The 288,358-nt window shown below is 40.7% G+C and overlaps 1 long non-coding RNA gene across 1 annotated transcript; it reads right to left on the bottom strand.

Moving 5' to 3' along the window:
• Positions 1 to 58,874: 58,874 nt before the first annotated feature.
• Positions 58,875 to 254,896, bottom strand: LOC149867342 (uncharacterized). Its single transcript, XR_016441624.1, has 5 exons — positions 254,807 to 254,896; positions 253,950 to 254,043; positions 212,158 to 212,235; positions 87,529 to 87,624; positions 58,875 to 59,632 (listed from the first exon to the last, which is right to left on the bottom strand). It is a non-coding gene; the product is annotated as an uncharacterized LOC149867342 (long non-coding RNA).
• Positions 254,897 to 288,358: the final 33,462 nt, after the last annotated feature.

Below are 288,358 nucleotides of genomic sequence, written 5' to 3'. Positions count from 1 at the left end.
TTCCAGTCTTCAGGGACTTCCCTGAGTGCCACAAGTTTTGGAAGAGTTTTGCCAGAGGTCCCACAATGACTCAGCTCCTTCAGTACTCTTGGATGAAGTTTCATAGATTTCATAATTTCATAGATGTTAGGGCTGGAAGGGACTTCAAAGATCATCAATTCCAGCCCCCTGCCCCAGAGGCAGGAAGTCAGCTAGGGTCAAAGGACCCCAGCAAGATAAGCATTCAAGCGTTTCTTGAATGAGTCCAGAGTAGGTGTCTGCACCACTTCAGGAGAGCGTCTATTCCAGGTCTTGGGGGGTTCGGACAGTAAAGACATTTTTTTCTTATGTCCAGCCTAAAATGGTCTTGTAGGAGTTTATGACCATTGGTCTTTGTTTTTCCTGGGGGCACTCTGGTGAACAGACATTCTCCCAGATCCTAATGAACACCCCTTGTGTACTTATAGCCAGCCACCAGGTCCCCGCAGAGCCTATGCTTTTCCAGACTGAAGAGTCCTATGGCTCTCAGCATCTCTTCATAAGGCCTATTCCCTTGCCCTCTGATCATGTGCATGTCTCTTCTCTGCACTCTCTCAAGATTCTTGACATCCTTCTTGAATTGTGAAGCCCAGAATTGGATGCAGTACTCCAGCTGCAACCTCACCAAGGCCAAGTGCAATGGGAGGTTGGCAGCCTCAGATTTACTTGAGAAGCATCTATAGATGCAAGCCAGGATCTTGTTTGCTTTACCAGCTGTGACATTGCATTGGTGGCTTATGTTCATCTTGTGGTCAGTCATGACCCCCCCAGTCTCTTTCAGCAGTGGTGCTAGCAAGTGTAGCACTGCCAAGCCTATAAGTATGCTGCGGACATTTTTCCCTGAGGTGGAGTACCTTGCAAACATCATCAGGTTTGTGTCCACCCACTTACTAAGCTCATGGAAGTCAGCTTGCATCACTAGCCTGTCTTCAGGTGTGGACACTATGCCCCAAAGTTTAGTGTCATCGGTGAACTTAGCCAGTAAGCTTCTGACACCAATGTCCACATCATTGATAAATATGTTGAAGAGAACTGATCCAAGGACAGAGCCTTTGGGGACACCACTGGTTATAGAGCACCATAATGACTCACTGCCATCGACCACTACTCTCTGAACCTGACCCCGGAGCCAGTTTCCCAGCATCAGACTGTGGTGTAGCCAAGGACACAGTTGGCCAATGTTTCAATGAGGAGGTCATGGGACATCAGATCAAAGGCTTTTTTAAAGTCCAGGTATATGACATCAATCTCTTCTCCCTTTGTCCAGGTGATATGTCACCTGGTCATAGAAGGAGATGATATTGATCAGGCAAGACCTACCCATGACAAACCTGTGCTGACTATCCCTCAAGATGTTGCCCTTGGCCAGCTTTTCAAGAAGGGTCTCCTTGATAATTTTCTCAAGAATCTTACCAGGGATTGAGGTCAAGCTGATTGTCCTGTAATTCCCGGGATCTACTTTCTACCCTTTCTTGAAGATAGGTACCACATTGGCCTTCTTCCAGTCTTCAGGTATTTCACCTGAGTACTAAATTTTTTGGAATATTTTTGCCAATGGTTGGGCTATGATACCTGCCAGCTCCTTGAGTACTCTAGGGTGTAATCTGTCAGGACCAGCTGACTTGAAGGTGTCCAGCCACTCAAGGTGACTTTAGATCAACACTGATACTGGGTATAAATACACCCTCACCCTGGCTGTCCTACATCTTGCTAGGCAGGGCGGTCCCATTAGACTGGTGAAAGACTGATGCAAAGTACTCATTAAGCAGGTTGGCATTTTCCAGGGTGTTGGTTATCAGCTGTCCCATTTGGTTCAGCAGGGGTCAATGTTACCTTTGCTTTTTTTCCAACTCCCTGAAAAAGGACTTTTTGTTATCGTTGATTTGTGAAGCCAGATGGAGCTCAGTTGCAGCCTTGGCTTTTCTGATCTGCTCTCTGCAGGTATGGACCATTGCTGAGTACTCTTCCTTGGTGGTAATTCCAACCTTCCATCCTTTATAAATCTCTCTTTTGAGGCATAGGAGGTCCTCAAGTGACCCTTCTCAGCTCCACTCATATGCCTCCCTGCAGGGTACATCCCTTGCATCATGAGTCCCTGCTTACCTGTGGGCAGGCTGGGGCTTGTTGGAGGTCCTGGGCTCATGGGGGTGCAGTGGACTTTCACCCATGCATCTCATGCTGGAGCCGGGACCTGAGCGATGCTTCTGCCATTGCCAGACTCTTTTTAAACTGCACGCATGCACAAAAGGGCCATCCAGTGCCACACTGCTTTTGGGGGACTAAAGGGGTCCCTACTTCCCACCAAAGGAGGGGACAGGTAAGTGCTCTCCCCTAACCTGTCTCATGTGCCGGCAGCCTGGTTGCACAGCTCCCTGGGGGGCTGAGCCAAGTAGGAGCTGGGGGTGTGTGACCCTCCTCAGCGCCACTTAGCTGCCTCCCTGCTGGCTATGTCCCTCCCACCATGGGCCCCTCCTCACCTGCAGGCAGACTGGGGCTCATCAGGGGTCCTGGGGTCTCTTCTGGGTTGTCCCTGGGCTCATGGGGGCTCAGTGGGATTTCACTGACACATCTCGTGCCAGAGCTGGAACCTGAGTCAAGTTCATCTGGTCCCGCTGACTTTTAAATGCCTGGCTCTTCTAACTGATCATACAACAGTTCAATGTCAACAGTAGGAAGGTGGTCACTTGAACCATGCTCATTCTGAATCTTATGTAGTATGATTTTTCCCTTAGTCCAGTGAAATACCAAAGCAAAGTAGTCATTCAGGGGTTCAGATTTCCCCCGAGTGTTAGTAACCAGCTGTCCTGAGTTGTTAAACAAGTGCCTCATGCTTTCATTTGTTTTCCATCTGTTTCCTATATACTTAAAAAAGGACTTCTTATTATTCTTGATTTCTGTTGCTAGCATCTGTAGACATGCCCACTGTTATCCTCCTGGATGACTTCTGCTAACCAAACATTCATTGTTTTCCTTAAAATTTGCCATATATATATATATTTATTTATTTTCAGTAGAAACTGTACTAATGAGATGCTAATTTCAGCCTTAAATATGAAATGTTTGTTAGACCTTCCTAATATATCTTGGGTTGCCTTAGATCCTCACTGATTCTCTTGATGGGCTGAAAAGAAGCCAGGTGCCTGGAAGTCTTGAGATAGCTGGTTCCCAGGCCAGGTAAATACAGTACACTTTTAATGGTATAAGTGATCAGAAACTGGTCTATACCCATAACGGAACAGAAGTTCATCAGGCACAGAATGGTTCGATAATGGCGGAACCAGGTCTCAGATTTCTCCCCCACCCCCATCTAAGGGTGACTGTGTATTCTATTTCCAGTTAATCTAAACTATGCCACTTACATCGGTTCTGTCTTGGGCTTTTTCAATATCTGTACCTCACCCCAGTCTCCAAAATTCTTCCCTTAGCAGCTGCTGAAGAACTAGGGGACCAGTGGTTTTGGGGAGGGAGGGACTTGGGTGGGAAACAACTTCTCAGGCAAACAGGTAGAATCAAAACTCTGATAGGCTCCCTCATAAGCTCTATGAAATCACACTATGTCTACAAAGCGATCTGATTGTGAAAATAAGGCAAATTCACCAAAAAAATATTTTGTCAATTTCCTGGTCAGGTTTAATAGGAAAACAATCAAGAATATGCTCCACAAGAGTATTTTAGTCCAAGAGAAACTGTTTTAATGCTGAAAATAAAAGACATGATTGTTACATTTAAACTTAATTTAGAAATGATTATTTTTGTCCTGAAAATGGCAAAATAATCCCTTCCTCTGGCTTAGTAAAACTGAATAAGGAGCAGTGATTTTGATTATCACTAAACAATCTGGATCAAATTCATGCCTCAGGTAAATTAGTTGAAATCAGTGAAGTGACATTTAGCTTGTATTTATTTGTGTTAATCTTTGGCTCGAAGATCCAGGCAATTTTGAATGCCCTTGTGAGTCTGAGATCCTGACACTATTTTTTAATCTGGTACTTAATGGTAGTGATGAATTGCTATCTGTTTCTCAGCAGAAAACTGCAATGGGATTTAAATCCTAACATCCCCTTTCTTCCTTTCCACAATAAGTAGAGTGCTCTAAAGTCAGACTTCAAGCTGATTGCTTTTTTAATGAATCTTAAGTCACCCATCTCTAATTCAGTCTTTTCAGACATAGAAGTATTAACCTGCTTCCTCTGAATTACTGATCAGTAAGTAACTGAATACCCATTAGGAATTATGTCTCTTGGGCCCATCAAAGGTTTCGAAATCCCTTTGATGATGTCGTCTCTTCAGCTCACACCTTATCAGAAAGGTTTTCAATGGGCATAAAGTCTGTCATCGCAATGTCAAATGCATTAGCCCATTGCTACTTTCTTAACCAGGTAACTACACTGGCTTAAGACTACCTTTGGTTTCTTCTGTTAGAGCTAAATGTAGTAAAATTTGGGATGTGAATATATTTTACTTTTGTTCTGTTTATCTGCCTAACTTTGACTGCTCCCTTAGAGACTTATCTGAAAAACTTTCCATCCTTCCCTTTGCCTTTGATCTAATGCTGTCAGAATTTCACTTCATTTACATTTCAGACCTACTGATTAAAACCATGTCCTTTGGGTTATGAAGTACTGTTGGATGACAGAACTAAGTAATGCTATTCTAACTTCCTTATGCTATTGTATTACCTTAAGTTGTTTTTTGGTTTTTGGGGGGTTTTTTGCTTTTTTTAAAATCAACCAACTAGGCACATTTCTCTTGTTTTGGTGCAAAAATATTGATAACCCCCAGAATTTTGGGAGGTTAAATATATTATTTTCCAAATATTCTTTTGTATGTAGAATAACACCTCTCTTTGTGAAGTCCTGCACATAGTGTGTGACATTCATGCAAATTTTCATTTGGAAGGAGTCAGCTCTCTGCAACTGTTAGAAACACTGGCATCTCTTTCAGGGTACAATAGGCCAATGAGGTTTTTTTTTTTGAATTACTGTTCTTTAACAAATATACCTTGTTATTTAATTGCTTGAATATATTTCACCTGACACCCTCTTAAAATTCTAGGTTTCTACCAGAACTCTCTTACCTTTTCTGGAATTCAGTTAAACTCTTATTAAACTCATTTGATATTTTTTTAGCTCACAGAGACTTATGTTGTTGAAAACACAATGAGCAGTATGTAGCTTTATTTTTTCTGTTCCTTCTTGTTTTGGAACAAGAGTTTTCTACAAGACTCTTACAGTTTCACTGGCTTTTAAACAGATGCATCTGAATGATAAGCATCAAGATGGGAAAAATCTTGCATCAGATCAAAGAACCACTCATCCTATCCTTTAAACAAGCACCAAACTTCACCAACCTCATCACCAGAAGCAAACTTCCTACAGCCCAAAACACAACAAATGGATTCAGACATGCTAGGACATAATTACTACCCCCATAACACAACCACCACCATTCATGGATCTTACACCTGCACCTCCAGAAATTTAATATATTTTATCCAGTGCACCAAATGCCCCAGTGAAAAATATGTAGGAGAAACCAAACAACAACTGTGCACCAGAATGAATGTACACCGTCAATTTATCAAAGACAAGAATACCCCACTACCTATCACAAGAATAACACTCCCCAATCTCTCAGTTTCAATGCTCAAAGGGAATATACAAAATACCTTTCACAGACAAGCCTATGAACTTCACTTCATCAACATACTGGATACAAATAATCATGGACTAAATACAGACATTGGATTTTTGACACATTATAACCTACCTAATATCTGAATCCCCAGGTAAACCCTTCACTTTTTACCAGCTATTCTCATTCCCCTCCCCCTACCCCCACCCACCATCCTTTGACTACAGCTACATTCATTCTCCCTCCCCCTCCTGTCTCTCACCTGTTGACCACCTCAATTTACATTCCAACTGACTGGCTTTCTTGCATATGTACTGGCCTCTGGCTGCTTTAACCACTCCATCCAGGAAGAGCACAGACCATCTGCAGATACTTCTTTAGCCTGATGATGGGTGTTTGTGCCCAAAGCTTGTTAGAAAGAAGAATTTTTCCAATTATTTGAGTTGGTTTAATAAAATATATCAGAGTTACCCAAAGAACCTTGTCTGTCCTTTTCTTTTGTCTTTCATGAAAATCTGTTCAAGGGTAAAAATTATGGAAAAGAATGAAGATCAGACATCCAATGTTTCACTAGTTGGCATTGTTCCTATCTTTCTTGGATTTATGGTGGCTTTCAATTGTTCCTTCATAGTTTTCTTATTTGTAGTCTGGGTACTTTATCAGATAGAATGCAGTTTTAATTTTGTTTTCATTTTGGTCTTAGGGAGTGAGCATTGTATGAGTTTCATGTAGAAAATAATTGGATTTAAAAAGTAGCTCCCTGTATTTTTTATATTTATACTTCAATCAAAATGATAAGTCTAAAACTTCATTGGCTTATTTGTTTTGTACTTGTTTGTATGTACATTGAAATGAGAGGAAGAATTAACAAATTAAGTTGATTTTTCTCAGCTCTATATCCTCAGGTAATACCTATATGAAGAAAAATTAATAAATATTCATTGTTTTGTTATTTTTCAGTGTCTTTTGCATTAAAATTTTTAGGAGATTTTAAGAATGTTTACCCTTAAAATTATTAATGAAATAAGTCCCACAAGGACCTATACTGTTTAACATCTACATCAGTGATGTGGACATTGGTATCAGAAGCGGACTGGCCAAGTTTGCCGACAACACCAAACTCTGGGGTAAAGCATCCACACCTGAGGACAGGAGGGTGATCTAGGCAGATCTGGACAGACTCATGAAATGAGTGGACGAGAACCTGATGGTGTTCAACACTGAAAAATGCAAGGTTCTCCACCTTGGGAGGAAAAACCTGCAGCATGCTTATCGGTTCGGTAGTGCTATACCAGTTAGCACTACAGATGAAAGGAACTTGAGGGTCATGGTTGACCACAAGATGAACATGAGCCTTCAGTATGATGCTGTGGCTAGTAAAGCAAGCAAAACACTGGCTTGCATTCATAGATGCTTCTCAAGCAGATCCTGGGATGTCATTCTCCCACTCTACTCAGCCTTGGTGAGGCTGCAGCTGGAGTTCTGTGTCCAGTTTTGGGCTCTGCAATTCAAAAAGGATGTAGAGAAGCTTGAGAATGTGCAGAGGAGAGCCACGTGCATGATCAGAGGTCAGGAAAACAGACTTTATGATGACAGGCTAAGAGCAATGGAGCTATTCAGCCTGGAAAAGTGCAGACTGAGAGGTGATCTGATGGCCACCTATAAGTTTATCAAGGTGCCCATCAGGATCTGAGGGAACAACTGTGCACCAGAGACCCCAAGGGATGAAAAGATCGAATGGTCACAAACTCCACTGTGACTGGTTCAGGCTGGACATAAGAAAGAACTTCTTCACTGTCCGAGCCCCCAAGGTTTGGAATAGACTGCCATATGAGGTGGTTCAAGCACCCACTTTGAATGTCTTCAAGACACATTTGGATGCTTATGATCCCTGCTGACTTCCTGCACCTGGGGCAAGGGGCTGGACTCGATGATCCTCCGGGCTCCCTTCCAGCCCAAATGTCTATGAAATCTATGAAGTATTTTTACTTCCTTTTAAAATGTATTTACCTGGAGCAAGCTAAGAAATGTAAAAGTTTCCAATACCTTTTTGGGAAGAATTCACTGATGCTCTTCCCAAGAGCTAGACCAACACAAATGTTTTAAAATAGAATAACTGGTGATCAACAATGAAGTACCTTGAAAAACAAGCAGTGAAAATGAGACAGATCCTGGACTCTGTTCCAGCTGTAAAACCAAAGGATGTGTGTCCCTCAGAATTCTCCTAGCTAATTCTGCTTCTTGGTGTAGAGGTGTAGAGCCTCCTCATTGCTCTTGATGTAGGGACCATCACTGGAGAAAAAAGTCCTTGTACTTCCTGGTAGATAGGAATCACCTGGAGAATTCCTGAGGTTGTTTTCAGAGGTATAACAGCCAAAGTCTGTGCCCTAGGCAGCAATAGTACAAGGGGTGGCTGCAGGGTATAAGGCAGCTGGGGCAGCAGCAATTGCTGTTTTTGCCCCTCTCTAAGTGGGATGCCCCAATTACTGACCGCTTGTTAGGCAGCTGATTGCTTTTATTTATGCAAGGGAACAACTGGAACTGTAGTCCACTCTCCCAGACCAAACTGGGAGAGTGTGAAGTGGTTTTAAATCCAACATTTTATCTAGCTCTCCTGGTCCTCTCCACAATCCAGTTAGACCAAGATGTTTAGCCCAGCATAAGCTCCTTTAAATGCGGTAATATTTTGCCAAAGTGATTTTCAATTCTAAAATTTTTCGATCCCTAGATAAGAGTTGCTGCCAGGAATACCTTTTTTCATCTCCAGTTTCCCAGAAATTTACAACCCTCCTTCTTACGTTTGATACAGGCAAGAACAATTATGCAGTAAATAATAGTAAACTGGTGTACAGTAAATATTTCATAATGTGGTAAATGCACAATTTCAACAAGTAGTGAAGATAAAGCACAAAACAATGCTAAGATTACATTTCCTAAAGTATGTGACCACAACAAGACATGCACACTTAGATGTCTAATTTATAAATGACATTACCGTAATGAACAATGCATGCTCAAATGACAGTTCCTGTGCTACTAATGTGTACAAAATAGGATCACATATACATGCATGCCACTTACAAACTCATTCTCTAGAAATTTTGCTCTCGATAAACTCAGCAGTAAAGCTTGATGTTAAATGTTTGAGAGCCTCCCCCACATTTCCCTTGTGGTAGGTTTATGGAATTGCATGGTGAAAATGTAATCTCTGCAAATTTGAGGGCCCTGGGACTTTATAAGTGTTGGAAGGAAAAAAGCGGTAGGGGCTTTTCTTAGGGTCCACCTTCCTGGAGCTATTAGCTCCTGTAAACCTAAGGAAGGTTATATAAATGGTCTTTCTTGCCTGAGGCCCCCCTTACATCCACATTGGTAACTATTAATATTTCAAGTAATTTTGAGTGTGAAGTGAGTAAGATTTGAGAGTTGGTGCTATAAATCAATAAAGTCTGTTTTTATGTAGCTAAACCTTTGAAACATTGGTGCTTGATCAGTTTGAAGACTGACAGTAGGACATCTTGTATTGCTTTGTCCTAACAAATCCTAATCTCACTTTAAAGAGATTGATGCCAGGCCAGTTGATCGTCATGGGCAAGGGAACTACCTCATAAAAGGATATTTCATGGTGATATCAAAGAGAATGTTTTATTGAGAGTCTCTAGGTGAATCTGGATCCAATTTGTTCATAATGGAAAGAGTTGCATCTAAAGCATATCTTGGAACCCCACCCAATGTGTTATGTCCATCAACAGTAGCGTGCATATTCATATAAAGATGAGAAGGTCTCTGGGAGGCAGTGGGGAAGGAGTGGGGAGAAGGGAGAGATTCAAAGGTTTATATGTGATAAAATCTTTCTGTTTATCATTTCCGTCAAAAACATCTAAGTAGTATTGCTCATCTGACCCAGAGATGAATAAGTAAACCACCTGTAGAAGTTTATTATTAGGCCTCAGTATCGAGGAAGCTCTGAGCTGCTGTGAGTAGGGCAAACTGTACCTCCTATATCTGGATGTCAGGACATGGATGTATCAGCGTTCGTTAATTAAGTCACAATTTTAGAATTGAGTAAAAGGGCAGGAAGAAGGGGTGATGGTAAAGACTGCTTCACACCCAAATGTGGACAAGGCCATGAAATGGAGAATAACTAAGCTACATAACTTAATATCATGAAATTTCATAGGGCCTGAAGGGAACAGGAAACCAGTCATTTTATGCATTTCCCAGATAAGATTGTATCTGGTACTTTTCCACTTTGGATCTAGCTGGAGGTAGTTTTGGAAGTTTACAGCTGGTTCCATGGTGAGGCAATTCCTATTTGGCTTATAAAAGAGGGGTATGCTGATGATCCAGAACTGGCACTTCTTAGGGAATTTTTACATATGTAAGCACTGCAGTACTGGGCGCTTTGTAAAGCTGTGACACTTGCAGTTGTATAAGTGGTGAAATTCACATGAGCCCTGAGAAAATGGTGGTGGCATGCTTTTGAATTAAAACACCTTAGTTCAAAAGTGCCTCACTGCCATGTTCTGCATGCTGATGCACATTTCACTGCTTATACAACTGCATGCAGTGCAGCACAGTTTGCCTCAACTTACGTGCGAAGCAGAATTAATTAATCCAGTCTGTTCTGAAGCACTGGATTTCTGGCGTGGTCACTCAGATCCTAGAGAAAAATTTCAGAACTTTTTTTTCTGGGGTGATTGAACAGGCCTGAAATATTACAACAGAAGGTACCTGAAGGAGTGACCCAGACTCCACAATTCCACACAGAAATTGTGTGAATCATAGAAAACTTTTAATAGGTCTTAATGTGTCTTAATGCTGATATTCATTCATTAGCAGCTGTCATTGAGTTCTTCATTGTTTTAATCTGCATTTATTAGAAAAGATGATTTATGATCCATATGGCAACAAAATACTGAATTCATTCATTGTAAAGTATAATACACTCAAGTTTTTGGGACTATTTTTCAAGGAAAAACTTTATTCATTATTGGACTTTACGGATTAGGCCATGGCATGAGTCTCTAGTAAAACCTTGCCTTGCATCTTAATGTGGACAAATCTATAGGATGAGGATATAAATACTGGATTATAGCCAGCCCATTTCTTTCAACATAGGTACTATAGTACTTCACCTATTGAAATAAAAATTATGTTTCATAGACAACAATGCTCAGATTATGTTTCTCATGCTAACTTCTGATTTTTTCTATACATTTTTATGTTGCTGTTTTAAAAGCTCAGCCATTGAAATCTATGGGAAATCAGACAACTTGTGTGTCTTATTTGGGCACATAGTATGTATTATGTGCAGTGTGCCCAAATAAGACACACAAGTTGTTTTAGGAAGGCTGAATGACGAAAAAGATGTTTATAGTTTGCAAGAAGGTTGAACATTTAGCTATTGGTGCTGCAGCAGGGAAAAAGGAAGTGGCTGTGATGATAGGACTCTGCTCCTGCTGCAGGCAGCTGAAGCATTCAGGCCTGGGTGAGGCAGTGCCAAAGACAACCAATTGCCACCATGCTAGCATTCCTAAGCCTCTACTGAAATGCACAAATGTGTTTCCTCAAGTAAGAGAGACAAAACCAATTTTGAATGGCTTATTTTTAGGGAAAAGGTGTGTGTGGTTTGTGGAAAAGGTGTGTATATAAATTTGGTATTTGCTTACATGGCAATACAAGATATGCAGTGATCCATCAGATCAACTGAAGGAATTGTTTGGTTCCCACATCATTTTTGAAGAATGAATACTACATCCTTTGAAGCTGTAGTATTATTTTTAGCTATCAAATTGAGATTTTTAAACAAGTAAATTGTGCCACATAAAATTTAAGCAGCGTGTGAGACAAAAGTCCTTGAGCAGTTTTAGAACTCTGTGACATGAATGATGGGCCATGGTTACACAGGCTTTTCCAAATAGGAAGACAGCTTTTATAGTTTTAAAATTTAGCTGACAGCAGTCTGTCTCTACAATCATCTTGTATTCTGTCTGGGAAAAATAATCACTGAATTTTCCCAAATTGCATTTTATTGTCATCTCAGTAACCTGCCTGAGTGTTAGTAATACTCACAAAGACATACTTAAACTTTAACAAGTGTCTAAAGCAGGGGCAGGAAAAATCCAGATCCAGCCTGCCAGGTACCTTCATCCAGCCTGCAGTGCCCCCCAACAAATTGTGCCCTGCCCATCTCTTCTGTCCACAAGGACGGGAGCAAGACATGTAAACCCACACCCAACATATCCTATTATGCCTTGTTCTCACCCTTGTTGGCAGAAGGACTTGGCCCTACTATCACAGGGCAAGGCTGCTGCTGCAGGCTACCCTGGTGTGTGGCTCCTTCTGGGCAGCCATAAGGGAAGGTGGGGTAGTGGGGCTGCAGCTGGGCAGGAGCACACAGCCTAGGGCTGGCTGCAATGCAGAGCCCATGCCCGGGGGGTGACAGTAGTGCAGAGCTTGGGTGGGCAGGGTGTGGTGTAAGGGAGACGTATGGGGACCCCCACATTCCCCCCATGGCATGTAGCCCTGGCAGGCAGCAGGGGCAGGGGCAGCAGCAACAGTGAGGCAGGGAGCAGGGGTTGCTCTGCTCTGCTCAGTACTGGTGCCTGACTCCTGGCTCCAGCCAGCACTGTGAGAAGCACAATTTCCACTGGACCGTTTTTATCTCCAGTGCTCTCCACACTCACGGGACACAGGAGGCAAGCCCCAGTCATTGGATCAGGTTGGGGTGGGGAAAGTAGCCAGCTCCAGTCCTGGGGCTTTCCTCCTGTGCCCTGTGAGTGCAGGGAGTGCCTGGGAATCAAATGGCCTGGTGGGGGCTATGCTTCTTGCTGCAAAGTACAGTGCTGGCTGCAGTGCCATGGGAGGAGGTGACATGGGGACCCGCCTCCCACCCTCCCTCACACCCCAGAAACCAAAGACACACACACACACAGATTCACTCACCCCCGCCACTGTGTTTCCTGCATTGATTGCAGGAGGGGACAAAGTGTTCCAGAGTTACATGCCCACAACCCACAAATGCCACACAACCCACCTACGTACCCTATGCCCCCTCACACAGCCACACCCACTCACAAACTCCCCCCCACACACCCTACACCCCACCCTAAACAACCCCACTGTACATATACATACACCCTACCATAGACCCTCACCACACACACCGTCTCCACCCTATACACCTACCCACACACACACCACTATATACCTCCAACCCCCCCAACCACCCTCTGCACACAATATAAAAGACTTAGAATTTATTTTTGAGTTAAGTTACTTCCTCCAGGGGCAAGGGGAGGGACTCCTGGTAGCAAAGTTCAGGGGTTAGGTGTGGGATTTCCAGTCCCAAGATGGCAACCAGGTCACCTGTCAAGAGATGTGGCTACCCATGTGGCCCTTGACAGCTCACCAAACATCATTAAGCATCCCTCCACCCAAAATAATTGCCTGGCCCTGGTCTAAACCATCAGAATACATATGTACAATAACTTCAGTGAAAGATTTAGTGACCATATACAAACCATCAAAGAATGACATTCTTGCCGTATTTCAAAAGTTCAGATATTGGATGGCTACAGGGGAAAGAAGTGGGAGGGGCAGAGGGTAAGGGGGCCATCTGAGCGCCCCCCCCAGCCACTATTTTCCCTGCTGTAGCAGTGGGGGGTTGGGATTCAAGACAGCACTCCAATACATAGATTCTATACCTGGAAAATTATAACAAATGTATACATTTTCCTAATATAGAATTTAAATACTGGGGGGTCATCTTAAAATCAGGTTAATCTTATGTTCAAGTAAATAAGGTATCTCAAGGTAAAAGCGCTTCTTTGTGTGACTGTTCCTTGTAATTCCATTAAGCTTATTTTCTTGTTTGGTCTTTGTGTTAAAAAAGTGAAAAGCAAATGTTCTTAGTTATAACAGTGATGAAGGAATAGTGCTGTTAAATAGCTGCACTGTTAAGAGTATAAATATGGGTTTTCAAAATAAGATTGTAACTGCAGGCAAGTCACAATAAGAATTAATAAATCACTATTTTAAAGAAGTTGTTGTAAAGGTTATAGATATAAAATCACATACTGGTATTTGAGAACACATACAAGTATTGTGCTGTGACATGGAATTTGAAAATATTTGCTTGAATGTCAAGTACAATGTTTTAATATCTGCTTTTTAAGTTGGACTTCTTTGTCATTCACTAAAATATGTTGTCTTAAAATCAGGGATAAAAATCAAAAATAGAATGAAAAGGGTCAGAATTTAATTAAAAATACAACCCCCTCCCCAAAAGAATGTTAATTCTTGTAGATGATTCTATCACTGCCCACTTTTCACTATGAAGTTTGACAATGACACCTTTCCTTAACACATTCAATGAAGCATACATTTTACTCTAATTTTCATTCTCTGGAATAATTTAATTCTAAATGTTTTACCTACCTCCAACTAGGACTTTGTTTAGCCTTTTATTCATTCTCTCCAAAACAGGTTTGAAGAACTGTATCTTAAATTTCTTTTAAGTGAGGAGCATAATCATCCATGTGACTTCTCCTTTACATCATACAGAAGTTATTAAAGACAGACAAATTAACATGACTGTACAATGGGAAACTAAAATTAAAAATGTATCAAATGGATGTACACAGTCTACTTTATCTAGTCACTTTCTAATATATCCTATAACACTATGTAACTATGTCACTAGTGCAACTTCAATATGAAACATGACTCATATAGAATGGAAACACATCAATTGTTCTTTGGAGTTGTGATAATCAGAAAAAGATTAAGAAAATAGTTTTCACTGTTTTTCTTCTGGTACACATAAGTGGTGCATTTATGCAGGATATTGTAAAAAGTCCTAAGAAGAACAATGTTAGGAATGCTAAAATACATTTTAACAAGAGCGGGAAAAAATGGTAATCCAAAGTTTCTATCTTTTTTTCCCCCCCCAGGTGAAAGGAAAATGGGATAAGAGAATTGTTTCCAACTCTTCATTTTCAAAGATTTTCATATTTGTCTTTATCTTTATTATTTTGAACTGTGGTAGGGTCTAGAGACTCCAATCAAGTTATGTGCTCTATTGTGCTAGAGGTACACGATACACAGCTTGCAAACAAAGAGGTAATTGAACCCTGCTAACTTCAAAATCCCAAATCAGGTTTATTTCAATGGCTTGTGTAACAGGGGCTTAGGCAGAAGCCCTGTTACTAGGGTAGCCATGGGAGCGGGTAACCATGGGGAGCACACCACACAGGTGAGGGGAGTTAACACACCCAGAGAAGACTGGGGTAATTAACCCACTGATGCCTGCATAAACCCAGCTGCAAGGGAATGCACTTTGTCCTTGGGCACCAGAGGAGGAGGAGACTGCTGATCGAGAGGGAGAGGGAGAGGGAGAGGGAAAGAGATGACATCCAGAGGAGAGCTGAGGACTGGTGACACAGAAGAGCCATGGCCGGCTGGTAAGGAGATGGGGTACTTATCCAAGGCCTATGGGTGGCACGGGCAGCCCAGAAAGTACCCAGGGCTCCTGGAGACCAAAGTGGCAAGAAGATCCCCAAGGCAGAGAGTTCTGCGGTGGTGTACAGAGGGTGAGCACTGTGTGGGACCATCCACCCCACCAGGTCTAATGACTGTGGCAGGTTCACATTTGGGCATGGGGAGGCTTCAGCGAAGATGCTTCCCTGCTGGGATCTGATAGATGCAGTAGAGACACTCCCCACTAATGAGTTAATTGGTGTGGTGGAGATAGACTAAGGGACACTCCCTAATTTAAGAGCTAATTAGAAAGGCTGTATCACTTCCCTTTGCTAATGAGGCAATTAGTACGGTGGAAGCAACAATGTAACCCTGTTATGAATAAAGCCAGCACTGGGAAACTAACCATCTGGGTGGTCTGTGGTGTTTTCTCACCCTCAAGGGATAACACTGAACATCTTTTTCTTTCAACAAAAGTCATAGCAGGCAAGTTTTGAGAGGAACTGAGATAGACTCAGACACCCTCCCATAGCATAAAATACAAATGACTCACTGACCTATAACTGGACTAAATCAGGATAGCAGGAGTTCATGACCAGACAGCAGGGACAACAGTTGGTAGTAGATGAAAATCTCTTTGCTGCAAATGAAGAAGGTCATGCTTTTTCAGCCAGAGAACTCTGAAAAGAACAAGAAAGCTTTCATGGCTATTTTAAAAGTATACATTTAATATTAATGTTTATATCCTGCTTGTTGTTCATGGGAGTACTTTATATCCAAGGACAGTCCCTCTGCCTCTGTAATGCAACATAATCTTGTTAAATGCTGGGTAAAATTATGTTTTTTACCACTTTTGCGGTCAGGATATAGAACACTGCAAAGCAGCAAACACTTGCAGCAAACCTCCATCAGCTAAGTCTACTTCTCCAATATCCTTAATTAAACATATGTCAAATAAATCAAACCATCTGAATACAAACATGGGAGTAAACAAGCATACTTCAATTTTCACCTTGCTGCTGCTGCTGCATCCGCCAAGACACACATACTGATATTCAGGACTAGCTCACTACTGACTAGAATGAATGCACAATTATTTACTGATAAAAATATGCATAGGGTTAGATTGTAAAGCAGAACATTCAAAACACTTAGGCCTTAACTATGCATTGAAAAACAAAGAGGAGTATTTACTGATACTACACAAAGCACTTCTGAAGTCAATAGGTACAGACATCACATTGTGAGAATAGCTTTAAATGCTATAAGAAATTTGAGAGAAATTACAAGACAACTTGACTTTGCTAACGGTTCAAAATATAAACATGAACTTTTAAAAGTCTAATCTGAGACAAAGACTTGAAATCTTTATAGGTAAAAAGCCCTGATAATCAGTAAGAGGCTTCTTGTTCAATCTGGCTCTCCTCTTTCAAGAGGTGTCAATATCTGTTCAATTTGTGCTGATGACATATTATTTAAATGGTCATCTATGGGCAAATCTGAATTACACCAGGATTTAATCTTTTTTTCTACATTCATTTCCTATTATGTGGCCTCCGATATATTCAACTTTGCACAATCAATAGCAATTTTTCCTCATTACTGTCCCAGTTTCTCTGGCCCATATTATTCTTTAACTTTAAAATTATGTTACCTTCCATTCAATGCCATTCTTAACCATGGAGACCGAATACGTCAAACTGATTAATGCTGAGACACTTACCTCAAATGAGTTATTTGCCCAAATACGTCAGTAGATCTTGTATTTTTCCAAAAGGAAGTAGAAAGAAAAATTACTTGACTTTTTACACAGCCATAAATAATTCAGCCCTCATGTCTATACATGCATCTGCTCTACTTGATCCAGCATTTCTATCATTGAAAGAATAGAATATATAGAAACGGAAGACTTTTCTGTATCATTTATATAAACAGATTATTTTAATCTTAAAACATTTTATAATTTTTTTCTACTAATAATTTGCTCAGAATTGCTTGTGAAACTACATATGATTGCACCAGTAATTCTTATTGGATGAATGGGTTTGTACATTGTGCTGAACTTGCATGATACAAGTACAAAGGCATTATTGACAAAAATCAAATGCAAAACTTTTAGGGGTTATATGTAGTATCCCCAATTTTAGATGGAGGGATTAGGCTGGACTGCAGAGGGAATGCATAGGCCTAGGAAGATGGAAGGCAAAGAAAAGCTTGTGCTTGTTTTGTCAAATCATGAGATTGCAGATCAAGCCAATCCCCCCCTCCACCCCCCAAATAAAGGAAGGATTGTACTAGAAACAAGAAAGCAAGAGAACAGTCTTACTTTCTCTCAAGCTTTGCTGGGAGAAAGGTGGTAGCTGACTGGACGTTATGCTCTATACATTTTCCCCTTTTATAATTTAAATCCTTTTCCTTGCTGCTCTAGCCTCTTGCCTTTCTAGCTATAGAAGTGGTCAATGGTGTTTCATTAGCCTTCTGAAGCCAGAATGATGAATATGAGATGGTATGATGGGACTGCAGGAAACTATAACCCAATTGGTGCCTTGTCTTCTGGCAGGTCCTTGGCAACAAATAAGTACCATACAATTACCAGTGAATTTATACTGGGCTCGAGTGCTGAGTCTAAGTGGCATATGCTGAAACTGATAGATTGCTCCAGACTTGGTCAAATGATAAAAAAAAGATTTGGAACGTGGAATAGTATATAGTACATTTTCACCCTCCTATTTTGAGAAAATCAGTCAAAAAAGACAGCTAAAAACAAAGATAAAAACAGCAAGATGTTGCCTGGAATACTGAAGAACTAGGGGATATTTTTTTATATATATATATATATATATATATATATATATATATATTCACAATGGACTCAGAGCAAAGTTTATCCCATTCTGAAGTATATGGGGATTTCTTATACAAAGTGTATGTTTTGGTCAGGGGTGAGCATGGTTATTATGCGATAAGGAGTTCAAGTTTAGAACAGCACATGAGCCAGGCTTGTCAATGAGTAGGCACAATGAGGACTTTTAGCTGGAATACATGGTTCCACATTATCTGGTCTGGCATATGTTATACCAAGAGTGGGTACTGAAATGGCAAATTCAAAAAAGAGAGAGCCAGTCTGACCTTTGGTCTGCCTTAAAAAAAGGAAAATCTTTTTGTTCCACTGTACCAGCAGTTATGGGAGAAAGTTGAAGGGAACTATGGGGCCTGCACCTACTAATAGTGGAAAAAAGCCAAAAGTGTGGTCCATCAAGGAGCCAATACTTTGTCAGATTCTCCAGTCAAATTAGTCAAGGTATCTGGACAAAACTATCCTAGCAAGTTTATAGATAGATGGGTTTTGAACTTCAGAGAGAGAGATTTGTATGCAATTCATAAAGCTGAAATCTTTATAAAAAACTCATACAGCTGAAAGGAATGTAAATAAGTATTTGGGAGGGAGGTTGAATCTAACTGCATGGTTGGGTCTTACCTGAGATTACTAATGCCAGAACTTTCTATTTCCCTTTTTGGCCCAAAAATTGCAAAAGGAAAGTATATAATGAACCATTACTTCTATTAATTAATCCTTAAAGTGGATTTGTTCATGACACTCACTTATTTTCAGCTTGATATTCATAATTTGATGCACTAATAAACAAGGATAAAGAATATGGCCCAGAATCAACGACTGTCCTGTTATGGATAGTTTACATTCAGATTTTTGCCTAAGACTCACAGATTCAAATCAAATTTTACATATTAAAACTACTTTTCATGTTTAGTTTACTTATAATGTATAGATTTCCTATAGTTTTTTTTGTAATAATTCTAATATATCTTTTTAAAGATACAGACTAGAAAAAAAGTAATTTTAGACAGTAGTCATAAACATTGCACTAAAAATAAAAATGAAATAAGCCAAATAGAACAAATGAAAAGTTATGTATAAGCCCAATAAAAAGCCCAGTCTTTGTGTTGCTTATTAAGTACATGACACTCATCTTCTGTTTTAACTGGGAAAATGAAGAGAAAAAAATTCTGAATTTCTGTTTGTTTTATACATTTATAAATGGGAGTAAGAAACATATCATACATTTAAAGATTTCTCTTACAAATTTGTTTTGTTTGTGAATACTCTTAATGCTGATCTTTTAAAATGTAAGTAATGTATTGTATATCCCTTTCATTTACTATAAATGCCTGTACATCTTTGATAACTTACAGTCACATGTTATCAGAGTCGTTTTTTAAAATGACTCACAGTCAAAGATCTACTGGGCAACCTTCACGGAGTAATGTTTTTCTCTCTTCAACTGAATCATGCCTTAAGTTTAGATTGTGTCTATTTTTAAGGTTGTTCAACTAACAACCGTTTTGATTGCCCTCCAGTCTTGCAGCACGAGACATTAAAGTATTACCTACCATCATTTGCTGTGTTATTTGGACCGAGAACATGAGACATAGTTAGAATAAGGTAAGGAGTGACCTGAATCTTAACTCTGACTGAACAACACACAACAATCTTGGAATTTCAAACAAAGTTTGTAAAAGCATGTACCCATGAGCATTTTTCTTTTCTATGTGACTTTTGACCCAAGGCTGGGTCTAGGAAAGAAGGTGACAAAATATCACTAAAAGTGAAACAAGGTAGAATGAAAAACTTGTAAGTTAAAGATTGTTTAGCTAAAGTTCAGATAAAACACCCAAGTGCCATCTGCTTTGCCTGGAAGCACACACACAACATTTTGAGATTTGTCCATAATAAAATAAACCCAAAATGCTAGATGAAGATTTAGGTCTATTGTCATTTATTGATTGTTGGTACTGGCAATAACAGCTCTGGAATCTGTTTTGTGAGTAATCTTCATGTCGTGCGTTTTGGAGGAAGGCAGAAAGCAATGCTTGCAATATCTATCCCATTTTTTTCAGACAGTTGAAGTGCTACCTCTTCCCATTTTCTCAGTGAAAAGGGTTATATTTAAGACAGCAATGAATTTGTTAAAAATCTGATGGTATTATTTTTGCATGTTATCCTATCACCATTACACAAAGAGGATGCATTTTGCTCCATTAATTTTTTTAAGCCTAAACCTTGTTCTAAACTGGTAGTTTGCAACCTTAAAATATAGGTCTAACACATTCGTGACCCAAATGGGGGGAAGGAGTAATTTCTTCCTCTCTAAGATAGGTAAAATTTCAGAAAGAAGGAAGTGAATGATGTGGTGGTGGAGGGAGTGGGGAAGAAACTGAGCTCTACCTGGGTTTTTAATGAGGCAAATTCACAGAGGAAATATATGCTAGAGCCAGGAACCCAATCTAGATGTCTTAATTCCACTCCCGTGTACCTATGGAGACAATAAGTATGGGATTTTTGACTTGGTCGTCTGTATATATACATAGTATTTTCTTTTACATTTGTGTTTTTGAAGTTGTCGGTATTAGATCTACCTCAGTAAAGATCCTGGTGGATATTTTATGAACATCTGAATAAAGGATCAATCATCATATCCAGCTGAGAAGATGTTTCACAACTGCCCTTACTGAATAGTTAAACAAAAGCAAGTCTAATATTTAAACATGAAAGGGGAGTTGCAGATAGGAACAGAATAATGGCATGGATGTGAAAGCTGTTTTCTCATATTACAGAGCTGATAGTAACAGTACCTTTGGTACATCTGAGGGGTTTCTCATCTCTTTGGAGATCTTTACATAACTCCTTCCTTCTCTTCTTGTTTCCTTTTTGTAGAAGAATCTATATGTTGAAACAGTTGTGGTACCACTCTGTTGTATTTATCTTCACTCATGCTAAATTAGTTTCATGTTTGTGATTTATTTTGCTTAGTAGTGTGTATGCATGTATATCTACAACTTTTAATCATCAAAAAATATCTCAAACCAAGATTTTCTTTCCAATAATGCAGACAGAAAATTCCATCCTAATGCACACTACTTAGTGCCTTAGCAGCTGATTGGACTTCCACTTTCAACATTTTTACCTTAGAGTATTTCATTGGCTTCATTGGAGTTGCTCCTAATTCCCAACAGTGCGAGAGGAAAAATTAGACCACTATAATCTCAGTTCCTTGGAATTAACATTCTGGTTAAATAAAATTGTTTAATGTAATGCAACAAAACCTCTTTATTTCAGGGTCTATAAAACTCATAAAATACAGAGATTCATAGGCTATGAAGTAAAGGTACATAAAAATACCCTGAAATATGTAATTATCCACCAGGGCAGTTCTTTAAACCATGCCCAGAATGAGCTGAATTAGATTCTAGTAGATTTCATTTAAATCCAAAGGCCATGTTGATAGCATATAAAGATGAGGTGATACATGAAAGACAGAAATAAAATATGTCTTTGAATTCAGGAAATAAACAAACACAACAAATATTATGCAGCTGATTCATGAAAAAGTAGTTCTTGAAGTTTTCTACTAACTGTCAATCTATTAATAAACAACAGATATACAATTAAGGGAAATTACCTCCACCAAACCTCTGATATTGGCTCTTTCCCCCCCAAAATAAGCTGAGAATATTGCTTGAAGGACGTGAATGCATCATGTTGTGAAGTGCAAGATGATTTCTCCTTCCCACCTCTCTGTCCAGAATGTAGATTTATCACTAAAATGTCCTCAAAGAAGAGGCGCATCATTTGCTGAAATTTTAAAAAAAAGAATTTCATTTCATGCCACTCAGCCACTTCATTTTAGTGTTTTTGCTATGATTCAATTACAAGTTGGACAAAAACTAGTGAAGTGGCATTTAATGACTTCAACTTAAAACAATTTCTTTCTTTCTTAGCCTCAGTTCACTGCATGCTTCTACCTCTCCTACTCTGTCAATTGAATATATCCCTTAAGACATGACTGACTGAAAGCTCATCTTCTTTTATCTCTCACTATAGAGCTGTCTGTCAGACTGTATTAACACTTTACCTGTTTCTAAACTTCTTATAAAAATATGGGTTAGCCAAACTTTTCTGGCATTCTTCTATTCTCTTAAGATCATACAATGCACTACTTCACATCAAGGGAATCTGCGGTTCAGCTAGATAGCAGTAAATGAATCTTTCATGGAATTGTTTCATGAAGTTTTCAACTCTTCTTCAGTTTCACAGCCTTTTTCACAGGTTCATTTAAATATAGTCATGTAGAAATACTGTTAATAAAAGCTTTTTAACACAATTCTTATCAGATTGGTAATAATCAAAAGGTTTTTCAGTTTGGTTCATGTATGGAGTTCTTTGCAGTCAAATAACAGGTTTTTGGGGTTATTTTCATTTGAATGCAATAGGGAGGATAACATTGGTAAAAACTGCAATAGGCAGCTAAAGGCATGATGGAATCTAATGTGTAATCCACAAATTATGCCTTCTGCCATGGAACATGTGTATGACAAGGTGTGATTGTGCCCTTGCAAATCAGATCCATCGTGCCTTATTGCCGGTACCCCTGCACGAGAGAGAAACAAATTCCTGTGGCTAGAACTCACCTCAGTTGATGGGTCCCATGAACCCCTTCAGCTGGGAGATCGTATCAGCTGCCATCACCCAATGGTGGGAGGAAGCTGTACCCCTCCTGGCTGGAAGTCCTGTCATCTAGGAGCTCCCAGGCTCACCCTCGCCTTCCCCCGCCCAGCTGGGAGCTTAGCTGATGAGTGGACCCCAGCCACAGGGGTGCCTGGCCACACATTCAATTAATGGCATGATAGGAAGCAGCTACGAAGTTATTACACATACTTTGCGGAATACGTTTGTAGCTTCTTTTTATCATGCCATTAATTGATTGAACATTTAGCTGGGTGACCACTTAAGGCATCATTAACTGGTTAATCATGCCTTAAGTGTAGCATGTAGATGGGACCATAGTACAAATTTTTTTTCCAATTTTCAATAGAGATCACCAACCATGCTTTTAGCTAGTGAAGAGACAGATTGTGTCATTTCTACTCATACTGATAAGTACTTACTCATGTGAATAGTCCCATTGGAGGCAATAAGACTATGTGAGTAAGTGCTTGTCCATTTTAAGGTTTGCACAGTCAAATTTAACATGTTCCGGGTTTTGTATTTATATTGGACACGGCTAAATCTAGCTGTATTCAATATAGTCACCCACATAATATAGATGTGCATATTTCATTGTTGTTAATCTTTTCATTTAGATTTAGAAGTCAGATACAAGATTTCTTTCTTTTAATGGTTCACTTGGAGGAAGAGATGTCCTTGTAAATATTCAACTCTGCATACTGTCTGTACCAGAAATTCTTCCATTTCACAACATAGACATGCTAATACAATTCTTTACATGCCTGCTTCAGCAAGTAACCTCCACAGTTTTAATCTTACAGTCAGACAGCAATCATCTTTTATAAAACAAGATGAGTTTATGAAGATAATATAATGAAATAATATTAATTAGAGACCTGATTCAAAGCCCATTTAAACCAATGACAATTTCTTCCCCCTGACTTGGTATTAAGCTTTAAAAAAATTCCACCGTTTCTTTACTACAGCAACTTACATTCTGAAGTTCTGTCCTTTAAAGAATCTTTCAAATCTAGAACTTCACCTACTGTGAAATAGGAGGAGCTGAAAGGCAAAGCCAGTACTACAAAAAGTTTTTGATATTCATTTTCACTCTGGTACACTATCTGAAATTATTACTGATGGTACTCTGTGGGGCATCTACATGTGCACAGTTCCTGCACAGTTACCTAAATTACTGTGCAGTAACTATGGTGACTTACACTGACTTGGGTGTAAGTTTGATACGTGCATCATGCAGGTATCAAATTTTATGCCTGATTAGTTACTGCACAGTAATGCACATGTAGACACCCTACTGAGCAGTAACACTGTAAGTGTGGACTGATTTGGAGCTAACTTTAGTCCGAAATCAGACCACATGCAGCATTAATGCACATTAATGCCTGAAGGTGTAGACACCAGCCTACTTCCACTTATGTAACATAAATCCATGTGTAGACGGGCTCTGTATAAACATTTATGCATGCATGGATATAGATTGTCTTAGATTAGCTTCCTTCTCTGCAAGGCAAAGTAGATGCATCTCCTGGATTAGTAGCAATCACAGATGCAAAATAAGATAACCTGGTACATCATACAATTCCAATTCTTGTCCAATGGAGTATAATCTGATTAGCTGTATTTTAAAGTACATCCTGATTGGATTACTAATTAAGGCTGGCAATAGCGAAGAGTTTACCAATAGCTGACAATTTCTGTGAAGCAGCTGGGTAACTACTTTTAAATTAGGAAGGACTGTAAAATATATTTACAGCTAAATGCCTTTCTACAAAAATGGACCAGATGGTTCCACAGAAATTGAAAAATGAAGGAAGAATTAATTAATCGCCCAAGAAGCCAGAAATCATTCAGTGGGTGGTGCAGTCTAATAAACTCCTTAGAAAGTGTTTGTTTTGTATACTATAATTTAACTGTACTTATAGGCATACAGAATTTCTAAACTTTCATTGTGATGCATAACATTAGAATATGTCAAAGAAGTTTTATCTCTGTCACTTCAATGGCAAGTCCTATTATCTGGTAAATTTAAAGAGTTCTGGAACTATTTCCATTGTTGTCACATGAAGAGTAGCACTTTGTGGTTGAAATTGGAATATACATATGAGGACTCTTCTTCATTCTGTGTGTATGTCTGTGCACAGAAATTTGTAATATGTTATGCTGTGTCATAGCCCACCCCAGCCCATTTTGCCTTTGATTCTTATGTTGTGTATCAACCCACATTAACTACACCTAGTACAATATTACCTTTTTAGAGGAACATACAGTTTTCCCAGCATGCCATTCAGAAGCCAGCCCATTTTAAATATGGCAGTGCCACACACTTGCAGTCCTTAAGTAGCCATTCTCTTATTAACTGTTGCTTACTATCTCAGTCTTTGTTTTAACTGGTAAGCACTAATTTCAGTTTTGTTAACTCCCACTTTTCACTTCTTTATGAGAACAGAGAATGTTTTTCCTACAAAAGAAAGCCTGTTGAATTTGCTTAACTAGCAAAAATAGTTCTTTCAAGAAAGTTACTACAAATGAATACCAGAATGAATGAGAGCTGTTTTACCTCTGGGAATGAGACAAATGTAGAAGACAACATTTTATTTAAGTTATATAGACCTCAGTAAATAATTCTTGAGTTACAGGCTTAGTACTGAGTTAGAAATTACATTGACTAGTTGACTTTCACTTTTTTGCTAGAAAATGAAAATCAAACTTTGGTTCAACTTAGATTTCTCAGTAGTGTTTGAAACTATTGATCAATCAACTTTTGAGTTTTGAAAATATATCTTATAAATTGAGAGGGTCAGATTATTCTATGCAGTACCCCTTGCCTCTAAATCTCTGCAGCAGAATCATCTGTGTATTATTGAAAATATAGCATTGCCACCCTAAATCCTACTCTGCCTTGAACAGTCTTGCATTGTTGTTTCATGTCATATACCACTTCAATGCCCTGGGGAGTGAAGTAGCTCTAATTCCCACATTCTGTCCAAGACCAAGATAGCACAGATTTTTTTAAGTATATACAGGCTTACCGTTCTGAGAGGACTCAGCTGAGGGAAATGATGGTAATTTACTTAATGAAAATACCTTAGTCCTATAGATTTGAGTGTGATATGGAACCAGTGAGTGGATCCTTGACAAAGTGGTGCAAACACCAGATTCTTTTTTTCCCCATATTCCAGTATGTCTCGAACCACTTAAGTTGAGAATGGCAGCTGCAGATAGGGATGCAGTTAGAACCCATGTAAACCTAAATTCCTAAGCAATTCCATGTCATAGGGTTTTGTTCACTCAGAATTTATAAAGACACCAGTCTAAGATTTTGAGATGTCTTCAAAATGTGAGTGAACAAAACCCTCTTGCTTAGGGTCATATAAATGTAAAAGCAATGGTTGTAATACTGTTACTAAGGGTCTGTCATTGTCTCTTTCTGCTTTTCACTATTTTTAATTAAACTAGGTTTTTGTTTCCATGTTCTCTCTCTCACAGCTGACTTTCAGGCTCTATGTAACTGAAAAGACAAGTGGCCCAATACATGAATATAGCTTTAATTCAAGGGAAATTCTACCTTGTGATTCATAGGAAACTAGGTCCAAAGAATGTTTGTATAAGTTTTATTTTAAAATTAGCAATGAGACAGTTATATAATTAATATAAATCCAGGTATATAATTCAAAGAGTATAGCAAACTTCCCTGGACCACTGACAAGTATAGTCATTCAGATTTCAATAAAAATATATTTATGGCCTCTAATTAGTCCATTTAATCATTGTTGGGTATGTAAAAATGTCCTTTGTTTTAAAGTAAAATCTTATTCATTAAAATGCAAAGAGAATTGAGCAGGAAACACTATGCAGTGTGATTTGTCTCATAATTAATCCACTTATTCATTGTAAAGTACAGTTCTATTGCCTGTTATTTTCAAGAAAAGCTTTATATATTGAAAGACATTTGGCTATTACCTAGAAAAAATATGTATTTCTAAGAGATAAGTGTGGCTTTAGCTTCTGAAGTTGGAGTATATGCCTTAGTTAATAAAGAAAAGCATTTTTAACAAAATACAAATATATTCAAGATCAGAAATCATAAACATATTTTATAATCTCAAAGCCCCAAACTCTCCTCCTTATTGTACACACGTAAAGCATGCAGATGCATAAATCCAAGAATATCCATCTTGTCTTGACACAATACTGTCAGCCACTGGAAAAATTTGCCTTCCATTCTAAAATCCAGTGGTGGCAGTCTTTTATTAAGCAAATTCTTTGTTTGTAATGCCCCTTCCACACTTCAGGGCAGAAAAATCACATGCATCTTATTTGATTTTCTTGGCTATTCATCTTCCTGTCCCATTTTTTTTCTATCTCTCTGCTTCCCATATTTACTTTTGGTGTTCTCCTGTCTTTCCTTTTCCCTTTTGATCAAATCTTTCTCCTTCCCATTACCCCTTTACAAATTTGTTTCATATTTAAACTAATGTTCTCTATTTTCTTTGAGCTCCCTGTTTGTATCCCCCCCAACCACCCTTTTCCCTCTGTTCATCTGACTTTCTCTTTCCCAGATACTGTATACACCAGCTTGACCCCTCCATACTATAAATTTCCTGACTAAAATTTGTAAATTGACCGATAAGTAGTCACTGATCATTTTTTAGTATTTCTACCAGATCACTGATCAGTTAAATTATATGGGTACTTGTACATTTGATGAAAATTGCCCATTTTCCTGACTTAATTATATCATGATTTTCAGGTGCAGGGTTGTTTTTTTTTACAATTGAAATGAGTTTATGTTGCAAACAACCACATCTGCATGTAGTTAAGTTTGTAATGTAGCTATTTGTAGCATTGCAGCCTTTCAACAGCTCACCCCACCCTGCCAGAGGAAAGGTGGGCTGAAGGCAGAAGTAGCAAGGATCCCAATCCTTTTTTTTGTTTTTTTTTTAGTGGAGCCTGCCCATATCTCTTATGGTCGGAGGGGCAACCTGCCAGTGGGCCAAATAGCCTCTGAACTGTGAGAGGCCCTGGTTATTCCCTCCACAGCAGTGGCACACCTTGGGGCTGCCAGGATGGACTGCTAGTGGGCAGGATGCTGGGGGCTTGGGGAATAGTTGGATTGGTCTGGGTGCTGCCTCCGAGCTGGAGCAGCACTTGTCCACTACCTCCCCACCCAGGTGGCATTGGGGGGTGCTGCCACCATGGAGGGAAAAACCAGGGCCCCTTGCAGCTCAGGGCTGCCAGCAGCTCAGTCTCCAGCTGTAGGAGATGTGGACAGGCTCCACAGAAGAAAAAAAAAAAAAAGGATCAAGCCCCTCACTGTTTTGTTTTGTTTTTCTCTGGTGGAGCCTGCTCATGCAAGCTGCCAGCAGGCTGTGCAGCCTCTGAGTTGTGGGGGACCCCGGTCCTTCCCTCTGCCATGACAGTGCTCCCTGGGGCTGCTTGGGTGGGTGGATAGTGGGCAGGTGCTGCCCCAGCTTGGAGGCAGCACCCACCTGATCCAGCTCTTCCTTGACCCAGCCTGCTGGAAGCCCACTGGGTGCTGCTCCCCAGGTGGGCTCAGGGAAGAGTTAGATCTGGTGGGTTGCTGCCTCTGAGCTGCGGCAGTTTCTGGCCCATAGCCCCCCTAGCCGGGTGGCCCTGTGGGGTGCTGCCACCATGAAGGGAAGGACTGCTCTCCCCCCACCCACCCCCAGCTCAGGGGCTATACAGCCCACTGGCAGCTCACATGGGTAGAGAAGAAGAAAAAAAAAAGCTGTGAGTGGCCTGATCCTTTTCTTTCTTTTTTTTTTTTGAGGAGCCTGCCTGCCTCTCCTGTGGTGGTGGGGGGTGAGCTACTGGTGGGCCCCAGTCCTTCCCTTACTGGTGACAGTGCCCTCTGAAGCTGCCTGGGCGGGTGACTAGTGTGCAGGTGCTGCCCCAGCTCAGAGGCAGCACCCAGCTCAATCCAACTGTTCCCTGAAGCTGAGATGGGGAAGCACCCACCCAGCTAGCACCCTTCCTGGTCAGCAAAGGGAACCCTGGGGGCCAGGGTTAAAGATTTTGTAATTTTCCATTTGTAAAAAATTGACATTTTAATTAGAAATTTGTCTTTTGAAACTCCAAACAATATCCACCAGTCCTGGGGGACAACCTGGAAAAACTTTGCAGTGCTGTACAAAAATATGAATAATTAATTAATGAATTGAAGGTTGCCTGTTAAATGGGAGCTTTCCAATATTCAAGCTTTCCCTAATTCTCACATAACTGCCAAGACTTGGCAGGTAGTGATATTTACATTAATCACTTGTTCTTGACCTGTTTCTTTCATGCAGCAAAGTTCAGTTTGATGTGGTAGAGTGTATTATGGATTTTTAACCAGCTGGGGGCTACCTTTCTACCCAGCAACGTTTAGGGCTTCACCCAACAATAGCTCACAGTTAGATGTAGACTGGATGGGCTGTATTTAGGAGAGACTATGCACAGTAAATTAATTGATATTTCAGGCAAAAAGCCAAATAGTGCATAACCTGCTTAAGCCTTAGGGATTGTCTTTTGAAGTAAGGGAAGAGAAAATTGTTTGGAGAAGGTTTGGTGTATGACTTGTTGCATGCTGCAAAATCACCTGCCGGAATCTCAATTTGTGGGCGCTGAAGTACAGCACCAGATTGAGCTGCCTAATACTGTTAATGGCCTCCTACCAGCTGAACTAGAAGAAAGATTCTTCACATTCTTTTCTTTAGCCAAATCCTCTTAACTGAGCAATCTTCAACTGGACACCTATGCTAACATTATGGCCACCTAGAACTGCTTAAGCAACCAACACCAGCCATAATGCCTCAGAAAGCAGCCAGGCATTACAGAGGAAGAAGTTACTGCCACAGACCATGCCATAGCTCAGGTATGAATGAGGACTTGAGAGCTCAGAATTATCAATCCAGTAGCTTTGCAAAACACATTAAAACTATGGGCTCTGGAAAGACTTCCTGACAGAAATTTCTATCTTTCTGAAGCAGAAGGCTCAATATGGCAAGAGATGTGTTTTTATTACTGCTTGCAGTGAACTAGGCATGTACCAAATATCTGCACTTCTGCTTCAACTTACTGTCTCTGCAGGTATGCAGATCTTGACAATATGGGATGCACTTACGGTTATTTAAAGGTGAAAAGCGTCAAACTATTAATTATTTGAAGTGATTTAAGAGACAGAGGGAAGCCAGGGAGACTTCAAAAACTAGTTGATCATAATTTATTCATATGGTATTCATTAGTGTGCTATTAATGATGCTGTAATAATTTGATTTGGAATGCAATTCTTCTGGAATTTCTCTGTAATCTAAGAATTCCTTAAGATTATCTATTGCTGTTTCCTGATAGTCTGACACTAGTACACATTTTAACCTAATGCTTAGCATCTATGCTTTGCACAGAAGAGTTCTTTTCTCCTCCCTTTTTGACACAAAAATATAGACTGCAGCTACAAGATGCCTTTCTCACCCCACCTTCTCCTCCCTATCGAGTTAAATTATCGGATGAATATTTGGCATGCCTGATTTTAGAAGGAAATACCCTTCTGTTCAGTCAATAATATTTGTGGATGCTGACATCTAACATGTCAACAAAATTCCATGGGTAAGTAAATGACAATCCCGTGAGAATCATGTGTACAGATGTCTACAATAAAGGTACTATTAGCATACTACGTAAGCAAATGTCAGCATTAACTGAACATGCAGATCTTTGTGGGATATTTTTATATATCCTTTATGTTTTGTTAGCCATTTAAAGAATTAACTTTTCCATATCTCTGCAGACGTATGTTTGCTATATAAGCTTCATTACCATTCCACTCTTTAACAATATATTTTTTAATAAAGTTCAACTAAAGAATTTAATATAGTAACTAATATAAACCAGATTTTTAACTGGTATGAAGTGTATGAAGCATGGCACTCTCTATATACTGTCTATGTACTTCAATAAGCATGGATGCATTTTCAAACAAAAGACCTGTGAATATGATTTCTTGATGTAGGCCCTGATTCTGTGGAGTGCCTTCAACTTTGTTAGGGTATTGTGCATTCAGCATCTTGTTAGATTAGTTTTATATTGGTACATGTAAGAAAAAAAAAGGTCAGCCTCCAAGACCTGTTCATGGATATCCTGAGATTCTAGTCATCTCTTTAGGCAACCTATACATCAGTACCATCTCTGGGGCCTCCTAGCATACTTTGACTACTAGGACATGTAGAAAACAAGGATGGATAGTGGCAAGAAAGTGGCTAGTTTCATGTTCTTAGTGGACTTCCCAAGTACAAATCATCAGGGCAAAATCTGGAATAATCTTAATGCACTGCCATCTTTCATGATAAAGGGATGCTACAGGATGAGAAATGGACATTCTCATAAACTAAATCTTTCCTTTACCCTGTATCTTAGCACCTCAAACTATACATAGTGCAGCACAGATTATCTGTGATCTGTGATTATCTAAGATCTGGGAGAAGAATTGGCTAATGTTATTCAGTTGATGGAGAAGAAAACCCATTTCAAATAGAGGTCTAAGGTATGTGAAATTGCAAAAGGATAAATTAAATTCTACTGCAATTTAAAATTCAGTACATTTTAATAATTACACTAGTTTTATTAGCAATTAGGATTTAATCCTCTTCCTCAACTGTAAAGATGGTAGAAATTGAATATATATAATGGAGAATGGGAGAAATCTTGCATTACAACTGAATGACACTGCTTGAATGTAATTGGCTTCTTCTACTGAATTAAAACTCCAACTAAACCTAAAACCTGGCCCTGTAACATAACTTAGGCCCTGCTCCAACAATAAGGAGCCCAGAAGTTATTCCATATCTTCTGTGTGCCCCAGATAAAACAAATAGGACTCCAGCACAAGCAGAGAGCTCTGCTCATATGGTTCTTATTGCCAGATCAGGATCTGTATTTTTTTTTTTGTCTGCATTTCCAGGCTTACTAATTATTTGGTCAATTGGAAGTGATTCAGTTAAACATCAGCTTTCACATCATTTCCATAATTAAAATGAGAGAGTTTATTTATTTGCTTATATACAACATTAGATCAAGCACAGCATTGATTCTGTAGTATATTAACATTTGTGATCAGTAGAGCTGGTTGGGAATTTTCACTGGAAAATGCTGACTTACTGTAACATACTAGGTTCAACAATGTTTTATCACGGAGTTTCTCAGGACCAAAATGAAGGTCATGGCTAGCCTGTGATGGGGAGAGATGGATCATGTTTTGTTGTATTGAGTAACCTGAAACCTAGAGCACTCACTTTGGATGCTGGCAAACTTGGAATTAAATCACCCTTTTCTACCTGTATTGGAACAGGGAGTTATATTCCGGTCCCCCACACTTCAAGTAAATTCTCAGATCTCTAGGTTATTACTTATTTAAGGGGGAGAGAGTCTCCTTTTGGTTACTGATTAAAGTGGCATGGAATGAAAGAGTTTGAAAGTATTCAATGTGGGAAAACATTTCTACTGAACTGTAGTCTGACATGTGAACAATGAACTGCTACAAAAGCTTAATACAATGTGTACCTCAGTGATACTAGAGGGAAACAGTAAGGTTTGTTTTCATTGCAGTGTTATCCATAGACAATCATTTGGAAGAAACTATAGCCTGGGATTCTCCTACAAATCACTCACTGGTGAATTTTAGATATGATTACAAGTAGATTTTTTAAAGTATAATGGTAAAAGGAAAAAAAGATGGACAATACATGTAATATTAATATACACATATAATATCATAGGCAAACATAATTTAATGTTTTTTCTAGAAATGTTGACTTCCTTTGGAGAAGATTAAGTGCCTGAATAATACTTTCATGTTGGAAGTGACAAGTACCTTAAATATTTACGGAATATTAGAGGAATAAAACAGGTTGCTAGCATGCAAACATATATCTATTACATCATAGCAATTCCTTCCTTCTCTCATTTCAAACCTACTGTTTCTGACCTAATTCTTATTGTATCAAGACTAAAGGGATGCCCGCCCCTTCCACATTTTACTTAGTAGCCTAAATCTTAAAAGCTTCACAAACATTTCAGATTGCATGCATCACCTGCAGGACAGTTCATACAGTGTAGGCAAAATTAAGTTGTTCCAAAGTTCTTCCATGAGAATTATGCTCATCTAAGATGAAGGCATGAGCAGATAGAGCATGTTGAAAAGTTGACTAGTCAACTTCTAACTACAGCTACTTGCTTGAATTACATGTTCTAAAAGGTTAACATGTAATGCCTTCCTACTATTTTCCAACTACTCAGTTCATCTAATAAAAGATATCATGTCTACTCAAAGGACTATTCCTGCTACTAAGACCCTTGTGTGAAAAGATAGCATACCATAACCTCTAGATCCAAATCAATTTCACTGCCACCCTGGTTCTATATGACAGAATAAAAATACATAGATCAAGGCTGAAAACCCCCCTAGAACATTTGGATCAATCTTCCACAGATCTAGAGTTTCAGTTCAGGTCTTATCTGCCTGATAAGATTCTATTGCAAATAAATCTATGAGGAGCTGATTATTAAACTTTCACTAAAATTAATAATTTTTCAGTTATTAGAAGGCCTATAACAAGACATCAGTTTGGCCAAGCAAATTAAGTATGATACTGACCATGAAGATACTGGTCTTATACATGAATTCCATTGTTGTCTTAATCAAGACACTTACTCCCTCTGCCTCAAGTTTTTTTCTTTTCTAGTGTAGGGATATTTGAGGAATATTAGCTTACTTATCTCAACTAAATACACATTTTTTTATGAACTGTAGCTTTCTGTCAGGTTTCCTTAATAGAATGATGGCAGATGTAGCCAGAGTTACTCTAGTGGTGGCTATGTTGCATCATTGACAGGGAGCAGGAATGAGTAGATGGTACATGTTTTCTTAGCATCCCTCTATACCCAGCCTGATGCAGTATCCACATGCCCAAAACCTCCCATTGTCAAAGCATCTGGGAACTGGTCTTCAACCCTAAAATGATAGGCATCCTCAGAATTATCTCCCTTAGATGAAAATGTATCCATTGACCCTCTCCCTTGATGATTCTTCCCACATTATGGTGTGTTTACAATGAACCAGAATTTGTATCTTTAAAGGAGACAGGTGCTGTGAACAAAGTCTCAGCACCTGTCTTCTTGTGCTGCTCACAAAGGAACTCCAGAGCAGTTTATTAGTTACCCTGCTGCAGAGTTTATTAGTTTTGCATATACTAATAGGGGCGCACATGTAGATGCCAAGATGTTTGCTGCACAGTTAATTAATCAACTGCTCAGTAAATGTCTCATGTAGATGCACCCAGTAAGTATAAATCAAATGTCTTCCTCATTTTCTGTTCTAGAAATTGCAGAAAATAACTTAAATTAAGGATGAAAAAACTAGGATAAGCTTTCTTTTGAGAAAAACACGATATATTATTATTTTTTTTAAAAGTTTCATCTACTGGAAATATTTTAATGGTACACTGGCATTTTCAGTTCTCTAAGTGCATTTTTATTTAGTATTGTATCACTGATTACCACGGGGTACTCTGCAGGTATTTGCCCATAAAGCTACTTTGGCATTTAGTATCTCTAAAAGAAGTCTGTTTTATAAGGATTAAAATATGATCTCATGTAGCATACAAGTACTAAAATAGTTTTTACTGCAATTGCATCTGGTCACCTTCAGTTCTAATACAGCATTATCAAGACGAGCAGTGATCTAAAGTCCAATTAGATGCCAAATTGTTCAGCTCATTAATGTCTGAATGAACTAGCATACTGTTACATACAAAGGACTGGATGAACTAAAGAGTTGTTGTAAAGTTGCAAAATTGCTTTTTAATGAAGGCACAAAATAAAAAATGAAAATTAAAAAAAATAAAGGGACAAAAAAATGAACAAAGGCATGCTGCACAAGATGGTATGTAAAGTACAGCTGAAGCATCTTTATTTTGGGGCTCTAAAGCATTTTACTTCCTTAACTTGGGGTTTTATACATGCAAATAAGCACGTTTAGGTTAATGAAAAATAAATTGTTCTAATTGCTCTTTGTGGCAGACCCAAGAGCACCCGGGAACAGTGAAGACATCCTAAAATGACACTAACATTGCAATACGCTTCACATGTCTGCCTCATTGTTTAATGCTTTAAGTATCTTCAGATAACATTTTCTCCCTCACTCACATCCACTGCTTGCTTTGGTCTCACTCCCTCTTGGTTACCCTTTAAAAAAAAAGGCCAAGTAGTTGTAACTGGCATAGCTTTAATGAATTCAGTAGAATTGTGCTAGTTTACATCAATGGAGGGTTTGATGCAAAAAGTATTTTCAGATACAAAAAATATGGATAGAGAAAATATAAAAGATGATATGCAAAGTGTTTTGCATGTGAGCAAATTGAAAAAAATATGAATCAAGTCCTAAAGCTTTGGGACTAGACTCTCCATCAAAGTTCAGGTGAGTCCTAACTGTTTATATTGATCAAGTCTTGCTCGTCTTCTATGTAGCAACCTTCAGATTTCAGGGAGGATAGTGATTCAAACTATTTTAATGCTACAGTAACCTTAACCATACAAAATCACCTGCACTTACATGTTTTATATATCACATGCTGGTTAATACAAGAGGAGTCCATGGTTGTAAAATTATTTTTAACGGAAGTTTTAAGGAAGACTTGCAAAATGAAAGAGAAGTCAAGTATTGTGAACTTTTCCAGACAGAGTAGATGGCAAACTTGTTCTACCACTTAAATAATGTCTACAAAAATTTACAATTGGTTGAGCAGAAAGGTTATTCTGAGATAGCTTTAACACACAGTTATGCTGATTCTATTTGAAAATGTTATATAAAAGTCAAGATTTGTGTCCTTGCTTTTGGCTCTTCTTTTTTTCCATAACTTGTTCCTCATGTCTTAATGACATTCTTGGCTACTTGGAGATAAAAATTGTTCTATTGTGATTTTTTTTTTTTTGCTTGTTTCCTACAAAACTTATTTTCTGTACATGTAGTTAAGAGCCAACAGGCTGATCCAGCCAGTCAAGATTATGGATGACTTCTGGTCAGAATTTCTAGGATCAGAGACAATGATTCTATTTAAAAGTGCATCAACATGTTCTAAAGTGACATTTTACAGGATCCAACAGATGAACAGGTCAAGCAGGCTTAAGTTAATGAGAAATAAATTGTTCTAATAAGGGACCAAGCTTTGCCTGCAAGATTTAGCTCACCTGTAATGGATTCACATTGCCAATAGGGGGGATAGGGTGGCATTTGTTGTTTTTGTTCCTTAGTTTTAATGCACCATTTCAAAATTATTTCAGGAACCCCTTAGTAGGGGGAATCCTTTAAAATTTTGGAATCCCTTCTTACATAGCAGTATCAATACAGAGGCAATATTTTCCCATCAGACTCGCTTGTTACATTAAGAGGAGGCAATTTTCAGGCCACTGCATAATGTGATGTGACCACATCTATGTGTCAAAGATGTTATTTCTGAACCTACCACATTATTCAGTAAACCCCATATCACAGCAACTGTTCAGTTTTCTAAGGGACCAACAATCATGGAGTGCCCCTGAGAAGACATATTAGTTAGGGACCACTGTAGCTTTCTCTGGTCTGTAAAAGACAGAATTACAGCTCCAGATGTAACTCATAGGGATTCATAGAAATTGCAATGAGTTAAACTGATCCTCCTGATCCAGCAGATGCCCCACTGGAGTGGGGGATGGGTAGATTGCAGGCCCCACACCAAGATGTGGGGCTCCAATCCACTGCCCGTCCCCACTCCAACGGGGCTGAGAACCCAAGAAGGAACCTCCCTCCCCTGCCTTCTACCTCTCCCATCCAAAGACAGCAACTCAAGCTGGGCTGCTGTTGCAGAGGAACAGGCAGAAATTATTGAAGTTGCCCCACTTAAGAGCAGCTTCATTTGAACCCTCATACAATGAGGTTTAATTTGTCATGTGATCGAAGGGCTGTTCAGCTATGTCGTTCTGTTTGGGCATGGCTTTAGAGAAATTTCAAGGGGCTGATCACATGACAAATGTCACTTCTGTCTGCAACTTGAGTGCCTGCCTCCCTCCCTCCTCTGAAACTAGCCTAGATGTGATTTCTAGAACTGGGGGTGGATTCCAGTCTCCTTCCCATTCTCAAGACACTGCTAGCACTCAGTTCCACTTCCAAGAGGGGGACTTCCTCTTGCTGGGATAATATAAGTGACCCAAAGTTCCAAGCACCAAAGAAAACTCTACTGAAATAAAGGTATTTATTGAGGCAAAGACCAACCAACAAGAGGTTCTCTGCCATCCACAAAGGGTTAAGCAGTTCCTCTGTCTACAATCCAGCGCAAATCAACACGGCATACCCAAAGATACTCTGCTGTTCCCTAGCTTTTGAACCCCAAAGCTACTCTTCAGAGTTTCCTTTAGGACAGAGGTGGGCAAAATGCAGCCCATGGGCTGGATGCGGCCCACTGGGCCATTCTATCTGGCCCACAGGGCCTCTAAAAAATTTAGAAAATTAATATTTATCTGCCCCTGGTGGCCTGTCATGCAGCCCTCGATGGCTTGCCAAAACTCAGTAAGTGGCCCTCCACCCAAAATAATTGCCTGCCCCTGCTTTAGGAATGGATAGCCCTGCTTGCTCACACTTCTCCCTCCGTTGTTATGCTTATTTCATTCAGCTTCCCCCCAGTCTCCTAGGTGTCTACCTTTTGTCTACCTTTTGTGAATGAGTCAACACAGAAATTCAAGTCTCTGTTGATTCTAGAGATCCATTTTGTTTTGCCCCACACATATGGAGATCTGCTACTTCATTGTGTCTTCACTGGGTTTCTAACCTATTCTTTCCCCATGTACTAACTTTATGGGTAAACTGAGGCAAACAGTATTATGAAGATATTTAAAAATATATATTATGATAAAACACATAGCCCGCACAACTTGTAGTGGTATTGTCTGTATTTTCATGGTGTATTTTTGTTTCATATCTCTGAGATAAGGAGCCTTGTGCTATGTTCGGAAGTACTTCAGCTGAAGGCTGGCAGAGGTCTTTAGGATATAACGTGTAAGAAGTAAACTTTCATGAAATGCTGGGCCAGTCAAACGTAGCACATGTTCCAAGCTCCACTAAATATAATTTTGGGGAACGTGGTAAGGGCAAAGAAGTAGTTTTCATTCAGTAGATCATCTGAGACTTAGAACTGTCCTAAAGTGAAAAACTGAATTGTGATAATGAGAGATGTACCTTGATTTAAAATTAAATAGCCTGAAGTAAAAGGAGATGGTTAGAGCACAGCTGGACTTTAAACGTATATATAAGTGGGCAAAGGTCCTTGGGAAGAATGAATTGCAGTTTGGGGGAAGAAAAATAGATCAGAAGTGATATTTGTTGCATGATCAGCCCCCTGAAAGTGCTCTGCAGCTGCGTTCTGACAGAAGTGCATGGCTGCAGAGTACTTTAGAAGTGCCCAACTGCATGATAAATGAACCCTCATCTGGTGAGGGTTTAGATGAAGGTGCTCCACAGCTGAATGTCATCATTAATTTTTGTTAGGCCCAGCAACTGGGGCTGGGCTGATGCAGCCCTGTGCTGTTTGCGGGATGGGAGAGGGGAGAAGTGAGGGGAGGGATCTCTGGGCTAGGGTTTGCCCAGCTGGAGCTGGAGGATGAGGGTGGATTGTAGCCCCCACACATTTTGTAGTCCTCACAGCCTTCTTCCCCTTCCCCTCTAGCTCAGGCTGGGCAAACCCCAGCTCTGAGATCCCTCTCCTCCCTTCTCCCTCCTTTCATCCTGCATTCAGCACCAGAGCTAGGTGAGAGAGGCTGCAGACAGGCAGCTTCTTTTCACTGGATTGGCTCCAAAGTGAACCTTGATATTTTTCTGCCCCTCCCCCTGATAACCAAAGAGAAAATATCTGTTGGGTTTAGAGTGGGAGATCACTAACTCATGATACTTTCTGTGAAGCACCATGAGTTAGAGCAGGGAGTAGCACGTCTGTCAGTGCCCTGTATTTCTGTGACTATTCCCTTTCTATTCTCCAAATATTGTAAGATTGGGCTTTTTTTGGTATAGGGTGGGAGAAATGAGAAAAAGATACAAGTGCCATTACACTAGCAATGAAGTGGGACCTTGTTTTTGAGAGCAAATATATTTCCTACTGAAAGCCATCCTGTGGTTTAAAAAAAAAAAAGCTAAACTTTGTCTTTAGGGACAAAAAAAAGATGATTACCAATCATAAACCCTAATATATCTGAATAGGAAAAGTTGTCATGTTCTTAAAAATGAGGGAACCTTCCTTTTAAAATCCCAACATGATAGGCCAAAAAACTATCTGGAATTATTTGATACATAGTTCACATGCAATTTCAATCAATTATTTTTTTATTTTCACCAGATCTTGTTAAAAGGCCAGTATGTCTATATCTCCTGGCAGAATTTACTTAAACTCTGTCCAGAATATCTAGTTTTTAACATTACTGGGACTAAGATAAAAATTTAAAAAGCCATGCTTTATATTCAACTTTGAGCTAGGTTGTAGTCCCACTGAGACTGTTACATCTCTTTGACTCAAAACCACCCTAGGTTCTGCTCTGATTCCCTCAGTGCAAGGGAATCTTGGCTGATGGAAAGCTGAGGTAATCATTCATTTAGAGGCCCTACAATAGGAAGTGTTTGGGTTTTATAGCCAGGGGAGAACAGTATGTCTAAAATGCCACACTATTCTGGAAATCTGTCACTATCAGACCACATTCTTGGGGTACGTACAGATGTTACACTTACATCAACCTAACTAGGGTTAAGTCTATTTAAGTGATGATCAGCATATATGTTTGGGAAGGTTAGATCATCCAAAAATGGCCAACTTGATCTAACTTAGTTCACCTGGGGAAGTGAAGTAAGATTGGGAACAGGATAGCCTGATCAACCAAATACCTGTACACATTCTGAATATAGCCCCAGGGCTGGGAAAGCCAGCCCCGCTGCTGACCCCTGCCTGAGCATCATTTTTTCTACAGCCCCCTTCCTGGCCCATCACCAACCAGTTTATTTTTAGCCCCCCAATTTCCACTCCCCTGGGGTAACAGTAGATATAATATCACCTGACTTCTATACTTGCATCCACAGGTGTATCTGAGATTAGGGCCTTACATAGACTCCCATAGATACTGGTAGAGCACAAGTACCTCTAAATACCATGCCTACCAGTGCTTACCTTCAGTTTTCTGCATGTAGGCTGCATCCACTTTCTTCAATGGAGTGTATGGGGTGGGGTGGAGGGAAACAGTAGGTTTACTGACGGAATAAAGCTATATGAAGGGTCCAGGATATACTGTCTTACTTCTAAATTTAGGCTCTGATGCCTGAATCAGGTAGTAGACCATGCCTGATCCTGTGGGTCCTAATTTACAATTTAATCTATGATTTTTTTTTTTGATAAAAGTTGGAACCTCCACTTAACTGAACGAGTTTCTGAATTAATTATAATGATCATTTAAACAACATGTATGAAAGCATTTTATTTAGGTTGCACAATTTTTTTTCTTGTTACTTGTTGTCAGAGATATTTCAGAGTTAAAAGAAATGATCAACATTTTATTTAAGATTTTAAAATCCTATTTCTAATTCTGTATCTGTTGCAGTAACAAAAACATCCAATGGTGGTGGGGGTGTTATTTGTAGGTTTTTTGCTTCTCTGTTTTTTAGTAGAAACAAACATCTTTCCTAAACCTCTTTTGTTCTCATTTTACAATCATCTGTGGCCTAGTTATGTCTCCTGGTCAGACTAAATTGCTTACTTCTTCCAACACAGGATCTACTTGGATTTTGAATACCCTCACCTGAAAGAATGATAAAACAACAAGGGAGAAATTGCAAAACTGTATTTAAAATTAAATGAACTGATTGCATGCCTTGTTCCCCCAAAAGTGCCTATTACAATTGCATTGCAGAAAAATATTCTAAAACCCACAGGTTCCAGGATAATTTTATACCTGCATGGTGAATTACTTTTTCTCTGTCTTCCAGGCTATTATTTCCAGGCTTTCATTCAACACAGAGAATTTCTTACAGTATAATCTGATAAATGAAAATATTTGGTAAGCATACATTTGCTTCTATGTAGTAAATAAAAATGAATTCAGTTATTCCATTTATGGGACTAATATTGTACATTAAAAGGCCCTGTTATAACTGGAATCTAATTTGCATTTATTTAACTTGTGGTGTTTCCTTTTCCCCAAAAGCAGTTATTTTAGGAAAAGTCATATAGTAGTTTTATCAGACACTGTCTGATCAAAGCTCTCATAAAACTGTTTGTCCCGGGGAACCAGAACGGGACTTACCCACGACAGCGGTGGAGCCCGAGTGGGACATCTGCCACTTGTTTACACCAACGCGACCGGAAGTCAGCGTCGGTGCCGGCAAACGGACGCCGGCGATAAAAGCGGCCGCCGAGAGAGGACGGGGGAAGAACGAGCTGGGAGCTTCGCACCAGCTGAGGCAGAAGACCCTAGAGGGGAACGGGCCATGGACCCCCCGGTAGGAGGGACAGGAAGCTCCCAGGCAGGACGAGCTGCCAACCGCTCAGCTCGAGGAGCAGAGAACTCCGGGGACAAGCAAACAGCTAAGTCCTCAGAGAGAAGGACAGGGAACCCCAGCGGGGAGCCGCAGCTTACCCAGGAGGAGGGGAGGATACCAGCCATGGCCAGCTGCAGGACGATGAGTGAGGAGTGGCAGACGAGCATCGAGGATAAGGAATCAAGTGACGGGGAATTTTGGGACTGCGAACCCGAGACACGTAGGACTTGCAGGTCCTGGGTTGGGATGCCGTTGTGGGAACGCGACGTCTCCAGAGAGGGTCGGGACCCGGAAGAGTGCTGAGGAGGCACTGTCGGGCGGAGGTTGACGCCAGCCGGCTACGGCCATAGACTAAGACAGGGATTGCCCAAAGGGGGCCTGGGAAGGTCCGGGTAAGAGGCCCAGCCAGTAAGGCTGTGGGGGCCTAGACTTCAGTTTTTCAGGTTTGTTTTCCTGTTTAAAAGGGATACCGCAGCTGAGGGGTATAGCCGGGGAGTTCAGGTCAGGGACCCCGCAGTGAAACCCCGCCTTGGCCGTGATCCAGTCCCGGGTCAACCAGGACATGAGGAACCCTAAGATAAGGGTCAGTCAGACCGGTGAGGCGGTTGGCCCATCCGTAGGAAGCCAGGTCACACATTAGAAGGGAGCACCAGAGGAGGCGTAAGGCCGGGATGCAAGGGGTGGTGGAGCCTCGCAACATGACCGCCGAGGGATCCCGGGCTGCAGAGTGACCAGGAGCTGTCCTAACTGAACCTTAACAACAAGTCATGGCGGGCAAGATCTAGGGCGGGGAATGGACATCATAACACCTACTCCAAAACAGTAGCATTCCAGGGTGATCAGTGGCGGTCCTCCTTCCACAGGCGACTACCCACGGGGAGGACCCCCCCCTTCCCCGAGTCTGGCGGTCACACTGTTTATAAAGATACCCATTCAACTGCATTTAAAATCTGTACAGTGTTCCCCTACTGACATTTTTAACCTAAATATAACTCAGAAACGCTTCATTAGTTACTTTTAACTCTGGAGTTTATGCTGTGCCCTCATGATGGTACTTAAATTAAGAAAGTACATGGAACCAAATAGACACAGGAAACTTGGAATGGGAGTTGCTCCTACTATCATGAATAATGAGTGGATACAGCCAAAATTTAAAGCAATCTATTTGACCAGATGAAATTATTGTACATTAAAAGGCCAAATTTTCACTAATGTAAAATAAGCATAGTTTGAAGCTTCTAAAGGAACACTAATTTAGGCATTGGGTCTATAACTCGAAGCAGTGGGAATTAACAGATATAACAGCACCAAGAGATGCACAAAAGTTCAACAAGTACTAGGTAAAGTACCCTCACTTAAATCTTGTTTTTGATTCCTTCAGTTCTTCCCCTGCCTCCTCTGTCATATGTTATCTCTTCCTCTTTACTGCACACTTTTTTCTGATATTTTCTATGATTCCCATGTTCTAATCATGCCATCTCATGCCAAAACCCTTCTCAAAACTATTTTTAATGAACTTTCCAAAAATGTTCCTACCTGATTATTGTCTGCCTTTTTTTAGGGTTTGTTTTCCTGCTCACTACATTTTTCAAGTAAAACCCATCTTGGACTTTTTACCCATTTGTAATAGCAAACATGTTTTATAGTTTAAATATAAAGCTAGATTGCCTTTTCTTTCTCCACTGTTCACCAAAACAAATGGAGGAAGGGACAGCCATAGAGGAACAGCCATAAATGATATCCAAATCAAGAACATATTTTTCAGAGCAATGTCCCAATGAGATTAAGGTGCATCTTTTATAGTGAAGTATGATGTCAAACATCCCATTGTTTCATGTGTAGTAACACTTCCCCTCTGAGGGTAGCCTCAAAGCAGTGAGACTATTCAGGGGGTAAGGATTTAAAAATGATTTAAAGAAGATTGAAGGTTGGATCTTGTAGGGCAGAAACTCACCTTCTACTAGTCCTTAGAGGAGTTAGAGGATGACTTCATATTTTGGTATCTCAACTCCCAGATGCGGTTAAATCATCTCTTCTTTTAAAGAATTCTTGGTATTGTATAATAATACTGTTGAAAAGGTGTGTGCATGTGTATATTCAAGTACTGCTTTGGGAAAAAAAAATCTGGGAATAACAGTGTGCAAATCTTAAAAAGACATGGTTATGAAAAAAAAGCAATACCTAGCTGAAACATTTTGCATCCATAAATTTCAAGATTCATAGATTCATAGATTGTTAGGGGCTGGAAGGGACCTTGTAGATTATCAGGTCCAGTCCCCCTGCACTAGGCAGGAAAAGACAACTGGGGTCAAGTGACCCCAGAGAGGTGACTGTCCAGTCTTCTGAAGATTTCCAGGGTAGGTGATTGCACCACCACTGAAAGGAGTTTATTGCACAGTCTGGACACCCTGAGTGTGAAGGAGTTTTTCCTGGAATTGAGCTTGAAGCAGCCTTCCAGGTGTTTGTTTCCATTGCTCCTGGACTTCCTCAGGGTGCCCTGGTGAACAGTTGTGGTGCAAGTCAAATTGTCACCACCGAGCCTGTAGGTATGTTGGGGATTGTTTGCCCCCCAGAGCACCTTACACTTCTGAATGTTGTCCTTCATGTGGTTCCAGTCCTCCCAACTCTCCAGCCTGTCCAGATCCACCTGTATCTGCAACCTATCTTCTGGCATGACCATGCTCCCCTGTAACTTGGTATTGTCTGCAAACTTGGCCAGTGAGCTTTTCACCACCACATCCAAATCATTGCTAAAGATGTTGAAAAGCACAGGTCCAAGCTTGGACCTCTGAGGGACACCAAAGGCCACTTCTTGCCAGGATGACACAGATCTGGTCATGGGAACTCTCTGGATCCTACCATACAGCCAGTTTTGTACCCACTGAACTGTTGAGCAGTTAAGCCCACAATCGTCCAATTTTTCCTCAAGGATATCATGGGATACTGGATCAAAAACCTTTTGGAAGTCTAGGTGTATAACATCAACCTTCTCTCCTGTGCCCAGGTGGTGAGAGACCTGTTCATAGAAGGAGATGAAATTGGTAACACAAGACCTACCCATGACGAAGTCATGCTGGCTGTCTTTCAGAATCTTACGCTCAATGAGCGTATCCCAGTTGATTATTTAATGAGCTTTTCCAGGATTTTCCCTGGGATGGAGGTTAGGTAGAATGGCCTATAGTTGCCTGGGTCCTCCCTCTTCCCCTTCCTGAAGATGGGCACAATGTTGGCCCTCTTCCAAATCTGTGGGCCATGATTTCTGAAAGAGTTTTGCCAGGGATTCTGCAATGACCTCGGCCAACTCCATCAGCTCTCTTACAAATGATCTTACAAAAAGGCAATTATCAGCAATTTACAGATAGGAACAGCTGAGGCACAGGTGGAAGTCAGAAGGGTGTACTTTAGCTGAAGAACAAAAACATTTTAAAAGGCAGAGTACCCCAACAACCATAGCTGCATTTACATATTGAAATAAGGAAATGTCAAACTATTAAGGAAAAATATGTGAGAAGTAAAACCTAGTGACTTGGTATGACTGCTCCTATGCACACGTACTTTTAAAACCAGCTGTCTGGTTTGACAGCGCTGCCTTATTTTAAACTAATGGTATCAACTTCATATTTCAATGCCTCAGTCCGACCTGTGCACAAATAAGCTGCATAATACTTCGCACATTGAAAATTCATAGAATTTGTTAAGGCACAAACTTACAGGATGCTTTTATTAACCCATTTATACATGTTCTTTCAGCCTGGTTATAATTGTTGACTGAACTCAGGTCAACACTTTCACATAATAATATTGAACTATATTAGCTGCATTAAAAATAAGATTTTAACAGTGGACTGCATTTAGAAGAGGTTCATGGGTCACCTGCATTAAGATGAAGGCAAAATTAACTGGAAACCATGAGCAGAACTTTTGAATTCTCTCATTTTATTTTTTTTGTATACACAGAAATGTAACAGGAGTCCAGAAGCATGTGTGGGTGGCAGAAGTAGAAAGGAGGATTCTATCATGAATTAACTATCTTCCTTCTTCCCCTATCAGCCCTAATCCTTTTTATTTTCCTGAACCAAGAGAATAGTTCAACATCTACCCACCTTTTAAAATCCAGCCTTTTTTGTACAGATAATATTGCCCCCATCATTAACTATGAAAACATTATTTCCCCCTGCATCATGTCTGAAGTACACTGCGCCTAACTTAAGAAAAGAAGCATTTGGTTGATGGTAAAAAGAAGAGCCCCTATTTTAAAAGCTACATTCCCTGCCACTGAACAATTTTTCTGACCCTAAGTATATAATACCGTGGTGTATCTCCATTCCATTCATCAATTCACTGCAGCACTGAATCATTTCAATTGAGAATAGGCCCTGTTATGCTAGATACTGTAGTATAAATGTACCAAAAGCAGTCTCCATCCAAACAATGTTTATGAACTAAATAAGGCAAAGGATGGGCACAAAGAACATGTTCTTATTCTCAACGGAAAATGAAAACCTGACTCCAGTGAAGTCAATGAGAGCTTTCCCTCCAATTCTAGGTAAAAGTCTAATTCTATTAAGTGTTCAAAGTCATAAAAGGAATAGATGACATCTTAGGAATTTGACTCAAATTCCAGGCTAATGCTTTAATTCCTACTAAGTTATATCTAAGTAGACAACATTTATACAGTGTACCTACTTTTCATACAGTTTCTTTATTTCCCTTAAAAGTCCAATCCTTGTTACTTGCAAGTGTACAAAAAGGAAAAACAATATAATTACCTGTCTTCAGTGTTTAGTTTCTTTGAAACCAAGTATTATCTCAGTCAATTATATTAGCAGAGGTATTTTCCTTCTTTTCCATCATTGGGGATGGAATTTCATATGTCTTATTTCATAATGATTCTTCAGCAGGTTAAGCATGGGCTTAACCTGTGCTCTACACATGTGCTTTAATGCACATTAGTTTCCTTTCATGTGTATTAAAGTGTCACTATAAAAATGTACTCTTTGGTTAATGTACATGAAAATAGGCTAATGTGCATTAAAGCATCACTAAAGATCATGGGGCATGTGTGCACTTGCAAGCACTGCAGCACCATGTGCTTTGAAAATTGCCTGCTGCTGCAGTGCTTGAATCTGTATAAGTGGTAAAATGTATAGCAGCATTGAGAAAAGAGAGGTGGCGTGCTTTTGAACTAAAACACATTGAAGGTGCATTAGGTCAAAAGTGCAGCATCACCATTTTCTGCATGCTGACATGCATTTCACCGCTTTTACAAGTGCATATGGTGCAGTGCAGCTTGCCTCAGCTCATATGCAGAGCAGACTCGATTAATCAAGATTGCTCAGAAATGGCAGATCTCCAGTGCGTCACAGGACTGAAAAGTATGTGTATAAATGCCTGTGCTCTTTAGTAATGCACGTTGAAATAACTTAATGCACATTTTTCTAGTACTTCTACTTCACAATGGAGGTACTAGATTTAATGCTTATTAACTAAAGCACGTTAATGCACATGTAGATGTGCCCTATGTGCTTAGACAGAAGAATCACTTATCCAAGAGGAGCTGTCTTATGTATCCCAGGAGGCATGATCATAATGAATGTGATTTAACACAGCTAACTACACAGATGTTTACTATCTTCACCCTTTTCAAAGCGTTACCTTAACAACTTCACTATATACATGCAGAAAACTGCATGTCTCCTGTCTCTTCATATTCTGGATAACATTTTTTGTATGTAAATCTTATTTCTCATTAGTTTCTATTATTGCTCTTCTACTCTTAGGCCCACCTGCACACTTAACCCCAGCAGCTTGCATCTAAATTCCTTGTGTACCTCCTTTCTTAACTGTAACTTTGAGTAATCAGGAAGAGTCAAAATTGTCTGTCATTACTACAAATCAAGAGGAATGTGTGAGTTGTATTTTAGTGCAGTTTAATAAAGAGGGGTCTTTGCTCATACTTACTACCCATGATCCTGTAACATGCATAACATGACCCTCATTTACAACCACTGTTAAGGTAGCTTGTCATGCACCCTGGAATATGTTGAGGTGTTCATGGGATGTCATGAATGGGTTCTTGAGTTTGTTTTATTAATAGATCATGCCATTGGAAATCCACTTATTGCCCTGCGGCAACCACATTCCCCTGCTCATGGGAATACAGTCCAAGAGTACTCTACAGATGGATTTGTGACATAGATAATAAAGTTTATTTATTAATCTCCAGCAGGGAAAGATATTTACCTGCTGGAGATTATTTTTTCTTCTCCTCCTCTCTGCAATCTCCTGCTATGCAATAAAGAATGCAGCTTTTGTTTTGGGTAGAAGATATGAAATGCAGCTCTAGAGATCCAGGCCATATACTCAAGCAAAGGCACCCCCTCTAGACCCTAGTGCACTTCTGGAGCAGTGCTTCAACTTTATTCCCTAATACAGGGGGAGTAGAGCCAGGGTGTTCACTATCACCTACTTTAAAGAGGTCTATCAGGAAATCACAAAGCACAGTCTATTCAGAAATTTGTCATCCTGCAATTTGTAAACTCTTGTATATATTGATATGCTTAGAATCTGACTGCAACCACTAAAAGCATATTCATTAAATTGATATAAAAAGGCTACATTTAAATGGATCTTAACTTGGCTTCTTGGTCTTTTCGGCCACAATTCTGCATTTTCAAAAAACTGTAGGTTAAAATATAGGGTGTAGAGCCTCTTCCTCTGTTTTGCCAGCACCATCAAATAAATGGCTAAGTCCTATAATGCATGCTATTAGTTTGTATCCCACAGTACATTTTGGTCCAGAAATGTATATTTAATACTGCTAATTAAGCATTACACAGAGGTTTACAAATTCAAATTACTGGCTCAATAGATCCAACTTTGATTTGTATAAACAATAACTTAGTTCAGAGACTTTTACATTTTTCTTATGTACAAAGAGGACCCTGATACCTGGCAAGGTACTTTATAATGTAATTGGACTGTATTTGTTACCGGGGATTAAAAGCCTATTCAGTTTTTCAATTTTCCATCTTTTGTTTCCGGACATTGTGTGAATCTGATTTGAGGCTCTGCAAATCTTAGCACTCTGATAACTAATCTGGTTGTATTGTGTTGCTGTAAGGTGCAAATTAATAAGACCAATTTAATATTTTTACATCAACCTTGGAGTTGTTTTGATTCTTACTCAGCCTGACCACTGCCTTTTAGACTTCAGAATGAAAAATGCCATACTGTTTTAATTGTGCTTTATGCAACCTTCTGATTTCTATTGCTCTATTCATCGACTTATTCATTCTTTCTTTTCCTCATTAACTAAATGCCTTTTTTAGGAGAAATGAATAATTAGGAAAAACACTGTTCTTGCTTTATGCTTCTATAATGAAATGTAAAATGATGCTGGCCCAAGAAAAAAAGAAATGGAAATAAGTTGCCCTTAGTATTTGCTTGAAAACATAGAAAAGCCAATACATTCATTTGTTCCCAATTCCTTTTTTCTTTTTCCCCTTTCCTCTAATTTTGCAGAAAAGCTTTTGTTCCTTAACTCTCATCTTCAGCTATCAAATACTGAAAAGCAGAAGTGTCCATCTACATGACTGAAATTATTATACTCTTGCCAAACAATCTGTGGTTGTGTATTATTTTTGGAGGTTCTCCCCCACCCCTTAAGCCCTACTCCTGTTGTAATGGGCCTGCTGTCATAGGATGAAAGTGGTTTAGGTCTCCAGCTAAACTGAAATCCCCCTTTTTGTAAGATAACACAGATCTAAAATAAAATGAAGTTGAGACTTTTGCAAGAGTTCAGTAAAATAAACCACCTTGTAGTGTTGATCAAAGATTGTAGTGGCGATAACAAAAGTTTCAATAACAAAAGGATCTTAACGAAACACACTGCATATTTCTTCAGCTATTCTGATTCCAGTCTATCAGGGCCTTATTTCATGTTACAGTGTGAGTCTCACACATGTTGATCAGCTTGGTGCTAGCTTGGAGTTTGGAGCAGTTACACCTTCAATTTGAGTGACACATCTATAATGAAGGAGATACACCTTTTATTAGGCATTGTACTCTATTGCCTAGGCACCTCTCAAATTGCCTTGACAATTTCCTACTGAAATTCTGTAATGCTGTTCCATTAGGATATGTTTTCTCAAGTTATTGAATATTGTTCATTTGCCAGAAAAGTTTGACAAATATATTAAATATTATAGCTAATATTCTTCTGGTAATATAACAGAAGATGTTGTTTTATTGTTAAAAGAATATTAGCTATAAACATTTTTTGACAATGAAACATGCAGCTTGAGGAAGTAGGCAGTTGGGAACTAGCTTTGCAAGCATTTATATCACAAGTTAATTTTATATACGTGACTAATTTCAAATTCAAGTAACTTTTCATGTTCAGGTGCTTTAGCAGGATCAGAGTAGTAGATATTATGACAACTGTATTAGATAGAGACTATATAGCAAATTTTACTTTGTTTCTAATAGCATTAGCAACTCAAACCAAAGCTGAAGTTCACTAAGTTTTCTAAACATTTTGGCAAACCTGAACTAAGTTACAGGCTTCAGTTGAGTTATGAAATCATAACTCATTGGCACAAAAGAAAATGGTATGAAGTATTTTACATCTTTTGAACAGAAAACGCAGAAACTTAGATGAGGAAGTTAAAGCCTGCATGAACTAAAGCTAGAACAAAATATTCCCTAGGAACTATAGTGGACAAGTTTCACATAGCTCACACATACTTGTTTAATGGCCTAGCAGAAAAATTGGAAAACACTGGAATCTGTTTACTATGTGAAATGTGCTATCTTTTAGTTTTGCAATGCAGAATAATGTGCAACTTCTGCCAAATGTGTGCTTTAGATCATAAAAAAGCTTCATAAATTGGATCTCTGTAAGAATAAAGGGGAAGATTTGCTTGGCATCATATTCACACAGTTGGATACTTAATAATAAACTCATCTTCTGTCTTTTTATTTCCAGTACATATAAAAGTCTGTTAACCTTAGGAATCTTTTCTTTTTTAGGTCAGGTTTTTAAAGTCCAACCTGTAGGCACTCACAGCTGAATTTTACTATTAGTAGTCAAGGAGTTTTTATTATTATTACTGTTTTAATTTTGTTTACTCTGAAATAACTTTTTCCTGATGACCATATCTAAAGGATGTGATTAATTAATTTCCATTTTGCTGACAAATTTTCTTTGCTATATAATGCCTATTAAATCTATACTAGATTAATTCTAGTACTGAAAACAAGTTGTCATTAGGTGCAAAACTAGGTATTTCAGACACTGCAAAAGTAGCTTGGTTGGTTGACCATACCCAAATATTATTAGATTATAATATATAGGGCTAAGCTCTATTTTGTTCAGCATTTTCATCAACTACCTGGAACTGAGGGTACACAGTGAAATCTCCAATCTGCAGATGATAACAAATTATTCAGGGCAGTCAAGTCCCAAGCTGGTGGAGAGAAGGTACAGAAAAATCTCACTAAACAGTGAGTCAGTAGCAGTGATGGCAGATGAACCTCAGTTTCAACAAATGCAAGGTAATGAAGCTGGTGGATGGGGGAAGGGAATCCCCTCAACTATACATATATAATGCTAGGTTCTAAACTAGCTGTTATGCCTCAGGAAAGAGACCTTGGAGATACTGCAGAGAGTTCTTTAAAAATATCAGCTTAGTATACAGTAGTTACCAAAAAAGCTAAAAAAAAGTTAGACATCATTAAGAAATGAATTGAAAACAAAACTGGATTATACAAATCCATGATCCACCCTCATCTTGAATGGTGTGTGCAGTTTTGGTCTCTACATCTCAAAAAAGATGTAGCAGAATTAGAAAAAGTATAGAGAAGAACAACCAAAATGATTAGGAGCTTGGAGCAGTTGCCATACCAGGAAAAACTAGAAATAATAGGACTGCTCAGTTTGCAGAGGAGAAAACTGGGAAGGTGGGAGGTGGAGTGGAATATGATAGAAGTCTATAAAATCATGAAAGGTATTGAACTAAATGAATAGGGAATAGTTGTTCACCAGGTCCCAGAATACCAGAATTAGGGGGCTCCCACTGAAATCTGTTAGTAGGCAACAGGTTTAAAACAAGAGAAAGTATCCTTTTTTATGCAATATGTGGAACTTATGCAACTTGTGGAATTTATTATTTCAGATGGTGGACTCAGATAGCATAACCAGGTCCAGAAAGGGCCTAGACAAATTTATGGATGATAGATCTATTCATGGCTATTTAAACAGAATGGTTGGCTATGTTTCCTTTTGCATATCTAAACCAATGGATGCCAGGGAAGGTATTGAATAGGGGACAAATCATTCTAGAGAAATCAGTTCAGTTCTGTCCTTGCATAGCATCCATGTCGGTCACTACTGGAGACCGGGATACTAGGCTAGATGGACCATTATTCTGACTCAGTATGATACTTCTTACCTTCCTATAACTTGAACCTAATTCTTGTGGAAAGCAACTTTATGTTCTTGTACTTGTTTGCCAAAAGTTTGAAGGAGTGACATTTTTGGACTCCATTTTTGTTCACCCAGCATCTCTTTTGCTATCCACATCCACAGAATTACTCAACAGTATAAATCTTTTCAGTTTCAGGGACTTGAGTAATGGAGTGCAATGCAGGTGAGAGGTAAGAGGATCAGTCTGTAGAGAAAGAAGAGATGCAGTCACCTTGGCCTGAAACAGGTGTTTATTTTTAGTTAGTTATGGGGTGCCCACTGAAATCTGTTCTTAGGCAAAATTCTCTAAAATTTCCAGCAGCAGAAATTTTTCTGGGAGAGGAAGCATATAGGCATTCAACCTACAGCTTTCTCTCCTCTGCTCTCTCACCTTAGCTAGACTGAGAAATTATTTTTGTACCCTTCCTTGATCCTTTGTGACTTTCAGATTTCATAAAGCAAAAAACAATTCCCAAAAATAGAAGCCAGTGCTTCTAGGGGGAAGAGAATATACAGGCCTGATATACTTACCACTTCATCTATGTTTGAAATGCAGCATTTTACTTTTGGATTTAATTATGAACTCAAAGAAAAAAATCTCAGAACACACAAACCTCCACCAGTTTCCAGAATATCTCCACCTAGCTAGTTGGTATTTTTATTAGTATCCCGTCATGCCAAATGGAAAGCGTGTCCATAACAACAAGTGCAGAAATAGGCTTATAGTAACTCCTGCTGAAGCATCTGATACTGAGCCTGACTGTCAGAGCAGCACCTGTGACAGCTGTTGACTCAGATTTAGACACCATAATGTTTTTAATCACATGTACAATTACCGCTGATGTACAGGCTGTAATTGTAAAATTCAATGGACTCTTAGTGAATGTTTGTGCCACCATCCATGTATTACAGGCATACAACCATTTTGCTCTTTGCTTGAAGTCTGTTTCATTTACCATAAAGACGCATGCCACTTTCCAGAAAGCTTCTGCATTTTTATTCACGCTCTGAATAACTGGACTTGTGAGTCTATACTAACTCTTTCAATCACTTTGCATGAAGAGATAATATGAGCCGGATCTTTTTTTCAAAGTATTTATAGAATTTGCAGTCATTTGAAAGGTGTACTTTCAACTTCCTTGGTATAAGAACTTCAGTGATAGGTTCATATCTAATTGGGTAACATAAACTGTGTAGGATTTTCATTAAGATGTTCCCATTTTCTTCTTTCTAGGGGAAATAGTAAGAATTCAGCATATCATCCCAGTTTAGCTGCTACTTTGCGATACAATTTTTTTTTGAAACTTCCCAAATTTCCTGTAACGTCTTAGAGAATCTAGGATATGTGGAAACTTAATCTGCATGCTTAGTCAATAGTAGTTTGCACCTAAAAGCTAAACAGTACTAGAAGAAAGGCACACTGTCACTAGCACCAGAATAATAGATCTATTGAAAAAATAAATGCAAACAAACCAAAAAAAAACCCCAGGATGAGTGAAAAGACCGACTCTGTTTTCTAAAGCTATACTTGGGGAAGACCTAAGTCATGGCTGATGCAATGTTTCAGGAATGTTGGGTGCATGTTACAAAAATTGCCCTGTTTTTGGTTTAATTGTATCACACTGTACACATGCAGGGGTATTTTTATGATTTAAATGAGTTTGCTAGTAGGAAACTAAACCATTTCTGCAGGTAGCTTAGTTTGCAACTTAGCTATTTATAATGTTCCAGACTTTGACAGCTTGCCCCTCCCCCCACCCCCCTCCCACAGGAGAAGTGGTCTTAAGACAGAAGCCGTGAGGGGCTTGATCCTTTTTTTTTATTTTTCCGGTTGAGACTGCTCACATCTCCCATGGGGGCAAGCTGCCAGTGGCCCAAGTGGACCCTGAGCTGCAGAGGACCCTGGTCCTTCCTTCTGCAATGGCAGTGCCTTCTGGGGCTGCCCAGGCAGGTGCTGCCCCAACTTGGGCTCAGGGAACAGTTGGACTGGGCTGGGTACTGCCTGGAAGCTGGGGCAGCACCGACCCACTAATTGTCTGCCTAGGTGGCCCTGAGGGTGCTGCTGCTGCAGAGAGGTCTGGGGCCCCTTGCAGCTCAGGGCTCGCTGACAGCTTGCTCCTCTGCAGCAGGAGAGGCAGGCAGGGTCTGTGGGGGTGGGGGGGAAGTAGATAAGGCTCTTTGCTGGGTTTCCCCCCCTCCCCCCCAACAGAGCCTGCCCACAAAAGCTGTCTGGGCTGTGCAGCCCTTGAGCCAGAAAGGGGGGCCCAATCCTTCTCTCCATGGCAGTGGTGTCAGCTGTGCAGGTGACAGCTGGATCCAACTCTTTCCTGAGCCCTCATGCTGAAGCCTGCCAGGCACTGCTTCCCATGCAGGCTCAGGGAATGGTTGGATCCAGTGGGTGCTGCCTGTGAGCTAGCACCCAACCTGGTGCCCTGGGGGCACAGCTGCCATGGAGGGAAGGACTGGGTCCCCCTGCAGCTCAAGGGCCACATGCCCTGGCAGCAGTGTACACAGGCAGGCTCCACTCAGCAAAAAAGAGGTGAGAGGCCTGATTCTTTTTTTTTTCCCCATGGAGTGAGCCTGCCTGCCTGTCCCACAGCCTGGAGGCCCTGAGCTTCAGAGGGCCAGTCCCTCCCTACATGGTGGCAGCACCATCTGGGCAGCACCTGCCTTCTAGCAGTCCACCCAGGTGGCCCCAAGGGGTGCCACCACCATGGAGAGAAGGACTGCAGCCTCTCACAGCTCAGGGACCACTCCGCCTGCTGGCAGCTCACTCCCCAGCCATGGGAGGTGCAGGCAGGCTCTGCAGAAAACAAAAAGAAAAGGATTGGGCCCCTCACTGAACAGTGGTGGAAGCACTAAATTGAAATGGTGGGCTTTTAATGATCACAGTTAAAAACCTACCATTCCAATTTATGGGACTACACTCCTGTCATGTGTACAAGTGGCCATTAACAATAGCAGTCACTGAAATTTGGTTTCTGTTACAGGTGGCTTTCAGGAGACAACTCAGTACTTACAACCAGAAGAAGTTGATCTGCTTGTTGTTTGTAGTGTAGCTTTCTCCTTTACAACAAACTCCATTTTAAGTGACTTCATTTTATTCTTCTGTAAATACATACTTTGTTTAGGAATTCAATTTGGTGATATAGTCAAAATCATATAACATTGCAAAATTAAAAAAAAAGAATAAAAATCCCGTCCTAACCCTCCCCTGATGCACACTGTTTCTCTGGTGTGTTGAAACATTTATATGACTTCTTGATGTTTTAGAAGGAATCTATAACTATGCAACAGTCCAAAATACAACACAGTGATGCGACTCAGGATGGAGGCTGCTGTAGGACAGCTAAAACATTCTGGGCTCCATGAACCCTGGACTGGGGGAGGGAGAAGGAATAGGAGTGCTAATCAGAAGGCTCTGAGAGTTAGCCTCATGAAAGTGATACCTGACTGAATCTATCCCAATTCTCCCAAACAGAGGGGGATCTGAACTCTTTCTGCACAGGAGGAGGGAAAGCAACAGCCTAGCTAGAGAAAGAATGGGATAAGTAAAGACTGGTGACCCTTGCCTGGGCACATACCATTTCCCTCTGCAAGAATAGGAGACTAACTTTGCTGTACCATTTCTGAACTAGAGGAGGAAGGAACCAGAGATTCTGCAGGAGGAACCTGCAGCTAAGGTCTTAGCCATCTGATGCCCCTGGGTAGAAAAAAAGGGCTTCACACAGCTCAGACAGTGCTCGTCACAGGCTGGCTAAAACACAAGTATGGTGGGACTATCCTTATTATTTGTCTGTTATCTCTGCTCTCAGTAGCAAAGTGTCTACAGGTTTCCCTCAATTTATGCAGTAGATATGTTCCCAGGGAATGGCACATAAATAGAATTTGCATAAAGTGTACCCAGTGTAGCAGCCTTGCCTTTTGGAGCTTGGGTTGAATCACAGAATCGGAAGGGACCTAGACAGATCATCTAGTCTGAACCCCTATCCAGTCTTCTCTTGAAGATCTCCAGGGAAGGTGAGAGCACCATTTCTCTGGGAAGCCTATTCCAGGCTCTGGCCACCCTTACAGTGAAATAGTTCTTCCTAATATCCAGCCTAAACCTATCCTCCCTCAGCTTGTGCCCATTGTTCCTGGTGACTCCAAGGGGGGCCCTGGTGAACAGACTTTCCCCGAGTCCCTGCTGCTGGCCCCTGATAAGGTTGTAGGCAGCCACAACATCCCCCCTCAGTCTCCTCTTGCGGAGGTCCCTCAGGACCTCATAGGGCTGGCCATAGAGGCCCCCAACCATATGAACTGCCCTCCTCTGGACCCTCTCCAGGTTTTCCACGTCCTTCTTGAAGTGCAGCGCCCAGAACTGGATACAGTACTCCAGCTGTGGCCTGACCAGCATTGCATAGAGGGTTCCAGACTAGAAATCTTGCTCATCCACCAATCAGGAGGCAGCAAAAGGAATTAAGTCATGCCCCTTTCCCCCCGCCCCAGACTTATTGAAGACTGCAACACTCAGGTCTGGAAGACTTCAGGGGCAGAGGCATAGAGCATATAAAAGGAGCTGCGTGCCCAGGATGACCATCTATAAACTTATGGCTGTCTATAAACTTACCAAGAGGGACGAGCTATTCCCCTGAGCACTACCAGGAGTAACTAGAAATAATGGCCATAAGTTGATGGAGTATGTTCAGGCTAGGCATCAGGAAGCACTACTTCACAGTTTGATGGCTAGGATCTGGAACCAACTTCCAAGCGAAGTGGTGCTGGGCATCTTCAAAAGGAGGCTAGATAATCACCTAGCCAGGGTTGTTTGACCCCAGCATTCTTTCCTGCCCATGGCAGGGGGTTGGATTTGATGACCTGCTCAGGTCCCTTCCTACCCTACCAAATATGAAACTATGAGGGGAACACATCCGGGACAGAGATGAGAGAAGAGCAGGGCTTAGAAGAGCTGAGGAGAGCTGCTCAGCAGGACGAAGCAGTAGCCCAGAAGTGCCCCTGAAGACTTCCATCGGCAGGGAACAGTGGACGGCTCCAGTAGCTAGGCTCTCAGTGTACAGCATGGCACATGGCGTCCAAACCCTGGGAGCTGCGTGAGGTGGCTTGGGTCCGCAACCTTTGGCATGTGGCCAGAGACACGGTGTACAGGTCAGTGCACGGAGTAGGACCTTTGGAGCACTTGGGCAGCTCAGGTCCTCAACTCCCAGAATGAGGCTGGTAGCTCGGTGCAGGAGGCACTGAACAGTGTGTCCAGGAGTGGACCAAGCCTGATGGTGCACAAGGCAGCCAAGGCTGCCGACCCACAGCAAAAGGTTGAGTCCAGAGAGTCAGACGATGATCAAGATACTGAGCCAGCAGACAGGGCTGAGCCAGAGGCCTCAGAAGCCCTGTACAGTGAAGCCCTGTTCCAGGGGACAGCACCCCCCGCACCCCGAAGCCCACTGCAGGTGAGAGAGCAGCCTGGTGCAGAGGACAAGGGCCACCCTCCAGGTGTGGAAGCCATGAGTTGCAGGGAAAAGAGGATTCCCACATGGGAAGGGGATTCCCAATGGTTAGTTAAGGGCTCCTGAAACTGGAGGTCCCACTGGGAGGGCCCCCCTAAAGTTACCAGCTTCTTTGTAGGGCTTGGGAAAAGCCCAAGGGCATTGGAGTTTCCCCTCGGGGGTCAGTTTATCTCTGGGGTTCTTGCGCCGTAAGTGGTATGATGTCATGCCTTATATTGTGCAAACTCTCATGTTTGTTAATTAGTAGATGAGTAAAGTCCTAGGGCTCTGCTGTTGCTATTATTTCAACTGTTATTTATTTGTAATTATTTGTCGCTTATTTGTGGTTCACCCAGGGGGGTTACAGTGAATTTTGGGGTGGCAGCAGCCCCCCTCCCATTGCCACGGCCCACCCTGAGTGCCAGGAAGAGTCAGAAGCTGCTGCCGGCCCCAGCCTGCTCTCGTCCTGCTGCAGCCCTGGGAGTGGTGGACAATGCCTGCTTACAGCCGCGGGGCTACACCGTGCTGGGGGGTTCGGGGCACAGTACAGCCCAGCAGCTGCAACCTACTGGCATTGGCTACTCCCAGAGCAGCTGCAGCAGGGGCTGAGGTGAGTGGGGCCCTGGCCCCATGGCTCTTTCTCCTCCCCTCACCCCTCTCCTCCACTCATGACCCTTTCCCCTCCCCTCACAAACTCACAGACTTACCTGCCTGGGGGAGGGGGGAGTGTGCCTATGCCAACTATCTATTTGGTAGTAGGAGAACTATACAAGTGGCAATAACCAAGACTGTTCAGGGAGATCAGAAGGGGGGACAGTGACAAAGATCAATGCCACAAAGAGGTGAAAGAAGCTGAAACAGGGAGAAGCTAACTTTAGGGTATCAAGCAGCAGCTCTGTTAAGAGTCTACAGGTAACAAAAAAAAAATCATACTACACAGTACTTAGGCTCCTTAGAGTGCTATTGCCCAATTTAATGGAAAGCCATTTATATACTTATACCTTAGGCATACAGGGTGGATTTCCCTTTATGCTCCTCTTCGGTGCTCCTCCATAGTTCTGGCATCCACACCACAAAGCCCTGTCTTTATGTGATGTAGGCTCTCCCTCCTGCACATAACACACGTTTCCTCCTCATGCTCTGCCTTCCCCTATGCTTTAAGGCATAGGACCATATCAAAATTCACTGTTTACAATGAATTTCCATTTCACAACAGAAAGAATAAAAAGGAACTGACTATACAGCAACATCTTCTTTCCAAGCTTGTATAAGAAACATAACCTTAACCCCAGAGGACTTACATATAGAGCAACACACATGCTATTGTTCTCTCTGTTATTTAGCTCAGGCCATATCTGCTTCTTTCCCAGATGTGAAGAAGGGCAATTGAAAGGTTGCCTAACATCTCTCCTAAGAAAAGGTATTACTAAATAAAAAACAAACAAATCATTGCTTTTCATATTTTCAAATTCCTACCATAAAGTTTAATTCATGTAAAATTTAAGAGGAACGGGACAAAGAATGGTAACCTCTTTTCCTAACTCCTGTTTATTAAATTAGAAGCTAAGTGTTGGTTTGCTTTGGTTGCAGATCACATTCCATTTGGAAACATGCATATGAATGGAATTTTGTTCCAATATATAACATGTCATAGGCATGAAACCACTTTTTTCAAGAAAACGTAGCAATACTGTCTAACATTAAGTGATCAATCACAAGTGACATTGTAGTGTTTAGAAATAAGGAGTCATGAGAAACATGGAAAACAGTGTGTGAAGTTAGCAATTCTTTACCATAAAGGGCAATTGTTACAAAAATGCATGCAATTCAGAAACATTAACATTTGTTTTTGAATAGCACCCAGATTTTACTAGCATTGGCTATCCATTTCAAATAGATCATCCATCTCTAAGTGATATGCAGCCATGTCTTTTGACTTGAAGACTATAATGGCTATCAGTGCTATAATACTGAATCTCTGCTGGTTGGTGTACAGCATGCACATGACCTATTTGTGCTGCTGGTTTGGGGGCTACTGGTACACAGATGGCAGGGATCCATTCCAAGCTGGGAGTGTAACTGATGAGCCTTTGGGAGTGTAAATTGAGCAGTGGAGCTATGACTCTGCACTTCCAGCTTGGAGTATACAGGAGGGAGTCCTTAGATGGGGAGGTTTCCAGGTGGCACCTTTCTCTGCATTTGCCTGTCCTCAGGCACCTCCACAAAACATGTTGGCACTGTGGCTGTGGCACTAGCAGTTCTCCCTGCAGGACTCAGGGTTCTTGAATGCATGTGCACATCACACTGTATGTGTGTGTTGTTGAAGATTTTCCCAGAAAGTCTTAGCATTTCAAATGAACCCCTCGCCATACCCTGAGAGAGAGGATCGTGGGTGAGATGTCCTGTGGTTTGACCTGGTAGGAGAGAGAATTTTTAAGAATATAAGAAATGCCAGACACTCTACAACTCAATAGATGTAGTACTTCATGAGTGAGAAATCAAAACTATTTGATCTGATGGGTTGCATATCTGAATGATTAGAGACTGATTTCATATTTGAATTTGCAAACTGAGATACCATTTAGAATTTGATAGTATGAAGGAGAAAAAGGATAAATGTGATTCAGTACTTCTGAATGTACTCACTGGTTCAGATCCAGAATTATGAAGAGTGGCATTTCATTATTGTATTTGTGCTAAACATTGGAAAGAATAGCAAAATGTCCTTGCCAGTGAGAAGTCATTGAACTGGCATATCACATAGAAGTTTCTTATTCAAGAACTTAAGATACCAAAGGATTCTCTGATCTAGACATCTTGAAATTTATGTCTTCCCAAGTATAATTAAAGTGTTTGTCTGCCCTAATCTATTAAAGGTTGCCTTCCTACAGTGCCAGTTATGAACTAATCAGAAAGGAAATCTGCCAAATAGAATACTTGACTATTTTCTTGTGTCTTGGCAAAAAAGTATTACCACAAGCACTTGGAAGAAACACAAGTTATGTTTAGTATTGTATTTGTTCAGACAAAAAAGGTTGATGCCTTTTAGCAATCACACATCTGATCACCTATATTTACTCCATTGTGCTTTGGATAGCTAATATTGCCCTTAAACATCTCCAGAGTCATGTTTTCTTTTTTCTTTTGTTTAATAAACACAAAAATAAAATGATGCGTTTATGTAGTAGAACAATTAAACTGAAGAGGAGAGAATCTCAGGGGAAACAAATGAAATCTAAAAATTGGCTCACATCCCAACCTATGCCTGGTACGGTGCAGGCTGGGTGTTTGCAATGCTATCGTCATGTCCTCACATCTGGAATCTGTTTTAAACTAGTTGACCCTGTTTGTACAGACTATTCTAATAACTGGGGACTGGTGGTTCCCAAGGACATGTTGGCTGTGTCCTCATTTCCTTATGTCATAGCTCCTGTGCCCAGGAGTTGTGTAGAATCTATTCTAAGCCAATTGTGATTTCCCTTTGTCTAGAGAAATCCTCAAGTGGCCAGTTAATCCAGCTTTAGTGCTGCTACAGATGCAGGAAATCAGTTAGATGGGCCAATACATCTAACAAAAACAGGTACAAGATTAAGTGTGTTTAATGCAGAGAAAGAGCAGCACTGTAGCCAGAACACTAGATAAATAGATTATAGGGATATTCATAGCATAGAAAAAAAATCCATCAAACAAACCTTTTTCCCCCCCCGAGTTTTAGGTGATAGTGACCTAATGCTCACAAGATTAAAGTGTGAAGGATAGATCCTTTGCGTGGCTCCAATTCAGGAAAGCAGATTTTGTATGTGTTTTTTTTTTAACAAAACAAAAACAAACCCACAGTACTAAACAACTATTACAAAACAACTATGGTCTATTTGCTAGGCAAAGTGAGATTTCCAGAGAACTGCACAACCAAATTGGGAGATTAAATCTTATATCAGTTGTCAAACCATTTAGAGACAAAAATGCAGTCTGCAGAATATATGCATATTTGTTTTGTTTTGCTATCAGTATTTTAATAGCTAAGAAACAGGAAAAAAAGTCATATGATGCAATCTTATATTTAATCAGAGATCAGACTAATCTACCACTGTTTTAGAGACATGCAAGATCATTCTTTAGACATGTTGCATTTGCTCACAGAAAAAAACACTTTCCTCTTGGTGCATATAAGTCTTGGTTTCTGCCCTGTCTCTCCTCAGCCCAGGAAGGTTTAAACACTATAGGCAGAATCTGTACAGATCCCTCCTTCAGGGCATCATCTATCAATTGTACTAGCTACCTTTAATATATTACAAAATAAAACCTTTCAACAGTTACTTTTGCCCTTGAAGTAGCAACTTTCTTACCAGTACTTCACTGCTTCAGTCAGCCACCAATCTCATTTCTCTTCCTGTTCTTGAAGTCTTCAGTCCTCACCTGGCTTGCTTCAACCCCCTTGCTCTTAAAGGGCAGACTACACTCTTACAAGAAGTCATAATAAAACTGTACAGAATGCATATTTTACATAACTTGTTTTTAGCTGGACCCAATTCTGCATTCCTTTCACAAAAATGTGTGGACCTTTTTATATTTATAATGTACAGATTTTGATAAAGCGTTGGCATATGCACATATACAGTTACATTTCTTGAAAACCCACCATACAGATAGCAGTCATTAAATCATGTAATGAACTATTGATAAAAGGACTAGATTTTAAACAGGATTTTTTTGTGCCTAAAGATACAGATGAGCATTTCTGAATAATCAATTAGACACTAAATCAAATGGTAATTAGGTACCTAGGGCCAAATTAAGAAGAAAAATAAAGAAGGTAGGTGCTTAAATTGGAGTTAAGAAGAGCTAAGACATCTAAATCCACAATAGTGATCCAGAAAGACTCTTACTCAGCTGCTAGCTTACCCTGGAGGCATCTAAACCTGCTGGTTCCACAGTTTTCAACCTTAAAGTTGTTTCTAGGCTTGCCCAGAAACACCTCAGTTTTGACTATACCGAGAAGCTCAGTGTCTAACTGTCATTTAAGCCCAATCAATTTATTAGATAGTCTTCTGCCTATCATTCCCTTAAGGATGCTTTAGGTGCTCACAGAGCATGCCTAATACATCAGGCTCCATATAAAATGCAATAGTAGCAGCCATTTTTTAACTGAGGACTTGGAGAGGTAGGCTTGTTGCCATTTATCTGATGCTGATTTGAGCATCCCTTCTCTGCCTTAATGCAGATATAATGCGGCACTGTAGTCCTTGTGATGTGGCTTCAGGCTGTTCTTGGGTTAACAGGACACTTGTCATCCATTCTGTTAAAGGTCCCCACTCCCTCCCCCCCCTCACATGCACACACACACGCGCACACACACACACACTCTTACTATAAAAGTTACAGAAAAAGGGCAAAGACAAGAAATAAACATGAGGATGACTCCGTAGATTATTGCTTTTGGGCACTTACATGTGCATGACGGAGCACTGGGTCCCATTCAGTGATATAGGTACTTACTATAGTTTTTATCTAATGGATATTTCATGTTAAATAGATAAAAATGCTTTGACGCATGGACTAGAAGCTAGAGTTAAGTATAGACATTGCAGTTTTATGGGTATCAGTGTTCAGAAGCTAATCTATTCCTGTAACAGAACAGAACTTGGGTGCACACAGATTTGTTTAAAAATGGCAGAACCAGGTCTAAGATAGACCTGGATCAAGGTGTACTCAAATTTAATTGATTTAGGTTAGACCAATGCTTGAACTTTTGTACTAGATCCCCTATCAATTCACATTAGGTTCTTGTCTGCCAACATCCCAGGCTCCTTTGCAGGCCCCTGCTAGCCCCCTGTAACAGGGAGCTGCACTAGCACTTGCCAAGTGCCCAGCCAGCCCTGCCCTGGGCTCTCACAGAGCTGGGTCAGCACAGTGGCTGATGCTCTGGGTGGAGGGAAGGGGAAAGAAGGGTGCTCCACCATGCTCTGCAGCCCAGTGGGTCCCTGGGTGAGTGTGCAGGCACAGTACCAGGGAACAGACTGGAATACAAAAACCTGTGACTGATGTTGATAAGGGAGGGAGGAAAGCATGCTCCACCATGCCCTGCAACCCAGTTGGGCTCTATGGTGCTGTGCCTGCTGCACTTGCTCTTGCATACCCACCCAGGCCATACCTCCACTATCTAGGTAAGTTCTTTTTCATATGTAAACTACAGGTATCTGTTGCTGCAATTTAAGCCCATACTGTCCTTGTGGACATAGATAATGATTGATAGGAGCCCATTTTATAAAATCCTTTTAGTACTTGAATACCGCTATCAAACCTTTATCAATCTTTTCTTCTCTAAATGATGTTATCCCATATTTTATATACTACTAATCATTTTTTGTTGTTTTCTTCTGGACTTTGACTGTATGCCCATATACTTCTTGATGTACAGTCCCATAAGTGGGCACAGTACTGTAGGTGGACCTTTACCACTGCTGAATCAAGTAGAAGAATCATTCCTGCGACTTTGATGCTGAACTTCTGTTAGCATATCACAGGAACTTATTAGCTTTAATACTCAATTTGTGATTCCCTGTAACTTCCTAAGTCCTTTTCAGCAGGATTGCAATGTATCTAATTTTCCGCAATGTTGTATGTGTTCGCTGGATTGTTTTTTCCTAAGTGTGGTACTTTGCATTTGTCTTTAGTAAATTTCATCCTTTTTATTTCAGTCAGTCTTTCCACATTTATCAATGTCAACCTGAATCTTCAGCCTTGCCTCTAAAGTGCATGGTATCCCCCAGCTTAATGTCATCTCCAAGTTTACATTTCAGACCATAGTGCCTTAGCACTGTCTCTAGGCAGCTCGACAGTCACATCCTGGCTTTTGTGAATCCCACAGCGAGGCACTGATCTCAAGGTTCTGAACTCTATTCTGGGGGCTAGGAGCCTAAAAGTTGTGCATTGAAACAATCAGGATTGCAGTCACTACATTTCCCTTCAGCCCCTAGACAGTTTTGTAAATGTCCAACAGCAGCCATCTGCATCTTTGGGCACCTGAGCACCTTTACATTTACTTTTAGTTATATTATTGATACATTTTAAAATGATATACTAGGATTATTATAATGAGAATTATGCATTAGATACACAGAGCAAATTGCACAGTTTGGACTATTGTTTATAGATCTATATTTGCAGTTGTGGATGGTTCTTGACAAAACAGATAGCCAGGTATGTATAATGGAACTATATTAGGGATCCAGTTCTAAAATTATTCAGTGAATGTCAAGAACCATTTGGAGCTGGGATTTTGGTCTGGATTTTCCTCATGATAAGACTCTTCCCTCAACTCCAGACCAAGCGTATTTGGGCCTTTGTTTTTTGTGCTTATACTTTTTTTTCCCTTGAAGTAATAATAACTGCTGGAACCAATTAATACAATTTCCCTTAAGTGCCCCTTAAGTTCAATATTTAGATGCCTAAGTTACCTGCTTTGCTTGTCAGTAATTATAAATGCAAGTTTCACCAGCAATAAAGAGTCAGATTCTGAAAATCTGGGTCTAGCTCTTTATCCCTGTTTGTAAATAAACATGTATTTACACATGTTAATTTTTTTTTGATGGTTCACTGACTGGGAGTAAATGGAATATTCTTAAAGTAGTTCTACTACTATCATAAGAACCACCATCTTGCTCAGTTGTGATGCCTGCTTGTAGAAGGTTAGAAACTGCATTCACACTTTTTCTACTGTCCTTCTGGACTGAAGAAACACACATTAAATATTAGAAAAATGTTTCAGGATCATATTTTTAAAGATTGAAGTACTAGAAGAAGCAGGTAGATAGATACCTTAACACTTTTGAAATTACACTATGAAAATCTCTCAGCTGTTGTAGTGTCTAAATCCCTTATAGATCTACCATAAATGAATTAGAAGCTTATGTCCCTTTTTAAAAAATGACTTGAATGCTTTTGAAATTTCTACCCCAAATTCAATTTTCTGGCTGATATATTGCTCATGCTGTGATGTGTCATGCTCCTATTGAATATCTATGCTTTAATTTCAGGTTTTTTTTCTTTAATCTGACACTCATTTTATTATTTCCTGCTGATAATTCTGCTAACCCTGCTCTCCTATAGTCCCTTTGCATGGCTTACATTACCTTAGAGCTTGGTACATTCAGATGCTTTGATTATTATAGAATTTTGTCCTTCAGAAAGTCAGATGTGTTTGGTAATGTTTATTTTACAAAGTGTTGCTAAATCCCATGGGTTTGAGCTTGACTTGTTCAAGGGACAAGGTAATGATGTTGAAAATGATTCCATTGTGCCAGCTAAGTAGTAAGTAGTAGATTAATCAATCTTCAAAGCATGCTAAGAATGTTAAAATCTGCTAATACACGTGCTTTAATTAACACTACCATGAAACCAAAATAAACATGGAGGGCCTTTTCAATTTTGAAAGCTTTCTAAAATTTACAAAACAACAATATACCAATCATTCTCACCCTCCCTTTCAAAAAAAATCAGGATTCTTTCAAATATTAATGCCAAATATGAGTTGGAAATACTGTTGCTCTTTTTATGATCAGAAACTGAGGTACACTCAGCCTGATTAACCCGGACACTTGGATCCACCTTACAAGCTCTGTCCTTTGAGTTAACAGGGTAACTGATTGTTATAATAAGTGACTGTATTTCACATGGCCTAGCACTAGCAGGAAACAAGAAGCTCAATCAGTGATTGACAGATAAATGCTTACAGTGGAGAAAAGGTAAAATTCAGGGCTTTGGGATCCACTCTAGGATTTAAAGGAGAATGTGTTCTTGTGAGGAACAGGTCTTTTGCTAATTTCCCCAAACCTTTCTGACGTGTCCCCTCCAATCTTTCTGTGAATAAGCCCTAATCCAGTCCTATAGCTCCTTATCTGAGTCCCGTTCTCCTTTTTTAGCTGCTCCAAGTATCCCACCCCTCTTCAAGGTCTTCAATCATGGCCACATCTACCTACACACTATCTTTTCTCAATAACTCCTAATCCCAATCTCCCTAGATGATTACTCATCCAATGTCATTCCCTCTCTTATTCCCTAGTTTACTGCATTTCAAAGACCCAAATCTCCTACCTGCCCAGACAGTCACAGTCCTTGTACTCCATATGTTGTACTGCCTGATCCCTGATGTCCAGATTTCCTTGTCCCTGAAAATGGGGTCATAGTGGAAAGTGGCAGTCTGTTTTAAGTAGCATTAAATACTACATGCATAGGAAAAGTCAGGGATTAGACTGCGTATGGGCACCTAGGCTAGGGACAGACATTCAAACAGCTGAAGCTTGAATTGATTCAATCCTTGCAGGTCAGTCTAACCTGGCTAGGCTAAACCTGTTTGTAACCACACAGACATCCCCCTCTGGACTGAAAAAAAATGCAGGCACATGCTTTCAGTGGCTCAGACTAGAAGCTGGGGAGTGCTAGAGCAGCCATCCCTTCCCTTCTACCAGGCTGAGCTGAGTGGAGCATGGCCAGGTACTGGCAGGATGCTCAGAGTTATGAGACCCCACCCTACTCCTGAGCAGCCTGGCGGGGAGCTGCTAACACAGTGTTTATTACCCCTAACTCAGTGTTTATCAGCTCATTAAGAAAACAACAGCCTTTTTCCATTAGTTCAAGCTCTTCTTAAATAGCTTTTCCAAGGAAGGAACAGAGGGACATTACCTGTCCATTGGCTCCAAAAAGCCCTAAGCCGACACTGTCCTGTCTGTCCCATTTCCCATAGCATGGACTGTAGCCAGCATGTGGTCTGCTAGCTAATGCTGAGAGGTGTCTGTGTACGGCAGAGTGGAGGGAGGAATCCCTGCTTCAACAGGGAGTGGTGAGGGGGAGATGGGAGCAGGAGAAAGCCAGGTAGACCCTGCTGTATGTGCAGTCTCTGCCAGAACTGCAGCCAGGGAGCAAAGGGGAGGGGTCAGCCCAGCTGTCTGGAGCAGAGAGCACAGACCAGCCCATAGAGCATGCCAGGATGCTGGGGGACTTCGATTAAACTTAAACCAGGAAGGGGTCTAGGACAGACATTGTGTAAAACAGTTTGACCCAAATCAGTTAAGTCTGATACTACATTCAACCAGGCTTATCTCAAACCAGTTTCAGCCATTTTTGTGCACTGAACATCTGTTCTGTTGCAGGTTTAAACCAGTTTCTAATCACTTAAACCACTTTACGTGTAATATCTGTCCCTAGCTTTTATGGTAAAAACTGTTGCAAGCAAGTTGTATTTATCCAGTGAGAAAATTTAACCAGTGAGAAAATCCAAACTTACCACGGGATAATAATACTCAATCAAGGATTTAAAACAATTTTAAACTTGGCTAAACCTGCCTCCACTGGCAGAATTGAGTAACCATGATTAGGGCACTTAGTCATATTTTGCTTTTACAATTACTTTGAGCACTCTCACTTCCTTCGCAAAGTTCAGAGATCAGCTCTCACTCCCACCCAGTCTCAACCAGCGGTGCATCTCAGTTAGCATAGTGCACATTGCTGTTAGATGAGGTAATAATTTTGGGTGATACTTATTGGGCTAATTAAATAATGTCATTAAAACAATGTTTGTATCTTGCATACACAGTATAAGAGTGCTCACTTCAGCAAAGTTACTCATATGTGCATAGGAATGACCTTAATAGAGTTGATTTCACAGATGATTTTGCAATGCTGGGTGGGAAACTATCAACATCCGTTCAACAGCCAGGGCAACAGATGGGCAAAATTCTTCAAGGAAATTCTGTCATTTTTTTCATTCAAAATCTTGTTCCTAAAAATGTTTTCAGCTGCAATTAATAGTGCTTAGACACCTAATTATCTAATTGCACCCACATATGAGATACCTAAGCATCTAAAAGACTCTAATTGCACCCATGGGTATTTGCACCTGTAATTTTGCAACTGCAAAAAGGGAGGCCAATTTGAGGCTAGCCTGGAAATCAGGCCACATGTGCCAACCAGCAATTGCATTACTCACCCTGCTGTACTTTTTATATTTTTTACTGAAACATTTAACAAGGAAGAAAAAAAATCATTGGTATGTATGGTTTTGTATAAATTGCTTGAATCTTTCTTTCAGCAGTATCCTAGAGAGAGCCATATGATAAGCAGTTGTATATATAGTAATTGCCACATAAATACATCATCAATCATAAACATTTTAAATTAATTCATTAATCATAACAGCAGTGTGCTTGTTTCCAAGGATCAACTATTAATGGCAATCAAAGGCTTCTATAACTGCAGGAAGCTCATGCCATGCTATATTGTTACACCTTCAAGAGGAGTAAATAAAACAAGAAAGCCTTGCTCTCTTGAAAGATAACTATTAAACTGAGTTCTGATCTTTGTCTGCAGTTTATAAGGCCACTGGGAGCACAGGCAGAGTCTTTCACCAACTAATCTGAACAACCCCCATCATAAAGTATCCTACTCTTCTCTTTAGAAGGATAGTGCCTGTTAACCACAAAATAAATGCCTATATAGTAGGGCTCTGCGAAGCTTCGGTTGCTGAGTTGATTTGGCAGAAATTCAACCTGATTCAGTGGCTGAATCTCTGAATCAAATCAGTTGACCCGTTAATATCTCTGAATCAAATAGGAACCCTCCACATTGATTCAGAGAGATTTGGAGAGATTCAATGATTCTGACGGATACAGCTTTTATATTTTTCACCTATAACCATGTGAATCAAATATTCTTTTCTTGCAAAGCAGTTGAGAGAAACCCAGGATTTCCTATTTTTCTGTGGGAACTAATTTATTTTATTAACAAGGACATTTCACTTTGTGCTAGTATCTTTTCATGGTGCACATGGAAGAATTTCATATGAACTACTAAGTTTAGTATATTGGAAGATGAGATTCCCACCCTCCACCGCCCCTCCACATTTAACATGGGGGAAAAAAAACCCTACCTAAAAATTAAAATGTGGGGGCACTGTTCTGCTTTGACTCTGGGGTTGGGGGCTATAGCCACAGCCACAGCTCAAGCCACAGCTGATGCCTGCCCCTCACTGCCTCTGCACTCCCACCACTGCTTCCCCACAGTCTGGAGCCCCAGCTGCCCTGAGTCTCACTATGAGGCTGCTTCTCCCCTGTCTCTACTTTCCTCTTCTTCACTCCTCCTTATTTTTGCTCTATGCTAGCAAGCTAGCAATCTCTATGCTGCAGCCTGGAGCATGGAACGCATGCTCCAGCCCAGCCCTGTAATGACAGTTCTGGCTGTGTGCTGCTGCTACAGGGCCCAAGCTGGAGCTGTGCACCATGCCCCAGGCTACAGCAGGGATAGAACCTGACAGAGCAAGAGGTAAGTAGGAGTAGAGGGGCAGGCAGAGGGTAGAGACTTTGGAGGGAAAACAGGAGGAATGGGAGGTTGGGACCCAAGGCTGAAGGGGCAAAAATGGCATGGAGAGGGGAAGATGGAGGAGGAGGGGGAAGACAGGGGAGTGGGGAAGGGGATCAGGGTTCAGTACTTGGACCAGTGCTTTCCAGCATGTTCATCAATGATTTAGATTTAGGTATTAAAAGTGAACTAGCAAAGTTCACTGACCTTACCAACTATGGGGGAGCATAATCAAGCATGAGAATGGGCTGGCAATACAGGTCAACTTGGAAAGGCTCGTGAGATGGGCAGACCTCAGCCTGATGTTGTTTAATATGTAGAAATGTCAAGTGTTCTATCTGGGGAGAAATAATACACAACACACTTACAGGCTTAGCAGTACTGTGCTTGCTAGTACCACATCTGAATGAGACCTGGGTGTCATGATAGATAACAAAATGAAAATGAGCCACTGTGGAGGATCTAGCCATGCCACCCAAAGTAAAACTGTAGTCATAGTTTCATAGTTAGTTTCATAGTTAGGAGGGTTGGAAGGGACCTGAGCAGATCATCAAGTCTGACTCCCTGCCATGGCAGGAAAGCATACTGGGGTCAGACGACCCCAGCAAGGTGATTGTCAAGCCTTGTCTTAAAGACCCCATGGTAGGAGCCAGCACCACTTTGCTTGGAAGTTGCTTCCAGATCCTAGCTGCCCTGACAGGGAAGTAGCGTCTCCTGATGTCTAATCTGAATTTACCCTCTGCCAGCTTGTGACCATTATTTCTAGTCACTCCTGATAGTGCTCAGGGGAACAGCAATGCCTGCTGATCCCCTCTGACTAGTTTGTAACAGGCCACTAGATCCCCCTCAGCCTTTTCTTATGCAGGCTAAACAGGTTCAGGTCCCCTTAGCCTCTCCTCGTAGGACCTGCCCTGCTGCCCCCGATCATGCGAGTGGCCCTCCTCTGGACCCTCTCCATGTTGCCCACAATCCTCTTGAAGTGCGGACCCCAGAACCGGATGCAGTGCTCCAGCTGCGGCCTTCCCAGTGCCACATAGAGGGAGAATATCACCTCCCTGGACCTGCTTGAGATGCATCTGTGGATGCATGACAAGGTGCAGTTGGCCTTCCTGACTGCATCCCTACACTGCCAGCCCATGTTCATCTTGGAGTCAATGATGACTCCAAGATCCCTTTCTGCCTCTGCACTGATGAGAGGGGAGTTCCCCAGCCTGTAGGTATGGTGCTGGTTCTTCCAGCTCCCCAGGTGCAGCACCTTGCACTTGTCAGTGTTGAATCCCATCCTATTCTCATCCGCCCACCCCTGTAACCTGCCTAGCTCCGATTGTAGCCTATTCCTTCCTACTAATGTGCCCACATCCCCCCACATATTAGTGTCATCAGCAAATTTGAACAGGGTGCTTTTTACCCCCTCATCCAAGTCACTGATGAAGATGTTGAACAGTGCGGGCCCGAGGACCGAGCCCTGCAGAACCCAATGCCCACATCCCTCTGGGTCAAAAATGACCCCTCCACCACCACTCTCTGGGTGTGGCCCTCCAGCCAGTTTGTGACCCAATTGACTGTGTAGGTGTCAACACCACAGCCCCCCAGTTTCTTAATGAGAACAGGGTGAGAAACAGTGCTGAAGGCCTTCCAAAAGTCCAGAAAGATTATGTCCGCTGCTACCCCTGCATCTAAGAATTTGGTGACCTGGTCGTAGAAGGCCACCAGGTTGGTCTGACAGGACCTGCCTCTAATGAACCCATGTTGGTTGCCCCTAAGCATAATCTCCCCTGCTGGCCCCTCGTGGGTATGTGCCAGAATAATTCTCTCAAAAAGCTTACCCAATATCGAGGTAAGACTAACTGGCATATAGTTTCCTGGGTCCTCCTTCCTCCCCTTTTTTGAAGATGGGGACCACATTGGCCCTCTTCCAGTCCTCTGGCACAACACCAGAGCACCACAAGTGCTCGTGAAACCATGCCAGGGGTCCCACAATGATCTCAGCTAATTCCCTCAGCACTCTGGGGTGGAGATCATCCGAACCAGCTGATTTTAATACATCCATTCCCTCCAGAAGTTTCCTGACTAGATCCTCCCTGACCCTTGTCCTAGGTGCGCCTCCCCTGGGGCCTGAGAGGGGCCTGGTGAGGGGGCTGATTTGGTCCCTGCTCAGGAAAATGGAGGCAAAGAAGAAATTAAATAGGTTAGCTTTGTCGTCTGGTGTGATGACCAAATTTTCTAGCGTGTCTTGCAGGGGCCCCACGTTACCCGGTATCTTCTTTTTGCCCCCTATGTATTTAAAAAAGGACTTCTTGTTGCCCTTGATCCTGGAAGCTAGTCCCAGTCTTTTCCTCTGAACCAGATAGTCTCCTTTAAATTTTCTTGCCATGACCAATCAAATGGATATAATCCTGGGAGATAAAGTTATTGTTAATTTCTGAAACTTAGAAGGTTGACTCCTCTTCACAGGGTTCCTTCATACTCAAACCCTGTTCTTACCACACCAGATGTTTCAGGGTTGATCTCATTAGTGCTCCCTTGTGGAAGTCATAAGTTCTATGCTGTATTGCTTAATGTTCATGCAGCTGATCCCCTGCCATCAGCTTCTTGTCCTGTTCTTCCCCTCACAGGTCACAGATATACAATCAGACAATTTCCTCCTACCCTGATCCTTCAGGGAGGGGTTATCTTGGGCCAACACCACAAACTCATGTTTTAACTCAGTCTTGCTTTCTGCTCCTCATAGATCTCTGGGATGAATCCCTGCATGCACCAAACTCAAATTCACCAGGTTGGATGTGGCAGCTCTGCTGTCATCCCTACTCTGCCAGTAAGCTCCTCAGTGTACTATTTTGTCAGTGCCACAGCTCTGGGCTTCCCTGAGATTCTTGTAGCACTGCTCCCCTCACCGGAGGAGAGCTGACTGCTCAGCCAGCTCTTTTAAATTCCTGCACCAATCAGCTGTGCACCCAGCTGCAGCATCCCATTTGCTGCTTTGCTGGCTCTTACATCTGATTGCTTTAAATAGCATTCGGGAATTCTGGCATGACTTTTCCCTCATCCGAGCTTGCCACCACAGTAAGTTTCCCTTTTTCCTTTGGTTTTTTTTGGTGCTTCATGACAGGGTAGGCTCACTGCCCTGTCACAGCCACTAATGTGATGCTGTAGCTGGAAGAGTTAATCAAACACTGGCATCCATCTACTGAGGCATTTTGAGTAAAGCTAAGGATGTCATCCTCCCTCTCTACTAAGCTTTGGTGAGGCTGCAGCTGGAGTACTGCATCCAGTTCTGGGTGCTGCACTTCAGTAAGGATGTGAAGCTTGAAAGAGTCCAAAGGAGGGCTACACACATGATTAGAGGCCTATAAACCAAGTCATATGAGGAGAGGTTGAAAGACTTGGGATTCAAGGCTTCTCAGCCAGGAGAAAAAAAGACTTGGGAGGACTTGGTTGCAGCCTATAAGTGTATCAAAGATACATTAGGGTTTGGGGGAGCATATATTCACCAAGGCCCCCCCAGGGGAGGGCAAGAAATAATGGGCACAAGCTGATTGCTTCAGGCTAGACATAAGGAAAACCTTCTTTACAAGTTGAGTACTGAGAGTTTGGAACAGGCTCCCCCACATAGGTGGTACAGTCATTCACCCTGGTGATCTTCAAAAAGTGTTTTGATGCCCATCTTTCTGGGGTCATCTGATCCTAGCAGTCTTACCTGCCTCAGTGCAGGGGGGCTGGACCTGATGATCTATAAGGTCCCTTGTAGCTCCTAACAATTATGGATCAGGAACCTGAGGCTGTGGGAGATAGGCACAATAGGAGTGGGGGGCAGATGGCAAGGGGCAACCTGCCTACCTCTTTCAGTGCCTGCCCCATCACCTCAAAACTGCTTTCCTCTGCCACTATCCCCTTTCCTACTTATCTCCCATTGTTCCCGCCACTGCCTACCTGCTTACTGCCCCCCATCACATTCCCTAATACATTTCCCCACCACTTGTCCCTATTTCCTGCCCTTCCAACTGTCCTACCACCTGCAGTGGTGGGGGGAGGGAGGGAGAAGTGAAGATGATCCTCCAGTAATTAGATACCATACATGGAAAATTATAATAAATATATACGTTTCTCAGGTGTAGAATATAATTATTGGAGGACTGTCATGTCTTTGGGTATCATCTTGTATTTGGGTAATATTTTCATCACTTGGCCCACTGGATGAATCCTTTTTTTCCCCATACAAAGATACATTCTCCTTTATGAAACTGATTTGATTTTGCCTAATTGGAACACTCCCCCTCCTTTTTTCTCCCCCCCCCCAGAATGAAAAAAAGCACGAAGTTATATTTTTCCCCCTAAACCCACCATATGTTTTGGTTTATCTCATACATGCTGCAGATTTTTTCATGGTTAATTGTGCACAAAGGAAATTCCTTGGTTTGGAATTCCTCAGTCACTTGTGCACCACACAGAACCTTTGGACCATGTGAAGAAGCTGTACATAGAACAAAGAATTCTGTGTATGTGGACAGTGAGTCCATGCTCACTGAGGCCAATGGAAATCTGTCTTCACTTCAGTGTATTAAATTCTCAGATTAACTGGTCACAATCACATCTCAAAAAATGAAGCACAGGCAGGCTATGATGTTACTGCATGTGCCACTTCTGCACTCTGAAGGACACCCTTTTTTGTATGAATATTTGTTGGTGTGTGAAGAAAGTCATCTCAGAATAATCACAGATTACTCTGAAAATAATCACAGATTGGATGACAGCCACTGGAAATGACAGAGTGATACTACCCACTGGTTGAGTCACTTAATGTAACATTAAAAACATGAACTGTGCTGTGTTCATGGACATGGTTTTGTTTCTTGTTTTTATAGACTTGAGACACAGTCCAAAGTAAAACCTTTTTGCGTGATGTAGAATAATGAGAAAGGAAGAAAAATCCATATATCCTGCAAGAGCAATTTCTAATAAAAATATTCGCTTTCTGCAAAGGAAAATATTTCTTTAGAAGATGTGATAATGATTATTATAGGCTGCTACAGGTATGGAAATATTGCCTGAAACAAAAAGATGAGCAAATATTATTTCCTCCTACCTATTCTGAAAATGGAAAACCTACAAAACCAGTCTGTAAAGAGTATTAGAAAAATAATATTTCATTTAGTCTTTCCTTTAGTATAATATGGACTGAATTTTAGGTGGTATATATGAATTCCCATGTATTTTTTGTGTATACACAGTCCAGTTACTCGATTATTCAAAAAAAAATTAGATAAAGAGCTAAATACTCAGACTGGCTGAAAAAAATGTTATCAAACCTGTTTGTCACATACTTGCTGTTAAAAAAATGTATCATCTCTGGGGGAAAAATAACTGTGTTAAAATAATAGTTTTGCCTCAAATATGATTTTAAAAATGTTACCACCATTTTTCTCTGTTGGGTAAGTTTTCTAGATAAATTATATATCCCAAGATGCGCTACAAAAGAGCAGCAACTACATAAATGGTGGTGATATAGAGATGATTTCTTTGACCAGGAGAAGCCCTGATCACCTGATGGCAGACTACCATGCTCTGGGGAGTATGCTAAAGGAGATAGGCACACAGGTGATTTTCTCTTCTATCCTACCAGTGAGTGGACGTGGAAGACGGCATGAAATGTGCATCATGGAGACCAACTGGGAGCTTTGCGAATGGTGTCTTGAGGCGGGCTTTGGCTTCCTCAACCATGACCGGCACATCATGACAAGAGACATGCTCGGATGGGATGGGCTCCACCTTTCCCCTAAAGGTAAGCATGTGTTTTCTTCTAGGATGGCAGACCACTTCTGGCGGGCTTTAAACTAGGCTCATTGGGGGAAGGGCAAGACAGGGGTGGAGGAATCATCGGACTGCCAGACAAAGCAACACCCACAAGTACAGCCCAGCCTACACCGATGAGCAAAACTTATACACAGGTAAGCGACAGGGGCCAGGGCAATGCTGTGATTAGGGGCCCAGTATGTACCCTAATCTTTTGCATGTATCACAGTCCTCTGGGCTGGAAGCTTGTGTGAACTGTAAACCATCTGAAGTCAGAATTTCTTCCTATGTTTTTGAAATATTTGTATAGCATTATCTGTCATCATCATCAGTAATTCCCTCCTGGTTGAGGATGATCACTCCCATGGGTCAAGTAAAGGGTTGTATATGAGGTCATTGATGGATAATAAAGCTGATCCTAGAGCTACAGGCTCTGGCAGACATGATAGGTGGTGAATAAAGGAAGGGTCGGACTTTGTATTTCTTAGTCTTGTTTCCTTTCCTTTCATTTCTGTCATTTTTCTGCCTCCAGGGTGAGACAGTTTTTCTCAAAGTGAGACGTACCTTTTCTCCAAAGTCATTGCCATGTAGCCCTGGCCTGGGCTAATTTTTCCAAGTTTGTCAAGTCAGTGCCACATGTCTTAATGTTTTCCTTGATAGCGTTCTTAAAGTGTTTCTTCTGCTCCCATGTGTCCCTTGTTCTTGGCTGAGTTAGGATTATAGCAGTTGTTTTGGTAAATGTACATCAGACTTATACACAAAATGCCCTGTTTACCACAGCTGATGTTGAATAATCAGTGCTTCCATACTGGTGGTATTAGCATTGGTGAGGACACTGGCATTTGTCCAATGATCCTCCGACTTTATGCCAAGGATCTTCCATAGTAGTGCTGGTGATGGCATTCCAGGCTTTTCAGATGTTTCCTGTAGGAAACCCAAGCTTTATAGCTGTAGAGAAGAGTTGAGGTTACCACAGCCTTATATAGTAGCAGTTTTGGTTGAGTCCTCATTGAACACATGATGATTCAGTCTTCCAAAGGCAAAGCTGGAACATTGGATCTTCTCATCAATGTTGGCCTTCTTTGAAAAATGGCTGCTGAAATATGCAAAGTATTCAACATTCTCCAATTCCTGTCCAACAATAAAGATCTTTGCCAGGGGAGTTAATTGGCACAGGGCAGGCTGGTGAAGCACCTTTGTTTTTCTTATGCTAAGGGTCAGTCCCAGGCACTGGTGTGTTTGAAAGAAGCAGTTAAGGGACATTTTTTGGTCCTCCTCAGTATGAGCAAAGAGACAACAGTCATCAGCATACTGAAGTTCCACAATTGAGGCTGATGTAACCTGGGCTTTGGCATGGAGGTGGGGAAAAATGGAAAAGATTCCCATCTATCCTGTACTCAGTGATTGATTCCATGTACTCAGTGTTGATTCCATATGGTTGTTGGTCACAGTTGAGCATCCTGAAGACTGCAAAAAAGATGGAAAACTGAACTGGTGTTTTCCAATTCCACTCCAATGCAGCCCTGCTTGATGTCACTTCAAATAACTTCATAGTGGAGCCACTGCATAAGATGGAGGTAGTCATCTGGTCATGATGGTCTTAGGATGGTGATGAATTTCCCTGGGAAGCCAAAATTTGACATGATCTTCCATACATCCTTATGGTTAACAGAATTGAAGGCTTTGATCAAATTAATAAGGGCCATATACAGTTCCTGGTGTTGTTCTCAGCATTCTTTGTGGATCTGCTAGATTCCAAAAATCATGTACATGGTGCCTCTCAATGGTCTGAAGCCACATTGAGACTCAGGAACAATTTCCTCAGCGAGAGGGTGCCATTGGTTTAGCGGAATGCAAGCCAAGATCTTCCCAGTGATGAAAAGGAGGGTGATACCTTCATAGTTTCCAAAGTCAGGCTTATTTATCTTTTTAAAAATGATGACAATTGGCATTCCTTAAGTCAGTGGGAATTCCCTCAGTGATACAAATTTTAAGAAACAGTGTGTGGAGCTTGTTGGTCACAGTTTCCCCACCAACCTTGAAGACCTTAGCTGTCATGCCATCATGGCCAGAGGTGTTGTTGTTCTTCATATGTCTTATCATCTGGTGGCCTTCTTCAGAAATTGGTGGACTGGTGAGTACTTCCCTTGCTGGATGCTGCGGGATGAATTTGATGGCTAAAGAAATAACAATGACAATGGTGAAAGAGAAAGCTTACTACTGTGGTCAACCCTGTGTATGATACAAATTCCAAAACACTGAATAATTAAAAATAGGTAATAGAAGTGTATGGAAAAATGATGGAACTCAGGGTATGGAAGGACATCAAATTATACTGAGCAAAAAGGGAGATGAAATTTAGCATGGCTTAGCTGCTCTATAACAACTGTTTCTTGTGCCTGTTCCGATTAGATGGTGAAAGATAAACCATGGCAGTTCACGTTTGAATGAAACAGTACTAAGATAACAGTTTAGTTACACTTACCATGACATACAAGTGGACTCATACAACAGTCACTGAGAAGCAACTGACTCAATTTATGTCCCTCCAAATCCATCCTTCTTTTTTAATTTGGTATATTTTTTTCATTTGTCCATAGCCTCAGACTGTACTTTCAGAGTTGCCAGACATATTAGGTTTCATTAATGTAGAAATGGGAATGAACCAAAGTTTGCAGATGGGGGCTGGGTTTGTAACATGAATCCTGATTATAAAATAAACATATAAAGGTGCCAAATACCTGTGTTGCCACGTGGGGTCAGGCCAACTCTCAGGATCTCAGTATTGTGCTGTTAGACTGGAGGGTGTGACACAGTTGCACATATATAAACACACAAATCAATTAGGTGCATACACATACACATCCAAACCAGCCTAGGTACATCCATACCTATCACCAATTCAATCACATACACACTAAAAATTAGAGAAAAATCAATTGTCAGTACCCACACACTCAGTACACATACAAAGATCACTAATTCATATATCATGCACTCAATGATATATATACACACACACACACACCAGTTCACACACATACAGCCCACCTACACATACACACAGGTAAGTTCCTAATTTGGATGGTGAAGTACGTATGTGTGTGCTTGGTGTACCTGGGATACTTGGGGGAAGGTTCAGGTGAGAGAGGGTTAAAGTGTAAGGAGTGAAAGTTGCCAGAACCAGGGTTAGAACCAGTGGCATAGAGAGAAGCTGACTGAGGAACTGAGGCTTGGGTTTACTTAAATTCAAGTGGCCCCAGGGTTAGTCAAGGTCACTGGTGCAAGGGAAAGAAAAAAAAAAAGTGAAAAAAAAGCCTGGTGGCAAGGAGGAGACATCCAGAAAGAGAGAGAGACAGAAACCTGGGAGCTTGGGGCTGAAAACTGAGGTAGACACCTGGGGGGGAGGGCCAGATAAGTGGTGGTGAGGAGGAGACAGCCAGGAAAGAAACTGAGGCAGAAACCTGGTTGCTGAGGGGAAAAGACAGTGTGGATAAGACAGTGGTAAAGAAACAGGGGGTTTGGAGGCAGAGAGGAGCTCAGAACAGGTGTTGGAGGTGGCAGTGAGCCAGAAGCAGGAGAAGGAGAAATGAGACAGAAGTTAGAGGGGAGAGGAGCAGAGACTGGAGCAGGGCCAAACCATAGTAAAGCAAAACCCAACTTAGGGATCCAAATAAGTTTTATTAAACAGATAACACACTACACAGCCCCATGAAGTTATTGGTTCACACACACACTCTCTCTCTCTCTCTCTCTCTCTCTCTCAGAATGGCATCAGGAGAAAGAGACTCAGTGGAAGGGTTGGAGTCCAGGTAGGGAAGAGAATCAGAGTCCAAGTCCTTGGTTGAAGAGAGTGTGGGTGTGATAGCTACCTATCCAGGCTGGAAAGAGGTCTTTGTCCAGTAGGTGTTGTCCAGAGGGGGGTTGCTGGCAGGGCCTGTGGGTGGATAGGTGATGAGGCATGGTGCTGATCCAGATGGAGAGGGCATCCCAAGGAGTCAGTCTTCTCTATTCCTTTTATGGGGCAGACTACCTCTGATCTTCTATGGGAGAGCCTGTCCAGGCAAGGTCAGTCCTGTTCCAGAGGGCTCCAGGTGTTCTTACTGAGCATGTGCAGCCTTGGCACAATGGTGGGTTGCCTCATCTTTTATTTCTTGAATGCTGAAGGTGGTTCTAAGGGCTGGGTCATTGGTACAGGTATTGGTTTTGATGGTTCTGTCATTCAGAGGGAGCTATTTTTAGACTTACTGCCATTGTCTCTCAAACACCCTCCTTCATCCCCATTCATTCAGGAACCAAGTTACGTAGGAGGGATAGGTATGAGTCATGGGTTACATAACTGGGCATGGGGATGAGATGGAGGCTTGATATTACAAGATGGAAACTTGACATGACTTATGCTAACTTACATATATAGGTGTAAAACAGTAATCACACAATATAAAAGCAGTAAAAAAAATACAAAACATACTAATTATCACTTATAAAACAGTGGATATCTATATCAAAATAGTAGGTCACTTATTTGCAAAGAGGGGAGAGAAAAATAAAACTACCAAAAATAAAATGTAAAAGCTGATCCTACATCTTAGCTTACCTAGGGAATAGAGAGGGAGAGAAAAAGTCAGAAATGGTTTGGGAAGGGGAGGGAATGCATTTTAAAACAAAGAAAAAAAAGAAAAAACTGGAGGTTTTACTACACCTGTATGCTGGACACACTCATTTCTACTAGACATAAAATGCCTACAAATGAATTGTTGCAAGCAATTCCCTTTCACTCAATTTCCATTTTTCCTTCTTTCATTTGCAGGCTATGATTTACATCATAAATCATAATTTGTAGGGATGTGTGAAATGGACCATATTCGATTTGGATTTGGATTTGGATTCTGCCCAGATCGGGGACAGTGATTCAATTTGTTGATTTGGATCATTGTCCCAATTCAATTCTGCTGAATCTGAATCTGAAGATATGATGCTGATTCGGAGAATCAGCATTTTGGCCATAGACACAGCTTTAAATGTTTTTTCTACATACTTTAAGGTACCAGCGTGGCTTGTGAATGTTGCAATGGTGGGGTGGATGGAGCATCCCACAGGAGCATAGGGGCCCCCCCTGCATACTTGGTGGTGAGCCAGGAAGTGGACTGGAAGTACTTCCAGTAAACTTCTGGGTCCTTTGCTGAGTAAGCAGCCCCCCCCCATGCCCTCTTGGTTGGTAATAAGCTGCAGGGGGACCCGAGGTGCCCCCCCCGCCAGGCCCAGGAGGCATCAGTTGCCAAGCCAGGGAGATGCGGGGGGAGGGGAGGCCCAAGTTCAATCACCAGTGGACCTGGAGTGGACTGGGAGTGCTTCTGGTCCACTTCTGGGTTTGCTGCCAAATGTGCTGGGGACCCCCCCCCATGCTCCTGTGGGATGGTCCACCCGTCCCACCATCTCAGTATTCACAAGCTGCCTGCTACCTTGAGGTATGTAGAAAAAACATTTAAAGCTGTGTCTATGTCTGAATCATCGTATCTTTCAGAGTCTCTCCAAATCATCCTGCCCTGGAGTGACATAACTTTAAGATACATAACTAGTGCTTAAAACCACTTTCAGGTGTTATTGTATGTGGGGGGTGTTAAGAGCTCCAGTTGCCACCCAAAATTACCATGTAACAAGACCTTGAATGTGGTGCATGTGTCATACGTGCCCTATATATAATCAAATAATTTACCAGTGGGATAAGATTTGTTTGTTCTATTAGAACTTTCAAAAGTTTAATATTGATGCAAAATCTACAAACCATACATGTAAATCAAGTTCTATATATTATCATACAATGAATATGATGTGGGCCAAATTCTGTTCTATTACATTCTGTTACAAAGTCTGTTACACTGATGTAAATTAGGAGTAGATGCACTGAATTCACGTGCAAATGAGATCAGAACTGAAGGAATTTCTTCCTTAGTAGTCAGAAGCAATACAGAACTTATTTTTCTTTTCATGTTATATATACAATTTTCAACATGTAAAAGTTTTTCTCATAACTTTAAAACCTCTTCTACAAACTCTGACTCATAATAGGCATTATAGGCATTATAGTCTCAGACTTCCATTAATAGACTACAGGGTACAGTTGAGCAATCAGCCATTACTTCTGAGAAATATTTTATGAAGACCACCACAAAATTCTCCCTTTAATGCCTATCTAAGCATCTTTATATGGCCTCTGTCAGTTTACTGTATGAGCTTCACTAACCTGTCTATACATAGTATGGAAGCATAGGTGTCACTTTTGACAGGACAACCAAACAGAGAAATTATATGACTTGCCTTAGGGAGTCAAAAGATTCTGCATAGAACCAAGAACTGAAAAACATCTGCTGATGTCCATTTCCAATTTCTGAATTGCTGGATCATCCTGCTAGTGAGAGAATAGCAAGATATCTTGCTATGGATCATTGGCAAAATGGAGATGCAACACAGCTGTCTCATATTTGTCAGATCCAAGTGGTCTGGTTCTTTTTCTTCTTAGCTCATTGTCTATGAGACTGGGAATTGAATATCAGTGAAGCCAAATGGAAATAAAAATAATGCTACTGTAGTATAATTAAGGAGGATCTTTAAATGATATTAAGTAACTCTCTCCTGCTACTAAAGGTGTTTGTGTGAGAGATCTTCAACTCCATCTAGACTCTCTGGTAGTTATATCGAGGGGTACCTTTCTTTTATTTCTATCTGGCTAGGTTTTTAAATCTCTTACTTTCAGAATTGGAATTGGAGTTCATGACAATTTATCATGTCTTTGATATTTCTGGACTACATTACTGAAGTATAGAGAGACAGTGGAAGTTGTAGCTAGTAATCTATCTGCTAATATTATCAGTAGGAAGAATTTTACACTATTAGTTCACAAGTTTTATTTGCTTGCTATTAAGGGTGGGTGAAGCAGGCCCTATTCAATTCAGATTTGAATTCGGCCTAAATCAGGGACAGTGATTCAATTTGTTGATTTGGATCACTGCCCCGATTCTATTTGGCTGAATCTGAATCTGAAGATTCAATGCTGATTCAGAGAATCAGCAATTTGGACATAGACCTAGCTTTAAATGTTTTTTCTACATACCCTGAGGTACCAGCACAGCTTGTGAACGCTGTGATGCTGGGGTGAATGGAGCAACCTACAGGAGTGGGGGGGGGGGGGGGGGAGGGGGGGGGCTCCACATGCTTAGAGGCAAACCCAGAAGTGGACTGGAAGTACTGCCGGTCCATTTCCAGATCCACTGGGGAGCGTGCTGGGGAGTCCCTCCTGTGCTCAGCAGTTGACTACAGAGGGACCCTGGGTTCCATCCCCCCCAGGCCCAGGAGGCACCAGTCACTGAGCTGGGGGGTGCAGGGGGCCCCCTCCGTGTGCTCCCCCATGGACCCAGAAGTGGACCAGAAGGGCTTCTAGTCCACTTCTGGGTCTGCTGTCAAGTGTGCTGGGGAGCCCCCCCACACTTCTGTGGGACACTCCATGCACCCCAGCATCTCAGCATTTATGAGCCACCTGTAACCTAGAGATATGTAGAAAAAACATTTAAAGCTGTGTCTATGTCCAAATTGCCAAATCTTTCTGAATCTTTCTGAATTAATTTGGAGAGATTAAAGGGTCCTCTGATTCAGTTTGGATTTAGAGATTTGGCTGCCAAATCAGGCTGAATCTCCAGAGAATCAAATCAGGGACCAAAGCTTCACACAGTCCTGCTTGCTATTACTTTTGGGCATCGTTCCAAGTATGCACATTCTAGGTGCATACAAAATGCAATGTGTGAATATAAGCCTGTGAATTACTGGACGATTTACTTTTCTCATTATAACCATTGTGGCAGCTAAAATTAGGTGAGGCATAGCAATTAAGATTCTCATGGGAGAACTGTCATGCTCTCCAATATCTAATATCAGTGCAGAGGTCGTAACACCTCACTCTGCTGAATCTTTATACACTGAGCTTTTTGAGTTTCAGGACAAAAATTAAGGCCTGTATATGGAAATTCTTGGCACAAAGGGGATGGAATGATGTGTTATTAGACAATGTATTATGGGAGTTTGTACATTGTATAAACTGGGAAATTTAACTTCACTGTATTTTTATGTATTTTGTCAGAGTTGATATTAGCACACTCCTTTAAGCCCAAGGTGCTCAACTCCAGGTCAAAGCATAGTTAGTATTTTATTGACACATCAATCTAACTCTACACAGGTGACTGAAAATAGATAAATAATGGAGGAACTAGCTTTATTGGCTTCAGGGAAAATTATGTTGCGTACAAGTTAGCTGAAATGCATTCATTTTCATAGTAATCTTCAGAAAATCAAAGTGAATGTTAATATAACTAGTTATAGTTCAGAATTTCATTGTAACAATTGGGGACAAGTCTCAGTTGGCAGAATTTAATTAAGGCAGTCTTCCAACAAGATAATTGTATCCCTTTTTTTCCATTTGATCCTCACAATTTTTAAATTTCAAATAATAATAGTATGCTAATCAAAGATCTCTAAATTTTTCCAGTACAAACATGGTGAGCTTAGGTAGTGTTCATGGGTATTGTGTGTCAGAGTTAGTGCTGCAGAAAGTCTCACTGGGGTATGTAGCAACTACCTAATAAAATGCAGCTTATTGCTGGATAGGTTTGGCATTAGTTTCATTGAAATCAAGTTCTGCTCTTAACGGAGTAATCATTATCATTACCTTAATATCTAGCTCTTATACAGTTTTTCATCTGTAGTTATGAAAGTGTATTACAAAGGAGGTCAGTATCATTACCCGGCATTACACACATGCAGACCGTGAATCACATGTGGGTAAAGTGACTTCCTTAAGATCATTTAACAAGTAAATGACAGAGCCAGGGGAAAAACTCAGGTGTCCTAAGCATTAGTCCAGTGCTCTATCACTGTGCCATACCACCTCTGATCCAAAGTGGTCAAGGATTGGACCTTGTATATATATATATAAACAGTGTATATCACGATGTATTCTTGATTGGTTCAATAAAGTACAACATAAGTTCATGTGTTGAACATTTATATAATTGTATATAACTTTTATAAAACATATCAACTTAATATAACTTTTAATATAATATTTATATAACTTTTCCTGCACACTACTTACTACAAATGGATTTTTATCTACAGTTTGAAAGAAGTTTTGACATATTTATACCACACTTGTACCTTAACTTTTCACATTGATTTCAGAAAAAAATGATAATGTCTGGATAGTGGCCTAAAATAATTAGCACTCTTCTAGTGTCTTCCATCTCCAATCACTTCATATGCATTAAGCATTTAAATCTTATTTCGCCAATGCCAATTTAACATGGAGTCCTTCCCAATTTAAAATATGATCTTTCACTAATGCTAAGTGAATAATTCTCATGACACTACTACAATAGATGGATACCCTAAATATTCTTATCCTTCTATAACAGACAAGAAAATGAGAAGAAAAGAGTTGTTAAGTTGCTGTCTTAGTAATGTATTTTGAGGTATAGGATTATGAATGTCACTGTTGAAATATGATCACTTCATCTCATGTTTTAAAGAAGATATGGTGAATTTAACAGAGGTGTTAGTTTATGACCCATTATAATGTTATATCTTCCTTTCTCTCTGCAAACTTATTTTGGCTCCACAGGTGGTAACAACCCACTTCTCTTTCAAGTGGTCAAATTCATTAACTTAATTAGTTAGAACAATTGCTGAATTTAACCCTATACTTCGCTTGCAATGTGACTTTTTCACTGTAGGCATGGATGGGTACTTGAGGCACAAAAGCATGTCTCTTATCTCTCTCAAATTGGTCCAGTATAAACACTACACCACCTAGAATCACAGAGGAACATTAAGGGTCACTTGGTCCAACCTCCTGCACAACGCAGGAATCCTGTTCCTAAACTATCACTCTGAAATGCCTACCAAGCTTCCTCTTGAAAACCTGCAAAGAAGATTTTACAACTTCCTTCTCCAGTCTATTCTACTGCCTTCCAGTTCAAAGAACAGCAGGAAGTTCTTTTTGCAGGCATGTAATCTAAATATATTTTGCTGCACTTTCAAAACTTTCTTTTTCATTTCTTGTTTTCTGTGACAAAGAAGGGTTGTTTTGCCCCTTATTTATGGCAGCCATCATGTCCCTCTTAATCTCCTTAATCTCACAAAGTTTGCTTTTCATACAGTATCTAATAAATTTGCTCATCCAAACAATGGGCCTGACCATGTAAAGTACTGAGTCCTTTCAACTTTTTGGAACTTAGTATTTTGCTCCCTCAGTGCCCCTCGGTGCCTTAGGCCATCTTGTGGACAGAAATAATTTAGCAGCTGGATTCTGGCCTTGACTGTAAATTGAAATCAAGGTGTTTATGCACATATGAAGAAAGAAGGCATATACAGCTTTGGTTCTTCAATGCAATCCCTATATCCTACATTCAGTCTTCTTTTCTGAAATCACATGACATATCTGTGTCAAAAAGTGGTGCTAAAAGAATACTTAGAAATGGCGGGTGTCCCCAAATGTTCCTGTTCAAACATGCAATTTCCTTATCAAAAAGAAAAAAAAACTCTCTTTCCTTTGTTGGAAACTTTATTATAAAATGTTATTTGACATGCATTGTTCCATAAGATACCAATGACGGTTGCTTAAATTACTTTCAAAGATCAAAAGAAATGTATAATACCTGTTGGCCTTACATAACTAGAATTCTTGTTCTTAGTGACACATGTAGACATTGAAAAAAAACTGATTTATTTTCCGGGCCCTCTCGGCTTTCTTTCCTCCTGTCATAACGATCCAGGGTGCACAGTTTTTCTAATAGAGGTCATAGGGGGTTTGTGACAAACTTAATGGATTTGGAACATATCGTCCTTTCTTTTTGTGTAACAGATGCACCAGAATGTGGCTGTCAATGTAGAAATACTTAGCAAATATGAAGGGAAATGGAATTTAAGGTAGAGAAAAAAAATCATGCTATTGGGTCCTACAATGTATGCTATGGCACCTATAAATCATGGAAAATTGTATCCCTTATGTGAAGTGTCTATCTAGATATAAAAGTTTTACAATAATGGTAATAAGTATCTACATTAAATGGTAGGTTTGCTGTTACTTTGGACCAAAGTTTTAGTGATCCCTAATCTGGCACCTGCTATTATTATGTAGTTACAATTCCAGGCACAAAGGGTAGGATTTACAATCCTCAGTGTTGGAGACTTGCAGATTGATGTCTAAATTATGTTATTTGTATCCATCATTAATTGCATCTATAAAAAATTCACTTTCCATTAACTGTACTCACAAAATTACAGGTATAAAATCAGAAACAAATTTGATCGTATAACAGAAGACCAAAACAGATGATGTATTCTAAGTGCAGACAAGGATTAGTTTTGCAAGGGCAAGCAATCACCTACAATACTTTGCCAAAGGACTGATTTTATGTTTAACATTATACCTATTAAAACAGACAAGTGGCAAGAACATTGCAAAAGATATGGGGAGAAACCTAAGCAGTCCTCATGGATATAACCAACTTGAAGAAAATTAACCTGCTATAAAAAAAAATTAACCTTCTTGTGAAATATGCAACTGCAGTTAAAATAGCTTGCAAAATCCATTTTTACTTATGGTCAGTTTTATATTCCCACTAAAATATTACCTGTGCATCAGCCAAATAATTTCTGCCACCCCATTTCTCTGAAAAGAGCAGATTATAGATTTCCTGAAGAAATTTTCCTCTAGGACCAATAGTAAAGGAGTGAAAGCTTCAAATGATGAAAGTTTGAAGTAGACCCACAAGCTCAGGGGAATGCCAGCAGGCACAGTAAAATAATTTAAGAGGAGTACTAAATCCGGCAGGTAGAAAAAATGCACAGTTGGTTAGAGCCAGGTAAGGATGCCTGTGGCTACTGAATGTATTTGTATCTGGAAAGACAGGAATATTCATATTCTGCACTTTTTCATTATTACTCTTCCATCTCATTACACAGATTTTGTTGTGGTTTATTCCTTTCTACAGTGCTTATATGGCCACCATTATCATAGATTCTGAGCATTTCATAATCTTTAGTGTACTTAATCTCAAGCACCCCTGTGAGATAGGGCAATGCAAAGGGTAAACTGAAGTACAGAGTGTAAATGACTTACCCATGCTTACGCAGTCTGTTTGCATTGCAGGGAATTGAGCTTAGGGATCCCATGCCTCTGGCTGATGTCTGAACCACTTGGGCCTTTCTGCTGCAACTTTGATATAACAAGAAAAAAAAATATTTAAAAAAAAGGTTGATGAATGATCAAATATGTAAAAAATATGAATATGTAAAAAAGTGACTCATTCAACCACCTCAGTTAAGCTGAGTCTCACTCTTTCCTGAATTTTTAGTATCTTTATCTTCTCCAAATGAAATGAAGGTATCTCCCAAACACAAACCCTTAATACTTCTTTCCTTCCTAAGTGCTTGTTTTGTTTTACCCTTTTCAGAGTGATGAGACCCCTGTTTTTTTTATTAGACTTTCCCAACAATACTGAAACAAAACCCTAAGGTGGCCAAGTTTAACTTAGATGTCTTTTACCCGCCACAGGCTTGAGCTTTTTCCCTGCTTTGAATTACTCCAGTGCCCATCATTTCTTCAGGAAGACTCCTCTATTAAAAACAAAAGAAGTTGGGTCACAGACAAGATGTATATTGTAGATGCCAGACTTATTGCTCAGGATGAGACCTTGTGGAAAGTAATTAAGGCATAAACATGGCTTAGAAAGTTTATTATAAGATATTCCAATAACATTACTATATTATAAGATTTAGGGGGAGATATCAATACCAGATAGCATTTTGTTTAAAGATACTCAGAAAGAGAACCCTACAGGGTTACAGAAAACTATGTTAAGCGGTGTACCTGTAGGTCAAGTAAAGATTGAAAAAGCTAAGAGAAGGGCCAGAAATATTTTATACTGGTCTTTCATGATCAGTGATACTGAGAAAGCTGTGAAAGCTTGTTGCACATACCAAAAATGCGGTTCCAAGTCAAGCAGAGGAACCCTTGTGGCCCAGAAAGAAAGATCCTCTTGAGCAAAACAAAAACCAACACAAACCTGAACAAACATACATACACATGCAAATTAAGATTCTGACTTCTAGTATCTAGAAGATGCAAATAGACAAGTGATTGTATCAAATCTAGTTGTGTTAGATGGTATACTTGGCATCGTAAAGCCTGATAATGGGTCACAGTTTAGTGAGCATATAAACAGTTTGCTTAAATAGTTATTTAGCCATACAAATGTTAATTCCAGATATCCCTAATTGGTTGGTGGAAAATGTTCTCAAAAGAATAAAGCCTCTATGAAAAAGGGACTGTGGAGTCAAACTCTTATCTGTGTTTAGCATTGTAAAATTATAGAATGACACCAGTGAAGCATCAGTTGCCACTTGCTGACTTTTTTTTTCCAACAGGAAACCAAAGATAAAAAAACCTGCACTATTAGAAACCAATGTCTGAGTAACTGGAGATTTACAGATGCAGAAAGGGTCAAGCAAGGCAAGAAAGATACATTTGAAACTGCCAGAAGCTTCCACTATGCCCCATTCTGCTAACGATGCTCCTTGAAAACAGTCAAAAACCAGCCCAAGTTTCAGAAGAGATTGTTCTGTCAGGTTAGCACCTGACATGAACACATTATGAAGGAATAAGTGCCACCTTCATATCTTGGGAGTCAGATAAGTGAGCCTGCTGTTTTGCCCAAGAGAATCTGAGGATATAGAATGACCCAAACAATCAACCTTTCCCTCTCATGACAGCAGTGATGTTCTTGGATTCTCATGACTTTGCAGGGCACCTCTAAGAGTAACTGTACATCATTGATAAGCTTAATTATTAGGCTGTGTTTGGGAGGCAACCTCAATATATATAAAATGTATCATTAATAGTTGTAATACATTTTTATAATGCTAGGGTATTAAAAACTTGCTGTGCCTTTATTGGATTTTTCATGTACCTAATGCCTGATCAATACAATATTTTAATATGTATAGTAAAATCTCTGTTATCCAGCATCCCTGGGGTAAGGAGATTGCCGGTTATGTAAAAACTCTGGTTATCTGAAATAACCTGGCAGGGTTTTCAGATAATGTGGACCTGTGGGGCAGGGCTGGGAAGGGGTGGCAGTGGCTGCATGCAGAGCAGTGGCAGTTGCAGGGTGCAGCGTGGAGCAGGGGTGGAATGGCTGCAGTGTGACGGCAGCGCCACAGAGCAGTGGTGGCAGCATGGAGAGGTGGCAGCACAGCAGCCGCATGTGAGCTTCTCCCTCTTCCCCCATGTCTGGCCAGCAGAGCCATTTTTGTTGCCCTCTGCTAGGTTCTTCTCCAATTTGTCCACATTCTTCCTGTAGTGGGGTGCCCAAAAATGAACACAGTACTCCAGATCTGGCTTCACCAGTGCTGAATAGATGGGAATAATAAGGGAACACTGCTGGCTCATATTCAGCTTATTGTTCACTGTAACCTTCAGGTCCTTTTCTGCAGAGTTGCTGCTCAGCAACTCCCTCCCAGTCAGCCCCCAGCCTGTACTGGTACATGAGATTGTTCCATCCTAAGTGCAGGACTTTGCACTTGACCTTATTGAACCTCATGAGATTTCTTTTGGCCCAATCCTCCAATTTGTCTAGGTCACTCGGAATCGTAGCCCTACCCTCCAGCATATCTACTATACCTCCCAGCTCGGTGTGATCTGCAAACTTGTTGAGGGTGCACTCTATGCCATCTACCAGGTCATTGATGAAGACATTGAACAAAGCCAGCCCCAGGACCAACCCCTAGGACACTCCACTTGATACTGACTACCAGCTAGATATCAAAACATTGCTTACTACTGAGCCTGATGCTCCAGCCAGTTTTCTAGTCACTTTACAGTCCTTTCATCCAGCCCATACTTCCTTAGCTTGCCTGCAAAAATGCTGTTGGAGACTGTATCAAAAGCCTTACTAAAATCAAGGTTCACAACATCTACCAGTCTCCCCACATCGACAAAGCCAGTCACATCATCAAAGAAGGCAATCAGTTTGGACAGGCGTGACTTGCCCCTGGTGAATCCATGCTGACTGTTCTTAATTGCCTCTTCCTCCTCCAACTGCTTAGAAATGGATTCCTTGAGGATCTGCACCATGATTTTTCCAGGTACTGAGGTAAGCCTGACTGTTCTGTAGTTCCCTGGATCCTCCTTCTTTCATTTCTTAAAATATGGGCACTACGTGGCTAGGGACAGATGTTACACATAAACTGGTTTAAGTGATCAGAAACTGGTTTAAACCTGTAACAGAACATAAGTTCAGTGCACATAAACCAGTTTCAAAATGACTGAAACTGGTTTGAGATAAACCTAGTTGAATGTAATATTAGACTTAACTGATTTGGGTCAGACCAATTTATGCAATGTCTGTCCTAGACCCCATCCTGTTTTAAATTAAACCAGAGTCCCCCAGTATCCCAGATGCTTTGTAGCCCTGGGCTGGGCTGGGCTGGGCTGTTTGCTGAAGCAGAGCAAGGTTGGCACCAGTCCTCTCCTTCCTAGGCAGAGCACTATCACTGCTCTGGTTGACTGAGGGACTACAGTGGCTGCAGGGCTTCCCCCTGACCCCTACCCCTTCCAGCTGGATGCTCAAGCCAAGATCCCCTCCTCCCACCTCTCTCCCATGGCAGGGACCCCAGTGCAGGGACCCAGCCTCTGGCCATGACTGCCCTCCCCCCCTGCCCCACCACCCATGCTAGCTAATGCTGAGAGGTGTCTGCATAAGTCTCCAATTTTACTAGAATAAAGGCAGACTGCTAGTGGCTTGGAAATGCAAATGCACCCTGCAGATAAAAACATCTTGAAACTAATGAGAGAGATGTTTTCTTTTGTAGGGCTTGATGGGCTGATAAACTTTGTTCTGACAAGCAATCTGCTAGTTGCAATCTGTCAGTCTTCAAGAGGGGACAGAGAAAGGAGTTAGAAATTACTTGGCTTGCAGACGGTACAAAAAAGCAGGGAGAAAGAGATTGAAAAGCTGGGTATCATCAGCAGATGCTGGGTCTGGTAACATTCCTGCCTCTTGAACAGTGAACAGAGGAAAGTCTAGGATGGTGCAGGCAGGGTCCTGCTGGGTCCTGGACATCCCTCCCGCCCCCCTCCCCAGCTTAGTATTGTGGAAGGGAAGGGAGGTCTGCTCTATCACTCCCTGGCTTCTAGCCTGAGCAACTGGAGTTACGTGCCTGCATTTCTGGAATGAAAAGGGAATGCCTATCCACCTCCAAATTGGTTCAGGCTTTTCGGGTTAGACTAACCTGCAAAGATTGAATCAATTCAGGCTCAGGCTTTTTGAATGGCTGTCCCTAGCCTGTCTGCCCTTCTCAAATCATGTCATCAAAGGGAAAAAAAACCCAAGCCCCACAACTTGCAAGGAAACACCAATATTAAAAAAACCCAACCAAAATATGCTTATACAAACACTAAAGGGCATCATTAATAAACCTGTGTTATGTGTAATTTCTGTGCTATATTATGTATTGATATTTTCTGTAACATTTTCTTTCATACTTTGCTTATTGGAATCTGTGCTTTGTATAACACAGAAGCTATTGATTACAAGTTGTAAACATATTAAAAATGGTAGATTGTACAGCTAGGTCAACGGTCAAGCCACCCATATACATGTTTCCTCAAAGAACTGGACACAAATTTTGTATCTATATATTCTCTATCTCAAAAAAGACCAAAATAAAACAGTAAGATATGTGTATTTTAAAGAATCTTTATGTTAGAAGTAAGAAAGAATGTTCCATTTAGGATACAAACAAGAATGTAAAGATGTATTATCAGAGTAATGAATCATATCTAAAGAGTTTTCTTCACTCACTTTTTAAAGTAAAAGTCTCATGTATAAAACCTACTCAAGACATACTAAATAATTATCTTACTCAAATCATTTTCTTGTAAAGCTCCCTAAATCCTAAACTTTAAAGGTAGCTAGAAAATGCTTTTCAAGAGGTATTGGTTACTTCCATCAAAACAATGTAAACCTTATTTAATCCTTAAATGCTTGAGATGCCAAATCTTTTAAAAAGATAGATAAACGCAAATAACACGTACCTTTATGATTAATAATTTATTGATACCCTTTCCACATAAATAATGAAATATAGTTAGTATACAATACAGCAAGGTTATTTGAGGACACAGCTGATTATTGCTATAAGAAACCATTTAAATGTAAATTTTGCTAAAATTAATCCAGGACCCCATTTTCTGGTAGTGCCTAAGTACCTTCTTTACCAAACTTAGAAAAAACAACTTTGCTTTAAAGCAAAATTACAATGCTTTCTTTTAATGACTTTTTAAACATTAAAAATTTAAATAAAGTTTAAGCATTATATTTAAGAATTAATCATGTGCACACATGCACACTATTTTGAGAGCTGAAGGACCTTCATATAAAAACTAAGGTTATTTGGACTTATTTGAAACAGATTTTCTATTCTGATTTAGCCCTGATGAAACTAAAAGGCTCTCTTGAAAAATACAAATGTCCTAACATATAAAATACAATCATGAAACACACTACACATTCATGATCCAAAGATATTAGGTAGACCAATTCACAAAGATGCTGAGTCAGTGAACGGTTTACAATAATGAATTCTAAATCCAGCAATCCATGAAGATGTTTGTTTTTTTTCTTTTGTGCAGTTATGGAAAGAAAGGGTCTTCAGCACTTTTTTCCCCTCTCTCGCTCTCTCTCTCTCATTGGTAACTTTATGCCAAGCATCATAGTCTACCTGGGTTATTTCTGAAAACAAGAAAGCTGTAAATACACAGCTAGAAACGAGGGAGTAAAAATGCCTGGATATGATGCTACTCCCATAATTCCCTTGTATGCCATTGACTACAGAAACTGTCATGCCTTATCCATATTAATCCAATGAAATTCTAAGTTCAGGTACAATTTGGCCTTTAACTCTAGTGTCTCCAGAGACATAGCAGAGAGTTCAAAGACCCTGAATTGGCATCCAGAAAGACAGTTAATGAGAGATGGCTTATCATTTCTACTACTTTCTTTATACTGAAGTGGGCAACTTGTGGCATGTATCCCACAAGCAGCACAGGGAGCCTCTATGCAACTCATAGCAGATCAGGGAGGGGACAAAGTACAGCAGCAGGTAGGGTAGGAAGCAGAAAGCAGAGCAGCAGATCAGGTAGGGGAAGGGGACTGGAGTGAAACTCAGGATGTGGGGCTAATTTGTGGTATGCATGCCCAACAGGTTGGCCCCCAATACTCTACATTCTGAATTTAGTAATTTTTAAAACTCAACAACTGGAGGTTTGTTTGTTTTTTCTTCTTTTTTCTATCTCAGATTTGGTTATAAATATGTCTAATTATGTGTTAGAGTAATATTGATTATAACTATTATTAAGTTTGCCTCAAAACAGAAAATGTGGTATTGAAAGCTTCCTAAGCACTCTGGGCAGGGAACTATAAAACTCATTTTGTGTGCTGCCAGTTGCAATTGGATGCAGAATAAAGCAGTTCTTTGGTAAGTACTGTACTTAAAGCACTGAGTGATTGCTGAATCCTGCACCATGCAAGCCAGGTAAACCCATACTTCCTATACTGCTAAATACATGTGAATCTATTATAATATACTGATTATAATGCTAAGGCAGCTACTTTTTAAGCCCATTGCCTATAGTAAAATATGCATGTGGCATATTAATTTTGTCAGTTACACTAGTTCTCCTTCAGCTCAAATGTTAGAAGGATGTAGTTCTGAGGCTGAAGGATCTGGGTTTTTGTCCTAGCTCCTGTGTGTGTTTTATATAATACTGCAGCTTCATGAGGATTAATTACATTATGTTCTTATGTTCTACAAATGTCAATGGAGGATTCACGGGAAAAAACAATGCTGACAGGACTGAATGGTGCTCAGCTGCATGGAAGCTTGAGCAAAACCTCAATCATCACATTTTCAACTGATACCCCCCAAGATTTAAGCAATCTACCCTCAGCCATCATCTTCCCATTCTTACCTTCAAGTCTCTAAGCTGTTTTCAACAAACAGTCCCTCCCATACTTTCACACTATATTACCTTCCATCCCTTGCTTTATTACCTGTCCTTTTCTCTTATCATTTGCTGTATGTGTTTTCTGTCTTCCACGCTTTTTACAAATTGGACACTGACCATCCACCAGCTATGCTTTCTTCTAAATCCTCCCCGAAGATATGTGGTCTTTCCAGTAAAGTACTACAAAAATCCTCAGGTATCTAAGTAGTACGTCTTTGTCGGCTACATAACAAAGACCCATCTTTGCTTGAACTGCTGCTTATGTGCTATACAAATAAAGCAACTACACTACAGCTTTTTATGAAATCCAATAAGTTGTGTCCTGAAATGCTAAAGATTGAGCAATTTCAATATTCGGGTTATTCTTCAACACTGCCTTTTACTGCTCCATTACTGCCAGAATGTCAGCACTTCCACGGATAATGGCTGCCTTTTACAAATTGGATACTCACCATACTCCAACTATACTTTCTTCCAAATCTTTTCCTAAAATATGTGTGCCTATGAGAAATTAAGCAGCTAACAAAGGTTTGGTGAAGAACTAGTTGGGATTAACTAATATTGATGAAAAGGGTAGTTTATATGCCTTTAAGGGATGTATTGTAACTGAAGCATGTGCTCAAGCCACTAGCATCTATAGCGGATACTGAAATTCAGGAAGTAAGGAATGTTTCACTTATGCGTGCTTGCCTGGGTTTACCTGAAGAATATATTTATCCTCTGGTCACACTTTTTGTCCCCTGTCATCTTACACTAGAAGCTGCTTGGGTGAAGGATTTTCTCAATGTAGAATGTTAAAGTAATGCCTACCATGTTGTGGACGCTATCCTGCTACTGTTAAATTCATCAAAAGATTACACATTTCTATATCTTGCATTAATGTACACTATGATCTGATCTATTACTAGTTATATAATAGGTTACTTTGTCCCTTCAAACAGAATAAAAAATGCTGTCATCACTTAGAAAACACCCATCACAGAACAGCCACTCCATCTCTGACTTCACAGTCCTTGTCCTCAAGGAAAATTTGTTTAACATGTTTCTCAACCATAACATTCTTTCAGTAAAAATATTAGCAAATAATGTTACTTTTTACATATTTTCAGGATCATCATAGCTACAATACTAGAAGAAAACTACCACATTGTAGTGAGCCAGACAAAAGTCAAGAGTTTTAGAATTAATTTAGATACTCCAATGTAAATTCAATTTCTTCAGTTAAAAATAGTAAACACTGCAAATTAAACAGGCAGACAGAAAATATCATCATGTATTTTCCAAAGTTTGACTTTTGTCCAGTTATATTATTGCTTGAAATTTATTTCTACATAGTTCTGTGCATGTCTGTTAATCAAAGAATAAACATATTTTTCCTTCTTTATATATGACTATCCAGGAGCTGGAATCTTTAAGCTGGTCTCTGGGATAACATAAAATAAAATATCTAAGTCAAAAGGTTATTATGTACACATAAATCTGTCCTAATCCATTGGCAACTAGATCTAAACATTGCTTAAAATATGCACATTAATCTATTTGCACAGAAACAATGATGTTCCTTTTAAATATGATTTTTAGAATTTTTAATTAAATAATCAAATAAATTTAACCCCAAACAGATATTTGCATATTCCATGTATGGAATTATACAACAAACAAATACAATATTAAAATTGCACTATTATTTTGCTGCCTTGTTTTTAGGAAATTATTTTCATAATGGAAATGCAACCATATTATTCCTTATTTGCTGAGATACAGATCCCCTTATGGAGCCGAATCTTCTACTGTTTCTAAACTCTGAAGTCCCATGAGGTGGTCTTTCAGGCCCGCTCTACATGTTCAGGTAAAGGTGCAATGGGATCTAATGTGAGATCCACACAATTGCGACTCCTGCCATGCCACACATGCATGGCAGGAAATTCAATTGTGGGATTATGCATTAGATCCCATTGTGCCTTATTGTCAGTGTAGGGGGAGCCCAATTCTTCACCAGCAAGAAGCAAGCTTCCATGGCTGGAAAATGCAGGTGCTGCAATCTTCCAGTCTGGGGGGGCTTCAGACACCACTGCGGGGTGCTGTTGAGCTCCAGTCAGCAGCTGCTGGGGCTGAGTGTTCCCCTCAGTGGACAGAGCTCCCAACTGCAGGGGAAGCTCTGCTATACATGCAAATTAAAGCTTGATAGCAACCAGCTATAAAGTTAGTACAGATTTCCAAGGTCTAACTTTATAGCTGGTTGAAGCATTTTATGGTGTAAGAGCTACTTTGCACATGTAAGGTAATTGTGCAATTAAACAGATAGTTGCACTACACCTATAACATGTAGATGGGACCTCAAGAGTGAGGCATGCATATCGGGTCATAGTAGACTGGATTGCTTAGAGTTGCTTTTTTCTCCATCGTCATCCCTGCTACTAATGGTTGCAATTACTTTTAACTGCTCAATAAAGCTCTGCAGATATATTTTAGCAAGGCTTCCTTACCTGAGTCTTCTAAACATGGTGGTATTGTTGGAGTGATGTTGTAACTGTGATGATCTGTAAAATGTGACAGGCAGGAATATTTTTGGGATATCATTTGATCCCTGCATTGCCCAAGTCTTTCCAGTAAAGTACTATAATAGTCCCAGGTACCTAAGTATTGTATCTTTGTCTGCTGTATAACAAAGACGCATCTTTGCTTGAACTCTTGCTTATGTGCTGTACAAATAAAGCAAGTAGACTAAAGCTTTTTTATGAAATCCAATTAGTTGTGTCCTGAAATGCTGAAGATTGAGCAATTTCAATATCCAGGTTGTATAATGTGTCTCTGAATTTTTGAAAGTTAACCTCTCCACTGCTGGATCATTTTTGATCTTTAACCATGGATTTTTGATACTGTAGACCTGTTTTGTAGTGCTATAAGGGCATATTATCATGCTTATCCATACTTAGCCCCAATGAAGGAGAAAAGCTAATAAAAGAGGGGATTTAATTATGCTGGAAATCTATTAAATACTCCAAGTAAGTGCTTGATTAGACATTGTGTTCTTTTGTCTTATTACTTACAAAGAAGACCAATATTCTGTCTAGAGTACTTCAGTCTCAGGAGGAATGTCCCCACAACTCTTGCTTGTATCAGCACATGACATATATTGGAAAGGTATTGTTGAGGATAAAATTAAATACTGGGGTTGTAAAAAGGTTTTAGCTCCTGCTAATGAGTACATTTATTTTTTGCAGTGACAGCAGATTAGGACTAGTGTGTTTAAATAACATTAAAACACCCATAATTTTTATAGACTTTGAACAGTAAAGTCATCAGGCAAAAAAAATGAACATTACAAAGAATGACTTGCAGACTGTTCTTTTACAAATCATCTGTTACAGGCTTATTTCAAGGTTGTTCCGTTAATCAAAACTTCTAAGACCTGTTATAATTACTTATGGTGTCACAAACCACCTACTGAAAGGCCTTAGAAATCTCCCACAGAAGACAATGATGAGATTTTAGTGGATACAGGATCAGACCCTAGCGTCCTAGACCACCAAACTGGTTGAGCATGTCCTTAAATTCATCTCATTCAGCAAAGCATTTAAACACGGTTGACTCCTATTTACTTCCGAAGATACACACACTTAAATGTTTTCCTAAACTGAGTCTGAGGTATATATTTTTCCCCCTCCTCAGTCACACAATTATCAAAGTTTAAAACAAGTGCTTACAGGGAAGAGGGCTAATGCAGGAAAGGCAGAATAATTTTGCCTAACATTCTTTCTGGGCTCTGCTATTTCACCTTTTTCTTATTTTCCAGTTTTTATATAGGCTCATGGTGTGCTCTATCAGAGGTATAACTAACACATTTTACGCCCTGGGCGACACTCCACCCCACCCCACCCCACCAGGGCTGGGGTACTGCTAAGTGCTGGAGTGTGGGAGGAGGGAAAGATGGTGGCCAGTCTTGCCTGTCTAGGGATCCAAAGGCCCAAGGTGCAACTGCCTGTATTCCTGTCTCCCCACTCCTCACTGCTGCTGTGGTGTCTGTGCACCTGGCTATTATTTCCAAGCAAGACAAAGGTTGATCTAAAGATCTTTAGCAATCCCAGGGGTCTGCCATTCCAGTGCTCCCTCTAAGTCAGCACCTGGAGCTAGTGCCCCATTTGTCCACCCCTTGTTACACTACAAGTCTTTATGGTAATACTAGGTAAAACAACATTTCTATAGCTAAGACAGAAACTCCAGCCAGTGCCTGTGTATAGCAGTTTTGTAGCTTTTATCTTTTGAACAGTTCAATAAGTTTTCAAGTTTCTATGAAACTAATTGACTTAATGTGTATATTATGAATGCTGAAATTACATTTGCGTACAGTCCTAAGGAAAGGTTCTGGTGAATTATGGTATCATGTGGAAAAAACATTAAATCAGATGTTCAGGTGCCATAAATGAAGGTGGCCGCACAACTGTGTCTCCTGGGAAATTATGTGAATGGATTTTTATTACATGTCTAAATATGAGACACAATAAGAACTGGTAATTTCCTAGTAGTCAGTAAAGTAACTCTGTTAGGTAAAAAGTAACCGGCTTGCTTATGTCCCTAAGATCTGCACAGGAAGGAATGCCTTCCTGCTGCGCTTGTGACTCTCCCTAACCTAGAAAGAGTGTCCTTTCAGAAAATTCCGCCTGTTCAAATCCCTTGGCAAGGTTTTACAGCAGCCAGCTCCTCATTGGTAAAAGGAGCAGGAAAAGGCTCACTGAACTGAGCTAGAGGCTGTACTATGTTTCTATGTGCTTGTCCTCTTGCTGAATGAAATCTCTATTAGGAGAAGTACTAAGGCTGCCATTATCCATGGAAGAGCTGACAGCCTGGCAGTAACAGAGCTGCACTGGCTGGGAGTGTGGTATGGTAGCAGCAGTGAAAACACAAAGCTGGCGCAGAGAAGGTCCTCCCTGCTGATACTGTGGACTGGCAGTCTGGTGCAAAACCTGTTCCATGACCTGTTATATGGGGGGAAAATTCTACTTTTTTCCAGAAAGAACAATTTGGAGGAAATTGTCCATGAATCTCATTATATGGGCTCTCCAACAGGAAAAGGCAATCTGGTCCAGCCCTCATAAAAGAACTATGTAGTTCTTATGGGGGATACGTTAAAGGAGAAGTTGACTAACATAAAATTCCTAATACAGTCTCGGCTTTGTTGGAAGATACCCAAAATCAATTTGCATTAACCACTTGCTGGCATATCAAACATTAGGATGCTATCATGTTGCTAGGTAACTTGAGAAATTACATGAAAGAAATGGACAGTCACTATAGAAAAGTACAGTGGCATCTTTCCTAAAATTCATTGCTTCGATAAGGAGTAACTCATGCAATCCCAGAAAGAAAAGTACACCAGTAGTGAGGAAAAAAGAGTAATAAACAATTCTACTTCCCCACACCATCCCTATATTTTAAGTGCCAGAAGCACCTGCAGTTTGCAATTTCTGTTTGGGTCAGCTCTGGTAAACAAATGCTTTCTCTCTCTCTCTCTCTCGCTCTCAAAGGCTGTGCAGCAGTCAAAAGGGAGAATATTTAGATTTATAGCAGATGTTTCACTCTTAATTCATACCATTGTTAAAAATCTCCAGAACAGCATAATGTAATACTTAGTTACTGTTCTCTTGTATAAAGAATCATTTCCAAATTCTCTGTGATAAAATTTAGACTGCCATGATTAGGCTCTTTCACAGAACCCCCTCTTCTCCCCCTCTACCAAAAAAACCCAAAACCAAATCCATCAAAAAACAAAAGAATTGTCTGAACATCAAAATTAAAACATACAAATCATAATTAGTTTATATAATAACTTCACTTCCAGAAGACTGCATACATTTTATTATGCAAATGAAGTCTTGGTGGAAGATTTTCAAACCTTGCTCTCCACAAAGGAAATGAGCAGCCATTTGGCTAGACCACAAAGAAAAATTATTGCATTACCCTACTTTACATAGACAAATGAGTAGAGATCATATCCTCTAGGGAATTAATACATGCCTGTAATATATTTACCCTGAAGACTGCTTGAATATAGTTCTTGCAAGCAAGCAGTCACAGGAACTGGTTAAATGCCTATTAAGTTGAGTTCCATTTGTTCTTAGGTACACTATTAAAAATAACAACTACTTTTTATTAATATGGATTTTTTTTTTCCAAGGAAACTTTAGCGTTCAGGTACCAGACCTGCAAAGTAAAGTAAAATACCATTACAAATTTATTGGCTAACACAATTCCTGTAGAGATGTGGAAAAAAAAAAACCCTGGAAGAAAGTACTTTGAGTCTTTATTTGGAAGCATTGTGACCTCTTGGTGTTTGCTGAGACACAAACATTTTGTATGGGCATTCATGAAAGAAAACCAAATACTGAAAATTGACATTAATCATGGATATATCAGAGGTGGTATATTTTATATGAAATACCAGTTGTTAAGGTGAAGGAACACATTTCCCTAATTCCAGGGACATGACAAAGAATAAGATAAATGAAACAGGCAAGGATCTGATCACCTTTGATGGGGGGAGAAGGCGGCCACACTGGGGAACAGGTTGGGGATCCAGGCCAATCTAGACGGGCTTGCAAGGTGGGTGGACCAAATCCTGATGGCATTTAATGCAGAGAAGTGCAGAGTGCTCCACCTTGGGAGGAAAAAACAGCATCATACTTACCGGCTTAACAGTACTACTCTCACTAGGGCCATGACTGAAAGAAACTTGGGAGTCTTGATTGACCACAAGATGAACATGAGCCACCAATGCAATGCTGTAGCCAGCAAAGCAAAACAAATTCTGGCGTGCATCCGTCAATGCATCTCAAGAAAAAACAGGTATGGCATTCTCCCACTCTACTCATCCTTAGTGAGGCTGCAGCTGGAGTACTGCATCCAGTTTTGGGCTCCCCACTTCAGGAGGGACATGAATAAGCTTGAGAGAGTCCAGAGTGGAGCCACCCGTATGAGCAAAGGCCGAGAGATCAAGCCTTACAAGGAGAGGCTGAAGGACATAGGACTCTTCAGCCTGGAGAAGAGAAGGCTTGTGGGGGGCTTGGTGGCAGCCTATAAGTATATAAGGGGGGGTGTGCTGGGATATGGGAGAACAGCTGTTTACCAGGGCCCCCAAGGAATAACTATGTCTAATGGCCACAAACTTCTGGAAGGACATTTTAAACTGCACATAAGGAAAAACTTCTTTACATTCCAAGTGTCAACAGACTCCTCCCAGAGGTGGTACATGTCTGAAAGGATGCTAATATTCTCCTGGTGATAAAATCAGGAGAGACTACTAGTCTTGTAAATCCACACTTGGGGAACAGGGAATTATATTCACAGTCTGGGCTCCCTAAAAATCCAAAAATTATATATAAACAGGTATCAGTGATTGGAAACCAGTCTAAACCTGTAACAGAATAGAATTCAATGCACATAAATTGGTTTCAAAATGGCGGAATCCAGTTTAAGATAAATCTCGATGGATGTAATATCAGATTTAATCGGTTAAGGTAAGACCAGTCTATTGAACTTCTGTCCCAGATCCCATAGTTCACTGTCCTCTGGCATCCCAGGAGGTTTTGAACTTCCCTGCTAACTCCCCCTTGTAGGGCGGCACACTGGAACTCAGATGCACTTGGCTATGGCAGAGTAGTGAATGGAGGGTGTCAAGGCCCCGGAGCTGGTGAGCCACGCTTACGGTCTTGGTCACGGTGGTGTGGCCGGGTGATGGCAATTGGAACGAACAGGCGGGAATCTAGGCGGTGGAGTTCGAGCTGCATGGGACACACGTATAGGTTGGAACAAAGATGATTTATTTACTCACGTTTGGTAGCGGAGACCCAGGTGCTTTCTTCAGTTACAGTAACTAGACAAACAACAAAAGGGGTCTGTTGGCCCACAGGGTTCACCGGCAAGCCTTTGCTTTCTACCCCTGGTACAAGCCCAGGGGTAGGTCCAGCTGCCCACCGGCTAGTCCCAGGGCTGGTCAACAGCTCATTAAATGGGGTTGAAACAAACAGAACTGTAACACGAGGAGTGATGAACCGGGAACTGAAAAACCGGCAATGTGATGCCAGTCCAGAGGACAGTCTGTAAGACGAAGCCGAAGTCCGAGATGGAAGCCGAAGTCAGGAGCCAAACAGGTAAGTATGAAGTCGTAGCCGAAGTATGAGGATGATCCAAACTCAAAGTCAAAGTCCAGGCCGAGGCAGTCCAATAACCGAAGGTATCAGTCCGTAAACAAAATCAATCAACTCAATTAAGAACCGTAAAGGAGAGAAGACCAGTGGCCTAAAAGGCCCTCCTGAGGAGCAGTCCCTGCAACAACAGCTCCTGCCCCCAGCTCTGATCTTCTCCTCAACGTACGCCAACAGAAACCAACACCCACACACCTCTCTCAATTCTCCCCCCCGGGGGCGAGGGTCCTGAACCTTTTATAGTTCCCTTAAGCCAATCAGAGAACTGTTCAAGGGGAAAGTTCCAGAGCGATTACCTCATAAAAATTCTAACTGAGCATGTGTGAGAGAGAAAGCTGTGAGATAACTGAGCCTGCGCAGCACCAAAAAGTAGGTCACCCATGATTGACAGCTGGCAGGTCGCTCAGAGGGCACATGCTATTGGCCTGTCTGTGTAGGACTGTTTCAACTCTCTGTAATGGCAGCATCAGCTTCAGGAATTTTCCCTGACAGAGGGGAGATTGTTTCCCTTGTTGCTTGGATGCAGGGACATGGATGCAGATGCAGCCACAGCCAGGAGAGAAGGGAGGGTAAAATTCTGGCATCTGTGTCCCTGTTATGGCAGAGTGGTGACAGGCACAGGGGGAGCAGTCCCCTTTATGTTTGTTGCTCTGTCATGTGCAGGCGTAGGTGGAGGGACTTGGAGACTGGGATTTGGCTCCTCCTCTGCCCCCCCCACAGTTAAAGCTGACAGATTCCTGTGGCTGACAGAGCAGAAGGGGAGGGAACTGCTCCCCCACACCCAGCAGCCAATCAGGTTGCTTACTGGCTCAGTTCCAGCAACTTTCTCCGGCAGCACCCACTGGGCTAACCAGTGCAGACACCCTGTGTGCCCTCCTCCCCTTAACGGCCAATTGTTCTGCTCCTTCCTGACCGAATGTAGGGCACTTAGAGTAAGGCACAAAGTTAGATTGCTTCTGCTTTGGACTTTTGGAACCTCTGCACTTAGACTTTCAGCCCTCAGCTACCAGGCAGAGTGGAAGCTGCATTGTTGGGTTTAAGATGCAGGATAAGATCAGATTATTGTTCTGACATTTTCTTTTGTTTGTTCTTATAAATCTGTCTGTATCTCAACATGTGGTTACTGATTTCCTATGTTTGCTCTTGTTTTTATAATAAATCTTTTTGTTAACTTTTATAACCTATTTATTGTCAGTGCTAACTGTGATTTCCGAGCATTAGACTAGAAACCTTCTGTGGAAGTGAGGGGGGGGGAGGGGGAAAGGATCTAAAATATTTGAATGTAAAGACAAGGATGTGATTTTTCTATCTGGCAAAATCTCCTCTGGTAAGAGCTGGCAAGCCCTAGGCAAGGTTGATAAAGCTGAGGTGCCACAGGTCAGGGAGGTGACCTTTGCAGCATCTCAGCCTATTCTCAGTGGTAGAGAATGGTTTGGGTATTCTCATACCTTCAGGCACTCATGAAGGTATGAGAACACCCTGGGAGTGTCTCTCAAAGGTGCATCTGATCACATCCTGAGTCTGGGTGTGCCACAAATAATTTAACAGTTTGACATTTCCTGCAAGTGGTTATTGTTATTTCCATTCATTCATAGCAGTGAAATTTAGAATTGATAAATATATGGAAGATTCTTCAATTGAGTGTTACACACATGCAAAAATAAAATGCAGAAAGATAATTACTATTGGCGTTTGAAAATTAGGTACAGTAACTCCTACACACATTGAGCACCAACTTATTTTTTCTTCCACTCAATTAAATTTGTCAAAAAAGCAAAATACATCTTTCACTAACCTGAATTCACATAATAAATAAAAATAAAAGGTAGAGATAAGTCTTGTTAGTGTACTATGAATCTGCTAATAAATCTGCTAATGCCAATGACAGTAGGTTTATGTAAAATATTAAATCTTTTGTTTAAATATTAATCATTTAAATTTCTTGCTTACTTCCTAAATAAGGTTTAAAGGAGAAATTTTATGAAACAATTTCAAATTTAGCAGCTCAGAAAATCTTTGTCAATTCTGTCCATTTTGTTTAAAAGTATATTTTTAACTATATTTTAGGTTTGCACAAAAAGAAAAAGAAAGTACTGATAGGACATTTTCAGATTGTTGCACTGAATAAAATAGATACAATTTGGCTATCTTCCAAAAAATTTGTAAATAAGCTTTAACAGAAACAAAAATGCATTTGAGTCCAAACTTTCAAAAGAAATTCATATTAACAGCACCCACTGAGACAAAAGGCAGTTTCTCAACGTTGACATCATATGTGTTTCTATACTCATAATAATAAATACGTACCAGTGTACTGTCCTATTTCATACAGCTTTTGTTATTACTTAAGGCAATATTTGTAGAGATCCTATCAAGAAACATGACTTCAATGTTGTAGACATGCCCAAGTTAGTAGAAAATGCAACATATCTTAGGTATTCGGAAATAATTGAAACATCATGTTGGCACCATCATAATAATGCTGGGTCAAATTGTGTCTGACTTTGATGGAAGAGTATTAGAGGGATATATGATGTGGACTATAAGGAATTCCCTTCCACACTTCTCATAAATGACCCATCTTGTCTTGTATGCATACATAAAAAACAGTGAGAAACATGAATGGAACATTATAGTGCTATTTTACATAGCACCTTTCAATATGGAGCCACATTTCAAGCTATTCAAATGAATTAAACCTAAATTTAATTTTTTAATACTATACACTGATAGAATTTAAAGAGTTCTTACTCAGAAACTATGTACAGAAAGGAGTTATACTAAATAGAGCTGGTCAGTCCTTGGAATTAACACAATAAATTAAGTTTAGGAGGCATACTATATTTGACCTATTGGAAAAAAAAAATGTTTTTACTGATCTCCTGATAAGGAGCAAAAAGCACCAGTTAGGATGCTTTCATTCATCTTTTATTTACTGGTGATTATTTATAGCTTATTCAGTGGTCATTTTCTCAACGTGTGAAAGGAAACTAATTTTTTATATGATTGGTTCAGAACATCCAAAAAGTATGATTATGTTATACAGTCTCTAGGAATATATCTTTAAGTCAAAGCCAGTGGGGGCATCTACATATGCCCACCATGGTGCAGATGTTACTGTGCCATCATTTAGTACTTGGTGTGCCATCCCAGTGGCTCACAGTTATTTTTAGCAGCTACCTCACCGTCGTGACACATGAGGTAGTTCATCACTACAGCAACATAGCATCAGCATCATGGTTTGTACCCACTAATGTTATGTCACCGTAGCAATGAGATGCATCACTGTAGCACACTGCTGTGGTGATGTAGTGTCACGTGTAGACGCTCCCATCAAGGATGTAATTATAAACCTTCTTACTTTGCTAATATGACAGTATTTAAAAACACCTTTATTCACATCAGTGTTTGGAAAATTCCTGTTATTTAATATGGGGAATGGTGTCATATAAAATTAAAATAGTGTCCCTTCAGAAAGAGAACTATGTTTTTAAATGAAAGGGAGAAGATCAAGGGACTTCACTGATGGTAAGTAGGGGTGTGTGAATTTGATTTAGATTTGGATTCAGCCTGAATCAGGGATAGTGATTCGATCCATTGATTCAGATCACTGTCCCTGATTCAATTTGGCCAAATATGACGATTCAATGCTGATTCCGTGAATCAGCAATTCGGACACAGGCAAAGCTTTAAAAGTTTTTTCTACATACCTTGAGGTAGCACCATGGCTCATTATTGCTCAGGCAGATGGAGCATCCCACAGCAGTGCAGGGGGCTCCCCAACATGCTCAACAGTGAACCCAGAAGTGAACCAGAAATCGGCCACAGGGGGACCCCAGGTGCCCTCCAGACCCAGGAGGCACCAGTTGCTGAACTGTGGGGACCCAGAAGTGATTCTGGTCTACTTATGGATCTGGTGCCAAGTGTGCTGGGGAGACCCCCATGATTCTATGGGATGCTGCATTTGCCCTGGAAGTACAGCATTCAGAGCCCCTGCTACCTAGAGGTATGTAGAAAAAACATAAAAACTGTACCTATGTCCGAATCACTGAATCTGTCTGAATGTCTCTGAATCAATTTGGGGTTTTAACGGGTCCTCTGATTCAATTTGGATTGAATTGAATTGGCCACTGAATCAGGCCAAATCTCTGCCAAATCAAATCAGGGACCAAAGCTTTGCACAGCCCTAATGGTAAGAAACTAATGATAGGCAAAAGTTCATAAGTAGTTCAGAAATCATAATGGATGAAATTTTGAAGCTATACACAGGGCATGCTCTGTTACCTAAAGAGGATGAGCAAACAGCAAGGCAGCTTGCAGGTGGCTGCACTCCCAATCAGGCACAATTACCTGACTGGGAACAGGGCCAAGCTGTTTATTATAAGAGCAGGGTTCTGAGCAGAATTGCCAGAAGTCTGCTGCAAGCAGCTGGGAAAAGAACACCACCCAGATGGAGCTGCTGCTTATACCATCTTGGAGGTACAGGGAAGGAGTTATGGAGAAGGTGGAGGCTCCTGGTCCTGGGGCATGATCCAAAACCATACCCTGCTACGGCTGGATGATATGGTCAGACTGCCGGTGGTGGGGCAGTGTCCAGGTAACACCACAACTGTGCCTCCCCAGTGAAGGACAAGTATGTGACACCAGAAAGCCTCAGCCCCTGCTGCCTTATGGGTGACCCCATGAAGGGGAAAGGCTACAGGAAAACACCCCAAAGACAAAGCAAGTGCCCAGGCTCACCATGAGTCCTGAGGCAGGGCCCAGGTCAGGAAGGGACCTCAGACAACACCTGGGCTCACTGTTGGTCCTGAGGTATATAAAAGAGCTGGGTATGAGGCTCCGGGACGTGGGGCCCTAAGCCTACTGGAGAGATAGATGTGAACCTCCTGAGGCAGGGGATAAGGGGATTGTGAGGCCCGATGTTGGGCAGGGGATTGAGGCCCACTGTTGGGCAGGGAATGAAGCCCCAGTGTGGGTGTGTGAGGGGACCAAGAGGGTCCTGAGGCATGCAGGGAGCCCAAGGAGAGGGAGGGGGTAGGAGCCCTGAGTAAATGAGATTGTGAGCCCAGTGTGAGGGCATGGGAGCGTGAGTTTCAATATGAGGCACTGGAGTGTGGGCTTACAGGCTGGGTGTTAGGCCAGACAAACTAAGGCCAGCTGTTAGGTCATGGATGCCATCTGTAAGGCATGGGACATAGTATAAGGCAGGGTTCAGAGCTACGTATATAGACTGTTGGCATCAGGGAAAATAAATGGGCAGCCTCCTGCCTTGTTATCATCTTCCAATTAACATCATCGAAGGCATGGCAGACAAGATAGGTGGGAGGTTAGCTTTGAGACAAGTGGGTGGGTCAATGACTGGACTGGCATCGGACCCCCACTTGTTACAATATGGTTAATCTATTTCAACTACCTTGGAATTCTCATTTATGAGTGTAACCTGTCTCACCTTTTCAGTGACTCTCCTAATCACTGCAGCAATTTAACACTTCGCAATTATAATGTAAACTACATATGCAGAGGGCAGTCTAGTTCTGGGTGAATATGAAAGATGAAATTCAAACCTATTCAAAAGGCACTCTTTTGAAAAATGTTGTGGTCAAAAGGCTTTTTACTGGTCTTCTGATCAGAGTGTCATTGATTGTCATTCTACTATGAATATATTAACAAGGATAAAAGCTGGCTCTAGCCTCCCAGGCAGTTAGTCTTGTCCCACTGTGAAACTGGCTTAAATGAAAACAAAATGTGAATCAAAGACACCCTTCTGTGAAGTACTGACCAAATGATATATTTTATCTAACAGTTACAAAGTGGTCTGTAATACAGAGATGTCTATATACATGTAAATTGTTAAAGATTCCAGTCACAACTACACAACATTGTTCTTGGATAGTATAGGATCAATAAACTCCTTCTTATGCAGTGCAAATGGCTTCTTGTGTTTAATTCTTTACAGGCAATTTTTTTAACTGACAAAGAACGTGTGTTGGGAAAAGGAGAAAGAGAAGCTAATGGAAAATGCTACTGATTACCGCTTTTCACATTTTACAAGAAGAAACAGCTTAGTGAATGTCAGCTTTATTTTACTATTAGTTTAACAAATACCCTGCTCTGGTAGCGTGGACACTGGGCCAAGTGGCTAGAAGACCAGAGATTGAGAGTTTGAAGCCATAGCAGAAGTTCTTGTGGTGTGGCCAAGTCAGATTCCAACAATTCTACAACATACCTTGTCCCAAGGAAACAAGAAAGGAAGTTTAACAAAAAAAGAGGAAAAGTGTCAGTTAACTTAAACTTCTAATTTCCTCCTTGGTTATAAAACTCACCTATAGCTTCTCCCTCACATAACCGCATCAAGTACATTCTTCAATTAAACAGAGATGGTTGAAATAGTTATGATCTAATTAGGTGCTTCTACCCATTGCTCAAAAGTCAAACAAATTCTCAAACCTGTTTCTGAGTTTTTTAACTTTCCACCAAAACATTATTTTCACTTGTTCAGTCTTCACCTCTTTCCTTTCAAGTCCTTATCAGAACCAGAATGAGAAATCCCGGTGTACTAGCTAAAGTGCATCTTCCCCTAATATTTCCAGTGTACAAGGAAATGACTCATGCCTTAAAAACAAAGGTAATTTCTAATGCAAATCACCCAGCATTTAACTTTCTGCATCTTTTTTTCCTCCATATATATCTCAATTATAAGTGCCCACCATCCTTCCTTGCAAAAAGAAATCACAATGGGAATGACCTGAAAACAAGGGTGTGGAACATTGGCACTCAAAGGGAGAACTCACCTTATTACAGAAAATCTAGAAATTTTAATTTCTTATCAAATAACTTGCTTATTTCTTGTCTGTGAAGACACTTGAGACATAAAACATAGTGCAGTATGTCAAAAATGTATTAAGGACTCAACTATTAATTGACTTCTTCCCCAGAAAACGGGCATGAACTCAGGTGACCTAAGTAAATTGCAATCTACAGTCTTCTACCTCCATAGCATGATGACTGCCTTGTACTCTGACTCGCATTTTAAGAACATTTTAAGAACACATTTTACATATCAGTTGTGTCTTTCAGTACATACTCATATTTTTCTTAAGATTAATCTGATTCACCACCTCTTGATAAGCATCAATCATGAGTGCATGATGCATGCACATATGCACACATACACACTCCTCAGACATTTTAGACCCCTTTCAAAATGATAAAAAAGGATAATGCTTCCCCTAGCTTAGTTTGCAGTTTCTTCATAAAACCCCAAAATATAGAAACATACAGCCACATTTCAATCTTGGTCACAGGCAAAGGTACCACTTCATGTAAAACTTACAATTCCTACTTAGAAACTAAAACACATGGGTTTTTTTTTTTCCATTTGATTAGGCCCCATACATAAAAGACAGGTTCATGTCTAACGCTTTGCTATAAAAGGCAAAACACTGAAATGAAGGTAGCCATGTCATTTATACAATGTCTATTGTTTAGAGGACTTTTTCATTTCTTGACTCTTAATCTATGTATGCACACTTTGTAATTAAATACACAGGGGTTAGCTGGATCAGGGGACTGACAAGTTAAAAACATTTTGATCTCGAAGATATTGATAAATTTAAATGACCAAAGAAAGTTATTATCTGGCAGTGATTTAAATTAACTAATTTAGTGGTCTGTACTTATATTTAAATCAAACTAAATTTCCATTTGTAGGCAATATCAGAAGAAAGCGTAAGGATTTCATAAGTTCTGTCGTTCATTTCATTCTCAATTGGATGAAGGTAGACATGTTATTTGAACAGTAGGAGGAAAGTTGGTCTACTATTGCCCATATTGTACTGTTTAAGTGGATAGATAGCTTCTCTACTTTCCAGGCCTGCCAATTCAACCACTTTATTAAATTCACTTAATATCTCAAGATGTCATTGGCCCAATTCCAATGATAAAAACCTAGTGAAGGATGTTGAGAGGGTATGTAATATTTTGTGATTACTTCTTCTGATCAAACTATTGGCATAGTTATAATAGTGTTATTGTGGGTTATTGAAAGTGTTTAAGGGTTTGTACAGTTGTTCACTACACCTGGTCTACATTCAGATGGCTTATTTTAAGGTAGACTGGGACCTGTAAGCAGTTGTTCTCTGTTCCAGCGAGCTACATGGAAAAACTGGTATTAGTAACTGGTGGCTCCATGGCAGGGTTGGCAGGTCTGAGCAGTGGCTGCCCCGTTCGGGGGGGGGAGGGGAATGGGTGGAAGGGAGCTAAAAATAACCTAGTCAGGGTCATAAAATAGAACAGCCTTGGGGCTGGGGTGAGTGCCTAGGCAGGGCTGCACTATGAACACAAGTTATTTACACTATTGAGTTAACCCTTTTTTAAAATCAGCTTACACAATATCATCAGAGTCCATGTCCAGATGGTCCCAAGGGAGCTAGTGGGGCAGTATGTGGGGAGGGGGAGGGGAGTAAGTTGGCCTTAGTGGGGGTTGGTAACTCCACATGGTTAGTGGATCCATGGGGTTGGGGTCTTGTCCATCCAGGGCTTCACTGGTCTGCACATTCATAGATTTCATAGACATTAGGGCTGGAAGGGACCTCGAGAGATCATCGAGTCCAGCCCCCTGCCCAAAGGAAAGGAAGTCAGCTGGGGTCATAGGATCCCAGCAAGATAAGCATCCAATTTACTCTTGAAGGTATTCAATGTAGGTGCTTGAACCACCTCCGCTGGCAGACTGTTCCAGACCTTGGGGGCTCGGACAGTAAAGAAATTCTTCCTTATGTCCAGCCTGAAACGGTCTTGCAGGAGTTTGTGACCGTTTGACCTAGTCATCCCTTGGGGCGCTCTGGTGAACAGACGTTCCCCCAGATCCTGGTGGTCACCCCTGATAAACTTATAGGTGGCCATCAGATCACCCCTGAGCCTGCGCTTTTCCAGGCTAAAGAGTCCCATGGCTCTCAGCCTGTCATCGTAAGATCTGTTTTCCTGACCTCTGATCATGCGCGTGGCTCTCCTCTGGACTCTCTCAAGCTTCTCCACGTGCTTTTTGAATTGTGGAGCCCAAAACTGGATGCAGTACTCCAGCTGCGGCTTCACCAAGGCCGACTACAAGGGGAGAATGACGTCCCGGGATTTGCTCGAGAAGCATCTATGGATGCACGCCAGCATTTTGGTTGCTTTACTAGCCGCAGCATCGCATTGGAGGCTCATGTTCATCTTGTGGTCAATGATGACCCCCAAGTCTTTTTCTTCTGTAGTGCTAACCAACGTAGCACTGCCGAGCCTATAAGGGTGCTGCAGGTTTTTCCTCCCAAGGTGGAGAACCTTGCATTTTTCGGTGTTAAACACCATCAGGTTCTCGTCTGCCCATTTGCTGAGCTTGTCCAGGTCAGCCTGGATCACCCGCCTATCTTCTGGTGTGGATGCTTTGCCCCAAAGTTTGGTGTCATTGGCGAACTTGGCCAGTCCACTCCTGACTCCAATGTCCACATCGTTAATGAAGATGTTGAACAGTATGGGTCCCAGGACAGAGCCTTGAGGGACCCCACTGGTCACAGGGCACCACGATGATTCAGGTAGATTGGGCATGGGTTAGCACAATCTACATAGTTCACCTCTCAGATGACCTACAGTTGGATCAGGACTGATATTTTTTGCCCAGTCAAACCTTCTTGAATCTCTGTACAGATCAGCACTTAGATTAACCTAACCCTGGTTAGGTTGATCTAAGTGTAAGGTCTACATGTGAGTGAACTAAGTTAGATCAGACAGCCATTTTCTGCTGAGCTATCCTCCTGCATTTGTGCACAGTTCAGTACTTAGGTTGACCTAACTCTTGCCAAATGTATCTCTGTATAATGTCTGTACATACATGACATTAGTGCACATACTCTGGTGAACTAATTTGGTTTGGGTACACCTTTTTTTGGAGATTCAAGCCCTTTGCATGCCTGTATGATTGGGCATTTAGATCTACTTGAGCCTGGCTAGGTCAAACTAAATATAATGAGTGAACCTGGTTGATACAGAGATGCTGTAACCCAGGGCCTAACCTAAGAGTGGGTCAATCATAGGAACCCATCATGGGAGAACAGAGGGCAGAAAGCTAACATCTGAGGGCGTGAACACAGGATACAGGGTGAAAAGGGGCAGAGAAAAGCAGCTGGTCCTGCACTGTCGTACATCAACAGAACACTGTTGATCACTTTTGAAACAGATGTTAGGATCAAAATATCTTTGAAATGATACAAACAATAAGGAAACAATAAAGCATTTCCTGCTTGCAGCAGAATGATCTGGAATAACAATGGAACCATACCTACTATAGTTTGAGTTTTGCTTATTTCATTAAACTTGATTAAATTGAGCCAGTCTGGGTTTATAACTTGTCACAAAGACAAAAGGACTTTGACACATTTCTCTTCTGAACACATTATGGGGATTTATATTTCACACTTTACAATTATATCTGTATTAAAATGATTTAGCACATCATACATGGAAAAAGTGATTCATAATAGTAGCAGTAAAAGCAATACAGAGTTAAGGACATCATGAAGGAAATGAAGCAGGAAAGCAAGAGGTTCTGAATGAAGCAATCATTACTTTAGAATGGGAAAAAAATCTCTTTCTGTTCTTGTCTACTTTATTATTATTCTGAGTTAGATATAAATGACAATACATTCTGCTTAAAGAATCAATTCTTAAATAAAAAAAAAATACCTGAAATGCTATTCAAGTTTACACTCTCATTTTATTCTAAACACAAGATATTTTTAGGATTGACAGCTTCTCACATTTGTGTAGAGAGATTCCTTTTATGTCCATAATTTCTCTGACAGGAATTTTCTGACAATTCTTTAGTCTTAAAATCAGTGTTTGAAATAGGGGTGGGTAAGGAATGTTCTCCAAACCTACAAAATATTCTGAAATATATATTAAAAAAATACCTATCATGAAGTGGTGTTGAAACCTCAAAAATCATTTTGTAAAACAGAAATCTAAATAAAAAATATTAGGGCCTAGTGAAACATTTAATTTTGATACTTTTGAAAGTCTTGTTTTGATTTCGATCTGATCTTTTTACAGTTAGCTTCAACTTTTAGAAAAAAAATTGTTTGGAGCCAGAAATCTGTTTTTTGTTTTTCATTTACAAAGTAAAAATATGAAACCGTCTGATAATCTCAATATACAATTAAACGTATGTCAAAACAAAGTCTTTCCTGTGAAAAGACTCCCCATTAAAAACAGCTTTTTATATTTTTTGTCAAAAAATTTAAAAACAGCTTTTTATATTTTTTGTCAAAAAATTCTCGACCATCTCTGCTTTAAACAAAGTATGAGTTGGTTTGTCAAGAGCTGAGAAAAGCAAAATTAAATGGTGAAACTTAAGCTGTCAATAAATCATTATTTTAGGCTGACCAATTCAATTAAAATTTAAAAAGCATAGGCTTGATTTTTATCTGATGTAAAATTGCACAACTGATTGAATTCAACAGATCTACCAAATTTATTGCATCTGAGAGCTTGACCTCTTTTCATTTGCAATGGGATAGAGGAAATGGAAGTTTAAGATTTTTCCTGTTAAAATAAATTATACTTACTAAAATATAATCTTTAACATTTGATTTTTGTATCTCTATTTTTTGATAGCTCTCACAGAAGTATTTGTAGTTTCTTGGTTTTTGTTCAAGCTTCTCCAAAAAATATGTTGAAGGCTATTTATTAAAACAAAATAAAATTAAACAAACCAACTTTGCTTTAGGTTAAATACAATGATAATTAGTTATCCCTTAACTATTTTTCCAAGTGATTTTAAATCTATAGCCAGGGTTGTATGCTTCACAAATTAAATATTTGAGGGTAACTAACAGGATACAGTCAAAGCTAGTTCCATGGGTCAAAACAGCTTAAAGACAGAGCAAACCAAAGGAAGAAACATGTTTCATAAAACCCAACAAAGTGAAGGGTGCTATGAATAACAAAAGAATTCTGCAGTTAATATTTTGCGGCTTACAGTACACCATTTGTTCTTAAGCGTCTGTTGATGGGCTAGAGTTTCTAAAATTAACATTGTGATAACCCATATAGAAACCAAAACACATTAAAAATACTGTTGAATTAGTTATTTTCACAGAAAACATATGTTTGTTATTTTCACATTATATTTCTGTTTGTTTTGTTTTTTTAAATAACCAATCAGGAAAACATTTTAAATTGATTTTTAAAGAGTAAGTTTGAAAATAGACAGTAATTGTGTAATTTTTAATGAAATGATCAACAATGTGACATTTAGCAGTTCAAAAGTATTTTTGTGTCATCTTGTGGTTGCTGTGATTATATTGCACTGAATTATAATGCTTTTTACACCTAACAGTTTTTAAAAATCAAATACTGGCTGTAAGGCAATGCGAGTTTAATTGACTGTAACAATATCATTTTAGTTATGAAAATTAGATTTGTATATACAATTTATGGGTGTAATTACAGAAATATATATTTTAATTAATGTGTAATTTTTAATAAAACCTGACCCCCTAATTTGTATACTCTTTCAAGTTTGAGGGTATGGCTAGATGTATCTTTTATCCTTTAGTAAGTGGAAGATAGATCAAGGCAGTTTACCTAAATGAAACAATTGCTAAACCACCACATTCTAGCTCCTACTTGCCACAGGATGGCCTAAGCCATATGAAACAGGTACCTCAGACCAACTAAGGCCAGTAGGTTTCCCCTCCCTTTAACTTGGTATATGTGCATACCCTGACACTACCTTATTGCACTAGTAGAACACTATTATAACGTCCATTGACTTCTGTGAGGTTACAATGACTTCTATGAAGTAAAACAATGATGTAAAAGGGAGAAGATTCTGATCCACTGACCTCTGATTTTTCTCAGAATGCTACCTTGTCTATATTGTAATCACTTTTTCGTGTGAAGTTAGAAACATATGTCCTGATAACCTGTTGATCTGGAAGAGGGGAAGGGGAGACATGAAAGGAGAAGAAATGAAAATCTGAGCAACGTATGGTGATCTAGATGTGTTCACTAGTTTCAGCACATGCATAGCACTTAATTGACACTATAAATTGTCAAACAATCTGGGTCTTACTGCTAGATAATTCTCTGCTAGGCTGGTTCTATCAACAGCTCCATTTATCTAGAATAAAAACTGAAGTTTCCAAAGACCCATTAAACAGAGGATAAAAGCTCATGGGAGTTACAAAAACTAAACTCAATCTGGTTTCAAGTGGATTTTGGCTCATATGATTTATATTTTTTTCATGCAGCCATTAACATAGCCATTTCATTGTAAGGGAGCAAGCTGATTGGATATAAAACTGTATTGAGCTTCATTGTCCTTTTGGTTGGAAGTCCATGCAAATATATAGACTGCATTGATATTTTTGGGAAGTTAGATAAAAAGGAAAAAGATGGCAAAATAGGAAGGGTAAATATTTTCTCTACAGATGTTGCTCTAGTTTTGAAATGACTTCCTTTATTCACAGCAACATTCTAAAACAAGTTTTTAAATAATTAACTTAAGAATAGGTTGAGATCGTTTCGGCCCCAAGACCTCTAATCATTCGCTTTACCAGATAAAACTGCGGAGACGGACGATCTGGGGGAACGTTTGTTCACCAGAGCGCCCCAAGTGATGACTAGGTCAAACGGTCACAAACTCCTGCAAGACCGTTTCAGGCTGGACATAAGGAAAAATTTCTTTACTGTCCGAGCCCCCAAGGTCTGGAACAGTCTGCCAGCAGAGGTGGTTCAAGCACCTACATTGAACACCTTCAAGAGTAAATTGGATGCTTATCTTGCTGGGATCCTATGACCCCAGCTGACTTCCTGCCCTTTGGGCAGGGGGCTGGACTCGATGATCTCTCGAGGTCCCTTCCAGCCCTGATGTCTATGAAATCTATGAACTTGAAATGCTTAAAACTGGAGACTGGAGATTTCACCAGTGTTATACCAAAATGGACCAAAGAATCTATCACTGGTGCATTTTGCATAATGAATCTCTCTCTCTCTGTCTTGTTGAACATTAATTTTGGGTGACTCCTGCAGCTCTTAACCCTGGACAGCCCTGGCCTGTCTGCACATTAACACCATTAAATGGTTTAAAGCACTCATTCTGCAGCTCAAAGTTACACCATTCCAGGGCACGATTATCTCTTGATCTGCATAACCAAGCTCCTATTCCATTAACATGTGGCCACTCCTTACAGATAGGCCACTCAAACTGAAGATGTGACTGCAAACTAGCACTAAGCTGATCAACATTTGTGAAGCTCACAGTGTAATATGTAACATTACTCTGTGTGTGTAAGTAACCTTTTTCTTTGCTTATTTGAAGATCTTCAGATTCTTCTATATTCTTACTCAGAAAGCTTAGAGAAGCAAACACACTGACTTGGTTAAAAGGACTATAGATAAAAAAACCACCAATTTTCAATGAAAATACATTTGAAATGAATGCACTTTATGTTACTGGTGCAGCACAAAATGCTTAATAAAACCAGTAATGATTTCAGTGTTTTTTGAACATTTTTCAAATTATTATGCATCTGAAAATCTTAGGGTTAAAGTATTTCACATATTTGCCTTTTTTAATGAAAACACAGGAAATGTGTTCAGTGAGGGGAAGGGCTAGGTTGTCTGTGCTGGGCACACAGAAAGGGAGATCCCAGCCACCTGCAGGCCACAGGACTATGGCCAAAGCCATTTGTGGCTCCTGGCTGCCTGGTAGTTGGACAGCCATACACTAGAAGTTAATTAAATAAGCTACATGTTTACCACCATTAATGTTTTGAACAATATAACTGAGTGCACACTTATCAAATTTGCAGATGATATCAAGTAGATGCTCTGGAGGGTAGGACTAGGATCCTGAATGACCTGGATAGATTGAAAAAAATGGTCCACGGTCAATACGATGAGACTGAACAAGGACAAGTGCAAAGTCCTGAACTTGGGATGTAATTATTGTATGCACAAATACAGACTGGGAAATGACTGAGTAGGCTGCAATACTACAGAGAAGGACCTGGGGGGTTACACTAGACCATACACTGAATGGAAGCCAACAGTGTGCTCTTGTTGCAAAAAAGTCAGTAATATACTGGGTTGTATTAATTGGAGTGCCACTTGGAAAACAAGGGAAGTGGTTCCTTTGTTCTATTCAGCATTAGTGAGGCCTTACCTGGAGTACTATGTCCAGTTCTGGACAAATATGATTATGGTCCTGGAATGTAAGACTTTAAAAAATGCTGAAACAACTAACTTTATTTAGTTTAGAGAAGAGAAGACTAAGGGGGGATTGGATAACAGTCTGAAAATACTTGAATGTCCATTATAGAAAGGATGAAGATGACTTTTTCTCTGTGCCCATAAGAGACAGGACTAGGAGCAAGTTTCAGCAAGGAAAATTTAGGTTGGCGATTCAGAGGAACTTTGACTATGAAGGTGGTCAAGCATTGGAACAGGCTGCCTAGAGAAACTGGAATCTCCATCCTTAAAAATTGTCAAGAACAGTTGGGATAGACATAGCTGGAATAGTGCAGTCAAAAAAATCTCATTTTGAACAGTGGGCCGGACTAGATGAGCAGGTCTATTCTGGCCTACTTTTCTTTAATACTTTGATCTTCATAACTGGCTGAACATGTCTACAAATTTGACCCTACATACAAAATGAAGCTCAGTTGTGATGATACTGGCCTGAGATTCTGTTCTGTATATTCTATATATAATATTAGACAAGTCACATTGCCTCCTTTGTGTCCTTTCCCAGATTATATTTGTTTGGGTTTAAGTGTTTGTACAGGTCATTAAAATGCTCAAGTTCTATAAGTGTTATAGATTAAATATATCTTTGACACACTAATAGTCTCCTCAAGAGCATCCTCTTCAGATTTAAGACCACCAGCCAATACTTTAACAGTAGGAACTCAGGTCCTTTTAAGACCATGGTTAATGATTTAATTATATCTTCTTTTGATTCACCATGATCACCTTAGTGAATCTGACTTTAGTTTTCTATCTATAACTGAATTAACTAGCACCAACCAGCCTTCGTAAGACATATTACTATTTATTTCAGGATACTATATCACCAGGAAAATATGTATAACAGTAAACAATCCATGAGCAATCTAGTTTACCAAATATTTTCTCCCAAGCTCAAGGGATATAGTTAGTCCTTTGTTCCACCCTATGTCTCCTGTTGTTTGTCTCATGTTACTGAATGAAATCCCCCTATCCCATCTTAGATTGATTGTTTATGCCATTGTTTTGTAGCTATCAAGCAGTTTAGATCAAGGCATACAATTGTGAGGAGGAAGGGGTTTCTTCTAAACTTGTTTTGTAGATGAAAAAATGTGCTTCCCACATTTTCAGGAATCAGAGATAAATGTAACACTTTCAGCACTGAAACAACAGTCTTTGAATATTCCATATGTTCACAGCATCTAAAGTGTCTAAAAATGGTCTCTGTAATTTCCATGCTTCTAAGGTCTTGCATCAGTCACAAAACTAAAACAACACACATTGAAAAGTGCAAAGCTGATGTCATATTATTTTGTAATTGTTTAATGGCCCTGCTTATGATGAAGGTTTAAGTGAAGAAGCATAAAATCAATACACTATGTGAAAGGTTAATACCAAGCATCTTCCCTTAGTTTTTTTTTTTAAACCTATATATTTGGATGAAGAACCATATAAATTCTCCAGTTAGCAGGAAATGGTATAGCTGTTGGCAGATGATTTTCTGGCAGCTAGATAAGGCATTATTATTATTATTATTATTATTATTAGGAAAACGGGCACTTATCCTCCCTCTAGGAGTTCTAAATGTGGATATAGATAGTCCAGTCTGTAGGAGTCATGCTGTGCATGATAAAAATGGGTAAATGGAAGGCTGGAAAACAGCTCTCAGGTTTTATTACTGCAGAATCTAGGGTCATAAAGAGACCTAAACCTAAAAGAAAAAAAGAGCATGAGAAAATAATCAGAATGTACAGGAATTCAGAATAGATTTTATATTACTTCATATTGTAAAGTTTCTTTTCCTCTACACAATCTCTTACTAAGTGAAGAAGTATTTAAAATGGGCCTATTTAACTTGTTTTTAGGTGGTTATTCAGGCACTGTAACAAAACAAAACACATGACTGCAAATTGTTTTAGACCAGGTCAAGTGCTCACACAGTTATATATTATTATAACAACCCTGGGATTTGTCAACAGACTATAATATTCAGGAATTTGAGAAAGCTAAGTGTTCAGCTTTCCTGGTATAGTATAGTATAGTACAGTAGCACCTAGAGACCCTAAATTAAACTGAAGGATTATCGTGGCACATCCACTATATACATTTAGTAGAAAGAGTCCCTGCTCTGAAAAGCTTACAATCTAAGGCCATGTACAGGTGTTGCATTTTTACAAAAAGAACTACTGCTCTCCCAGCAGAAAGTACAAGCATTCATTCAGTTTCTCCTGTGGGAAATATGCCTTTCCAGGAGAAAGATCTTGCAGGCGTTAACCTGGAAGATCTCCCTTGTAAGAGGTACTCTCTCCCATGAATGAATGCTTGTACACTTCTCTCTTGGTCTGCTCCAGGAGGGAAGGAGAGCAGCAAGGTATTGTTTCCTTCCTCTTCCCCAGATCAGGGACTTCCCAGTTTGGGGAACAAGCTAAGGGCTTTGCTCTGCTGCTCTCCTCCAGGAGGGCAAGTGAGCAGTTACTGCTAATTTCCACTGCGCCCTTCCCTCCTGGACTGGTACTTTGTTCTACCACTCTCCTTCCCATATCAGGAACATCACGGTCTGGGGAAGAGCCTGGGGGATTTCCTCTGCTGTTCCCTCAGCTTTTCTCCCAGAGGCTGTGGTTACCAGGTTTGTATGTACCCTGTAAGGAGGATCTACCCTCAACCCTGCCACACTCAGCCATATAGAGTCAGCCCTGTTGCTTTGCCCAATGTGGAGGAGTAGCCATTCCCTGATATTCCAGACTGGGAATACTAGAAGTGGGTGGAAGGCTTTCCTCTGCTACTTCAGTTGCCCCAGGACCACAATGAGTAAAGCAGCAACTGCTCCTCATACCTTCTCCAGACAATTCCAGTCTCAGAAAGGTATGGAGAGCAGTGGTGAGGGGGTGGCAACAGACTGCATTCCTGTACTGCTCCCTCTCCCTCAATATTTTCCACAGCTAGAAATGAACATCTGCTCAAGGCCTCAACAGAGAATAAACAAACTCTATATAAATAAATAACAGCATTATTATGTTACAGATGTAGAATTAAAGCACAGAGAAAGTAAGGGTTAGATTCAATAAACTTTTAGGCACCTTGTGGCAGAATTCAAAATTCTGATACAGGTATTTAGGTTTCCAACACAGTCCATAGGGAAAGTTTTATGCTTCAGAATGGGATCCAAAGAAGCAGGGAACCACCTAAATTCCCTGTGATCAGCATAGAGATGCTAAGACCTGGCCAAGAGGGAAATGAAGAGACAGGAATCCCACCCTCCAGATGCCTCACTCAGGGCTGCAGGAGGTGCCCCTGCCCACTTGAAATCCACAACACAGACCCCACTTTTGAAGGTAGGTGATTAGGCACTGTCTTTTAAAGAACTGAATATTGGACTTACTCTTTTGCTTTAAAATACAGTTGAAGAAGAAAGTTGATGATGGTCACATAGGATGTAGGAAACCTAGATTTAATACACTTTTCTGTTTGAGGGTATTCAAAATCTCACCTCCCATCTCACATGAGAGGGCCTCTGTGCTTTTCTCCATCTACCCTGTTGAAATTGTGCAAAAAAAAAAAAAAGGTGGGGGGGATGTTTGGGCAATAGTGAAAATAGAGTAAAAGCACACAACAGCGGGTAAAATTAGACCTGGATTCCTATCCCTGATTCCAGGAATGGTTTTTGTATTTTATCTAATGACCGTTTCATGTAGGATTCAGAAATTGTCTTAGGAAAATAGACTGGTTCAGATTTCAGTTGTATTTTTTAGCAACTGGGCTACAGAGCCCTGTTCCATTTTATACTCATTTCTGGTGACTACTATATTTTTGGGAGCCCAGTCTTCTGAACACATTAGCATATTGTGAAATCAACTATTGAATTGAGCCCCTCAGAGGAAATAAGTGAGTAATGCCTTGTTTCTGGAAAAAAAACAGGAGGAAATCTGAGAAATCAATATGATTACTACTCATCTAAGATGCAGTGTGGGGAAAAAGCAGGAAGAACTGGAAGCCTTTACAAAATTGTATTAAATCGGGATAACTGAGACTTGATGGTATAGTTCATGCAACTGGAAGATTGATAAGGATGGGTATAGCTTGTTCAGGAAAAGAATAAAAGAAAGGACATGTCTAAAATGAAATTGGAAGTATACCTGGTGAAAATAATTTGTTTAATGTAGAAGGCAATACCAGCAAGATGCTCTCATAGTGAGTGGCTTCTTTGGAATCAGGAGCAGGAGGAAGAGAATGAAGTTTTTCAATGTAGACAACTGAAGCATGCAAAGAACAAGACTAATTAGGGGGTTATGGGGACTAATTACCATGATATCTGTTGGAAACGTAATACAAAATTATACAGACAATACAGTAAGTGCACACTGAGTCGGGGCAAATTTTTGATACAGATGATGGAAAAAACTAAGAGGAAGTTCCTTTTGATTTGCTGTTCACCTGTAAGGAGAAATTAGAGGAAAATATGAAGGTGGGGGAAACTTGGTACTAATCATGGAATGATAGTGTTATAATTCTAAATGAGGGAGAATATCAGAATAAAATTGGAATTGAGAAAACATACTTTAACAATTTCAGGTAACGTGTAGACAGGCTTCCATGTGAGGCAAGTATCAGTGAAAAGCAAGTGGAGGAAAGATGGTTGTTTCTTGAAGAGGCAATTTCCAGGGCACAAGAACATGTTATCCTGATGCAAAAAAAGGATGATGAGCATAACTAGAGATCTGCTTGGTTAAACTATGAGCTCTTCAGTTGACAGAAACTTAAAAACAACCCCTACAACATGTAGAAACGCAGCCATAGGATTCAAAGTAAGAGTACAGTATAAATAGTATAGTAAGACCATTAGGGAAAACATCAGGAAGGCTAAGGCAAACACTGAGATGCAGCTAGCAAGGGACATAAAAAAGCAACATAAAAGTTTACAAATGTGTTAGAAATGAGAAGAAGCCCAAAGGAAGTGTAGCTCTCCTACTGAATAGAGAGAAAGAGTTGATAATGGGCAAAGCAAAGGATGCTGACATAGTTTGTTTTATTTCAGTCTTCACACGAGTTCAGCACAAATGACAGCAAGGACAGGAGGATAGATACTCAACCTAGCGTAGGAAAAGACTATACGAGAACAGGCCTTTGCAAGTGGTGACCTGGTTGCCACTACCCCACCCTGCCACTGCTTCTGCTATAGCAGCTGGGGTTTTTTAGGGGCTTTCCACCATCCTCTGTCTTCTACTTCCTGCCCCTGTTCCTAGGGTGTGATTCACAGTGGGAGGGGGGCCAGGGGGCCCATGCTGCATGCACTGCACATGACAAAGCTTGTGTTGCCAGCGCTGCAGGCAGGCAACTTATATGGACAGGAGAGGAAAAGACAAGACAGAAGAAAGTAGGGGGTGCTGCATATGTGACAGAGGGGAGCCAGGCTGTTGGAGAGGAAAAGCAGTGCTTTCCGTGCTGTGCATATGGCAAAGGAATGCCTGGGGTGGGGTTGGGGGGGCGGCAATGAGGGAGGGAAGGCACCTACATAGCGAGCAACTCTTGCAATTGCAGCCCATGCCTTGTGTAGTCCCTAGGACTGGCTGGTGCCACTTGAGGTGCCTGGTTTCCTGGAAGTTGGAGTCCTGTTTTAGAAGTTATTTAAATAAGCTAGATGATTTCCATTTAGCAGAGCCTAATGAAATTAACCATATGGTACACAAGGAATTGGCAGAAATAATCACAGAGCTATTGGTTATCATTTTTGGAGAAGGTATAGTGGTCAATTGATGTCACAATAAACTGGAAAAGGCAAATATATATTTAGGGAAAAGGAAAAAGATAGACCAGGGAATTACGGATCAGCTGGTCTTACTTTGCTATCCAGAAATGTAGTGGAGCATATCAACAAACAATCAATGTGAAAACAACTATAGGATAACAAGGAAATAAGTAACAACCACCATTGATTTGATAAGAGAATCTTGATAAGAGGAAATGACACATAACTAAGTTGATTTCCATTTATAATAATGTTTTGTAGATAAGGAAGGAATAGCGAATATGATGTACCATTGACTAACATTATATCTTGTGACGTTCTTACAAATGTCAGAAGGCAGGGGAGATATGCACCATGCAGACTGAAAAAAAAGGATGGAGAGCACAAGCTTTTGTGAACTTCAGTTCACTTATATCATGAGAATATGATTTAACTAAAACGGCTGTAATCTGGCTGGATAATCCTACTCAAAGAGTAGTCATCAAAGCTTAATGTCAACCTTAAAAGAAGGTATCAAGCAGATTTACCCAAGGGGTCCATCTTGGTCCCATATTGTTCAAAACTGTTCAAAATGACTTGGAATTAAGTATATATTTATTCAGTGGGTGGGATAGCAGAGATTGAGATAGAGGATCAGTTTAGAATTCAAATTATAAAGTAGAAAGAAAATGGATATATAGGATCAAATTCAATAAGAATAAGTGCGAGTGATATACCTAGGAAGGAACCGTCAAATACAGAAATACAAAATGGAGAATGACTGCCTAGGTTGCAGTATTACAGAAAAAGAGTTATTCTAGTAGATCATAAAATGCACGAGTTAGCAATGTTTACAGTAATAATTAACAGTAATATTGTAAAACAAACAAGCAAACAAAAAACCTAATAGCAACCTGGGCTGTATTAAAAGTACTTTTGTATTCGAGACACAGGAAATTCCACCTCACCTGGAATACTGAGTCTAGTTTGGATACCATATTTCAAGAAAGATGTGGATAAATTGAGAAATATTCAGAGAGCAACAACAAAACTTAAAAGCCTAGAAATGATCAGTCTAGAAAGCGTCTGGGTATCACAAAAGTTGTATACTAGGATAGTTAACTTTGTGCTTAGTTGAATTTTGAAACATTACCTAGTACAGACTTAAAGCATGCTAAGCAGTCCTCAAATACAAAAGACATTGCTATAAATAGCTTTGCTATCAATTTTTCTCTGTGGCCAAGGGATAGAATGAAAAGAAGTAAGCTTAAATTAAAAGGAGATTCAAGTGCTATATTATGGCGGGGTGGCCAAACATCCTAGCCTTTTTATCTGTAAGCAAAAGTCCTGACATAACAGGACATGAACTTTTGAGATGAACACTCTCCTGAGTCAATGAAATGAGTACAGGACCCCAGCTTCCTTAAGTGACTTTAAATTAAATGACTTTTTCCAGGAGCTCCCTTTAAACTGGTTGGGAGTTGTATGCATCACTTCCGCAATACCAATGGAATTCAGAAACTTCTAGAAATAGGAAGCTGTTGAGTACAGGCTTTCTGAATTTTGATTTTCTTGTATTTATTCCACCGAATTTCAAGTTTATATGATTTAACGTGTTTATTTATTTATTTATTTATTCTGTCCCTAAATGATACCCAGGCCCTAGGGCCTGAATCCTATCCTTTTTTTTCCCTACTACTATTACTACTACCACTGAAATAACCAAGGAATGGAAATAAAGCCCTGATATAACTATATATGGGATTTCTTGTGCAATAGAGTATGAGTGTTGTGTACTGTATGAATAACATAATGCTGCTGAGTTCACCAAAAATTTCTCAGGAGATCAGTACTCATGGGAAAACAGTAACAGAACTTATCTGTCTTCCCTATGAAGTTGAAAACGGATAGGAACTGAAGCTGACTGTACTGTGCATTAGTATGCATTATGAGTGAATGACTATTGCAACTTAAATCTTTCCTGCTTTTCATTCCTTAAAAAGCTAGTAAACAACTTATTGATTTGTTAAATAAAATGCATCTGGAATGTGGAATGGTGAAATGATTTGCAGGTGACCAGTGATTTAAATAGGAGGCAGCTGCTACTGCCTCTTATTGGAAGCCATATCCTGATGCTGTGTGCAAGATGAGGTCTGAGAATCCCTGTTGGAATGGGCCTTTTGGGAAAGACTTAGTGGGGAGGAACACTTCATTTTTGGATCCTGAACATCTATTTTGAGGGTTTAGATGTGAGGTAGGCATTGAGCTGCTCAACTATGTGGGAACAGAGGCAAAGAAAAATATGAATAACTTTTCTCCCCTCTAAAAGGGACATAGAGCTTTTCTGTTGGACTTACTGACTTTAACAGAACTAGGGACAGGTTTAAAGTAAGGGAATTCCTTCAGTGCTCTGGTGAATAAGTCTGAAATCAGCATCTTGGCTAGGAGTTTGTAAAACTGCAGAGATTCAGTTTAGATTAGAATCCCTGTTTTTTATACAAGTAGCTGAAATATCTGATTTTTTTACACTTGTAAATATCATAAACTTCCTACAATGCTTACCTAATTTTGGCTATGTTAGAACCTGGTAAGAATGCCTCTTGCCTTTCTTTATATGGCTACAACTAAAAACTAATACACACATGAACTTAAAAAAAAAGAACATTAAACTTTCAAAACTTCCAAATATGCTCTGCTTATCCTGGAGTATAAGTAAAGCTTTTTATCACTTTTTTTTTTTTAATCACATATGGTTAGGGGGATGAGGCACATGACTTATGAGGAGAGGATGAGGGAACTGGGTTTGTTTAGTTTGCAGAAGAAAAGACTGAGGGGGGATTTAATAGCAGCCTTTAACTACCTGAAGGGTGGTTTCAAAGTGGATGGAGGTAGACTGTTCTCAGTGGTGACAGATGACTGAATAATGGTCTCAAGTTGCAGCAAGGGAAGTTTAGGTTGGATACTAAGAAAAAACCTTCTCACTAAGAGGGTGGTGAAGCACTGGAACAGATTACCTAGAAAGGTGGTGGAATCTCCATCCTTGGAGGTTTTTAAGGCCCAGCTAGACAAAACCTTGGCTGAGATGATCTAGTTGGGGATGGCCCTGATTTGAGCAGGGGGTTGGACTAGATGATCTCCTGAGATCCCTTCCAACCCTAGTTTTCTATGCTTCTATGATCATTTCTTGCCTTTTATGAAGTTTTGGAATATTATTTTCCCTATTTTTCTGAGTGGCGTGTGCTCTTATAATGATTTAACTTGCATACAGTATATGAAGCCACAATTTCTCCTCTATTAAGTATGTTTAGTATAAATCCAGACTCAATCTATTCTTGCGTGGGATGTTTAACAGTTATAATTTTTGCAAGGGTAGTTGGACTTAAATGATATATTTCTAAATGGTTTATAGATCAATAGCTCCTGACACTAGAGTTAGAACTAACTTAGCATTCCTGAAGTCCTTTCCCAAGTTACAGTAGCCATGTGTTAGCTTATCTTAAGTGAAATTTGGTGAAGACCTGCTTTACCAGTGAAGATGCAACAGTAGGGTTCAGGTGAGGAGCTAAACTGGGGATGTGCTGATAGACATAGACATATTTTTACCTGCCGTGGATGTGCTGCTATGGCAAATGACCAATTGAAAACAATTTCCCAAGTAATATTTTAACTAAGAGAAATAATGTGACCTCTGAATATGCAATCAGGTGATTTATATAGTAAGACTGAGGAGGTAGCTTTAACCCTGTGTATGACATTAGTGATGCCATTATTGGAATAATGTGCCCGATTACAGTGTGTACAATTTAGGAAAAATTCTAGAAAAATTGGGGAGGATTCAGAAAAGAACAAGAATTATTTGAAATAGCCTGCTCTTAATCTAGGAGGGGAAAAAAATCATAATGAGATCCTGTGGCTGAAGCTAAAGAAATTGGGATTTGTTACACATTATAATCTTCTCAAATAAACTATGTACATTTTATCTAGCAGTGTGGTGGACTCTTCATCACTCTTTAAAACAAGACTGTCTTCTAAAAAATAAGCTATGGCTCAAAGATTACAGACTTGCTGCAAAAATTACTGGATGCAATTTTATGGCATGTATTATGCAGAAGATCCAAAATGGGATCTTGTGGCCTTAAAAAATCTATTAATCTCTGGTAAGTAGTTTTGTAACATATAATAATTGCCTAAACATTAGATTTATGTCATGGTCAACTGATATTATTTATATATAACTACAACCTTGGAAAGACACTTTCCTCCATTTAAGAAATCCTTGACATGGGCTTTATCTGAAATTTTAGCAGCCTGGAACAGGCTACATTTATCTTACAAATAAGGAAGTTATATAGGCATTATTATTAAAAATGCATTTTAAATAAAGATAAACTAGTATTACAAGAACATATGAAATCCTATTTAGTTTTATCACAATGACGGTTTATCTAAATAAGCACGAACAATTCACTCAAGAAAAGCAATCCAAAATTGAAATACTTTTCCTTTCTCTGTGATTTTTCAGTCTCATGGTCTTTTCAGCTCCTGTATCTGAATAAAGGCAAGGTTTCTTGTCTGTCCCTTGCTTGATCATCACTGATTCCTCCCCTATCCCTTCCTACTTTTCGGAGCTTTCCAAAATACTTGCATGGAACCTATGAAACAAAAATGTGATTCAGTGCCAAGTCAGGAAGAAATCTCCTTTAGCTAAAATAAACAGAATTTAAATATTAGAGCGGAAAGAAGAGGGTTATGAGTCATTCGTTATATTTCTCCCACTTCTTATTACATCTTGACAATTTTTCTTATATAATATCTCTTGTCCTATCTTTCTCTCCAAACTCTTTTAATCACCTCATTAAACCATAGTCATAGTCTCATAGAAACATAGAAAATTAGGGTTGGAAAGGAGCTCAAGAGGTCATCTAGTCCAACCCCCTGTTCAAAGCAGGACCATTCCCAACTAAATCATCACAGCCAAGTCTTTGTCTAGCAGGGTCTTAAAACCCCCCAAGGATGGAGCTTCCACCACCTCTCTGGGTAACCTGTTTCAGTGCTTTATTACCCTCTTAATGAATAATTTTTCCTAAAATGTAAGCTAAACTTCCCTTGCTGCAACTTGAAACTGTTGGTCCTTGTTCTGTCATCTGCCACCACTGGGAACAGTCTAGATCAATCCTCTTTGTAACCGCCCTTCAGGCAGTTGAAGGCTGCTATTACATCCCCCCCATCTTCTCTTCTACAGACTAAATAAGCCCCGTTCCCTCAACCTCTCCTCATAAGTCATGCACACCAGCCCCCTAAGCATATCCTCAGCTGGATTCTTTTCAATTTCTCCATGTCCTTTCTGTGGTGGTGATGGGGGTGCAGGGGCCCAAACCCATTCACAATACTCCAGATGCAGCCTCACCAGTGCTGAATGGAGGAGAAGAATCACTTCCCTCGAACTGCTGACAACACTACTACCAATGCAGTTGCATATGCCATTAGCCTTCTTGGCAACAATGGCACACTATTAGCTCATATTCATCTTATTTGTCCACTGTAAACCCCCAGGTCCTTTTCTACAGAGCTGGGGCCTAGCCAGTCAGCCCCCAGCTTGCATCAGTGCATGGGATTGTTCTGTCCTAAGTGCAGGACTTTGCACTTGTCTTTATTGAACCCTATGAGATTTCTTTTGGTCCTTATCCTCCAATTTCTCCAGGTCACTCTGAATCATAGCCCTACCCTCCAGTATATCTATTACTTCCCCCAGTTTGGTGTCACCTGCAAACTTGATGAGGGTGCCATCGTCTCACTCATCAAATATGGTAACCTTCTGGTCCCTGGCTTTTCAGATTTTCACTCTATTCCCCTTCCAGTCCATTGAAAATCTAGGTCTGAAAATATTTTTTTTCAGTTATGACTACACCGTTTGTGTTTTAGATCCATCCTTTACATGTCTGTTGCCTTCCACATAATGTATTTTATTTTTTGTAACTGCTGTGTTATATTAAATATTGTGTATTTATGAAGTAGATTATATAACTCTACCAATAATATTCTAGGAAAGGCATTTCTTTTGGTAAATAGTAAATTTTAGGCAAACTGGTAAATAATATAGCAACTTCCTGGGTGCATCTACATATGTATTAAGGTGCTTTTTCTAATGCACATTACATTTAATACATCCAATTTGAGGTACTAAAGAAATGCACATTATGTTATGTAGTGGGACCCAAGCTAAAAGGCTGCACCAAGATCAGGGTGGCAGGTCCCCGCACGAGCTATTCTGCCTCAGCCCTGTACCAGAATTGGCTCCACGTGGGTGCAGCTTGTGTGGGGACCCTCCCTCACCCCGGGATCAGGACAGTGGGTTCTGGCACATGCTGATCTGCCCCAGCCCTGCTGGCCCCGGGCAGCAGCACCCAGCTCCTGTCAGCCAGCAGGCAGATCCCAGGCCCACATGTGCCCCCCAAGAGGGCTGTGGGGGCTGTGCCAGTGTCCTCCTGGGGGTGCGCGCCCCTTATCTGCCTGCTGGGTGACAGGAGGCAGGTGCTGCCACCTGGGGCCAATGGCAGCACCAATCCAGCCCACACCCAGTGCTCATCTGTGATCTGTCAGGCAGGTCGGGTCCCACATCCCTGGAAGGGCTCTGGTACAGCCCTCATAGCCCTCCCAGGGGTGTGGGCAAGCCCCCAATCTCCTTGCTGGATGACAGGAGGTGGGTGCTGCCAGCTGGGACTAGTGCTGAAGCCAGTAAGTTTGGCTTCAAAACTCGAAACATTTTGAAACTTTTGAGACAATGGTAGGTAAAAGGAGTTTTCTCTCTCTTCATTATCACAGATGAACTTTTCAGACTTATTAGGTATGTAAAAGTTACAGGGTTCTGACATAATTAAACTTGCAGTGAAACATGCCCATTTATAGCAAGGGTTGAAACGAGACGTATGACATAAAGGATATTTAACATCAGAGGTACCAAATGATAGAGAAAATTATTGTGAATTTTCATTCATTTCACTCATATTTCCGACAGCAAATTAGCTATTACTTTGCTTTTAAAAGGAGCCAGAACTAGTTTATCTGAATCTTCTCCGTATTCCAAGATTATTGAACAAAAGTATTGAAACTGGGAAGCTTTTAGAGGCCACAGACACAAATAGGCAATTTAGTTTTAAAGGTAGGATACTGCTGTGAAACAAGGATGCCTATGAATATTAATAAAATAGTCTGAATAAAAGAGCAATGGATTTAGTTTGTTAAAAAAATTCTCTCAAGCAGAAATGTCTAACCTGTATCTTGCTCTAGGTATTTCTCTGAATTTATGAATGACACTAGTAGAGACATAATTCTAATAAAGTTAATAAAAGCATGCACACAGAATAGCTTGTCAATGCTGTGAAATGTAAATGCTTTCAGCCTCATCTCTGAATCTCATCATGTTTATGTACCTTCAACAGCTAGTGGCATTTTATGCTTACTTAGTTCTCGTAAGTGGCCTCTAATTACCAAACGGTTTGACATCTCTGCTGTAAAGTGAGAAGAGGAGCTAGTATTTTTAATGAATTTATGCTAAAATATGGTACTCCACAAGGGAATGTTATAAGCCTATTGCTTTTCAATAGCATGATTGATGATCCTGTAAATAGACTTTTGAATCATTCCAAAATAATGAAGGAATTATTTATGCATATTGTAGTTGTCAGAATGAAGCATAGGAGGAAGGCAGAGAGAGATGGTGACAGAGAGAAAGAGTTTTGCTGACATTAAACTAAAATGCAAGTACCATTGCATGTACAGTAGTCATGTTTTAGACTCAGGGACAGATATCCAAATATTCCTCCTCCCTCCCCTCTCCCCCATTAATCAATGTCAATTTTATTTATAAGAAGGATGAATTTAGATAGGGAGTATTAAGTTGTCTCTGTATACAAGATCATTCAAGATGTCTTCAAAATCCCATTGCTTATTAATGCAGTTTAATAAGAAAATATATTGGGAAAGAACTGAATAACCCAACAAACAGGTCTAATGTAATGCTATGAGCAGCTGTATAGAAGGAAGAGGTCATTTTCTTTTGCCTTTTAGGTTTCCAGACCTTGGTCATATGCATTACATGATTAGGATGTACTTTCTATTTAGGTTACAGGAGGCCAGCCAATATGCCTTTAGCACTTTCCTTCAGATATTTAATGGGCAGTACATTTGGAAGGGAAAACATGATTCCCACCCTGTTTGACACAACCAGCTGTTCTGTACAGTGTACCACTATTTTAGGCATTTTATGTGGTATAGTTAAAGAGGATAAATCTGTCAGAGAAATGAGATGTGTTCATTCTTGGGCTGCAGTTTCAGACTTGGATTTCCCCCCATCCTTACCATCTGTTCTATCAGCTTCTCCATACGCCCCTCTAGCACTTGTCTGGTACTGCTCTGGTTCTTTCCAACATGCATAAATTGTCAAGGTTCTCTCAAATGGGCTTAGATATACTTGCTTCTAGGTGTTTTCTCCAATGCTCTGTTATCTTTCCAGCTTTCTTATATATACCCTCAGTGTTCCAGGTCCTTCAATGTTTTCACAGTTCTTTCCAATGTTCTGCAACCCTCCTTGTACCGAGAGCTTCCCATGTTCTCCGGACTTTCTCATATACGCCTCAAATTTTCTAGCCAGCTCTTTAATAATTTCTTTTATGTGATGATTCATTACACCTGCTAGACATTTCTGGTGTTTCCAAAACATTTAAAAAATTCCTTTCAGTTCTCTTCAACAACTGTTTCAGTTATATAAACCACTTCTTACACATCATTTGAATTCTTATGCTGTGTAGACACTGAAGAGATCTTGAACTTTGATTTCAGCTTCTGAAGGGAGACTTCAGATAAAAATCATATCACTCCTTCATGCATGTGCATGTCCCCTCTACTATGATGTTACCTTTTCTTGCAGCAAAAAATATTAAGCATACATATCACTGATAAATGATCTATGTTGCTGTTAGAAAATGAACTAAGAAACAGTGAGGTTTTTTTACTAAACAGTAAGATACCATTGCTTCTAAAAAGTACAGTAGCAGACTTTAAACTACAAGTTACAGTAGTTTTCAGTTCCTGATATCAATTAAATGTCTATTGCTCACTTTTTGACACAGAATAAATTCACAAAGAATGCCATATTCAAGCCAGCCATTCCTTCACAGACTTTTACCTGCCCAAGAAGCAATGCTTTCATTCTGTGTAAACCCTTAAGAATAAGCCATTGATTTACATTTCTGCCAATAGCATTATTTAATAGATTCTTTAAGCACTGTTTGCATTACAAGGATGTAACTAGCTTTGATTTTACTATAACATTTCATGAGAGAATATCTTGGAGACTGCCCTTCTCATTAAACATCACTTTCAAAATAAAGTAGAGTAATAGAAAGAACTAGGCTGGGTTAGCATTACTTATGCTGGTTAACATATATTTATAGAGGGAGTCACCTTGAAATTAATGGAAACACTCATGTAAATAAGTGCTTCCCACTCTGAATTGGGGCTGCCCTATCCAGACCTACATGACTTCCATTAATTCAGAAGTTAAGGAATGAGCAACTGATTAGTTGCAAAAACCATTACAATTGTGTACAATTTCTTTTAATACTAATTTGTTAATCAAACTGCAAGTGAAACCCAGAGTAAAGAAATATGAAACTATAATCAATAACTGAAATGTGAAGAATCAACAAGCATGGAGAGACTATCTAGTAGGGACAAGATTTCATTAGAAGCTCCATAATTGATTTTGAGAATTAATATTAATTTATAAACAAACATGGCAAGAAACAGAAGATTTAAAGGTCAGGATAATTTAAATTTAAAAAAATGCTTATAAGAAAACATTTTCACTCTGGTTCTGAAAGCTTTCTTTACTCTCTCTCCCAGCTCAAGTTCTAAAACTAATTTATTGGAAACACATTTTGCATATGTTCAGGAAATTCATCCTGGATAAAATGAGTGCAGTGAAAGGCTTGCTCATAATCTGATTCTCATTAATGGTATGTGATATATCCATACTGTATTCAAAGGTGGGACTGACCCTTATGTAGATGTATACCTTGGGTCAAGTTAGCTACCCAAATATTTCCACAGGATCTGAGGTGGGGGTTTTTTCAGCCACTACTGAGTTCTGTGCTAGCATAGCTGTGCTACTAGTATTTGAGCTAGCCAATTTAAAGTTAAATTGGATATGTGTAAATTGGAGCTGCAGTTAACCTTTGACTTTGAGTCTTCGTTTGAAGGATACCTAGGCTTTGTGAAAGTTCCCTGTATGGGTGATTAATTGTATCCAAAAAGTTTACAAAACCTTTCTGGTTCAAAACCAGTTAATAGTGCACATGTGCTTTATTATTTCTCCTTTCATGTGTTAGGTTGTAAAACAAGTTTCTTATCAGAAACCTCTCTCTTCCACCTTGCAAAAAAACCCTCTCACAAGGGCCAGATTTGTGGAGAGTCGCTTGTAGAACCTGTGGAAGCTAATGAAAGTTGAAAATGAACTAGTAGTCATGAGACAGATGAACAACAAAATATTCTTGAAACAGCAATACTTATTACTCAAACCATGCAGACTAGCAGCTGCTAAATCTGGTGGAATATTTCTTAAAGTCATATGTAACTATATATCTAAACAATAAGGTTCATGGCAGCCTTCCCTCTAGCCCAATATTTGATGCACCTCAGTTTACATTCCCTGGGCTGAACTTCCAGCCTGTGATTCAAATTGGTAGATCAGCAATCATTTCAAAAACCTCTCTCATTAAAAGGTTGATAAAATATAATAAAACGGTTAATAACTTTTCAACCAAATAACGTATTTTATTTAGGGCCAAACAAAATATTTTATTCAAACCAAAATAATTTTGCTATGGGCTCTGAATATGTTTTACCCTCCAGGTTTGATTATTTTTTATTACCATAAAAATTTAATTATGGTAATGAAATAGACATTAAAGGGCAAGAAAACCTGTAAGATCTGTAAGATAGCATGTCAGCTAAGGTGTAGATAGCAGCTGAGAAAAATGTGATTGTTGCAAGAAGTACAGATATGGTTTATGAGCATGCTTCAAAATCCATGGAAGTCAGAAATAGCCTTTCTACTTACTTCAATAGGTTCTGAATTAGACCACTCTACAAAAGCCATCTTTTTTTCTGTCTGTCCCAATCTAACAAGCTGTTAATCAACCGAGACTATTAAAACAACGTGAAACTGAAATGTCAGTAAGCAGCATTGTTCCAAACAAAGTACAGTAATGAACCTCATGACACTAAAAACTAATAAGAATGAATCCTTTGGGCTTGGATATCTCAGTATATTGGTATCACCTCTTAGGTATGGGTTTGTAGAGTTTATTGCTGAGTTGTCTAAGGCTACGGACAGAAATGACACATAAATTGGTATAAGTATTCAGAAAACAGTTCAAATATGTAAACACAACAGAAGTTCAGGGCATATAAATTGCTTTCAAAATGGCTGAAACTAGTTTAAGATAAACCTGGATGGATGTGGTATCAAACTTAAATGATTTAGGTTAAATTGGTTTATTGAACTTCTGTCCTAGATCACCTCCAGATTCAAGTTAACTCATAGCCCCCAGCCTCCCAGGATACTTTGCATCTCCTCTGTAACCCCCTACCTGACTCACACTCATAGGGTGTGTGGGCTAGCTGTGGCTCAAGCTGTTTGCTCCAGCTGAACAGGGAGGCATGCTTTAGCACTCCTCTGACTTCTGGCCTAGGCCACTGCAGGCATGTGGCGGCATTTTCAGAATCCAAAGTGAATGTCTGTTCACTAGCTTATCAATTCAATCTACACAGCTTAGACTAGCTTGTTAAGATTGAACTGATTCACTCTGGGCTTTTTGACTGACTATATTTAGCCTTAGTGTTGTTTTGATTTCCTTGATTTGATGAAACAATTAAATTAAACCAACAGTGGAAGATATTCTCTTTCTTACTGGAAAATGTTACATTATGATTTTTTTGTATGTCTGCAGCACTCCAGATAATACATAGGAATATTCTGGTAACTGAAAGAAGTAGTTTGAGTACTCTTACTATCAACAAATTCTTTATTCCCTTGCAAATCAGACTGCTGGAGAACATATTTAACTTACATCATCCCCACTGTTATCCTTTGCATCAAAGAGATGATTATTTATGCAACAAGACGTAACTGGGGAAGCAGTTTCTCTGAAATAATCACACCTCTGGGACATTACAAGGCACAAGGTTCATTACTGTTGAGAGGAAAAGTATATTTTGTTCTAGAGAGGATGAAGTTAGAGTTTAGAATAGTGCAGTTTCAGCTGAGCTGTGTGGTTCACTTAGATTAATATATCCCTTTAGACTGCTCACCTCACCTCATAGCTCAGCCCAAATATTATTAACCCCTTATTTCCTATACTTCTTTGGAAACACAGATACGTTATTTTAATTTTAAAGAAATTAGATTAGAGCATATATCTAAACAGTATTTTGTTATTAATATAAAGGAAAAATAACCTAAAGTCTAATCCCAAATCAATTCTGAAATTAAGGATGTAACAAGTTGTACTGTGTAATTAAGATATTTAAAAAATATGACCATAGACTTGATGATGATCAATACCCAGTATTTATACTTTAGTACAAATGCTTGATCCTGGATATCCGAGAGACCGTTACATATGGATTCACAGTGAATAAGTAGTTCCATATTTGCGTTTCAGTATACCTGGTACATTGTGATACAACATCAGACTACTAATTTAATTACCCTTTAAAATGTTTGGGTGCTATCATTACCCATGAAACACCTGAGAGGAATTTTAAAGGAATCTGCACAAACACACACATACATTTTTTCACACTGGCAATGTACTAAGAGAGTTCAAATGTACTTTAGCAATATCTGGGATGATAGTGATGTAGATGACATGCTGTTTCTTTTCCAATCAAGATAGTAGTAGTTTAGTTAAAAGTATACAGTTAATAGGAAACTTCACTACAAATGACTTTTTAATGTGCTACTATGTGTACACCTCAGGAGGATTACCAGGGGTTCTTCATCTGCAACATTATTTGAGTATGTCTTCTCTTTCTTTCCTTTAATATAGGTCCTGATAGAGACACATATTTTGATAACCAGGGCCTTGATTAGGAGGTAACCTAAATCATTTATTCATATTTTGAAGCAGGAATCCAAAGCAACTCTTAGGAGAAATGTTAAGGAAAACAGGACTCTGGCTGCAAGAAAATATTATGACTTTTCCCCTCATTTATTTGAGTAGAAAGTGAAATAAATACAATTACATGTCTGTGTGGGCAATCATTCTACCCAAGGGGTATTGAATAAGGACTTTCTCTAGAAGTGACAAATAAGGCCATGTACTGTACACACTTACCTTGCTTCTCAATGGGCAGCTTCAGACCTTCCATACTTCCTCCTCAGGTATAACATTTTGTTTTTTATAGTCTACCAAAAAAGCTGCTTCACCTTTTGAATATATAGAGCAGATGGAACTGGTATAACCTGCATTTATAGCCATTCTCCTTTACTTTTAGCAAATAAACATTGCTAAATAATTCTCTCACTCATCTAACTGTTTATGCATGGTGTATTGTCTCTGGTTTAACACAGAAGAGCTTTGGTAATTTTTTCACTCTTTAGATTACTGTGATTTATTTTAATTTTATGTGGGATTTTTTTTATTAACTTCATTCTTTTCATTTTCCCTTATTTTCTGATCTGTTTCCAGCTGTATCAAGTTAGCTGTGGAAGGGGTGGGGGAGTGATTTTGTTTAGTTTTGTTTCTTTTCATTTCTTTTCTTTTTACTGAATCACAAGTAATTAACATTTCTCAAATATAAGACTTAAAGGCTTCCCATAATGTATCTTATGATTCATTTTCTTCAGAAATGAGTTATTAAAGAGATATAATTTCTGAATATTACATCTCCTGATAAGTCAGTTTTAAGTCTCTGTATTCCACCACTACCATAATTAACATTCTACTTCAAAGAGGTACATGGGGCAAATGTTCAGGAAAAAAAGGTTCTACTAGGATATTTCATCTCCTAGAGTCTAACTATATTACTCTGGGAGTAAAGAAAGTGTTTGTTCTTAAAAAGTAGTCACAGACAGAAGAGCAGAATTAATGTTCTTTAACATTAACATGCTGTGCTCTCCATATCTCTGAAAGCATATTCACTGCCCCGCCGGAGCTTAGCAACAGGTTCACACCTCTTGCAGCCCCAGCAGAGCCCACGCAGTTGCCGGCTCCCGCAGGCAACCCAGGCTCGACCGCAGCTACTGGCCCCGCTCTCCCCAAGACAAAGCGTAAGGTGTTTGTTGTGGGAGACTCCATCCTGCGGGGCACTGAGGGGGCAATCTGCCGCCCCGACCCCTTAGCCCGGGAAGTCTGCTGCTTCCCGGGGGCCCGCATCCGAGACATTGCGGAGAGGATCCCACAGCTCCTCCGGCCCACAGACCACTACCCCATGCTCCTTATTCATGTGGGCACCAATGACACGGCTCGGAGCACCCCCAGCCAGGTCATGAGGCGCTACAGGGAGTTGGGAGCGGGGCTTAGGGGTCTGGGAGCTCAGGTGGTGTTTTCCTCGATCCTCCCAGTCTCGGGCTATGGGCTGAGGAGGGAGAGGAGGATCCACACAGTGAACCAAAGACTGCGGAGCTGGTGTTATCAGGAAGGCTTTGGCTTCCATGACCACAGCCCGCTCTTTGGAGAGAGAGGCAGCGAGCTGCTGGGAAGAGATGGCCTCCACCTCTCTCCCCTGGGGAGGAGGCTCTTCTCAGCCAGGCTGGCTGACCTGCTCCACCGGGCTGGGGGGACTACTGCCCCTGCTGGCCCGCTGAACGGCCCTTCCAAAGCCAGCGGACCAAGGCACTTAAGGGGGCACTTAAGGGAGCTCACCCCTGCCCCAGCCCTGGCACAATCTGTGGGCAAGGCAAGAGCCCCCAAGGGCACACTTGCCTGCCTGTACACTAATGCCAGGAGCCTGGGCAACAAGCAGGACGAGCTCGTTCTCCTGCTCAGTGCAAAGAAATATGATGTCATTGGGATAACGGATACCTGGTGGGACTCCACCCATGACTGGACCACGGGGATAGAGGGCTATACCCTGTACAGGAGGGATCGTGTTTACAAAAGGGACGGGGGTGTAGCTCTCTATGTGAAGGAAAGCTACATGTCCCTGCAAGCTGATGTTGGCGACCGGCATGGACAGCTAGAGACCCTCTGGGTAAAAATTCGTGGGGAATTCGGCACAGGGGACACAACGGTGGGAGTCTATTACAGACCTCCCACTGAAAGTCCCGAGCTTGACCAGGAGTTTGCCCGGGAACTGACTGTGGCCGCTTGCTCCAGGACCTTGGTTGTCATGGGTGACTTCAATTACCCGGACATCTCGTGGGAAGATCATTCAGCTAAATCTGAGTGGGCGCAAAGCTTTCTCTCATGCGTGGATGACCTCTACCTGACCCAAGAGGTCTATGGGCCAACGAGAGGCAAAGCGCTGCTTGACCTGGTACTGGCTACAGGGGATGACCTAATAGGCGACCTAGTGATCTATGGGAAGTTGGGTGACAGCGACCATGACCTGATCATCTTCACCATCCGCCGTAAAGCTGGCAAGTCAGTCAGCAACACAGAAGTCCTTGACTTCAGAAAAGCCGACTTTGACAAGCTCAAGAGGCTAGTCAGTCAGGCCCTCAGGGACCATGACCCCAGGGAGTTGGGAGTTCAAGAAGAGTGGTTGCTTCTCAAGGAAGCGATCCTCAGTGCACAAGCTAAATCTCTTCCAACACGGAGGAAAGGCAGCAAGAAGGCACAGCAGCTCCCCTGGCTCTCCAGAGACCTAGCGGACCTACTGTGGCTAAAAAGGAAAGCCTACAAAGGATGGAGGACGGGATTCACCTCCAAGGAGGATTACTCCACGCTGGTCCGGTCCTGCAGGGAGCAAACCAGGAAAGCCAAGGCTGCAACTGAACTCCAACTAGCTTCAGGCATCAAGGACAACAAAAAGTCCTTTTTCAGGTATGTGGGGAGCCAGAGGAAAAGCAAGGGCAATGTTGGACCCCTGCTAAACCAGAGGGGGCAACTGACAACTGACGCCCAGGAAAAAGCCAACCTATTAAATAGGTACTTTGCGTCAGTCTTTCATCAGTCACACGGGATGCCCATGCCTGCTATGGGACAGGGAAATCTGGGTGAGGGGGATCCCCTACCCTCCATCAATGCTGACCTCGTGAAGGAACACCTTGAGAAGCTGGATACCTTCAAGTCAGCTGGCCCTGACAACCTGCACCCCAGGGTACTCAAGGAGCTGGCGAGCGTCATAGCCCAGCCCCTGGCACGGGTCTTTGAAAACTCCTGGCGCTCTGGTGTAGTGCCCGAAGACTGGAAGAAGGCCAATGTGGTGCCAATCTTCAAGAAAGGGAGGAGAGAGGATCTGGCTAACTACAGGCCCATTAGCCTGACTTCTATCCTTGGGAAGATCTTAGAAAAGTTTATTAAGGAGGCCATCCTTGATGGACTGGCCCAGGCTAACATTCTAAGGGACAGCCAACATGGGTTTGTTGCGGGTAGGTCTTGTTTGACCAATCTCATTTCCTTCTATGACCAGGTGACCTATCACCTGGACAAGGGAGAAGAGATTGATGTCATATATCTTGACTTCCAAAAAGCTTTTGATCTGGTATCCCATGATCACCTCTTGGCCAAACTGCCCAGTTGTGGCCTTGGCTCCACCACGATCTGCTGGCTGGGAAATTGGCTTCGTGGTCGGACCCAGAGGGTTGTGATTGATGGCAGTCAATCATCATGGTGCCCTGTAACCAGTGGGGTCCCTCAAGGCTCTGTCCTGGGACCCATACTGTTCAACATCTTCATTAATGATGTGGACATTGGAGTTAGGAGTGGACTGGCCAAGTTCGCCGATGACACCAAACTTTGGGGCAAAGCATCCACGCCAGAAGATAGGCGGGTGATCCAGGCTGACCTGGACAAGCTCAGCAAATGGGCAGACGAGAACCTGATGGTGTTTAACACCGAAAAATGCAAGGTTCTCCACCTTGGGAGGAAAAACCTGCAGCACCCTTATAGGCTCGGCAGTGCTACGTTGGTTAGCACTACAGAAGAAAAAGACTTGGGGGTCATCATTGACCACAAGATGAACATGAGCCTCCAATGCGATGCTGCGGCTAGTAAAGTGACCAAAATGCTGGCGTGCATCCATAGATGCTTCTCGAGCAAATCCTGGGACGTCATTCTCCCCTTGTACTTGGCCTTGGTGAGGCCGCAGCTGGAGTACTGCATCCAGTTTTGGGCTCCACAATTCAAAAAGGATGTGGAGAAGCTTGAGAGAGTCCAGAGGAGAGCTACGCGCATGATCAGAGGTCAGGAAAACAGATCTTACAATGACAGGCTGAGAGCCACGGGACTCTTTAGCCTGGAAAAGTGCAGGCTCAGGGGTGATCTGATGGCCACCTATAAGTTTATCAGGGGTGACCACCAGGATCTGGGGGAACATCTGTTCACCAGAGTGCCCCAAGGGATGACGAAGTCGAACGGTCACAAACTCCTGCAAGACCGTTTCAGGCTGGACATAAGGAAGAATTTCTTTACTGTCCGAGCCCCCAAGGTCTGGAACAGTCTGCCAGCGGAGGTGGTTCAAGCACCTACATTGAACACCTTCAAGAGTAAATTGGATGCTTATCTTGCTGGGATCCTATGACCGCTGCGGACTTCCTGCCCTTTGGGCAGGGGGCTGGACTCGATGATCTCCCGAGGTCCCTTCCAGCCCTAATGTCTATGAAATCTATGAAATCTATGAAATTTATTGTGCCAATTAATATATTTGCTACCTTTGAAACATATTTCAGTCTATCAGATAATCTATCCAGCTCAGAATTTAGTAAATAGCTAAATTACCTCCCCAAATTACCATATTATGCAGTAATGCATTTTAACTGTCAGAGTTTATTAAGGAATAGCCTTGATGATGGGATTCCCAACAGTTGGAGATATGAGAATAACTGATGCTTTAGGCACAAGGCAAACTGCATCTTTTTGCATAGTAGTCCTTAGAATTCATGACCGTCTTATCTTAGATACTGTCTTATCTGAAGCCAAAGCAAAAATAGCCTACTGAAAAAAAAAAAAGATATTTAATAATGGGCATATAGAATGTATGGTCCTTGCAGATGGAACTGGTCCTCAGTTTAAATGAATGTAAATCTATTTAAACCCATAGTTGTTCAGAAGTTTGGCATAGGTAGACTGGTCTAAAAATTGTGCAAGTCGTCTAAAATAGAATCCAAATTGAATTGGAGGACCCTTTAATCTCTCCAAATTGAATCGGAACCCTCCAAATTGATTTGGAGAGATTCACAAAGATTCGGTGATTTGAACATGGCTTTAAATGGTGGCTCATGAATGCTGCAATGGTGGGGTGTGTGGAGCATCTCAGAGGAGTGTGGGGAGCTTCCCAGAACACTTGGCAGAAGAATCAGAAGTGGACCAAAAGTACTGGTCTCCCCACGCCCTCTGGCATGGTGACTGATACCTCCTGGGTCTAAGGGGGCACCTGGAGTTCCCCTGAAGCCAATCGCTGAGCCAGAGGGGGCACAGGGGCCCCACAGAGTGCTCCCCATCAGACCCAGAAGTCCCGGGTTCACCACTGAGCATGCAGGGCCTACTCTCCTATGGGATGTTCCATCTGCCCCACCTTCACAGCATTCACAAGCCATACCTGGTACCTTGAGTTAAGCAGAAAAAAAATTTAAAGCTGCATCTATGTCCAACTTGCTGATTATCTGAATCAGTATCAAATCTTCAGATTTGGGTTTGGGTGAATCGAATCAAGGTCTGAATCAACTAATCGAATCGCTGTCCCTGATTCAGACTGAATCCAAATCTGAATTGAATAGGGCCTGTTTCACACACCCCTGACAGATAGCACCTGAACTGGACTCTCATGTTCATTGGCAACCTAGGCTTCCCCTGTGTGCCTTCAAACACCTCATGAGGGACTAGGTCCTTCCTGCATTGGACATTCTTAAGACTGTAGGTGAATGATTTATCAATTAAAGTTTATATACATTCCAGTACATCTAAGTAGTTCTTGCAGTACACCTGACTTAGAAGTACCAATCAATGCAAAAGATACAAGCTCATCGTTATAGTTATAATGTAAGTTCTTTTGGACTAGGGAATGTTCATTATTCTTCTATTGTGTCTGTAAATGCCTGGTAATGTAAGGTCCTGATCCTTGCCTGGGGCTCCCTGTTTTCCTAATAGTGTTAATACTTCCTCCACATTTCTTTTTTTTTTTTGTCTCAAGTATGTCTTATGCTATTTTTATGGTTCCAGTTCATATATAAAAATGAAGTGTTTTCAATTAAAGTGCCACTTGGTATTTATTGAAATAAATTACAGAAGAAAAGAAAACCTCAATAAATGATTAAGAAAATACTTTGTGAATAAAATGAAATTAAGATAGTGAAAATATAAAATGCATCTTTCTAGGCCACCGAAAGACTGCTTTAGCAGTCTGTTCTGTTTGCTGTCATCTGATTTTAAAATTATACTGCCTGCTGCATTACTGAATAATCAATAAGTTTCTTTACATCACCAGTGGTTGGTCATCTCTTTGCCCTGGCTGTCATATCATGATGAACTCTTTATAGCTGGACTTCTTTTTCATTAGATTCCATCTAATTGTACAAAAAGATGCTCTTTCATGTCAAGAAAGCCAAAAGGGTTTTATTAAACCATAGATAATTCCAAACAAAGGAATTATCTAGGTATCAACTTAGTCCAGGTACCAACTGTATTTCCCATTTCTTTCTTACTCCTGGGTTGGGCTGTCAAATGATTAGAAAATGTGATTGTAATTAGTTCCATGATTAAGCAAAAATTAGTTGCAGTTAATCGCAATTTTAATCACACAGCTAAACATTCAAAATTATACACAGAAAAACTCTAAATTATGCAAAATTATGCAGATACTTTGTATGGTTGTGGGGTATGTGGGGGAGATTTGTGAAGGTGTGGGGGCTGTGTGTGTGGGGGAGGGGTTGGAGCCTGGGGAAGAGGGTTCCTGTATACCCTGGTAGGATGTTGGGTACTGTGGATCAGGAGTGAGGAGCAGCAGCAGGGCTGGGGTGGGGTGTGGCTGTGGCTTGGGAGTGAGGAGCAGAGACACAGGCGCAGAGTCACAGACACTGCCCTGCAGGTAAGGGGGGGGAGGGAAGAGGCATCAAGGCCCCTGTGGTGTGCAAGGGAATTGGGACAGAGGCAGGGACATGGGCTGCAGTAAATGCGACCCTGGGGCTGTGGTGGGTCATGGGATGGAGGCTTATTCAGGGAAGCTCATCCAAAGGCATCAGGGGTTCCTACAGCTGTGCGCACCCCTAGGGGAGGCATAGGGGCATGTACTCCCTGGCTTTGTGTATGGAGTGAAGGCAGGCTGCCACTGTGCCCTGGGCTTTGTGCCTTGTTGCCACTGCCCCGGGAATGCATGTGACACCATGCTGTGCCTCCCATCACCAGATAGACAGAGGATGTGGTGCAGACAGCATGTAGCTCCCAGGGCAAAGTCAGCAGGGTGCAGAGACCCAGCCCACAGTGGTAGCCCACCTCCACACCATGCAGAAATCTGTGGGAAACATGCCCCCCCCCATGCCTCCCCTGGGGTGTGTGCAGTGGTGGGAGGGCCCTGATGTCCCTCGGATGGAGGCTTATCCAGAGTGCCCCATCCATGACCCATCCCAGCCCTGGGATCCCATTAACAATATTAAAAATCAATTAATTGACTCTGTGTGAGGTAATCGCTTAAATGAGAGGATGGTCTTCTGGTAAACCCCACTTAAGCCACTTCTGATGAAGACCTGGTTGAGCCTGAATGAATCAAGATTAGCTTTCTAGCTATGCCACTTGTAATATGGCAATGATTTAATTCTTTCCTCACAGTCTTTGTTGAGGACCATCTATTTAAACTGCAGGCTCTTCAAGACAGAAATCGTTTCTGGCTGCACCGATGGTGTCTGGCACTGTAAATGCTGATATCAGTTTAAAGCTCTATGAATTACTGTAATATGATTAATCAAAATAATGATCAGTTTCAGAAATTGTTAGCTCCTTTCCAACCCAAATTTGCATCTTAAATCTATGTTAATGGATAACACTTACAGCAAAAAAAATGTGTTTATGCCTTTATATTACCATGTAGCTTGATTTTTTTTCTCCTTGGACTTAAAAAAAATGGATTAAATGTGAAACTTTCAGACAAGGATGAATAACCTAAGACAGGAGGTTAGAATGAAACCACACTTGAAACCTATCCATAAGCCTGCAGCCACTCCCCTTTCAAGTCTCTTTTTTACAAATGTAAAACAGTCTGTATAAAGTGCACCTGAAGAAGTAATTCATTTTATAAATTTGTGGTTTGCCATGAGGATGGTGGGAAGTTTATACATGCACCAAGGCAGGATGGGTAAAAGATGAATATATGAATGGAAGATTCACTTAACCCCTGTTCTTTCCTTCCTATGCCCCATTTTTTCCTAAGATTGTTTAAAGTGACCAGTTCTCTCCCATTCTTTCAGGCTGGAAAATATTAGAATATGTTTAAAAGAACTTAAAAGACAACCAGAATAGAAAAGGAGGTTGAGTTCAGGAGAAAGGAGATAAGCATTGTGAAACTAGACACTATAATTTAAAAATGCAGAAAATATAAACTTATTGCAGGACTTTTTTAAACGTTAACATCTGGTAAAGAAACACAAAATAATATAATCCTTTGAGCAGGAAACTTGGACCCTCACTCTCAATTTTGAATCTAACTTGAGTGTATAGCCTGAAGAAGGTTGTTTGTACCGGAAAGCTTGAAAATAACATTTTTCCCAAATATTTAGTTGTTCTAATAAAAGATATCACATTGACCCAGTAGTAGTCATGAGACAGATGAACAACAAAATATTCTTGAAACAGCAATACTTATTACTCAAACCAAGCAGACTGTCTCATGATCGAGGCCCCAGTGGTAAGGGAGGGCACAGGCAGGAGCAGGAACTGGGGTGAGTGGGGCCCCAGCCAGGCTGGATGATGGGACAAGCAGAGGCCTGGGTGTCATGTGCCTCCGCGATCTGTGAACAGGGTGGAGGTGGCTGCCGCTGTGTGCTGCACTTTGAGTCCCACTGCCCAAAGAGGCACACGATGCCATAGGTGTCCTACAATCAAGAGGGCAGAGAGTGCAGGGCAGCTGCAGCAGGGAGCAAAGTGCAGCACACAGCAGCAGCCTTTTCCACCCCACATGTGCCTCGGGTCCCCATTTGTCTCACCATCTGGCCCAGCTGGGGCCCCACTCACCCCAGCCCCTACTTCTGCTGGCGCCTCATTCCTTCACTTCCCTCACCACTGCAAGGGAGGGAGGGAGTGGGACTGGGGTAGGGGCAAGGGAAGGGGCAGGGAAAGGCCCTACAGAGCTAGGGTAGGCACAGAATGGAGCTGTGAGTGGCTCATCTGGGGGGACGGGGAGGGGCTGGACGCTCCAGCCACTGCATGCCCCTAGGAGAGCATGGGGTGGGGAGTGCCCCAGATGTGCACGTGGTGTGAGGGCAGGCTGCTGCTGTGCTGGACCCTTCCCAGCAGGGGGCTGGGCTGGGCTAGGCTCAGGGTGGGTGGCAGTAGTGCTGGGAGCAGGAGTTGGTGGGGCTACAGCCCCCCCCATAACCACTCTTCCAGTGCCGCTGCTACTGCCCACCCTAAGCACAGCCTGGTCCACCCCCTGCTGGAAAGAGCTTAGCACAGCCTCCCAGCCCTAGCTGGCAGTGGCAGCCAGCCCTTGCCCCATGCACAGATCCAGAGCACCTCCATGCCCTCCTGGTGGTGTGCATAACAGCAGGAGCCTATCTTGGCTGTGCAGCACCTGCCCCAGCCCAGCACCACTCCCTCCTTCATCACTGTGTCCACACCCCTCTCCACCCCTGCTGCAGCTACCTGGAGCCTGCAACTGGGCTGCCTTGCAACCTTACCCACTGCCCCATGTTTGGGGGTGCTAAGCCTGTTAGTCCTGGCCTTCTGCCTCCTATGCAGAAAACAACTGCAGACTTTCCATCTGCCTGAAGGAGGGTTTTTGTACTCAAAAGCTTGCAAAGGACAATTTTCAAACTATTTAGTTGGTCTAATTAAAGCTATCACATTTATCCAAAGAACCTTGTCTGCCTTTATGAAGTTACTTAACCATTCTGTCTCTCAAATTTTCTATTTATAATATCACATTCACTTAGAAAGTTAGATAAATATTTTGGTCATTTGCCAAAAAATACAGTTTGGGAACTATAAAGGGTAGGTAGGCAAGTTCTCTCTCACTCCTGGCCTACCTGGTTGCATTTGCTGTCCCTTGTTCAAACACCATGCATCTTGTTTCTTCCAACACCCCTTCTGTATGTAGCCTCAACTGCTGCAATAGTATCACTGCAACTTTTTCTACTGCACAGTGTTACAAAATGGGGGTTGAGGTAGAAGGATTCAGGCTGTCCTGCTCAAACTGACCTCAGCCTGAACTTTCTGAGTGGTCTTAGGTCCCTCTACATGTGGGTTTGCAAACCCCACGCAGATTACTAAAAACATTTCTAAATTTGGGGTGATTTCAGTGGATAATTTCAGCTGAAAAAGGGGACAAATTAGGAAAGTAAATGTTCAAAAGCCAAATTCAGCTGAATTTAACTGTAGTCTAAAAATAAAAATAGAAAAATATTTCATCTGAGGGCATTCTTGGAGGGGGCAGGAACCTTGGTGGGAAAGGAACCAATCCTTTTTTTATTTTAGGTTGACCCTTTTTTGTTTGAATTTGACAGGGGGGGAAAACACAGTTTGTGCAGATGTCCATATCTATCTTAGAGGGTGCTTGATTGAGGATTGATAAATACATAATACTCTGAAGATGCAGGGTGTTACAAGAACAGTATATATTATTATTGATTTAATACAATATATTTTCCCCACCTTTTTGGGAAGTATGTTTTTGTTATACAGTTAATTTGAATAAAAGAAAAATATATACATTCACTTTAAATCAATTTTCCAGGGAAAAATCCATGACAGAAGTTTATACAATAACTGCATACTCTGGTGGATTTACAGATTAAATTATGCTAATAATACTTTCTGTAGGTAAACTCACAGCTCTCTTCTTTAGAGATTTTTATCATATGGAAGCACAAATATTAAATATAGATCTGTAGATAATTTTCTATCATCTAAAGACTCTTATTTCACTATTCTACAATCTGCTGGATGAAAATTATTTTAGCTACTATTTGTAAAAATGTATAAGGACAGATCCAATGGTATTTAATATTATTTAACATCAGTTACAAATTTTCATGGAATGCTAGTCACTCATATTCAACTCCTTCTAACCAACAGGAATATGGTAAATGATAGCACTGAGAATGCATAAGGAGGGATAGAATCCATCCATCTCAATTTCCTTTATGCTTGCTGTTACTAAAATCAGAAAATGAGACCCTGAATACATCCACATCTGTTCAGTAAGAAGATGTCATTTTTAACTTAGTATCTTCTAATAAGTATTGAAGTGATATTGTTACTGAGATGGTCCAGAAAATATGTAAGAGGCACACATTCTTGTCTGATAGCTTTTTATTGGACCAACTATATGGTTAGGATAGCCATAGACAAAGTTTTGGGTATCCCAAAAGTTTTGGGTATCCTTGGGTCTCTGGGAGAAGAGATACAGTAGATATACATAGCAGATGTAACATGGTCTTAGCATAGACAATGCTTTCATAGTCCATTATAATCTATCTGCCACTTGCTAATCTTTGTACTTCAAAGGTGATAATGACCCTTGTAAACAAAACTTTTTCTTCATGTACCCCTAAGCCCCAGGGATTGCACTTGAATTGATCCTCAAGGGTCAGGGGTTTTACACACCTCTGAGCCCTAGGGATCATGGCAGCTGAGATCCCCAGGGCCAAGGATGTTCACACACTGCTAAACCTGGGAGATCACAGCTGCTTGGGGGTGCACAGGGTGCTCCCATGGCTATGAGACCTTGTTTTTTGCTGGTGCAGGGGGAGCCCAGAACAGGTTCCCCCTGCACCAGCAATAAGACATGATGGGATCTAATGCACAATACCACAATTGTGCCTCCTGCCATGAATGAACACATGGCATGGAAGGTGTGATTGTGTGGACCATGCATTTTATCTCATTGTGCCTTTACCTACATATGTAGAAGGGGCCTAATCTATCGCAACCAGGCAGCATGTCCAACAAAAGATAACAACCATAAGAATTTTTGTGTCTCACATTTCTTCTTCTAACTTATTCTCTTCTGTGTATATACTCTATCACTGAGTATCATCATTGCAGTTTCTGAGTATACACACAAAAGTATATTTTGATCTGGTCTTTTTCTGTATTAACCCCAATAAGATAATAGAAATTTTGCAGGCAGTGAACTCTAACAGATAAGCTAATGGAAAGGGAAACAAAAAAGATTGCTACTGATGTGATGAAAGGTGCCGGTGAAGGCATATCAGCTTCTCTGTGGTTCTGTTTCCCTCATTGTATGCCTTATCTCTTCAAGACTGGGACAGATTGTTGTTTGTTTGCTTTGTTTTATTTTTAATGTCTATAAGGCATGCTAAAATCCTAGGATAGATAAAGTACAGTTACTTTTATCTTGATGTGGATAGTAAAAGGTAATTCCAGGTGAAAGTATGTAATGTTGGTCTCGACTACCTACACTGAAATAAAAAATATGCATGTCTTATCTCTGTTCTGGTTGTATATCAAATAGCATTTCACGGTGATGTACAGACTTTTATTCTTTCTGTAAAGATGGAGCTGATGTATTTACACTACTTCTAACACAATGAAGTTGCATTGGGGCCACCAGGTCCTATCAAGATCAAAATAATAATTAACAATTCTAAAATGTCTTTTTCCAACACAATCAAGTAACAAGCTGTCATAAGAACTGCAGATGCTGCAATTAAAACATCTAATATTGAAACTTGAAAAATAAATGCAGAAAAAAACTGGAGAAAATGGGAAGAAAGATTTTGTATCTGTGATATTACAATTAAAGCCAAGTGTAATGAAGAAATGGTTTCACCAGAATTATTTCTCTGTTGAAAGAGGAAATATCTAAAGATAGTGCAGAAACAAATGATAATTATAAATAAAAAGGGACTGATAGAATGACTTATTTGCAAACATATTGTGCACTCAAGCAAGAATAACACATATGAAAGGTTTAATTTCTTTTCTCAAAAGGAATCAGCAGGGTAACTATTTGCAGCTGATTTAACAGGTTTCCAAGTTATTGGAATTTAAGGAATTATGAGAGTTATAAAAGAAAGAACAGTCTGTGGAATTATCAGCCAAAATGCAGGACAGAACATAAACCTTAAATATGCCATTGATATTTAAAGAAAGTAAATAAAATGCCTAGAGATGCACATGCAAGGACTAATGGAACTGGAGGCAATATATTGTTGTATTCTGCACGAGAAAGCACTATGCCTAGATTAAATGAGTTACAGAATATTAACAGATAAAAAAGAAGCTAGAGATAAGGCATGCAGAAAAAATAACAAGAAAGACGAAAACTCATCAAAATAAAAGGAGTATCAAACTAAAGGTCTGGTCCAGTGTCCACTAATATCAACGAGAGTCTTTCTGTTTATATCTACAGGCTTTGGATAAGTTTCAAAGTTCCACTAAAAAACCAAAAAACAATAATAATAATAATAATTATATGCTTTCTTATAGAGCTATTCAGTCTTCTCTCCTTCTGCCATTAAAAACAAGGATAAAATATATCCTAAATATATTGTTAGTTAACATTCCAATAATGTCTAATGTTGACAGAGAAAGGTAGCTGAAAATAACTACCAGTGAAATGGCTATTCAAATATTTTCTAGGAAAAGAAAGTACTATTTCCAATTCCTTAAGGTCAGCTCTTGTCTGGCCAGAGACCTGCAAATGTTCTGTGAGTTTCTTTTGAAAGCTGACAAGATTACACAGTTAATAGAAGTAGAACTAGGGGGCTCTGGGGAGCCCCCTAGCCCAGCCCAGCTGGCTGGCCCTGTGTCAGACTGCTCCAGAGACTCCCCTGGCAGTGCCCTTTCTAGTGAAGGCTGGGGAAGCCAGGATCAGGTCCAGGGTAGAGGGTTGTGCAGGCTGGGAGGGGGGCTGTTGAAGCACAGTGGACCAGGCCAGAAGCAGGGTGTAAGGGACCAGAGTGTAGGCAGTCTGGTCTAAGGATTAGGCCACTGAGGGAAAGCAGGGCCTGGGGCTCAGTCAAAGGGCTGGAACCATATACCAAAGCCAGAGGGAGATCCAGAAGCAGAGTCCACAACATACTCAAGGGTCAAGATTTAGGGCTCAAATGCTAAGTACCAGTCTAGGTACTTAGAATACACAGGATGAAGTTCAAAAACAGACCTAGAGCAGTGCCAAGAGTCATGAAACAAAACTCCAGGGAAACCCAAAGCTGAACTCCAGAAATAAGCCAAAAACCAGGGTAAGGAACAAGGAGAACCAGAATGCACAGACCAGGAGACTGGCCACAGCAGAGCCATTAACTAGCCAACAAACCCAGGGTCCCAGATGTTGCTAGATGGATAGGTGATACTCCCAGCAGGCAATCAGGGTGCTTGCTGCTTCTAAGCTGATGCTAAATTCATTAGCTGGGGCTTGCTGTAGGTGTGGCTGCTGTGTACTTGGCTCAAGCTAGACTGCATGATCAGAGTCCCTGGCAGGACAGGGGCCAGGCTGATCTGCCTGACAAGCATGCCTGACACAGAGTAGAAGAGGGCTGGCAAGTGCCCACTGCTTGCAACAAACTCCATGTCATAGCAGGTAAAAAGAAGGTACCAAGTTATGTGGGGCCTCTGCAAGACACACTAGGAAATCTGGTCATCACACTGGATGACAAAGCTAACCTATTTAACAATTTCTTTCCCTCCATTTTCCTGAGCAGGGACCAGATCAGCCCCCCCACCAGGACTCCAACAGATCCCAGGGGAGGCACACCCAGGCCTCCGGTCAGTGAGGATCTAGTCAGGGAACTTCTGGAAGGACCAGAAGTATTTAAATTAGCTGGTCCAGATGATCTCCATCTCAGAGTGCTGAGGGAATTAGCAGAGGTCATTGCAGGACCCCTGGCATGGCTTTACAAGCACTCGTGGTGCTCTGGTGTGGTGACAGAGGACAGAAAAAAGGCCAATGTGGTTCCCGTTTTCAAAAAAGGGAGGAAGGAGGACCCAGGAAACTATAGGCCAGTTAGTCTTACCTCGATCCTGGGTAAGCTTTTTGAGAGAATTATCCTGGTGCATGTCCATGAGGAACCAGCAGGGGAGATCAACATGGGGCAACCAACATGGGTTCATTAGAGGCAGGTCCTGTCAGACCAATCTGGTGGCCTTCTATGACCAGATCACAAAATTCTTAGATGCAGGGGTAGCAGTAGACAGTCTTTCTGAACTATAGGAAGGCCTTCGAGACTGTCTCTCACCCCATTCTCATTAAAAAACCAGGGGACTATGGTGTCAACACTTACACAGTCAAATGGGTCACTAACTGGCTGGAGGGCCACACCCAGAGAGTGGTGGTGGACGGGTCATTTTTGACCTGGAGGGATGTGAGCAGTGGGGTTCCCCAGGGCTTGGTCCTCGGGCCCGCACTGTTCAACATCTTCATCAGTAACTTGGATGAGGGAGTAAAAACCACCCGGTTCAAATTCACAGATGACACTAAGATGTGGAGGGAAGTGGGCATGCTAGAAGGGAGGAATAGGCTGCAATCAGACCTAGACAGGTTACAGGGGTGGGTGGATGAGAACAGGGTGGGCTTCAACACTGACAAGTGCAAGGTACTGTACCTGGGGAGGAAGAACCAGCAGCAGACCTACAAGCTGGGAAACTCCCTTCTCATCAGTATAGAGGCAGAAGGGGGTCTTGGAATCATTATTGATGCCAAAATAAGCATGGGGCAGTGTGGGGAAGTGGTCAGGAAGGCCAACTGTACCTTGTCATGCATCCACAGATGCGTCTCGAGCAGGTCCAAGGAGGTGATCCTCCCACTCTATGCGGCACTGGTCAGGCCGCAGTTGGAGTACTGCGTCCAGTTCTGGGCGCCACACTTCAAGAGGGATGTGGACAACATGGAGAGGGTCCAGAGGAGGGCCACTCACATGATCGGGGGAAGCAGGGCAGGCCCTACAAGGAGAGGCTCAGGGACCTGAACCTGTTCAGCCTCCACAAGAGAAGGCTGAGAGGGGATCTAGTGGCCACTTACAAACTAGTCAGAGGGGACCAGCAGGCACTAGGGGAGTCCCTGTTCCCCCGAGCACTACCAGGAGTGACTAGAAATAACGGTCACAAGCTGGCAAAGGGTAGATTCAGATTATACATCAGGAGGTGCTACTTCACTGTCAGGGTGGCTAGAACCAACTTCCAAGAGAAGTGGTGCAGGCTCCTACCCTGGGGGTCTTTAAGAGGAGGCTAGATGAACATCTTGCTGGGGTCGTTTGAATCTAGTACTCTTTCCTCCCATGGCAGGGGGTCGGACTTGATGATCTACTCAGGTCCCTTCCGACCCTACCAGCTATGAAACTATGAAACCCATCTGAGTTTCTGAGGCCCTGGTTCAGGTGGGAGGGTTTAGAGGGGCTGAATCTCCCACCTCCCCCAGGGTCCCCCCAAAAGTGCCATCCCAGACTAGGAGGGAGGGGGGCTGGTGAGTACCAAGCCAATGAGCTTAGGTAGTTGGCTACACACCAGCCACCTGACAAGAGCCCTCCCAAACTGAATCTCAGGCAACCAGCCCTATCCCAGAGCCCCCAAGCCTTGCTCATGGCTGCCTGTGCCTTTAAGCTGAGTTTACCTCAAGAGAATTTTTTCCACACCTTCCTGGCCCTTTCCCCTTGTTTTTCCCTACCCAGGCAGGTTAGAGGAATAGCTTTCCCTCAAGCCCCCTGAAGTTCAGTCACATGTCAGGGTTAGGCAAGTGGACCTCTGAGACACTTGCTTTCCTGTGGTGGGGAGCAAGGCCACTATGCAGTAAGAGCATGGGGTCCAGGAAGGCATACCTCCGCAGGCTTCATGGCCTTGCTGGGGGTTAATCACTGGTGTCTCTACTTCCAGCGTGACGCTGCTGTGCAGTGAGAGCATGCAGCCTGGAGAAGTCTTCTTCTCAGGGCCCCATGCTTTCACTGGGGGTTAATATGCAACTGATAAAAAAATAAATTGAACTGAAAAAAACAACTCAAAACTCAATATTCCACATAGAACTAAATGTGCCTATAGTAATCCAATGCCAGGTCTCCATCCTAGTCTTGTATGTAGCTTCCCTGGGCTGAATACTCTCCATGGGGCTTAAACTCTGTTGGCTCCATTCCTAGGTGGAGCTGTGGAGCAGCAAGACCAGCAGAAGTTTGGAAGGTGGAAAAGGGCTAGGAGCTGTGCATCATGGGATGAGGAAGGACTACAAAATGATGGCTTTATCTCTAAAGAGCAGACTAACAACATTGTATCTCAACCTGGGTAGAGTGGCTCAAAAATCATCCTCACCCTAAATAACATAACTTTAAAACACTTAGGGCCCCTCTACATGTTACAGGCATTGTGCAATTAACTGGCTAATTGTACAATTACCTTGAGATCAGCTACATGTGCAAAGTAGCTATAATGCCTTAAAAATTTCCAACCACATACAAAGTTAGACCTTGAAAATCTGTGCTAACTTTATAGCTGGTTGCTACCAAGCTAATTTGCACATGAAGCAAGTTCTGTCCTGTTGCTGGGAGACCCATCAGATGATAGGGTTTCCAGCTGCAGAGATGCATCATGCCCAGTTGGGGCTGGGAGTCTTGTAATTAAGGGGATCCTCAGCCACAGCAGCTACTGACCCTGGGTTCCAGCAACACAGGGACCCAGAGTCCCACAGCCATGGACACTGGGCTCTGGGAGCCAGCTGGGTCCCAGCAGCTGGGGGGTTCATGAAACCCCCAGGACATGGGAATTGCAGCAGCTGTGATCCCCCAGGCCCAGGGGTGCATGAACCCCCTGGGGGCTTGTTCATTGTGGCAGCCTTGATTCCCAACCACAAAGGTTTCATGAACCTTTGCCTGGGAGATCACAGCAACTGCCTGCACTGGCAGTAAGGCACAACGGGATCTTATGCATGATTCTACAATCACATCTCCTATGTGGCATGGCAGGAGGCATAATTGTATGGACCAGGCATTAGACACCATTGCACCTTTACCTGCTCATGTAGAGGGGGGCTTATAGGGTCCTTAGAATGGGTTAACACCTTTTATCATGTGAATGCTCCCATTTTAAGTACCTTTAGAACGGTTCAAAAGTAAGCTGTGCACCACCTTGAAGTCAGAGGGCAAGGAGACTCTTAGTCATATTTCAAAGGCTCTGCTTGTTGCTCAGCACAACCAGGCTGAAATAGGAAAGCAAATGCTTGCAAATTAGTTTGCTAGAAAGCCATTCAGTATCTAGAACGTAACCAGTTTTATGTGCTCAGTCAGCAATCTAGATTAGGGGCAATTACCTTTTCAAGCCACAGGCCAGAATAACTGTACTCCAGTTGGGTATGAGCTAGCTGTGTGGCTTTGGCTGTGTGGCTCTGGGTGGGAGCTGTATTAATACTGCCACTGCTTTTCTCAGCTACCCGCTGTTGGGGCATAAGCATAGCTTCCAGATGAAGGGAAGCTGTGTCATGGCAAGGTAGCTGGACACTATGCCCACATTACTGCTGCTGCCACCCCCCACCACTCCCTGGTTGTGGCACAGGCAGTTTCCAGCTGGTGGCAAGCTGCTCTGGGGTTTTGTACCTGGAAGCTATGTCCACACTACTGCTGCTTCTCCTCACCCTCAATTCTCTTTCTGGTGGCAGCATGGGCATAGCTGCAAGAGCTATCCACCCCCAGCACAGGTGTGAATGGAGGCAAAAGTTTCTGGCTCTGTAACCCAGATCCAATGGCTTCATGTGTTGGATCTGGCCCATGGACCATATTTTGCTGATCCCTGATCTAGGCTAGGTCCAGAAATGCCTTTTAGAATATACACACACACACACACACACACACACACACACACACACACACACACACACACACACACACACACACACACACAGAGAGTAAAATCCCTGTTATCCAGCATGAGTGGGGAATGGGGGGATGCCAGGTATCTAAAAATGTTGGTTGCCTGAGGCCAGTGGTTTTCAGCCGGACACATGTGAGCTTCCCTTGCCCCTGCCTGTCTGTCCAGCATGAAATTCCAGTTAATAGAGTGTTCCAGTTATTTAAATGCTGGATAACAGGGATTTTACTGTTTGTGTGTGTGTGGGTTTATGTGTGTGTATTACTAATTCAGAGATGTATATAGTGTAAGCTTTTGTAAGCAACAGACTTACTAATGAACACTGATATCACACAGGACAATAATGATTCTTTTTACAGCATGCTTATTTTGATTTTGTTTCTATGAGTCAAAAAACCTAGGACATAGAAAAGCAACTGTGTTTTCAATTTATCCCAAGCCTTTTGTTGCAAGGAAAATGAATCCAAAATTGCAGTGACAGCCACAGAAAACTATGCAGATAATGTATTATGGAGCAACCAAAAAGTGAATTAGAAAAGATCTGCTCAATCAGAGCAATCGTGTTTAAGCCTACAGAAATAATGGAACGTGAGTAATGTGCTTTGCCATGAATACTTGAAATACCCCAAACAGCTACAAAGGCTGTTAGTGAACTATAAAACCTACCAGATGCAAAAGAAGTTAAATGAGAAGCCTGTGATATTGGAGTATATAATGACTTCAAAGGGCAGAGTAATCAAAACAGCTGGATAAAGGTATAGGGAAAGAAGTGTCTTTTTAAAGGGACATTTGATTCAACAATGGAAACTGAGATACAGGTTTAAAATGAATCTGAAACTTCCTGAGGTTTAATAATTAAGACATTCAAAGTTTTAAAATTGAAAAAAAGATTGTTATCAAAAGCTTAAGGGAATGTACTAATATTTACTAAAAGTATGCCTCAGGGAGAGTTGTCCCTTTCATCCACACCTTTTCCTCCCCCTCTCTGAAGAGGGCTAGTACATGACACTGTTAGAAAAACTGTGCGCCAACAGTTTGTTGTTGGAGACAATTAACCAGACTGACGAAGTTCCTGGCAGAACTTTAAAGAAGATTCTTGAACGTACAATGTTAAATTTGTGGGTTTCTAATTCATATTTTTTTCACAAAATGCTTCTCCATAACTGCAATTGCAAAATTATTTTGGTTGCTGTATTAGGTATTGCTGAAATTTCTCTGGAGTTTGCATGCTGTCACTCTCACTGGAGTTTTGCCAGTGATCTGTGAGGCAACTGATTCAGCCTGTCAGTTTACTGAAGAGATTCAGCAAAAATGAACACATCAGAAGCTGAACTCCAGCACTGCTGGCTTCTTAATTCTTTATTTTTGACCCAGATGATTCATTTCTTTTTGCAATAACATCCTTCAGACTGTAGTGGAGTATGTGTGGGGCTCAAGAGGAAACTCATGGATTTTTTCTTTATATTGCTCAAAAGATTCAGTCCTCCTACTTTATAGTAGCATTCATCAGACAACAAGAAAAACAGTGCCATTTGCTGCAACTTCATGAGGGCAACAGAAAACATGATAATACTAAAACAAATATTCCATAGGCAGTACTAATGGCACACTGTTTATTTTAATAAGCAGAATTAGAGGACACAGTAGATTTATTCTCATTTTTTTCCGTACTACTGTCATGCAATATAATCTGCTTTTTTATTTTTAAATGAAAGATCAAGAAAACAATGCATTTTCCTGCCAATGCATTATGGAGTTATATGCAGTGACTATAAAGTAATTTAACAAAAGAATTTAAAGTCCAAATAGAATACAGGCATTGTAATTTTACTGTAAAAAATAAACCATTATTAAAGAATTACTTTTAAAAATTGTTCTCTAACCATTAACACCAAAAGGATGGGCATACTTGTATCCATCTCATCTGATTTTACAAGCACTATGTTTCCAATAAGGCAATATTTATCTGCATACACCATTCCATAGCAATCAAGATAGAGAAAATAGTATCATGGAAAATTAGGGCTGGAAGCTATTTGCAGAGGCCATGTAGTTCAACCTTTGCATGAGGCAGGACGATCCCTAAGCAAACCATCACATACAAAGCCATTATCTAACCTGTTAGGAAAAAAATATAGAGTCATCTCTGACACAACCACAAGACATAATAGCTTACCTGCCACAGGTAAAGCATGGTGACCAATGACCTGCTACTGCAAGACTGATAAAATATTCTCAAGAGATCTTCTCAAGAGATCCAGGGAAGAGGCCAAGGAAGCATGGGATATACCCATACTAGAACATAGACAAAGCTACTCCTAGATCATTTCTGACCAAAGCTTATCCAACCCCTTTTTGAACACCTCCAATGTGGAGATTCTATAACGTCCCTTGAGAGTCTATTCCACTGCCTCATTCTCACAGGAAATATTTTTTTCCCTAGATATCCAATCTAAACTTACTTTGCTGCAACTTTACACTACTGGTCCACATCCTACTCTATTCAGCAAGAGAGAAAAGGTGTTTTCCATGTTTTTTCAGATATTTGAAGGCTGTTGTTGTGTCCTCTCTTACACACCCTTTCTGCTGCTGAAAAAGCTTATTTCTTTTAACATCTCCTTCCCTTCTAAGCTCTTTATTATTTTTTGTTGCCTGGCTCTGGACCCTCTCTGTCTTTTTTAAACATGTAGTAGAGCCTAAAACTGCACACCACACTCTAGATGAGGCCTAATCAATGCCAAGTAGAGGCATTATCATCTCCTGTGTCTTGCACCTAAAGTTTCTGTTGATGCATCCTGAAACTGCATTTTCCTGTTGTGCAGCAGACTTATACCGAGTCTGTGATCTACAAAGATTCCCATATCTTTTTCCATAGTGCTGCCATCCAGCCAGATTCACATGTATTATTTTCTTCTCTAGGTATAAATCTAGACAGAGGGTGCTTCCATGTAAGTAGCCTTGTGCCTTAATCTCATCGTTTCATAGTTTCAAGGGTCGGAAGGGACCTCAACAGATCATCTAATCCGACACCCTGCCATGGCAGGAAAGAGTACTGGGGTCAAATGACCCCTGCAAGATGTGCATCCAACCCCCTCTTAAACACCCCCAGGGTAGAAGCCTGCACCACTTCTCTTGGAAGTTGGTTCCAGACCCTAGCCGCCTTGACAGTGAAGTAGTGCCTCCTGATGTCTAGCCTGAATCTACCCTCTGCCAGCTTGTGACCGTTATTCCTGGTCACTCCTGGTGGTGCTTGGGGGAACAGTGACTCTCCCAATGCCTGCTGATCCCCCCTGACTAGTTTATAACAAGCCACAAGATCCCCACTCAGCCTTCTCTTTTGGAGGCTGAAGAGGTTCAGGTCCTGTAGCCTCTCCTCATAGGGCCTGCCCTGCTGTCCCCGATCATACGAGTGGCCCTCCTCTGGACCCTCTCCATGTTGTCCACATCCCTCTTGAAGAGCAGCGCCCAGAACTGGATGAAATACTCCAGCTGCGGCCTAACCAGTGCCGCATAGAGGGGGAGGATCACCTCTGTGGACTTGCTCGAGACGCATCTGTGGATGCATGACAAGGTGCGGTTGGCCTTCCTAACTGCCTCTCCACACTGCCGGCCCACGATCATCTTGGAGTCAATGATGACCCCAAGATCTTTTTCCACCTCCGTGCTGACAAGAGGGGAGTTCCCTAACCTGTAGGTATGGTGCCAGTTGTTCCTCCCGAGGTGCATCACCTTGCACTTGTCTGTGTTGAAACCCATCCTATTCTCGTCCGCCCACCCTTGTAACCTGTCTAGGTCTGATTGTAACCTGTTGCATCCTTCCAGTGTGCCCATGTCCCCCCACATCTTAGTGTCATCAGCAAATTTGAACAGGGTGCTTTTTACCCCCTCATCCAAATCGCTGATGAAGATGTTGAACAGTGTGGGCCCGAGGACCGAGCCCTGTGGAACCCCACTGCCCACGTCCTTCCAGGTCGAGAAGGACCCATCCACTACCACCCTCTGGGTGCGGCCCTCCAGCCAGTTGGCGACCTGTTTGACTGTGTGGGTGTCTACACCACAGCCCCCCAGTTTCTTAATGAGAACGGGGTGAGAGACAGTGTCAAAAGCCTTCCGGAAGTCCAGGAAGATTATATCCACTGCTACCCCTGCATCTAATGATCTGGTGATCTGATCGTAAAAGGCCACCAGGTTGGTCTGACAGGACCTGCCACTGATGAACCCGTGTTGGTTGCCCCTAAGCATGCAGTCCCCTGCTGGCCCCTCCTGGATGTGTGCCAGCATAATTTTCTCAAACAGCTTGCCTAGGATCGAGGTAAGACTAACCAGCCTATAGTTTCCCGGGTCCTCCTTCCTGCCTTTTTTGAAGATGGGGACCACGTTGGCCCTCTTCCAGTCCTCTGGTACCTCACCAGAGCACCATGAGTGCTCGTAAAGTTGTGCCAGGGGACTTGCAATGACCTCGGCCAGTTCCTTAGAACTCTAGGGTGGAGATCATCTGGACTGGCTGACTTGAATACGTCCAACCCCTCCAGAAGCTCCCTAACTAAATCCTCACTAACCTGTGGCCCAGGTGTGCCTCTCCTGGGGCCCGAGGGAGGCCCAGCAGGGAGGTGGCTGTTCTGGTCCCTACTTAGGAAGACGGGGGCAAAGAAATCGTTAAACATGTTAGCTTTGCCATCTGGTGTGATGACCAAGTATCCCATCGCGTCTTGCAAGGGCCCCACATTACCCGGGACCTTCTTTTTACCCCCTACTTATTTAAAAAAGGACTTCTTATTTTCCTTAATCTGGGAAGCTAGTCCCAGTTCCATCTCTGCCTTAGCCTTCCTAACTACCCCGCTACATCCCCGAGCAACTACAGAATAGTCCTCCCTGGTGATGACCCCTTCTTTCCATTGGGTGTAAGCCTCCTTTTTAGCAAGGAGACATTCCCTGATCCTTTTGGTGAGCCACGGAGGCTTGTGTGCTCTCCTGCTCCCTTTGATCCTCATTGGGATTACCTTCCTTTGGGCTTGGAGGATCGTCTCCTTAAGGAGCGACCACTCTCCTTGGACACCTGGCTCCCCTCCCCTCTGGGACCTCAGCGCTTCTCCAACTATCCTCCTTAGCTCGTTGAAGTCTGCCCTCCTAAAATCTAGGGCCGCTGCCTTACTGCATGCCTTTGCCACCTTGCGCTGGATGGTGAATTCCAGCAGACAATGATCGCTGTCACCCAGGTGGTCAAGCACCCTCAGCCCCCTCACCAGGTCATCACCCGTGGCCAGCACTAGGTCCAAAAAAGCATCTCCATCTCCCCTGGTGGGGCTGTGCACCTCCTGGGTTAGATGGAGGTCCCGCACTCTGGCCAAGAACCTACATGAGCATTCAGATCTGGCTGACTCTTCTTCTCAGCAGATGTCCAGGAAATTCAGGTCCCCCATGACTACCACATCCTTAGCCTTCACTACCTCTGTGAGCTGACCCAAGAATTCCTGGTCAAGCTCTTCTCCCTGGTTGGGAGGTCTGTAGTAGACTCCCACCGTTAAGTCCCTTTCCCCTCGACTACCTTGTACTCTAACCCAAAGCACTTCAGAGTGCCCCTCCCCTGACTCTTTGCTAATTAATGAGGATGTGTATTCCTCCTTAATATACAGTGCCACGCCCCCACCTCTCTTTCCTATCCTGTCCCCCCTGTACAGCCTATAGCCCTTGACATTCACCGCCCAATCATGCGTTGCATCCCACCATGTTTCTGTAATCCCCACTATGTCCAGGCTGGTGTCAGCCAGCAGGAGGGTGAGTTCTCAGGGAAAAATGTTTATTTTTTATTGATAAGCACTATTATAACACATGCTTGTAAGTCCATTATGCCCACAAAAACATAGTTACGTGTCCTTACCTATGCACAAATTTACAATTTAACATGGGAAAGAAAGTTTTTGTAAACAGATAGTTTGCACCAAGATTTTCCATATCAGCTTTCTAAACCCCCTATGGCTATTGCATCTAGCAGTTGTTAATAAATTAGTATGGACCATTGTGAGACCTGTCCAAAAAGGACAGTCAAGTCTCTGTCCTGCTCTGTGGTATACTTGTCTGTTTCTATCCTTGAGCGTGCTTCAGGGTTATTCTTCTGCTCTAGTTATTTAGGGAAGGCTTTGCAGAAGTGGTGAGTCTTGCAGCCAGAAAAGAATGGGGATTTTTACTTTTTCCTATCTCTTTTAGGATGCCATATCTCCACCTTTTATATCAATAGGGTTGATGGCATAGGATAGCAAAGTGTGTATAACTACTGTCATACAGGAAATAAATTAAAGACTTCCTGTGTTTAGTAATTCCACTAAGCAGAAAAGAAAAACATTTTTTGTGTTTCAACAAATTCTGCCCTGACAGCTGACATCAATAACATTTTCTGAGCGAGACAGAGGCTCTAATTTGGTTCATTCAATTTAAAACAAACCCTTTGTACCTTCTAGAAAGAATAAATTTTTCAAGCAAAAAGTTTGCATGACCCTGTGTGAATAACTTTATATAAGGATTAGCGCATACTAGTAAGAGATAAGTCCTTTGAAACATTTGTGGCATTGAAAATGAAAACGCTTAGAAGTTCTGCATTTAAACTCTAAGTATTTGCAGCAAGTAAAGAAGAATGCTTCCATGAAGCTTGAGAAACAATTACTTTCTTATAGAGTACAAAAATGTTTTTTTGTCAAGTTTGAAAAAGAGAATTTTACAGACCTGACAACCACCTTAAGTCAAAGGAAACATATTGTTAAAAGGAAGTGGAGGGGTTTTGAAAAACAGTTTCTACTTAAAAAAAAAATCTTTAAGGTTGTAAGAATATAGGCACTAGGAAGGGGTTACAAAAACCAGGGGAGAAATTTAAAGAAACAAAAGAGCAAAATTGCTTACATCTAGGCTTCACTGGAGTCAGCAATACTTCCATTGACTCCAGCAGGCCAGGGTTTCAACTTTGATATTATAATTATAAGTGACTGAATAATGGAAAAAGTAGCAAAATATCTAATAACATTCACCAAAGAAATTAGCTATACTGATACTTTAAATCACTTTCTTCTAACAACTTTAAATACAATGGGTACAAATTCTGGGTATAAATTTCCATTTGTTTTCAGATTTCCTTTACACTCTTGTTTCAATGACTGAATAAACATTATGTTACAAAAAGTTTTCCATTAAGACTGATAAAAACCTTTGAAACAGAGATTCAGTTTCTGCCATTCAACTGCAGCACTGATCCAAGTTGATATTGGGCATTCTTTAAAAAAAAAAAAAAGAAGCAAACCCACAGCATCAGGTGTTTGTCAACTGCTACCCAGTACATTAAAATCTCAGAGTACTGCTTAAAGAAGAGTGAGTAAAATAACTGAGAGACTGATAATCAAGGCAATTTTGTGCCTCCTTTCCCCTTATACTATAAGATATTTGAATTGTTTCACGTTTTACGTTATAATTTTGCAAATCATAAATAGCAAATTACCATTATATATGTTATTTTCTCACATACAGTGCATCCCGAAAAAAAGACACACCTTGCTTTTGAAAGACAGAAGGTAGAAAAAAAGATTTTTCAAGAGCTATGACTGACTGTGAGACAAAGTCAGTCCTCCTGGGAACATAGGGTGTCTGGGGAGGGTGGAATCCCATGAGACAGTTTGGGGAAGGACCAGACAGTAGGAACTTACTGGCATGGAAGACTGTCTCCTGGATGCCCGAGACCCTTCCAAGGGCAGCAGCAAGACTGTTACTTCTTAACTGTAAGTAGTTCTTTATATAAGTTCCTATAAATAAAGAGATGTTTCCAGACCACAAGCATCATCAAGATACTACAAGCAGCTCACTTGCTCTTCAGGCATGCACTGCAGTGCTCAGCAGACAGCTATGTGAGAGAGTTAACATAGGACTCTGCGCTTTCAGCTTTCTGACCCAGACAGACAGAAGCCATCTTGACAGCTGCATGACAAACAGTTTCTAGATGTGCTTCTTTTCTAGTGAAGAAAACAGCTTTCCTACTTAACACAAACCCCAGTTTGGGGGGGCTGATTTTGGGGGGAAAGGTAAGTGAGAAAATATGGTATAATATAGAAAATTTAATGAACAAGACTGATGTCTCCATCTATTTTTTCTAATTCTTTGAGTATGATGTACTCATTTAGCATAGAAACATGATGTTTGATAGAGTATGTAGCTGAGCACATTGCTAAGGTAGTAATGATATCTAATAATACCCTGGCAAAGTACCATAACATTAAAGAACAACTTCTGCTTGATTTACAGGTTGTGCAACCCCACTGAAACCAATTAGGTTGCATAGCACACAATTCATGGTACAATTTGGCCTTCAATTCTTTATAGGTTTCCAACTAATATTCATTTAATTAAGGCAGCCATTTTCAAGGAGTCACAATGCAGCATGTAAATGCAAATACAGCTCTGTATACACAAAAGAAAATGTAGGTTTAACATAGATGCACTGTACAGACATAAAAGCAAGGGAGGGAAAAGCAAAACCCTGCAGCTTCATTCACAGTGTTTGGAAGGACAATGGCCCTTGTAGGCTTACTTAAAAATTCAAGCTCTGTCTACTTGTTTTAACTCTCACATCACTGGTAAGTCTCAGCTCCAGCCTTTTGTCTTTGATTTTTTTGTGGGTAGAGAGAGCTTGCTGTCAGAATGAAAAAGGATGCAAGTTCTGCCGCTTCCCTACTACTCAAAGAACCTAAGACTCTCAAAGATACTGGTTGAGACCAGTGAACACAGAATATACTTCTCATAGATGGATTTTAAATACCTTTTAAAATTTCAATACACAATTTTGCATAGATCTACAAAAACAGGACTAAATGGCACCCTTTGCAGAGAGACAGGGATTGAATTGAGGGACAGAGACTGGGGCACTGTTTTGGTCAAAGGTTAGAGAAACATGGAGAGTCTGAACTGGTTTTGTTCATGCTGGGTAAACCAAGTACTTCAGTCTTCAGAGGGCAGTATCTTATTATAATAGCAATAAATCCAGCCAAGAGTGGAAAAACTACCAGTTGCAGTACTTAAAGCAATGAATATCCTAAATCAAAGCAAAAAATATGACAGAGAATGGTCTGATAAGCAATCTTTAGGCAGGTTAATTAAATCATCATTGGCTTTCGCCACAATCTTTAACTGACTCATTACCTGTAGCTGACTTGCATTTGGAAAACTGAAGTATTTTTCCTGTCTTTGCAACTATCAATGGGAAATCAAAAAGATTCCTTCAACCCACAGAATTACAGCTGAATGCTCCAGTGTAAGTAAAAATAAACAAAGAGGAATTACAAAGAGGAACCTGGTCTTGTAAAGACAATATATTTAATCAAATTATCATTTCAAACAGTAACCAGCAAGATGAAAATGCCACTGTAGTTTATGTGGGTCTCAATTCTACAAACTACTGAGGCACTTTGACTACCATTGAAAGTGTGGGCTCCAGTTGGGGTCTATCAGAATACAGCCCTAGATTAATGAAATAATGTATGAAAGTAGAATGAAACTGGAGAAAGGGAAATCACATTCTTATTTGTAATATGGGAATAACACTTTGGTATCTAATCTCACATAGTAGTTGTAGAAATTTGATAATGTATATAGAGCACTTTGAAAAATAGCAAATCAGGTGCCCTCCTTCCAGAGGTCTAGAGAATAGATTATTTCTTTTTCTAGTTACTCCCAAACCCAACTTTCCCTTTCCTGATCCTTGTGATTTGGTTTCAAAGCCTGCACATCACAGTGAAACACTTTTTAAAATGTAAAATTATAATACAAATTTAATTTTTGATTTTTATCAATGTCATGTATGTAGGTTTGTGTGTGTACATTGTTTCATTTAAATACAAATAGGTGGAAAACATGAAAATAAATGGTTGCCCCAGACTTAATAATTAAAAATGAATACCCTTTTAATGTAGACCTAACTTAGTGGGTGACTGGTACCTCCTGAGACTGGGAGGACACATTTTGTGGGCATCAGCGGTGGTGGTGGTGGGGGGGGGGTTGGCGACTGCCTACAGAAGCCAGCAGCAGCAGCCAATCTTGGGGGGCACATGCTCCCCCATGCCTCTCCTACCAATCACCTATGCTGAAGGTATAGGGACTAATCCAGAACCAATTCAAGTCACTGAAGTCTATCCACTGACTTAGATAGACTTCTGACCTAATAGCTATCCTATCCATCTGTGGCCTCCAGGTCTCGAATAGCCGCTTTCGGGTGGCCTTTGCTCTGGTAGTAGACATCAAGTGCCTTCTGGACTCACCTCACAGACCAAGTAGATGTCTCCCTCTCAAGTTGCCTCCCCCATTCTCGCCTGCCATGACTTGTTGTTTCTCAGTAGGCGGGATTGGTCGTCGAGTGTACTTGGTGGCCTGTGGCTCACCCGGCAGTCATTCATGGGGCTTTACCACCCCTACACCCCAGCCTCACACCTCCATTGGTGAGTCGTTTGACTGTTGGCCTCATCCCCTCCATTGGGATAATGCCTCCAGACTTGGCATCTAGGTGCCCATGACCTATAGCCATGTTCGCCCATGTGGGTCTACCCCTCAGCTCTCCTTGCCTTCGCCCATTCATTCAGGGAAACACAAAAAAGGTAAACCTTCCGAGGCTTCTCCTTAGCCCCGTCCCTCGGGGATACCTGCACTCTCCCCCTGTGCCCCTTCTTACAGGGTAACTAAATAAACATAGCAACAAAACACAAAATAATAAGCCACTTCCTGATGTGGTGGCCCCCTGCCCCCTTACTATCCTTCCCTGGACTCTAGCGGGGGGGGGGGGTTGCTTTACTCCTGACCCATTGCCTCCAGTATTCACTCCCATCTGCCTGTCAACCCGGCTGGGACCAGCTGTGATACCCGCCCCTACTCTAAACCCCTCAGGGCTCTCCCGGGGTATTCTCCCCCTGACATGGCTTCCTCCTTGTTCCCGTCATCCCGGCACTCCCACTTGGGGTCAGCTATGCCTCTGGGTGCAGTTCCAGCTCTGCCTCTGGCCGGTGTGCTTGTCAATCCCTTGCTGTCCCGTGTGGGCTCCAGTCGGGGTGCTCTGTCTTGCCCTGCCAGCGTCCATCCCTGCTTGCCAGGCTCTGAGGGTCCCATGGGAAGGATCCCTTCCACTCCCTGTGGTGGCTGCAGCTCCTCTCCCATGCTGCCCACCTCTTCTGTGTCATCGGCCGCCATTTTTATTTTCGCCGGCCAGCGTCTGAAGCTGACGTCATCTGCCAGCTGTAATTGAATAAAGAGGCAGCTGACAAGCCATGTAGGCTCTTCATTCCGCCCCTTTAGCACTGCATCTTGTGGTGCCCATAAGTATCCTCTGTTACTTTTGTCCCTGGGACACCACCTTTCCCTTGTTAATAAGATGGATGGAAAGTGAACTGATTTAAGTAACTTAAATATGTGAAAAGGAGGGGGAAAAAACAGAAAAGGAAAGAAAAAAAAGTCAAATTTAGTAAAAGTATACTATGAGGAATTAAAAAAAAAAAAATGAATGCAGTCACCATGAAAATGAGTAAAATAAATTCCCAGTAATGCTAAAGTTATTTATGTTATAAGGCATGCAAACTGATGAAATAGGAACTATTTACAGGCTTGTCATTTTTTAATTGTATAATCATTTTGCAAGATAGCTGCATACTCATGCCTGCCAGTATGTAAACAGAGCAGTACAAAATTAAATATCTCAGCAATGTCGGTGCCTAAAACAGGAGGCCTCTACTGACAGTTAGAATGTAATACTTCTTGGGTAAATGCAAGATGTTGGCAAGTATAAGTTGTTCTTTGGATTTAATGCTCCTATAGACCTTGAATCAGCAGTTGGCATTAAAAGATGTAGCTTTATCAATAACAATCAATATTAATTTAAATATGAATATATGAATTTGATTAAACACAGCTGACATTATTACATGTAATATATACATGCATCTTTATGGAAGGTTTTTAAAAGCCTGTTCCTGGATATCCAGAGATATTCTTTTTAATTTACAAATCCTGGTATTAACATCCTTCTGAATACTGAAGGATAAAATAATCTAATCCCAAACCCATGTATTGTTAATGTGATTCCTGTGCTAACTGAAGTTTTACAGAATCAGATGTATAATGAGATTTAGTTCAAAGAAACAGGTTTGAGGCTGTTTATACCATGGGTTAGACACATTCATACTAAGACAAATCTAAACTAACCTTTTTATAATAATGCTTCCCAAAAGCTAAAGTTTATTTTAAAATCCTTTATTTTCTACAAGATTCATTGTTTCATTTCTCTTCCCTTTGAAATGAGGAAGCATCCTTTCATATGAAAGCATCCCATGCCTGCTTCTTCAGTGCATGAATAACATGCTTTATATGAAAAAGTAGGGTCTTAGATTCCATTTCAGTTCTTATATCCCAAAGTTTTTTCTCTACTATCCATCTACCATTAAAAATGGGCCATGCCTACCATCTAAAACCAAGTTATAAAGATGCCCAATACCTTCCTTCATATATATTAATATGCTCACCTCAACTTTACATATGGACTACAGTGGGAATGGAAACAGAATTCAGGCTTTCAACTCTGTATCACTGATAGAACTGATATTTCAGCCATGTGTGGTGACCAAATGCAATATATTATTTCACTATAGTTACATTTATTTCTAAAATTCCCACTACTGAAATGTCTGAGCATTCACTGTCTAATACCTGATGAGTACCTTATGTAAAATGAGTCATTGATTTCAATACAATAAGTAAAAGACAACAGTAGATATCACAAAACTCAACACTACAAAAGGAACTGGTTGCTTTATTGTCTTGTAGCAGGCTTGGGAGGCAGAGAAAAGGACCAACTAACCAAGGGCAGAAACTGAACCATGATGGTTCGGAGGCCTGGAGAAGATCTCCAGATCATGTTTAGAAGGTGTCTTTCCCAGATGTTTTATTTTGATATATATTTCTAATTCTCCCTTTATCATAGTATCAACAATACTAAGAATAGGGAAAGAACTTATTCTGTAGCAATAAGTGTCAAATTCATTGCAGAAAAATATAATAAGAGAAAAGTATAATAACTGGTTTTACAAGCCTATTAAACAAAGTTAAAATGTTAATTGTCAATATGCTATTTATTCTCTTCAGCATTTAAGCAGGATATCAATACCTCCCCTAGCCAACATAATGCCATACAGTTCATAGATACTAAGCTAAAAGTGAGAATTTAGTAACTGAACAGTGTCTTGTTTTCCTTCTATATTTTTCAAGTAATATAAATTAGAAACATCTTTTCACAAAAGCCTTGATTTTAAAATGCTCCATTGTATGTGACACACCACAGAGAACCTGCAGTTACAATAAAAGAGAATGAATACATGTGGGAGAGTTTTCTTAATTGGACACTTGAATTGAAAACTCAGATGTGTTTCTGGTAGGTGAAAAGCTTCATATTAAATGTCAAGGTATAGTGAATAAAAGACACAAAATGAACTGAAGGAAAAAAGGTGGAAGTGAAAGAATTCAATATAGTGCTTTATCAGTCGAATAATTATTTTAAAATCATTTTGTTGCCTTTATTTGGGGTAGGGAAAGGAGTCAGAAAGTCAGGGATACAAAGCAGAAAGATGGGGGCAGGCAGAAGAAACAAGATTTTTATTAGGCAGTAGGTAACTATTAACATCAAATGTACTGCCTTTAAAAAGTGATTTATCTAAGTCCTAAGTTGATCACCTCCATTGTTCATAATACTAATGACTTGCTATCACTCTATTCTCCTAAGAATTTTTTCCCTGTATCATTTGTATGTCTTCCTACCTTCTGATATTTTTCCTGTGATGCAAGCCTTGGCTATATTTTCCTTTGATTATGATAATCATATTTGTTAGGGTGACAGTATTTGGATCTTGGGGAACATTGGATTTGCAGCTGAATAGAAGGCTATAACCTGTGGCCTAGCAAGCTGCTAACCACAAGGCAGAATGGTATGTTAAAAGTAACTTTGCAAGACGCTTGGGCAAGCATTTTCCTAGCAATATAGTAGTGTTGTAAGATATATAGACTGCTCATTGTGTAAAAAGAACAGGATGCAGCCCACCAGCTATCATTAGGAGATAAAGCAGGAAGACCTTGGAGATTGTAAAGAAATCAGCAAGAAGCCACAAGTGACCCAAAGAAGCTGGGGTCAGGGTTTTAGGCATGTGCTCATAGCAAAAGAGATGTAAATAAGTAAAATGCATAGGCAATTCCATGCTAATGAATCAAACCATAAACAGAGGCAGAGCTTGAAATGGGAAGGACTATGGGTGGAACAAAGGAGGGACAAAGGTGAGGTAGATGCTAATAAGCATAAACCAAGGTGTATAAATATGGAAAGAACTAATGTTTGGTGCAGCTCCCCAGTTTGTTGGAGCTAGTCCAAAGCTATCTCCATTTTGAATAAAGCTGTTCACGAACAATGTGTGTAGGTGATGTGTGATGGTATTGATCAGTTGTCTCCCTAGTCGTCGGGCATTGCATGGAGTCAAGGTCTAATAATATTTATGACTTCCATTCCTCTAAAGTCATTTTTCTCATATATCTCTCTCACTTCATGACTGCTTCCCTATAATTCCTTCATTGGTCTGGTGGATTTTACGGCATTTGATTCAAATTCATTTAGTCTTCTTCTCATCTTATATTGGAACCTTTTACTGCACTCAGTCTGAAGATCTCTACTTACTTTAGCAGATTTCTATCCTGACCAGCTGGGAATAATAATCGTATTTTGATCAAAAACAACTGGCATGTAGGTGGTACCAACATAGAGTTCTACTTCTATATATAGACAGTTATTTATATCTGACACAGGTGTATTATTAATTGTATATTCCCTGATAGGCAGCCAACAATGAGACTTTCAGGTAAGTACAAACATAAGCACAGACACCATAAATGCATATGTCCAGGAACACAAAGGTTTGTCCATTATTCCCTTCTCTCCTCCTCTGTTCATCCTTTTCCTCCAAGGTTTAAGTTATAGGAAATGATTGAAAATCTGGAAAGACTCCCAGAACAATTGTGAAGCAAATGAGGTGCTCTGCAAAACCTTCATCAAATTGTGTTCTTTAGCCTGTCATAATAATGCCATTAATAGTATAAAACATGCGGTCCAAGTATTTTGCCGTCAAAGTAAGACACAATTCTCTTGATAGTTTTGTGCAAAGTGATACAAGGAAAGCTAAGTGCTAGTAAGCAACAGAAGAGACATATCACAGACATAGCTGGAATAATAAATAGGAAAAGCTAATCAGATATGCTTGGTTTTCATTTTTGCTAAAGTTTCACTGGTCAATATTGCTGAAGGTTAGGCAAATCTCAATAGAACCTCCGAAAGCTAACTTCTTATTCCAAATACATTCATATCTTCTCCGTGAACAATACAAATAATTTTTCCACAGACAGAAAATAAGTTTATAAATTACATTTATTTAAAAAAAAAAAGAGTGATACTGTTGCTGGGTCATGGAGAGAGAGAGGGAGAGAGACTCATTTTTTTCAGGAATACGTAGACCTATATATGCATCTCTTCACTTCTGAAAAAGCTAACTGAAAAATTAAAGAATTATATCCCAGATCACATCAGTCCTACCTAGGCATTTAGAATCTGAGCTAAATATTTAATGCCAAGTTAAACAGCTTTTACCAAAAGTAACACATTTTGACTACAAAACATCATTGCCCCTGTGGCAAGTTGCTTGCAGCCTTTTGTTTTAGAGATACAAAAGCACATGGAGACTAGGATTAGTCCCTTCATTGTCCGTGATATCAGAAGGGATACAAGTGTTCTGTTAAGTGAGGTAGTAAGGTAATTCAGCTGCAATGTATACTTTTTAATTTTTCTTGCTTTGTACATGTAAACTTGAAAAAAATCCTTTCCATAGATTTCAGTAGCTAACACTAATGTTCAAGAATGTTTTAACAACTGTCAGTATTACAAGGTTAGCATTTAAAATATATCCAATGTTATTTATCCAAAATGTAATGGTCAGTAGCATAACTGGGGAAGAGAAGGGTAAGTGGGGCACCAGCCCCAAATGCTAACTTAGAGGGAGCACCAGAATGGCAGGTGTAGTCCTGAGCCTCCCAGCTGTCATGTTGAGGCTGGATTCTTTCTGCAGTCTGTATACCCCACTGGGTAGGTAACAATCCATGCTTAATTTCTACATATAGCTGGGATGAGAGCAAGTGTAGTTCCTGTAACATTAGGAGCCAGATCAGAATTTGTACACGTTTCGCTTTCGAACTTCTACACAGACAATTTTAGAAATCTGTCTCTGGAACACACCTCAAGGTAGAATCTCATTCTTGCTGTTTTATTATGGAGGAACTGAAGTGATGGCAGCTTTAATGGCATAATTAGGGATGGGAGGGAGTAGGGGTGGGGAGGGGAGAGATGGGAATCACAGAGGCAAACATCTTGGGGGCCAAATTGGAAGGGAGGGGACAGGAAACAAATGTGGCTACTGCTGGCAATTGCATGTTTGCAATCATGAACTGGAAGTTGCCACTTCTACTTTGCCCCACCTTGGCACCTGGCCATGTCCCTATGCTGCTGGTTGGATTTGCCATTTTCTATAATAAATCTTAGGATTCTCCAGAGAAGATTCAGCAGAGACAATTTTAAGTTTACTTTGCTGGTTCTCTCTACAGAAGTATGTTCATCTTCCCTGAATCTTGTTGTTGACTGATATGCAGTACCTTATTGGAGACTGGAGATTTTTTTTTACTCACGAGCCTTGTGTCTTAGGTAATACTTAGCTAGCTCTCCTACTTAACGATCTGCTAGGTTTCATAGAGAGATCTTGTCTTCCTGCTTCATCAAAAGTAGGAAATTCTCAGTAATCCCTTCTTTTTGTACAAAAATATTTCACTAGGCAGGAATAAGCACTCCTGAGACTAAAGATCAGAATTAGCTCCTTCTGGGTGCATCTACACATGATGTTATGTTGCCATAGCAACATGCTACAGTGACGTAGCATCAGCAGGCACAAGCTGTGATGCTGCAACTACGTCACTATAGCAATGCACTCCCTTGTTATAGCATGTTGCCATAGTGATGTAGCAGCTAAAAATAACCGTGCGCCAGTGGCACAGTGGCGGTTACTGCACAGTCATTTAGTACTTCCAAAAGAAAAAGAAACAATAGCTCAGCAACAATGGTGCCATAGGTGCACATGTAGACATGCCCTCTGTGTTACTTTGCAGTTGAGATCCCAGTAATGTTTCATTCGTGTTCATCATAAACAAGTTTTCTCTTATTGGGCACCATCACTGTATCTAAACTTAATGTTTAGCTAGTGTTTCCCTTAGGGGTTTATAACTCATCTCTACAACATAGCTCCAGACAGCGATTCGGTCTAACATGTCAGAGGCAGAAATGATTCTAGAAACAGAATTTACCTATAAAATCTATTCATATTCCATTCTGTATTTTAAAGTAGTGGAAAAGCACACTTTAAAGCATTGTGTACCTTTAAGGGGAAATTGTGTAGCACCTTTTATTTTCTTGATAATAAATTAATGTTTATTACTACATTTACATTTTATGTGAACACCTTGACAAATGAATCTCACACGGAGGTTTAGAAAACAGAATTGAATGTATCCATACTGTAGAAATAATTTATGTCACTATATTTGCAATTAATGTTTCACACATATAATATGTGTTAAGAAAAATTAATATGCTTATATACCTTCAATAAAAGGTTCAATAACATTATATTGAGGGTTTAAAAAAACACAGCATTTTAGTGCTGAAACAGTTTTTGCTGGTAGAAAAACACATTATTTGTAAGATTATTTTAAGAATTAGAGGGGAAAACCTACATATAACAAACATTTTCACAACTAGATGTCTAAATTTGGGCTTGTAAATCCTGTCTATTCCATCCATTCTGTATTAGCAAGGCATTTGGCACATGCTTATGTATGAGGATCCTTAAAGAAAATATATTCTGTCTTTAACCAGGTATTGAGCAAAGTAGCCAACTTCCCTCTAATTTAGAATCAAGCCTGAGTCTATGCCCATTTAAAATAACATATATTGTGAGAATATAAGCGTGCACAGAGCCAACAATGACCAAATACACTGTACCAAATCTTCAATATGTTTTTCTATTAAGTTCTCCTGATTTATTTTGGTATTAGGCAATGTGTGTGTATATATATACACACAATATATATATATATAGCACAGTATGATGCATTTTTTAGATTACCGGTCAACTGTATGGATTCCATAAAGACAGGTTTTTGATAAAACACTTTTAAACCAGCACTAAGTAGTCCTCATAAAACGGAGCAGGGAGACAATTACCAAACTTATTCTGTATTAAGGGCCATGTTTTGTTTCTGTTAAGCTAAAATGTTAACATATGAGCTGAAGCTGTAACATTCTGACTTGTGAAATTTCTTACAAGGAACAAACATTCACCAAAAAAGTCTGTCGATGAAACAAAATGAAAGACAGAAGAGAGATTTTTTAAGTTTTACAAACTTATAAAACATTAAACCAACTCATGCCAAAGCAAGACAGCTATTATGAGGATTAGTAAATAACAAAAACCAACTTAGATTGGTGGATTCACAAAGGGAACCCATCCTAATGGCAAAAGCTGATGACAAATTACTCCTATAAACATATAAAATTGACTGGAACTTAGGATCATGATCACATTGTGCACTGGGTAACTATTATATTATGATTTTTAAATAAATAAAGAAGAAAACCCTGCACCAAAGAGCTTATAATTAATCAAAACAAAACAAATGATTTTTAAAGGAGGAATTGTTATTTCCATTTTGTAAAACTGGGAGTCAAGGTGTGGAAGATCTATATTTTAATGCAAAGTAACAAAGATGATCAGAAGAGAGTAACAAACTAAAACTCAATGTCTTTAATATTAGCTCTATCTCTTAACCACATGACCATCCTTTCTCTCAGTATCTAGTGCTTTTATCATCTGGAACGTACGCATGGCAGGAGGCATGATTGTGGTATCAGGCACCAGATCCTATAACACCTGATTGTCAGTGCAGGGGTAGCCCAGATTCCCAAACCTGGGCCAGCTCCCACTGCTTCAAGCCTCACAGCTGAGGAGCCATGCAATGGGGGTGGCATTCAGGTGCTACTCCCACTGAGAGCCCTGTTAGCTGATGAAACTCCTAGCAGAGGCAGTGCGTGAACCCTGGCTCTTCTGCAAGCCCCATGAGATGACAAGGCTCACAACGGGGCAGCATGTGGAGCCCTGGCCAGGTGAGGCTCATCAGCTGGCAAGATTTCCAGCTGGGGAGGCACATGGAACAGTGGCCTTACTGCAAGTGTTGTGAGCTAACAAGGCTCACACTGGGGCCAGTGCATGAAACACTGCCTCTGGCTGAAAGCCTTGTCAGCTGACAAGATTCCCAGTTGGGGAAGTACATGGGACCCTGGTCCCACTGGAAGCCCCTCAGTTGAAGGGGCTCCCCAACATAGGGGAACACCTGGCCGCACATTCAACTAACGGTGTGATAAGAATGAGACACAAAGTAATTACACATTTTTTGTAATTAACTGGCTAATCACACCTTAAGTGTACCATGTAGATGAGGGCTGATTCCTTGAAATCTCTCTGGTTCCACTATAAATTCTTAAGTTCTAATAGCACAGACTTGCAAAGTGTTTTGCAAGTTTTTCTCATATTTGCAGTTTATATGAAAGAGTTTATACATGTTAAATTCTTTTATACTATAGTATAAAATGTCCCCAACTGAAACTCAAACATAGTTTTCCCTTTTATAAGTAGGTTTTAAAATATTACCTGTGTATCTTTAAAATAAATTTTAACTAGGAAAAGAAAAATACCAGGAGGAGTTTTCTTTAAAAGTTTGCTTCATTGGGTTTTCTTTGTGAAACAATGTTAAAAAAACAAACAAACAGATAGTGAAATGGCAAGGCAGATTGGATTACTGGTTGAAAATGAAATAAGTGCAATTTCAATTTCAGTGTCAGTGTCATACTGCAGGAACCAGCTAGTATTCAGTGAAGTTTGAATTCATTTTACACAAACTGAGAAACTTCTCCAAGGTACTTTACACTGCATGGCCAGGAATGATTTACACAGGCCTGTCCACCTTGTGAATGGCTAGTGCTAAAAGCTGCATGGGCTTCATGCTGTGCAGGCAGTGGCATCAGAGCTGCACTTTGCATGGACCCCATTGCACCTGCTTGCCACATGGGCTCCCCAGGGCCTCTTGGGCCACCTGCACCTGGCAAGTTATGTCACCATGAAGGGCAGAGGGTCAAGAAGGAGATAGCAGCAGACCAAAAATGCCAGCCACAGCAGCAGCAGGAGTGATGGGGCAGAGGTGGAGAGCCCAGGTGGGAGAGCCTCTGACCCATGAGTTAATTGCTCAGGGGCTGCATGTGGCCTGTGGGCTACCAGCTGGGCACTCCTGGTTTATACAACTCCATTACAGCATTTACTTGTGCATATTACAAAAGATAAGCCTACCAAAATCCACACATGCACATTTATCACTTGCATATAATTTGACATTCAATAGTCATAACAAAAATTGCATTAAGTCCCTATGTACTAAACTGCATTGCACTGTTGCAATGAAAACATGCATTTGTAACATTTACATGTATGTAGGCCAATATATGTATATTCGTCATTATACTGCTCTACATATGAATCTTCAGATCCAAAGGCCACTGGCTGTGATTTGGAGCCATTCCACTACCTTTAGTTATATATGCAACCCTAAACAGTTTTCTCTGCACTTAACTATAACATTCTTTTAGGGTGAAAAAATAATTAAAACTATAAACAATTTTAATATCATTGATTAAGTAATTATTCTAAGAAAGTAACAAAAATCTTCCTTATAAATGCTATAGAGATGGCCGTTGCTAAAGCCAAAAATCAAATTAAATCCAGTCACATACGCCTATCCTGTTCTCCTCAAGATATGCAATTATTTTAGTAGTTAAATACTTATTCTTCATTAGCATAGTACTGGAATCATGGAAGTAAAACTTACATTGATTTCAACAGCAAAAAGAATGACTCACATTCTAGAAGCAGCAATTTAATTCATTGTTAAGCCGCTTAAGAATAGTGTCTAGCACCAATTCATTTCCCATTCTTGTCTTCCAGAATTGTTTCCATTTTGCCCAGAATTTGAAGACAAAAGAAACAGACAAACATGATATTTCTTACAGTCCACAGTATTAAATTAGTTCAAACATATTTCCATTCTGTTTATGAAAAAATGGCATAATTTTGTATTGCAACACAACATTGCTTCTTCCCATAAATGGATTTAATTTTACAATGTATTGAATGAAATGTTGAGCCCGGAGGTAACAGCTGTCAATCAGAAATGGTATTGTACTTAGTTAAAACGCACAAAGCACAACATTATTGTTGAGGTTCATTCAACAATTTGAAATGCTGCTTTCTTTCAGACAATTCATGCCATTTTATGAAACCAAATATCCATGGAAATTTATTTCAGGCTTAAGAGAGAAAATTGAAGCAAATTATAGGTAGGGTGAGAAGAACTGTTTTGAACAAGATGCAGCAAAAATACTTCTTTTGAGCAATTAGAAAACTTGTCTATTTTAATTTGCAGATTCTTTTTCAGAAACAGCTTCACTGGCAGATTTTCTCATTCTATTAGAGAAATGTCTTTTCCACATTTGTATACCTCACTGGGCCAAATGGGCATCAAGTTAACTTTTTAGTCAAGTTATATCAAGGTTGAATATATACATTTGTGATTTGCATTTCTTGTCATTTGATGATTTCAAGTCATTAGCAGATATTCATTTAAAAGAGCAACGGGATCTGATTTGTGATCCCAACAATTGCACCTCCTGCCTTGCCACACATGCATGGCAGGAACTGTGATTGTTGGACCAAGGATCAGATCCAAAGTGCACTCTGTTGCTGGTACAGGAGAAGCCTAGGAATATGTTCCTGGGCTCCTTCGGCACTGGCAAGTAGGAAACCAGGTGCCTGATGCTTGCATGGCTTGGAGCACCAGTCACTTGACTGGTGCTCTGAGCCACAGGAGTGCATTGAAACTCTTCACTCCAATGTGCTCCCATATCTGAGAGCACTGGTCAGCTGATTGGCAGTCCCAGACTCAAGACTGCATGGGAGCCCTTCAAGGCTTTGGTGCACTGAATGGACTGTCAATCAGCTGACCGCTGCTGTCTACATGTTTCACTGAAGGTGCAATGGGAACTGGCCACAACTAGTCACAGTTACTACACATACTTTTGTGTAATAACTTTGTTGCTTATTACCTGTTTTATCACACCATTAACTGCATGAATGTTTTGCTAAGTAACTATTTAAGACATGATTAAATGGGTAATAATATTTTAAGTGTAACACCTGCCAGGGGCCTCTGAGGCATATGTACTAGGGCCTGTGCTCTGGGCCTTGGTGGAAGGGCTGGGTTGGCTGTAGCGGTGGCAGCAGCTACTGTTTTTGTACTCCTTCTAAGCGGGTGCCTGGGGCTGGTGCCTCAGTTGCTCAGCCCTTGTTACACTACTGGATTAATAGGATTTCTCTTTAACTTGTTTCAATGGGTCTACCTTTGCTGCAGTCAATGAGCTTTATCCCTGGCTTCAGCAGAAGTAAAATTCAAGTAGTAGTGAGTACTTCTGAATGTATTATCCATAATGGATAAAATGTAATTAGCTAATTAGCAAGGTAATTAAAAAGTAACTTTATTTGACTGATCAGCCCTTAAACCTTTTAGACCAGCATTGTAAACATGCCATAGGATTGGGACTACAAAGAAATTCAAAACTAACCAATGCTCTGTGTAGAATAACATATGTGAACAAGTTTAAAATAACACAAGCCGAAACGTTACTGTTACTGGCTCAGTGCAGTATTTGTGTTTCCATTTTCCAAACCAACATGCCTGTGACTTTGAAGTTATATGTGTATCCAGTAAATGAAAGTCTATACAAGGAGGATGGAACCAGTAATGTATTCTTTGAGTAAAATCAGCTGTGCTAACAGTATTTGCAGGCTGAAGGAAACATACATTTGATATAATTTGTGATTAGTGCTAACAAGAAAACAAGAGTTTCCATTTCATATACATTGTGCTTTTTGAATTTTTCTTGCAAAACTTTGGAAACAGAAAAAGTATTACCTCATAGTAGCAAACTGTTATTGGCTTAGGTGCACCAGGTATGTACCCTAACACACAGACAGAGTAAACTGTCAGACACTCGGTCTGTATCAATCTCTGTTTATCTCTTTCTTGCTGAAACTTGTCCAACCTGGTATGACTAACTCAAAGGTTTGTTCTGCAAGAGAGAGCCTATCTCTACAGCTTGGTGATTACAATACCTGTGGGATAATGAAACCTATTTTGAATCTCTGATCTACCTGAATCAGATCAGGATCTTGATCTTAGGCCTCATACAGACATTCAGTTTCTTCTGGGATAGTCACTGCTCTTCAGAGAGAAACCATGAGTATACAGATGTTCCAGCTTTTTCTCCTAAGGTGCCTGTAGACAAAATGGGGCCCTAAATTGAAGCAGTGGTTTGTTAAAAACACCGCTTCAATTTAGGGCTGATTAAACCCCAATGTCATCCACACACTGACTTACCTGCCTCTCTTAAGGCAGAGTGGTCCCTGGGCTGTGGGAGGGGGGTGGTGCTTCCCTCCATGGCAGAAGCAGCCTGCCTCTCCCTCCCTGCCAGGTGGCACCTGCCCGCAGACACCTGGCTTGGGTGGTCCCAGGAGGCACCAGAGCCATGGAGGGAAGCACCAGGCCCCCACACAGATCATTCATGCAGGCAAACTCCAGGGGGAAAAAAGAAAAAGTTCAGGCTCACCACTTTTCTTGGGCAGAGCCTGCCTTCCTGGGCTGCTGCAGGGCTTCCTGCAGAGCCCTTGAGCTGCGTGGAGCCTGGTGCTTCACTCCACGGCTGTAGGGACAACAAATTAAAACTCCTCAGAGGAGTTTTAGTTTCATAGATTTCATAGACATTAGGGCTGGAAGGGACCTCGGGAGATCATCGAGTCCAGCCCCCTGCCCAAAGGGCAGGAAGTCATTTAAGGCATATTACGCCACTGAATTTCGATCAGCGGCTGGCATTAATGTGCAATCGACGTGTGCAAACAACAATACCATTAAAGCAGTGCAAAAGCATTTAGCGCATTTTAAAGTGTCGTGCACGTGTGCCTGTCATTTCATCCACACACGGCCCTAGAGTATTAATGGCCATTACAGGAGAAGACTAACCTGGGACCAACCAGGTTTAAATTGCTCCCAGGAAAAACTCTCCTGGGAAAGTGAAACCTGTAACATGCCGCAGCTTCTCTTGGAAGGAAACGTAGTCCTCCAGCATCCTTTTACCCACTACTCCAGGAGACAATAGTATGTCCCCTACACAATCCACACATTATGCTGCAGGGAAACACAGGCTGACCAGGGGCACTGCTGCCATCTGGCATCAGGCAGACTAAGAGAGCCTGCAGAGCATGCTAACGTGTGTACACAGGCCCCCTGTTTCTCAGCACTAAGTTCTCCACTCCTTAGGGCCTTGTATGTAACTATGTGTACCTACAGCTCTGGGTACATTTTTATGCTAGGGGAACAAACCTGGGAGAATTCTCTCAGATCATTTAATCTTCTGTATGCCAACTTAGTTCTCCTAACATCTACAGCATATTACTGGCTTTCTAATGTGGATGTATCTCTTTCTATATGGTCAACCACTCTGTCTATAACCTCACTAGCCTTTTGCTCAAGGGAAATATACCTAACACCTTTAAAAGGCAAACTTGGGAACAATAAATCATAAATTGCCTGGGAACCAAGGACTAAACATTGATAATGGTTCTAAGACACAGTTTGTTGTACTCAAGCCCTGAATTCTTTCCACACAGGAAAGTTGAGAATAACCCTCCTCCCTTTTCATAGGCCTTGATCTTCTAGTAATCAGCTTCTCTTCTTTTACTAATTGTGTGTCTGCTATGCTTAAGAATGCCTTTTACCTTCTCCCCTCTGCTGTTTTTCACTATACTGTGTCTGGCTCCCTCTGTTCAGAGTCCTGAGCAAAAATGTCTTGCATTCAAAAGCTCATCTAACTATTCCAGCTACATAATTGTCCAATAAGACATACCATCCTAAAAAATCCTTGCCTCCCACATAATTGCTGGACCAGCACATCTACAGCATCACTCAGTTTAACCAGAAATTCCATATTGGATCTAATAAACCATTCCCAGTAAAAGTCTTATTGAAGCCAATATCATACTTCAAATACTTTTGTACTGATAAATCAATATTTTCTAACAAATATATTGCAGAAAACTACAGTTCTTACTAAGACTAATCATCAATTTCCCCCCTGCCCCCATCCCTTTCATTTAATGAATCCATTTCAGATTTATATCCTGTTTGTCCAAGGCAAAGATGCTCTGAAAGCTAATCTTGTGTTTTTCTGTTTAAAATAAATAAATAAAATACTTTTATTTACAATTTTGACCCAAATGCTTCAACTTTTTGTCTCAGTTTTCCCTACAATGCTTCATAGCAAAGCTATGAGAATTAGCTACATAAATGTCTATAAAGTATCCATTCTATAAATGTTAAAAAATATTAGTTATGGCTCATGTTTTTTCCCCCCCAAGCACCAAACATTTTAGAAAGGATATTCAGCACATTTATACAGTCCAGTAAAATATGTTGCTCCCTCAGGCATGTGATAGTGGCTTTTGTTTCTGTCTTTAGTTAGGCAAAATTCCTATTGTACGTATTGCGGGGGGGGGCGTTATATTTGAATAGCCATTGGTCAATAACATCAGGACATAACAAATTGAACCTAATACAATTTTTGCAGTTAAAATAATTTTACACTTGTGGTTTATCAATTTAACAAAAAGTGACACTTCCTTGACACTCAAGTTCATAAAAAATATTACAGGTAAATTTAAATAAATAATATATCTTGAATTATAAATCATACAGTTTTTCAGACTGATGAAAATCATGGATTTCTTTGTCTCCCTCAGGGTATATGGAAAGAGCAAAGGAGTGAGATTTGTCAAGTAGTCAATGGAAATACTTCTCAAATGATATAAGGTTTTCTATGGGAGCATATCAACTTTAGAATTTTGAATTGTAACCTAAATGACAACCCAACTCACCATTAAACCATACTCAAAGAATACCTATTTCCAGGGAACAAACATTTTCATAGTTCAGTCAATAAACAGAACTAAGTCGTTCATTTATAAAAAAATAAGTTGTGAAATGTTCAGAAATACATTCGTGTGTGTTTCAAACTTTCTACATATAATATACTAAAAATAAGAAGTGCTTATTGCAGCAAAGACTGGGCTCCAGGAGTGGCTGTGACATCCCCTCATAGCCACACAGCTCTTGCTTCACCCTGACTCTCTGGGTACCCTTCACTTTTTCTTGCCTGCCACACATTGATGTAAATATCCAATTTGGAAAAGGGAGGCTGCCTCGTAGTCCCAGAGTGAGCCTTCACCCTCTAACAGGCTGTTCTAGCTAAGTTTGTGGCCTCTGACCTCTCTGTAGACATGCCCATGCCTCTTAGATGTTACCAATTTCCCTTGTAGGGGTCTGAGCCCCTTTTCTCTTGCTGGGACTTCTAGCCTAGGCCCACTGTGCTGGACCTGGCTGCTGGGCCCCAGCCCTTGCTGCCTCATGTTAGCCCCTCAAGAATGGCCCCTTGGCAGGGACTGAATAGCCATGTGCCCCTTGGAACCTTCTTCATCCCTGATAGTCCCAACCCAAACTACCACTATAAACTATAACAAAACATAAGTCCACTGTCTATAACACAAACTAGCCCTATACAGGGTTCAAGTCAGCAAGATTTTACCTGCATGACTCCCAGGGTAACCCAGGTGTCAGCTAGGGGATTCTGTGCAATCCTCCTGCCCTGGAGCTCTTTCCTCAGAAGCCTCCAAGCCAGACTGCCTGCCGATGCTCAAACCTGGGCTTATATGCTCCCTATGCCCTGCTTCCTTCCATCCCAGTGACTTTCCCAGACTAGCTGCAGATGTGCCCTTTGTAATGATGGGCCATTTACTGCCTGAGCAGCAATGTCTCCTTGCTGCCTTCCTTCTTACAGCTGGCCCCTGTTTAGCTGCCTGGGCTCTAGCTGCTGCAGTTTTTCCCCTCAAAGTAACAAGAGCTCTAAGATCCCTGTTACATTTATAAAAAAGTGAAAACACTTCTTTGGAGACAAGCAACATCAGATCAGGCTTCTTTTACATGCTCTCTCTCAACTTAAACACCTTGGAAACTTGGGCAAATCAGCCCTTACTGAGCAATATGCTGCCACAGTTCACAGTTCATACTACCCTCATCATATGATCCCCCCATCTAAACTTCCTAATATCTAATCTAAACTTCCCTTACTGCAATTTGAGACCATTGCTCCTTGTTCTCGCATCTGCCACCATTGAGAACTGTTTAGCTCCAACCTCTTTCAATCCACCCTTTAGGTAGTAGAAGGCTGTGATTGAATCATGCTCAGTCTTCTCTTCTTCAGACTAAATTAGCCCAGATCTCTCATCTTCTCCTCATCAGTCATGTGCCTCAGCCCCCTAGCCATTTTCATTGCCCTCCATTAGACGCTCTCCAATTTAATCACACCCTTTTCTGTAGTGGGGGCCTGATACTGGACACAGTACTCTGGATGTGGCCTCACCAATGCTGAACAGAAAAGAACAATCATTTCTTTTGATCTGCTTGCAACGGTCCTACCAATGCATCCCAATATGCCATTAGCCTTCTTCACAAGGGCACACTGTTGGCTCATATTCAGCTTTCTATTCACTGTAACCCTCAGGTCCTTTTCTACAGAGCCACTGCTTAGCCAGTCAGTCCCCAGGCTTGTCTTGAGGGGCTTCTGCTAGCTGTTACCCTCCATATGTTAGAAGATCCATCACTGCATTATCAGTTGTCAGGTTAGAAATTCTTAGTGGCAAAGGTCTCAGTGCCCAGGTAGACTAAGTAGAAAACTTGTCTCCTAGTCTGTCCAACACACAATGCTTCTCCTAACCAGTCTAATCATTTAGCATCATATTCTTCCTTCCTGGGATATACAATACAACATTAATCAAATTAGTTGAATGCAATGGGTCAGCTCTTATTATTTAGTGTTTATCAATATGATTTAATGATTAAGGATCAGGTCTCAGGAAGTATACAGAATAAATTCATTATCTCCTTGTTGGGAAGTATGCTATTCTTGGTACGCATTTCTTTCAATTCATTTGGATATGTCTACACTACACCACAAATTGTTATAAACAAAGTGATTCATGACTAGCTAAGAATTATTTTTTCAGTTATTCCCAAAAGTCAGCCTGTGACTGTGAAGACTATCATGGGACTTGGAGTATGAGTAAGGCCAGAGACTGTACATATTAATGGAGTGAACAAAGAAGAGAAGAGAGCTGGTGGCACTAGACCTGAACTCAACTGCTCCCTGTGGTCAGGGAGAAGACCACAGGTTGGTTGTTTATTTACAGTGATAATTGATTACATTGATTGTGTCCTGCCAGGAGGAAGTTTGCTCCAGAGGAATAAAGATGGTGTCAAGTTTGTAAATAAGCCCTGAAAAATTGAGCAAGTGAGCTAATTAATCCAAACCCACTACAATCATCTACATGCCCAACTATATTATGGCAGGTGCCAGGAAACAATAGAAAGTAGTTGTACAAAACAAAAGAGATTCACCAGTGAGAAACATTGATGTAGTATTGTTAATCATCCATTCAGCTAATCTTTTTTAGGAATGAGAAATTATTTAGCTCTTCCTAAGTAAGATGAGCTCCTCAAACAGAATCTATTTGAGAAAGTATACTGTGCATCTCCTCATCAGTAGTAAAATTTCAGTGGTAATCACTGAAGTTCTAAAGTTTGGACTAGTTCACCGATAACATTAGGAAGGAAAGAAAATGTCCATAAATAAATGGTATGCTTTACCCCATCTTCATCTTTTACAGGTGATTCTACAGAAAATAAACTGACTATTAGGTAAAATGGCATTTTCTGACACTTTTAACCCTAATTACTGAGAGTTTTTAAGTGCTAGATTATTACTGAAGCATCTGAATAAATAGAATATTAAAATTAAACCCCAGTCAGTAGCAAAACATCCTTTGATTTCAGTGAGATAAAATGTCAGATTCCTTATTCAAATTCACCAAAATCCAAAAATAATCAAAAGTTCTAGGAAATGCAGCAGAAGTCTCTACATTTCTTTAAGTTTCATTTTCAGATATATTAGCACCTTGGTTAATTCCAAACATTGAAGAACAAAGAGCAAAGACTCAGCCTTCAGTAAGTTCTAAAGTTCATTGTAAGATAAAGGAAAGAAAGGGTCTCTAAACATTAATGCTCACAGTGATATCACATATATCAGAGATAGTAAAGAGTATTCTTCAGTTTAATATTCTCTTTTAATCTGAAAGTAATTATGAGACAGACTAGGCCTGATTTAAAAGAGTATGCTCTCCTTCTCAGAGGGATATAAAACTATCAGAAGCCTATAATTCTTTTATACAGGTAAAACACAACAGTGCAACATGAGAATGACCACAGACAAAAGAACAGACATTTAACAGACATACTGCTTTGGTATTTTACCAGACTGAGAGGAAAATCATACTAGATAAGGTTCAGAATGGGCATGGTGGGAATGATTGCCTTTCTACTGTTGACATTGAACTGGTGCATGTTCAGTTAGAAAAGTTAGACATTTATAAGTCAGAAGGACCGAATGAACTTCATCTGAGAGTGCTGAAGGAGTTGGCCAAAGTCATCACAGGACCTCTAGTGAACCTCTTCCAAAACTCCTGGCACACAGGAGAGGTCCCTGAAGACTGGAAAAGGGTCAATGTTGTGCCCATCTTCAAGAAGGGGAGGAGAGAGAATTGGAGCAACTGTAGGCCAATTAGCCAACTTCTATTCCTGGGAAAATCCTGGAAAAAATTCATCAAGGAGTCTATGTGCTTGCAGAAGGTAGGATTCTGAATGACAGCCAGCATGGATTCATCATGGGCAGGTTTTGTTTTTCCAATCTCATCTCCTTCTACAACCAGGTAACTTGCCACCTGGATAAGAGAGAGGAGGTCAACATTGCATACTTAGAATTCCAAAAGGCCTTTGGTCTGGTATCCCATGATGTTCCCATGGGAAAATTGGAGGAGTGCAGGCTTAACTGCTTGACTGTTAGGTGGGTAGGAAGCTGGCTGTGGGGTAGGACCCAGAGTGTTCTAATGAATGGATCTGTGTCATCCTGGGAAGAAGTGGCCAGTGGTGTCCCTCAGGAGTGCATGCTTGGTCCAGTGCTTTTCAACATCTTTATCAATGATTTGGATGTGGGGGTGAAGAGCTCACTGGCCAAGTTTGCAGATGACACCAAGTTATGGGGAAGCATGGTCACACTTGAATATAGGCTACAGATACAGGCAGACCTAGACCGGTTGGCAAATTAGGAAGTTTGGAATCAGATGAAGTTCAACACTGAGAAATGTAAAGTGCTCCATTTGGGGATGAACAACCCCCAACATACTTACAGGCTTGATGGCACCAAACTGACTAGCACCATGACTGAAAGAGACCAAGGAGTAATAGACCTAGGAGTAATATGAACATGCTGTCAGGAGGGCAAACAATACTTTGGCATGCATCAACCAATGCATCTCAAGCAAAACCAAGGAAGTGATTCTTCCACTTTATGCAGAATGGGTGAGACTGCAGCTGGAGTACTGCATCCAATTCTGGGCATCTCATGTCAACAGAGACATGGAAAAGCCTGAGAGAGTCCAGAGGAGAGTCACCTGTATGATCAGAGACTTGCAAGGCAAGCTATACAAGGAAAGGCTGAGGGACTTGGGCCTTCTCAGCCTAAAAAAGAGAAAGCTGAGAGGGGACTTGGTAGCAGCTTACTGCTGCATCAGAAGAATACATCAAGGGCTTGGCAAACAACTGTTCACCAGGGCACCCTTGAGGAAAACCAGGAGTAATGGCCACAAACTCATGAAAGACCGTTTCAGGCTTAATGCTAGGAAAAGCTTATTTACAGTTAGGGTGTCCAAACTGTGAAATAAACTCCTTCCAAAGGTGGTGTAATCACCTACCCTGGAAATCTTCAAAAGGAGACTGGACAGTCACCTCTCTGGGGTCACCCGAACCCAGTTGTCTTTCCTGCTTAGTGCAGGGTGGCTGGAGAGCTGGACCTGATGATCTTGTGAGGTCCCTTCCAGCCACTGGAAGAGGGCCAATGTGGTCCCTATCTTCAAAAAGGGAAAAAAAGAGGACCCAGGAAATTACAGGCCAGTTAGTCTTACCTCAATCCCAGGTAAGCTCTTTGAAAAAATTATCCTGGCACACATCCAGGAGGGCCTTGCGGGGGAATGCATGCTCAGGGGCAACCAACATGGGTTCATCAGTGGCAGGTCTTGTCAGACCAACCTGGTGGCCTTTTACGATCAGGTCACCAAATCATTAGACGCAGGGGTTGCTGTGGATGTAGTCTTTCTGGACTTCCGGAAGGCTTTCGACACTGTCTCTCACCCTGTCCTCATCAAAGAGCTGGGAGACTGTGGTGTCGATGCCCACACGGTCAAATGGGTCGCCAACTGGTTGGAGGGCCGCACCCAGAGGGTGGTAGTGGATGGGTTCTTCTCGACCTGGAAGGACGTGGGCAGTGGGGTTCCGCAGGGCTCGGTCCTCGGGCCCGCACTGTTCAACATCTTCATCAGTGACTTGGATGAGGGGGTAGAAAGCACCCTGTTCAAGTTTGCTGATGACACTAAGATGTGGGGGGATGTGGGTGCACTAGAAGGGTGCAATAGGCTACAAGCTGACCTTGACAGGTTGCAACGGTGGGCGGATGAGAATAGGATGGTGTTTAACACTGATAAGTGCAAGGTGTTGCACATGGGGAGGAAGAACCGGCACCACACTTACAGGTTGGGGAACTCCCCTCTTGCCAGCACGGAGACGGAAAAGGATCTTGGAGTCGTCATTGACTCCACGATGAACATGGGCCGGCAGTGTGGGGAGGCAGTCAAGAAGGCCAACCGTACCCTGTCATGCATCCACAGATGCATCTCGAGCAGGTCCAGGGAGGTGATCCTCCCCCTCTATGCGGCACTGGTCAGGCCGCAGCTGGAGTACTGCGTCCAGTTCTGGGCGCCACACTTCAAGAGGGACGTGGACGATATGGAAAGAGTTCAGAGGAGGGCCACTCGTATGATCAGGGGTCAGCAGGGCAGGCCTTATGAGGAGAGGCTACGGGACCTGAACCTGTTTAGCCTCCACAAGAGAAGGTTAAGGGGGGACCTTGTGGCCTGCTACAAACTGGTCAGGGGGGATCAGCAGGTATTGGGGGAGTCCCTGTTCCCCCGTGCGCTGCCAGGAGTGACCAGGAATAACGGTCACAAGCTGGCGGAGGGTAAGTTTAGATTAGATATTAGGAGGCGCTACTTCACAGTCAGGGCGGCTAGGGCCTGGAACCAGCTTCCAGGGGAAGTGGTGCAGGCTCCTAGCCTGGGGATTTTTAAAAGGAAGTTAGATGAGCACCTTGCCGGGGTCATCTGACCCCGGTGCTCTTTCCTGCCAAGGCAGGGGGTCGGACTAGATGATCTACCTAGGTCCCTTCCGACTCTAGCTACTATGAAACTATGAAACTATGAATCTGTGAATCTATGAATCATTATAAATAGATAATAATAATAAAAAAATTGAGAGTCCTGACATACTACACAACGATAGAAAAAATTACTATAATGAAATGCTTCAGAAGGAGACCTAGAAGCATTTCTGATACAAAGCTGGTAGTCCAGAATATTTGCTAGCAGAGCCTTAACAGACAAAGGAAGAGGACTGGTGGAGACAGTAAATGGAGCTATTGTCTATACTCTTTAGAATGGAATGATTCTCTCATTTCACCTTTGGGTACAACATGTCATCACAAGTCAATGGATAACATCAGACAAAAGTCACTGCTGAATGTGCCCAAACAAGTTTAGTGCCTACTATTAAGACTGAAGCACCATGAAGAGAGGATAAAGTACTATCCAAGAAATTTATTACTAGCAGCAAGTATAATGAACAGGACAAACCTTTCGGAGTACAATACCCATGCTTCTGGGACAGGAGAACATGCTACAGTACTTTTCATCTTTAAAAGGAGGTTCCAGGTAATACATACAATTCCCAAACAAAATGGGGGATATTAAAATAGAAAAAAAAAATCTATATAGCTCTAGTTAGTTTGCCCAGAGCAAGTGTTGTAGGAAACATGGACCCTAAAACCAAGCAGAGGATGTATAATGGGTGTAAAACAGGATAATCTTCAAATAGCACTGAGAAGTAATCCCAGAAACCTGAAATGCTGACACCAATAGAGGGATATATACTTTGTATGTAGGAATAAATTCATGCCTAACACCAGCTGGAGAAGGGAGTTACTGGCCATTCGTAAATGGACAATCAAAAGTATACCTGGGATACCATAACACGGGGTAGTCAACCATTGCAGTGGTTCCAGAGCGTGGCACACAGACATTTTGCTTGGCATGTGTGTCTTGGGGCAGGTGGCAGGGAAGCATCAGGGGCAGTGCTACCACAGTAAGGATTGGGCCCCTTGTGGCTCCCCTGTTGTCCACCCCCAGCACACCAGCATCTTACACGTTGAGGTCGCAGGTATTTTTAGCACTGTGACCAAAAAGTTGCTGACCCCTGGTTAGCACATGCAAAAAATACAGTGACCAATGAGGTAAAGGGATGCGTAGTATCTTGAAATCTCAACTCAATTTTGGGAAAAGGTTAAAACCAATTTTTAACAATAGAAACTGTGTGGTCACAGTACATTACAGTTTCAATTTCTGGGAACTGGACTGCCTGGAGGATACTCAGGCAAGAACTGTGATCAGGAAACTGAAGGCACATCTTGGAAGATGACATACCTGACATGCTGTACTCAGAGGACTGAAGTGCACTGAAGCAAAATTTCATTCAATGATTCAGAGTCAAATGGGAATTTAAGCACAAGTTATTTCCTCCTGGGTGCCTGCAAAGCAACGTGGAGGCAGAGTTGACAGTAAAAACATCTGAGAGACTAGCTATAAAGGCAAAACAGACAGGAAAGGATTTATGCCTGGCAATGCTGGATCATTACAACTCCCCCACCTAGGGAACAGGTCATAGCCCAGCAAAAGGATTTGATGGACTAAAACATTATCTGGGGTGAAGTTATATTTCACAGAAAGTAAGGAGTATAAATCTTTGGATTGGTGCAAATTGCATCAGCGTACCAACTGTGTGCCTGTGCCCTTAGTGAAATTCATCCCAGGATATATATTATTATTTGCTTAACGCAAACCTGCTCCCCTGCCACTAGTGGCCAGACACTACATGCAGACGGTTTGGTAGAGCACGCTGCTCCACATTTTACTACACAGTAAATTTATGATGGAAAAAATCCAGATTAAATTGCTTCATATTAATGATGTTGTTTACCCGCTCATTAGGACAGTCCCTGAAAGCTGACCTGGATGTGTGCACAAGGGCTGTCCTAATATGCAAGCAACCTATTCTCCAGAAACAACTTTAGAAATTTAGTTATTATTCTATTGAAGAATAAATAAGGGTTTTTTATTATCCTACTAATGCATGTGTTTCTCCTAGTTATTCATGAGTTTCCATACAGTTGCGCACGAATAGAGAAACATTTTGTCTCAGTTCAAGTCAATGGCAAATTCCCACTGACTTCAGTGAAGCAAGATTTTCAACCATACAATTCTGGTGTGGCTAGTGAGAAATACTCAGGCTTATTTATTCTCTCCAGTTTAAAAAGGCAGGTGGGCTAGTGTTAGATAACAAGTGAAAGCAAAATAGAGCTACTTGAACTACTTACATAAATCTTAGTCACCCATAAGAATTGCTTATGACGCAGAGACATTTATACTCCTTTAAAAATGCTCTACAGTGCCTAAAGTAGAGCTTATTACTTCACTGCCCTTTCCCCGCTTTTATCCTTACAGTCTTTTAAGCCTAGATGTTTCCTTTCTTAAAAATCTCTCTCTCAAAACAAAACCACAAAAAACAAACCAAAACCCCTCTTTAAAATATATAGATGAACTGAGGGTGAAGGCACTCAGTTTGGAGATGGAATTTGCATTAAGGTTGTCTTAAAACAATGTTGCATTTGTACACCTAACCTTCAAATCATATCTTTCCTTTCACTCCATGTTTTTGTTCTGTGGGATCTTGTGACTAGAGCTTCTAGGCACTGTCATAATAAAGTAATAAATAAATGTAATAACTCTTTGTGCTGCAAATTGTAACTAAAGATGAAAGAAAATAATTCTTGTTTCATGCACAGAAACATGAAGTAAAATGAAAATTAATCCCTGCAGCATGGGCATTTTTGGCATGGGTAGAATGACACCAGAAAAGAAATAGGGCCCAGAAGCATTCACTGTCCAGTTCAAGCATTTTACAAATGCTGATTATGAATCACTGTGTGTTACAACAGGACAAAGATAATAATGGCAATAAGCAGTAATTTACAACTTCTACCCATCCCACTTATGCCCTTGTAACAGTGGGACTAAAGTGGTGTATAGACCTTGGACTGGCCCTTGGCACAGAACAAGAGATTTAAATCTTTATAAAGCTTATATAATGATGGCTATTTTATCTGAAGAAGAAAGTGGTTTAAAGTGTGAGAGCAGAAGTTTTCCCTTGGTGTCTCTTTTATTGTATGACTAATGTGCCCTTTTGATTTCTATTGTATGAAAATCCACTGGGAGATTTAGGATAGTTTTATTGCAGAAACCTATCAGATCTTATTGGCCTTCCAGGCTGATTAGTGGTAGATAGTTTCTCATTGCTCTCTTTTGTTCTATATCATTGTACTCTCCTTGAGGTGTTCCAGTGAGGTTTATGATGCTAAATCTTGTTTTGCTGGAATGTGTAGGATGATTTCTATTGCCTGATTTCTATGTCACAAACAATTGCATATGGTGTCCTTAAAAAGTGATAGAACTAGTTATGGTAGGCCTCTCTTTTCAGTTCATAAATTTTATTGTTTTTGTCAAATACAAAAATATGCCATTAAATTCTGAGTCAAAGAGCAGCTGGATATTATAAACCTTCCACAGAAACAAGGACTGAAATTCTTGGCTGTGTTTCAGCCACTACATGTTCCTATACAAGTGCATGCGAGCCTAAGGATGGTATAGCAAGCCACGAAAGATGTAGATACAAGTAAAGGGGTTTTAATCTATATATAAAAGGAGGTGAAACTGGAACTTCTCTTAGTTTCAGCAATCCCTAGATAACTTGGAACAGCCTTCAATTTATACCACCTTGCAGGTTCTTGTTCTAATTTATAGCCAGTTGCCTAAGCCTTTGGGTGCAGTTTAAGATCATAACTGTGAAAGTTGTCACTAGAAACTGGTAATGTTTTGAAGGCAAAACAAAACAAAATAAAATTCCCCTTCTTTTTTTGAGAATTTCAGGCAATCAAAATTGGAGATGGCTCAGAACAGCCATCCATATATGAACACCTCTGAACCTAAGCTTAGGAAAGGTTAATAGAAACAACTACACCACCAAACTGCAACCAATCCCTATAATTCATAACCAAGTAATTTAACTCCTAATACCATTGAGCTTTGGCTCAAATACCTTTGAATTTAGATCTTCATCTGAATCCAGACTTGGGGGTTCAGGGCATGTGTACACATGTTCTTGGATGCATATTAGCCTATTTTAATGAACATAAAAATGTCACCAAAATACTCTTTAGGTAATTCACATTAAAATAGTCTATGCACATTTTTCTAGTACATCACAAGGGAGATAGAAGATGTAATGCACATTACCAAAAGCACATTAATGAATGTGCAGATGCACCCTCACAGTACTTTCCATTTAAAAGCTCTAATGCTAATTCTAGGTGTTGTCTTTTATTTACTTATATTATTATTACAACTCAGTTTAATTTTCATGTTGAATAATTTGCTTACTGAATAATGAAGTTTCAGGGCATCACTTATGGTGAAATAAAATCAAATTCTGCAAAAAGTTCTGGTTGAAAAAAATGGAAGAAAATAGAAGAGGAAATATATTTTGGTTTTGAGTTATTCTATAATGACATTTTGATATATTAAATGTCATGGAATTTAATAAAAACACCCAAATCCCAAACATGTTGTGGCAGGAAGGGGACAAATATTTGACCAAAACCCTTTCTTCAGGTTTATAGTTTACAAAACAATATATAAACACATGGCTCTAATTATTATGCTCTCCCTCTATATGTACTTGTGATCAAATACATTGTGAACTATCTTAAGACAGTGGTGCCCAAACACTTTGGCTCATGGGCCAGATGGGCAGTGCTAGGTCTCTCTCTGTGGGCCAGACTGAGCTGATGGGCCCAATCCAGCTAATGGGGTTGCACAGCCTGACCTTGATCCAGATGCACAGGGGTAGAGCAGAGCAGCTCCAACGTAGATGTATATTGTGGGGTAGGAATCCTTACCTGGATGTGTGGAGAGGTGGGCCTGGCCCTGGTTTTGTTATATAGGCAGTGGCCCAGGCAAGGCTGAAGCTGGTTGCATGGAGCTTCCATTACTCTCTGCTGTTAGTTTTTTGACCTATGGGGGATCCCCACAAACCAGATGTCATGGCTCTGCAGGCCAGATTTTGTCCACAGGCTGGCAATTGACTACCCCTGTCTTAAGACATTATTTCTTTCAGCCACATCTAGTTTACATTTATAGAGAGGACATATAACATTAAGACAGGCATTAACTTTCAACAATGTCTGAATAATCCTTCCAGTGTCCCAGGATTAATTCCAAAGCAACAAGAATTGTTATGTTAATGCATCTTTTTGAGGAATGCATCACAATTTCCTAAATGTATCAATCTCTGATTCACTACCTGGCACAAAGAAACCTTTTGCTAAATTAGTAAGCAGTAATAAAACATTGTTTGAAATTCACTTACACAACAGTTTTAAATCTGTTATTATAATATAATCTAGTTCAGACAACACAAAGGGTGGAAACATTTTAATGTTATGCTTCTTTACAAATCAGCTGCTATATTTTAGCATAGCAAGTTAGATTAAGTACTGCCCTTTAGTATGGCCATAAATTTATATGGATTTTATTCCCAAATGGTAGGAAAAAAACCTGAAGGTGTGCTTGGTGGGCTAGCGTGGGTTTTTTGTTTTAATGTTGGTTTGTTTTAAACACAAGTTATAGGAAATCTGGCCTTGTTTCCAAAAAAAATGACATCCCTGATGAATTCACTAGGATAGCACAGGATTTCTTCATAAGGATATAATTTTAATATATATAAGTTATGTATGTACAGGAGTTATGCAACCACTTATGGAGTGTAAAGACAGAATAAAGTACTTGATTCAAAGGGTATGAGGTCAGTGAATCTTGTGACTAATTTCAGTGGGGTTTGAATCAGACTAAAAATTAGTATGCCCTATGCTGTATAATATTTTTGGAGCGAGAATTTTTTGTACAAACCTTGAGGGAAAATATTGCTTTTGTTAAACATGCCATTTGGGATTTTAATGTCAATATGAAGCAGATAGAATCTTGATTAATGAAGTGGAAATAGGAACAAACTATTTGAATACAGCTTCCAACTTGGATTTTCAATATTTCAATGGAGGGGCAAGTCACTGCATTTAAATTGTAGCCTCTAATTCAGCGTATTACAATAATATGTCACCCTTACTTTAGAAGGATATTGGGAGATTAATTCAACTGATTATGAAGTAGTCTGATATCCTCGATAAAGATGTTAAAGAATTGGAAAGTATTACAATTAAAAAGTAGAATGGCAGAATTAAAATCCATGTTTGATTTCATATTTTAGAATTCTTCCTGTATACCTCTTCCACCTCTGCTGTGAAATTTATGAGAATTTTGGATTGAGAGTTCTCATTTGATCCTTTATAAAAATAAGGTCAAACTGTGAAACTGACATTCAAGATCAGGTCCAAGCCCCATCCCTCAAACACTGGGGTACATCAGATCTGAGATTACATTTTAGTCCCCTCTCTTTCAAAAGTATTCCAAGAAACAGTCCAGTTAGTTGCATAGATTTAATTTATCTTGCTCCAAGAGGATGAAGAGTTCTTTTGAAAATTATACTGTGAGTGTCTACACTTTCATTAATGCTCCGTAATTATGGCACATTAAGTTTAGTAACTATAATGACAGGTACTGAAGTAATGTGCCGTAATCAGCTCTACTGTAACTTTTTTTGTGACATTACAGCATATTAGACTAAATCTGCTGCGCATTAGTACAGGCTTTGCCTGCCATGCTAATGCACAGCAAATTAGTTTTTGGTGCATTAAGCATCTCATGTAGACATGCCCACTGTGACTTAGCCAGCAGAAAGTGGGGCTTTCTTTGGCTAGTAATGGGTGGCACCTACAGCTCTTCTTTTTCCCATGCTTAATTCTCCAAAGTATAGTTTTTCCTGGCAATTGGTAAGGTGTACATATCTAAAATCTGTGCGTCAAGTTCAGCATCTCATGTAATTCTGGAAATCTTCCACCTCCACCCAACTCTTCCAATTAAACAGTCACTTTGTAACAAGCTGTGGTTTTCTTAAGATTTAAAGACATGCTTTTTAGTCCTCATTATTTCCTTCCCTTTCCAACTTTTTTCCCTACTGTGCTGTTGAGCCAGGAAACAGATAACAGACCAACCATCATATCAAATCCAGCTCTGTGCATTTTGGATAGACAAGGAACATATTTCTCAAGGGAGTAGTAGTCAGAAGGTACAGAAGGTATAAAGGCATGCCACATAGCATTCAAATACCTTCATGACTCCCAGATGATTAAATCATATGTTTAGTTATCAGCACATATTAGATGGGGGATTGTGCTTCTCTGAAAAAGAGCAGAAAGAACATACATTTTGCTGTGAATATTCGAATTACCTAAAACCATTCAAATTAACAAATTTAAATTCAAATTTAAATTTCCATGTGTGCATTGCACTTACCGCTCCTTTCTGTGTTGCTCTTCCAAATCAATAACTATACTAAATATAAGGTATATTTTTTTATAAAATGTTTTTTCCCAAATGAGAGATCAGCTTAAATAGCAAAGACATATCTGTCTTCTAACACTTCTTTCCTTGTCTTTCTGATGTGTCAAAAAAAAAAAAATTGCAATATTGTTTAGATTCAGTTTAGTTCCATCCCCATGCAAATGTTTGGGTTGTCCACTAATTCTTACTTGGGGAACTACAAGGAAAGGCCTTTACTGCTAGTCTTCTACTTCCAGGAAAAAAATCCACCATGTTCTAGATATCACTAGTGAGTCATTTATGATAAATTTGGCTACATATCATTACAGGTCTTTGCCCCTCCTACTCTTTTTCCCCTCTCATTTTAAGTCTGTACCCAGACTTAGGCTTTGGGATGCATTATACCAAAGCACTTAAAAATGTGCTAGTGGCCAGATCCAGAAACACTTTTTCATAGACCTTAGTGTGCTACAGGTATGCATCTATCAAAAGTTGTATGGGCACATACAATCATTGCATTAGATCGCCTTAACAGAGCTTAGGGTGATCCTTATAGGTACGAACACAGGTGTTAACAGGGCACACAAGCATTAAATCACTCTAAAAATGGCACACCCAATCTAAAGTTAGTTCATCACAGATGTGAACAAGTTCTTTGGGTAGATGGGACATCTTTTTTTAGCCCAACTGAATAGTTGGGAAAATTCTTCTTTGCAAGCTTTTGGGTACAAACACCCTTTTCAAGGCACAGGGAGAGTTTGTGGTTTGTGTGCGTGCACTTCTGGGTGGAATGCAGGCCAGTATACAAAATGCAATCTGTGAAAAAGCAAATGCATGGCAGTGAGGATTAGAGGCCCCCAATAGGCGTGAAATGGGTAGGAAGGGGACAAAAGGGGTTACCTGGGGTTATCAGATAGCAGGCAGGTTATAAGGTGCCATAAATCCAATATCTATATTTAGTCCAAGATTTTTTGTATCTAGTAGATTGATGATGTGAACTTCATAAGCTTGTCTATGAAAGGTGTTTTTTGTAAATTTGCTTTGAGGATTAAAACAGAGATATTGGAGAGAGGGTGTTTATCTTGTGAGAAATGGGCACCCACAGGTTGTTGGGTATTTTTGTTTTAGATTTTTTGTGGGTGTTCAATCATTCTGGTATACAGATTTGTTTGGTTTCTCCTACCTATTTTCCATTTGGATATTTAGCGCACTGGATGAGATGCATTATATTTCTAGAGGTGCAGGTGTAAGATTCAGGAATGGTGATGGTTCTGTTGTGGGGTGTAATTATTGTGGGGATGTAACTACACCTCTCAATAGAACCATCACCATTCCTGGATCTTATACTTACATCTCCAGAAATGTAATACATCTCATCCAGTGTGCTAAATGATTGAATGGAAAATATATAGGAAAAACCAAACAACAACTTCGTACCAAAATGAATGCACACTGAAAATCTATCAAAAGACAAAAATACCCAAATACCTGTGGGTGCCCAGTTAACACAATATAGCCACTCTGTCTCCAATATCTCAGTTTTAATCCTCAAAGGGAATTTACAAAACACTTTCAGTAGATGAGCCTATGAACTTCACTTCATCAATCTACTGGAAATATGACCATGACATAGATTTATGGCACATTATAACCTGCCTGCCATCTGATAACCCCAGGTAACTTTTCTGCATTTTACAAGCTACATTCTTCCCACTTTCTCCCCTGGGTTTACACAATCTAAAATGGATGATCTAAAACTCAATTAAAAATGTTAGGTAATATAACCCATCTTAACAAATGTCTGCACTCATTCAAAGCACAGCCCAGGGGCCTGGAAAGCTGAGCGACTTGTCACAGCCTTGGGGATATGCTATTTTAACCCCCCTGATTCTGACCTTGCTATTTTTACCCTGTCCCTCCTACCCACCCCACCAACTATCTCTCTCCAGATTAGGCACCCCCCATCACAGATGTTCCAGCTTCCCCCACTTGATCAGACCTTCCAGCTTTCCCCCTTTCTTCTCCCCCATGTCTCCCCCACATGATCCTGTCAACCCCTCCTCCCATCCTAGTGTTCTGGTTGCCTACATGAATGCCTGCATGCAGCAGAATCCCACTCAGGTTTAGAGTAAGCTGCCTAACCTGAGTCAGGTCATGTGAATGCTTGTTTGTACCCTAAATTGTTGCACAATATCATAATACTTGATTTTCTCCCATACACGATTAATGTCAGTAAACTGCTACTGGACTTCAGGGCATCTCAGGCAATTTTCTATTTTAGTATCACATCTTTTCTTGGGGAAGGATTTTTTGTTTTGTTTTGCTTTTCTGTTTTCATTTTTTTTGAAGAGGAGTTGTTACGATGTTTCCTAAGGATGATCAGACTCTATATTGAGCAGCTGATCTCCACTAATTATTTTATAGATCTATGATAATGACCTATCCCTTTGACAGACCCACAATAGTTCTCAGCCATTCAGTATATTTTAATTTTTTATATTAGGTTCTTTTTGTATTGGAAAAACTGGAACTCCCTAAAGAGTCCACAGTGCTGAAATAGCTTTCTGACAATCTGTATTGTATAGTCCCAGCACCTCTATAAGAAGTTTCAGAATAAAACACTCATACCATTTTTGAAGCACTTCAGTAATTTCAAATCATTTTGCCCAGACAAGAGAAATTGTTTTAGTGATTTAGTATTTTAAGTGCTTCAATTTGCAAGTCGATATGTATATTTTTAGCATAATTCAAGTCATACTAATTTTATTTAAATTTTTAACTTCAAATATATGATTAAATATATAAGTTGGCAGAGAAAATATAGATCCCCAGCATAAAAGGAGAAATTTTGGCTGAATAAAACACAGGCAATCTTAATAAAAGGTGTTTGGTAACAGCGATTACATAGGTAAGATAGGAGAAAGTAAAGTGAAGGTAGTTTGTGTTACAACAAGAGAGACATTTTTTCTATAAAGTCTAAGAAAATAGTGGACATTTTATTGTATTTGCCAACAAATACAGGCTAGTGCTCTAGCCTTCACACATTTAAGTGTACCTCTTAATGACAAATATATGTTGACCATATATTTATTCATATATCAAAGTGAATGTAATGCTAGCAACTATGTGTGTACCTCAAAAAACAAACAAACACCACAACAATTTGATATTTCAATTACTAAAGCACTAACAAAAGCAGCTAGTATTCATTAAGCAAACTGTAGCATGGTATGTCATTGTATTCTAATACTGCGCTACATGGAAATAATGTTCTTGCAGATTCTGTAGATAGACTGTGTCTTGACAATATGAAAGCCATTTTTTTTTTGTCCCATCTTATTTTTGGTAGCAGTCATGAAAACCTTGTGGAATTCCCGTCAGAGAAACGCCTCCAAATGTGGCTCATCTGCAGAGCCCTTCCTGTAGGACAAGAGAATTTTTAGACCTCACATGCAGCCAACTGGCTCTAGGTAAGATGCTTAAAAAGGAAGTTTCTGTAAGAACATGTAAGAGGACAGTCAGTCTTGTTGAGAGCACCCAGCTGTAGGGCATTTGGATAATGGCAGAGTGTCCTGTCCCACTGGGAGCTGGAAACTGAACTGCTCCCTGCATGGAGGATCCAGGCTTCTGTGTTGGGGCTAGAGCCAAAAGGTTTTCCTTCTTAGTGTCTGCAAAAGGAGATTGGGATTGTTTGGCTTGTTTTGTTTGTTTAAAAGACAGCATTTCACTTGGGAAAACTAGCTAAGGAGATCCTCTGGGAATAAAACCTACCTGCAGAAGTCAACAGGCGGGTCAAACCTAATTGTAGGGCAAAATCATGACAAAAAACACTCCAAACCTGCTTTTACATACTCTCTTTGTCCTCTTTAGTGAGTATATAAAGTACAAGAAAGAAAGAAAGAGTTGTAGTCTGAGCCAGAATTAAACTTCTTCATAAAGAATCAACAAAAGATGATCGGTAGCACTTCTAAACCCAACTGTATAAACCCTGTTTTGAAGTCTTAAATAAAAATTAACAAAGCAGAAGTTTAGTATTGGCACAAATGTGAATTTCACTCCCAAGTGGACATTTATTCATAAAATGGACTTAGTTCATACTACAGAGTTGCTTCAACTTGGTACCATCTTGATAAGATTCAAAGCATTAAATTAGTGAAAAATAAGAAGTGCTGCATGTTAATTTTGGGTTTATTTCCATACTGTGCACTGCATTCCTGGAGCTATTTGGATTACCTAAGAAACAGTCACTGGGTAAAATTTGACTGATTATGTTGTCAGATTGATTGTCAGAGCTGTGGGTAGAGTTCCATGGAGTAGATGTGTGCGTAGGATGTACAAAATTAAAATAAATACTTGACAATGTTAGTTCTTGCTACTCGTGTTATGGAAGAAAGTATATGAACAGTGGAGTGGATTATACTTTTAAAAAGTTAATTAGGAATTGAATTACATATTAAAGTTAATTTAGCTGAAGGAAGAAAGCTACAAGAGGTCCCGATTTTGAAAAGAGGGATATTTTTAGAAAACAATCTGTTTGGAAAGGTTGGTAATGGTATAAATATATTTATTCTGGCAGTTTTTGAAAATGACAACATGTATGTGCCAACTTTATTTTCAACAACTGTACATCTTTTGTCATTGCCTTCCCAATATAGATGAACAATGGATATATATTCTGACTTTCTAACATCTGAATTCATGATGTTTTGATGGCTTCAAATATTGGGACCAAATGCTATTGCTTAAAGAGTAAGTGATTCAGATACAGAGATCGTATTAGACAAAATCAAGTTGCTGTTTGAGCTGGATATTGTTTTATTGTTAGTATTACACAAGTGTATTGCCATTTAGGATCAACCTTTAGGACTGCTAATGTTAGAAAAAGTTAAAAAGGTAAAAAAGATCAAGTTCAATATACTCTTGTGAGGCAAGCCATGCATGCACATAAGTAATATATTCCATATTTAAATAATTACATACTGATTCATTCCATCAAAGAAAAAGTATCTCAGTAAAATGCATTGTAAATACACTGCAATGAAGCTAAATCAGTTTACATGGGCTTAGTGTAAGACCTGCAGGGGTCCATCCCATTTTCTGATTCCTTCCCACCTGACCTTTACCTTGGGTCTCTCACCTGCCACATTTTTTATGTTGCTCTTTGCTGATGGGGAGGGGTTCTTGAGAGGCAGTAGTCACCTTGCAACATAGGCTGCTTTGCCCAACCCGACCTGGGGCCTTTTCATCTTCTCACAGTGTTTCCACTTTGCAGGGGGATAAGCCACAGGTTTCTGAGGCACTTACCAGGGTCTTGGCTGTCACAGCTTTGGCCCCTTTTTCCTCTCTGGCCACACCTTAGACCAAGACCTACTGCTCAAGACCTTGTTCTCTGAGGTTCAGCCTTGCCCTGATGGCAGCCCCTCTTTTCTGGGGTTCACCTGCACCTTCATGGTTTCTGCCCCTCTGCCTTATGGCCCAGATCCTTGGCACCTACTGCAAGGAGAGCACGCTAAAGCACCCCTGTTGTGGCCTCCTTTTATCTCCATAGCCACAAGCTGGTCCTCCAGTATTTAAACACAACATAAACGGCAGCACAATGACTGTGAAACAAAATTCTCCCAACCCTGGGTTAATTCTTCTTTTTAAGCTGTGAGTTCCCCCTGGCTGCTTCTCCTCAGGTCTCTGAGACTGCTTGAGTGCCTGCCAGTCTGCCTCCTATGGCAGTCTTACTCATGAACTCCATTCCTCGCAGCCTGCAGGGCCAGACAGCCCTTTACAGCCCAGGGACAGGGCTTATATTGCTCAGGCCCCTTCCAGACACCTGACTGGTCTTTTTTTGCCCCTCAGTACCCTGGGCCAGGCATGGTCATTAGCTGCCTGATCCCTAGTCCTTTAGCAAATCAAGCCCTCCTGGTAACAAGGTCAGGGGTTCCCTGTTACACTAATGAGATGGCCCCCTGTCTCTGTAACACCACTTAAATCGTTTCTATAACAAATTATATTCAAGAAAAAATCTGCTTAGAAATTGCAGTTATATTGGGATTCTGATGGCAGAATTGGGAGATAAATTCAAGTCTGTATCCATTAGCAAGACATGGCCTACTTCCTTAAAGGTATTAAATATTCAAACTCGGACAAAAGTAAATTATCTGTAATAGATTTCATCTACAATCTAAAGCAGGGGTAGGCAAAATGGCAGATCTGGCTGGTGGCAAGACTCCATGTCCTAGCAGCTGATGCCCACATTGCAGCGGCTGGTTTCCATGGAGACCCCAGCAGCTGTGGGCCCCTGAAAGCACAGAGCCAGGGTTTCCATGGAGGTTGGTTCTAGCAGCACTGGCAGGGTCACAGCTGGGCAGGGAGCTGCTTTGGGGCCAGGACTGGCATCTTGCAGCAGTGACAGCATGGTTCAGAGCTGGGGAAGAGCTGATCCGCTGCCTGCATGCCCCTGCCCAGGGCATGTAGGCAGCAGCTCCATGCCCAACTGCACACCCTTCCAGTATTGCTGGGTCAGTCTCCATGGAAACCCTGGCCCCACACTGTCACAGCCCACCACTGCAGGAAAACCAACTCCAGCAACATGGGCAGGGGCCTGAAACTGTGTCCTCCGCAGGCCAGATCTAGTCCATGGGCCAGATTTTTGCCTGCTCCTAATCTAAAGCCATGCCTCTTAATTATAATAATATTTTCCAATACTTTTCTAGCTATTTCCGATAGGGATAAAGAAATAAGTAAAAGTAATTGTACCCATAATAGTGGATTTGCTGACCAAAATGTATGATATCCTTCCATTTGCAGTGGTTTTCTGTAAGACAGTTGGCGATGTCTCTGAAAATGTCAGAAAGTATGCTGACAGCAAAATCACTTTCATGATTAATAGCATTTAGAAAATATGAAGGTGCTTTTCCCCCCTCACCCTTTGGAAGATAGATTGTTCTTGAGCACTTTCGCATCAATGCTCTTTAAGTTGATACTAAATATTTCAACTTGGGGCAGACTTTCACTGTTTTGAAATGGAGATCTCCCTGGGCAAAAGTAGTTATTGATGACTATGTAGCAATGGTGAAAAAAATTTGATTGTCTTGTTCTCTAATACTAAGCGTGACATACTTGATCTTAAAATGTTCTTGTACTTGGATAGTAGCCAGGGGTGTCTGGGTTCAAGTCCCAACAAGGTCAGTTATTTTTTTTTCTCATTAAAAAATAATGTAAGAACTACTGTAGCATAGAGGCTCAACACCCAAATGTATCTTGTTTAGTACATTGGCCTTCTGCCTTCAAACTCAAGCAGGAGTGCTGGATGCACAGTGAGAATTCAGTAATTTCTAGGTCTGTTGCACTGGAACAGAGAGAAGTAGCCCTTTATTTTTTGATACTATGAATACTTAGTCATTGGGCAGGTAAACAGACCATATGCTTGGGGAGATGACTGATTTCTGTACAGTGATTTGAAAAAAAGCATAGATCTATTTTGCTAATAATTTCTAAAATAAGGATGGATATAAATGCCATAGAAAATAAATCTAACGTACTGGAAAATTGGTTTAAATAAGTGTAACAATACCAAATTGCTCCTAGATACTAGGTGTGTCTACACAAGATGCTTACTGCCCATTGGACTCATTCTATGGAGCATTAAGGGGGCTCACAAAAAACATTTTAATGTGCAGATTAGTCCAATGGGCATTAAGTATCACTTAAAAATGTGCATCTGTGCTAACGCATAGTAGTGCTGGTTATGGTACATTTAGTACCTGTTATTACAGGTACCAAACTTAAGGTGCCATAATTATGGTGCATTAATGAATGTGTAAAAATGCCCACTTTGTACTAAAATGTGTTACTGTGTGGTAACCAGTACAGCCAGAAAACAAACGTACTATTGTGAATATTTTTTTGGTTTTACATTTGTGGTGGTGGGGGGCGGTATTTTTTTCATTTTTGAAAATAAGACCTTTTGATTTTTTTATGTATGTTTGTACATGTATATGTGTGAGTATGAAACTGCTTTCTCAGGACAGCTGGTGGCCTGTGGTTCAATCTAATGAAAAGAAACGTGAACCTGGACCTCCTACATCCCAGGTATGAACACTATTTATGTGGCTAGGAAATCAGTTTCTCTTCCAGTTCAATGAGTCTTTAATACTTTAATATATTTTACCAATTGAAACAGAAAGCTTTTAACAGAGATCTGACAGATTGGTACTGGAATCTGTGTCCAGTCCTATATTCCACATCCAAGATAAGTGCCCAAACCACTGAACTATCAGTAACTTTCTTACTGTGTTTCTCTGAAAGTTCTGAGAAATATTAACTGAAACAAATTAACAAATTAACTGGACTTGAGAAATATTAACTGAAACAAATACATTCTTTAGAAGTTTCAGTTTTGACATATCAGGATTTTCCAATAAAAATTGTTTCATTAAACAATTCCTGAGCAGATCTGTTTATCAATAATATATATTCTAGTCCATTCCTTTTTTTACTTGCTAGTAACAAATAAAAGATTGGGCCTCTAAATAGAGTTTGTTAATCATATTAGTATTGTGGCAGATGTATACTGCTACAGGTAGGGACCTACTCAAATCGCGTTTCTGTGGATTTTGTGGAAATCACAAAATCAGGTGACCTCCACAAAATCCACAGCAGAAAAACCCAAAATAAGCCAAAAACCTTACAAAACTAAATACTGGCTCCCCAGTAGGAGCCAGCAGTCCTCCCTGCTATGCACCCCAGCATGAAGGGGGCTGCTGGCACCAATGTAAGAGGGCAAGATGGCTGCCATTCTCACCTGTGCTACTGGTTGCCTGGAAGGCTGCCTGTTGTGTGGCCCCACCCCTCTCCACCAATCAGTGGCAAGAGGCAGGGCCACATGACACAGAGCACTCTCCACCAATCAGCAGTGGAGGGGCAGGGCCACTGAGGCCCATTGGCCAATCAGAAGCATGGGAAGGGGCCACCATGGTAAGCTCATTAAAATAGCAGCCAGCCCCATAATCTGTCTTCCAGATCAGCCAACCACCTTCTCAAGTTGGATAAAAACCTAGCTATTGGTGGTAGGCCTGTATGGGTAGGGAAGTATTCAATTTGGATTCAGAATTGGTCAATTTGGAGTATAGTGATTTGATTCGGTGATTTGAATAATTGTTCACATTCAATTTGGCTGAATCAGAATCAGAGGTTCAGCCATGATGCAGAGATTTGGATTAACTGGGGAGAGGCAGGCACAGCCAGGAAGCTTCAGGTTCTCCTGTGGCTCCAGCTGTGCCTCCCTCTGCACAGTGGGGGAAGCTGTGGGAGAAGCCCCCATGGCTTCCCTACCTGGACCCAGCCCCTGCCCTGCCCCAGTCTCCCAGCACTTAAAAAAAAATGCCCCTCACTCACCAGATACAGCAGTGGGGATCAGGGTCTCTGAGGGCTCATGGCAGAGCCCCCATATGCAGCATAGGGCATTGGGGGGCAGCAGGGGGTGGCTCAGAAGGACACTTCATGCTGTTTGGAAACTGGGGCTGAGCTGGAACTGCCCCAGCTCCCAGACAGTGCGGAGTGCCTTGGCTAGCCACACTGTACCCATGCCATGGGACAGCTGCTGCATGGGTACCAGATGGGGGAGCCATGGGAGAAGCCCCTATGGCTACTCTGCCTGGCCACATCCCCCACTGGCTCAGCTGGTGCAGTGGAGGGGGCACGATGCAGGTGTGGCTCACTTTGGGTGGCAGCAGGTCATAGCCCCCGGTCCCTGGATCAGTGCTGGGAGCAGGGACTCTGCCTGCTGCCACTTGCCAGCCAGCACAGGGGGGTGTAGGGTGTGGGTACTGTAGTGCTCTGAGCGGGGACTATACTCTGCTGCCACTTGCCCAGCTGGTGCAGGGTGGAGGGTATGATCCAGGTGAGGCTCACTTTGGCTGGCAGTGCTACTGCACCCGCATCAGCACTGGGAGCGAGAGCTCTGTCCTGCTGCTGCTTGCCAACCATCATGGAGGGGGGCACAGGATATGGGTATGGTAGCACTGGGAGTGGGACTATACTCTGCTGCTGCTTGTCCCCTTCTACCTGGAACAAGTTGTGCCTGCATCCTGCCCCCTCCCCACCGCCCCAGCTGGGCAAGTGGCAACAGGGCACAGCCACCTCTTCCAGCGCTGCTGTACCCACATCCTGCACCCCCCCCGCAACTTGTCCCAGCCTCAGTCTCAACCCCTCCCTCCCCCACATCCCTCCCCCAACCCCAACAGGCTTGCCATCTGGAGGCAACTGTGTCAGCTGCCTGTTTAGTCTATGGACGAATCTCTGAAATGGCAGAATCTTTTTCAAAGCTATTCTGAATCAATTCAGATTCTTCAAATTGATTCGGAGCTTTTAATTGGTCTCCTGATTTGGATTGGGAAGTTCAGTCCTCGAACGGGTCTGAATCTCCTTCAAATTGAACTGGCCTCCAAAGCATCATGCAGGCCTAACAGGTGGTACCAATAACAAGTGTATTATATACCATTACTTTTTGACGTTTATAATTAGTTGTAAATGTGCATTTTAGGATGAAACCTGGCTAGTAAGCAACAGCTTTGAAGTCAAGCTGTGAACTTATTACATTTTATAAGCTAAGAGCAAGCAAGATCAAGTCTCTGCTAAAATGGGGCACCTTTAAAATAGTTTGGATGATGCAGTACCTGCTATTAATGCTGGCCTGGTATGCATATTACATGCTATGTAGAAAAATTCTCCTACTGGAGATAAACTTTTGTTTTTTTAACCAGCACATATGGGTTGAATTAGCCAGGCAAGGTCCAAGTGACACATTCACAAAGCTACAAGTACTAATCATGAAAGTGAAAGAAAAGTCAATGGCTCATTAAGAGAGACGTTCAGCTTAGTTTCATTCAACAAGAAGAAAATGATGCAAGTCATATTTTAAATTATATACCTTATGTTGTAGGAGGAGTATAATCCCAGAAAAAAATGATCAGTGACAATGCTGCAAGTGAATTATTAATCCCAATAAATTTAAGCAGTAAGAATAATCTTCTAATTTCAACTTCACCTATGTTCAGCTTAATACACCAACATGGACCACATCTGCTGACCTAAGCAGTCTGCCAAAGTCAAGCAGCCCTCTTACATGCTTCTGCAGTTATCTTCTAAATCAATTTTATATGGAAGACTTTGTTTCATATGTTTTTCATTCACAAAATTGTGCCCTCTGAAACCAAGAAAAGCAATTGATTTTAGTGCCACCTGCACTAGGCCTCAAACAATTCAGATCTCACTTAACCTTGGATAAATCAGGAATAGTTTCCCATTAACATCAAATATATCAACAAAACAAATCCTTAATTGTACCGGACATAAACTTAATACCTTCTAGCATATGATGTCTAGTTATGCCATCAGACATATAAAGGTTTTATTGTGCAACTTTAATTCATGCTGGGGAGCATTTCCTATTCATGAGAAAATCTCGGTATTTTTAAACAAACTATGCAAATATGATTTTGGCAGTGTGGATGAAAGAAGCTTGACTAGGCATAATCAGTAGCATCGAGCCCAGCAACCAAAGGAGCTAGCAAAGAAAGAGCAGTAAACAGAGCAATATGTGTTGAATATGTCTTTTATTTCATGGGGGCAAGTACATTCATGTCACTGTTTCTTGTAATTTTTTGGCTGCAATAGTATATGATAGAATCTATGATTTAACTGCAGTTTGTAATTTTGTTACGAATTATGCTCTTAAAGCCACGTCCAGTTCGCTCTAGGCTGGGGCAATAATCAAGCAGAGCAAGTATCTAAAATTAAATACAGAATCTTTATTTGCTCAAGCGAGGTGCTTCTTTGAGAGAGGGACCCCGCCTACTAGTTATCATACTATTTTATACTTTGTCAGGATGTCAGCGTTAGTTCATGATTAGCTCGTGCTCATAAAAATACCCAATCATCTATTAACTAAATTACTATTCTATCCAATGAAGTGGCACTGTGTGTGTGAACACTGAAGTTTAATTCTCATGACTGCATGTTTTATATATTCTTGCCAAGTAGTCTGCTTGAAAAACAGTCTTTGTCTCACTTTCAAGGTTTCTCTGTTGATGAGACTCCTCTGTTGACCAGATTCAGCTAGTTTCATATCTTATCAGTAACCCTTTACACGGCACTTCTCTTTTCACCCGTCTAGTATGTGCTGTGTCCATTTTTATGTATTGAGGTTAAAGGTAAAAAGAAATGGCCTTACTTTTAGCATTACAGAGCCTTGCTTTTAGCCCTACAAGAGTCATATATAACAATTTGCAGAATCTGTCTGAGGGTTCTAAGTAGGACAGAGGCCTTACAATGGAGGGTGTAAGTTAGGATTCCTACCGGAGAAACTATCCATTATCAATTGGGTAGAATCAATGGATCTAGAAAGGATTCCATAGCAACACAGTATTTCTTCAAGAAAGTTTGCTCCAACTCTACTCAGGAAGAAACAGGAAAGATTACATATACAGTTTATTTTATCTACCCTTGCAATCATAATTAGTGTTGCTAATTAAACTGTTGTTTAATGTTAATAATGGACATTTTTAATGAAGGAAACACCTCTTTGTTAAGAGATGGATTGAGACCACCAACCTTTTTACTACTGTTGACGGACACAAAAATTCAAACTGGTGCAGATCTCAAAAACAAAGGTCAGAATCAAAGAATAATCTTGGAGGCATATATACCTTGATATATAAAGTTGTATTTTATCTATTTATCTAGCTATATGTAGGTGCATTTGGGTTTATGCAAGTTTGTGCAGGCCAACAAGGTGCTTGTTAAACTCTTGGGGTATGAAGCATAGGCAATGCCTGAGCAGGGGGGAGGGAAGCAGGGAGATTTCCAATGATCGGATATGAGGCTGTGGCCTGACTGGAGTCAAGGCCTAGCAGCAGTGGAGGTGGTGGTGGCACAATTTCTGTGCTGACAGTGGGGTGCAAGGCTGCAGTCTGGCTGGAGTGAACACCAGGCAGCAGCCAGGGTGGTGGCAGCAGCACAGAGTTGTCCCCCTGCACTGTAAACACTTACACATCAGCTGTTGTGTAAGGCCTTGTGTCAAAAAAATTGGATGAAAAGTGTCATCCAGCAAACGGAGCAGGCATGCCCAGTCTCCTTCTGATGGCAGGCCTTGTCCTCTCTGAAGTATTACAAAGCTAGAAACCTGGAGTGTCGAGACTCATAGCAGGCCCAAAACTCTGGGCTCCTATAGATGTGCAGTGAGCCTGCTCTGACGTGCTGTAAATCCAGTGCGTTGGAGCAGGCTTGATTAAGTCTGCTGGAGTGTGGAAATTAGTTCGCTTCAGCAGCCTCCTGCATCGCATGTATCAGCATCCCCGCACTGAAAAATGGATATGGGGCTCTTTGTACTAATGCTAATTTGATAAGCTTTAGTTAAAAAAGTGCCCTACTGCCATTTTTCAGCAAGGGCATGCTGATACATGTAGTGTTTGGGTGCTTTTTATTAGTGCAGTTTGCCAATTAAAGTACCCCCTTCTCCCCAGAGCATGCCTATAAACACCCTCAAAGTCCAGCATAGTTTACATAGCAGCAAAAGCAACCAGGCTGGCCAGCAACTGACTGCACGTGGATGCTTTGAGGCCCTGACCCAAAACCTATAGAACTCAATGGAAATATTCCCTTTGATTTATGAGTTTTAGATCATACGTCTGGTGCATACAACAATGGTATAGAAAGATTTTTGGGGAAAAAGCCAGACTTATGAGTTGGCATGTCTACATGTGCACCTGACTGTACAGTTGTTACTGCACAGTTCTGGCAGCACATGGATCGTTTCTTACCCTACTGCACTGCAGTGTCAGCATCACGGTTCATGCCCACCAATGCTATGTCATCGTAGAGATGAGCTACATCACCATAGCTTGTTGCTACCATGATGGTAATGTTACAGATTGTTAATGTACATATTATGTCCTAATATGTAAAGGTAGAATAAATGATTAACTAACTGCAACAGGTCAGCTACAGGACTTTTTTCCAGATACTACTCTTTTATTTTCTTTTTTTCTTACTTCAGATGGAAACAGAAGGGTGATCCAGATAAAATTTGGACTACACTGATGCCAAGCAAAATATTGTGCATATTCATAGTTTCATAGTTTCTAGGGTCAGAAGGGACCTGAGCAGATCATCTAGTCCGACCCCCTGCCATGGCAGGAAAGAGTGCTGGGGTCAAATGACCCCAGCAAGATGTTCGTCTAACCTCCTCTTAAATACCCCCAGGGTAGGAGCCTGCACCACTTCTCTTGGAAGCTGGTTCCAGCTCCTAGCTGCCCTAACCGTGAAATAGCGCCTCCTGATATCTAACCTAAACCGTTATTCCTGGTCACTCCTGGCAGTGCTTGGGGAAACAGTGACTTCCCCAATGCCTGCTGATCCCCCCTGACTAGTTTATAACAGGCCACAAGATCCCCCCTCAGCCTTCTCTTCTGGAGGCTGAACAGGTTCAGGTCCCGCAGCCTGTCCTCATAGGGCCTGCCCTGTTGTCCCCTGATCATATGAGTGGCCCTCCTCTGGACCCTCTCCATGCTGTCGACATCCCTCTTGAAGTGCGGCGCCCAGAACTGGACGCAATACTCCAGCTGCGGCCTGACCAGTGCCGCATAGAGGGGAAGGATCACCTCCTTGGACGTGCTCGAGATGCATCTGTGGATGCATGCCAAGGTGCAATCTAGAAATTGTCATGGCAATAAAATGGTTACTCTACCCAGTTTGATATGGTGGGAAAAGACTGCCTTCTACTACAGTATAATGGATGTATGATCTCATAGGAGAGTTAGTTGAGACTATTGCTCATCCTGCTTTCACACAGACATTTTAGGGATCTGGACAGCTTCACAATGCATATTCTGTAGGAAAATAAGCACGCATAAATAAGGCTTAAATTATTTTGACAAAAAGAATGGGGCTGTTAATTTTCCTAACTGTCAGTACTATCATTACTTGTTCATTCAGAGATAAGGATCTACAGTATTGGATATGTGGCTAATCTTGTTTGCAGACCAAGCTGGCTAGCAGTTGAGGAGTCGCCTGTCTCTCTTAATCAGATAACTACTCTACCATCAATGATGTACCCTAATCTCTAATCAACACCCATTTCTCAATGCCACCCAGTATGTCTTCATAAAAATGGATATATTTACTGAAGTCAAATTCTCTTTCTGTGAATACTTAGTTATGGCAAAAAGCTGTCTTTAAAACTGATCATAAAAGTTAAATTGAGGTAAGTGGCTTTTCTGAGTTATAACCAGACACTGACATGACTTTTTGTTTGAAAAATGAACTTTTAATCTTTTACTGAGCTGCTCCTAAAGCAAATGATCAGGAACATTCATATATTTAAATGTACAGCACAAGAAATTAGCAGAACCAAGTAAAAATACAGAAGGAGGCAGAAACAGAATTCCTTTTAAAAATGAAAATAAATGGCATCCTTACTTTGCATAGAGTATTCTGGAGAAATGAAAAACAGAATTAATGATTAAGGGATGCCAAACCCTAAGGGATCTGATTTGGATTCATTTAGACAATACAATGTCTTGGAGTTTGATTTGACTTCAGTAAGCCTCAGTATCTATTAGTTTGCTTCATGCTGCATAAAACCAATCTGTATGCCTGCTGGAAAACATTAGGCAGGATGAGTCTTAAACACCTGTTCTGGATGACCCAGTACCTTTCAGATTTACTTAAATCCTTGCAATATACTGCAGCATAAGAGTGCATCTGCAGAATTCACAAATGTTTGGAAATAAGTCTATTAATTTAATGAGTAATTTAAAGATGGATCTTTTCAGGCCATTAGGTTTTTTTTTTTTGCTTTGTTTTTCAGAAAGGATTTTGCATTAAAAAAATCCACCCATGGCATTAGTAAAAGTACTATAAACATTAGTTGATGTGACCTTGTATAATATAAAAGCAAATCTGAAAAACTAGTCCAAATGTGTTTTGAGTGTAATGTTCCTGACCTTTACATGGCTATAGAAAGGAAGTGAGAAATAGGTAGAAAGGGTTTGTCTGACTTGCTCTCCATTCACTCTTCTGCAGTGGACCAAAGGAGTGGCCAGTGTTAAGAACCATAAATAAAAAACTGTGTATCATACCTTAAACAGGTCACTCACCTAGCTCCCTTCTCAAGGACAGTCACCAACGTGTTCTAGGTTTCCAGGCACTTTATTTTTCATGGGGCAAATTCATCCCTCCAGAAACAAAATGATACACATGCAAACAATGAACAGACAGACAGATGAACAAAGCATATAGTCTTTCCATAGACCCTGACGGCACATTTAAATGAACACGCATGTGCCTCTTGCCCCTCCTCAAACCCCTTTGAAGTGGGGCAAGAGCCACATGTGGGAATGAAAAAATGTTCCTTGCACTGCAAGTTTGTAGTGCAGGGACAAAATTAGACCTCTGGATATCCAGTGCTCGAAAAAAAACGAAGTTTGAAAAAGTGGGACAGGGCACAGTTCTGGACCGTGCTCTGAGGCAACCGGAGGCTGGATCCTCCATGGAGATGCTCTGCCTGCCAGAGCATCTCTATGGTTGGCCCCTCGCCCTGGTGCTAAAACACATGGCTGGCCAGGCCATATGTTTCAGCACCAGGGCTCCAGTACTGGTGAGTAAGGGGGCGGGGTGGGGGTTAGAGGAGGGCGGAGGGAACCATGGAGGGGACCCTCTATGGCCCCATGCACTACCCCAGCCCCCCCGATCCCTGCTCTGGCTGGTCCATCTCCTGCCAGCCCCCCCAAGGCCCCCAACCCTTGCCATGGCCAGCCCCTCCCCCCCTGCCAGCCTCCCCGAGCCCTTCAACCCCTGCCTCACCAGCCCCCTAAAGGGCCCTGACCTGGCTGACTCCTCCCACCACCAACCCCCACAAGGCCCCTGACCTGGTTGGCTTCTCCCACCGCCAGGCCCCTGACCCCTGCCATAGCTGCCCCTCTGCCAGCCCCCCAAGGTCCCCCCAACCCCTTCCTGGGCCAGTCCCATCCCCCCAAACCCCCTCATCCCTCCCCCCACCTCATAGTTTAGAGAAACAACCCCCCAGCACTTACCAACTGCTGTCAGTGGCCCCAGCCCAGGACCTGCTGCTCCACCCCCCGCTGCCCTCTGCTGCCTGGGGGGGGCTTTGCCAGGAACCCCTGGAGCCCCCCCCCCAACCCCTTCTAAGGTAAGCAGAGGCTTTTTTCCCATTTGTTCTGTTCTTTTTATTTATTTATTTTTTTTAAAGGAATGGTACCTGGGGTTATGGGGGTAGCCTTGGGGGCCTGGGGTGCAAGTTGGGGGGGTGAGGTTGGGTGGGGCAGCCATTTGGAGGTCTGGGGGAGAAGGGGTGGAGCTGGGTGGGTCAGTCATTGGGGGGTGCAGCAGCTGGTGGGGAGTGGGGCCAGGTAGGGCAGCAATCGGGGGACTGGGGTGGGGCATGCGGGCCTTGTTGGGAAGGTGGTAGCCCCTGTGTTGAGAGGCTGTACCCCTTGTTTGCAGGCTGAACCCCCTGTTGGGGCCAAACCCCTTGTGTGGGGGCCATCGCCCTGTGGGACGGCAGCAAAATATGTATTCATGAAACATGTATTTACAATTCACTTTATTATTATGATAAAAGACATGCTTTAACACTGTAAGATATATCAATAAAACATTGTCCAACTGATCACTGTCTCTGTCTCTCTCGCTCTTTATAGTGGTCTTTTGCTTTACTTGTGGAGGAACATGGATTTGGTGGTATTTAACAGAGTGACTTTTGGATTTTTTTTTAACAGGGATTTTTCAGTTTTCCAACAGGGAACACCAGAATTCCTGCTAGGGAGGCTAGTGGCAGGACCTGCCTGCTCAGAGCTGACACCTTAGATCCATCTGGCTGCAGCTGACCTCCTGGCCAAATAGGGCCAGGAGGACATGCTTTGACAGTTCAAAGCAGGCCACCACACCCGAAAGATCTTCCAGGTGATAGCTGCCCAGATAGCCAGGCAGGGGGCATAAATGGCAGTAGTGCCACACAAAGGCCAACCCTGCAACTGCAGTCCACTGGCAGCTGGCTTAGAGTGGCAGGTGCCTCTACTGGCTCTGCAGTTCCCATTCGAGTCTGTCAAGTGCACAGCAGGTCACAGCCAGGCAGCAGCCCCCACTGCCAGACTGCTGCAGTGGGTAGAGGGTGTAGGAAACTCTCAGGGCTGCTTCAGCAGTCCAGCTGGCACAAGGGGTAGTGTCCCTAGGTACCATTTGGCTGGGCCCCAGAAGCTCCTGAAAGCTAGTAGCCCTGAGCTACTTGCCAGGGTGGCTTTTTATACTGCTGGGGCCAGGACAGGGCAGCTTTTTATACTGCTGGGGACAGCAAAGGTGCCGGCCCCGGGCTCTAGTTCCCCCGGCTGAAGATCCGGGAGGAGCCAGGCAGGGTTATTTTGCCCCAAGTGGCACAATTTGCTTCACAACAAACTACATGTCTGAGCACGTGCACTGAACCAAAAGTCCCTGGCTCAAATTTGCACTGCTTCTATTTGAGCTGCTTCAAGTGCATGTGCTTGCATGTGTGGATGCATCATGAGAGGGTAACCAATGCTTTGTGCTTCTCCCTCAGTACCACAGCCTTCTCCTCCCTCTCCCTCTCCCTCTTCTTTGTTAAACAGACTCCCTCTATCACTGCTTATTTCTCTTGCCAAGGACAGTAATGAGTCATGGGCCCAGTACCCTGGTGTCCCTCCACATGCCCAGCAAGAACGTTGGTGGGATATGCTTTGAAATCCTTTCTGGGAAGGCAGCGTATGCATGGATAGTCAAAGTACATCAGTGTGTCTTTGCTGCCTGCCCTGACACAACTTGGAGGCAGTATCTAGTGGCAACAACCTAGACCTAGCAGTGTTGGTGGCTTGCCTTTTCTGGCAGGAGGAGGAGACCTTCTTCCATATCTTCTTGGACTGTCCATGGCTATGGTCACTTTGTACTCTGGAAGTGGGGTGGGAGCACTTTAATTAGAACAGCTCTTAGAACTGCTCTAATTTAAGTGCCCAGAGCGTCACATGTATTAACATCCCCACACTGAAAAATGGTGGCGGGGTACTTTAAAGCTCATCAAATGAGCTTGATTTTAAAGCACCCCCACCAGTATTTTTCAGTGTGGGGACATGATCCTGGAGGCTGCTGGAGAGCAGTAATTATCATGCACCAGCAGACTAGATTAATCAAGTCTGCTCCAATGTACTGTAATTACAATGCATTGGAGCAACCTTGCTGCATGTGTATAGGTGTCCTCTGTGCTGATCTCATCACCCTCTTTAGTACACTGGACTTGGACCTCTCTGAGGATCTGTACATCTTCTCTATTCCATACCAAGTGGTCACTGGGAGCTTTATCCGAATGGTCTGCTGGGCCAGGCCAAGATGGCAACTCTGAAAAGATGCAGAAATGGGCTCACAGAAGCCAGCTCTAATGATGCCATCTAACTATTCCCCTTCTAGGTCCAGGTAGGTGTCCCACTTTAATTTGGACATTTTGCTTTGCAACAATATTGCAACCAGTTTGTGCCACCCTGGGCCATAAAGGGGACACTATGCAAGGTGGAAGATGGGCAGCTGGACCTATGTGTGTGATTCCATGGAAGTATAGTAAGAAGGAGGTTTCTAATATCTGGTGATACAGTGTTTTGCTGCCAACAAAAGTTTCACATTCATACCCTGGGAGGACATACATAGTGTCTGTGGAGTTTTAATGGTGTATGGCCAATGATACAAAAAAGTCCTAGTACAACCTAACATATCTCAACTATGCCCTTGAGGGAAAACTGCTCAGGATGAAAGCACAAGTCCATTCTGATGGCAATTGAAACTTTGGCCTTTTTTTCCTATGGATAATGATCTAATTTTTAACCCAGTCCAGACTTGTTAACTAGAAGTGAAAGAATTTTGTTAGGGTCCCAATACCTAAAGCCATCCAAGTCCCCAATTCACTGCCAAGTATGCAAGTTCTGAGCCAAACAAAGCAGTTATGTTTTTAAAGATTTATTTCCAGGTTTACTTATGTTTTACCATAAACAATTGTTGCTAGTTCTCCAAAATCTGTTATCAGTGAAATGCTTAACTAATCTGCATATGTAAATGGCAAGCAATTCAAAGTTAAGTGTCAATTTCCATAAACATTACAATATCTGCCTTGATAATATACACATGCATTTGAAATACTAAGCCTAATTAGACCTCAAGAGTATATATAAATAACTTTTATTGCTTTGTTGTTTTGAACTTAAGCTTTCAGGCAATAGAACTCCAACATCAAGGGTTTTTTGGTTGTATAGTTAGAAATATTCTGTGTCTGATCTTTTAACATTAGGAGTTTTTGCTGTAATAACCTCCACCTCTAGTCAGAGCTATGCTAATTGCAGCTAATTCAGAAAATGAAGTAATTTCTCAAGGGTTCTTTTCTCCATGGGTCATTTTCCTCTTCAGTACTGAGTAGGAATAATTTATTATAATACACAAAGTTTTTTGTGCTAGTGTATTCTAGGAATACTGGGTGGGATTTAATGATTAGGACTTATATTTAATTTGTGTAAAATATACACTAGTTTTCTACATAGCAATACTTCTGACTTTGATAATGAGAATTTGTTGTCAGACCACAAGTCTTGCTGTTGTTGTAGGTAGATAAAACTGTGTAAAGGAAAGAGAGATGGATAAAGCTGGCTATGTAGAATACAAAATATGTGTATGTACTTATTGATTACTCTTAAGATGCTATGATTCTTATCTCAAAACAGCTTACATCAGGTTCAACTCTAATTAACTCAGTAGAGTTATAGTGGCATAAAAATGGATCCCTCTCTCACCAACCTTATTTTCAGTTCACAAGTACAGCTTCCATCTGCTTTATGCCACATTTCATGTGAGCAACTGAGATTAAGTTTTGAAACATTATTCTTAAAATTTTTGCTTTAATCTGATAAAGAAAAAGACTTAGAATATGGTTAAAATTTGGGGATATACATAATCATTGTTTAAATATTTTTTTTAACTTATTTGTATGCCTTTTATGTTCTCTTTGAACATCTAAGTGACTGTTTCTTTCTAGCATACACTTTTCTTGGGGAGAGTAGTTGAGTGTCCTAAGTACTGTGATGGAAGTGAAGAGGGAGGAAAATCATTTGGAGAAAAAGAACAGGGAAGGAAGTAGAAAGGGAGATACAACCCACCACTTATGAAATCAATCAAATGTAAAATTAAGTATAAATTGGTATGATACAGTCTTTTCACAGCTTTTGCAGGCTCTCTCATATGTCCTTTGTTTCATTAAACTGTATGATCCTACAAGCAGGATGTTTCACAATAAATCAGAGTTCAGTTCACCTTTATAAACATTGAAATATGACAAGTTTAAAATAGCAGCACGGTTAAACTGCAATTTTCCCCTCTAACCAGCATGTCCTAATCTCATGGCTTTGATCTCTTCCTCATCTGGAAAACTTGACAGTAAGCCTTGCAGGCACATTTATTTCACCAAGCTTGAAGTGTTTCCTTTAGGAGACTACAAGAAACAAGAGAGGAGCCTTTGCACAAAAGTAACTAGTAATTTTTGTGTGCCATGCATTTGGGGTTTGATGCAACAGAGGAGCACCCAGACCCCTTTAAGGTGTTTCATTTTGGACAGACAAAAACAATGATGATCCACTCAAAATAACTAGTGACTATTAAAAAATTCAGCCAAGGTCCTTTTAATTTGCTGAGGGAATGGTATATGATATCGATGGGCCTTGGAAAAATAACAATAGTAAAGCTAACTAAGCTGACAGTGGAAGACTAGTTCAGCAAATTCTATGCACTCAGAGGTGGTGAGAATGGAATAAGGAAGAATTCTTTCTTCCCTATACACAGATTGCCATTTGCTACCACAGAAACAGTTTTGCTGTATATGTATGAAGCACCTTATGAATTTTAACACTTTTCATTACTCATGTCAAATATCAAGCATGAATGTTCAAAAAGCAATAAAATAGGATAAAATGGGTGCAAGGCCTTTAAATAATATGAATATAAAATAAATCTGAGAATCACATACCAAATTAAGTGTCTAAAGCAAACGGATTGAAGGTAGAGATAAAATAGCTACACCAACCTTGAGGGACTGCAAAACTCCATGTTATTTATTAGAGCATCTATGCAGTGCAGACTACTAAACATTACCCTTATTAACACCTTTAGAGTTATACTATGCCATATTGCACATTCAAGCATTAGTCACATCTTTTGAACTTCACTATCTCCGTCTGTGGATTGATTTTACATATATTTATGTCTTTTAATCTAATGAATAAATTTTATAGTATACATTTATTAAATAAGAAAAAAAAAATGACAGAAAAAGGCGACGGCCTAAATCCTATTTGCCTATTAGATGTCCTAGTGGTACTTTGGCATCTAAGGGGTGTACAGATGAAACAGGGATCCTAAATTGAAGCGATGGTTTTTTTAAAAGCATCACTTCAATTTAGGGCTGATTAAACCCTTGTGTTGTACACACACCTTGCTGACTTACCTGCCTCTCCAGCGGGGAGGGGAGAGCGAGCTGCCAGCAGGCGGAGCAGTACCTGGGCTGCAGGGAGGTCGGGGGGGAGGGGGCAGTTGGTGCTTCCCTCTGAAGCAGCAGTGGCATCCTGTACCCCACCAGGCAGCAGCCAGCTCAGGCAGTCCTGGGGGACACTGCAGCCAGGGAGGGAAGCACCAGGACCCTGTACAGCCCAAGCAGGCAGGCAGGCAGGATATGGGGAGGGGGGGTGGACTTAAGACATAATTAACCACTTTAACCAGCTGTCACCGGGCTTCACATTAATGCAGTTAATAATGGGGTCATAAAAGAAGAAAAAGGCCACAAAGTTATCATACAAAATACATATAGCAACTTTGTGGCTGGTTCCTATCATGCCATTAACTGAATGTGTCACCAGACTGGGGCTCACAGGCATACCTGGGAGCCTATCAGCTGATCTAGGCTTGTAGCCACTGAGGTATGTGGAGCACCCCTACCACTGGCAGCCCTATCAGTTGATTGGAGTTTGCTACTTGCCGGTGCAGGGGAAGCCCAGGATCATGATTCCAGGCTCCACCTGCACCCGCAATAAAGCATAGTGGGACCTGATGCTTGATTCCACAATCATACCCCTTAATATTCATGTGTAGCATGGCAGGAAGCATGACATTAGAAACTACACATCAGATCCCATCATACCTATCCTTGCACATGAGCCAGGGGCTTTAGTCTGATCCCCAGCTGATAGGAAATCTCTGGATGTCATTATCATCAGGTGATAACTTTTAGGCTGCTTTATGAGTTTCCCAATGGATTCACAGACAACGCACAATCAGGACATGACAGAGATATGAAAGCTGACATTACTACCACACCTGGACTTGCACTGAACTCAGCACAGGTGGTCTTAAGCTTATGATATTCCTAAGGCTCTTACTGATTTATTAAGACCAGTTCTCCTCCCATTTACATCAGTATAGGATCATAGGAAAATAGCTCTGGAAGGGACCTTACAAGGTCATCTAGTTCAGGCTCTTGCTCAAGGTGTATACAAGAAATAACCTGAGGTGAATACATGATAATTCACATTGTAACGAGACATAGTAAACGATGCTAAACATTTCACATAGAAATATTTTCAAATTTGGGTACCTCAACTTTTATTTCAACACCTAAATAAAGGTGGGTCTTATTTTCAGATGCAGAGACAGTCTCCAGCTCTCAAAGAATTCACTTGTTTCTGTTTCCTTATCTGGGTGGATACAATGACAGCCTTCTTCACTATGATGCACAGAGATTTTGTGGGTATTAAGACCCCAAGGCCATTCTCACTGAAATTCAGGAGTTTTGCTATTAACTTTAGTGAAAAAAGATGGATTTGAATACATAAAAAATTCTTTACTGGCTAGTATCCTGTAAAATACCAATGACTATGTGAGATTTGGCCAAATATTTGACTATTGAAAAACTAATTAAAGATTATTGTTAATTAACACTATAATGGATGTTTTAAACGTTGTTCTGAATGGTTAGATAAGGTATCATAATGCAGTGATTGTGGACATGGGGCTCAGAATACATTCAGAATAAATTTTGAATCAACACTTTCTACAGTGGTCTGGCTCTTGCATGAAATGAAATATCAGCTGTCTTTCTAAATGTCCTCAGTAAGACTGCAATTGCTAAATTTTTCTTTTCTTAGCAACTGAGGTTCATGAAAAATATATATCTTGGAATCTTCTAACTTGGAGAACTATTAAACTATTCCTTATTATACACATAATACTGCCAAGGCCTTGTTACATAGTAATTTTGGGTGGCTTCTGAAGCTCTTAACACCTGGATTTTCTGGACATTAACATCTGAAACTGGTTTTAAGCACTCCTTATACTAAAGTGTAGCCACTGTAGTCTACATCTTAGTGTAAACATCCCACTCACCCCTATCCCCCACTGGCCTAGATCAGGCACATTGCCCTCCTTCCCTTGCCCTCCCCAGCACTCCAGATCCCCAATCACTAGTCCCCTCTTCCCCCCTCCCACTTACTTGTAGCTACCCATGTTGCCTCTACCCAGGGAGCAGGCAGGGAAGGGTTAAACTGTCTGTCCAGCTACCAGGCTGTTAGTGCTCTCTAGACCAGAAAAGCAGCAGCCCAGCAGTAGCAGCAGCCAGGTTAATTCTTCCCTGCCTGCTCCCCTAGGACAGACAGTGTGGGCAGCCACAAGTAGGTAATGCCTTGGGTGGGAAAGGTAGGAGGGGAGCCTGGAGTGGGAGAGAGGGATTCTTACCTTTCAGTTTTCCAGTCCAAGCTGGCCCTAAAGTGTGTCTGTTCCAAACTTAGTGCTAATACTGAAATACTTAGTGTCATGTCATATACCCCAAGTTATGTGTTCCAGTTAAAAAGGCAGAAGAGGTCTCTTCCCTTGGGGAGATGACTGTACAATGTCTTTTAATGTATATGTCAGCATAACACAAGCATAATAAAAATAGTGGGGGAGGGGGGGAAGGGAGTGTGGAGAGACGCTACAAATTTAATTATTTATTGAATACCAGACTTTTTCAGTTTTCAAAAGAAAGTATGTTGTTAACTAAGGAAAGCGAAGACAGCAAGCAAAATCCTGGGCTTTAATAAAACTTGATACAGAAAAACTTACGTGCATTATGTGCAGAAATATTGTGAATGATTCTTCCCTTGTGTTCAGAGTAGGAGTAGGACCATTATCATGGTCTCAGGACTGTTGGTATGGTGCAAGTCCCACAGCATACATTTGAACAATTCTAATATGCACTGGCTGCTAGTAAATTGGTATACTAAAACCAAAACCAAGGATCAGCAGTGGATAGGAATTTTTCTACCTCTTTCTTTGGCCATCTTTTCCATTCTAGCTGAAGTATTGAGTGAATAGCATATAATTCTGCACACACATATTATGCCATGGAAGTTCTACCTTTACTGGAATGCTAAAACTCCTTTCCTCTGAAAAATGCAGAGGTGGTGACACTAAAGTATTTTTCAAATTTGTGTTGGTTTCACTAATTTTTCCACTAAAAATGTAAACAATTCTAAGCAAGTTAATGTTTCATTTTGAAGCATATTCATAGTGTTGTTGTAACTGTGATAGTCCAGGGAGCATGCAAGCAGCAAGGCTTGTTTGGTACTATCTTTTATTTAAAACTTTTCTATCATCTCTCCTAAGTACATAGTTGGTCCAGTAAGATATTACTAAACAAACCTTGTGTCATTTTCACATTTTTACATGAAAATTTTGATTTTTTTTATTTTAAATATCTTTTCATTTAGAATTTTTCTTCAATTTTCCTTTCTAGAAAAGTTAAAAGGTTAAAAAATATAAAGAGATATATCATTTCAAAAAGTTATTTTCATTGAGTTAGTTTTTTGGTACACTATTTTTTGGCTTGACTTCAAATATTTTTTCAAGTTTTTGGAAGTGTCACTGAACTGAATTCCCCCCTCCCCACTCAAATCATACAATGTCTAGTACCATGTCAGTTGCCTAAATATATGACCCATGATTGGTTCAAGCTGAACTACCACAATAGTATTCTTTACTATTTTTAAATACTAATACAATGTTAGCATTTCTATAGTCTTCTAGAACTTCTCTATTATCCCCAAACTTATGGGAAATCAGCAGAGACTCCCCTGTCCAGCTGTTTTAAAATTCTTAATTTCAGATTCTAAAATGCCCAGCTTCAGCAGTTTCTATATAATGGGGTGTGTGAAATGGGTCCTATTCAATTTCAATTTGGATTCAGCTTGAATCAGGGACAGTGATTTGATTAATTGATTCAGATCACTGTCCCTGATTTGATTCAGGTGAATCCAGTTCTGAAGATTCAATGCTGATTCAGAGAATCAGCAATTAAGACATAGACACAGCTTTAAATGCTTTTTCTACATAGCTCGAGGTACCAGGCGCAGCTCATGAATGTTGCAATGCTGGGGTGGATGGAGTGTCCCACAGGAACCAGGGAGGGGTGAGGAGGGAAGGGCCCATGTGCTCAGTGGCAAACCTGGAGGTGGACTGGAAGTACTTTTCTTGCACTTCTGGGTCCACCAGAGAGTGCACAGGGCCCCACCCTATGCTGCATTGGGACCCCCCATGTGCCCTAGCTCTGCAGCATTCATGAGCCACCTTCTACCTAGAGGTATGTAGAAAAAACATTTAAAGATGTGTCTATTTCTGAATCTCCAAATCTTTCCAAATCTCTCTGAATCGATTCGGAGGGTGCCAGTTAGATATGGAGAGATTGAACGGTCTTCTGATTCAATTTGGATTCGGAAATTTGGCAACCGAATTGGGCTGAATCTCCACTGAATTGAATCAGAAACCCAAGGTTTGCACAGCCCAACTGTATAACATCATCTACTGATACTTGGAATGGGAAATATTTCATGTTCACCAAATTACACCAATTCTCTATCCAACTTTTCCTTAAATATTCCTTCCTAAAAGGAAGAAACAGTTTCGGAGAATATTTTTTCCTTTTCTATAATACTACTGGCAATTTTACCATTCTTATCTAGGAATGGACAAATACTATTATATCATACCAATGCAAATGACTGTGTTCCTATTATATTTAAAATCTCCTTAAGTCTGTTGACCACAGATTTTTCCTTGTCCTTATAATGCCATTAATAATTTTTCTACTAGTTTTAGCTTCTAATATATATTTACTTTTTTAAAGCTGTTGGGTTTTGTTTTAAATAGGAATTTTGTTTCTTAATGTCACTACATTCTTACCCATCCTCTAATTACATACACACATATACATACATAATACGTATATACTGCTTTTGCTACCTGTTACAATGGCCTACATGCTTATTATATGCATGTATGTCAGGCTTGCATTAGCCTTTTTGACTTGTTAGCAGAAATGATTAGTAAAAAGAAGTTTGATGCAGTTCCAGAAGCTAAAATTAGGAAACAGGTTGAAGAGACAGCGGGATAGATGTATTTTTCTGGGAGCTATTGGGCTTTACTGTATAAAATTAAATTTGAAAACAAATTTGCCTTTAAGCTCTTAATATATTTAGTTGTAGTTTCAAATATTAAGTTCAATTATGAGCAACTTGAGGCAGGATTGTCTCCTTCTTATTGCTTTGAAAGCTCTCCTTGTCTTTTATAATCTATGGTGATAAAGGAGGAAAAAATGATCTTTATGAACAAGTAGGGAACTACTTTTTCAGTTCTAATTAGAAGTCAGAATTGTATTTTTTGATTAACCTCAAACAGTAAAATAGATTAATCATGTTTACTGAATTCTGTGGAAAAATATGGAAACTTGCAAAATTTAAAATTCATATACATATATTGCATAAAGATAAGATCAAGAGAGAGTAAAATGCATTCACTTTCAATAGTCTAGGCCTGAATAATTTTTAGAATTTGTTTGAAAAAAGGAATCACAAAAACTTTAAAATTGTTCAATTTTCTGCCAATTTGTGCTTGCCTATTTGTATAATACAAGATTCAGGGCCAAGATGTTCACATGTGATTGACAATTTTGGGTACCTCACTTGTTTGCATAGGCCTGATTTTTGGAAAGCAGATATTTACCACTTATTCAAAATCAAGCCCATTTAAGGTAGCAAATTGGCAACCTGACGAAGTGTGGCCTCATTCATTCATTTTGACAATTTGGGCTATTAATATTAATTGGAGTTAATTACCATAGTTGTATTACCTGATAGGGTTAAGATAATATAGATTAATTTGGGGATTAAGGACTCTGAGAGGCACAGGTAAAATACACTGACATATCAGAACTTTGTTTTTCTCAAGTCCACGTAAACAGTGAAATTGTTACACGGAGAAGGAGAGGAAAGCAATGCAAAATGACCAGCATTCATGACTCACACACTCCTTTGGGGGAACAAACCTTAAGTACATGTAGTGCTTAATAGATAGTTACCTTTTTAATTTTCTTCTTTTCCCAAAAGCACTACATCAAGAAGCCTCATTTATGTGGCATTATACTAATCTCCACTTTATACCATTCATATTTCTATTTGAGATTCATCATGACTTTATATGGGTTAATACTTGTAGATATTAGTTATACATGCTTCCTAACAATGCCCTAAAACAGCTGAGATTCACAGCCATGGTTTTGTGCTCTACATTAGTCAACTACATTATTATACTTATCACATACCCTAAATTTTGTGACAAAGTCACTTTTGTGTTATCTATTCATGCTAAGTTTTTAAACCCACACCTAATTTATGCCCAGCTTATTCTAATGCATGTCTTCAGACATACCGGTTGTTCTATTTGGATTAAAGAAAATAGTGTTAATCCTTGATTTTTTTCACTTAGCCTACAAATAGCACCTAAAATTATTTTTCATTTTTGAAAACCTTGGCATTGGCTTATCAGAGAGTTCATTAGTTTTTTTTGCAGATTCTGGAATGGGAATTAGTCTCTCCTAATTCTACTGGATATGCCAAAACCTTTTTTCTCTGCCTGTACCATTATGGCTGCATCCTCATAAGTGGGAACACGCATTTTCTTGGAGACAAGTATCAGCAGCACACTGTGTGTCACTGCTATTTGTCCCTTGGGAACATCCATGCCATATGTGCTCTGGCACAAGGCAGATTACCCTTGGTGGGGTACTTAGGGCTGAGGCCAGCAACTGTGCTGGCCCCAGAAGTCATACCTGGGGTCTCGGGGGTCTTGGGAAGCTGAAGCCATGGTGCATCTGCAGCAGGGAACCTGGCTGACACTTGGAGTGTGGCTCCAGCTGGCAAGGCTCCGGTTTTGGACTGTGCATGTATACCACCCCTTTTTTTTTTTTTAAATTGGGGGGGCTTACCCCAGAACTTTCCAAGGTCAAGCAAACCCCCCCACTGAAAAGTAGGAGTGTGAGGAACACAGGTCTGCAGCACCACATACTGCATATCCACACTCATCTAAATGTGGCCTATTTTGCATTTTTTATTCTACTCTACCACTTCCTACCTTTATAACATTTACTTCTTGAAGCCAGACTTAATTCATTTTAAAATAAAGGATTTGCTATGTGGTGGGAAGCATTCTGGGTTCCACAGGTAGCCAGCAGCAAGGGTTTTACAAACTCTCTGCTTAGCATTCCAGCAACAGCAAGTGATGGCAGGCTTAAGAGTTCAGGCCACAGCCAGGAGATAGATTTGTGTAAAGGTGCACTCATAGCAAAGCGCTTTGCTGCTATATCATTTATGGGTTCAGCAGTGGAAGAAGGATCATGTACATCCATGCAGCCCTATATATTTGCATATACTAATTTGCTTTAGTCATCATATTTTAAAATATCATTTAATGTGTCTTACTCTATTTGACCCCTAATATCCTCTTGGCATGTTTTTACATATGCACATATGCTTAATGTATACACATGTGTACATTCCTTCATATGTATTACACATAGACACATTCACAAAATACTGACATCAAAGTAGAATTATATGGTCCTAATGCATTTTCATTATTTTGTGGAAGAGCTGCAACAACACTTCACAATAGATAACGGGAGTCCAGAACCTCCCCTGTATCATGCAAAGGAGGGACTTGGGACTGGGTGTCTACCACACTACTCGAGTGCCCCAACTAATGACTGTTATGGAGATGGCTCTGTGTATAGGTGTATGCATAAATCAATCTACTTTTTGACAAGAAGTTCAGTCTTGTACCTAAGAACAATGATGAAAGGTTCATCAAAACTATTCCATTTCCACAAAATGTTTCTGTTTTAATGAATCAATATTTTCTTACCAAAGAAAACCACTTAGCTGAAAAAAAATCCTGAAAACTTCTAATTGGGACAAGCTTCATAATTGCTCTACTGAGCCTTAAAATCAGAGGTGCATAAGCTCATCCCACTTCCCTCCCCCCATCTGTGCCATGTATGACCCTGTTTTAGTTCTATACCAAAGCTGATTAGAATCATTTCCCACAGGTTTACAGTTCACAGAAGTTGGCTGGAACACAGATAAGAGGTGAATTTGTCACTGTATGAAAACCATCCTAAATTTTTACCACAAAACACATTTGGAAAGCCACTATTATTATATAAAGGAACATATTCAGGTCATTGCACATTTTATTTAGGCCATTTACAAACCATCACCTCCAAATGCCAGCTGTATATATCAGAACCTCTGAGACTCCCTTCCCTCTGAGATGCAATAAACCTGCCAAGTCAACCCTTTCATAAAATTATCTCGGATATTAACCTAGACAGCAAGATCCTGTTGCACTAACAATAAAAGAATGAATTGGCATGATCTAAGATGCCCAGAGGGAAGGTTATGAAGGCAGAACCCACCCTGGATATATTCCAGAAACCCTGTAAAACTACTCCAGGGGAGTTTGCTTTCAAGCCAAAATGTAGATACCATTGTACCCTTCTCTGCTATAAAATTCTTTAGTCTAGGGGAGTTGGTAGTAAGTAGACAAAATACTTGAATATTTCCATGTTGTTATTCCTGCCAATGAGTAATAAAGGAAAAACAGCCTTTGAAACATAGCTGAATGTTTTCTACTGAATTTTAATAATAAAAAGGTGGAGAGGTTGTAGGAATTCTATTTAAGTATTATCCTTTCTGATAGTAACATGTTTAAAAAAAAAAAAGTAAACCATGAAGCCTTAAAATGTTTAATTCTTGCATTAAGGCTTTAAGTATTTGGGAGGAAGTTATAATGTTTGGGAGAAAGTATACTAATTTTATAATATTATAAAATAGTATGCATTTAAAATTTATCAAATGACAATTTATCATTTTTAAATTAAAGCCATACAATTTTATCATTAGGAACTTAGCTTCTCAGAATGTTGCCTAGCTAAGTGAAAAAGTTTTACACACTTTAGCAGCCTTACTTCTGTAGAGTAACTACCATTTAAATGATAATGGAGGTTATTTTAGTGCTACCAGAAGAGCTGATAAATGATAGAAAAGGATAATTAGAGAGTAGTTTTGTTCTAAAATTTGAGAATTAATGGAAGTATATAAAAGAATATTAGAAATATAGAAGACAATTCTACAGGGTTCTGTTTCAGCTCTTTGCCCTACATTTGCACATTGTTTATTGTTTTACAAAGAAAAAAACATTAAGGAAGCCACTGAACCATTAAGCAGACTGAAAGTAGTGTGTTGCATAAAACTGAACCACAAAAAGCTAATATGATTAGGCTTAAAACAATTTAATCTGTGAACTCATGGTCCAACTTCCTTAAGATCATAGTACCATAGGAAAGTAGAGGTGGAAGGGACCTCATAAGGTCATCTAGTACAGTCCCCTGCTCAAGGCACAATCATTCCTGGCTATACAATCCCAGTCAAATATCTGTCCAAACAGCTTTTAACAATTTCTGAAGATGGAGATTCTACAGTTTCTCTAGGTAGCTTTGTTCCAATGGTTGACCAAGTTCCTCCTAACCAATGTAAATTTCCTTTGTTGCAATTTGAGGCTATTGTTCCTACTTCTGTCCCTGACAGCCACAGAGAAAACCACATTTCCATCATCTCTCTACTAACTCTTCAGGTATTTGAAGACTGCTATCCAATCCCCACTCATGCCTCTCTGCTCCAGACTAAATAAGCCTAGTTTATCTTTTCTCATAGCAGTGTTGCTTCCCAGACCCCTAGTCATTTTTTGTCACTCTGTATTGAACTCTTTCCAATCATCTCACATCATTTCTGAAGTGTGGGACACAAAAATGTGGATACAGTACTCCAGGTGAGGCCTCACCAGTGTTGAGTGGAGTAGGAGAATCACTTTCCTTTATTTGTAAGTGACAGTCCTGTGAATACAACCCAGTATACTGTTGGTCTTTTTAGCAACATGAGCAGCCTTTGGTTCATATGTAGCTTATAGACTACTGTACCCCACAGGTCCTTCTCTGCAATACTGGAGCCTAGCTAGTCATTCCCCAGTCTGTATTGTGCAATTATAGCGCATACAATAATTTTATCCCAAGTGAAGGACTTTGCACTTGTCCTTGTTGAATCTTATCTGACTGACTGCGAACCATTGATCTAGTCATTCCAAGTAATTCTGAATCCTAGTGCTGTCCTCCAGAATTTCTGCAACTCCACTCAGCTCAGTGTCATCAGCAAACTTGCTAATTAGCAAAAATCTAAATAAAAATAATTAGAAATAAGCTCAAAGCAGGGTATCCAAATATCACTAAATTTTAAACTGAGAATGTTGAAATCCAGATCAAATTTTCATTGCTGCCACCCATCTCTAAAACTAGAATCATGTATTGCTGTATTTCATTCCAAGTGTGTTGAAATTCTTTACCAAGATAGATGTACAAATTTACCCTGCCAAGTAAGGAAAGTCAGAAATTCAAGCAATTTCTTCAACTACCACTGAAATGCATCCATATAGCAGATGGACCACATTTTAAAACCATACAATCCTGTGGGTTTGAATTTTGAAAATAAGCCCCATGCTTCACTCACAGAGGATGAAGGAAAAGTCAAACCTATTTGGAGTCAGATGAAATTGTGAGAGGGTTTACACAGAAAGGCTTTCTGATCATATCTTTCTCTCTTTGTGATCTCTAAACACAAAACATACCAAGGGATATTTTATCTAAGAATTCAGTAGTATAACTAGGGTAGGGCAACCAAGGCAGCAGACCCCAGTCTCACTTTTGGGAAGGGAGGAGGAGGGAAAATAACTGCTGCTGCTGCAGCCATGCAATCTCACTGGTGGCGTGTTGACAGCTGAAAGTCCCCACTATCCTGGGAACCCAGCTGCTTTGTTACACCCCTGTAGGAATTTATTTTGGGAGGAGTAAGCAAAGACAAGTAACAATGATTTGTTAACATCATTTTGAGACTTCTGAAAGATAATCACTTTGTCATGAATATGGATGGAGGTAAACTAAATGCCAAATCAACTGGCATATTACATGCAATAATTCTGCAAAACAAGGAGGCTTTCCATTGAATTGCCTTGGATTAGGATATGGGTCAGGCCTTGTCCACATTAAAGAGAAACTCTGAGAGAACATTAACCTATAGCAGTTGTTAGGGTGACTATATTTGGATCTTAGGGAGAAACTGGATTTGCAGATGAATAAAGACAAGACCTGTGGCCTAGCAGAGCTGCTGACCACAAGACAGAATAATAGCTAAGCCAGTCATTTGCTTGTGCTAAATACCCATCTTAACTGTGTCAACCATTTTTCTGGAAAAAAGCAGCAATTAAGTGTGTGTGCTGTGAACCAGCTACAGTGAGAAACGAACTAAGATACAGGGGCCCAAAGAGAGTGGAAGATGGTACAACCTGAGACAGAAAAACAGACTGGAATGTGAAAAACAACACATAATTGCTAACAGAATCCAAGATGAACATATGCAAAGGTGAATGGTGATTGGTGAGGAAGACTCCAGAAGCTTCCAGGTTTTGGTCAAAGTCCACCCATTGACCAAAGAAAAGAAGTCAAGGTCTTAGACATGCGCTTATAGCAAAAAGACAGTAAATGAGTAAAATGCATAGGCAATCCCATGCTAATGAAGAGGTGCAGCTTGAGATAGGAGGAGAAATGGGTGAAACAAGAGGAGGGACACAGGTGGAATGAATGTTAATGAGCATAAACCGAAGTGTATAAATGTGGGAAAAAACTATTGTTCACTGCAGGTCCCCAGTTTGTTGTTTTTTTGGGACCCTTGTCTGAAGCTGTCTCCATTCTGAATAAAGCTGTTGTGAGTGATATGTGTTGATGTTTGCTCTCTGCTTTGTTCTGGCTAATGAATAACAGGATCCAGGGGCAATTGAATCATTGTCTCCCTAATCATTGGGCGCCGCATGGAGTTGGGGTCTAACAGTCATACTTTCAGAAGAAACAGTCCTGTAAAGTGTTGTTGATTGTAGTGTGTTGGTCTAAGGACATACGCAAACAAGGTTCTTTGGGTAGATGTGATATCTTTTATTAGACCAACTGAATGGCTGGAAAAAATATTCTTTGCAAGTTTTCAAGCACAAACACCCTTCTTCAGGCATTTCAGGAGTCTGCTGATGAATTGCTTGCTCTTCTAGGTAGAATAGAAGCCAAAATGCAAGTCTGTGAAAATGCAAACGCCTGGCAGTGAGGATCAGAGGGGTGGAAGACAATGAATATGAGATAGCAAGTGCGGGAGGAAAAAGAGGGAATGTTGAACTGGTGATAGAAGAATGTAGACAAGCTATCCGGGGTCATCAAATGGCAGGCAGGTTATAATGTGCCATAAATCCAGTGTCTACATTTAAGCCATGATTTTTTGTTTCCAGTAGATTTATGAAATGAAGTTCATAGGCTCATCTACAAAAGGTGTTTTGCAAATTTCCTTTGAGGATTAGAATTTAAAGACTGGAGAGAGGGAGTGGTTATCTTGTGAGAAGTATGCACTCGCAGGTAATTGAATATTGTAAAAGATATCACATTTACCTAAAGAACCATGTCTGTTTACTGTAAAGGGTGGAATTTCTTTTTTTTAAATGAATATATAAAACTCAAAGCGTTCCTAAATCATTTGCATGCTTTTTAAAATCTCAGCCATATTGTAATTTATTGTAATCCTAGCAAAAATTTAGAGTCTATGAGGGTAGTCAAGCATTATAACATACTAGAGAAATTATGGAATCTCCATCCTTGGAAGCCTTTAAGATCATGTAGGACAGACACTTGGCTGGGGTGGTTTAGTTGGGGATGATCTTCCCTGTAGCTGCGGGTTGGATAGATGACCTTGTGAGGTCCCTTCCAGCCCTACTTGTCTATTATCCTGTGATTCTATGACCTAACAACAATAAATATGAACTACATAAAGGTAAATGTGAATTAAAATACTGCTAAGAGAGATGTCTATGCAGGTCATCCTATGAACAATACAGCCCTAATCCAAACTATTGCTCTGAGTTAATAATTTATCAGCAATTCTTTTCAGAGAATCTGTTTAAAATTCATTACTGTTCTCTGGTAAGTAATGACTCATGACAAGTATGTATTACTCATCATTTCTTTTTAAAACATATTTATGATTTTCTATATTAAATAATACAGAAGAGTCCCTTAGCTGTAAACTGCTTGTTGCTATCAATTAATATCCCTTTGTTTTCTTGTCAAATGCAAAGAAAGAAACACATACACATGATGTATTCTCTGTTTGCAATGAAAGGAAGAGAATGTGATCTCAGAAACAATTTACATAATATATAAGACAGAAAAAAGTTTATCTTATTAAAAATTAACTCTAATTTTCAAGTCTCAAGGAAAAATTGCACCTTTCCCATAAAGCATTACTAAAAATGGTAAATTCTGCCTCACTGAAGTTCCTCCCATTGTGCCTGTTCAGAAGTTTATTTTTCATTTTTGTCACATATAGTGCTTTGTTGTATTGATTTATCCAGTTCAATAGTTGACGTTTCTCTGAGTATAATGGGTAAATTTATTTTATGCAGTCTGATCTATAGAGATAAATACTTATTCCTGTGCACAGTCCTAAATGATGTTTAAGATAATCAGTTTTCCTATTGTGATCATATGTACACCACCTTAAAATATAAATAATAATTTTTCTAATTATTAACCTGACTAAAATAAAAGCTTTTTTATAATATAGATTTATATTTTCATACCTCAAAAATCTTGTGGTATGAAAACAACGCAGTATACAGACACCCCCCCCCCACAATATGAGAATGTGAAAATATATATGTATATGTATACACACATGCATGCATGCACGCACATACCCACCCATGCACTGGGCAGAGATCAAACATGATTTCAAATTAAATTGCCACTAGTACCAACTACTACAATACAATGAGGTATTGTTGATTACCAAAGAAAGATCAACTTGATTCAAACAACCATGTTTCTTCAGGTGACCATCTTCATAGCATTCAAAAACTTGTCTAAATCTATCCCAGCCATGCTGTTTGTCCAATAAAAGATATCACCCACAAAATTGTTGTCTCTAAGCTAAAAGGTGCAGTTTTAACTGTTTGTGATTATGCAGGAAAGCCTTTAGATCATAGATTCTCAACCAGGGTAATATAAAAAGGTTGCAGTGGATCATAACCACCTGCTGTTTTTATTGTTAAATTAAAGGGATCTAAGCAGAGCTTGATAGAAAGAGGCTCCATAAATATTCCTACTATTTTCTAATGGCTGAAAACTACCACATTGGCTTACTTCAATTTCATGTTATTACATATTCAAAAAAGAAAGGTGAAAAAAGAACATAAATAACCATTTATGCATCAATGATACAATCCTAGAACAACCACTCAGATGCACTTTGCCTATATTATGGGATAAAATGTCAGCACTTCTTATCCCATGAGCCTTTTCAAAGTTTGTCTGAGGAAAATGAATATAGACATCTGAAAAAATTATTTGCCCTGGGATAAAATGATTTATCCTGGGACAACTATGATGTCTGTAGCCAAGGATTCAGGTAGAGCATTATTTTTGGTTGTATTTTTTTATTCCTGTGGCTGTTTCTAAAATGCGGTCATAATAAAAGATACGACAGTTAGCAAATACTTTAAGATATTGCTACTTGTAATAAGGTTAAAATGTGTTATGAAAACATGTAAATAGGGCTTTGAACACTTTCTAAACAAAAGACTTTTTTTGAACGCTGTGAAATGTGTAATTAGGCTACGGAAGTAAGATTTCCACTGTACTTAAGGAGATTGAATAGTCTTCTCAGAATAAACAACACTAATTTTGGGATTGGCAGCTGAATGAACTGCAATGCAATACTTTTATACCATTGACTCAATGATGAAATCCCAGAATAACCATTCTGAGACACTCTGCAATATCCTGGGATAAATTGTTAGTATTCCTTATGTTGTGAACCTTTTAGGATTTATCCCAGTATTATAGATGTCCAAACCAATACACTTTGTCTGGGGATAAAATGTTTAGTTTGTAGTCTCTGGAATAACTATTACCACAGATCATGTTCTACATTAACTGCTATACTGGGTGCTTTCACATACATTTTATCTTGTATATAACAGATCCAAATATTAGACATTTCAAGATTATAATATTATCTCTAATGATTCCATATGAATTTTTTGTTAGAGGTGTGCAAAGCTTCAGTTGCCAGTTCAATTTGGAAAAGATTCAGCCCAATTTGGAAGCCGAATCCCCAAATCTGAATCAAGAGGGAACCCCACCACCCCTCCAAATCAATTCAGAGCCTCCAAATCGATTCAGAAAAGATTCAGAAAAAGATTCAGGAGGCAGTCTTTGAGGGGAACAGAAACTGAGAAGAGGGAGGGGGAGCAGGGGAGAAATATGTAGCTGGCCAGTGACCGTGATCTTTCCCTGAGTCCCCTTCCAATCACAATGCTCTAGGGGAGGAACACAGAAACAGCATATAAGCTTTTCTGTCTCTTTCATGAGCTGTTTTTGCCTGAGCAACAGTGTCTGAAAGGTACTGGACTGTTTTGGTTTCCTAATCAGTCTCCCACTAGTTTCTGTTCTTGGAAAGAATTGAGTACAGCTTACTAACTACCCTTGCCTAAAGTCCCTTAACTTATCCTTATCCAATTCAACTTTTTCCTGCCTCAAAAACCTCTTTTTTGTTCTTGTTTTGTTTCACCCCCCCACACACATTTTTTAGAAAGAAAGCTGTATTTTTCCTGGCAGTATGATCCATCAGTGTGCAGTAAAGCACATACATTACACACACTCACACACATACACAGAGGAGAAGAAGAGATATTCATATTATTAATTCCATACACATACAGTAAACACAACAGAGAAGAATTCAGACACATACAGTAATCAGAGAAGATATATTATTAGTTATTTACACACAAAGAAGGCATATTACAGCTGCACACACACACAGAGACATTTTCCAGCACAGGAAATATTAATAAGTAGCATGCTGGAACGACAGGTGCCAGGTCTTCTGGCAGAGGAGGGAGAGGGGCTAGAGGGAGTAGGGGGAGAGCTAGAGCTGCCAGCAGATGTGGGAGCAGTACCTGTCCCTGTACCTGAACCACCTTCCCTAACACCAGAAATAGCCACCAGCAGCAGAATGACAGTCACCTCCACCCCAATTTTATTTCCCAGCATAAGCCTCCCAGTGCCAAAGGAGGAGCAGGATCTGGAAGCAGGGGACCTGAGTTCCCTAGCTAAAGAAATTCTGCTGAACAAGGGGGGATTTGAATTTATGCTCCATATACCTCCAAGTTCCCTTAGAGCCATGTCTGCTTCTCCAGACAGCACCTCAGAGGTTGAGGTAATGGAAGTAAGTGGCTCAACTCAGTCAGCTCTTTCTGTTGTTGTGTCTGAGGGGGATAAGGCAGGATCCCCACCCTCAACCCAGAAGCAGGTGGTTAGTATAGTGTGGGATCATTTTGAGGTGGCAGATGACCCCAAGGCAGATCAGCCAGGGCAAGGAGATGAAACACTTCACCTTGACAGGGATGCTGCTGCATTTCAGGAGGCAGCACCCAATTGCCCTTGTTCCTTCTCAGCCTGGCACCAGTGGGGGCATGCCCAAAGGGAAGTCCCCATCTTGCTCCAAAGTCTCCATCCCCATGAACCAGAGGCAGGCCACCCTGGAGCAGTGGGGGAAAGTCACAGACAAAGAGGCGTTGTGGGGGGGAGGAACATTGCAAGGGCGAGTGAGGTCACCCAGAACTTTGGGGAGATGCTTGCTCTGGATGTCCAGCCCTTCTTAGTTGAGCAGTTAGGGTCAGGCAGATCATGGTGCTCATGGCCCCATCCTATGAAGTGTCTGCACACACCACCTTTAGCAGGATGGTGGTGCTTTCCCTGTACAAAGTATGCAGGGAGTACTTGAGGGAGGAGTTGCTCAAGGCAGGGCGAAAGGTAGCCTTGCACTTCACCTCTGAAATCTGATGCAGCTGGGGTGGAGATCATGCCTCTCCTTCACGGGCCACTAGTGCAATCAGTCAGGCTGTCGGTGGGCTCTACTTCAAGCTGAGGTGATGGATGAATCCCAGACAGCAATAGTGGCCATGAACTGCATGGTGCAGGGATGGCTTGTTGGGCAGGGAAACCTCACCCGCAACTTCATGGTCACTGACAATGTATCCAATATAGTCAAGGCAGTCTGTGATGCCAACTTTGTTGGCATTCGCTGTGTGGCACATAAGCTGCACCTGATAGTTAGAGATGCATTGGAGAGGGACAGAGCTGTGAGTGATGGCTCCATCAGTACCACCCAGCTGATTTCAAAATGCAGGAAGGTGGTGGGCTACTTCCACCACAGCATCAAGGGAGGCAAGATGCTTTGGGAGAAACAGGCAGAGCTGAGCATCCCACAGCACAAAATCATGCAAAATGTGGAGACTCGGTGGAATTCCATATACCTGATGCTTGAAAGGCAGGTGGAGCAACAGAAGGCCATCCATGAGATGTCCTTGTTCAGGGAGATTGGGCTCAGCGGCCCCCTTAATGAAGTGGAGTGGGATAGCATCTCCTACATCTTGGTGGTCCTCAAGCTATTCCTCAAGGCCCCCAAGACCCTCATCGCCGGTAATGCCCTTCTTAGCTAGGTCATCCCCATAGTGAGGGAACTGGAGAAGTTCCAGGGGATCAATGTTCCTGGCTGGGGCAGGTCACTATCACCAGACATGCAGGCACTGGTGAGACAGCTGAAAGAGGGCATGAGGAAACGGCTGGATCCCTTGTAGTCCAGTACCTCCATGTGCTGGTGAGCATATGCGACCCAATGGTGAAGGGGAGCATGTGCACTGGCAGTACCAAAACCCTCAATCACTGCAGAGAGATGCAGATGAATAGAGTCAGGGAGGCAGAAGGGCAGAGGTGAGGGGATGTGGAAGAGGAAGATCCACTCTCCCATGCCAGCACTCCCAGCACCAGCACCAGCCAGTCTCCCTCATGCCAGCCACTGTCATGTGGGCCAAAGGTATGGCTACAATGTTGGGGTCCAGACGCACCAGACCCCAGTCTCGGGCAGGTAGCACTGAGGCTTCGGTGGCTACCTATATCACCAAGAATGTGGAGCCACTGGACTGACACCTCTTTCACTATTGGGCAACCCACAGCTAGATATGGCAGGAGCTGGCCACAGTTGCCCAGGAACACCTGCCCTGTCCACAGACCAGTGTTCCAAGAGAGAGGGTGTTTAACATTGCTGGGGATGTTGTGACACCCCAATGAACCTCCTTGGATCCTGGTTTGGTGGAGCAGCTGGCTGTGCTTCTGGGGTTTCCCAAGCTCCACTTGCAGACAGAGTGCCACCCTCCTCACTCTGTCAATACCTATTTCCCTTTTTTCCCCTTTTAAACCATGTAATGCCCTGCTCTCTGAGTTGGAGGTGGCACTCACTACACTGCCAGCCAGCAGGTGAAGAACATGTCCCCACTGAGCTCGCAGGCCAGGATAAAATTGCAGGTATGGCTTGGGGCTATGAGGAAGGAGGCGGCCCCAGGTGCTGGGCATGACCACTAAAACTGCACCCTGCCAGGGTCAGGAGGCTTGGTGGGACTGCCAGTGGTGCGGCAGTCCCAGGAAATGCCAGGACCGAGGATCTCCCTGGTGAAAAGCAGGTATGAGGTGCCATAACCTCCATCCACCGCACGCATAGTCCTGCCTAGGGAAAGGCCAGAACCACCTTGACAGGCCTGAGGCTTGCTAGTTGAAGTGGAATTATGAGGTTCCAAGTGAGCTCTTCTTTGCAAGCTTTTTGCTCTAAAAACCCTTCATCAGGCTGAGGAATCATCTAGTTGGTGTGTGTGCTCTTCCTGGGTGGAAGTAATAGAGGCTGGCATGCAATGCAGGCAAGAAAGCCAGTCAGTGAAAATGAAAATGGAGGAGTCAGGGGGTGAGAGACAGGCTGGGGTAGTGGGGAAGGGGGATGTAGTAGGTAAAAGTGGAGAGGCACCTGCTGCTACCTGGGAAGTCGGATGTCAGGCAGGTTGTAGTGCATCATAAATCCAATGTCTGTATTGAGTCCATGAGTTTCTGTATCTAGGAGATTGATGAACCGGGTCTGCTCACAGCACAAAGCATAAATTGAAGGCATAGAGAAGGCGCCATGCTAATGAGGAAATTAGTTCCCAGGACTGTAACAACTATGATGTATTGTTGAGGAACCTGGCGCCCGTTTCCTTATCGGCAGCCTGGGTTTCCCTTGCTAGTGAGGTAACTAGCGAGGCTCTTGCTGTTGACCAAATCTCCTGCTGGGCAATGAAGCTAAGGTGTGAGAGATCACTACCAGGGTGGCTTTACTAACTCTGTGCGGGGCAATAGCACTGAATCCCTTTTGTTATCTTTCAATTCAAGTCATGGCAGACGAGTGCAAAGGAAGACAGAATTAGCAACCACAACCCGCTCATAATGAGGTTAGTGAGGTTCGGTGCTTGTTTGAATTTACAAACCACTTTTCACAGACGGGCCTATGAACTTCACTTTATCAACCTCCTAGATAAAGAAACTCATGGATTCAATATAGACATTGGATTTATGACATACTACAGCCTGCCAGACATCTGACTCCCCAAGTGCCTCTCCAATTTTACCTGCTATATCCCCCTTCCCGCCCCCAGCCTGTCCCTCACCCCTCGACACCTCCATTTCCATTTTCACTGACTGGCTTTCTTGCCTGCATTGCATGCCAGCCTCTGGCTTCTTTACTATTACTTCCACCCAGGAAGAACACACACACACACCAGCTAGATGCTTCGTCAGCCTGAGAAAAGGTTTTTAGAGTTGAAAGCTTGCAAAAAAAGACTTTCTCCAACTATTTCACTGGTCTAATAAAAGATATTAGATTGCCCCTAAGAACCTTGTCTGGGCTATGTCCTTAGACCAACACAGCTACAACCTACACCCCTTAACACACAAGACACGAGTTTTACTTTCAGCAGTTTGAGGTGCAGTTTCACAGAAACCCCTGCACTGTTCTGCCTGAAATCTGGCAGGCCTCCCTCATACCCAAACAAGGGGTGATGTATGTGGCAGGTTAGGGTGGCCATTTAATGCCCCACTTTCAGACCTGGAGTCAGCAGTTTAGTTTCTCACCAGCCAGCAGGGGAAAAACATCAGGAAGAACTTGGAGGTGTAAGGGCTGGTGCTATACGGGGTAGAGAAGGCCTGACATCATTCTGGGCATGACCTAAACTGCACCTTGCCAGGGTATGAAGGCCTGGATGGGACTGCCAGTGGCACTGCAGCCCCAAGAAATGCTAGGACCACAAGCCTCCCTGGTAAAATGTGGGTAGGAACAGGAGGCACCTGAACCTCCAGCCATTGCACAGTCCTGGCTGGGGAAATCCCAGACCTGTAAGATCTTTGAGAGACCTGAGGCTAACTGGTTGCAGTGGAGTTGTGAGGGTGAAAACAGGGGCTGCCATTTCTGCAGTTTTTACCCCACTGAGCCTTAACACAAAGTCACACATGTCATGAGTTTAGCTTAGCCTGAGGTGCAGTTTCCCATGCCTGCTGTTTTCATCAAAATATGCCCAAAACCCCACAAAGTTATAGGTATTTTAGTGATTCCCCATTATTATCTATGGCCGAATCTCCGAATCTCTCTGAATTAGAGCCAGATCTTCTGAAGCCAATTTGGTTGCATCTATATGGGACAGTGATCTGAATCTCTGTATTGAATCACTGCCCTCCAAATCATCCAAATACAAATCAAATACTTCCCTATTCACACAGGTCTATTCTTTTTTCTCCGTCATGTGGTTTATCCATCTTCCCCATGCCAACATCTTTATCTCCAGGTTCCAACTATTCATATCTAATATTCCCAAGGTAGAGAAGGCTCTCCCATCCCTAACATATACATATAAGCTATTTATGATTGTGCTTTGAAGAACATTTCTAAGGTATGAGTATGACTTCGTTATTCTTTTCTTTTTAATATAGAATAAAACTTTCCAGGCGTGTAAACCATGAAGAAGTCTAATTAAAATCAATAGAGAATTTAAAAGTGGAAAAAAAAATAAGGCCTTAGGAATTTAATTCATTAATTACACACACCTCAAGTAATAGGTAGGACTAGATCCCTGTTATAATTAATGAATGTTGGGAAATGCCTTTGACAAATGATACACAAACTGTAATAAACATATGGAATATTACCTGTGGGGTGTTGAAGCAGATAGTACAAATGAGTACAAGAGACACCTAGATTAGTTTTTGAGAAGACAGGGGTAAGGAATATATAACAACAACAACAATATTAATAGGAACAAGAAGCAAATAATGTTTGCACCGGAGTTGGAATCTCAGAAATAGCATGACTGTGTACACTGTATCTATTGGCATTTTAGAATTGTGCAGATGCCTGTCTTCACTGGAAAAGCTTGTTTTAAATCAGTGGTTCTCAACATTGGTGGCCAGTCCTGACCCAGTGCCCCTGACTCCAGACCCACTGTCCCCGAGTGTGTGGGGCATGGGGGGTCCCAAGCAGTTCCTTGCAGGCTGGAACTCTGCCAGCCTGAAAGGGAAAAACTGCCATTTCCCCATTTTTCTCCTTTAAGGACAATCCATTTTTAAAGTCTGTTCACATCCCTTTCATATGTGACCTCCTTTTGGGTGACCTCTTATGACCTCCTTTTGGGTAGCAACCCATGACTTGAGAAATGCTGGTTTAAATGACAAAGAATTTGAGGTTAAGTCAGAAACCTTACATTACAAAATGAGGCATTTTGGGCTACAAGACCATTTCCTTTCCTATGGGGTGTAACCCCCCTGTCAAGTAATCAAGAACTCATCAAATCAAGGTTAAAAAGCAATATTTACCACCACAGCTGAAGTGTGCCAGTCTTTTCTGAGTGCCTCAGTTCAAAAAAATCTTGAGTATAGCAGGTCTGTCACTATGGAGAGAATGGTATAGAAGAGCTACCTAGGCATAGATTGGATGGAAAGGATGCAGCCATCTAGGACATAACCATCTGGAAGTAAATGAAGACTAAAAGATAGTTAAAAATTGTTTAGATTACAGGATGAAATTAAGACGAGAGAATTTGTACTGAGCAATGAATGACCGTAAAGTCTATTAACACTGTGAAACGTAATTGAGGGACAGAGCAGAAAACCCATCATTTGGTATTTCCAAGAATATTCTTGGCAAAACATTAGAATATGTACTTTAGTAACAGGAGTAATATTTAGTAATATGCGAAGTAACAGGAGTCGAAAGTCGAAGAAAAGACATTAAAATCATTGGATCTTTAAATTATAATAAAGGAAATTCATTTGTCCAACAATACCAGCAGGCAGTAAGAACACTGCTTTGTTGCATCTATAAGAGGTAATTGTCACCTCTGTTTCCCATAATTCTTAATTCATCTTTACTTGTCATTCAGTCTCCTCCAAAACAAACATAATCTAATGGGTTAGGAAGAACATGTGGAAAACAAACGCATGCAAGTTCTGCTTCTGGGGAAAGGTTCATGAGAAAAACTTTTAGGATAGATACTAGTTTTATTTACTTCTTAAAACCAAAAATAGGGCATAAAGTGAGAGTGGGGGTATCATAGACAGAATAGAAGCCTGCTAGCCATTCAAAGGATTTAACACTAGTGATTAGATTTCTACATCTCCTGAAGACTGTTCAACTAGTATCGATATGAGCCTCTAGTAATCTACCCTGTGGTAAAACATGCATAATACAGTTCCTCTTCATTTCTATTAAATTTGGAGTGCTTTGTGGATAAAGTTTATGATGTACCGCAGGAGAGGGATAAATGGAAAAATAAATGATTTATAGACAAAAAATCTATGATTCTATAAATCTAAACACCACAAAATGTTTAGTACTGTGGGGCTTAAAACTAAGAGAATCTTGAAAGATTTTACCATGTTTAAGTGACAAACATAGAAATAACAGCCATGGAATTAAAATATCCCATGCCTATTTATGGAATAAATATAACTTCATACAACATAGAAATTCATGTACAGCTCCTGAAAAGTAAGTGATGGGATATTCAGCAGCTAGTCAACATGAATTCAAAGCTTTGTATGTTCCCAAGCATAATATTCATGAACCCCCTAGAGCCCTTGTTTATCACTTTTTCTCTATTCACGTCACTTCCATAAGGAAAAATTTAATTTTGGTCCATGTGATGTATTCATGGACTGAACTCATTTTCCCTGTGGTGCTGCCTAAATTAAGCTTGAACTCCTTGTTAACTCTTTTGTTAGCTGTGGTAATTGCTATGTCTCTGGAACTGTGTAGGGTGAAGTTTTAATGCTCACGGCAATGGCAATTTTTTGTCCATTTTGAAATAACATTTTATTAAACTGTTCCAATCATTGCTACATTCTTTGAGTCCTGGTAAGCCAGATGGAATACTTTCCCTATAATTTTATTTAAAAGAAACTTGAAAAAAAATGGAGTTTTACTGGTTTTGAACATCAGAAATTTAGCATCAGCTATATTTTATGAAAATATATGAGCTTTCATTTAAGTTGTACTAGATAGCAGTGACTGTACGTATTACAGTCCTACACAAATAAATACCAATCCTTGGTAACTTTCTCAAATTAAGGTATTACCATCCCTATCTTCCACAAGTCTGGCAGCCCTGGGCAGAGCAGTAGGTGCTTAGTGGGAAAATACAAGTAAGAAACCACTGTGTGAAAGTAAAGGGGCTGACTGACAACATAGAGAACCTCTAGAGGGGAAAGGGCTGTGAAAGGTGAGGAGGGACAAGAGAGTCAAGAAATGTATGTTTAAAATAGGGATGAAGGAAACTTTTCAATTGCCCTTACAAAAAATTAGTCAATATTCACCAAACTATATGCAAAGAGAAAATCTGTTGTCTTATGAAAATCTGTTGTCTTATGAATGGGCCTTATTAAGCACAGAGCTAAGGTCTAATTTAAACTGTGGCGCTGTTGGCAAAATCTGTATAATTCATAGACAGAGAGAAGGTAATCGATTAAAAGCATAAATAAGGAGCAAGAACTATTTTGCACCTTTCAGTGTGGTTTTACAAGTGCATATGCCTGCAATAGTTCCCCTATCACAGAACAGACTGAGGCATCCCCAAACCTGTCCTTTTTCTCTAATGCCATCATATCATTGTATGTTAGTTCAACAGCTAAACCTTGATTATTGTTTATTCAATCATAGGATTGTAGGGTTGGAAAGGCCCTTACAAGGTCATCCAGCCCAACTCCCTACTGAAAGTGGGATCATCCCTGACTAAACCATCCTAGCCAAGTGTCTGTTCAACTGCTTGCAAATTTTCAGGGATGGAGATCTTACAACTTCTCTAGGTTGTCCATTCCAATACTTGACCAGCCTCATAGTCAGAAAGATCCTCCAACTTAAATTTCCTCTGCTGCAGCTTGAGGCCATTGTTCCTAGTCCTATGATTTATGGCTACATCTCCATCCTGTCTATAATTGCACTGTAGGTATCTGAAGACTCAAATCCCCTGTCAGTCTTACCTTTTCCAGACTAAATACATTTACCTCTTTCAGCATTCCTTGTAAGTCATATTTCCCAGGCCTCTTGTAATTTTACCTACTTGGATCAACAATGAATGCATCTAAAAGCATGCACATGCACATACACACTCACACAAATATACATGCTGAATTTCATCTCTTGAAACTGAAAAATACTATTATTAGGAATCCTAAAAGTTTTCTCTCTTTGCAATGAGTTTTTCAGATGCTCAGTATGCCAGAAATATTCTCTTGTGGGTGCTGTTTTGTGGTATGACAGAGGATTTTCTAAAGATTTCCAACATTCTTATGAGCTTTTTAAAGTTCAACAGTGCTTTAACAAAGTCACTCTGTAAATTCCAAGCTGCTTGTGATAAGTAAGGGATTCTACAGACTTGGAAAGCAGTGAAACAGAGGAGGATCCAAAAAAATTGAAGATTTCAATGGGTTTTGATTCTTTTGATTCTTTGTGCAAATGTCTTCACTTATTACAGACAAGTCAAAATGGTAGCTGGGAAAACAGTAGCTTGACATAATGGTGAAAATAAATACACATACATGTTTAATTTAAAGTTATGCATGGCATGCTTGTGAGCATGGTATCTGAAGAAACTGGGAAAGTATTATAAATGTCTGTAGATCTACATTTTGCTAAACAGTAACTATAGCTTTTTGGAAAATGTTAAAAATAAAAAACTATCAGAAAGCATGTGTGTGCAAATGCAAGCTCAAGAAAACTCCACAGTTAGCCTCCAAATCTCTGAATTTACATAGGAGACACCCAGGCCAGAATGGAGATACATAGGGGAAACCAAATCTGTTCCAATATGCCTATCCACTAACTTTTCTGTATCCTCCAAAAGGTCACTCTGTAAGATTCATGTGATATTTTGGTAAAATAAAATTGGGTGTTTCAACTAATGCTTCTGAAGCTTTTTAAGAATCATAAAATCAAAGGACCAGAAGGGATCTGTCAGATCCTCAATGGGCAGGAGGTTACTGGGCTCAAATGAGCTCAACGAGTTGCTTGTCCAGCCTCCTCTTGAACACCTCCAAGGATGGTGACTGCACCACCTCTGCTGGGAGCATGTTTCAGATTCTAGATACCCTTACAGAAAAGAAGTTTTTATTAATGTCTAAACTAAATTTTTCCCCAAGTAGTTTGTGTCTGTTGGTCATTGTCCTCCCTGAGGGTGCCTTTCTGAAAAATTGCTCCCCTACATCTTGGTGTTTACCCTAGACATACTTCTAGGCAGATATCAAGTCACATCTCAGTCTTCTCTTGCTCAGAATGAACAAACCCAGTTCCCAGAATCTCTCCTCAGAGGGCCTATCCTTCGCAGAGCCATCCCTAGGGGTGTGTGGGTCATGGGGCAAATCATCCCGTATGGGTCTGGGAGGAGAAAAGTAGGAAGGTCAGGAGGGTGCCGAGTGGCCAAAGCACAGAGCTAGCAGTGCACAGTGGCCACAGCAGCGCCTTTATAGCACTGTTCATGGGACTCCCCAAAGCGTGGGGCAGTCACCCCAATTCACCTCTGCCAGGAATGGCTCTGCCTCCAGGCCCTTAATCTTATGAGTGGCCCTTCTCTGTACCCTTTTGAGCTTATCCACATCCTTGCTGAAGTGCGGTGCCCAGAACTGGACACAGTACTCCAGCTGTGGCCTCACCAATGCTGGATAGAGGGGGAGGAGCACCTTTCTGGATCTGTTCTCAACACACTGCCCGATACACACCATAGTTCTATTTGCCCTGCTCATGACTTCATCGCACTGTTGGCTTACATTCATCTTCTGGTCCATTGTCACCACTGGGTCCCTTTCAGGTGCAATGCCAGACACTGGCCCACCACCCATCATATAGTTATGGTGAAGATTCTTCCTACCCAGATGAAGGACCTGGTACTTGTCCTGATTGAACCTCACGTGATTGTGTTCATCCCATAGGACCAATCTGTTGAGGTCATCCTGGATCCTTACTCTATCCTCAGATGTGTCGGCATTTCTGCAAACTTAATCAGCCACTTGGTCTCATCCGCAAACTTAATCATTGCACTTTCCAAAAAAATCATCCAAGTCATTGATAAAGATGTTAAAGAGCCCAGCCCCAAGCACTGATCCCTGGAAGACACCACTGGAGACAGCCCTCCAGGATGAGGTCATCCCATCGATTACAACTCTCTGGGATTGGCCCCTGGACCAATTACTAGCCCACCTCAGTGTAGACTGGTCTAGATCAGTACCCTTCACCTTAATTGAAAGGATCTGATGGGAAACAGTATCAAAGGCCTTGCTGAATATCACTTTCATCTTATTACAGGGTTGGAATGTTATAGCTATAATGGTCCAGGAAACATTGAAGAAGCAAAGGGGCTTTTTTGTTTGCTTGTTTTGTAATAAGTAACTGAAACTCCAATAAGACTGTGTATTTTCTTGGTATACGAAACTACTACCATAGAGAGAGGCAGCTTCAACAAGCTGAAATATGTTTAAGGTTACTGAATTTCTACTTAGTTTAAGGTTACTGAATATCTGCTTAGTTGGGTGAATGCTACTATAGAGCATATAGGGGTTCTTAAATACTATATTTGATTTTAATAGTTTTATATTATTTATATATCAAATAATCTTTAGGATGTGCTTTCTGATCAAAGTTATAGTATACCTTTCAATTGTGTCAGAGCTCTGGAAGTAAACAGAACTGTTGTGTAAGTTAGCAACTTAGTTCTATAAAATGTATTTTAGAGTTTGTTGCGAGATATATGATGTGAGAGATTTTTTAACTGTGTTAGCAAAAGAACTCCTAGAATTGGTACAAGCAGCATCCTCTTTAAGGAGTTTTGCCAGTATAGTAGTAACAGTAATTATGATTGCATGATTGTACAACCAGTATGGTGTCTAAACAGAAAAGAAAAAAAAAAACATAATTGCAATCAAATTCAAATAAACTTTGTGCTTTTTCTTGCTGAACTAAAAATCAACCCAAACATTTGCTGTCAAGTAACTTTTTTCATCTTCAATATTTACTCAAAATTAATTTTGGGGCTTTTCAAGAAAAACAAAAAGGAAGAGGGTGATGCTGACCACACCTCAAAGTGACAGTACTTGCTAAAGTATGCCAGATCCAGGTTTAATTCCAACTTCTTCCAGGAGATATTTGCTTCCCCATGTCTCTGGAGAATGCTCTAACCATAATGCTATGCTATACTGTATGCTGCAATAGGTCTGTAAGGCTAGAAAGAGAGATATCACACAAATTATTACTGGCATTTGTGGAGCAACAAAGGGACACCTATTTGCTTTTGCTTTGAGCTGCCACAATACTTTCTATGGCAGCACAAAGTTGAAAAAAATGCAATATCTGTGTCCATCCTCAGTCTCCACTTCTGAAGAGATTTAATTTCTTAAATATTGATTCAGCTACAAAGCTAGTAAGAATGGAGGATAAGTGGGTGGTCAGGGCACTCATTTACAACATCTGGGTCCCAGTCCCTGCTCCAGTAAATGCTTAGTCTCCTAGGTGCTTCAGTCTTGGATTATTAACTTCTACAGTTCCCATTTCAGTCACTGTAATGCCACTATAGATTTTGCCTCATATGATATTAAAAATAATTCATTTGTCATATTCATACATTTAAGTTAATTTATGAAACAATTTCACTTGCTACCAATAAGCAACATGTAGATTTCCTTACCTAGACAGGAAGCAGAAAGACTAGCCAACTTGATTCTGCACCAACTTATTTAGAGAAGTAGCATCATAACTTTTCATCTACCAGTTTATTAGTTATACATGCTGACTTATACCTGTAGAATAAAACACCTCAGTAAAATCAGTGTTATGCACCTTATCTACCTCTGTAAACCAGTGGTATTTTCAGACTAAAGTAATTCACAAACATACTATATTTGTTCTTGTGAAACAAATATTGGATTTCAATTATTTACATTTAGTGATTAAAAAGAAAAATTAAATTACATCTGCAGCACCAGAAACTAAACAAACAACTTACAGTGTTAACACCCACAATATGTCTTTTTATAAAGGGGGGGGGGACCATAGGTAAAACAATTTCTGTTGACATTTTTCTATTAAATGAGACAGTGATAAACACAGAGTGGTTCTGTCTTGAAGTACTAACATACAGTACATTAATGATGGCAACTGCACAACTAATTTTAAAATAATCCTATTTCTTCATTTATCTATATATGCATATGTGTATGAATTTGTGCATATAAAATAGTAAGACAAATAGTAATTTATTTAGATTTTGAATCATAATAGAATTATATCTAGTAAATAGAAATAATAGAGCACTGCTGATGGGTATTAAACTGACAAGTTTTGTGAATGAAGCTCCTTCTCTTTAGCGGGCATAGCCTCATGAGTGCTTTTTCACAGTTCCTACCAATATTCTCCAATCCTAAATTGGAAAGACCTTAGGGCAAGGAGATAATTGAGTCTCCATGCTCATTTAACCTGTGACTTCTTCCTTGGGTCTTCCAATAAGGGCAACTGTTATAATGATGATTTATGATATGGACGTCAGTCCATTAAGAACATGATCAATCCCATAAACTCATTTCGTATTGAAGCCTATAGGAGTGTTATTTGTTTGTTTAAATTTCTTAGGTTTTTGAGCCCAAGGTTATTAACTTCATATCACTGTTATTCTAGTGAGAATATATATAAAAGACTTCCTACATTGTGATTTTAAGACTTTAACTGATTTAATCCCATCATCATAAGTAAAAACAGGATATCTTCTAATACTTTCCTTTCTGATTACAAAGGCCATTGATTGCCTAAATGAATAGGAACAATTATTGTTCTGCAGGTATATTGTATAAATGAGCACAAATGGACGATACGCTGTTGCTCTAAAGTGACATAGAGTATATAACAGTGGGCACATCTACATGTGCATTAATGTGTTTTTCCTAACACGCATTACATTTAGTACCTCCATTGTAAGGTACTAAATTAATGTGCATTAGGCTGCACTAACGTGCAGGAATGCAAGTGCATGCTTTTTAGGTGATGGTTAATGCACAGTAGCCTATTTTACTGCTCTTTAACGTAATACCATGCTTCTTACATTTTGCTTTAATGTGCAGTAAAATAGGCTACTGCACATCAAAGCACACATGTAGATGTGCCCAGTGTATTGTAGATTCCTAAATTAGCTCAACCCAGCACAGCTAATTAGCCTTGTTAAGTAATCACACTAATATAGCTACACTAGTTCTGGCTTCCTTCCTTTCCTTTTTCATGTCCTTGTGCATCAAGGAATTTAGCAGAATTCACAGATGTGTTGGACTCTGACACAGCCACTTCTGCTGGGACTTTGAACTTGGAACTGCTGGTTTGCCAACTATGCAAGTTTCTGCACCAGTCCAGCCCTGCTTCTGACTTATGAGCTAGCACCCAACTATGACATCTCATCAGGCATTGTCCTATACTGATTAGCTATAGCTTTACATCAGGCCTGTATGGTATAGCAATTTCTGTTTAGGGATGTATTTTTTTTCATAGAAATATCTGTATCAAAATAGTTTACTTCTCTCACTGAACCAACATAGGCTATACTCTAAACTAAACTCTGGGTATGTCTATACATGCATTTACTCCCGCCTAGATTTACTGTGCAGTAAGGTACTGAATGATGGGCAGGTCTACACATCACTGTACAGCAACGTTCCTACGGTGCTGTACTTTAGCCCTTCCTTTTGGCTCTCTGATCAGGGTACAGGGCTTAGAAAGAACTGTAGGGGTGGGGCAGGTACCATCCCCCTGCCCCAATCTGCTGTGGGGCAGCTAGCTACTAGCTTGCTGCTAGCTGCACCACTGATGCATCAGAAAAGGGGACCTGCTGCACCCCTGCAGCTCTTTCTAAACCCTGTGCCTCAATCACCCAATTGGGGCATGGGGCTGGGATCTGCCCCTGACCATGACAGCTCCCGCATGCTGTGCATGGAAGTCTGCTTGCACAGCCTGGAGCTGGCTGGGGACTGCCTGCAATACCCCTTGGTGGACAGCTGCCTGTGAGCAGATTTGCCTCCTCACCAGGCATCTACACATGAGCTACAGTGCTATTACTAATGCTGAGTAAATTTGCTACTTGCATTTGCAGGTAGAAAATTTACTCAGGATTGGGGAGATTAACTGTGAAGCAAGCATGTGCACATGCAGACCCACCATAAACTGTGCCAATTCACTGTTAAACATCTCATGTAGACATGCCCTGAGTCTACATTAGAAAATTTGCCAGTATAAAAGATTTCATGTTGTAATTCTATTATTGCTGTAATACCAACTTGTTTATTATGCTGTCCTTGTTACTTGTTCTGGTCAAACCTTATGAAGAATGTTTTGCATTTGAAAGCTTGTCTGAATCTTTTCCAACTATTATACAGTTGGTTCAATAAAGGGTATCATTCTAAGAAGTCTGTGCCCTTCACATAATATTTGGATCATCATGGCTACAAAATTACCCTTACACTGAGTATAAGAGAATCATTTTGGAAATTATATTAGTATATAGTAGTCAGACATAGGGACATTATACAGACATAGGAACATAAGTAACTTTCCCACGTATGTCAGCGCTTTCTTTTCAACTTTTTGAAGTCTTTTGCTATACAGAAGTCCTACCATGTTTATTTAACCATTTTCATTGCCCGTCTCACAACCCTTTTAGTTTTTACTAGTATCTTGTGAACAGATGCCAGGCCCCTGAATCTGTGAATTTAATCCTAACTTGTCTTGGTTTTCCTATAATTTCAGTGGCAGGGTTAATATTAGCTGTTACACTCAGTTGTGCCTGTGTGTTAAATGCAAGAATATTATAATGCGATTTGGGAATATGACAGGCAAAGTGAAATAGATTTTTTTTTCCAGTGGTAGCTGCATAAGAAATAAATTTGCAATTAAAGGTTTACTGCTCATGTATGATATTAAGTTTTGTTATACTGCTCACTCATATTTCTCTCTTTTTTTTTTTCATTTTCATGCATACAAAGTTGCTATGCCCCAGGGAGTCACTGTAAATGAAGTGAATTTTTATTATTTTTATCTCAATAACTATTCATATTAACTGTATTTAAGAAGTGGCACATATGCTTTAGAAGAAAAGATTTTTTCCAGCATGCATTCTCTCAGTTGAAACTTAAGTCTTTTTTTCAGATTCCTTAATGGATTTATTTTTAATTCTTCAGATTGGTCTTCCAGTGAAATAAATATAATGAAGCCAATTGCTAATAGAGATTTTCCACTTCTATTAGGTTGAACTTTCTTCCCAATACATATTTTTTTCATAAATCTTTTATTAACTTAATCATAAATATCAGACTGTATAGATATGAATGGGTCATTGTGCAATAAATTCACACTCTGAACCCATATTCCTGTATAAAGAAATTATATGCAACATGGTTATAACAGGAATGGTTGGAATAACAGGGTTATATCAAACCCTTAACTAATGTACTGGCTAAAGATTTTTTTAGTTTTCTTCTCCGTTTCCAGAAATGTATCTCCTCTCCAGTCCATCCTGAGCTCAGAAGTAGATATTTAAACTAATTAATTTAAATTAATGTATATAGTTATTTCTACCTTAGAGATAGGTATATGTGTGTACATACTTATATTGCTAGTTATTGTTTTGCTAATTATTATACAACTATACTACTCAGAACCAATCATCTTAATTTACTGATGTTTTCAAAACTAGCATTCAATTTAAATGCACATACCTTTGGTCTGCCTCCCCCCCCCCCCCTTTTTTTTTCCAGCTCACATGCTGCCATAAAGATTTCCAAGGAGTTCTATATATCCTGCATAATGCAGTGGAGCATGTGAACTAGCCACTGGTAAGATAAACTTGTCATTACATGAAGTATGCAGAGTAAAAGGTAACACATTCCATATATATCTCAGTATAGGGTCTGGCCTTAAAAGTTCATAGATGCAAAGTTCTGCCTGGTTCTAGCAACAACAATGAATTTGGGCCTCACAGGTTTGGATCCTTCTTTTTTCTTCTCCTTCTCCTTGTTCCACTAAAAGAAACTTTGTAAACTAACTTCTCTTTTTACTAAAAATAGAAAGAGTTCATTCACTTCAAAGTCATTACATATCAGGATAGTAAGTGGCAGCAAATCCCTGAAGAGTGCAGTTACATGGTCACACACCCCACTTCCCCAGTGTACCTCACATGCTGGTGGCTCCAGTTCCCTTAAATCCTACATGTCTGGGTCCCTTACAGAGTTCAAGCTATAGTTGTATCCCTGGGCTGGAATGGGACCAAGTAAGGAACATGTGAGGAAGGTGGAACCCAGCTACTCATACTACTGTCCCTGGTGGGCCAGGCATGGAGGAAGTCCCAAGGATGCTTCTACTCAGATACAGCAAAGAGCTACAGAGAGGGGAGTTACAGGATGCTGATATCAGCAGCGGCACACAGAGTGCCAGGCTTGGTAGCAGTGGGCAGGCCTCTGCTCTCTGTCTTCTTTGAGTTTCACCTGCTGGCCTGAGGACTCCAGCTGTGGGAAGCATCTGTTTTGAGTGCCAGGCTGGGCTGGAGATGGAATGGGTAATGGGCAATAGCATAACTGTTTGGGGATAGTACGGGTAACTTTCCCAGGCCCCAAACCGGGATGTGCTCGGGTGGGGGATAAGAAAAAAAGGGTTGCTGCTAGCAGCAGTTATGTTTGTGCTCATGAATGCAAGCTGGAAGTCACTGCTTCTGCCTTGCCCTAAGTGCAGGCAGTGTCCCAGCACTGCTGGTGCTGAGACCTGTCAGGGAAAAGAGCCTTACCTACTGGAAGGACTCCGAAAGTCCCCAGCAGCTGCTACTGTGGTACAATCTGTCTGCCAGGGTGGGGCTTCAGCCACCCCTGCAGCAGTGGTCACATCTGCACCGATATTTTTAAAATTCCTAGATCCACCCATGATAGTAAGTGTATTCTCTTTCAGGAAACACGCTACATCAAATCTATTTCAGTGTAAATAATTAAAATCCTCTTAGGAAGCACTTCCTCTAGCATTAAAGTGCAGGTGTTTTATTATTTTTGTATATTTTTTAAAGTTTCTCCATCTTGGATATGAGATACTAAATGTTTGGAGAGTGTGTTCTTGGAGACACTATCATTGTAAAATATTTTGGATCAACCAGTTAAATTATCAAATGGTAGGATGCCACCACTGGTAGGATTACTAACATAGGCAAAACACCCACATATATTGGAACTTGGCTGGACTTGAAACAGTACCTTGGACAATTGAGCTTCATGGCAATGTGAAGGTTAGCTTAGGAAGATAAGCAATTCCATGCACGGGTTTCACCCCTACATGCAATCTAAGAGTTAGGGGTGGGGGACTTCAAACACTATAGCCAATAAACTTTACAATGACTTGCATTAACTTCAAATGGCACTGGATCAGGCCCCTAAATACCAAACAAGTAGGCAAAAGGATTCTTCAACCCAACCCTTTTGTAATCATCTGAATAATGCCAATTAATCTTAGTGCCAGCCCCAAACATTAATCAGACCCTGAAAAAAACATGATATCAACTTAATTTTTGATATAAAAAATATAATATGAGATTTTTTTTGTTTGTTTGCTTTTTGACATTGGTATTTCAACATTCTGGGTGCAGTCATGTTATATTTTCAAGCTTTCTTCTGGTAACTGTGAGGGTAAGAAACATCTCTGTACATAAAAATGTCACCTAATCTTACAGAATCACTTGTAAGTTGAAACTCAGGCATTTGGTAATGACAAAAATATCAGAAAATTAATGATAAAACCACAAGAGTTAGATAAAACAGCTTTCTATTAAAATGTGTGTCAGTATTTGGCCATAAAAAGAATGGAAATGGAAATTTCTCTGAGAGCAGCTATTCAGAAACGTGTCTAGAAATTGTGGTACAGTTTCTATCAACTAATGTTTCTCCAGCAGGTTAGTTGTAATGCTATGGAAGGTCATAAGAAGCAATTAGAGGGGTGGCAAAGAATTCACAATTTTATTATAATCCATGACAAGGAAAATGTTGCCCTTATCCATTAAGGTTACCCATGCTCTCTGTCAACTTCTTGCAACTCCCACACAAAGTAATTACATATGTTTTATCATTGTTACCATCAAAGCATATTTTTACTGTTGCTTTTACAGTAAACATGAGGGGGCTGCAAAAAATGTAGATTTTGAAAATTGCTTTAGAAAAAAGTCAGATTTTGTTGTTGTTTCTGCTATAACAAAAATCTATTTTTAAGGCAATTTGTTCATTGATTTACTGCCAATTCAAAATGCAATATATACATTTCTTTAATCATGCATGATATTTTTAATATTGGGCATCATACTTTTTTGTAATTACAAAAATAAGACAACTCCCTCCCAATGAAAGGGTTAAGAGATGTGTGAAAGAGTTGCAACAATTGGCCGATCTGTTAGAAAAGTGGTTGAAGCCACAGGAGGTATCCAAGGTGGAGTTATGTGACCAGATTCTATTGGAACAATTATGAATAGATTTAGAGGAAAATACCCAATGTTGGGTGCAGTGTCATTGAATGAAGTCATCGGCAGAAGCATTATGCTTAACCGAGGATTTTGATAGTGCTCACATGGATAACTACTGAGAGAAAGCCCAGAACTCCTCAAGTTGGACAAGAGAATGAACAAAAGGAACTTGAGAAGGGAAGAGACCAACTACAGTATGTTTCAGGTGTGGGAAAATTCGACATATTGCAAGGGAGTGTGCCAGTGACCCTCAACTGGGTCCACGATCTAGGGAAATACCATTCAAAACCCAGATACACAGAAGTGAGAGGAGTAACAACAGGCAGGTGGAGATGATGGACTGCAGCATTGGAGAAACACGTTGGGAAGCATCAAAGGAAAAACCCATTGTGTGGATCTGAATTGGAGGGAACAAATGCATGCTTACCTCAATTTAGCCAGCTATTACTGCAAGTTCATACCACATTTTGCCAAGATAACCACCCTCTTGACCGACTTATTAAAAGGACGAGGCAATGAGCCTATAAAATGGGAAGAAAAACATTTAGAAGCTTTTTGTAGGACTCAACAAGCTTTATGTAATGACGCAGTCCTTCATACACCCAACTTCACCCGTCCTTTCATTTTACAGATGGTTGCATGAAGTTATGCTGTGGGCGCTGTGTTGACGCAGAAGGTAGATGGGATAGAACGGCCAATTGCCTATGCTACTCGGAAACTTAACCCACCAGAACAAAGGTATGCCACTATTGAACGTGAGTGCCTAGCGATGAAGTGGGGAGTAGAATATTTTTGGTATTATCTCCTGGGCCGTAAATTCAGATTGGTTACTGATCATGTGCCCTTGAAGTGGTTAAAGGCAAGGAAAAGAGATAATACACGAAATACCAGATGGGCATTCGACTTACAACCATTTCACTTTGATATTGAATACAGGCATGCCAACATGGTACCAGACTTCCTATCTCGATGTGATCCTGGTACCCAATCCCTAGAGGCGTTGAATACTCAGGAAGATCCGAACTCTCTCCGCATTGATGATCAAGATAAACAACAAAAGGAGCCTAGTGGCGTCTTAAGGGGGAAGGTGTGTGAAAAAGTAAACAGCAACATGGCAAAAAGAGCTGGAGAACGCCGCTTCTGGAGCTATTACCATATTAGGATAGAAGCTCTGGGAAAAGAAAAGAAAGAGGAGAAAGGAATCTTAGAAAGGGAGAAGAAAGAAAGAGTGTCTGAAGGAGAAAGTGAGGGAGAAATAAGATTTCCAGGAGATAAGACACTTACCTCAGGATTTTTCTTGTCACTGGAGAGAGCAGAGCTCTGAGAAAGAGGGACGGATTCCTGAAGAGGCCCCGGAAATGGGGATGGCAGCTGCGCTGAAAAGTAGACAAACAAACCAAAAAAAAAAAAAAGAGTGAATTGACTCACTCCCACAAGTTTAATGAAAACAACTGAGTGCTGACCACAAGGATTGAAGGCTTGCACCAGATGACATACACTCAGGATAACAAAAGTAAAGAGTGAAAAATAACAAGGCTTGAAGAGAAAAGCCTGCTCTAAAAAAGAAAAAAAAAAAAGGAAATAAATAGACAAAGCAGAGTTAAAGGGACTTTGCTTACAAACACCAAGTTCAGTACAACCAAACTGGTGAAGGTTAAATAAGATCAGTATGTAGCTAGAATTACAAAGTTGATACAATTGTTAGAAAAAAAAAGGACCATTTCTGTTTAAAGATAACAAAAATTTGTATAGTGTTATAAAGAATAAAGATAAAGACAAGTGTTAATCTGCATCTGATTGTGAATATATATATTCTTGAGTGTGTGGGTATAATCAAGTGAAGTTTTCCTCTATAATACCAGGATTCTTAATTAAGACACCCAAAGAGCAAAATAAAACAACAAATATATATATAACAACCCTCCTGACAAGTGACATCATAAAGCAGAACATATTATAACAACATCCAAGACGTGGCAGATGGGAAAGTCAGGGTACTTACAGTTCTTTGGGAGATTATAGAAGGATACAGAGAGTCAAGGTCCACCATCACAATATGCTTTACCAAAACAATTACACACATAATATAAAGGAGCAGGGCATTTTAAGCAAGACAGTGCATACTTCCAATGGTACTTGGTGCCACTTAAAGACTTCTCTTTAATAGAGTCTGCAGTTCCCATGATGCATGGGAAAATGGATTAAAAAAAAAATCACTCATCACGTTGACAACAAAAACTTCAGTAATCAGGTCCTTTCTCTTGAATTATAATTTTACATTTCAATAGTGATTACCAGGGATCCTGGTTTTACAAAACAAAATTCTCCAATAAAAAAACATAAAAATCCATGTTTTTCTCTGGCACCCTCCCCACAATGCTGATTGGCCAAGAGAGCCACAATTCATGCACCGCTTCCCCTTGCTACTGATTGGCCAAGAGGGGCGGGACTGCAAAAAAGGCAGCCCTCTTGGCCAATTAGCAGCTGAGGGAGGAGAGAATAGCCATCATCTTGGGTACTTCCCTGTGTGCCAATTTATTCCCCACACTGGGCTGCTGCAGTGGCCGTGAGAACCGCTGGTTCACTGAAGAGCCAACATTTTATTTTACTTTTAGATTAGCTCTGCCCACCCCCAATGATTCTAAAGTTTCTCTTTAAAAATGTAAATTTCGTATTTTTGCATGGCAAACAGCTTTCTAGGAACCCTGCTAATTACCATATATTTCATTAGTAGAAACAAAACACAGCATGGAATGACAAAACACATCTGTCTATGGAAAACATGGGGCAAAGCTGTCTGCAGTGGTACAAGTAGCTGAACTTGCTGCTAAATGAGGCCTGAGAAATTAGAAAAATTATAACATTTTATACAATATGCATATATATATATACACACACACACACACACACACACACACACATACATGCACAGACACACACATACACACACACACACAAATCATACCTCTGAACAAGATGCTTCCTCCTGAGAGTGAATTGATTTTTTTTAAAAACCTCCTTTTCAAATATACATTACAAGAGATTTTAGAGTAACTAAAATTTCATTTTTTTTTTTAGCTCAAGTCTTCTCATCTAATAAGGATAGCTGTTATCAGCAGATTCTAAACATAGAACTGGAAAACATGAAAATAAAAGTATTTTCACATTTATTCTGTACTTTTTCCTTAGATAGATGCTTACATATTTTAAATTATATTCTTGAATTAAATTTATCATCAGAACATCAGAGACTCAGTGTAAAAAATTATGGGATGCTGAATATGGCATTTCATAAACCTGTTGTTCTATCAAACCGTCATATACTGATTGATCGTACCTCTAAAAGGAATAGCTATTACAGCTGTTCTGAAATTTTCAGTTCATTCAAACCATGGTTACATTTGTCCCAAAACATTCACATTTCATAGATTCGTAGATGTTAGGGTCAGAAGGGACCTCAATAGGTCATCAAGTCTGACCCCCTGCCGTGGGCAAGAAAAAGCACTGGGGTCAGATGACGTCAGCTAGATGCTTGTCCAGTCTTCTCTTGAAGACTCCCATGGTAGGGGAGAGCACCACCTCCCTTGGAAACCCATTCCAGAGTCTCGCAACACATACTGTGAAGAAGTTCTTTTTAAATCTGCTCTCCATCAATCTGTGGCCATTGTTCCTAGTTACTCCAGGGGGTGCCCTAGTAAATAGAGCATCTCCTATTCCCTGCTGCCCTCCCCTGATGAGTTTATAGGCAGCCACAAAATCACCTCTCAGCCTTTTCTTGCAAAAGCTGAAGAGATCTAGGTCCCTGAGTCTCTCCTCATAGGGCCTTTCCTGCAGGCCTCTGACCATAAGAGTGTCCCTCCTCTGAACCCTCTCCAGATTTTCCGCATCTCTCTTGAAGTGCAATGCCCAAAACTGGACACAGTACTCCAACTGTGGCCTGACCATCACCTCCCTGGGCCTTTTTGTCATTCATCTGCTAATGTCTAATAAAGTACAGCTAACCATGTTGATCACTTCATCACATTGATGACTCATGTTCATCTTGGACTCAGCTATGGCTCCAAGATCCCTTTCTACTGCTGTGCTGCTGAGAAGGTCCTCCCCCAGCCTGTAAGTGTGTTGGTGGTTCTTTTTGCCCAAGTGCAGCACTTTGCACTTGTCTTTGTTGAACTGCATCCTATTTTGCTCTGCCCATTTTTCCAACCTGTCCAGATCTGCCTGGATGTATTCCCTACCCTCTGCTGTATTAACTTGGCCCAATAATTTGGTACCACTGCGAACTTGGACAGGGTGCTCTCCACACTCTTGTCCATGTCACTAAAGACATTGAATAGTAGGGGTTTGCAAAGTGGGTGCTATTCAATTTATATTTGGGCCAAATCAGGGACAGTGATTCAAGTCTTTGATTCAGATCACTGTCCCTGATTTGATTCGGCTGAATCCATATCTGAAGAGTTGATGCTGATTAGGAGAATCAACTATTCAGGCATAGACACAGCTTCAAATTTTTTTTTTTGTTACATACCTTGAGATACCAGCATGGCTTATGAATTCTGTGATTCTGGGGCACATGAAGCATCCCACAGGAGTGCAGGGGGTCCCCTCCACATGCTCAGCAGTGAACCTGGAAGGGGACAAGAAGTACTTCCAGTCCACTTTCAGGTCCACCGGGGAGTGCACGGGGGGACTTGGCGATTGCCTGCAGGGGGACCCAGGCCGTTCCCCCCCAGACCCAGTAGGCACCAGTCACACTTCTGTGGGACAACCCACATGCCCCAGCATCACAGTGTTCACGAGACATCTGCTACCTAGAGGTACGTAGAAAAAATGTTTAAAACTGTCTATGTCTGAATCACTGAATCTCTCTGAATTGATTCAGAGGGTTCTGATTAAATTTTAAGAGATTAAAGGGTCCTCTGATTCAATTTGGATTTTTGGAGTTTCGGTCAGTGAATTGGGAGACCAAAGCTTCGCACACCCCTATTGAACATCACCAGTCCAAGGACTAAGCCTTGTGGGACTGCCCACATCTTTCCAGGTCGATATCAACCCATACACCACCACTCTCTGGATGTGACCCCTAAGCCAATTTGCCACCCACCTAACTGTGTAATAACCTACATTATAGCTTGTCAGTTTATTTATGAGAACAGAATGTGATACCATATCAAAGCCTTCTTAAAATCTAGGTAGATGGCATCTACCTTGACTCCTGAGTCTAAGCATTTTTTGACCTGGTCATAAAAAGAAACAAGGTTAGTCAGGCAGGATCTACCTGCAATGAACCTATTAGGGTATTGAGGGGGAGTGCTGGGTGTGCAGCTGAATAAAAGTTTTTTTCCTGTGTCTCAGCAAAAGCCACTAGTCACAAGGCTGGATGATATATTAAAACTTTGTTAATGCTTAAGTAAGTGAATTCTTAATGAAAGGATAGGGTGCAAAGTACATGATGTGTTGTGTAAAAATAGGATGCACCCCACCAGCTATCATCAGGAGATAAAGCCAAAGTACAGCCTTGCAGATGGTGCTGAAGTCAGCAAGAAACTAGAAAGAACCAGCAAGAAACCACAATTGACCAGGAGGTGACGGGGTCAAAATCTTATGCATGTGTGCTTAGCAGAGAAGCATGTAAATGAAGGAAATGTATAGGCAATACCATGCTAAGGAAGCAAACAGTAAACAGAGGTGGAGCTTGAAATAGGAGGAGAAATGGGTGGAATCAAAGGAGGGACATAGGCAGAGTGAATGTTAATATGTATGAACCAAGTTGTTTTTTGGGACCTGGTCCAAAGCTGTCTCCATTTTGAATAAAGCTGTTGTGAGCAATGTGTGCTGGTGTTTGTTCCCTGCTTGCTCTGATAATGAGTAACAGGATTCATGAGCAATTGGATCGTTGTATCCCTAGTCATTGGGTGCCACATGGAGTCAGAGTCTAACAGAACCCATGCTGGTTTCCTTTCAGCATTATTTCCCCTGCTGGGCTCCCACAAATGTGATCCTTAATGATTGTTTCCAGAGTTTTCCCAAGGATAGAAGTGAGACTAACTGGCCTGTAGTTTCCTGGTTCCTCCCTCCTCCCTTTCTTGAAAAGAAGGACCACATTGGCCCTTTTATAGTCCTCTAGGAACTGACCAGAGCACCATGAGTGCTCAAACAGCTGTGCCAGTGATGCTGCTATGACACTGGCCAATTCGTTCACCACCCTTGGATGAAGCTCATCTGGGCCCACTGATTTGAACACATCCAGCCCCTCCAAGTGCCTCTTCACTAAGTCTGTGCTAACAGTTGGTGGTCTGGGGTCCTGCCCATGTCTACCTATGATCCAATTGGGAGTTTGTCTTGGTCTGTGTCTAGGAATACAGATGCAATGAGCTCATGGAAGACCAATTGCCCAAGTTTGTCCTACAGGGGTCCTATGTTACCCTGCACATTTTTTAAAAAATTGACCAGACAGATCACCCACAGATTGCTTCCTGGATTTCTTGATGATACCAAGCTGTGGGGCATAGTAGGTACACTGGAAGGTAGGGTTAGGATTCAGAGAGAACTAGACAAATTGGAGGACTGGACCAAAAGAAATCTCATGAGGTTCAATAAGGACAAAGTCCTGGACTTAGGACAGAACAATTCCTGCATGCCATAAAGGAAGTGGAGAAATTGTAGAGCGTCCAGCTGAGGAAATGCTTAGGGGGCTGGAACACAAGACTTCTGAAGAAAGACTGATGGAACAGGGCATATTTAGTCTGTAGAAGAGAAGACTAAGAGGAGATTTAATAGCAGCCTTTAACTACCTGAACAGTGGTTCTGAAGAGGATGGAGCTAGACTGTTTTTAGTGGTGGCAGATTTTAGAACAAGGAGCAATGCTTCAAGTTGCAGCAAGAGAAGTTTAGGTTGGACATTAGGATAACACTGTCACTATGAGGGTAGAAAACACTGGAACAGGTTTCCAGAGAGTGGTGGAATCTCCATCCTTGAAGGCTTTTAAGGCTCAGCTAGACAAATGGTTAGGATGATCTAGCTGGGATGGTCTGGTGCCTGGAATGATTTATCTTGGGAAAACCTTAATTTTCCAAGATTCTAGGACTATGAAAGGCAGGGATAATATGCTTCTGTGGCTCACAATTCCAGGACAGTTGCAACAGGTAAGCTTCCCCAATACTATAGACCATAGCCGTAACTAGGGACCCGATGAATTCACGATTTTGCAAAATCTGCTCAATACCCACAAAATCCATGGAATACATGAAGTCCATGAGGGGGTGAGGGATGGGTGCGGGGAGTGTGATAAAAAATTTACTGAGTGCTGCATCAACTCACTGGAGGGGAAGTGGGGCTGGCCACTCTGAAGGCTGCTGGCAAGATTGCTGTCACCCCAGCCCCTCACCATTGATTGGTTGTAAGGGCTGCCTGTCATGTGGTCCTGCCTCCCTCCACCAATCAGTAGCAAGGGCAGGGCTGCATGACAGGCAAGCCCTGGAGCCCAATCAGCAGCAAGGGGCTGGTCCACCAGGGCCCCTTGGCCTATTAGAGGCATAGGAAGGCTGCCAGACTCCATCTATAAAGTGATTGCCTGGACCCACATTCTTCCTGCAAAATTAGGAGGCACCCCTGTGAATTAGGCAGATCTTTATTATAGCCATATCAGCTACCTGCTGTTAAGCTATAAAACAGATACCCCTGGGAGCTCCAGCTTTAACTGGGATTAACTAATGCTCAGATCCTACTCCACATTACCACAGGAATCTTGGAAGTTCCAGGAGAGCCACAGATGCTAGACTCCTAGGTAGCTGCTTATTATCAGTTTTATTAGTTAATACCAAGAAAATAAATCCTTATCTACCTGTAGTGTCCAATAAACATCTGGTTTCAGAAACACCACATCTGTTTCTGAAATACGATTTTCTCTGAAATATAAACTGACAGGAAATTTTGATTTTCAATTGAACAAAATCCTTGATTTTGTAAACCAGAAATCTTACTTTATGGTTATGTATATAAAACTCTATTTGTCATTAACCAGAAACTAAAACAGCAGTTAGTGTTTTGATCCTCCTTTTTGTTATTACAGTTTTATGCCACCATATCTGTCAATGAACTCAGAGACAAAGCATTTCTTAATCTGCTTCCTTGTAAGGCCACAGATGAGCATTATCTTATATATATTAAAATTAACAGGTATTTGATTTATCACTAAATTCAGTCTTCTTTGGTTTTCTATATCTGCAATGATACCCAAAACTTCTTGGTGAAACAGTTCCAGGAGAATTCAGTGTTCTCTGTATATACAGAGAAGCTATACTAGCTTCTACAGGTGTTAAAGGCCTCTTTCCTGTCGCAGGGGCACTCGGGTGCCCTGCTTCTATGAAGGGATACAGGTGCCAGTTGCTGGGGCAACCGCAGTTGGTCAGCTGACCAGGAGGGGGCAGGGCCTGGAGTATATAAACAGCCCAGGCTGAAGCCTAGCAGGCAGTTTCCCTCTGGCAGCCTGAGCAGAGCAGCGCAGCGCAGCGCAGCACAGCCCAGCCTGACTGCCTGAATGATGGTATGGAGTGGAGAGAACCCTGACAGGGAGGTATGAAGGCGAGCCAGGGTAGCACAGAATTTATGTTATGGCCAGGAGGCTTATTCTGTGTTATAGCCAGTTGACTTATGGCTTTGTATTTTCTGTTCGGTTGTTTGTGTAACACCGGAGGACCGGGTGAGGCTGTAGGGGTTGGAGGAGGCCTCAGGGGAGCTCCCCAGTAGCGAGGGGTTCCTGACACCAGAGAAGGTGCCGCATTTGAGGGTTTGTACAGACTCCAGCCCCAGTGGGGCAGAGTCGTGCAGCACGAGACAGGCCCCAGTGTGGGCGTGAGCATGAGTAGAGCCCTAGGGAGGGGCATGCAAGCAAGAAGCCCAGTGAGGGCACAACGTTTAGGCAGCACTGACTCCAGCCCCAGGAAAGGGGCCTTGAGAGCCAGGTAAGGCAGAGGCCGCCTGAGCCTGATTGTGCCCAAGTCAGGTGTAAGACCCCTGAGGAGGGTCAGGGGGCCAGGCACAGCTACGGCCACCTCAGTCCTGACCACGGGAAGCGCGAGAGATGAAGCCCAGTGCGGGCATCGCAATCGTGGGAGACGAAGCCCCAGTGCAGGCAACCTGGCCGCAGGAAGTGCTGGAGACGAAGCCCAGTGTGGACTACGTGAGCACAGGAAATACGAGACAAGCCCCTGTGGGTGAGTGCGTGGGGAGCGCGGGACGGCCCTGATACAGGCGAGTGCTCGGAGGTGAGCACACTAAGGCCCCGGTGAGGGCAAGAACAGGAATTAGGAGCCCAGTGAGGGCAAGTGTATGAATAGATGCCCGGTGGGGGCAAGTACAAGATTAGAGAGCCCGGTGAGGGTGAGTGTACAACTAGAGCCCGGTGAGGACAAGTACAAGATTAGAGAGCAAGACCATAGATGAGATAATGTCCGGAACAACTGAGAGGTTTGGGGCATGGTATTAGGGGTGGAAGGAGCCACACGATGCCCATAGGGTTGGGGCACCAGAATCTATTTTGTATAGAGCAGGGACCGGAAGGGTAAGAGCACCAGGTCCAAGGGGTCAAGTAAAAGCAGCTTCCCATTAATATTATAGAACCATCAAAGTTGTGGCGGGCGAGAATGAGGGTACTAAACTGGCAACTTGGCACAGTAAGGGCACCAGGAGAGATCGTGGCCACTCCTAGGGTCCCGCGCTGTGACATTTCCCTGGAAAATATTTACTTGCAACTCCATCTAACAGAATACAGACTGGTGACCCAATTTAGATTAATTTAAGTAACATTTACTAACAACGTGCAGAATAGAAAAAATAAAAGTTTAAAAAATAAATTCCTACTCTAAAAAGTGCTTTCACAGTCCGGTTAGATACGTATGTTTACATTACAGTTAAAGATATGATTGTAGTACACATACATTTATTCACATTTACACAAATTAACTAGATTAAAGTTATGAAGAATGGTTATGTTGACACATGCTGCCAAATGCTGTATAAGCATACCCATAGAGAATCTAATCTTTAAATTATAGAATAACTAAGGAAGATTACTGCATGTCACAACAACATTATAAAATCTGTCTGCTTCTAACTCATTCCACTTACTCAGGAGAGGATGTGTTATCAATCTAAACTTCCAGCTAAGTGGTACTACATCTTGGCTTTGAAGTAAAGTTGTCAGAAATTGACAATATGCATTTAGCTTTTGATTACATCAGCCTTTGGTCATTAAGGAAACCACAGTTGCATCTTCCTGTTACAGCCTATCTGATTAAGTTATATGATACATCCTCTAGCATTATTCACATCCTTATACAAAAGAAGCTCATTTCCTTTGTTGCATTTCACCCCACTGTTACAGAAGCACCTTTTGAAACACATATTTGGAGTTGTTGCTTTTTTGCTACTCCATGTCATCAGTTTAGGTAAACTATCTTCATGAATACTCTTTCTTGACTTCCTTGCAGGATATCAAGGCATCATTCTTTGCATTTTTTACATTTAATTGTAAATTAGTTTACTTCATACTATTTTATGTAGCTACCTCATTTACTCATTAATCATCAAGCTACAATAGTGGGTCTAAGGGAATTTACTGCAAGATTAAAGTAAAAAAACAATAATAAAAAGAATACAGCAGTAAAGGATTACAATTAGTTAGTGGGCCACAAACTGAGTGGGGAATGATAGCATTCATTCTTTTATTATGGGATATGTAAGCATTTATACAATCTATAACATATTCATTGATGCTTCTCTCAAGAGATGTATGCTAATTTTAGTCATTTATAATCTTAAACTAGAAAACATAGCAAGAGTGCCTTTCCATTTTATTAAAATTAATCATGCCATTATTTAAGGATCATTGAAATGTTTGACACAATTTGATTACAATCACTTTTCTAAACTTTAATTTAGATCATTCTATTTTTTTATTCTGAACATCATTAGCTGAGAGTCCCCTATATAATTTCCACTATAACCTATAATTCTCACTAACAATGATCTGTGTATTGGTGGTGGTGGTGTGGGCGAGGTCCAGTTTGACTGTTCTTTTGAACCTTTAAAAGACAAGATACTGACAAAAAGTTGTACGCACACACATATTCTAACATCTAACATTCATCCACATTAAAGTATGGCTCCTAGAACCAGCATTTTTAAATCGACAGTTTCAATGTATGGATGCATGCATGCATGCATCTGAACACACACAGCCACACACACAAAATTAGCATGAAAATGTTCTTTATACATCTTCTGTGACTGCTCTAAAATATGACATTCTTTAGTAATTTGCTGGCAACCTAACTAGGCATTCTAACTGCATTTTTTTCTTTTCTGCAGGAATGGATAAAAGTTCATAGGTGACAAGGTTCAGAGGCTGCGCAACAGAAATATTCAAAGCTCAGGAAGAAGTGTGCTTCACATATGCCAGAAAGAATAGGGAAAATAACAAAGTTTCTGCAAGTTGGCTGGAGAGCGTACATAGGAAAACCAACTGGACACCACTGTAAAAGTCTTTTATAAAAGCTATAGGACTTTGAGACCACCTAACTTAAGTCATTCAGGATTCCTTCTACAGCTTTCCCTCTTAGTCATGATAACCAGTGCCAAAGTTAGATTTCCTTAGTTAAATATGTGCCATTACTGCCCACAGTTATCCACAAAGTTTCATATAAGATAGCTGCTTTTAATACTTCCAAGTCATCAGAAAAGCACGTTCTCAGTTTGTGACCAGCAAAAAGCTACAGTAATAAAAATTACCTGTCTTATATTATTTGCATAGCTTTCTCCTTAATACTATCCGATATAGTCATATACAAGTTTGATATACTCAAGAAAACCTGAGTTGTATAAGATTACTTACGTAAGTAAAATTATGTTAACAGAAGTATAAATGAATTGTTAGTACTGAAGAATGTATGAACCTATGTTATCTCATTAGCACTGAATTGAATATACCATCAATGGCATACATGAGTTATACAAACTCTAGGCAGTCTGTAATTCTGAGAAATGTGTACGCATCAGTGGTGTATTGGGCCTATGTGAAGAAGGATATCAGTTAGTCTTATTTCAGGACAGTAAATTCATTTCAGATTTTCTCCTAAGTTTCAGGGTAAAAAAGATCAGTCCATTACTTTTTCTTACAGCAAAAGAACCACCTAATTCAAACTACAACATATATCTCCATAATAAAAGGCTTCTAAAATATTAACTATTCTTCATCTTTATGCTTATTTCATATACACACAATATAAACAGTACGAATTATATAAAATATAATTGTATTATAATTTCTACATTCTTTAGTATCTAGCTTTTTTATTTAAAATTCTGTTTTTTATTTAACTTCTAGTTTTGGGGTGAGGGAATTGCAGTGGGATGTTGTGGCAAAAGAAAATAAGATTACTATTTCTTGGCAATTAATATTGTAAGTCAGATTTGTGAACATTTATAAATAAAACCTTAATAAGAAAATGCAAATAGGTTAAGTTCTTCAGTAAATAGACATTAATTAATTTTGAAGATTGTAATTATAAATAAGTATTGAAATTTAATTTGACCTAAAAATAACTATCTCTAGAAGAGTTATATATTTTGTGCACACGATTTTTTTCCTGGTAAAAATTAGTTAGATAATTCCTGACAGAAGTATTATTATATCACTTACATCAGACAATGGAGCAGAGAACTAATTTGGATGCCATTGCACTTAAGACACAAGACCTGATTTTTTTTTTTCTCAACCGTCACTAGAAAGAAGAGAGAGAGTGCCAAATAATCCATGGGGTGTTGGCTGTGTGGGGAAAGTGAACAGATGGTGTGAAGGGATTTGGAGAGGAATTCAGGGATAGGCATCTCACAGGTTGGTGCTGTCATGGAGGACTGCCTTGATTTCACATCTGAACAACCATGAATATAACTTGGTATTTGTTTAAAAAAAAATCCTGGGTAAAGTCTAGATGTCAATTTACTACATTTCTATATCCAACCTCAAATGGCTACAAGACTCCAACCCTATATCAAACTTTAAATGAATACATGAAAAATCGATTCTGTGCAGAATGAAGCCAGTGTTCTTTCAATCTGATGAGTCTGTTGTTCATTTTATACAGCTGTATCAGCAATGGGTTGTTAAAGTTGTTCATAAGAAATCAAACTACTTTCCACAAGTACAGTATAGTCTCCCCATAAGAGGATAACAAAGGTCTATTGCAGCGTACACAAGCTAAGCATCTTACTGCCCTTGAGTAGATTACCTTTTTTTTTTTTAACAGATGAAGAGAATTATGAAATAAGAGAAATATGGAATAAGTAAAGTGTTTGCCTAGCATCACATTGACATATATGGAATATCTGAGAAAAGAAAAGAAAAAAAAAAGATTATATGATTCATATCCTTCTGTCCAGAACAAAACACTTCTTCTCTTTCATTAATCAAATCTCAGTAGTTAATCAAGTTATTTAAGAGATTAATGTAAACAACTACTCATTAGAAATTTTTCAGGGCATAGCAACTTTTATTACTTCTATGAATTCCATGGATAATGTGGTGTACTGGCACATGATCTCTTAGCTAGCTCTATATATTCATGCCAATATCTTTCATATTACACTCCTCTAATAGTTTCTATGCACAGTGGGACAGAAGAAGCCAAGTATTAGCATACCAAAACAACAAGAGCAGAGAAATAAACTATTTTACCATTTCTGATTAAAAAAAAAAAAGAAAATACTGTAATCCCAAAGCAGAAAAATAGCAACATCTCAAAATTAGCTGTGAACTAAAAATCTGTAAAATATTCAGTTTTAGGCAATCCCTTGCAGCTGAGGATGATAAGGCCAAAGATGGCTGACGAGGCCAATCTGGGATCAACATACTCTGATGCAACTCAAGCACATGTTTCCATGCAGGGTGAATGGCTCTGAATTCTTAATCTGGTGCATGACTCATGGTTTTTGCCACTCCGGCTTTTCCATCTTCTGTTATCCTTGTAAGGTTTCAAAGTGCTAACATCATCCAAATAGGGTGGTCCTGGGAAAGGTTTTCAGGAGTTGATGTTAATATTGCATTTTTCCGTCTGACTTGGACGACAGCCTGGAAGTATTTTCTCTGCCCTCCTCTTGAGTATACACATTGATTGTGATTGAAATGGGAGAATAAAACTTGTTTTGGGAGTCTGGAGATGGGCATCTGGATGATGTGGCTGGCCCAGTGAAGTTTATGTTAGATGATCATCACCTTGCTGCTTGTGGTGATTGCTTGCAATAGGACATTAATGCTGGTGCATCTATCTTCCCACTGGAGTCAAAGAATCTTCTGTAGGCAGCTTTGATGGTACTTCTCCAATAACTTGAAGTTTCTCCTGTACATTGTTCATGTCTCAGCTCTGTACAGAAAAGTAGGGATCACAACTGCTTGATAAACCATGATCTTAATTTCAGATCTGATGTTGAAATCTTTGAACACCCATTTCCTCAAGCATCTAAAGACTGCACTTGCATATTTAAGGCAATTCTGGATTTCTTTGTTGGTGTCAGCCTTCTGCAAGAGATGGCTTCTGAGGTATGGGACTACTCAGTGTTATCCAGAGTCTCATCATGGATCTGGATTACTGGAGCTGGGGACTGCTCATTAACAGCTTGCTGGGGGAGGACTTTAGTCTTCTGAATGTTAAGTGTAAGTCCCATTTTCTGATATGGTTCATTAAAGATGCTGACAATTTCCTGAAGGTCTGCTTTCAAGTGTCCACATCCTACAGCATCATCAGCATACTGGAACTCAATGATTGAGGTCAAGGTGGTCTTGGTTTTGGCTTGCAGTCAACTGAGATAAAACAGTTTACCATCTAGCTCCACTCTGACAGGAAGCTTGTTGATCAGATGTAACATCATGGTAAGCAATATCAAGAAGAGTCTTGGAGCAATGACTCAGCCTTGCTTAACTCCCATTTTAAGTTTAAAGGGATCTGTAAAAGATCTGTTACTAAGAACTACTGCTTACAGCCATCATGAAGGAGTCAAAGAATGCTGATGAACTTTAGTGAGCATCTGTACTTCAGAAGAATTCTCCACAGCATTCTTGGTTGACAGTTGAAGGCTTTTGTGAGGTCAAAGAAGACCATGTAGAGATCTTTATTTTATTCCTAGCATTTTCCTGCAGCTGGTGAGATGTGAAGATCTTGTCAGTTGTGCTTCTCAATGTCCTGAACCCACACTGAGATTCCAGGAAAATCCCTGTATAGTTTCCACAGTTGGACTTGTCTTCTTCCTTGAAGATTGTCACAATCATGGCATCCCAGAGGACATTTCCTCATTATTCCAAATCCTTAAGATTATGGCATGGAGTTATGAAGTGAGTTCCTCTCCCACGCTGCTTGAAAATTTCAGCCTCATTGTTCTTCATCTGCTTGATGGCTTTCTTTACCTTGTCAAGGGTTGGAGGGATTCCAAGACAGTCTCTGACTGGGTGTTGCAGGATGTAGTTGAGAATACTCTAATCAACAATAGAGTCTCATCAATAACAATCTCAACTGAGGTGGTCTTCCAAATGTTCCTTACAACAGGATCCCCTTTCCTTGATCAGGTCTCCTCCATTCTTTGGTCCCAAGTTGGGTTGGTCCCCAACTGCTCAGACCATAGATGGCTTTGGTAGCACTGACAAAACTGCGAATATCATGAAAGTCAGCGAGATGTTGAATCTCCTTTGCCTTGTCTTCCCACCATCTGTTCTTCATATCACAGGCCCTCCTCCTGACTTCTGCCTTGGCTTGCTGATGATTCAACTTGTATTTATTTTGCTTGTAGCTGATGTCATTCTGCCAAGCACAAAAGGCATTGCACTTGTGGTCAATCAACTCTTGGATCTCCTGTTCATGCTCATCAAACCAGTCTTGAAGTTTCCTGATTCGAATCCAAATGTCTATTTGCAGGCGCTGATAACAGTGGACTTGAAGTCACCCCAAGTACTGTCTATATTCTCCCACTGTTATTAATTGGAATTCACCAGTTTTTCATTGATGCATTGGTGGAAAAAGGTCTCACTTGAGCGTTCTTTGAGTCCTGTGATTTATACTTCTGTCAGCATTGTTTCTGCTGCAGCCATCATTTGAGGGCCAGTTTGAATAACATAACTGAGTGGAGGAGTTGGTGATCAGTCCATCAACTGTCATCTCCTACCATAGCTTGAGTGGTGTGGACAACTTTGTGATCCTGGGTACAAAAAATAATGCAATCAATCAGGTGCCAATGCACCTTTTCTAGCCTCTACCCCATGTGGGGTGAGCAGAGTGAATCCTGAAGAGAGATGTATAATTGCAGGTGCAGCAAAACAAAGCATTTTTAAAAATTATAACTGGGTAGTCTGTAACATGCCATCATATCCCTACTTTCTGTCTGTTAATTTATGCTGGTTTGTTTTGATTTTTTACTTTTTTTTTTTTTTTTTTACTTTAACACACTAACATCTCCTAATGACTTTCCATCTTAAACTGGTAGGTAGGCAATATGCCACTGTTGTCCACACATATTCCCTTGACTCTTGATGCTGCCAATGAAACCAAGGAAGAATTCTACATCAGCCTTGACCTGAGTTCTTCCTGATGCTCAGATAATATTCAGCTCCAAGATCAGAATTACACATAAACCATATAAAGAACACCTAAAATAAGAGAGTTTGCACATCAAAGCTCATTAACTTGTGCTAAATGCCCTCTGAGTGTCTCAATGTTATGCCACTTGAGGCAAGTGTTAACTCTGGGCCATGTTACTTAGCCCATTATGGAAATTTCACTCTGTTCCACAGAGATAAAACAAGCAATTTTAAGTCCCCCAGCATCCCAGGGTATACCACTCCCAGTCCCTACCCTCCACCAAAGCAGAAACAGAGCCCAGCTGTTCTGGCTTCTAGCCATACCCACAGGTGATGGGAGAAAATATTATTTGGGCAGGGATAAGTAAAACTTAAACTTAATAAATACTTTTACATTCACATACACCGCCCAGCATGCAAGTCTGCAAAGGGAAAAAGGCATAGAGAAGGAAAGGGGTGGGCAGATTGAGGCCCCCACAGGGAGGGAGTGGGGCAGGGGAAAGGGCTGGGACCCCAAGGCTGGGGTGGGTTATGGGACAGTCTCAGCTGTGGGTGGCTCATCCAGGGGAAGGGAGTGCTCCTGCCTCTCCATGCACCCTGAGGGATGTATAGGTGGCAAGTGCCCCCTGGATTTGTGCATGGGACATTACGGAGGTGGGCTGCTGCTGTAGGTTGGGCTCTATCCCCCACTGCTGTTGCCTGGAAGCTGTACGCAATGTCATGTGTCTGCTGCTGCTGGGTGAGCAAGGGACACTGCGCAGTCAGTGTGCAGAAGGCACCCCCTGCACCTCTGGATGAGTGCCTGCAGCTGTGACCATCCCATGACCTGCCCCATCCACAGGTCCCATTCACCCCAGCCCCTGCTCTCACCACAGGGCCTCAATCTGACAGCAACCACTCCCCTTCCCCTTCACAGACTTACCTGTTGGGTGCTGCTCTCCTGGACACTTCCACAGGCTGTGGCTGCATGTCTGTGTGCGCCCCCACTCCCCCACCCCACTGCAGCTGCTTGGCACCCACAGCTGGGCTGCCATGTGGTTCTCTGTGCTACCACCACTGCCCTGCATTTGAGGGGGTGGGGGACTAAGCCCCATTACTTCTGGTCTTCCGCTGCCTATGGCCATACCCCTGCTCGTCAGTCCAGTAGAGGCAAATCCAAGCTGTACAGGCAATGTGTGTATGCTCACAGGGCATTCTAAGTTTAACATTATCTAACATTCCATGCACTTAATATGGCCTAAGTGTAACAGGCATCTGCACCCTTAATGAGTCTTTGAGAATCCCATCAAATTTTATGGATGTTATGATACAATCATGGTTTGGTAAGCTCTAATTACCATAACACACATCTCTGCTGATTTGTCAGAGAGAGAAGCCATTTTATTTAGGTTACTCGTAATAGAGAAGAAAAAGCATATGGTAGCTGGGGTCCCCAAAGAAGTTCTCTTTTCTTTCCTTGTTGTTTTTGGTTCAATTTGCTAACTGAGAAAGAAAGAAAAAACAACAAAGGCAGACAAAACCAAAATGCCTGAAATTATGTACCTTTTGAGTGCTTATTTATCACTATAGTTGAGATATGGGAAGATATTAATAAAACACTCTCCTTTTTTATGTATTTGAGGCCAATTATATTTCTTCCTCGTACACAGGCATGAAGTAATAAATTGTAGAGCTTCCTTGGAATTCCCCGGGAGGTCAAAGTAGGATATGCAAAGATATGGACTCTGAATTCTCAAACAGTTGTCAATGGTGCAGCTTCTGCCTTGAAAGATGGCAGCTGACTTCACTCCCAAGTGATGATGAGATATTGTCATCATCTAGGAGATATGAGACCACATGCCTCAGTCCATATACTCCCACACAAAGGGCATGAAGGAGGCATTGCTATTATTGATTTTTATGGGCTGTAGCAGTACCACAATAGCAGAGAGGTGGTTTGCCCCAAGCCTTGAGGTCACAAACAGCTTTGCCATTTGTCCACCCACAGCAAAACACTTTTAAGATGGATTTGATTAGTTTCACACCAGGAGACAATGTTTAAAAGATGCATCCTGAATCAAACAAGTCAAAAATAGGATTTTTCTATTTCCCACAAACTCTGTGATATCTCAGAATTTGATTTTGCTCTAAGTAGGAACACAAAAATTAAATGATCCCGCAATTGTACAAAGACACTTTTTTTCAATTAAAACAGAATTTTTAATAAATTTAATTTCATTCCCATTTCAACAATTTAAAAATAGTATATATTACAAGAAAAATAAATTTGAAAACATACATCATTTTAAAAGTGACTCAGGAGGGACTGTGTTCCATTCTGATATTATTAAATGACTTTTTCTAATTTTGTTTCTAAAAGCAAAATTCATCCAACTTAACCTGTTCTCAAAGGAAAGTGCCCATATAACATAACTTTCTAAGAATGACAGTATGCAATGATTCCTTTGATTTGCTCTGTTTGTAAAAATCGTGCACTTGATACTCCTGACCAGAAAATAGAAATTTAACCCACAGAAAAAAATTGAAGTTTTCAAAAGGTAAAAAAGAAGGAATTCAGGATGAAAAATAAAATCCTCTACATGTTTCACAGGACAGACATTCCAAAAATCATCCAATTTGGGGAAAACAGAAATAAGATTTATCTGTTTGCATCCTGCTCCAGGAAAGGGCTCTTTTTCCAGTTTCACTGAGAAATAAGATGGACAGGAGAGGCTTCCTTTCATTAGCCTGATTTATCTGGTAGCAATTTAAAATGTTTATGTGGAAAACTGATTTTTCAAAATGGGCAATTTCTTTTGCAAAAAATCATTCAAAAAATAAAAATAAAAAAAGAAGAAGAAGAAGAACATCCTGACCAGCTTTATGAAAAAGATACTTGTCAGCATTCATCTTTGGCTGGGCACCAGCTCAGTCCTAAATAAGAACACTTAAGCTCTGTATAAAATTTAATTTATCCCAACACAATAAATGTCAAACTGAGCATTTAATCATGTCCTATGTAACACAGATAATATACCAATTTCAATACATTAAATATGAATACATAATAAAAACAAAATTCTGTCAAGCTGTAAACTGCTGCAGTTCAGCTTTATGCTCTTCCACATAATCTTAACATGTACATATTGGCTCAGTGGATTTATTTATGAAATACTTGCAGTAAATACACTGCTAATGGGAAGTTTGAGATCCTGTATGACCCTTTGATTTAGTGAAGTAAAATACTTCCAAGATACTTCCAATGCAAACTTAGGCTATGCATTTTCTATATACCCATTTTGCCAGAGCCAGAGACATGATAGAAATGCTCGTTTTTAATTTATTTATTTATTTTAACAAGTAGCCCTTCTCTGCATTGTGGAAATCTAGCTAGCTGTGTTCTAGATCAGTCCTTTGGCTGACCTAAATTATGCTGTCTCTGAATACATGATGTGATTTAGAACAGCCCACAAAAGCACTGATAGGGCAACTGGATAGAATATAGTGTTAGGCTTCTTGGCCTTTAAGCATACCCTGCACACCTACAGACGAAAAAGTGTGCACGCACACATGCGTGTCTGCAAATGTGCCAAGATAAATACAAGATAAATATCACAGACCAGTCTCTCTAAACAGAAGATATGACACATGGCCCTTGGGACCCATTTTAATATTTGGGGCCATCCTGTATTAAATGACTAAAGACTGAGAGGAAATATGGTTTACCCCCTCCCCCTTCCCCCCCCCCCATTCTCCATCCCTTCTTCTGTACAAGTGATGCTGGGTAACATTTATTCTATAAGTTTGTTCCTACTGAACCTCCATCTCCCTGCTACCCTTGTGCTAGTTTCATCATTTTTTCCTTACACAGTCTGCTTCTCCTGAGATCTCTTTGCCAAATTTTCAAACTGTTGAAGATTTGTTACTTTAACGCATGTGACAGCAGCATTACAAGTTGGGCAAGTTTAACAGTCACTGGGCTGCCTTCAGAATCAGCAGCCTAACAAGAGATTATCAATTCCAATAGGCTCACTCAAATCAGACCAGCTTTCCTCTGGGGCAAATCTTCCAGGAGAAGCCCCCTCATGCTTCTGGCCAGCCACGGCCTTTTAAGAGCTTCTTTGATGTGTATCCAAGTGAGAATATAGGTTCTAAGTTCAGTAAAGTGCATTGTAAACCTTAGTAGTTTTATCTTCAGAAAGCAAAAAGTGACAGTAAATATCAGTGAAGATATCTCTTTTGAAAAGTTGCAGCAAGAAAAATAGAGGCTAGGAAATGGCAGGTATTTTCTGGAGTTTTAAACTGAACCTTAGCTCTACTGAAAGGCAGCAGAGCCCATGGTTGTATCCATCAAAGAACAGATGCTGACAACATACACTTCCCAGCACCGTCTCTTCTAATTGTGTCTGCAAGAAGAACAAATAGCGGAGAGGTTAGTTCATTTCCTATAGCCTATTGTTTGCTAATGCTACATCAATTGTAGTGGTGCATCTCTTATTCCTCGTGAATCTATAGCTTTGGCACAGAAACTACCCTCCCTCTGGGATACTACATTCAGTCTTTAATCCACAGACAAAAACTAATTTCTGCTAACAGCTGAAATACAGTTGTTATTGGTAATTCTTCATGTTGTAAATCCATGAGAACAGCACCGAACCTTACAAGCTGACTCCTTTGTTCAGACCTAAAACCTACACTACAAAGTTCACACTAAAGGCCCCTCTGAAATGGGAGAAACTTTGCTGTCCAGAGCAAGGTTTCTGCCACCCCTCAGAAGTGAGCTGACAGCATAAGAAGATATTGGCTGCCACAGTCTATTGAGAGGCTGACATCTTCCCAGCATGCACTTTGTATTCTGGGACTACCAGAAAATTGTGGGTAGGCATTTGCTTTATCATGGTGATGGTGGTGGCTTCTGGCTGCTGCCAAAACTTTCTGCTACCAAACTAGGTAAGCATAGATATATAGCATTTGTCCATTGGCTGCTAACCAGTTGCCATTTATTTGGCAATCATTTTGGACTATACAAATTAATCCTGGAAATTGTTTATGTAAATTTCATGTTGCATGTGCAGTATGTTAGATGTCACCATAAATTTCTTTTTTACTTATTTAAAATAATTTTTTTCTTTAGTAAGACCAAGTTGATCAGTGTTCCAGTGTTGATCCTTTATAACAAAGATTATATAAAAAAAACACAATCCACTATCTGAAGGCCATCAAGATTTCCTGTTTTTGAAGTAGAAAGTGTAACCCAGGGCATCTCTCTGGAGGTTGCCAATTCAGCAGATTTAATAATTTGTTTATGCCTTCACCATTAAAAAAGGGAGTTAAACACAACAAAATCCAATTCCTGACACCAAACTGTTCAGATAGTCTCCTTCTGTCCCAAATTAATTAATTGCCTTGTGTTATGATCCTTCATTTTTCCATTTGTACATTCAGTTCTCAAACTATTAGTGTGCTCAGCCAGTATGTGTCCCTGGCTAAATTTGTTTTTTTTGTAGTATTATTGATGTACTAATGTAGATGCTTTAATTAAATTCCAGATGTAATACATCCACTACATTTCCTTAGCCAATAATTATATAATTTGGATGGTGTGTGTGTGCACACATGTGTGTGCGTGTATTTAAAAAAAATCAAAGTTGTTTTTTATGGAGTGTACATTATCTGCTGTTCATATTCAATCTAGAGATGTGTTTGAATGCTTATACCTTATGACCAATGCACTGATCTTTATATTCAGAACTTTCCACTTGTAAAAATATTTGGCTTGTTGTTCACCCAAAATCCATATAAAGAAAGACTCTAACAGGAAAGCATTAACAGTGCCTGAACTGGGGGATATGGGCAGGTAAGGTAACATACCCAGTTCTCAAAAATGCCAACTTTAGAAAGAAATACTGGGAAAAGGGAACACAGAGGAAAATAATTTTCCCTCTCTTTTTTTCCTTTAAATTATTCCATCATTATTTTCTACTGCCTCCTTAATTTAAGCACTACATTGACTAGTTTTAACCCCCTAAAGAGGTACTTTGACTCTTGTTGCTTTTTTTAAAGCCTTTACAAGAAATTTGATCTTGTTATTTTTTCCTTAAGGCAAATATGTTTGCTACCAATTTCCTGCTGTGTCACAATTATACCATGACCAAAGACAGTTTAAAGGACTTCACTTAAAAGTTTTCATTTATCCCTTCAGAATATTTGGCAACAAACTCAATCCCACTACAAATGTTGCATGATTTGAGAAATACAGGATTTAGTCTCCTGTCCAAAAAACTACATGAGAAAAAGTAAAAGTTACATTATTAAAACCTCTTCTTTAATTTGCGTAACAACAATGAGTTTTACCAGTGAAAAATACACTAGTTTTATCAAACAAGAGTTTGATACACAATGCATTCATAATGGATTTTTTATTTTAATTAATTTATATTTAAAAATACAGATATAAAATAAATAATGTTATGATTAACATTGCAACAATGCATATTCTTCTTTCAGATTATGAAAATACTATTTAATGGATTTACAACAGTACAACAAATATGACACCTTTCCTTTTTTGACTTTAACCACTTTTTCTTTTTGGAAATGCTGCTAGATAGCATCCCAAATTAAAGCCCTAGTCCTACAGACTTACTTGTGGGAGTAACGTTATACTCACATACATAAAGTTATTCATATTTAAAAACTGAAAGATTGGGGTCTAAAACAGTCTGATTCTATATTTTTATTTAGGCAGTATTTACAATTAACAGAGATTTCTCCATATAGGGAATGCAAAAGTGAACCTCATAGACTACAATTTATTTCAAAATTGTGAAAAGACTGAATGTCAATGGTCTTCATTTTTAAGCAATCAATACATGCTTGCTATGTACCAATAAGTGGCTAACAAAATAAACCTTTAAGAGCTAATTAGCTATAAACAGGCTGTGTAATGAAGATATTTCCCACAACTTCTTGTATATGATGATCATGTTTTAGTGGTCTTATTAAATTTGAATGACATAATCCTACATGCCACGAATGCAATGTTAAACATTGATTTGTGCTGAGCGTCAACCTGTAAAGCTAAGGCATGAGAATAACTACATATTGACATGTGGCATAAATCTCAGAATATATATCCAAATTGCAGTTGAAAACAGAACTGAAAAGTTTTGGGAAATATCTGGTATTATGTCACTTTTAAAAATATGGTTTAGAGATGTAAATTTCTAATCATAGTAATAGTAGTTATTACAGGGCACATCTACATGAGATGCTTAAATGGACTAATGCTGCTGTGCATTAGCATGGCTGGCAAAAAGTGTGCTAAGGCATAGTAGACTAGTCCAATGAGCATTAAGCATCACAAAACAGCTTTTGTTTGTGCCAATGCACAGTGCGCCAATGACGGTGCATTGTTAGTACCTGTAATTATGATGTATTAATCTATGTATAGATGCACTTGTAAAGAAGTAGTTAGACAACTTATTTCTAAGTCAAGCAGAAGGTAGGACAGAGTGACACCTTAGACCAGCAGATCCCAATCTGTGGTACAGGTACCACCACTGGTACGCAGACAACCGGTCAGTGGTATGTGTTGACAGATTTATTATAATTAACCACAAACATTTACTGGTGGTACTTAAGGTTGAACTGAAAAATTTGCTGGTTGTACTTGAGGTTGTATCATTTTAAATTGGTGGTGTGCAATCTGTCACAGTTTGGGAACTGCTGCCTTAGACACTAACTGGTTCTGAGAGGAATGAGCTTTCAAAGGCAATAACCTACTTCACCAGAATGGACTGGCAGAAAGAAAAGGCTTTATATGTAGAGGGGACAGGAACAGCAAGAGGAGATATTCCTAGAGAGTTTTAAAAATGTTGATTAAATCAGTTAAGATGAACAAGGCAGTAAACACCTTGAAGGACGCTGGAGTTAATGAGTTAGTCCAGGTAATGGGGTAAGATTTTATAATTCTTCTTGAGACTACATTCTGATCTACAAATTACTTTTTTTCCACATTTTCACATTCAGGCTGGTTTCTAAAGTTTAAGGAGGCCTGTGATGGAGTACCCAGGGAGGTTAAGGTGTTTTGCCTTAGGTTTTTTGTGGTTCTGGAATTGGTGTCAACTGGATGTCCGGTCATTCTTTTATGAATGGATGACCACTGAGGTAGCTATCAGTAGTTGATACAGTAACACTAGAGTCTTTAACAGAGTTCAAGGGCCCTCTTCGTTAGGAACAATATAAACAGTTAGTGAGAAAAAGTTACAGCATCAAAACATGCACCATCTAAACAAAGACTGGCAGAGGGAACAGATTCAACGGTCAGTGGCAAAAACAGAAATAAAATCCAGAGGTGAAATTGAAGTCAAATAGGAGTTTGGTCATAGAATTCATTAGAAAAGGATTTCACACCAAGTCTTCCAAAAACCAATCTAACATCCTGATTTTGGTACTATGTTGCCTCAGTTACAAGTTGAAAGGTAGTCATTAAAGAAACAATAAAAAATGCTTCTTGGGAAATCAATAAAAAAAAATAGTCATCTGTGAAAGCATCAAGAAACCCTAGAAATTTATTTTATTTATTCTTTTTCATATCTCCTTTTTTTTTTTTGCAGTGAACTTAATAAAGATACAGTCTGTCAGCTCCCAAGATGAAAGCTTTCTTAATGTGCAAAATGGATCAAGGAGAACATTGCTAAAAATGATGGGGTTCTGTAACTATTGTTACAGTTGATCATAATCTAGCTAAACAAAGAAAGGGATTAACATAAAATATCCAAATTATAAGAAAATGTATGATGTTATCTTGTGAAATGACACAGGCAGATTCTTGTACCCTCACATAGCCTACTGTGTAAAAGGCTACTCACGCAGCTAATTTAGAATCAATGGTTCTTTATAAATTTGTGTGTGCATGCTTTTGGATTGAGGGAATGCATTTTCCTTTAATAAATAAACCAGGGATGCTATATCAAATTAACATGGAAATTAAGCAAAGCATGTACTATGCACTGGGACCAGCAGCACCAGCTGCCTGGGGCTGGGAGCACTGGTAATATTCAGCTGGAGAGACAGTGAGCTGGACAAGAAACTACCTTAACATAATTGTTCTTCCTTTTGGTTTATGAGCAGTATATACATCAGTTTTGTGTGCATCTATGTATGAACACACACGTGAGCATGTGTGTACACTTTTATATCCTCTTTTGACCCAAGATAGTAAAAAAAAATGCATAGGAAAGCACATTCTTCTAAGACATCCATCATTGTATCTACAGCTGGCACTTGATAGATTGTAAGTGGGAAGAAGTACCGTGTATATTACTGCAACTGTGTGATACCTGGTTCAGAACAACTCAGTCATAAAGGGAACAGCAGCCAGATAGCAAGAAGTACATTTTAGTCAGCAGAGAAAGAATATTTTAATATTAACCAAAATTCCATTACTTCTCTTTTCCCCCCAAAGGGTCCTATGACAGATAACTTGTCATACACATTTATGTTTATGCAAGTACTGTTTTTTCAGAGAAAGTGCAAAATAAAGCAAAGGTATCTTTGAGGCAGGATCGGCTGTCAGTGGGAATGATGCGATTTATAGGAGCTTTCATAACTGGGGCAGGTGGCATAGTGATATTTATAGCCATCTTCCCAGCAGAACAGGTGGGCCTAGTGAACAATGTTAATTTTTAGTTTCATTGAGTAAATATTCCAGGTGAAGGTAAGTAGAAAAGAAATGTCCATTCTCATAAAAGGATATTATAACTACCTGCACAATATTTTAAGGTATTTTAGGGATGAGCTATTTGTATATGGGACCTGGTGTTGTGGTTCAGTGGTAGAATCCTTGTCTGCCACAAGGGAGACCTGGGTTCAATTTCCAAATGCACGTAACTGAAGCCATTGAGGCACCAAATGTCTGGATTTGGTTTAGCCTGTAGATTATCTAAAGGGCAGATGGAAAATCTGGGAATCCTCCATGCTCCTTCAGAGGCACATGAATCAGAGATCTTTGTGACCTCTTACACATATATCATGCTCCAGAAGGATCAACAGTTGCCTACTACTTGCATGTGGTTCAAAATTGATCAGGTCATTTTGTACTTAAGTGCTTTACTAAATCAGTCCCTAAGAATTAATGACTATAAACAGTAGTGTGATTAGGGGTGAGTAACACTTTCCTGGCCCCTGGGTGAAGAGGTAAGTGCTTGGCCCTTTGCAGGCCCCTGTACCCCGATTCCCACCCGTCCCAGTGTCAAAATTCTCTTGATTCTAACTAATTATGGGATATTTCACTTTTAAAAAAAATGTATTTTGAATGCTTCAGATGTCTATACTGGAATTAAAAAGAGGAATACAAAAGTCTATACACAGAAACTGCACGGAACAAGATAAAAAGGTATGGATTCTAAAATATTGCTTATTACAATGTTACATTTTATTTATAATTCCAGATTCTTGACTCTCATCCACTTTAGAATTTTCTCTCTCTTATAAGGACTTCTGTTTTAAAGAAACTATCAAACATTTGACTAAAACCCACTCAAATCACTGCTAATATTAAAGGTTTTGAGGAGAAAAGAACAAATTTTCAATGCTGACTGTAGCAAGGGATTCACAGTTATTATTTCAGATATTTACATTAACATTCTGGCAACAAACAGTTATACATTATCCAAGCAACAACAAAAAATGCAATATATGTTTTTTAACCCTGAAACCGCACTGAAGTTCCCTTGGCTATCTTTGTAGACCATGTATAAACAAAATAAGTTGTGTGTGCACAGCACTTTAAAATGAACTAACTGCTTTTGCACCACTTTAATGGTGACATTGTTTGCACACCTTGGTGGCACATTGAACATTAATTCCAGCCGCTGTAGAGAATTCGGCAGCGTAATGCGCCTTAAGTGACTTAGGGCGCAGCAAACTAAAATTCCTATGAGGAGTTTTAGTTTGCTGTCCCTACAGCCACAGAGCAAAGCATCAGGCTCCATGCAGCTCCACAGCTCTGCAGGCAGCCTGATAGCAGCCTGGGAAAGCAGGCTCTTGCCAAGAAAAGCAGCAAGCCTGATCTTCTCCCCCTCTTTCCCCCTTGGGGAGCCCAGTGCTTCCCTCCATGGTTGCAGTGCCCCCAGGGACCACCCAAGCCAGGTGCCTGTGGGTCAATGCTGCCTGGGATGGAGCCTGCAGCTGCCATAGAGGGAAGCACCAGCCACCCCCATGCAGCCCAGGGACCGCTCACCCAGCTCACCCTCTCCTCCCTGCCAGAGGCAGGTAACTCAGTGGGATGTGTGCATGGCATGGGGGTTTAATCAGCCCTAAATGGAAGTGGTGTTTTTTAAAACTTATCGCTTCAGTTTAGGGCCCGTTTCATCTACACAAACCTGCAGTTACTTTGCTGCACTGTAGGTTACAATATGCCAAATTCATATTCAGCAACACCAGAAATATACATTGTGCAAATCCATATAGCCATCTAATTACTACTTGTACACAAAATAGCTTATGTAAAGCAGGGAAATGCTGTACCCTTACATTTTTTTAACAGGCCATGGTAATCCTTTACCTTGAGAGCAAATAAAAAAGTGTCTGTGTATGTCATGTTTTTAATAGATTTTCATTCAAAACATCATGTTAAACTTTTCATGCCAAATTTTCACTCATTCTAAAAAAAACCTTTGTGCAATGTAGTAGCTTTAAAGAATGAGTATTCAGTCCTTGGATGTGTAAGTACAGGAACATCAGGCTGGAGTATGGAGATAATATTAGTCTAGTGGCCATTACTAGTGTACATACTTTAGAAAATGTTGACAGCCTGGAGAAGATCAACCTAACTTGACAATTATTATTATGTTTTAAAAGATATGAACACAACAGCAGCGGATTTCAATAGGTGTGCAATGGTACAATATGTTGTATAAAAATACAGCTTTGCTTCTGTTGTACTCATGTAAGGCTATACTATTATACATACTATGTAGGACACCAAATATCATCAATATAATAATGTCCACTTATTAGGTACTGATTTTTACTTGTTGGCTTTCCAAGAACTTTTCAAGGAAATGATTTCCTCATCATACATAAAACAGGGATATTGAGGTAAATTGAGGACCACAGTCACACAGCTTGCTAACAAAGGAGCCGCAAATGTAATACAAATCTTCTGACATATCAGTCTGGATTCCTAAAGATTGAACTGTCTTAAATCATTCTTCATTACATGGTGATGGCCCATAGAGTATGGCTTGATTCAGGGATGGCAGATTTCTGAAAATGCTGTAATCATGGCTGTAGATTTTCTATAATTTCTTAAGAGATCCAGTTGTTCTACATATATGTGCACATTTTTAACATAATAAATACCAATTGTGCTTTCCAAGGGTCCAGCTTGGGTTCAGTGTTGTTTAACATCATCATTAATGATTGTAATAATGAGATTGAGTGTCTGCAAATTTGCAGACATTCTAGAGGGTAGCACTAGGATCCTGAATGGATTGAAGACATAATTTACAATCAACTAGATGAAATTCAACATGAAAAAGTACAAAGTCCTGCACTTGGAATGGAGTAACTGCACACACACACACACACAAATGAGGGAATGGCTGACTAGGCTGCAGTACTGCAGAGAGGACCTGGGGATTAGAGTGGACTATAAGATTAATATGAGCAAACTGTGCTTTTTTTTTTTTGGCAACAAAAAGCATTTGTGGTATATTAACTTGAGTACCTCTTGTAAATCAAGGGAAGTGATTCTTTCACTATTTAGTACTGGTGAGGTCCCTTGAGTTCCGTGTCTAATTTTGGGCCCTGCACTTCAAGAAAGATGCATACAGATTGGAAGGTGTCCAGCAGAGAGTAGCAAAAATGATTATAAGCTTGAGAACCATGATTTATAAGGAAAGGCTGGAAGAACTAGGGTGATTTAGTCTGGAGAAAGGCAGACTGGGAGATGGGTAGGGATTTGATAACAAATCTTCAAATACCTGAGGAGCGATGAAGATGGGCCACAGGGGATAAAGACTAGAAGCGATGGCCTCAAACTGCAGCAGATGGAGCTTAAATTAGAGATTAAGAAGGTGGTTAAACATTTCTGACTGTGAAGTTAGTCAAGCATTGGAACAGGATACCTAGAGAAGTTGTGTAATTCCCATCCCTGAGCAACCTCTGAAACAGGTCTCTTGTGCAAGAGAAGGATAGCAATGCCTCCTCTTAGCTGAGAAAGGCCCTCCAAACACTGTGCCAATCTGTCTCATTTATCCTATTTGCATATGTATCTAGCAACAAAGTGAAGCACAACTGTTCCTGGTTGAGTGGGATAGTGGGAGGAACCTGGTGAAGTGGTACCAAAATGGCAGGCCCCCAGGAGGCATCCTAAGCACCATCAGGGCAATGGACGAGAGCCCAGTAAGGACAGGAGATGGTTTCTGCATATCTGCAGGAGTGGCAGCAGTGTTAAACTCATGCTTGCTATAAAATTGGCGAGTGTGCCAGGGCTGATGTCATATCCATGCATCCCATGCTGACAGGGAAAAAAAGGGAGGAAACAAGGAGGCAGCACATGGGGCTTCATGGCAGCAAGACCCTGGTGAACATTTCCTAAATGGACGAAAAGGCCACCTTCTTCACAGGCTGAAGGCTCCAAGGGAATTTCATCCTCAAGGAACCTAATGCCAAAGAGGGGCAGCGGGACCAGAATATGAGAGAAGCTGTCTGCTGTGGCTGCTATGTTGAGCCATGAATGGGGGGAACTGCAGTTATCAGGCATAAGTGACACATAGGCACATAGAAACTTTGAATACACCATTTATTTATTTCTGAAGTGGATTTGAGTAATATAAGCCAACTTTATAAGAGGAATTGATTGATTTGCCCACTGATCAGAAGGTGGAATGAATTGCTCGGCATGATTGATTTGATTAATTGAGCTACAAATTGATTTAGAGGCATGTGGACAATTAATTTATTGAAGATTTCATAGTTTCATAGTTTCTAGGGTCGGAAGGGACCTGAGCAGATCATCTAGTCCGACCCCCTGCCATGGCAGGAAAGAATACTGGGGTCAAACGACCCCGGCAAGGTGTACATCTAACCTCTTCTTAAACACTCCCAGGGTAGGAGCCTGCACCACTTCTCTTGGAAGCTGGTTCCAGCTCCTAGCCACCCTGACTGTGAAGTAGCGCCTCCTGATATCTAACCTAAACCTACCCTCTGCCAGCTTGTGACCGTTATTCCTGGTCACTCCTGGCAGTGCTCGGGGGAACAAGGATTCCCCCAATGCCTGCTAATCCCCCCTGACTAGTTTATAACAGGCCACAAGATCCCCCCTCAGCCTTCTCTTTTGGAGGCTGAACAGGTTCAGGTCCCATAGCCTGTACTCGTAGGGCCTCCCCTGTTGTCCCCTGATCATACGAGTGGCCTGCTCTGGACCCTCTCCATGCTGTCGACATCCCTCTTGAAGTGTGGCGCTCATTTAATTTATTTATGAGATGATTAAATTAATGAATGCCACCCTGAGATGATGTGGTTGTCTATGAATTGATCTTAAACCATGAAAACTATTTATTTATTGGTGAAATTGATTTATCTATTCATCAGCAGATTTAATGCATTCCTGCTGAGCACAGTTAACTGAGTTGCTCATCTATTAAGCTAATAGCCCAGGACACCACACATTAGGGCCTGGGGGGTGTGGATCCCAGTTTAAGACCTGGTTGGCATTTGGAAGGGGTGAATGGGGAGAAGAAGCTCCAAAACATCACCTGTACATGCACCTCATGAGGGGTACTACATCTGACCAAGGACCCTCCCTCTAATTTATAGGATCAAGCAGTGGCAGGAGATTCAAGGGGTGAACCCTGTGAGCAAGACAAATTGAGTGTCAAATTGTGCATCCCCAGGAGTTGGCACCCCAGGAACAAGAGTGCTCATGCCTTATATTGGCACCACCACTCATATTTAGAAACTCAAGGAGCACTGCTCATTTTCCCTTTATCCATTCATGTTGACTGAGTTGAGAGTAGAAGTCAGCATTGTATGTAGTTTGAAAGGTGACAGCAAAGGCAGAGAGGAAAGATGAAGAAGAAAGAAAGGGTTACGCATCATTTAGGCTAGCCCATGGTGTCTGTGGCGGATTGTCACTTTGCACAACATAGTCTTTACTTTTCCCAGGCAAGCTTGCTCCACAGGATGCAATATAAACCATAAAGCATCAGACAACAAGTACAAAATAATAGAGAGTTAAACCAAACCCTGTGGTCTTTTTCCAGACCCCCTGATAAAGTACCCTGGCTCAATGCTGCCTCCTCTAACATTGCAGCTTTCCCTCTCTCCCTTACCTTCCTTCTCTGGGAGCTTTTAACTTCCTCTGCATCAGCCAATCACCCTTATTAGATGGCCCAGTGCTCCTAGACAGGCATGCAGTCACTTACTTCCTGCAGCTGGGCTGCAGTCCCTGAGACATGCACCCTGCTAAAGTATTATTCATAATGGTATCGCATACAATGTCATCAGTACGTTAAAAGCATCTAGCTTTACAATTACATTTTGTTGAGATTCAGGGATGTTTCTGGTACTTCCTTTTATCTTCATTGGGTGTTGTAGGAATACATTTAACAACAAAAAATAACTATTAACATTATGATGGTTATTACTGTTGTTGAGCATAATTCATCCCAAATCAAGATGAAAAGTTTGAAAAAATATGATTTTTCTTCACATGAGGTGATTTCCAAGGTGCAGAGGGGTACAATTCAATAGAACTGGAACAGTGTTTTGGATTGCTGGATGGCTGGTTCATCTTCCTTGTATGCAGAAAATAATATTGATAAAAGATTTCTAGGAAGGTAGCCAAGGATTGATCATTTAGATTTTCCCAATGGAGAAAAAAATTTAATTTTTTTTTTAAAAACTGAAATTTCTCTGTGAAAACCAAAAAACACATTCAATACAGATGAGAAAGGTTTTTTTTCCTTCAGAGATGTTCTTTACACTTGCTTACACTTCCATCATGTAGAATACCATCCATACTCAATTTTCCATGCTCCATCACTCATGTTTTCACATCTCATTCGAACATCCAGATCTCTCATATCCTAGGACTTCCATAAGTCAGAAAAACTGCATGCTTCTCATCCTCAGGAAACACAATGAGATGTAAAAATTCATCTGGGCTAGACCCTCACACACTATCATATTTCTTATTAAATTAATTTCCCAAGGATGAAAGATTGGAGGCAACATAAATCCTGAGGTTTCAGAACATAAATGAGATTAAAATAATTAAGAATGAACATGTTTAAGGTGGGAAGATTTTGAAAGTTTTCTTCTTTGTTGCTTTATTCTCTAAATGCTCATCACTAGGAAAGATATTAAACGGAAAAGCTAAACATGAACTGAAAAATTATGCTTGAATAGCTTCGAGTGCCATATTTTGTTTGTACATATGGACCAAAAGAAGCCCTGCTCTTCTTTTTCCCCACTCTTTTTACTCAACCATAGTAACAGAGCTGCTCAGATGATGCAGTTTTGGAAATGGATTGAATCAGTCAAGTCTCACAATTGAAATAAATACATTCGTACCTTGTTATTTCCTAAATTTAACTCTTTAATCACATTTTATGTCTGAACAGACTGTCATGTTTAAAAATAGTTGATACATTGTGGACCTGTTCGAAAAGAAATCATTTGTAGCAAAGGCCAGTGAAAATGCTTTTTCACTATTTTCAGTAAGAGTAGACAAAAATCCATTTTCATCAGAAGACTTTTAGCTATTACTATCAAAAGGCAGCTTTTGCCAGTGAAAAATTGCTTTCACCTATTGAAACCCCATTTTTTATTCACTCTACAGATGAAGGTCAAAGTTGAAATACATCTCGCTGTGTAATGAAGACATAATAAAAAATGTGAAGTCATAAAAAAGAAAGTGAATGATTACAAACACTACAATAGATGCCCTGTTTACTCTATAGATTGCATTACAACATATAAAGCTAAGCTAGGGGGACAAGGTGTTTTTGCCTACTGCAAATGATGATTCTGTTGTCTCCAGGCTACTACCATCCAAGGGAATAGTATCTGATGAGCCACATGGTGTTAAAGTTGGTTGATGGCCTGAAAGAATTGCTATTAAACAAACACAAATGGTTCACTCTGCCTTAATCTGCCACCAAAATTTTGTTTGATGACAGCAAATAATTTATTGTAAATTTAAGTGTGAATATACTCAGCTTTCATAAGAAAGGTCCAAGAAACCTTCATGGCTGAGTGCAGATATCCAGGCTGGCCTGAGGGGAAAGAAAAAAGTGCACTGGCAGTGGAAGCAGGGGGCAGGGACAAAGGAGGAGTACACCTCCCTGACCCGAGCTTGTAGGGATTTGGTGAGGAAGGTGAAAACAGCACTGGAGCTTAGATTAGCTTCTGGGATTAAGGATAACAAAAAGTCCTTTTTCAAGGATATAGGTAGCAAGAAGAGTCTTGGGGTAACATTGGACCTCTACGAGGCAGGGCAGGGCAGGGCAGGGCAGTTGGTGATGGACACACGAAAGAAGGCAGAACTCTTCAACAAGTTCTTTGCCTCTGGGTTCCTGTCTGCTGACAATGGGGTGCTCTCGGGTGACAGCGTAGAGAGGCCCAGGAAAGATGCAAGTCCCCCGACAGTTCAGACCTAGTTAAGGATTACCTGGAAAGCTTAGATGTATCCAGGTCAGCGGGCCTGGATGATCTTCATCTGCAGGTGCTGAGGGAATTGGCTGGTGTCATTGTAGAGCCTTTGGCACGGCTGTTTGAGGACTCCTGGTGCTCGGGCCAAGTTCCTGAGGACTGGAAAAGGGTCAATGTGGTCCCTATTTTCAAGAATATAAGGAAGGAAGAGCCTGGCAACTACAGGCCAGTCAGCCTCACTTGTATCCTGGGGAAGGTCTTTGAAAAAATTATCAACGGCCACATTTGTAAGAGCCCTGCAGGGGAAGTGAGGTTGCGGGGTAACCAGCATGGTTTTGTGCAAGGCCGACCTTGCCTGACTAACCTGGTCTCTTTCTATGACTAGGTAACAAAGAGCTTAGATGTGAAGGAGGAAGTCGATGTCATCTTCTTAGACTTCCAGAAGGCCTTCGACACAGTGTCCCACCCAATTCTGGTGGGCAAGCTGAGAGACTGTGGCATTGATGAATGCACAGTCACGTGGGTGGCAAACTGGCTCCAGGGAAGCACCCAGAGGGTGGTGGTGGACAGG

Source organism: Crocodylus siamensis, chromosome 4 (genome assembly GCF_052110815.1).
Source record: "Crocodylus siamensis isolate JL-2025a chromosome 4, ASM5211081v1, whole genome shotgun sequence".
In the NCBI taxonomy this organism is placed as follows: domain Eukaryota; kingdom Metazoa; phylum Chordata; order Crocodylia; family Crocodylidae; genus Crocodylus; species Crocodylus siamensis.
This window is presented reverse-complemented; position numbering and strand designations above follow the sequence as displayed.